The 288358-nt window shown below is 44.2% G+C and overlaps 5 protein-coding genes, 1 non-coding gene and 2 pseudogenes across 10 annotated transcripts; 3 read left to right on the forward strand and 5 right to left on the reverse strand.

The window, feature by feature from the left end:
• Nucleotides 1–31842: 31842 nt before the first annotated feature.
• FUT10 (fucosyltransferase 10) lies at nucleotides 31843–152857 on the reverse strand. 4 transcript variants are annotated; one of them, XM_033230685.1, is made up of 7 exons: nucleotides 152411–152857; nucleotides 139752–140104; nucleotides 139096–139155; nucleotides 131005–131299; nucleotides 60712–61547; nucleotides 38523–38683; nucleotides 36425–38090 (listed from the first exon to the last, which is right to left on the reverse strand). In XM_033230685.1, the coding sequence occupies exons 4-7, from the start codon at nucleotides 131294–131296 to the stop codon at nucleotides 38018–38020; spliced, it is 1362 nt and encodes a 453-aa protein (XP_033086576.1). In that variant the 5' UTR covers nucleotides 131297–131299; nucleotides 139096–139155; nucleotides 139752–140104; nucleotides 152411–152857; the 3' UTR covers nucleotides 36425–38017. The 4 variants fall into 4 exon arrangements, with proteins under 4 accessions (XP_033086568.1, XP_033086576.1, XP_033086553.1 ...); XM_033230677.1 differs by lacking the exons at nucleotides 36425–38090; nucleotides 139096–139155 and adding an exon at nucleotides 31843–32891; XM_033230662.1 differs by lacking the exon at nucleotides 139096–139155.
• Nucleotides 112592–114214, reverse strand: LOC117094649 (annotated as a pseudogene).
• An 8435-nt stretch (nucleotides 152858–161292) lies between the features above and the next one.
• Nucleotides 161293–176163, forward strand: MAK16 (MAK16 homolog). Its single transcript, XM_033230722.1, has 10 exons — nucleotides 161293–161668; nucleotides 165145–165194; nucleotides 165287–165396; nucleotides 165500–165564; nucleotides 165763–165914; nucleotides 166957–167011; nucleotides 172867–172941; nucleotides 173907–174023; nucleotides 174513–174578; nucleotides 175662–176163. The coding sequence occupies exons 1-10, from the start codon at nucleotides 161654–161656 to the stop codon at nucleotides 175857–175859; spliced, it is 903 nt and encodes a 300-aa protein (XP_033086613.1). The 5' UTR covers nucleotides 161293–161653; the 3' UTR covers nucleotides 175860–176163.
• Nucleotides 176164–176174: 11 nt separating this feature from the next.
• TTI2 (TELO2 interacting protein 2) lies at nucleotides 176175–190739 on the reverse strand. The gene is made up of 7 exons (XM_033230708.1): nucleotides 189675–190739; nucleotides 186817–187003; nucleotides 184282–184374; nucleotides 181557–181744; nucleotides 181238–181381; nucleotides 178153–178315; nucleotides 176175–176503 (listed from the first exon to the last, which is right to left on the reverse strand). The coding sequence occupies exons 1-7, from the start codon at nucleotides 190319–190321 to the stop codon at nucleotides 176399–176401; spliced, it is 1527 nt and encodes a 508-aa protein (XP_033086599.1). The 5' UTR covers nucleotides 190322–190739; the 3' UTR covers nucleotides 176175–176398.
• Nucleotides 190740–191073: 334 nt separating this feature from the next.
• Nucleotides 191074–191181, forward strand: LOC117096081. The gene has a single exon (XR_004442340.1). It is a non-coding gene; the product is annotated as a small nucleolar RNA U13 (small nucleolar RNA).
• A 25834-nt stretch (nucleotides 191182–217015) lies between these two features.
• LOC117096060 lies at nucleotides 217016–217133 on the forward strand (annotated as a pseudogene).
• A 7311-nt stretch (nucleotides 217134–224444) lies between these two features.
• Nucleotides 224445–244521, reverse strand: RNF122 (ring finger protein 122). Its single transcript, XM_033230731.1, has 6 exons — nucleotides 244066–244521; nucleotides 235723–235879; nucleotides 228445–228490; nucleotides 228143–228184; nucleotides 226145–226227; nucleotides 224445–225599 (listed from the first exon to the last, which is right to left on the reverse strand). Exons 1-6 carry the CDS (start codon nucleotides 244088–244090, stop codon nucleotides 225485–225487), a joined length of 468 nt encoding a protein of 155 aa, XP_033086622.1. The 5' UTR covers nucleotides 244091–244521; the 3' UTR covers nucleotides 224445–225484.
• A 21770-nt stretch (nucleotides 244522–266291) lies between these two features.
• Nucleotides 266292–274759, reverse strand: DUSP26 (dual specificity phosphatase 26). 2 transcript variants are annotated; one of them, XM_033230752.1, is made up of 4 exons: nucleotides 274314–274759; nucleotides 271945–272238; nucleotides 268513–268727; nucleotides 266292–267175 (listed from the first exon to the last, which is right to left on the reverse strand). In XM_033230752.1, exons 2-4 carry the CDS (start codon nucleotides 272163–272165, stop codon nucleotides 266976–266978), a joined length of 636 nt encoding a protein of 211 aa, XP_033086643.1. In that variant the 5' UTR covers nucleotides 272166–272238; nucleotides 274314–274759; the 3' UTR covers nucleotides 266292–266975. The 2 variants fall into 2 exon arrangements, with proteins under 2 accessions (XP_033086643.1, XP_033086634.1); XM_033230743.1 differs by having other exon boundaries at nucleotides 271945–272241; nucleotides 274314–274690.
• Nucleotides 274760–288358: the final 13599 nt, after the last annotated feature.

The following is a 288358-nucleotide window of genomic DNA, read 5'->3' on the forward strand; positions in this document are numbered from 1 at the left end:
ATATATATATATGTGTGTGTGTGTGTGTGTGAATGATTAAATTATCAAACTGTACATATAAAATTATATCAAATATAAATGGTCTAAATACACTCCCAAAAAAACCCAGTATGTAGGTTTCAAAATATGACCCAACTACATGCTGCCCATAAGAAACTCTCTTAAATTATGATATAGGTCAATAGGATATAAAAGGATATTAAATAAAAAAGATATATCATGCAAACATTCATCAAAGAAAAGCAAGATTGGTAATATTGATATGAGATAAAGTAGACTTCAGAGCCAAAAATATTACCAGAGACAGACAGGGACATTATAGAAAGACAAAAAAAAGCAGTCCACCAAAAAGACATAGTAATCCTAAGTAAGTGTGCACCAAACAACAGAGCTACAAAACATGTGAAGCAAAAACACATAGAACTGAAAGGAGAAATAGACAAATATACAATTGTGTTAGTCTTCACTCTTCTCAACAGCTGACAGAACAACTAGACAGAAAATATAAAGACTACAGAATAACACAAAATGCCATCAACCAACAGAATCTATTCAATATTTTTAGGGCACTTTTCTCAATAGCAGAAGAATACATATTCTTTTTAAGCCTCAGAAAACATATACCAAGATAGGCCATATATCTAGCATCACAAAACAAACCTAAAAATTTTAAAGTATTGGAATCATACAAAATGGGTTCAGTGTCCACAGTGGAATCAGACTGAAAATCAATAACAGAGCACTAAGAGAAAAATACTTGGCCAGGTATGGTGGCTCACACCTGTAATCCCAGCACTTTGGGAGGCCATGGTGGGCAGATCACTTGAGGTCAGGAGTTCAAGACCAGTCTAGCCAACATGGAAACCCTGTCTCTACTAAAACTACAAAAATTAGCCAAGCATGGTGCCATGCACCTGTAATCCCAGCTACTTGGGAGGCTGAGCCAGGAGAATCACTTGAACCCAGGAAGCCGAGGTTGCAGTGAGCTGAAGTTGTGCCACTGTAGTCCAGCCTAGAAACAGAGTGAGACTCCATCTCAAAAAAAAAGAAAAGAAAAGAAAATATCTGAATACTTGGGAACTGAACAGCACACTTACAAATAATCTTTCAGTAAAGAGGAAGGCTCTAAAGAAATTGAAAATATATTGAACTGACAAAAAAAACACAACTAAAGCAACACTGAGAGAGGAATTTATAGCACTAAATGTATACATTAAAGGTGGGGGGAAGCCTCAGATAAATAATCCAAACTCTCACCTCAAGAAGCTAGGGGAAAAAAAGAGCAAGATAAATCTAAAGCAAACAGAAGCAAGGAAATAATAAAAATAAGAGTCAAAATTAATGACACTGAAAACAGAAAAACAATAAAGAAAATTAGGCCAGGCTTGGTGGCTAATGCCTATAATCCCAACACTTTGGGGAGCCAAGGCCAGAAGATTGCTTGAACCCAGGAGTTCAAGACCAGCCTGGGTAACAGAGCAAGACTCCATCTCTACAAAAAAATCAAAAAAGGCTGGGCGTGATGACTCATGCCTGTAATCTCAGCACTTTGGGAGGCCAAGGCCTGCGGTCAGGAGTTCAAGACCAGCCTGGCCAACATGGTGAAACCAAAATTAGCCAGGCATGGTGGCATGTGCCTGTAACCCCAGCTATTCAGGAGGCTGAGGCAAGAGAACGGCTTGAACCCAGGAGGTGGAGGCTGCAGTGAGCTGAGATCACCCCACTGCACTCCAGCCTGGGCGACAGAGAGAGATTACCTCAAAAAAAAATTAAAATAATTAAAAAATTAGCCAGGTGTGATGGCTCACACCTGTGGTCTCAGCTACACAGGAGGCTGAGGCAGGAGGATTGCTCGAGCCCAGGAGGTCGAGGCTGCAGTGAGCTGTGTATTTACCACTGCACTCCAGCCTACCTGACAGAGCAAGACCCTGTCTCCACCAAAAAAAAAAAAAAAAAGAAAACTGACAAATCTGTAGCAAGACTGACCAAAGGGAAAAAATATTGTAACAAAGGACTAGTATTAGAATATATAAAGAACTCTCAAAACTTAGCAGTAAAAAAAAAAAAAAATCCAATTAGAATATGAGCTAAAGACATGACAAGATATTTCACAGAAGATATACAGACAGCATAAAAACCCATGAAAAGATGTTCAATCTTCTTAGCCATTAGGAAAATGTGAATTAAAACCACCATTAGATAATCACTACACATGTATCAGGGTGGCCAAAACTAAAACTAGTGACAACACTAAATGCTGAAGAAGCAGAAAAACTGGATCACTCAAATGTTGTTAGTAGGAATGTTACAGCCATGCTAAAAAGCATTTGCCAATGTCTTTAAAAACTAAATGTGCAGTTACCATATGACTCAGCAATTCCACCTCTAGTCATTTATCCTAAAGCAAACTGGCCAGGCACAGTGGCTCACGGCTGTAATGCCAGCACTTTGGGATGCTGAAGCAGGCAGATCACCTAAGATCAGGAGTTTGAGACCTGCCTGGCCAACATGGTGAAACTCCATCTCTATTAAAAATACAGAACATTAGCTGGGTGTGGTGTCGTGTGCCTGTAATCCCAGCTACTTGGGAGGCTGAGGCAGGAGAATTCCTTGAACCTGGGAGGTGTTCTTGGCAGTGAGCCAAGATCGCGCCACTGCACTCCAGCCTGGGTGACAGAGCAAGACTCCGTCTAAGAAAAAAGAAAAAGGAAAAGAAAACTTATTTTCACACAAAAACCTACATCAAGTTTAATTTTAAAATATTTAGTTTACTTCTCAAGGGTTCCACAGGTGTGTACAGACAGACACAGGACCAGATCTCTGTCCTGACCTCTATCCTTCACTACATATCTGTCCATGATGTCTGGAATGGTGTTAAATTTTGTCTTCATCTGATGGATAATGGTTGCTCAAAGTTCTGTGCTGAAAAGTTTTCTAAGGCCTTAGGATTCTAAAATTAGCAGAAAAAGCTTTCACAATTGATTAGAGGTGTCTGCCATGAGTGTAACCAACAAGAAATGCAATAGACAAGCTTAATATTTGCCAATCCTAAATTGAAATATGCTGCCTCTCCAATTATAGAATATTCAAACCAAAAGAGATATTGGCAATGACCAGGTACAAAACCCCTTTATTATACTGATGAGGAAAAGCGAAGTAAAATAAGAGAGATCCAGACCCCAAGTTTACTATCTCACTTGTCCATCCCTGTGTTTAGAGCTAATCGACTAGATATTTCAAGTCAGTGAGTTTTTTTCTGAAAGAATTTTACTTGTTCAGTTATTTTTCACAAACAAATTCTTGATGCTAGAGGTTTCCTAGAAAAATGAGAGATGATCATTCTAGAAGAGAAAATGTCCAACTTCAAAATTTGGAGCAGAAACTCACATGCATCATCCTGAAAGTCAAGCTAACATTTTCTAAGGGTATCTTGTCTTATTTTAAGAAGTACATGTGTTCTCTTCTCATACGGCAGAAAGTGGTAGAGAGATATAATATGGGGTGTTAGGACCCCCAACCCACACTTCCTTGTGGGGACCCCCAAACCCTCACTTCCTTTTGCCTATGCAAATCATTACCCCATTGTTTCAGGAATTCCCAGAAGTCTTTTCAGCCTTCCAAAACTAACAGGTTCCATTTTTCCGTTAGTTCGTTTGTCTTGTTAATATCAAAGAGATCCCTAAGAATGAATAAATGGAGTAAAATTAAAATTTCCAGGGGTAATCACACTCCTGAGAGTTTCCCCTATGCATGTTAAAAATAAGTTTTGTGTGCCTTTTTCTCCTATTAAAAAAAAATGTCAAGTCTGGATACACTTATATTTTTAAAAGAGGGAAAGAAGCCAGCTTCTTAAATCCTTCACTCCTAAGAACAAGCTGTGCTCAGAGATGTGAATTCATTACTGGCTACTTTGGTTCTGTGCGCCTTGAGACCTTACCGTCTGAAACCTTGCTGCCACCTCCCTGAATAACCACATATCGATGGTTAATGAATATATAAAGATTTGAGGATCTGACTGGTGTGAGCAGGCCTGACACTTGATCTTTTGAGTGAAACTTGTGATAACAGCTCGCAGAGGCCCCTCTGAAAGCTCTCCATGGCCTTTTCTGCTGCCAGCCTCCTGCCTTATCAGCAGGCACCAAAAGCCTCAAATTACAGCAGCTAATTGGATGAAAACGGAAATGCATCCTTCTAATGGAGTGAGATTAATGCCCTGATCTTCTTCCTTCACTTGCTGAGGGAAAACAAAAACACAGATGAAGGTTGTGATACAAAAAAGTAAATTAGCTTGCTTCAGAGCCACAGAGTAGATGTCCCAGCTAAAATCTAAGGTGACTAGAGCCACCTATCACAAGCACAGCAAACAACCCAAGATGGCAATTTCCAAATTGTTTAAGAGGCAACTTACGGAATCTCTTGCTCAGGAAACGTTAACAGTAGGATTTACCTTTGTATATGGATAAGTCACTTGTCCCTAAAGGTAATTTCATTTATGGCCTGATTTTATGACATTTTTATAACTGTGACACCCTATATGGGTCCCAGGAATAAATAGAGCTGAATAATAAGATAAATCAAAATAAAGATTGAATGTGAAATTGTCTAATGCAACTGAGACGGTGACATAGTCAACAGGGCATATTTTTATGAGCATTCTGTTGCTCCAGTAGGTTTCTTATGGACTAAAATAGTTCGCATTAAAAACACATTTGCAGTTGATTCAGGAGAGAGGACTTGGATGACATCAACCTATTTTATCTCAAGAATTGCAATTAAAAATGTATGCAGAGTAATTTCATCTTTTTATTAAATTACCCTGAAAAAAAAAGAGCAATGCTACTATAGGGTGATTCAGACACTAAAATTCAAAGGAGCTTGAGAGTGACAGACATTGAGTTTACACCATTTAAAACACAGGTCTGACGTCAAGGCCCTGAGTGATGTCCTTGTGACAATTAATCACCACATGTGGTATATTTTAATTTTTTTTTTTTTTTTTTTGAGTCAGTCTCACTCTGTCACCCAGGCTGGAGTGTAATGGCATGATCTCAACTCATTGCAACCTCCACCTCTCGGGTTCAAGTGATTTTCGTGCCTCAGCCTCCCGAGTAGTAGGGATTATAGGTCCCCGCCACCACGCCCAGCTAATATTTGTATTTTTAGTAGAGACAGGGTTTCACCATGTTGACCAGGCTGGTTTCAAACTCCTGACGTCAAGTGATGCCCCCACCTAGGCCTCCCAAACTGCTGGGATTACAGGCTATTTTAATATGTTTTTATACTCCATTTGCAAGGGATGAAATGTGTGAGTGCCTTAAGGAGGTACCAGCATGATGGCAGGAGGAACAATGGGGCATGGAAAGAGGAAAAAAGACAGTAAAGCAGCTACAGAAGGTGGTATTTATTACTTTTTATTTTTTTTGAGATGGAGTTTCATTCTTGTTGCCCAGGCTGGAGTGCAATGGGGCGATCTCGACTCACCACAACCTCTGCCTCCCGGGTTCAAGCGATTCTTCTGCCTCAGCCTCCCAAGTAGCTGGGATTACAGGTGCCTGCCACCACGTCGAGCTAATTTTGTATTTTCAGTAGAGATGGGGTTTTTCCATGTTGGTCAGGCTGGTCTTGAACTCCCAACCTCAGATGATCCACCCTCCTCAGCCTCCCAAAGTGCTGGGATTACAGGCATGAGCCACCGCACTTGGCCCTACATTTTTAAATTACAGTCACTCAGTGCAGTGGAAAGAAAAAAAAACAAAAACAAAAACTCGGTGAGAGGCACTCAAACTGCCTAATTGTGAGCTAAATTTCCTTAGAACTTAAACCTAACTGCTTTGCATAAACTTCTAGATCAACAGATGTCCATCCTCTTCTATTATCTGAGGGTCTGGTTTACACTGTCAGCCAACAAACCCTTCTCTATTAAGCACCAATTACAAGTCGAGCTTTAGATTACACACTTCATGAATGACCAGTGTGGAATAAATATAATTATCAGATAATATTAAAAATATACCACGCCCATAACTAACCACTGCTGCCTCTCCATTTTATTTTGTCAGCGAAAGGACCACTAACTGTTTCCTTTGGAATAATTCTGTTCCTTTTCAGAGCGTACTGCAGAATGATCATAAACTTTGCTCTCAATCTGGACACTTCCCCTTGTTTGCTGCATACATTTGGATGTTACTCAATATTCCACATCTGTTTTTCAAGCTGCAGAAATCAGAGTTATAATGTTTCCATCTTACAAAGTTGTTTTGAGGCTCAAGTCACATCAGGGCCATATGTAAAAATGTTTGGAACATATATTGAGCTATAGAGAATGCAAAGAAAGACATAAGCCCCCAGGATAAAATAATCTAGTAGGTGACATACAATTTGGGATTATTCTAAGGCATCATATGAACAAACATAATATAAATATAGAGAACAGAGACAGCCCATGTGAATGTCACAGTTATTCAAAGCAAGCAAAGAGTCATCATGAGGTAGATTAGTCAGAGAAAACTTCTACGAGGTTTTAGTCCCTGAAGGAAGTATAATTTCTCCATAAAATCAAAAATTATAATACACTATTGGCATCTGTTAGGAATATAGATCTCCAAAGTGCCTTTTGAATGCTTTACCCAACTCTCTGACACTTAGCAATACAGCCTAGTCTTCAAAATATATCCAGGTGTTCCTTCTCCTGCGCTTGTCACCATCTGCACAAAAACAAGAGAACCGCTCCAGGTTCTTCCAATCCCTAAAAAAAACAAGCATCTCCACCTTGATCCCTGCAATCAACACTCTGAACTGACACTCAGCTTCCTTTTCTGGAAGTGCTAATGAAAAAAGTCTGCACTGTTTGGTTGTATTTTCTCTGATCATTTATTTTATTCCCTTTTAAAGTACCATAGGTTCTGCAAATACTGTTTGTACCTATATATTACGTCTACATGTCCACCACCAGCAGTAAGACTTGACAAATTATCTAAATTAATTATCCAGACTTGGCTTTAGTTTCTATTTTAAAATACGATGCATTGAATTTGAGGCATTGGTACATGAAAATATTACTCATGCTTGTTGCTAATTTTAAATGAGAAAAGGTTTTAAATTCAGACATATATTCAAGTACATTTTATTTACTCATGGGCAAGTTTTTAATTAAGGCAAAACAGGCTACTTAACATAAACCATTAACTGGCAATAGAAGTATAGGCAGAATTCGAAGTCATAAATTCATTCATTGATGGATTCTGCCAGGCACTGTGCTAGGCATTAGGGATGTATACAGAAAAAGATACCATCTGACCTTCAAGGAACTCAGTCTGCAGGAGACAAATATGTAAACAGATTCTAAAACTTACAATGTAATAAATTCCTTTACAGACAATGCAGGATTGATTTTTCTCTCGCCTCCTGATGCCATGTGCATACCAGACTAGCATAAGAGAAGACAATAGGAGACAGATGATATTTTAAAAAGACAATTTAGTGGCCGGGTGTGGTGGCTCACACCCGTAATCCCAGCACCTTGGGAGGTGGGATTACAGGTGTGAGGTGGGCGGATCACTTGAGGTCAGGAGTTCGAGACCAGCCTGGCCAACATGGTGAAACCTGGTCTCTACTAAAAATGCAAAAATTAGCCAGACGTGGTGGTGGGCACCTGTAATCTCAGTCACTCAGGAGACTGAGGCAGGAGAATTGCTTGAACTCGGGAGGCAGAGGTTGCAGTGAGCCAAGATCTGCACTCCAACCTGCGTGACAAAGCAAGACTCTGCCTCCAAAAAAAAACAAAACAAAAAAAAACGGCCATCTACAGAAAATGCCTGTGGTATTGCAGATGAATGCTACATAGTCCAGAACATTGAAGACAAGGAACATACTGTCTCAGAACCAGTGAAAGAAACTGGAGAAAGAAAAACTAATAAAATGTGGCAGAAGAGTCACTCCCAATTGATCATGAGTCAAAATAATGAGTTCACCTCCTCATTAAAACTCTCAAAGAGCCAGAATGTAGAATTTCAACCAAAAAAAAGAGTCAGAGTGTTGGGTGTGTCCTTTCTTGTTCCTTGTAGGTGTGTGGATGTGCGCACATGTAAGTGTATATGTGTAAGTTAACCAGGTAACTGTTAAGACCATGTAGGGAATGGGTTGTACCACTTCCTCCTTTTCCACATTGGTGTATTACCTGGTAATTACACAGGAGAAATACAAATATGTAATGAAAGAAGAGTAATAGCCTTTGGGGATATTAGGGCAGGCTTCACTGAGAAAACAATTTGAAGCGAGTCCTGAAGAAAAAACAGGAATCATTTATATCATGATATTCCTGGCAGAGGAAATAAAACAGGGTCTACAAAGATTTAGAGGTATGAAGAGAGCATGGAGTGTTTAGGGAACAGGCAAGTAGTTTGATGCAGGCAGAGCACAGGGGCACATGAATGGGAGAGAAGGAGGTGAGCCTAGGAAGTCAGACAAGGGCTATATCAGAAAGTCTTTATTCTAAAAGTGATGAGTGGTTCTTAAAGAATATTGAGCTAAAGAGTGTTTCATTTATATGAGAAAAAAGCCCTAAAATAAGCAGCACATAAAGGTTACACCACATAAATACATTGGAAAAAGACTATGTGAAGTTCATCTGAGCTGAGAGCCAAAGTATGTGGACTTGACCTTGGAGGAGATCCGTGGAGCCTAATGTATGGGGCATGCATCTAGAGAAGCCTCATGGAAAGGAGTAGTTCAGTGTCAAGAGTCTTACCTGCTGTACTGGCTACCAGTGCCAGATAGCTGTAGGAGTCAAGACAGTGGCCACAGACATTTGTCCCCATTCATGAATGTCGCCCTTTTCCTGGGCAAGTAGCCAAGCCAGCTGCTCTTCTCCTTGCTTTTTTCACAAGGGGCTTTAAAAAAAACTTTTTTGATAGTTTTGGGAGAACAAGTGGTTTTTTGTTACATAGGCAAGTTCTTTAGTAGTCATTTCTGAGATTTTGGTGCACCCATCACCTGACCAGTGTACACTGTACCCAATGTGTAGTCTTTTATCCTTCACATCCCTCCTACCCTTCCCCCTGAGACTCCAAAGTCCATTGTATCATTCTTATGCCTTTGCATCCTCATAGCTTAGCTCTCACTTATAAGTGAGAACATATGATGTTTGCTTTTCCATTCCTGAGTTATTTCACTTAATGGTCTCCAACTCCACCCAAGCAGCTGCAAATGCCATTATTTGGTTCCTTTTTATGGCTGAGTAGTAGTCCATGGTGTATATATACCATATTTTCTTTATCCACTCATTGGTAGATGGGCATTTAGGCTAGTTCCATATTTTTGCAATTGTGAATTGTGCTGCCATAAACATGCATGTGCAAGTATCTTTTCCATATAATGACTTCTTTTCCTTTGGGCAGATACCTAATAGTGGGATTGCTGGATCAAATGGTAAATCTACTTTCAGTTCTTTAAGGAATCTCCACACTGTTTTCCATAGTAGTTGTACTAGTTTCCATTCCCACCAGCAGGGTGAAAGTGTTCCGTTTTCACCATATCCACACCAACATCTAATTTTTTAAAATTTTTAAATTATGGACATTCTTACAGGAGTAAGGTGGTATCTCATTGTAGTTTTAATTTGCATTTCCCTGATATTTAGTTATGTTGAGCATTTTTTCATGTTTGTTGGCCATTTGTACATCTTTGTTTGAGAATTGTCTATTCGTGTTTTTTGCCCACTTTTTGATGAGTTCCTTGTAGATTCTGGATATTAGTCCTTTGTCAGACACATAGTTTGCAAGTATTTTCTACTATTCTCTGGGTCTTCTGTTTCCTCTGCTGATTATTTCCTTTGCTGTGGAGAAGCTTTTTATTAACAGCTTCTTGCATGTTGCCTGTGGATCGTCTGTAATTGAGATTCATCTTGGCTGAGGGTATGTTGAACCCCATCTGAAATGACCCACATCCTTTTCCCAGGCCCCGTCTTCTCCCTGAAACAGAGGATGGTGTCCTTGACACCCTAAGGGACAAGGATGAGTGGATGTGAAAATCCACAGCCAGCTCCTGAACTTGATAAGACTAGATTGTGGTTAGTTAGACCCTGCCCAAAAATAGTAGCAGAAGGAAGGGACAGATCTGAATATATTAAGGAAGTGGAATATTGAGTGGGATTGACTGACATGGGAAGAGGAGGCAAGGAAGAAATACAGGATGATTCGCAGACGTACAATTTTGATGACAGAAAAAGATCCTGATTTCCATTGTTTTAAGGTCAAGGGGCTTGCATGCCTCTAAGTCAAGTTTCCCAGTGGGAAATTGATCATATATATATTTGGATAAAGATTAGAAGCATGGCTTTGAAGACAAAAAAAAGTTTGGTGTCAGAAAGGAGATCAGTGATTGTCTAGGGCCAGGAAATGGGGAGTATTGACTGCAAAGAGAAACTAAGGGACTTATTGGGGTGGATGGACGTTTTAAATGTTAATTGTGGTGGTATAAATACATCTGTACACATTTGAAAAAATTCAGTAAATATGAAGTGGGTGCACTGTGTTTTATATAATTATAATGCAATAAAGTTCTGTATTTTTATTTTTTGGGACAGAGTCTCGCTCTGTTGCTCAGGCTGGAGTACAGTGGCACGATCTTGGCCACTGCAACCTGCCTCAGCCTCCCAAGCACCTGGGATTACATGTGTGCACTGCCACACCTGGCTAATTTTTGTATTCTTAGTAGAGATGGGGTTTCACCATGTTGGCCAGGCTGGTCATTAACTCCTGACCTCAGGTGATCCACCCACTTCCTCCTCCCAAAAGTGCTGGGATTACAGGCATGAGCCACTGCACCAGGCCTAAAGCTCATTTTTAAATATGTTTTAAATGAATAAGTATATGCTATAGTTTGACTGTTTGATCCCTCCAAACCTCATGATGAAATTTGGTCCCCAGTGTTGGAGGTAGGGCCTAATGAAAGGGGTTTGGTCATAGCAGCAGATCTCTCATGATAGATTAATGCCCTTCCTGGTGATGGGGAGTTGGCGGGGGGTGGGAGGTGTGGGTGAGTTCTTGCTCTATTATTCTCAAGACAGCTGGTTGTTAAAAAAGAGCCCCGCACCTCCCACCCTAACCTCTTCCTCCCTTGCCATGTGATCTCTGCATGCACCAGCTCCACTTCCTCTTTCACCAAGAGTGGAAGCGGCCTAAAGCCTTCATCGGATGCAGATGCTGGCACCATGCTTCTTGCACAGCCTGAAGAACTGTGAGCCAAAGAAACCTCTTACCCAGCCTCTGATATTTCTTTATAGCAACACAAAAGGACTAAAACAGTAAATTAAAACAGATGAGAGTGGAAAATATAAAACAGGCAAGACAGATGAGAAACATTAGAGAGTGAGATTAAAAAAAAAAAAAGGATAGAGGCTATAACTGTATATAACAGGTAGAAGATGAAAACTAGCAAAATCATTAGCCAGTGGTTAGCCATGACAGAATTATATCATTTTAAAGCTGTTTGGGAATTTATATGTCATCTAATTTCACTTCATTCTACAGATGAAGGAGCTGGGGTTCACATTGAGACAAGATGTTTTGCTCAAGGTCATAAAGGGTTTAATAACAAAGATAAACTAGATATAAGCCAGAACTCCCAGGCCTGGGATGGCTGTGTGTTGAATGGCTCTGTCAATGGGACCCAGCTATAAATGACACTTTACACAAAAAGAAACCGAAACCCCACTTGTGTCCTGCTGAGGGTGAAGCCACAGTCACTGCTTTCTGTGTCTAGTGTTCATCAAATAGCCATGCAATTCCACACGCTTGTAAAAAGCCTTAGAAAGCAAAACCACCTTATGAGGAAGGAGAGGTGTTCCTGGCTGTCAGTACCTGAGATTTTGGAGTTAGAGAGAAACAAAATGTGTACCACTTGGCTGGAGAATGAAAGGGCCACTTTTCTGTTACACAAATACCTTAAACAGGGCTTTATTTCCCCGTGCGATGATGCATTTCTTCACATTGCACACGCACTTTCTGACAAATCAGATAAATAAATACGTCCACAGGCTAGTGAAAATGAAGAAAGTGTGGAGAAGTTATTTAACAATGTATCAAGCCAAGTATCCTATTTTTATTTTTAATTCTTTTTTTAAAAATGAACCCACATACGTGTATTTTCACTTATAATGAGAAAGACAAAAAGTTGACTTCATCAGTGAATATCTAACAGATGGAACCGGAGACATCTAGGGGAGAGGAAATAGAGACAAATATGGTTGTCATGGTTTCTTCGAGAGGCAGTAAACAAAGGGACACAAATGGACAATGAAATCCCCCATTGGGAAAAGCCACATGTCGCTCTTTTCTTTGTTAGATAATTGCCAAGCTCACTTTGAATGTCGGGACTTGGCAGGACATGAGAGAATAGAGATACTGTCATTCACCCCTGGCTATCCTCAAATCAGATTACCCTGGGACCACCCTATCCTCCTCTACAACAGACATCAAACAATTAATGACCACCTCAGATTAATCAATTATCCCAGTGGGCAGTGCCCTGAGGACATATGGAACACATGTAAACATGAGAGAAGCTGTGCACAGCCTGAGACCAAGTTTTCTGTTTAATTGGGAAGCAGCATGCCTATATGAGGAGAGCAACATTTCAAAAGCTTTGTAAATCCGGTTGAACACATTCAGGTTTGTAGTCCCCAGTGTCACTTTCCAGCCATCTCCAAATTCATCTAAACTCAACTCCACCATATCTGGTTAATACATGAATAGTGCAATAGCTTGATAAATCTCCATTGTTGAATGTTTCCCTAGAATTTGCTTGCAGGGGTGTTAGACAAAGAGGGAACGGAGGTAGACAGGGATCCCTTCCCAACATCTTTTATGAGAGTAAAATTAAAGCCCAGTGCAATGAAGACTGTGCCTATATGATGTCAAACAGGCAAATGTTGGAAACAGTTAGTTTGGCTGAACGCACCAATGTTTTGTCTGGAGATTCTGATCAAGTTGACACAGACTAAAAGTCTTTTCCAAGGTCATCCTAGAGCCTGCCAGCACTGAGATCACTGCAGAAACCCCGGAGTTCTACAGCCATCCCCCTCCTTGCTATTGCCAAAACAGATTCTTTCTTGTCTGCACAAGATTAGAAGTTGTTTTCTCCTTGTTTTTCGTGCCCTTCATGAATGACCCCTTAAGTTTGCTAAAGGATTGTGCAACTTCAACGGAGCCCCTGTGAGGACATGGGGAATGTGGTTGTGTTGAGCAATCACTAGTTTTGGGGTGCTTGGCGGTGAGATCTGGCACCTGAGCCAGCTGCAGTCAGAGGGAGAAAGGGTGGCTTCACCTTGGCTTTGTGACATGCCCTCAGAAGCCAAGAAATCACTGAGCAATTTTTAGGTTGTTAGAATTTATCTCTCTCCTGAGTCTGTCCCAAAAGCCCAAAGCTTGCAACATCTTATTTCCTGTTTGGGGATTTCCTGAAATCAAAACTAAGACTTTGGCCCCAGTAAAGAAACCAATAGAAAGCCTCTTTTTCTGGAATTATGCTGTGTGCATCAGCTCCACTGCACAATTCTGCTTCACCAACTTAACACTATTTTTGTATCTCCTCAGAAAGTGCATTTTTTACTCTTTCTTCATTATCCATACAGCTCTGTTACTCGTTATTGTCATTCCCTCCCGCAACTTTTTGAAAATTTGAAAGCCTCTTATTATAGTAAAATTTGTTTGGTGTGTTGTTGGTGTTTCAAAAGATAGGCAGAATATGAATTTTGGAGAACGATGTCATATTTGTCAGGGTTCTTCAGTGAAACAGAACGAATAGGAGATTACACATAGATAAGAATATTTATTATGGGAATTGGCTCATTCAGTTATGAAGGTCAAGTCCCACCATCTGTTCCACAATCTGGAGAAGAGGAGGGTTGGTGGTGTAATTCCCTGTAAGTCCGAAGGCCTAAGAACCAGAGGAGCTGCTGATGTAAGCCCCAGTTTGAGTCTGAGGGCAGTAAAAGGGTAATTCCCAGTCTGGATCTGAAGGCCCAAGAACCTGGAGTAACAATGTATGAAGGCAGAAGATGGATGTTCCAGCTCAAGAATAGAGAGATAATTCGCTCTTCTTGGCCTTTTTGTTCTGTCTAAGCCCTCAGTGGATTAAATAATGCCTGTTTTCACTGGCGATCTTTTTTACTCAGTCTACTGAGTCAAATGCTGATCTATTCTGGAAACGTTTTCACAGACACACCCAGAAATATTTTACCAGCAACCTGAGCATCCCTTAGCCCAGTCAAGTTGGCATATAAAATTAACTATCACACGTTATCTTCTATAATTGCAAAAATAAAGAAAATTTTGGATAAGAATCAAATTAGAGAGAATAACAGACTTGACTAATGGCGTCTTTGTTTCTTACATCTGAGACTCATATGGGGAGGAGCGTAACAAGTAGGGCATGGGGGATGACATCATATGCTATTGTTCTTTGAACTTTATAGTCATTTCCCATAACTATGATCATGGTTTACCATAGTGTTGCTTCTGAAATCCCAACAGTGCTTTTTTCTGAACTTTTGTTGTTTACACAAATATGTGATCTTTACTTCACAGTGCTTTGTGAGCCTTATTCTGCCAGTACCCACAATGGAGAAAGGGAAATACTTTTGGATGCAGAATTACAAGGGCATCCTACAAACAAATCAGGTGACAGAACACCACACCTAGGCTTTCCTATCAATGGAAGTATCTTTTAAGTCTTACACAGCTGCTGCAGGATTTTCCAAGTGTTTAATAAGTGCAAACCAGATTATTTATATTCCAATATCAATATTACATCTTCCTTTCTAAAGAAGGGAAAAACAGGCTCACTTATAAGTGCTGACAGAGGCTCCCTTCCACTTGTAAAGAACTCATATTTATATTAAAGGTTGTAAGAGTACAACTGGATTTTTCCATATCAATGTGGAAAATGAGCAGCTTTTTCAGGAGTATTGCAAAAAAAAAAAAATTGCAGCAGCTTCCATTGACTGATTTAAATGCTGATCTCTTCTGAAAACTCCCTCACAGACACACCTAAAAATAATGTTTTACCACCTACCTGGGCATCCCTTAGTCCAGTCAAGATGATATAAAATTAACCATCATGCCTTATCATAAACCAACTTGGGTTGAAATTTGCATCTGCCATTTGTTATATAACCTGGGATGTTATATTTATATTGATATGTCCTGCTTCATCATCTCAGACAACAACATCACATTTATTTTAATATGAGCTTCTATCTTTCCTATCTCAAAAAGGTTTTGATCTTCTTTTCTAACTAGTCTAATAAGTCTAAGAATTTTTGGGGGCCTATTAGCCGAAGGAGTTGTTCTTGGTTACAGAGAGAAAACTAAAAAAATTAATCAGTACATTAGAAGACTCCATTCTCTATCACCATTACACTCTTGCAAATATATATATATATATTTCTCTCTGTATATACCTCTTAAGTTTTCTTTTGTTTTCCCCTATTCCTTTTCCTCCTATTTTTCTCCTTCTCTTAATTCTCTCTATCCCAAAAATTTGTTGTAGATGCACATACACGTGCACACACACACACAGAGCTACATAAAAAAAAAACTGTCCTGTAGACCTAGGTGTTAAAGCCTGAGTCACCACCCCAGATTCTGTTTTCCCAAATAATCTCCACTGATAGGCAACTGGTCTCCTCTCTAACAGGTTGCCTCAATCAGGGTTCTTTAGTCCATTAGAGATGTTCTAATAATGTTGAAGCTCAAAAAGAAGGGGGTCCATGAATCTAATCATGAGAAGGCAATCAGATAAATCTACATTATGGGATATTCTACAAGACAAGGCTGGGCGCAGTGGCTCACACCTGTAATCCCAACACACTGGGAGGCCGAGGCGGGCAGATCACTTGAGTCCACAAGTTCAAGACCAGCCTGGGTAACATGGCAAAATCCCATCTCTCTATACAAAAAATACAAAAAAATTAGCCAGGTGTTGTGTTTCTGTAGTCCCAGCTACCTGTGAGGCTGAGGTGAGAGAATCACCTGAGCCCAGGAGGTATAGGCTGCAGTGAGCCAGGATGGTGCCACCGCATTCCAGCCTGGGCAACAGAGCAAAACCCTGTCTCAAAAATAAATAAGTAATAAATAAATTTTTAAAAGGGATATTCTGTAAGACAAATGTTTTTGACTCTTCAGAAATGTCAGTGTCATAAAAGACCAAAACCAAAGTGAAACAAAGTAAAACAGGAGAACTGGTCTAGATTAACAGAGGGATGTGTAAAAAATACATGCAATTCTCGGTTGGATCTTGAATTGGAAAGAAAAAAGAAATATAGCAAATCATCATTGGGGCAATTAGAAAACTATAAATATGTACTGTGCATTAAATAATAGTATTGTATCAGTGCTCAATTTATTAGGTGCAATAATGCCCTTGTGATTACTAAGAAGAATGTTACTAGTCAGAATGTTCGTTCCCCTTTGAAGTTCATGTTGAAATCCTAACCTGCAAGATGATGGAATGAGAAGGTGTGGCCTCTAGGAGGTGATTAGATCATGAGGATGGAGCACTCATGAATGGGATTAGTGATTACTGTTTTTATAAAAGAGACCCAGAGTGCTGGGCTCAGTCTGTAATCCCAGCACTTTGGAAGGCTGAAGCAGGTAAATTGCCTGAGCTCAGAAGTTTGAAACCAGCCTGGGCAACATGGCAAGACCCCATCTCTTAAAAAAAAAAGACAGGGAGACCCGACAGAAATTCTCACTCATTTTGCAATGTGAGGTTATAGCAAAAAGAGAGTTGTTTATGAACCAGGAAGCAGTCCCGCACCAGACACCAAATCAGCTGGCACCTTGATTTTGGACTTCCCAGTCTCTAGAACTGTGGAAAATAAGTTTCTTTTCTTTATAAGCCACCAAGTATATAACATTTTGTTATAGTAGCCTGAATAAACTAAGACAAATCACAGAAGATGGAGGGGTGAATTGTTACAATGGCTGCAACTTACTTTCAAACAGCAAAAAAAAAAGAGAAAGTAAAAGAGATAACGCAGAAGTGGCAAGATATTATCAATTGATTAATCTAACTGAAGAACATTCAAGTGTGATTTATAGTATTCTTACATCTTTTTTGTACTTCCAAAACTTCTTCAAAATAAGATATGGGAAAATGGGTTTTGTAAGGTGAGGAAGAAGAATCTCTAAGTCTCAATGATCTGCTTTCCAAGAGTTTATGGCACCTATTCTCAAACTGCCACTTCTTCCTATAATTGACTTTTGGCTTTTCCATAACTAAGATGTTTGGTGAAGGCACTATCCTTTCCAAACACAGAAAATTATTCCCACCCTATAGAACAATGGGAGCCTCAGTGCCTTACACCACCATATGTAAAGGGCTTGCACAAGAGGTTCCAGCTAGAATTCAGATCATCTCCACCAGGAGGCTTTGGATCTACTCTACTGCCACAAAAAGAAACTATTGGCACATCTTAACTATTGACTTCTCACAATGAAAAGAAGTTTAAGATTTCACCCCACCACGGCTATATTATTTTCATTTTATTTTGTTTAGTATTATAAAAGCAAGGAAATCAAAAACTATCTACCTCAGCCAGGCGCAGTGGCTTATGCCTGTAATCCCAGCACTTTGGGAGGCTGAGGCAGGCAGATTACCTGAGGTCAGGAGTTCGAGACCAGCCTGGCCAACATGGTGAAACCCCATCTCTACTAAAAATACAAAAATTAGCCAGGCTTGGTGGCACACATCTGTAATCCTAGCTCCTCAGGAGGCTGAGACAGGAGAATCACTTGAAACCGGGAGGCAGAGGCTGCAGTGAGCCAAGATCATGCCACTGCACTCTAGCCTGGGTGACAGAGCAAGACTCTGCCTCAAAAAAAATAAAAATAAAAATAAAATAAAACAAAATAAAAATAAAAACAAAAACAAAACAATCTACCTCAAATGGTTATTGTGTCAGATAAGGGCCATTATATATGACAGAATCCAGCAAAGTGCCCGGCATACAGCAGACCCTTAATAAATACCAGTAACCTTTTTTCTCATCCAAGGATCCCATCACCAGAGACTATTTCTGAACATAGTGGTACAGAAACACCTTTCCCTCCCCTACACCCCCTATAGCTCAAGTGACCACACATCCCAGTTTATGCCTATTGTCCTGGCTTAACCAATAGCGCCTCTTTCAATCTCAGAGTGCCCCAACTTGGATGATAAATTACAAGGTCATTCTACCTAATGTTGTATTCTTTCCAGAAAACGTATCCTGCTAAAAGGCACGGAGAGCTGCATGGTCTTTCTGAATAAAGGCTACCAAAATGTGTTTTCAATGGTAGCCCTGAAGTCACTGCAAAAATAAACACACAAGCAAACAAATGGGGAGGGGGTGCCCCAGCAGACACATTTTAATTTTATTGTGGAAGTGATGGAAGTGGTTTATCACTTACAGGTTAACCAAACATTTGAGGTGGATTTTAGACCACAGAAACAGGAAGTAGTAAACATCTGTGATGAAACTTGGATACTTCAAGATGCTTGTCTTAGGGACCAACATTTTCTCAGACTAGCAGATTATTTCCATGGTGAGTCTTCTTATTAATGGTGTGTGAACTATATACATGATGACTGAAAGCAGCTCATAAGATAAAATTCATCACCTTTTCTGAGGCACTGAAGCTAAGTAAATATTGACTCACCCCAGCCTCTCTACTTAAGGTGAACAGATGTGGATTGGCTGGAGCAGAACTGCTTGCCCCTGTGGGTTCACCATAGTTATTTTCATCCCCCAAGCCCAAATTGCCCAGTGTTGACAGAAAAAAATGCCTCCTCTCCCAGGGAATAGGAATAAACACTGGCTTAAAAATAAAAAGGACTTATTCTGGACTTGCCAGCTCACTTCAAATGTGAACTTTTAGTACTTTTAACACATCTCATTAATAACATAGCCCATTTAATATACTCTATAAATAGAATCCATTTGTATCACATTTCATGTTTCAAATAGAGTGACAGATATCCAGGAGGTAAATTATATCTCATGAGGCATCCACAAAACAGAAATAAAAGTTTCCTTGACGTGGTTTACATTTTGCTAAAGCATTTCTGTTCTAATTCCCTGCTAGAATTAGAATGTAAGCTCTGTGGTGGCAGCGGTTTTGTGACTTCCATTCACTGCTGAATCCCATTTGCCCAAAATAATTCCTGGCACACAGTAAATGCTCAATAAAAATATATAGAATATGTTAACAAATTTCAGGCAGTTTAATATTCTGAGTAATGCAAAATAATAATAATTTCCTTGATATGGTTTTAAGGCATTTTTCACGTTCCTTAATACATTTTTTTCTGTGTTTCCCAATTGAAAAACCAAGGCTTCTTTTCATTCATTGATTGATAGCTCTGGTTATCTCTTATCTTATTCCAATTTTCAAATTTAAAAAAAAATGATTTTTAAAATCTTCACTTAAGAGCAATCCCAAGACATGTAATGGTCAGACTCACCAAGCTTGAAATGAAGGAAAAAGTGTTAAGGGCAGCCAGAGAGAAAAGTCAAGTTACTCACAAAGGGAAGCCCATCAGACTAAGAGCGGATCTCTTGGCAGAAACCCTACAAGCCAGAAGAGAGTGGGGGCCAATATTCAGCATTCTTAAAGAAAAGAATTTTCAACCCAGAATTTCACATCCAGTCCAACTAAGCTTCATAAGTGAAGGAGAAATAAAATCCTTTACAGACAAGCAAATGCTGAGAGATTCTGTCACCACCAGGCCTGCCTTACAAGAGCACCTGAAGGAAGTACTAAACATGGAAAGAAACAACTTGTACCAGTCACTGCAAAAACAGGACAAATTATAAAGACCATCGATGCTATGAAGAAACTGCATCAATTAACGGGCAAAATAACCAGCGAACATCATAATGATAGGATCAAATTCACACATAACAATATTAACCTTATATGTAAATGGACTAAATGACCCAATTAAAAGACACAGACTGGCAAATTGGATAGAGTTAAGACCCATCAGTGTGCTGTATTCAGGAGACCCATCTCACATGCAAAGACACACATAGGCTTAAAATAACGGGATGGAGGAAGATCTACCGAGCAAATGGAAAGCAAAAAAAAAAAAAAAAAAAAAACAGGGGTTGCAATCCTTGTCTCTGATAACCATCAAAGATCAAAAGAGATAAAGACTTTAAACCATCAAAGATCAAAAGAGATAAAGAAGGCCATTACATAATGGTAAAGGGATCAATTCAACAAGAAGAGCTAACTATCCTAAATATATATGCACCCAATACATGAGCACCCAGATTCATAAAGCAAGTCCTTAGAGACTTACAAAGAGACTTAGACTCCCACACAATAATAATGGGAGACTTTAACACCCACTCTCAAATGAGACAGATCAACGAGACAGAAGGTTAACAAGAACATCCAGGACTTGAACTCAGCTCTGCACCAAGCAGACCTAATAGACATCCACAGAACTCTCCACCCCAAATCAACAGAATATACATTCTTCTCAGGACCATATCACACTTATTCTAAAATTGACCACATAATTGGAAGTAAAGCACTCCTCAGCAAATGTAAAAGAACAGAAATCACAACAAACTGTCTCTCAGACCACAGTGCAATCAAATTAAAACTCAGGATTAAGAAACTAACTCAAAACCGCACAACTACATGGAAACTGAACAACCTGCTCCTGAGTGACTACTGGGTAAATAACAAAATGAAGGGAGAAATAAAGATGTTCTTTGAAACCAATGAGAACAAAGACACAACGTACCAGAACCTCTAGAACACATTTAAAGCAGTGTGTAGATGGAAATGTTGTGCCCGAAGTCGCGAGACCCCAGTAAGTGACCACCAGAGTCCAGAGTCAAAGCCAAATAGCCGGGGTCGCTTGATTACGAGTTCGAGCCCGGACCTCTCCACTTTATACAATGGCAGGTAAAGAGAGAGGCCCCGGCTGCTGTTTTAGGGTTTCTTTTATAACAAGGTACAAACAAGTCACAGAGAATAGTTACACGCTTATTATTGGTTAACATTTAAAGTTGAACATTCGGCAGTTTCTGGCTGGTTCCCGCCTTTTTCGCAACCTCAAACGGCTGGGGGTTTTCCAGATAAGTTGTTTGTGTAAGCCCGGGGGTGGTCACATGCATGTATGTTGCAACCTCAAACGGCTAGGGGTTTTCTAGATAAGTTGTTTGTGTAAGCCCGGGGGTGGTCACATGCATGTATGTTTAGAATTTTTCCCTTAGGGGCTTTCTATCTCATTCCCCCCTTTTAGTTGTGTCTTCAAGAGCCAATCTTGGGTCTTATATGTTTGTTTCAATTGTTTTATTGATGATGGGTTGATATTGCATTCTAAGGACCATTAACTGGACAGTGTTGATTCTATCTTTGACAGAGTTTATTATTCTGTTTAGTATGCATGGCCCTATGGTGAGGAGGAGGAGTAGGCTTAGCAATGGTCCTGCTAGGGGCATTAAGAGGGAGTACATGGAGGAGCTCCACCAACTATCAGCTGTGGAATTGAATTTTTGTTTTTGTAGTTCTAGGCTGAGTTTGTGTAGCTGTTGGACCCTCGTCTACACTAACCCAGATTCATTTATGTAAAAACAGCAGTCTTCTTTGAGAAAAAGGCAAGTTCCCCCTTTTTCAGCAGTAAGCAGGTCTAGGGCGCGCCGATTTTGCAAAGTAACTTGGGCGAGGGAGGTCAGTTGCCTTTGTAATGAGGCTAGGGATTCGGCTGAAGCTTCCATTGCTATGGAGAATTGTTGGGAGAGCTTAGCGGTAGTAACGAGAGCGTGGCCTAGGGCTCCTCCTGCTAACCCTGCCGCTATTACGGATGTGGTGAGTGAGACACCAGCTACTAAGGGAAGAAATATAGCCCTTTTTGTCCTGAAGGAAGGCACATAGTCTCCTTCTAGATATTCAGCAGGGGTTCGCAGGGTTAGTTGGGGAACTATTGTAACAGGGAGACATAGGAGGCTCTTAGTGGCCTGAACAGTGAGATTTTTATATAGAGTTCCATTACACCAGAAGAATGAGCCATGAGGGGCATACAGAGTGGAGTTGGGAGGAGAGGTTATGTTGCAAAGGGAGGTGCTAGCATGGAGGGTGGTTTGGATCTGAACAAGTGAGCGCCATAGATGGAGGCGGCTGCTAGGCCACTTTGTCCCAGATGTCATGTACATGGCCCCCTTCTGTTGGGAGGTCCAACGGGAGTCCCAGGGATCCCAGATAACCCATGTGTAGCCTGTGGCAGTTTTAAAAAAATTATGGGAATTCCACACTTGGCTCGAGAGGGTTTCTGAGGCCGTGAGAGTCTTGACAGTGTGGATTTCACATGAGCTATAGGGGCAACCGACGCTTTGTTCAACCCATGTGTTTTTACAATAGGGGATTTGTTGGTCAAAGAGAAAGCAAATAGCTGGGGTGACTTTTCCCGGTTGTGCCTGGAAATCAGTAAAATTAACATAGATAGGAGAGCTACAACCTTGAGGGGGGCAATCAGCTGTGGCCAGAAGATGGCCTTGTACCTGTGTCTGAGTGTAGTTGGTCCAATTCTCTGTCAGGAAAAAATGCCAGGCAAACGGGGATGAAGCCTGCTGTGCTTGGATTTTCCAGCTGAAGGCCCGCAAAAGCAAGAGTGTCACAAAGGAGATGGACACCATAATTACAGTTGTTGACTGCGCAGAGTGAGTTTTAAAGGGTTGTCTTTAGTCCGGTCAATTGTCCAGGCTGCGGTTTTCTCTGTGGAGGGCCTGACGAAGTCTGAGAGGGGGTCCACTGGCTTGGCGTGGGTGTAGTGGATCCAGGCAGCGATTCCTTCTACCTTGAGTGCTGTTGGCGTGGTTAGGATCACCTGGAACGGCCCTTTCCACCTTGGTTCTAAGGTTTCTTGTCGGTGTCGCTTGATGAGAACCCAGTCTCCTGGCCGGATCTGGTGTGGAACGGGTGGAGGTCCTGTTTTGTATAGTTCTCTTAGTTTAAGCCAGATTTCTTCATGAATTTTCTGTAAGGCTTGTAGGGAAAATAAGAGTTCAACACCATCATCGACATCAGATTTGATGAGATTGTCTTTTAGGTTAGGGACAATTAGGGGGAGGTCTGCCATACATTATTTCATAAGGGGTGAGACCTAATCTGTAAGGGGAGTTTCTTGCCCTGAACAGGGAGTAGGGGAGAAGGACTACCCAGTTAGCGCCAGTCTCCATGGTCAATTTAGTTAGGGTCTCCTTTAATGTTCTGTTCATTCTTTCTACCTGTCCTGAGCTTTGGGGGCGATATGCACAATGTAATTTCCAATTTGCCCCGAGAATGGAAGCGGACCCTGACTTACCTTGGCGATGAAGGCCGGCCCGTTGTCCGACCCTATCATAGCTGGGAAGCCATGCCTGGGCAAGATTTCTTCTAGGATTTTCTTGGCTACGACTTGGGCAGTTTTCTTTTTGGTTGGGAAGGCTTCTGTCCATCCTGAAAAAGTATCTACAAAAACTAGTAGGTATTTGTATCCATATTTTCCTGGTTTTATTTCAGTGAAGTCAATTTCCCAATAAGCCCCAGGTCTATTTCCTCTTTGTCTTTTTCCAGTGGTTTGGGGTTGGTTTCCTGCATTATTGAGTTGGCATACTACACAATTTTTAGTCACTTGTTCAACTTTTTTAGAAGCATCTCTGATTTTTAGTTTTGAGTGTCTTATTAAGTCCAATATTCGCCTTGAGCCTAAATGGGTACTATGATGGATTTGTTCTAGTACCCGTTGTCCTAATTTGTCTGGGAGAATAATGTTGTTTTTACAGTCTTTCCACCACTTGTCGTGGATCTGAGCCATAGGGAGCTCGTTTATCCACTGGAGGTCGCTCTCTGAGTACTCCGGGTTAGAGGGTAGCTCTGGGGGCCCCGGGTCAGGCAGCTGAAGAGCTAGGAGCTGTGAAGGGGTTTGAACCACATTTTTAGCAGTCTGATCAGCCAGGTTATTTCCCCAGGAGACCATGTCAGTTATTCTTTGGTGTCCTGGACAGTGGACAATCGCCAATTTTCTGGGTTCCCAGAGGGCAGCTAATAAGGCCAGGACTTCTTTTTTGTTTTTAATGTCTTTTCCTTCTGCCGTGAGGAGCCCTCTTTCCCTATATATTGCTCCATGTATGTGAGCGGTGGCAAAGGCATATCGGCTGTTAGTTTTTGGTCTTTCCCCAATTTTAAGGCCTGAGTCAACGCCACCAGTTCAGCCTTTTGGGCCGACGTTCCCGGGGACAAGGGTTCTGCCCAAATGACTTTGGTTTCTGAGGTTACCGCCGCTCCCGCGTACCTTTGTCCTTGGTGGACGAAACTGCTTCCATCGGTGAACCAGACGAGGTCAGCGTCTGGCAGTGGCCGGTCCTGTAGGTCTTCTCCGACTCCATGTACCTGGGCCAATATCTCGGAGCAGTCGTGGAGTGGGCTCTCCAAGTCCGGATTTGGCAGTAGGGACGCGGGGTTTAGGGCCGTTGGAGGCATGAAAGTTATTCTGAAGGGGTTTAGTAGCAGTCCCTGGTAGTGGGTGAGCTGGGCATTGCTAAGCCACCGATCAGGTGGCTGTCTGAGTACGCCTTCAATGGCATGTGGGGTAGTGACCTGCAATTCTTGGCCCATGGTCAGTTTATCAGCGTCTTTGACCATTAAGGCAGTGGCCGCGATTACCCGGAGGCAAGGAGGCCACCCAGCAGCCACTGAGTCCAGTTTCTTCGACATATATGCAACCGGTCTCCACCAAGGACCTAAATACTGAGTCAATATTGCTTTGGCTACACCCCGGCTTTCGTCCACGTATAGGTGGAATGGCTTGGAGACATCAGGGAGTCCCAACGCAGGGGCTGATAGCAGAGCAGTTTTGATTTGTTGGAAAGCCAGCTCAGCCTCTTCTGTCCAATTAAAGGGCTACTGCTCTTTTGTTGCCTGGTATAGTGGCTTAGCCGATTCAGCAAAGCCCGGTATCCAGAGTCTACAGAACCCTGCCGACCCCAAGAACTCTCTTACTTGTCGTGTTGATTGGGGTCTAGGGATACGTAGAACAGTCTTTTTTTGGGCATCCGTCAACCAGCATTGCCCCCCTTTTAACAGGTATCCTAGGTAGGTTACCTCTGATTTGCAGATCTGAGCCTTCTTTGCCGAGGCTCAGTAGCCTAGATCTCCCAAAGCCTTTAGGAGGCTTTCGGTTCCTTGTAGGCAGGCCTCTGGGGATTCAGCAGCTATTAAAAGATCATCAACATACTGTAAAAGAGTGATCTCAGGGTGCTGTCGCCGGTACTTACCCAGATCTTCGTGGAGGGCCTCGTCGAACAGAGTTGGGGAGTTTTTGAATCCCTGTGGTAGCCTGGTCCACGTTAGCTGGCCATTTATGCCCCTCTCGGGATCTGTCCATTCGAATGCAAAAAGTTCCTGACTCTTAGGGGCTAAAGGCAGGCTGAAAAAGGCATCTTTTAAATCCAGGACGGTGTACCACTGTTTTTCAGGGCTTAAGGTGCTTAATAGAGTGTATTGGTTTGGCACAGTGGGGTGAATGTCCATGACTCTTTTGTTGACTTCTCTTAGGTCTTGTACTGGCCTATAATCTTTACTGTTAGGTTTGCATACCGGCAGCAACGGGGTGTTCCACGCTGAGTGGCAGGTGCGTAGAACTCCCTGATCTAGGAGCCGCCAGATGTGTGGTGTAATACCTTCTCTGGCTTCTAGGGGCATCGGGTACTACCGTACCCGAACAGGATCCGTCCCAGGTTTAACTTCAACAAATATGGCAGGACAGTGTTTTGCCAGTCCCAAACCTCCTGTTTCTGCCCAGGCCTCTGGGAAGCGCTGTAGCCAGGGGCCGATATTCTGGTCAGGAGGTGCCGGTTCCTGATGGAGTCTATACTCATTTTCTAGGGCAGTTGTGAGGACAGATATTGGCTTGTCTTGAGAATCGGTTACTTTGGGGCCCCCTGGTTGGAAATGGATTTGGGCTCCCATTTTTGTCAGCAGATCTCTCCCTAATAGAGGACAAGGGCTCTCGGGAATAACCAGGAAGGAGTGGGTTACCTCCTCCGTTCCCAGATTTACAGTTCTTTGAGTTGCCCAAGGGTATCTTTTAACTCCTGTGGCCCCTTGTACCCAGGATAAGTTATTAGATAATTTCCCGTAAGGCTTGACCAAGACTGAATGCTATGCCCCGGTATCGACCAGAAACTGAACCGGGGACCCCTCCACTTGTAGAGTTACCCTAGGTTCGGGAAGGGGGTCCGAACCCCATCTTCCCTAGTCATCTTGGGTTACTAATATTGATGAGGCCTTGGGCTGCCATTGTTCTTGCCCCAGTTGGCGCTGTTTTTTCTTGGGGCAATCTTTTACCCAGTGACCCGTTTCCTTGCAGTATGCACATTGATCTTTCTTTAAGTTGTGTCTAGGACTACGCTTGGGTTGGGCACCCTCTGACTGTAACTGTTCTTTCTGAACTACTGCGGATAAGACTTTGGTCATTTTTTCAGTGGCCCTAATCTGTCTCTCTTCTGGGAGATCTCTATTATTGTATACTTTTTGGGCGCTTCGGAGGAGGTCCTGGACTTGTTTTCCCTCTACATCTTCTAATTTTTGGAGTTTCTTTTTAATGTCCGGAGCTGCCTGATTTACAAAAGACATGACAACAGCTGCCTGGTTTTCGGATGCCTCCGGGTCCATGGGGGTAAACTGTCTAAAGGCTTCCATCAATCTTTCTAGATAGGTAGCTGGGCTTTCTGTTTTTCCCTGTAACACGGAATATACCTTGGCCAAATTGGTGGGCTTGCGAGCGGCAGCCCGGAGACCCGCCATTAGAGTCTGGCAATAAACGAGTAGCCTTCCCCTACCTTCTGCCGTGTTGTAGTCCCATGCAGGTCTGGTCAAGGGAAAGGCAGCATTAATGAGGTCAGAGTTGGCAGTAGGTTGGCCATCATCTCCCGGAACCAGTTTTCTGGCCTCTACCTGTATTCTTTCTCGTTCCTCTGTTGTGAACAAAATTCTGAGGAGTTGTTGACAATCATCCCAGGTTGGTTGATGGGTAAACATAACACTGTCTAAAAGAGCTGTTAAATCTTTAGGGTTCTCAGAAAACCGAGCATTCTGGGTTTTCCAGTTGTACAGGTCACTAGTGGAGAATGGCCAGTACTGGAGTCTAGGGTTGCCCGTGTCATCGGGGGGTCCTATTTCCCTTGGGGAGAGCCACAGTGGAATCAGGGGGGCGTGAGCTTATTTCCTGTTGAGCGCGTCCGTGCGTCTGCCCCGCCGGCCCCCCAGAGTTACTTTCACTTTCGACGGCCCCGGCTGCAGCAGCAACTGCTGCTTCCCACTCTTCGAGGTCCCCTGGGGGGGCTGGGGGCTGAGGGCCAGGAGGGGGATGATAAGGCGGGGGTTCTAAAAGCAGGGGATCCTGACTGTCTTCTAACACAGGGGGTGGGGGAGCGGACGGTGTTTTTGGCCTACGGGAGTGTTCTGTCGACTGTACGACCAGAGCCCTACATGGCTCTGGCGTCAGCACAAAAGGAGTTAGCCAAGGGGGTGGGTTTTCCACAAGGTCTTGCCACACCAGGATGTAAGGGATCTGATCAGGATGTCCTGACAGCCCCGGCAGGACAATTTTTGATTTTACCTTAATGATAATGGGGAGACAGAAGGTCCCCTCAGCTGGCCACCCTACACCGAAGGTGGGCCATTCCGAGTGGCAGAAAGTTACCAATTTCCCTTTTCTGAGTTCTATGCTAAGGTCATGGCCCCTTGCCTTAACATCTTTAAAGTTATTTATAAGAATGGAGAGTGGAGTACTCTGGCTATTACCCATGGTAGTAGAATCCTAGAGATAGAGAAAAGAGAGATATAGAAAAGAGAGATAGAGAAAAGAGTAAAACCAGAAGTATTGTACTCTTTTTTTTTTTTTCCTTGCCAAGTAGGTCCTGAAAATGAAAGTAAGTTAAGTAATTAACATAACAATAGTCGCCAGCGTGACTCGGATTTAGCTCCCGATCAGAACCAGATGGGCTAATAAATACAGAGCCCAAGATGGGTGCCGGGGGACGTCTCCCACCAGCCCCTGGTGGCTGTCTTATAGCGCGTCCGCCAAGACTATGCCGACCACCGATACAGACCCCGCGGGATTTTTCCAGATGACACAGAGACTACAGACAACACAGAGACTCAAGCCAGCCGACTTACCGAATCTGCTCACAGCGACGACCCGTTGACCTGGGGTCTGGTGGGCTTAGGGGAATCCCGGACGAGCCCCCAAATGTTGTGCCCGAAGTCACGAGACCCCAGTAAGTGACCACCAGAGTCCAGAGTCAAAGCCAAATAGCTGGGGTTGCTTGATTATGAGTTCGAACCTGGACCTCTCCGCTTTATACAATGGCAGGTAAAGAGAGAGGCCCCGGCTGCTGTTTTAGGGTTTCTTTTATAGCGAGGTACAAACAAGTCACAGAGAAACAGTAGTTACAAGCTTATTATTGGTTAACATTTAAAGTTGAACATTCGGCAGTTTCTGGCTGGTCCTCGCCTTTTTCACAACCTCAAACGGCTGGGGGTTTTCCAGATAAGTTGTTTGTGTAAGCCCGGGGGGTGGTCACATGCATGTATGTTGCAACCTCAAACGGCTAGGGGTTTTCTAGATAAGGTGTTTGTGTAAGCCTGGGGGGTGGTCACATGCATGTATGTTTAGAATTTTTCCCTTAGGGGCTTTCTATCTAAGAAATTTATAGCACTAAATGGCTGCAAGAGAAAGCAGGAAAGATCTAAAATCGACACCCTAACATCACAATTAAACAAACTAGAGAAGCAGGAGCAAACAAATTCAAAAGCTAGCAGAAGACAAGAAATAACTATGATCAGAGCAGAACTGAAGGAGATAGAGACACAAAAAAACCTTCAAAAAATCCATGAATCCAGGGGCTGGTTTTTTGAAAAGATCAACAAAATTGATAGACTGCTAGCAAGAATAATAAAGAAGAAAAGAGAGAAGAATCAAATAGACGCAATAAAAAATGATAAAGGGATATCAGCACTGATACCACAGAAATACAAACTACCATTAGACAATACTATAAACACCTCTACACAAATAAACTAGAAAATCTAGAAGAAATGGATAAATTCCTGGACATATACACCCTCCCAAGACTAAATCAGGAAGAAGTTGTATCTCTGAATAGACCAATAACAGGCTCTGAAATTAAGGCAATAATTAATAGCCTACCAACCAAAAAAAGTCCAGGACCAGATGGATTCACAGCCAAATTCTACCAGAGGTATGAAGAGGAGCTGATACCATTCCTTCTGAAACTATTCCAATCAACGGAAAAAGAGGGAATACTCCCTAACTCATTTTATGAGGCCAACACCATCCTGATACCAAAGCCTGGTAGAGACACAACAAAAAAAGAGAATTTTAGACCAATATCCCTGATGAACATCAATGCAAAAATTCTCAATAAAATACTGGCAAACCAAATCCAGCAGCACATCAAAAAGCTTATCCACCACGATCAAGTTGGCTTCATCCCTGGGATGCAAAGCTGGTTCAGCATACACAAATCAATAAATATAATCCATCACATAAACAGAACCAATGACAAAAACCACATGATTATTGCAATAGATGCAGAAAAGGCCTTTGACAAAATTCAACAGCCCTTCATGCTAAAAAATCTCAATAAACTATTGATGGTATGGATGGAACATATCTCAAAATAACAAGAGCTACTTATGGCAAATCCACAGCCAATATCATACTGAATGGGCAAAAACTTGAAGCATTCCCTTTGAAAACTGGCACAAGACAAGGATGCCCTCTCTCACCACTCCTATTCAACATAGTGTTGGAAGTTCTGGTCAGGGCAATCAGGCAAGAGAAAGAAATAGAGGGTATTCAATTAGGAGATGAGGAAGCCAAATTGTCCCTGTTTGCAGATGACATAATTGAGTATTTAGAAAACCCCATAGTCTCAGCCCCAAATCTCCTTAAGCAACTTCAGCAAAGTCTCAGGATACAAAATCAATGTGCAAAAATCACAAGCATTCCTACACACCATTAACAGACAAACAGAGAGCCAAATCATGAGTGAACTGCCATTCAAAATTGCTACAAAGAGAATAAAATACCTAGGAATCCAACTTAAAAGGGATGTGAAGGACCTCTTCAAGGAGAACTACAAACCACTGCTCAACAAAATAAAAGAGGACACAAACAAATGGAAGAATATTCCATGCTCATGGATAGGAAGAATCAACATCATGAAAATGGCCATACCACCCAAAATAATTTATAGATTCAATGCCATCCCCATCAAGCTACCAATGACTTTCTTCACAGAATTGGAAAAAACTATTTTAAAGTTCATACGGAACCAAAAAAGAGCCCACATTGCCAAGACAATTCTAAGCAAAAAGAACAAAGCTGGAGGCATCACGCTACCTGACTTCAAACTATACTACAAGGCTACAGTAACCAAAACAGCATGGTACTGGTACCAAAACAGATATATAGACCAATGGAATAGAACAGAGGCCTCAGAAATAACACCAGACATCTACAATCATCTGATCTTTGATAAACCTGACAAAAATAAGAAATGGGGAAAGGATTCCCTATTTAATAAATGGTGCTGGGAAAACTGGCTAGTTATATGTAGAAAGTTGAAATTGGATCCCTTCCTCACACCTTATACAAAAGTTAATTCAAGATGGATTAAAGACTTAAATGTTAGACCTAAAACCATAAAAACCCTAGAAGAAAACCTAGGCAATACCATTCAGGACATACACATGAGCAAGGACTTCATGACTAAAACACTAAAAGCAATGGCAACAAAAGCCAAAATAGACAAATGGGATCTAATAGCTTCTGTACGGCAAAAGAAACTACCATTAGAGTGAACAGGCAACCTACAGAATGGGAGAAACTTTTTGCAATCTACCCTTCGGACAAAGGGCTAATATCCAGAATCTATAAATAACTCATACAAATTTATAAGAAAAAAACAACCCTATCAAAAAGTGGGAAAAGGATATGAACAAACACTTCTCAAAAGAAGACATCTATGCAGCCAACAGACACATGGAAAAAATGCTCATCATCACTGGTCATCAGAGAAATGCAAGTCAAAACCACAATGAGATAACATCTCACGCCAGTTAGAATGGTGATCATTAAAAAGTCAGGAAACAACAGATACTGGAGAGGATGTGGAGAAATAGTTAACGCTTTTACACTGTTGGTGGGAGTGTAAATTAGTTCAACCATTATGGAAGACAGTGTGGTGATTCCTCAAGGATCTAGAACTAGAATTGCCATTTGACCCAGCAATCCCATTACTGGGTATATACCCAAAGGATTATAAATCATGCTACTATAAAGACACATGCACACGTATGTTTATTGCGGTACTATTCATAATAGCAAAGACTTGGAACCAACCCAAATGTCCATCAGTTATAGACTGGATTAAGAAACTGTGGCATGTATACACCATGGAATATTATGCAGCCATAAAAAGGACGAGCTCATGTCCTTTGCAGGGACATGGACAAAGCTGGAAACCATCATCCTCAGTAAACTATCCCAAGGACAGAAAACCAAACACCACATGTTCTCACCCATAGGTGGGAACTGAACAATGAGATCACTTGGACACAGGGCAGGCAACATCACACACCAGGGCCTGTGGGAGGGATAGCATTAGGAGAAATACTTAGTGTAAATGATGAGTTGATGGGTGCAGCAAACGAACATGTCACATGTATACGTAAGTATCAAACCTGAATGTTGTGCACATGTACCCTAGAACTTAAAGTATAAAAAAAAGACAACTTCATTTATAGAACTTCTCAACTAAAAAAAAAAAAAGTATTTAACTTGTAAAAATTGCTCTCTCCAGTACTTAACACTTCCTTCTTTAGAATTATAAAAACAAATGATAAACAAACTAAAAACATTATTCCATGTCATTATTACTGCATTTATTCAGTGTCAAAAGTAACATTTGTTAATATTACCACCAATCTCCTCAGGAAAATCTTTTAAAGTATTGCAAAGTTGTCAAGCTCAATATGGTGGATATTCATTTTCCCAAATTTCACTTTTCACTTGAAAGCTGAGATTTTTATCATTGGCAACAAATTCTGTCTCTTAAAGTGACAGGCTCACTTTGTTTTCACAAAAATTATTGACAAAAACACAAGACTGAGTAAGCATAATTTGTCAGATTTTTTTAAGTAAAAATCGTATTCCATGGAAAAAGCAGTTAGTTCAGCTCACAATTCAATCACACAAGCACTGTGAGACTCCTATTATACTGTGATATGGAGCACAAGTGCTTTACTCTTATTTTTGTCACATAGAATATTAAAAAGACATGTACTGGCCGGGCGTTGTGGCTCACCTGAGGTCAGGAGGTTGAGACCAGCCTGGCCAACAAGGAGAAACCCTGTCTCTACTGAAAATAGAAAATAAAAAATAAAATAAAATAAGATAAAAAAGACATGCTCTTAAAGGTCAAGATTTAATAAAATTCATCATTTTTATTGCTTCAGTAAGGGCATTCTTATGTAAAACTGACTTTTTTTCCCCATGAGGGGACTCATCAGATTAGTTTACTCCGTTTATATAAGAAGCAACTTATGTCACATTCATTCCAAAAGCTCTTGGGATAATATCCTAACCCAAAATCCTTAATATTACCCCTACCTACAGTAATGGTCTTTAAATGTAATTACCTTCATAATCAGTTTTAAAAAAATAGAAGTTGAAAATTTCAAATATTCATAACGGCCTATTTGGGCTAGTTGAATCATCTTCTCTGGTAAGCTGGGGTGGATGATGTGGTTATGGCTTGCCTGGGAAATAAAATAAACAATAAATTTTTGACCTAATGCTCAAAATGCCCTTAGAGGCATTAATCAATTCCAGTTCTGACTCATTTCAGAGGCTTAGAGACAATAATTTAACTGCTCGTGTCACTGTTCCAGGAGGATACAAAGGGGCAAGGGTAATATAGCAGGGAAGAGGCCTCAGGAAGATAAAAGAAGGTCTCTGCTGGCCAGGCGCGGTGGCTCACGCCTGTAATCCCAACACTTTGGGAGGCCAAAGCGGGCAGATCACTAGGTTAGGAGATCGAGACCATCCTGGCTAACACGGTGAAACCCCATCTCTACTGAAAATACAAAAAATTAGCCTGGCGTGGTGGCAGGTGCCTGAGCTACTCTGGAGGCTGAGGCAGGAGAATAGCATGAATCCGGGAAGCGGAGCTTGCAGTGAGCTGAGATCACACCACTGCACTCAAGCCTGGGTGACAGAGCGAGACTCTGTCTCAAAAAAGGAAAAAAAAGGTTTCTGCTGGTCATGACTGGTCATACCCTCATTGGGATACAGCCACACCTCTGCCTGACCAGAGGTTTGGCTGTTAAGCCCAATGAGTTGAGAGGACAATAATCCTAAAGAGTCCCTCTCCTTGATGCCTCTGCCCCTTGCCGATCTCCTTAATTGGGCCTACTACCAGCACCAATCGGGTTGCTAACTTAATGGGTTGAATCCTGGGATATTAGTGGGCCTACATTTTACTAGTGAGAAAGGTTAATATGACTTAAAAGTAAGCTCCCACGCATTGTACTCCATATTCTCGCATCCATATCACATGGAGAGCAAGAGAGGGCTTGTCTCTTAGGAGAAAGGCTGATCAGGCTCCTCTTCTTCTCCTTCTTCAGTTGATCTTCAGTATGAGCAAGCAGGGTCAAGACCTACAGATCTAGTGATTTTTCTCTCCTCTTTCTTATTGTAAGCACATTGAATAGACTAGTCCCAAGATTCAGAATTGGGAAATGGAAAGACAGTAAAAGATTCTCTCCTAGTTAGCCTTCAAATCTAAATAACATGCTCAGATCTAGCTTATACAAGAAATCAGTGTACTGCATTTCTGTGGTTTGCAAAGCTACTATAAAGAGGCTGTTTGAGTCTCATTATCCTATTGAGAGTTTTGTGCAAAACTCCACCAGAAATCCCATGGAGGGCGGGAAGAGTCAGAGAACAATTTAAGCATTCCTCAGTCCTTGGTTTTAACACCATCATAATATCAAAAAGCCCTACCCAAAACCCTTTACACCTGTCTCTCCTATGTCTTATTCCTGTCAGCAGTGGCACCTAGTATAATGCCTATTTTGTAACATAATAAATGTGTACCACCCCAGGTACTATCATCAATGACTCCCTTTTTCTGGACAAATCTCAATCAAGCTCTTCAAACACAAAAGGGTACTGACTACAGAGAGCTGTAACCACTACAACCAGCATCTACTGAGCTTAGTGAACACCAGCTTATTTAATCATCACAATAACCTCACGATGGGGGTTGCATATTGTAACATCCATTTTACAGACGAGCAAACTGAATCTTAGAAAGGCCAAATAACTTGACCAAGATAATAAAGCCAGTATGCTGCACAGTGACAACTAGATATTTCCTTTTTTTTGAAACGGAGTCTCACTCTGTCACCCAGGCTGGAGTGCAGCGGCACGATCTGGGCTCACTGCTGGCTCCGCCTCCTGGGTTCACGCCATTCTCCTGCCTCAGCCTCCAGAGTAGCTGGGACTACAGGCACCCGCCACCATGCCTGGCTAATTTTTTGTATTTTTAGTAGAGACAGGGTTTCACTGTGTTAGCCAGGATGGTCTCAATCTCCTGACCTCACGATCTGCCTGCCTTGGCCTCCCAAAGTGCCGGGATTATAGGCGTGAGCCACCGCACCTATATCTAAGAAACTAGATATTTCTTAGAGTCATCATTCTATATCCCCTCTGAGTCTTTCGGGCATTTTTATGTCTGTAATCAAAAACAACAAGATATATGCTGATATTAGAATTACACAATAAAGATATTACCATTCACAATAAAGATTAAAAGAAATTTTCTAAGGAAAATTATTTGTAAAATATTCAGGATGGCAAAATTACCTGAAACCAACTAACCACCACTATTCTTGGTCTATTAATTTCTAAATAGTATACTTTGAAGATTCCAAGGAAGACATATGTCACTTATCCAAAGTTGTACTCATCTTGCTTTTAGGGTAATCAACATAATTCAGTGAAAATTAACTCTATACTGATGCTGTAGACTGAATTCTGTGTTTCCCCAACATTCATGTTAAAATTCTAACCCGCAGTGTGATGGCATTAGGAGGAGGAGACTTTAGAGAGTGAGGTCATAATGATGGAGACTACTGAGAGTTCTGTCACCCCTTCTGCCATGTAAGGACACAGCAAGAAGACAGCCATCTATGAACCAGGAAGTGGGCTCTCCCAGACAACAAATCTGCTGGCACCTTGATCTTGTACTTCCCAGCCTCCAGAACTGTGAGCAATAAACTTCTGTTGCTTATAAGCCACCCAGTCTATCGTATTCTGTTATAGCAGCCTGAGCTCCTAATGAATTGTCATCTTTAGCAGGACTAATGTCCTATTAATGACTTTTTTTAATGCACATTTTCCTGGGCATTTTACTGGGCAGGTCAGCACTGTGCTTGGATTCATACAGTCTTCTACAGATAATGAGCAGGTTCATCTATGTGTAAAAATCAATGTGTGGCTGAAGGAATGATGTTCATTTTTGCTTACGTCTTTTAGGCATAGAACACTATATGTTTCCAATCTGTTACTAACAACGATAATGACCCCAACTGATATTCTAGTTACTAGAATCTAGTTCTTAACAGCAACAAAGAAGCCAGTCAGCATTCAGGTTCCAAAATACATTTGCTAAATGATCAAGGGTCAAAGTTGCATTCATTTTTAGGCAAAGACTATTAACTAGCATTAGTGATCAGTTTATCCAACATTTCTGAGAAGGCTTCTGACTACTTTGTCATATGGCTTTAAAAAATTAGTCTTTGAATGGCTAGGCACAATGGCTCACGCCTGTAATCCCAGCACTTTGGGAGGCCAAGGTGGGTGGGTCACTTAAGGGCAGGAGTTCAAGACCAGCCTGGCCAATATGCTGAAACCCCATCTCTACTAAAAAAAAAAAAAATACAAAAAAATTGTCCGGACCTGGTGGCAGGAGCCTGTAATCCCAGCTACTTGGGAGGCTGAGGCAGGAGAATCGTTTGAACCTGGGAGGTGGAGGTTGCAGTGAGCTGAGATCACACCACTACACTCCAGCCTAGGTGATAGAGCAAGACTTTGTCTCAAAAAAAATAAAGTTCTTGAAAACAATCCAAGTAAAGTGTTCTGAAGGACTAAGCAAAATGTTGCATTGTACAAACTCTTTCACAGCCATGAGGCACTCCTCACAACAGTCCTGTGAGGGAGGCTGCTTTCTTATAATATTTCACAAACAGAGACAGTGAGGTAAAGTGAAAGGTATGGCAAAATGGGATCAACATAGATTAATGATTTTATTTCACTAAATTTGTTCAGGGATACATACTTCAGAAACGCTTAGAGAGGATTTTATCTATGGACTTGATGAAGAACTAAGATGGAACGAGACTGCCTGAAAAGTTGAGGTTTAAGACATACACACAGCCGCATAAGCACTGGGTATTTGCTTAAGGCATTTATGGAGGAGAACTGAAGTTATCATGATAATATCTTGCCAGAGGCATAAATCACCTCTCAGGCTTTCTTTTGAGGGTTCAAAAACAAAAAAAACTCACTTCATTTTATATGCAATTTAAAATCTGATCTTTAACAAGCAATCCTCTTTCCAGTCTTCATTTCTTTAATATTATCAAATAAAATGGCAGAGAGAAATTCCCTTTCATCCTCAATACTACCCATTAAGTATGCTCCGTCCTCCAAACAGCATGCTTCCCTTGAATAATATACAGCGGTTCCGAAATAGTTTGTTACTCTCTTTAGTAAAAACATCTACAAAATTAAATTTCTTAAATGTTGATGAACAATTAAGAGTGTTACACAGGGGAAAAAAAAACAAAAACAAAAAACCTTCCAAGGCCAGCCCAATCACTTCTTTTTAGATGTAAAAACTAAGGCCCATGGAGGTTAAGAGATATGTCCAAGATCATATTTAGTTAATGAAAGAGCTGGGATTAGGAAGAACCCAGTTATAGACACCTTCTCTCACCCAGTGTGATCCTTCTGGCTTCTGTAAGGAGGTACTGGTTTTGGTTCTCCTTTCTCAATGCTGGCTGACAAAGCCCAGCCAGAGCTACCTAATGAAGATACTGCTCACTGCCAAGCACACCAAGGGCACAGCCTTCAATAGGAGCCAAAGCTAAGGAGGCACTTGTCAATTCCCCCTCATGCCATGACACAAACATGAGCATCACAGACTCTTCCTGTCCTCTGGCTGCCTTCTGAGGCTTGCGGCTTTCCATGATGAAGAATGGAAACCGTGACACAACAGTGGCAACAGGCTTTTAGTATCATCTAGAAGCCTCCCCTCCCTCACATGGAGAGAAAACGTGAACCAGTGTTTTCCTCGTCTTCTGAGGTGCTCCAGTAGATGCCCCAGACAGGACAGCTCAACCTTCTCTGTGGCAGGATCAGAAATGACAGGAAATGCTTACAAACTGAATGCCGGTGGCTGCCACCATGACAGGCTGCGCATCATCCTACGAACAGACAAATCAGCTTCAGCACAGTTGGAGTTCCTGGGGGTATTCACTTCTACTCTTGCGCTGCTCAAAATGTCCAGGCTGTCCAGACTGAATCATAATCATAGCAATTCTTGATATTATTCTGCTCAGCAGGAGGGATAAGTGGTAACATCTCACTAATCAAAACACACAGGAGTTACTGTGTCTTTACAAGACATTCTACTTTGAAGGGACAATGGGAGGCGATAGGGCAAGGCATAACTAAAGAAGGTTAGAGAGGTGGCTCAGGGTATGAAGAAGAAGGTAGACACAGATATGTTCTTTTCACTTGAAGAGTGGATAGCGGATAAACTTGAAACAGCTTTTATTACTCACTTACATCCCTGGAAACCAACAGATGGGATCTCTCATTTCCAAGTTCTAATGTATTTCATGTTCATGCTCAGCTGCAGGACACCGGGTTTGCCAAATACCAATAAGCTGTAGAGAGTGAGGTGAGTATCAAGAATCTACAGCTAGATTGTCTCCCTCCACTGCACAAGGAAAGTGCTCACTTTAGGTGAATTTCCACAAAAGGCAGTAAGTATGTGGGTCCACAGACATGGACATGGAAGATAACCAGTGTTCATAAGAAATATTTCCTTTTTTAGTATAAAAAATACAGAGGCAACCCCTAAGGGTAATTTACATCTACTCTTTGAAAGGGCTCATTATGAGTACTGCAGTAACTAATTATTATCCTGCTGGATAGTCAACAGAATAGCTATTACGTTCAAATATTAAGGCAACCTAGAAAATAAACCTCAAGAAGGCTCTAGTCTGTTTCATTCTGATCGTTTTTGAAATCAGTCCTTGAATACTAGGCCCCAAAACTCTTGAGATGAAAAGTTTTGATTCCTATCAACCAGCCACCTTAGTGCCTGGGCTTCTTTCTTGGATTGTTCAAAGCTGGATATCCACATCTCTCGCAAAGATCTCAAAGGTGGAGCCCGGAGTGGTGAGAAAGCAAACACCGTGGGCTTTGGGCAACTCAGGTGGGTATCTTCTGCCTTCCATCTTTTGGGTGGTAAGCCCTGCATGAAGAGAAGAGACAAATGAATTTAAAACATGTGATAAGGAAGCACAATTCCCGTGTTCCTATCTCACAATAATGGAACGCAGCCCAGACTTTCCTTAAAGCAACAGCTTTACCCCATGGAGTTAAAGGGGAAAGAAAGCATCTCACATATTGCCTCACTTAATTCTTATGGCAAGCATATTAAATAGGTGCTACTACCCCATTTTACAGGAGTGGAAACTAAAGCACAAAAAAGTTACATAAATTGCCCCAAACAGTATATACTTAAGATCAAATGTCGTTCTCTTTAGATTTTAAAGCCTTCCCCTCTCCCTGGTTATTTATCTGTTGATTTGTTTATTCCTTTTCCCCCTATTATCCCACCCCTACCCTCCTCCCCATAGGCAAATATTTTAAGATATTTAACACAATTCTTTATATTTGCATGTAAGTGTATTTGAATACTCATTGCGAAATGTGTTCTCAATCTCTGGGCATTTATTTTTAATATACTTATATGTTATTGTATATTCCATTTGTTTGCTACTTTTTCACCAGGTACTGTTTTTATGTTTATCTATGTTGTCACATGTTACAACTAATCCCTTGTTTTTAATATATTTCCACTGCACTGAACTGTCCCCAGTACTAAGATGTTTCCACCCAACAATAATGATACCTGACATTTGCATAATACCTCCCAGCTTCAAAATGCCGCCACAAGCTTGGTCTGTGCTCAGTCTCAGCTTATTTCCATGGTCTCCTAACTAACTCCTTAATTCTTCGTTTGATCCTCTGCAGGCTGCACTCAGCAGCCCTTCTCATTCCAAGTTAAAGTCCAAGTCCTTAAAATGGTCTACATGTTCAGGATTTGACCTCCCAATAATTTAGAAGTGAGAAAGGGAGAAAATTTTAAAAAAGTAAAAGAGAAAAAGGGGAGACAGAAAAACTCCAGAATAACGGAGTGAACACACATATCCAATTTCATTTCCTCCAGAAACGCCATTAAAATGAGAGTAAAAGGACTGTTCTTGAAAGGCATTAACCTGTAAGAATTGGGAGAATGGAAGAGGGCAGAAGAGTAACAAAACATAGAAGTAGGAAAATGAACAACTTCACAGTGGGAAAACCTAGCACATGCCACCTGAACCAAGCAATCGAAGCTAATGTTACCAGTTACACATTATGTTGGTATAATGCATCCCCTGATACAGGGGTCCTCAGCTCCCAAGTCATGAACCAGTACTGTTCCGTAGCCTGTTAGGAATGGGGCTGCAGAGCAGGAGGTGAGCAGCACGCACGTGAGCATTGCCGCCTGAGCTCTGCCTCCTGTCAGCTCATCAGCGGCATTAGATTCTCCTAAGAGGGTGAACCTTATTGTGAACTGCACACACGAGGAATCCAGCTTGCTCACTCCTTATAAGCGTCTAATCTCCCACCCACCCACCGGTTTGTGGAAAAACTGTCTTCCACAAAATCAGTCTCTGGTGCCAAAAAGGTTGGGAACAGCTGCCCTAATAGGATGCAATGAGAACACATTTACCTCTGTGGTATTATTCCCCAAAATCCATAACCCAAGTGTTAACATGAGAAGACATTAGACAAACCATATGAAGGGACATTCTACAAAATACTGACCAGTACTCTTCAAAAGTTATTAAAAATAAGAAAAAGCTTGAGCAACCGTCACAGATTGGAGGAGACTAATGAAACGTGCTTGCTTAATTACAGCCTGGTATCCTGGATTTGATCCTAGAGCAGACAGAGGATGTTACAGAAATATGGCCAAATACGACTAAAGAGAAATATGACTAGACTCTGCAGTTTAGCTAGCAGTAACGTGCCAATATGAATTTCTTACTGGTGACAAATGTACCACAGTTACATAAAATGACAGCATGAGGGGAAGCCAGGGAAAGGGCATACAGAACTCTGAACTGTCTTTAAAATGTTCTGTAAACAAAATTAAGTTTTTTTAGTAAAAGACAATGGCAAAATGCCTTCAAAATTCTGAGGAAAATGGATGTACATTTTAGTGGTTTACAGTCAGCTAACCTATTGCTTAAATTTAGGGTAGAATGAAGACATTTTCTTTCCTTTCTTTCTTTTTTTTTTTTTTTTTTTGAGAGGGAGTCTCGCTGTGTCCCCTAGGCTGGAGTGCAGTGGCGCGATCTCGGCTCACTGTAACCTCTGCCTCCTGCATTCTAGTGAGTCTCCAGCCTCAGCCTCCCAAGTAGCTGAGACTACAGGTGCTGGCCACTATGTCCGTGTAAGTTATGTATTTATTTATTTATTTATTTATTTATTTTTTGTATTTTTAGTAGAGACGAGGTTTCACCATGTTGGTCAGGTTGGTCTCAAAATCCTGACCTCAGGTGATCCACCTGCTTCAGCCTCCCAAAGTGCTGGGAATACAGGTGTGAGCCACCACGCTCGGCTGAAATGAAGACATTTTCATACATTCTCCCATGTACCTCTTCTCAGGAAGCGACTGAAGAGTATGATCATCCAAAACAAGAGAATAAACTAAGAAAACAGGAGACATAGCATGCAGGAAACAGATGTCAACAGAAGAGAAAAAAAGAAAAGAAACTTCCCAAAATGCTGGGGAAGTGACATCTCAGGCTGCTGCTCCACACTAAGGTAGAGGACAAAGAGCACACATGGGAGTGGGTCGGAGGCTCTGGGAGAGATCCCTTCCACAAGGTCAAGAGAGCTGGACGCCTGCTGTATCTCAGCATCTTCAGAGGAGAGTTAAACAATCAACAAAGACTGAAAGACTGACAGGTACATGGAAAAATAATCAAATAAGAAGGCAATTATTACCTGGGAAAAAACAAAAAACTGTATATCTAAGGGGGAAAATGATAGTGTACTATGTGGTTTATTTTTTAATAATAGTCACACGGTTATAATCAAACACTGAATATTAAAAAAAAAAAAAAGTACGTAAATGTGTTACTTAGAAACACAGTAAATAGGCCAGGTGTGGTGGCCCACTCCTGTAATCCCAGCATTTTGGGAGGCCAAGGCAGGTGGATAACTTGAGGTGAAGAGTTCAAGCCCAACATGGTGAAACCCTGGCCAACATGGTGAAACTCTGTCTCTACCAAAAATAAAAAAATTAGCCGGGCGTGCTGGCATGTGCCTATAATCTCAGCTACTCAGGAGGCTGAGGCAGGAGAATCACTTGAGCCCGGGAAACAGAGGTTACAGCGAGCCAAGATCATGCCACTGCACGCCAGCCTGGATGACAGAGTAAGACTCTATCTCAAGAAAAAAAAAAAAAAAAACAGAAAAAGAAACATTAAGTAAATACCAAAATAATTAAATAATTGGCTAAATATTGTGGTTGCTTCTTGTGGAAGGACACAAAAGGGAAAAGAAGTGGAAGACTGCTGTTTTTATTAATTAACTTTGTAGAAATAATTGATTCTTCAACCTACATGCATGTATATATTTTTCTTTAAAAAAAAAACTGTCTTAATGGGAAGACAGTCAGGTTTATAATAATTAGAATCTTCATCCATCCCAAATTTAGAAAGCATAGCAGAAAAACCAGCTTGGAAATATAAAAATGTGGGTGCTACCTATGATTGGCTCAACATATTTTCTTCTCCTTAAAACTCCCATAGGAAATATATGAGGAGATACTAGGAGTATTTAGTGTGAAGAGGTGATGACTCGGAGCGAACAGAGTTTGTCTTCAAGCAAAGAAGTCCCTTCAAGTGAAGGGACTATGTAAGTGGAAGTGTGAATTAACTTGTTTGGTAAAATGTGAAGGATAGAGATTGCCAAGTCCTCCTTTCTCTTGGGAACCACTGATGGAATAACATGAAGTCTCATTTCCAAGGGCCTAGACCTTGAGCAGGAATTCTTTACCAAGCACAGAGAACCAGAGTGCAAATTGAAATTGCAAACCATTAGGAATGCTAAGACTTAAAATCTGGGAAATCTATGAATACCAAGTTCAAAGGACCAAAGGTAGGTTCAAAATTGTGATTACGTTAGCCAGCGTTCATGGCTGGATAGAGACTGGATTTGAAGCAAGAGCAGAACAAAATCAAGTAAGGAGATGCAAAACAACTTTCAACTTTTGAGAGGCCACTGTTCACCCCTATTGGCTGGTAGATACAGATGCCAGACTGTATCCTGCCAAACTGAGGAATCAGAGCAGGTAGCTAAGAATTGATTATAAAGGCCAGGCACAGTGGCTCACACCTGTAACCTCAGCAATTTGGGAGGCCGAGGCAGGTGGATCACGAGGTCAGGAGTTTGAGACCAGCCTGGCCAACATAGTGAAACCCCATCTCTACTAAAAATATAAAAAATTAGCTGGGTGTGGTGGCATATGCCTGTAATCCCAGTTATTCAGGAGGCTGAGGCAGGAGAATCACTTGAACCTGGAAGGCAAAGGTTGCAGTGAGCTGAGATCATGCCATTGCACTCCAGCCTGGGCAACAGTGCAAGACTCCGTCTCAAAAAAAAAAAAACGAATTCACTATAAAAGGGGAAGTTTCAGTTCAATAGAAAGAACCATATAACTGTCAAGACAAACAAAAGATAAAATAAGCTACCTTTAAAAAGAATGAAATCACCAACACTGAAAATGCCCCAGCACAAATTAATGGACGCCTTGTTCATGACACTCAAGTCACCAGTCAGCTGGTAATTGTACGGATCACATAACCTTTCATGGTCTTCCCAACCCTGACCTTGCATAACTGTTTATATGAGAAAGTCAGTAATAATACCCTATTTCCTTGCCTTCCCACTCAGGAGAGGAGCCCATTAAGTGTAGGATAAAGTTCCAACTCAAGGTGACATCACAGAGAAAAGAATCTTATGAAATGAACTCTTTTCACTCTAATATTCTGCCAGAAATATTTCACAGTATGACCCGAAGGAAGTGTGTCTGATGAAGTAGTTATGACAGTTTTAGAAGTAACTTTAGTTTCAGCATCCCTTTCCAGCTGAGGTCTCGGGCAGAAAAACCAGCTGTTTCTAAAGTATGATTTTTAAAAGATTTTGTTTCCAAAGAGAACATGGTTCCTAGCAATGAGAAAAATACAGATAATCTTCAAATGCATAACTTCTTGAGCCCATCAGGGAACTGAATTCCAGAGGGTGACAAGGCCCTTTTGAGGAAAGATGATAATCTGTTTCACCTTTGGCAGAACACAGGAGAAGAGGTGATCACCATAAAAACAGGTCATAAGAAATCAGTTAAAATTTTAATAAATTCTTAGCAGTGGAATAACCATATCAGCTGGAATAGCTGGGATGCCCAGACACAAAAATGAGAGTTCAAACTCATCAAAAGTTCTTTTCTATGGGTCTCCATCAAATGCTCAGAAGGAAGACTGGCGGCAGCACAGGATTGGAAAGGATCCCCCTCCTTGGCACGGCACGGTGGATGATCTTTCTCTGCTAGGGGACATTCAGGAAGCCCCTCCACCCTCCCCAGACCTTTTCCTCATAAATGTAAAAGCCTTAAGCCACTGCGGGAGCGGTAGCACACCCTTCTGCTCCCAGAGCCAAGGGAAAAATCTATTACTTCTGGGGGAGAGGGAGAAGTAAAACTCCTCTTTCTCATGGTTGGGGGCAGGATGGAAACCATTTTGGGCCTAGGATCCTATCATGATACCAGAAGTTACACCACTGGACAGGGGCATAAACTCTCCCTCCAAACTAACCGCAGATACAAGGCAGAGCTTGGCTGCCAAGGGAAGAAGAGGCAAGGACACCGGAAAAGCTTCACCCCTGAGACCCAGGAATCCAGAACCTGCCTAAGCCTGAGGCTGTGAAGATAGCAAAGAAACTGCCCTACTCCCAACATAAGCCTACTGCTAAGGAATGAGTAACAGGAGTTTGCTGGTGGGGAGAAGCAAGAATATTGAAATAGACCTCATCTGTGGCATAGCAATGCAGGAATTGCTAAAAGCTGAGGGTGGAGGAGAAATACTGAGAAAAACTCTTTAACACCCCAGGCCCCACTTTAAACATAGGCAATAGCAGTGCTTAGCTACTGGATAATTATTATTACTGGAAACACTTGAAACCTGGGGAGCACAAAAGGTAACAATAGCAACACAAAATCCAAATCTAGCTCAACTCTTTACTAAACTGACTCTACCTCCCTAATATGGTTTGGTTTTGTGTCCCCACCCAAATGTCATCTTGAATTGTAATCCCCATGTGTCAAGGGAGGGAACTAGTGGGAGGCGATCGGATCATGGGGGTGATCTCCCCCATGCTGTTGTCATGATAGTGAGTTCTCACGAGATCTGATGGTTTAAATGTGTGGCATTTCCTCTCTCTCTCCCTCTCTCCCCACCGCCCCTCCTGCTTTGCCATGGTAAGATGTATTTGCTTCCTCACTTTGCTTTCCGCCATGATTCTAAGTTTCCGAAGGCCTCCCTCGCCATGCAGAACTGTGAGTCAATTAAACCTCTTTCCTTATAAATTACCCAGTCTTGGTTGGTTCTTTATAAGCAGTGGGAAAATGGAGTGATATACATCCCTCCTCCCCTACCCACACACATTAACAGCCTTGACAGAAAAGAGGCATGTCCATTGCCACACATAAACATTGATCTCAGTCTCTATGCTTTTGTACACAATGTCCAGGAATCAAAAAAAAAAAAAAAAATCATGAAACACATAAAAAGAGGGGGAAAAAAAAACACTGTCAAGAGATAAAGCCATCAACAGAACCAGACTCATAAATGACTCAGATGTTGGAACTATCAGGGAGGAACTTTAAACTACCATTAATATGTTAAAGAATATAGTAGAAGGCTGGGCACAGTGGCTCACATCTGTAATCCCAGCACTTTGGGAAGCCAAGGCAGGTGGATCACGAGGTCAGGAGTTCTATACCAGCACGGCCAACATGGCGAAACCCCGTCTCTACTAAAAATACAAAAATTAGCCAGGTGTGGTGGCATGCACCTATAGTCCCGGCTAGTCAGGATGCTGAGACAGGATAATTGCTTGAATCCAGGAGGCAGAGGTTGCAGTGAGCCGAGATCATACCACTGCATTCCAGCCTGGGCAACAGAGTGAGACTCTGTCTAAAAAAAAAATTGAGGGGGATGCCAAGACGGCTGAATAGGAACAGCTCCGCCTCCAGCTCCCAGCATGAGCGACACAGAAGAGGGGTGATTTCTGCATTTCCAACTGAGGTACTGGGTTCATCTCACTGGGGTGTGTTGGACAGTCGGTGCAGGACAGTGTGTGCAGCCCAACAAGCAAGAGCTGAAGCAGGGCGAGGCATCACCTCACCCGGGAAGCGCAAGGGGGAAGGGAATTTCTTTTCCTAGCCAAGAGAAACCGTGACACACAACACCTGGAAAATCAGGTCACTCCCACCTAATACTGTGCTAAGGGTCTTAGCAAACAGCACACCAGGAGATTATATCCTGTGCCTGGCTCCAAGGGTCCCACACCCACGGAGCCTCCCTCATTGCTAGCACAGCAGTCTGAGATGTAACTGCAAGGCAGCAGGAAGGCTGGGGTAGGGGCACCCACCATTGCTGAGGCTTAAGTAGGTAAACAAAACGACCGGGAAGCCACTCAGCTCAAGGAGGCCTCCTCAGCTCAAGGAGGACTGCGTGCCTCTGTAGACTCCACCCCTGGGGACAGGGCATAGCTAAACAAAAGCAGCAGAAACCTCTGCAGATATAAATGTCCCTGTCTGACAGCTTTGAAGAGAGTAGTGATTCTCCCAGCACAGAGGTTGAGATCTGAGAACAGACAGACTGACTGCTCAAGTGGGTCCCTGACCCTCGAGTAGCCCAACTGGGAGAGCCTAACTGGGAGTAGCCTAACTGGAGTGGACCTCAAGCAAACTCCAACAGACCTGCAGCTGAGGGTCCTGACTGTTAGAAGGAAAACTAACAAACAGAAAGGACATCCACACCAAAACCCTATCTGTACGTCACCATCATCAAAGACCAAAGGTAGATAAAACCACAAAGATGAGGAAAAAGCAATGCAGAAAAGCTAAAAATTCAAAAAATCAGAGCGCCTCTCCCCCTCCAAAGGAACACAGCTCCTCGCCAGCAACGGAACAAACCTGGATGGAGAATGACTTTAAAGAGTTCAGAGAAGAAGACTTCAGTCGATGAAACTTCTCAGAGCTAAAGGAGGAACCACAAACCTAGCGCAAAGAAACTAAAAACCTTGAAAAAAGATTTGACGAATGGATAACTAGAATAACCAATGCAGAGAAGTCTATAAACAAAATGATAGACATGAAAACCATGACATGAGAACTACAAGACAAATGCACAAGCTTCAGTAGCTGACTCGATCAACTGGAAGAAAGAGTATCAGTGATTGAAGATCAAATGAATGAAATGAAGCAAGAAGAGAAGAGAAAAAAGAGTGAAAAGAAATGAACAAAGCCTCCAAGAAATGTGGGATTATGTGAAAAGACCATATCTATGTCTGATTGGTGTACCTGAAAGTGACAGGGAGAATGGAATCAAGTTGCAAAAACACTCTGCAGGATATTATCCAGGAGAACTTCCCCAATCTAGTAAGGCAGGCCAACATTCAAATGCAGGAAATACAGAGAACGCCACAAAGACACTCCTCGAGAAGAGCAACTCCAAGATACATAATTGTCAGATTCACCAAAGTTGAAATGAAGGAAAAAATGTTAAGGGCAGCCAGAGAGAAAGGTCGGGTTACCCACAAAGGGAAGCCCATCAGACTAACAGCAGATCTCTTGGCAGAAACCCAACAAGCCAGAAGAGACTGGGATTCTTAAAGAAAAGAATTTTCAACCCAGAATTTCATATCCAGCCAAACTATGTTTGTAAGTGAAGGAGAAATAAAATTCTTTACAGATAAGCAAATGCTGAGAGATTTTGTCACCACCAGGCCCAGGTCTGCCCTACAAGAGCTCCTGAGGGAAGCACTAAAATGGAAAGGAACAACCAGTACCAGCCATTGCAAAAAGATGCCAAAATATAAAGACCATTGATGCTAGGAAGAAACTGCATCAACTAACAAGCAAAATAATCAGCTAACATCATAATGAAAGGATCGAATTCACACATAATAATATTAACCTTAAATGTAAATGGGCTAAAGGGTCCAATTAAAAGACACAGACTGGCAAATTGGATAAAGAGTCAAGACCCATCAGTTTGCTGTATTCAGGAGACCCATCTCACATGCAGAGACACACATAGGCTCAAAATAAAGGGATGGAGGAAGATCTACCAAGCAAATAGAAAACAAAAAAAGGCAGGGGTTGCAATCCTAGTCTCTGATAAAACAGACTTTAAACCAACAGAGATCAAAAGAGACAAAGAAGGCCATTACATAACAGTAAAGGGATCAATTCAATAAGAAGAGCTAACTATCCTAAATATATATGCACCCAATCGAGGAGCACCCAGATTCATAAAGCAAGTCCTTAGAGACTTACAAAGAGACTTAGACTCCCACACAATAATAATGGTAGAGTTTAACACCTCACTCTCAAATGAGACAGATCAATGAAACAGAAGGTTAACAAGAATATCCAGAACTTGAACTCAGCTCTGCACCAAGCAGACCTAATAGACATCTACAGAACTCTCTACCCCAAATCAACAGAATATACATTCTTCTCAGCACCACATTGCATTCATTCCAAAATTGACCACATAGTTGGAAGTAAAGCACTCCTCAGCAAATGTGAAAGAACAGAAATTATAACAAACTGTCTCTCAGACCACAGTGCAATCAAACTAGAACTCAGGACTAAGAAACTCAATCAAAACTGTTCAACTACATGGAAACTGAACAACCTGCTCCTGAATGACTACTGGGTACATAACGAAATGAAAGCAGAAATAAAGATGTTCTTTGAAATCAATGAGAACAAAGACACAACATAACAGAATCTCTGGGACACATTTAAAGCAGTGTGTAGAGGGAAATTTATAGCACTAAATGCCCACAAGAGAGCAGGAAAGATCTAAAATCGACACCCTAACATCACAATTAAAAGAACTAGAGAAGCAAGAGCAAACACATTCAAAAGCTAGCAGAAGGCAAGAAATAACTAAGATCAGAGCAGAACTGAAGGAGATAGAGACATAAAAAACCGGCCGGGCGCGGTGGCTCAAGCCTGTAATCCCAGCACTTTGGGAGGCCGAGACGGGCGGATCACGAGGTCAGGAGATCGAGACCATCCTGGCTAACACAGTGAAACCCCGTCTCTACTAAAAAGTACAAAAAACTAGCCGGGCGAGGTGGCGGGCGCCTGTAGTCCCAGCTACTCGGGAGGCTGAGGCACGAGAATGGCGTGAACCCGGGAGGCGGAGCTTGCAGTGAGCTGAGATCTGGCCACTGCACTCCAGCTTGGGCGACAGAGCGAGACTCCGTCTCAAAAAAAAAAAAAAAAAAAAAAAAAAAAACCCTCAAAAAAAAAATCAACGAATCCAGGAGCTGGCTTTTTGAAAAGATCAACAAAATTGATAGACCACTAGCAAGACTAATAAAGAAGAAAAGAGAAAAGAATCAAATAGATGCAATAAAAAATGATAAAGGGGATATCACCACTGATCCCACAGAAATACAAACAACCATCAGAGAATACTATAAACACCTCTACACAAATAAACTAGAAAACCTAGAAGAAACGGATAAATTCCTGGACACATACACTCTCCCAAGACTAAATCAGGAAGAAGTTGAATCCCTGAATAGACCAATAGCAGGCTCTGAAATTGAGGCAATAATTAATAGCCTACCAACCAAAAAAAGTCCAGGACCAGACGGATTCACAGCTGAATTCTACCAGAGGTAGAAGTAGGAGCTGGTACTATTCCTTCTGAAACTATTTCAATCAATAGAAAAAGAAGGAATCCTCCCTAACTCATTTTATGAGGCCAACATCATCCTGATGCCAAAGCCTGGCAGAGACACAACAACAAAAAAAAAGAATTTAGACCAATATCCCTGATGAACATCGATGCAAAAATCCTCAATAAAATACTGGCAAACCAAATCCAGCAGCACATCAAAAAGCTTATCCACCATGATCAAGTGGGCTTCATCCCTGGGATGCAAGGCTGGTTCAACATACACAAACCAATTAACGTGATCCAGCATATAAACAGAACCAAAGACAAGAACCACATGATTATCTCAATAGATGCAGAAAAGGCCTTTGACAAAATTCAACAGCCCTTCATGCTAAAAACTCTCAATAAATTCGGTATTGATGGAACATATCTCAAAATAATAAGAGCTATTTATGACAAAACCATAGCCAATATCATACTGAATGGGCAAAAACTGGAAGCATTCCCCTTAAAAACTGGCATAAGACAGGGATGCCCTCTCTCACCACTCCTATTCAACATAGTGTTGGAAGTTCTGGCCAGGGCAATCAGGCAAGAGAAAGAAATAAAGGGTATTCAATTAGGAAAAGAAGAAGTCAAATTGTCCCTGTTTGCAGATGACATGATTGTCTATTTAGAAAACCCCATTGTCTCAGCCCAAAATATCCTCAAGCTGATAAGCAACTTCAGCAAAGTCTCAGGATACAAAATCAATACACAAAAATCACAAGCATTCTTATACACCAATAACAGACAAACAGAGCCAAATCATCAATCAATTCCCATTCACAATTGCTTCAAAGAGGATAAAATATCTAGGAATCCAACTTACAAGGGATGTGAAGGACCTCTTCAAGAACTACAAACCACTGCTCAATGAAATAAAAGAGGACACAAACAAATGGAAGAACATTCCATGCCCATGGATAGGAAGAATCAGTATCGTGAAAATGGCCATACTGCCCAAGGTAATGTATAGATTCAATGCCATCCCCATTAAGCTACCAATGACTTTCTTCACAGAATTGGAAAAAACTACTTTCAAGTTTATGTGGAACCAAAAAAGAGCCCACATTACCAAGACAATCCTAAGTCAAAAGAACATAGCTGGAGGCATCACACGACCCGATTTCAGACTATACTACAAGGCTACAGTAACCAAAACAGCATGATACTGGTACCAAAACACAGATATAGACCAATGGAACAGAACAGAGCCCTCAGAAATAACACCACACATCTACAACTATCTGATCTTTGACAAACCTGACAAAAACAAGAAATGGGGAAAGGATTCCCTATTTAATAAATGGTGCTGGGAAAACTGGCTAGCCATAAGTAGAAAGTTGAAACTGGATCCCTTCCTTACTCCTTATACAAAAATCAATTCAAGATGGATTAGAGACTTAAATGCTAGAACTAAAACCATAAAAACCCTAGAAGAAAACCTAGGCAATACCATTCAGGACATAGGCATAGGCAAGGACTTCATGTCTAAAACACCAACAGCAATGGCAACAAAAGCCAACATTGACAAATGGGATCTAATTAAACTAAAGAGCTTCTGCACAGCAAAAGAAACTACCATCAGAGTGAACAGGCAACCTACAGAATGGGAGAAAATTTTTGCAATCTACTCATCTGACAAAGGGCTAATATCCAGAACCTACAAAGAACTCAAACAAATTTACTAGAAAAAAACAACCCCAACAACAAGTGGGCAAAGGATATGAACAGACACTTCTCAAAAGAAAACATTTATGCAGCCAATATACAAATGAAAAAATGCTCATCATCACTAGCCATCAGAGAAATGCAAATCAAAACCACAATGAGATACCATCTCACACCAGTTAGAATGGCAATCATTAAAAAGTCAGGAAACAACAGGTGCTGGAGAGGATGTGGAGAAATAGGAACACTTTTATGCTGTTGGTGGGAGTGTAAATTAGTTCAACCATTGTGGAAAACAGTGTGGCGATTCCTCAAGGATCTAGAACTAGAAATACCATTTGACCCAGCCATCCCATTACTGGGTATATACCCCAAGGATCATAAATCATGCTGCTATAAAGACACATGCACACGTATGTTTACTGTAGCACTATTCACAATAGCAAAGACTTGGAACCAACCCAAATGTCCATCAATGACAGACTGGATGAAGAAAATGTGGCACATATACACCATGGAATACTATGCAGCCATAAAAAGGATGAGTTCGTGACCTTTGTAGGCACATGGATGCAGCTGGAAACAATCATTCTCAGCAAACTATAGCAAGAACAGAAAATCAAACACCGCATGTTCTCACTCATAGGTGAGAACTGAACAATGAGATCACTTGGACACGGGAAAGGGAACATCACACACCAGGGCCTGTTGTGGGGTGGGGGTAAGGGGGAGGGATAGCATTAGGAGATATATCTAATGTAAATGATGAGTTAATGGGTACTGCACACCAACATGGCACATGTATACATATATAACAAACCTGCACGTTGTGCACATCTACCCTAGAACATAAAGTATAATTAAAAATATATATTATATATATCTATATAGTAGAAAAGGGAGACAATATGCATGATATGCATGAACCTAAGGGGAATTTCAGCAGGGAGATGTAATATAAAACAGGAGTCAAATGGAAATGCTAGGTTTCTGCAGCTAAAGAGATGGTGAATTAGGTGATCCCTAAGCTAGTTTCAATTCTGACATTGCATGATTCTAAGACCACCACTTCAAGAAGGTAAGAGAAGATAAATAAGAAAATGGATAGTTTATATGTAGAAAACATGAGATAAGTAATAATCTCCCATTTGGAATTGTTCCTTCTCATCTTCAACTTAAAATACAAAAAATGATCATGTACAGTGGCTCATGCCTATAATCCCAGCACTTTGGGAGGCCAAGGTGGGAGGATTGCTTGAGGTCAGAAGTTCAAAACCAGCCTGGGCAACATAGCAAGACCCTGTCTCTACAAAAATGAAAGTTACAAAATTAGGCATGGTGGCGCATGCTGTAGTCCCGGCTACTCAGGAGGCTGAGGCAGGAGGACTGCTTGAGTCCAGCAGTTCAAGACTGCGGTGAGCTATGATTGCACCACTGCACTCCAGCCTGAGTGATAGAATGAGACCCTGTCTCAAAAAAAAAAGAGGCCAGGCACTGTGGCTCACACCTGTAATCCCAGCACTTTGGAGGGCCAAAGCAGGAGGATGGCTTGACTCCAGGAGTTTGAGACCAGCATGGACAACATAGTGAGACTCCAACTTTACAGAAAAACTTTAAAAAATTAACCAGGCAAGATGACATGCACCTGTAATCCCAACTACTCAGGAGGATGAGATGTAAGGATCACTTGAGCCCAGGAAGTCGAAGCTATAGTGAACCACGACCACACAACTGCACTTCAGCCTGGGCAACAGAGCAAGACCCTGTCTCAATCAATCAAATTTTTATATGTATATATAAAATATATAAAGCAATGGAAAATTACTACAGGCAACTCCAGTTAAAAAGTAAATTCTATTAACTTTAAGACAGATTGTCTGTTTTGTTCAGTTTAAATACAGACAGGAAATCACCAAATTATCTTGTCTTTTAGTCCTTTCATACTAAATCTTTTTTTCCTAGAAGCCTTCCCCCATTTTTATAGTTTATCATTCTAACTTAAAAAGAAATCCAAACTATTTAAAACATCACGTTTAATCTGTAGGAAGAAAAATTTTGACCAAAGGTACATCTATCTTTGAACAACTGACATCGTGATACAGAAAGTATAAGATCTTACCCTTCGTAGATAGTAGATAAAAGTTTGTTCAAAGAAAGGTGATACAGGAAGTGTAAGGTCTTATCCTTCATAGATAGTAGATAAAAGTTTGTTCAAAGAGAGGACATGTAAAGTAGTTCATGCTCTCCTGGTAAGTGCCCATTTGATGACGTAGGGTTATTACTTCTGGTGGTGATTTAGTACCAAAGGATGTCTTATGCTAGAAAGCTTTAAAATGAAGAGAGTGCACTTAAATGCAGCGTTTGTTACGCGTTCATCATCTTAGCATGGTAGTTAATGGAATCACTGTAACAGCTGTATTCTGATACTGTGGCGGTAGTACTAACAGCTGGCTGCCAGTGATTAAGATGGCCTTTTGGAAGACTCTTGTAGAATATTTACCAAAAGTATCCAGATCGCCCACGTTAGAGAATTTTTCCTTCACAGTGCACAAAGCTTGTTCCTTTCTTTAGTAATGTCTATCTAAATTGTAAGCCCTACGACAAGGGACCATGTCTTTTCTTGCTTACCATTATCTAGCACAATAATGCCCGAATCAGAGTGCACCTTCAATACAATTTTTTTCAACTACTTTGTTTAATAAATAAAATAGTCTGTGCACAGTGGCTAACACATGCAATCCCAGCACTTTGGGAGGCTGATTGGGCGCATTGCTTGAGCTAAGGACTTTGAGACCAGCCTAGGCAACATGGCAAAACTCCATCTCTACAAAAAACACAAAAATTTGCTAGGCATGGTGGCATGCGCCTAAAGTCCCAGCTACTTGGGAGGCTGAGGTGGGAGGACCACTCAAGCCTGGGAGTTGGAGGTTACAGTGAGCTGAGATCACACTACTGAACTCCAGCCTGGGTGATAGAGACCCTGTCTCAATCAATCAATCAATTGGAGACTTCCAAATAAAAATGATTGACTAGACACACACTTTTAATTTAATTCCCTCCTGAAATCCCATAAAATGACAGTAAAATGTTTTTTTATTATGGCATAGATTCCTGAAGAAAAACGAAATGATAAAGAAAACAAAAAATTTTGGAAGTTGCAAAGTTAACAGATGGGTGGCAAATGACTTAGTTGATGTGAGAAAGCTGAGTTCTAAGAAGCAGCGGGAAAGCAGAAAAGCAACTCAACGTTCACTGCAGCATGCACAAGATGCTGCAGAATTTGGTGGCACACAGAACCTCTGGAAATGGAGGTAAAGAAGGGGCTGAAAGGGAAGTGGCTGCCCGTTTTGTAGGAGGCAACTGAAGACCCAAATCATCACTGTGCACAAGCAAGAAACTGATGTTCTCCTACCCCAGCAGCAGTTGAGTATCATCCAAAGAAACTTAACAGTAGATCATTAGACTAGGGGAGAGCAGGCATGAACGAAGGTAAGAGTACCACCGTCTAGCGCATTCCTGAACTTCTCAACTTCATCTATCCCTTGCTTCACCTGCGCAGGACTCTGGCCAACAGCACACCTCACCTCCTTCCATGTGACTTCCTGCCCTAGAATTTAACTGTTGGAGTCACTGTGGAACTCTTCTCAGCACCCATATCACACACGTGCAACCCAAAAGGTGGAGCGAGTTAGGACCAGTGGGGCAAATTTTGGACCACGGAGAAAGCGGGGCCCATGGATCAATTTTTTCCCCTTCCTTACCTGGAAGGAATGATCCCAAGTGCAGTATGTGCATCTCAGGGGCAGGGTCCTGAGGATGAAACAATCACTCCCACTTAACACTCAGCTGAGTAACATCCTCGCATTGCTCTCCCTCCTTCCATGGCTCACTCCCCTGCTCCTCCCTCCAACCCTCTAGGACTGCACTCCCTAACAGAATCACGGCACAGATGCCTCTGCTTCCCTTTTTGTTTTCTGTGGAAGCCAGGTTAAGATCGTTGGTACCAAGAGTGGGGCTAAAGAGCATTATTCACCTGATGGCAATAAAAGCCCCATCGCTGGTGGTCAAGCCCCATTAAAATTAATATCACCTGCTTTATCACCAGCACTCATCACCTAAGTGAGAAAGAGGCCCTACTCTGAGAAGAAATAGCTTATATACTAAGAGAAACAGCAAAGGCTAAGGTGTACTGTCAAGAACTGGGTAAGTGGCCAGGCGCAGTAGCTCCTACCTGTAATCTCAGCACTTTGGGAAGCTGAGGTGGGAGGATCACTTGAAGTCAGGAGTTCAAGACCAGCCTGGCCAACATGTTGAAACCCCCGTCTCAACTAAAAAACACAAAAATTAGCTGGGTGTGGTGGCCCGTGCCTGTAATCCCAGCTACTCGGGAAGCTGAGGCAGAGGAACAGCTTGAACCCGGGAGGTGGAGGCTGCAGTGAGCTGAGATCATGGGCAACAGAGCAAGACTCTGTCTCCAAAAAAAAAAAAAAAAAAAAACCAGGCCATGTGCAGTTGTGTCCCAGCACTTTGTTGGGGGGGGGCAAGGCAAGTGGATCACCTGAAGTCAGGAGTTCGAGACCAGCCTGGCCAACATGGTGAAACCCTGTCTCTACTAAAAAAAATGACAAAAATTAGCCAGCAGTGGTGGCGCGCATCTGTAATCCCAGCTACTCTGGAGGCTGAGGCAGGAGAACTGCTTGAACTCAGGAGGCAGAGCTTGCAGTGAGCCAAGATCGTGCCATTGCACTACAGCCTGGGCAACAAGAGCAAAACTCCATCTCAAAAAAAAAAGAAAAAGAAAAAGAAAAAAAACCTGAACAAATGCAACTGGAATGTTCCTAACACAAAGAAGTGATAAATGTTTGAGGTGATGGATACCCCAGTTACTCTGATTTGGTCCTTACACATTGTATGCCTGTATCAAATCATCACATGTACCCCCATAAATACATATAACTAGTATTCACCTATAATAATTACAAATAAAGAGTTAAACAAAAATTGAGGAAAATGGTCAGAAAGCTCAGGGAGTTAGAATGTTCAGAAAACTCCAATTTTTAAAGACTGTTGGATATAGGGTCTGAGTTGGTAATGTCACTGGAGGCTTGAAGCTCTAAAATCACAGTTCCCTGATAACAGTGGGAGCACATAATGGCCAGTGGATAAATGGAGTTTCTGCCTATGCTCAATTGCTTCAGTGGGTGTGCGAATCCACCTGGTGTTTATTTCTTTGGTTCCCAAGTAAGTATCTGGGACGGTTATACTTAGCAGCTAGGAGAAACTTTACATAAGTTTCCTGACCTGTGGGGTAAAAGACATTATGGTTTAAAAAAAAAAAAAAAGTCAAATCTTTAAAACTGCCCCCTCAGCGAGACCAGCCTGGCCAATATGGTGAAACCTCGTCTCTACTAAATATACAAAAATTAGCTGGGTGTGGTTGTGCATGCCTGTAATCCTAGCTACTCAGGAGGCTGAGGCAGGCGATTGGCTTGAATCCGAGAGGCAGAGGTTGCAGTGAGCCTAGATCATACCACTGCACTCCAGCCTGGGCGACAGAGTGACACTCCGTCTCAGAAAACAACTGCCCCCTCAGACAGGATAGTAAGTCTGAAGCAACACCATCATCTTGGAAAAACTGCAGAGATCAATGCCCCATAAGACCAAGGAGTTTTCCCCCATCATAATCCCCATTACCACCATTTAATTCACCATTCTGACCCCTGAAAAAAAAAAAAAAAACAGATAAATCATGGCAGATGTCAGGGGACTACCAGGAACTTAACCTGACAGTAGTTCCGACTGCAGCTGCCTTGCTGAAATTGGTGTCTATACATGATCAGCATGGCTCCAATCAATACCTGATATTGATGCACACCAATAAGCACCCACTGAGAGAAAGCTCACGACAAGCAGGTAGGTATTATGAGTTATCATTGGATTTCAGCTGGCCTGTCCCTTTGTTACCCCAATACTGGTTCCATTAACCCATGAACAGGACATTATGGGAATGATGGAGGCTATGCATGAACAGAAGAGCTTTGGCTCTCACTCAAAGGCAGAATTCATCACTGCCACTGTTGAAGACCTGATCTACCAGCAACAATGATCAATGCTGAAGCTTCTGATAAGGCACCATTCCTTGAGGAGACCGTGTAGCCTCTAGTCTCTCAGTGACAGGCTAAAATCCTTTTACTCAAGAAGGAATAGCAATCAGTCCTTACTGAAATTGACACCTACCTTAGATACACTCATAGGGAACTTCCTTGTCCCCCATACGTCTGCCTACTCTATCACTCAGGGGTTACAGAATACCTTCTTCAGGCCAGGTATGGTGGCTCACACCTGTAATCCCAGCACTTTGGGATTGTGCCATATAGAACATGTTGTGTTCATATAGAATATGTTGTGCCATATAGAACAAATCCCATAAAATACGTGCAAATGAAAACTGGTGGCTGGGCGCTGTGACTCATGCCTGTAATCCCAGAGCTTTGGGAGGCCGAGGTGGGTGGATCACCTGAGGTCATGAGTTCGAGACCAGCCTGGTCAACATAGTAGAAATTCTGTCTCTACTAAAAATACAAAAATTAGCCGGGTGTGACGGCAAGTGCCTGTAATCCCAGCTGCTTGGGAGGCTGAGGCACAAGAATCACTTGAGCCTAGGAGGCAAAGGTTGCAGTGAGCTGAGATCATGCCACTGTACTCCAGCCTGGGTGACAGAGCAAGGCTCTGTCTGAAAACAAAACAAACAAAAAAAAAGTGGTCTAATACCTTTTCATTTACTTTCATAGAATGTTTTATTCTGCTTTTCAATAATGAGCACATTAGCATTTTGGAATTGGAACTACTTCATTAAAATGCAAGCAGAGCCTCCTAATCATCTTCACTGACCACCTCTCTGGGAGGAATCAGAGCACACTGGAGAAAAGCCTAACTCTCATTTTCCTCAATGAGTCCAAAGAGAAGGACATTCAATCATACCACCTTTGGGCATTCTGAAATGCCACATTCAGTTAGCTGTTTCTGTTAGAACCGCAGGAATGATCTCCTACATCTTTTTTAAAGCTATTTACCGGCCGGGCATGGTGGCTCACCCCTGTAATCCCAGCACTCTGGGAGGCCAAGGCGGGCGGATCATGACGTCAGGAAATCAAGACCATCCTGGCTAACACAGTGAAACTCCGTCTCTACTAAAAATACAAAAAATTATCCGGGCATGGTGGCAGGTGCCTGTAGTCCCAGCTACTCGGGAGGCTGAGGTAGAAGAATGGCGTGAACCCAGGAGGCGGAGCTTGCAGTGAGCTGAGATTGTGCCACTGCACTCCAGCCTGGGGGACAGAGTGAGACTCTGTCTCGAAAAAAAAAAAAAGGGGCTATTTACCAATACCAGCATACCCTCTCTTCCAGTTCCCAATAATTATCTCAATAGGGTTTTTGTGAGGTACAGAAGCAGTTAGGGTTTGCATATTTCAGTTTTCTGTGAATATAATCTTGAAGCCTTGAAATGATCTTGAAACCTAGCCCAAGCAAATCATCACCCTCAGAAATTCTGTTTTCTACCTTGATATATTTTGAGAATAAATAATTGGTATAGCATGGACAATTAATGTGGTTTCTACTCTCTTATGTTTTCACAGGGGTGGGTGTGTGAATGGGTAGGGGTGTGTGTGTGTGTGTGTGTGTGTGTGTATTTAATTTTTGCTTATGGCCCTATAAATTAGATCATACAGGAAGCCATCAGAAATCAGGATGCATTCTCTGAGAAGAATGATGTAATATTTAGTGTTCGTGTTGCAGACCAAGACAGTCAGCATAAAATACATGATTTTATGAGTTGAACAGTTATACAAAACAAGAAAGAATTTAAATTTTCATAATTCTTAAAATCTTAAAAATATATATTTCAAATATTTTAAATTTGTCTACCAAATACATAATTAGTATTTGAAAGCCCTGTATGGTATATATACAATACCTAAAGATAATTTCACATACTGTTTAGGTTTATGTTTGACCTAAAATTTATATAATAACCAAAGTAAACATGTAAATATTTAAGAAAAGTTGTTGGCCTTTGGAAAATTTAGATAAGGCCAGGCATGGTGGCTCACACCTGGAATTCCAGCACTTTAGGAGGCTGAGATGGGCAGATCACCTGAGGTCAGGAGTTCGAGACCAGCCTGGCCAACATGGTGAAACCTCGTCTCTACTAAAAATACAACAATTAGTCAGGTGTGGTGACTCATGCCTGTAGTCCCAGCTCCTCGGGAGGCTGAAGCACGAGAATTGCTTGAACCTGGGAGGTAGAGGTTGCAGTGAGCTGAGATCGTGCCACTGCACTCCAGCCTGGGCAACAGAGTGAGACTTGGTCTCAAAAAAAAAAAAAAAAAAAAAAAAAATTTAGATAAAACCTTACATATCTATGAGAGTCTGGCACAGCAATGATGGGTGACAGGCAAGTGCTATGTGTGGGCCACCTCACTCTAAAAATTTCAGGAGAAGTTGAAAGTAATCTTTCTTTTTCTTTCAACAAATTTCCTTTGAACAAATTCAGTTACACATAAAGTAGCTTCATTCCCATTATAAATAAATAAAGTAAGCAAACAAACACCAAGCACAATCTAGAAATCTGAAGACATTACTAAGAAGTTCATAACAATTTAAGAAAGTTTTTATAAGGATTATCCCCATCATTATTTGAGTAGTTTCTCTCTATATTAATAAGCATGCATGTGCCAGAAAGAGAAAGAGTAAATATTAGAGCAGCAAGCAAAATGAAAATGAGTTTGAAAGTAGAGGCTGTGGAGTGTCAGTGTGAGAGGTCTGGCAGAAATTGTCATACTCCTCCACTACGGCACTGATGGAGAGGCTAAAGGATTGACCGTGTGGATAAGCAGCACTTTTTTTTTTTGGAGACAGAGTCTCGTGCTGTCACCCAGGCTGTAGTACAGTGGTATGATCTTGGCTCACTGCAACCTCTGTGTGCTGGATTCCAGCAATTCTCCCACTTCAGCCTCTCGAGTAGCTGGAATTACAAGTGCAGCCACCACGCCTGGCTAATTTTTGTATTTTTAGTAGAGATGGGGTTTTGCCACGTTGCCCAGGCTGGTCTCAAACTCCTGGGCTCAAGTGATCCACCCACCTCAACCTCCCAAAGTGCTCCAATTATAGGTGTGAGCCACCATGCCTGGCAAGAACTCTTAATTTTTTATGTTTGGGACTTCTTCCCCATCTCTGCAGCTTTCTGTGTCACTGCCCAGCACCTGCAGCATGGGGTCCTCCAGAAAAAACAATAAAGGAAAATGAAGGCTTTCAGGAATGAAGGCCTGTCCAGGGCTTGTAAACTTCACGACAGTCCCAAAAGGTAGTAATGGAATATTCAACTTTCCTGCAGAGCCTGGCCTCTCTGATAGGAATGAAGAACACTGATGAGGTAGCAAAAACAGAAGGAAATGCAGGAGAGCGGAGAACATCAAGACGGCCAGCCTGCTGACTCTATGCCCACCTTTGATTTGCTTACCTTTTCCTGAAGCCTGATATTATCCCACACCTTGGTGCACACCATACACTCAAATGCATCGATGTAATTGTCCTGGTTGACATCTTGCACTCCCCATTTCCGTTCCCTGAGAGCCGTCAGAAGTCGCTGGTTGGAGATCTCACCCTTCAGCTTCCATTCTATATAGGCCTCATACAATCTGTCATCAGAATCCAGTCGTCTGATGTAACTTGCCAGTTCCCTGGGGTGAGAAAATTCTGATACAAGAATAGCACTTTTGTTACTTGGAAGCCAGTCTGTGATGCTGGGGGATCCGTAATATACAGGAACTACCCCCAGTTTCAGTGGCCTCCAGAACTTCTCAGTGATGTAGTCATCACAAACTGCATTCTCAAAAGCTAGGATAAACTTATACTGTGCAATAATCCTATAAAAGCCATCAGCATCCATAGAGGCTGGATTTTTCAGCTGCTGAGGGAGGTCTTTGTTGCGTATACATTCACCATAGGAATCAACCTCGATGTAAGCCATGAGCTCGCGAACATAGCTGTCCCTGTCTGATGGTGGGTCACAGTCTGACTGTACATAGACCAGCGGAGCAAGTCTTTTTCTAAGCTTGTTTTTGGACTGCAAAGGAACTAGGTATCGGAGTGACTTCAGGACTTCAATGCTCTCCAAGTATTGGGTAGTTAGTGGCAAGTGGGAATGCCTGCTGAACGTGGCAGTGTAGTTGAACAAGGTGATCACCGGTTTATGAAAGAGCTTATAATTGTTTTTTGGGGACTCTTCGTGAAAAAGAGCCCAGTCATGATGGGCTTTCCGAGGCAGAGGTAAGCTGTCTATGTTAAAGTCAGTACCTAGGAGAAGAAAATGAGATATTAATTAGTATTTCCAAAAGAATGTTGCTAAGTTTGGGTCTACCTGGTAAGATTAGAATACAGAGGAGTCTGAGGCTATGAATAAGAAGCATGTGGCCAGGTGCGGTGTGGCTCATGTCTGTAATCCCAGCACTTTGGGAGGCCAAGGCAGGTGGATCCCTTGAGATCAGGAATTTGAGATCAGCCTGGCTAACATGGTAAGAATACTAAAAATACAAAAATTAGCTGGGTGTGGTGACACATTGCCTGTAATCTCAGCTACCTGGGAGGCTGAGGCATGAGAATCACTTCAACCTGGGAGGCAAAGATTGAGCCTGGGTGACAGAGCAAGACTCCGTCTCAAAATGCGTGTGTGTGTGTATACACACACACAAAGCATGTTACAGTATCACTGCAAAGTGCCTGGCAGTCAGTCACAAGGCTTTCACCCCAGAAACTACTCAGGTAGAGGATCACCAAAGAGGGGGACTATCATTTCTCATTTTATGAAAAAGGAAACGGGAGTCGTGTCTGGCCAGGTTCTAAAGGATAATTTATTCTACTGCCTCCTGCAATGGGCTTTTTCTTCCTGAAAGTGTTGCCTACAAGAAAACAAGAGAAATAAAGAGATAAAGATAGTTCTTTAAAAAGAAAAGAGCAAGAGAAAGGAAGCCATAAAAGGAAAGCAACTAGGTCGGCAGGTTGATTAATCACACACACAAAAAAAGTGAAACCGTGCAAAAGTAGCCAGAAGAAATATAGAGGATATTTTTTTTAATCCAAAATGATCGATTTCAGCAAAGTGCAGTTAATCAATCTTAGTCAAAATGGTAGACAAGAGGCTTTTAAAGACGAAAGAGCTGGTAATAGTACTATGTTACAGACTACTGCAGGATGGACAGGAATTAACAAGCGCATCAAGAAATAAAGAAGGCCTAACAGGATTACAATTATGAGTGACCCTAGCATCCACAGGATTAATTGAAAAACCTCTGAAACATGATGATGTGCAGACAGAAGTGATGGATGTGGTAAGCGATTGTTTCCTGACTGCATGGGTAGAGATCCAATCAGGGATAACTTATTTCAATAACTGAGAAAGAAGAACTAAGACAATAACACAACAGGTAATATACAATTTCTGAAGTATTCTTGATGTAGATAATTTTGTAGACCCTTGAGTTTTTAAAAAATAAATATAAGGAAACGGGGAAAAAATCCATCTTCCAATACCAACCGGAAAAGAAAATACCGAATATATATTTACGCCAAAACAAAACTTTATCAACATTTTCTGGCAGAGCTCATAAAAATTAATTATTTAATGCTAGTGTACACTCCCACAAATAGATAAACTCTTCGGTGCCAACACTACATCAATGAGAAATCAATTAATCAAGAAAGGCTTTTAAACAAAGATCAGATAAGATTACGTCACAGGATATATACTAAGCACAGAGAAATTGCTGAAGAAAGTGCCTCTGTTTTGATAACAGGCTTTTATTCTCAATCATCGGCAATGAAGTACTAACATGTAAAAATGGGCTTGTCTTTGTTTATTGGCATTTGCTATATTTGACCTTAGGCTTCAAAAAGAATACTCACCATATACCTGAAATCTAATGGCATACAGAGTTGGATGGCTGGCAAAGGTTAATAATCATTAAGATAGAGAAACATGAGGATATGAAAGAGAATGTGAGAAGAAAGGCAACTGACTGCATTGAAGTACAACAGTTGCTGCTCAAAAAGGGTCTAAGCTGGTCGAGTGGCCAATGATAGGAACCAGAACCTATAAAATTGAGTTAGAACACAAAGTTGCCGCCTAAGGCCTTGCAGAGAATCAAGGCCATTACCTGGGAGAGAAAGTACTAGAGTCCGATCCACAGGAATCAGAAGCAGGGATTCAAGGTATGAGATGAGAGATTAAAGAGGATATGATTAAAGCAAAAGTGGGTCCACAGTTAACTGGGGGGATCAGGCACAGGGGTTTTGAGTGAGTGACCCAAACACCAGTCACTGCTGCTACCTGCTAGGTGGCACATGGAAGATTCTTAACCTGGCTCAGCACGGGTGCACCTCAGTAAAGATCCCAGATGCAGAGCTGGGAAGCAGAAAGACACAAAGCCTGCCTCAGGTGCTTCAGAGAATGGACAGGGCTCAAGTCCCATCTCTGCTGGTCTACATCAAGAAAGAGGAGGAAGAGCTGAAGGCAGTTGTGTCTAGACTCTTGTGGCCACTATGTAGGTCCACTCAGGCTGTGCTGGTAATAGGAACAGGACTCCAAACCTGTCACTCATGACAACTAGGAGATGCAGGCTTACAGGCTCACTCATAGCTCTGCTGATATGAGAATCTCCATGTGGGAAGGAAGAGGAGAAAATCCCTCTTGCATACAATCTATAGTGGCCAAAAATGCCTGCAGAATCTATTCACACACATGCATGAAGAAGTAACAGGTCATTTTAAAAATGAAAATTGAGAAGGTCTCCTGTATTCATCTGAATTATGTTTAGTCTGCAGAGGTGCAGCTGCCTTTAATAGTGGGAGACGCTTCTTAATAGACAGGAAAGTTAAAGGGACCTAGCGTTCCAGAAATATTTCCCATGTTTGCTATCTATAAAAGCATTTCCTGGTAACTTCCCTGAGATATATCCACACAAAACACAACCACACATGCGTGTGCATCTGTGCAATCATGCTAATACAGGTTTTCTGTAAGACTGTCAGATTCTTTCAAACTAAACTTCTCCAGAGAAGATTAAAAATAGGTCATTTTGGCAAGGCACAATGGCTCACACCTGTGATTCCAGCACTTTGGGAGGCGGAGGCAGGCGGATTACTTGAGGTCAGGAGTTCAAGACCAGCCTGGCCAACAGGGTGAAATCCCATCTCTACTAAAAATACAAAACTTAGCGAGGCATGGTGGCACATGGTGGTAGTAATCCCATCTACTCAGGAGGCTGAGGCAGAAGAATTGCATGAACCAGGGAGGCAGAGGTTACAGTGAGCTGAGATCATGCCACTGTACTTCAGCCTGGGCAACATAGCAAGACTCTGTCTCAAAAAAAGTCATTTTGCCCTGCAAGCTTCTCTCCTAAGCCTAGAGCTTCAGAAGGTAAGTGCTGAAGAATACTGAAATTAGAACCATGACCAACCTGGCCAGGCATGGTAGCTCACACCTGTAATCCCAGCACTTTGGGGGGCTGAGGAGGATGCATCACCTGAGGTCAGGAGTTCAAGACCGGCCTGGCCAACATGGTGAAACCCTGTTTCTACTAAAAATTCAAAAATTAGCTGGGTATGGTGGCACATGCCTGTAATCCCAGCTGCTCAGGAGGCTGAGGAAGGAGAATTGCTTGAACTTGGGAGGCAGAGGTTGCAGTGACCCGAGATTGCACCACTGCATGCCAGCCTGGGCGACAGAGCGAGACTCTGTCTTGAAAACAAAACGAAACAAAAAAAGAACCATGACCAACCTGAACTACTTCACTGGGGATATCATGGCCTGGAATATAAGTGTCAATATTGAACAATTTCTAAAAAGTATTGGATGTGGCTCAGAAAAAAACTGAGTTATTTAGCTCTCCCCAACTCCAGCGCAATGCCTACTATAATAAGAGTTGGAACTGGAGTCTATAGAAAAATGAAAATCAATTAACCTATGGTATATCCATAAAAATGTGACCAATGTATGTGCAACTGGCTCACCAGTTTTCTAATCATGCTTACTGCTCTTAAATTTAACAACTTCAGACTCAAACTTTCACTCCTCTGGGTTATTTTGTGTTTACTGAATTCTGACAAATGTATTCGTTCCTTTAAACAACAGCTAAATAGATCTTTAGCACTAATGTGCACTGTAAAGGGAACTGCAACTTGGAATACAAATGGAATAAAATGAATGCTGGCAAAGGGTGTCAGATTGCTGACTATGGAGACTGGATCTGAAATAGCAGAAGAGCCTGAGAGCGACATACTTTACGGGACGTGTTTATGTGCCCCTCTCCTTCTGCAGGGGCATGGCCTCTTCTTTCATTACTCCCACATAAATTGGTGAAAACAGAAGGCAACATACATTATTAACCTCACTTTACTAACGAAGCGTGAATCACTCATCTATACTGAAAACCCCGGGTGGGGACAAGAACATCAGACCAGCAAATAGGAAAGGACTGGAGGGATGAGGGATGACGGGTCCTGCTGCAATGTTGATTCCATGGAATGAGTAACTCATTCTTAGTACTTGCAATTACACCCACAGAAATGTTAGCCAGCTTTAGCATACTAAAATGATGTGTAAAGCCCAGCCTGCCTTAATTTGGAAAAGACAAGTGCTCCTGCAGAATGCCATCCAAAGGTAATCTGTTTTAAAAAATAATCTCTACCATAACACTGTTGTGACCTTTTGGGAGACTGAGGCAGAAGGACTGCTTGAGCCCAGGAGTTCAAGGCCAACCTGGGCAACACGGTGAGTCCCTGTCCACAAGAAATGTTTTTAAAAAATTAGCTGGATGTGATGGTGCACACCTATAGTCCCAGATATTCAGGAGGCTGGGTAGGAGGATCACTTGAGCCCAAGAGGTTGAGGCTGCAGTGCACCATGATCATGCCACTGTACTCCAGCCTGGGTGACAGAACAAGATCTTGTCTCGAAAAAATACAAATAAAATAAAATATAAATTACCATCATTTTCTGCCAAAGGTTGTGATTCTTCTTGGAACCTGGAATGAGGTAAAAAAGGGGAAAGAGAGGACTCTCCCTTACTTGCTAACTGACCCTCACCTAATCCCTCAAGCCTTCCCGTCCATCCACTCAGGACCCCCACAAGTGAACCACTCATTTCCTCTTCTTTGGAGTGAGAGTGGAAGTTCACTCATATCCTGTTTCAAGTCTTGCCCCTCTTTACCCACAATGTCCAGACTGACTCCAGATCACATAAGGACCTGCCACTTAGCAACACTGCCCCAGATCTGAGTAACCCCTTAATCTTTCACATGCTGAACTAACACTGTAAGCCAGCAGATAAAGTTGTTTTTCACATTCATATTTTTCCTGGAATGATTTCAAATATACCAATGCCAAATTCCTATAAGAAACAAAACATGATATACACGAAAGGTTTTGTTCTTAAAAATAAAAAAAAAAAAATCTCCAGCATAATGGGTCAATGTGCCAATGCTTCAAATAAACTCATCTCTAAAGCACAGAATTTAAAGCAGAGACCTCCTTTCCAGTGGAGAAAAATTTCTTCTAGATACACCAATGTCCCCTGACACACCTGCCTTTGGTATTTAAAACACTAGCCCTATTGTACAACAGTCTTTTGCCCAAGATTACAGTACTCTCAGCCAAACCCAGGTTCATAAAGAGCACAGAGTCAGCTTAGTACTTTTTGCTAAGAGGAAGCTGCATGAGTCATTGGCTTCTCAGTTGCTCAGCTCCATGTCCAACCTTCTATGCTATGCTCCTTATTGTATGGGGCTGAAACCCTGCAAACTTTACTCCTCAGGTTCCCTGGACAACTGATTTGCAATTAGGTGTTATGAGTAGGAGCACTGTAGGAAGACTGAAGGTGGGAATGATACAAACAGGAGGCAGGGAAATACCGGATAGAAGAGGACAGGGTCCCTGGCGAGGGTTCTACCCTCAAGCCTGAACCCTTGGCCCTAAATGAGAAATTTACATCTCCGCTTTCCCGCCCGAGTGTTGCCTTTTGACCTGCCCCACCCCCTATCCTGTGCCCAGAAAAACCCCAAGCTCCCCTGGCAGAGGAGCAGAGCGGTGTGGCAGAAAAGGAGAGATGAGAAGGAGCATCTGAACATCAAGGAGATGAGACAACTGGACATCAGAGATTATAGTCAGAGAGGAGTTTGTCCAGGGACGGTCAGAGAGGAGTTTGGCCGGGAACAGTCAGAGAGGAGTCTGGCCAGGGATGGCCAAACTCCAGGGGAAGATTATCTTCCCACTCCATCCCCTTTCCAGCTCCCCATCCCACTGAGAGCCACTTCCACCACTCAATAAAACCTCCACATTTACCATCCTTCAAGTCTGTGTGACCTCATTCTTCTTGGGCACTGGACAAGGAACTAGGCGTAGGTGCAAGAGGCTGTCACACTGACTCTCCACTGAGCTGTTTAACACTTAGCCATCCATGGATGGCAAGTGCTAAAAAAGCACTGATTATAACACATGCTCTCTGGGGCTCCAGAGGTCGCAGGCAATCCCTAGACACTGCTGTCAGCTGGTACGTGGTTTGTTCCTGCTGGTGCCCAAAACCACTTGCCCCAGCTCCTGCACCTGCTCACCTGCGTGCTCCCCTTCCTGCAAGGGGTTTGAGCATGGTGGCCAAGTAAACAAGCCACCCCTGTTGCAAGGCCCGCAAGGGGGTCATGGGAACTATCCTGTCTCAGAAGGAAAAGAGAAGGAACCTCTTCCAATGCTCATGTAGCAGAGCAAGCATTAGCACTCCTGACTGTGATAAGATCAGCTGTAGCATCAAGGAGTAGTGGCAGTGGTGACATGAGCTAAGCAGAGAGTGGTGATAGTGACAGTAGCAGTGACAATAACCTGGGAGTGCTGGCTAGACAATTCTTGCCCGGTTAACTCACCCCCAACAGTAGAGTCTCAGAGACTCACTGGCCCACACTCTGGGCAATGCTACTTCTCCTGTGCCTCTCCAGTCCAAGCGTAGCAGGGATTTCCTGCAGTTATTCATTCTGTATAACCTTCTCTTCCTGTCTTTTGCTCCACCAGCCCTTCAGCCCCTTTGTAACCAATTCTTGTAATACATCTCCACTGTTTAAAATACCTAGAATAATTTGTTTTCCTATCAGAATATGACTAATACAGAGGTCCATTTCAAAAGCTTGGAACTTCCATCCGATCACAACTGATTATTCCAAGTTCTGCTGCAAGTTTTCTCTTGCTGTCTTGCTCCTAGATTTTTCTAAAAATGCCATGTTTCTTGGTGCTATCCCCTTGTTACCACCATCCTAGGCTTCTATTTTCCCTTCTCTTCATCCATCTGGTGATAATGTAAAAGAAAAATGCAAGCCTTGTATTTAAGAAGGAAAAATATAAAATCAGCAGATGAGACTCCTTTTAAGAAAGAAACCATCAAAATACTTGAAACCAAAAACACATTCCCCATTCAGGTACTGTGCTATAAATTCCTTCTCTGAGCTAAGAATCAAAATATACAGAATACTGAGACCCAGGTAACTACAAAGAATAATCAGGTTGGGGTGAAGGTCTCCAGTAACACTGTTTGACTACATTCTAATTGTATCACAAATGACAAATCCTCTCCACTGTGTTCTTGACACTTAATTAAACAGAGATAAAGACTTTCTTTTTGCTAAAAGATTTTAGTACACAGCCTTTTACCCATCTGAAGGAAAAACTATGGCCAAAAGACGTTAAAGCTCATGAAACAATTGGCAAATATGACTATTGTATGAATAACAATAGTTCATAAATTACAACCATTGTTAATCACCTCAGCTGTAACTAAACTTGCAGTGACCTGAGTTTTTTCTCATTTCCTGCTTTGGGTTAAATCATTTGTTTCACAAAACTCAGACAACTTCCAGTGTTTCAGATAACTATGAGTAGTACTACTTCCCTATTAGAAGTCCCTACAATAAGCTTAAAGTAAAGTAAAGCATTCTGACAACGTCAATATTCAAGCACAAAACAAAATTCAGTTTCTTTCAATAATAAGAAAAAGTGAGAATTAGGTGTTGGGAACAGAAGAGGTTTTGGGAAGAGAATTGTCCAGGGTGTGGGTCCGTGGGTCTCTGAGGCTCCACTGTTGGGAGTGAGCTAACCAGGCAAGAACTCCCTAGCCAGCACTCCCAGGTTATTGTCACTGCCACTATCGCTGTCACCACTGTCTGCCCAGCTCATGTCACCATTGCCGCTACTCCTTGATGCTACAGCTGATCTTATCACTGAAAAGAGAAGAGGGGTAACAGTTTAAGGCACCGCCCTTCAATCAGGGAAATGGGCTGAGATGGACTTAAGGGCCTGGCAAAGCCAGTTCGGAGTCCCAGAATGTTCTGCAGAACTCTGACATGAAACTCTCATGATGAGGCTACATAACTTTGTAGAGGGTTTGTTGCTACCTCTTAATTCTTAGTTATTAAAGGCCACATACAGATGTATCACACTCTGGTTTGCTGGTTAGTTACTAAAACTGGATTGACTGATTGATTGATTGATTGATTGGGACAGCATCCTCATTATGTTCCCCAGGCTGCTGTCAACCTCCTGAGCTCAAGTGATGCCTCCCACCTCGACCTCCTAAAGTGCTTTCTATTGCAGTCAACATATCCGGAGACAGAAGACATTACTAACTCAGAGAAGCATAGACATTTCTAAAAAGTAAGGTTTCACTGAGTCCTATTATTTGAAAAGTATTGAGCTGAGAATTCTGGGACTTCAAAGATGAACAAAATAAGCCCCAAGGGATATTATGATTATGAATGTAAATGTTAAACCATTAGCCGATATTCAATCTAGAGTAACAAAAATGCAAATGGCCATGGTGGGAGAAAGGAGTAATTATTTCTGACTGGTCAAAGAGTTTGGGGTTGAATTACTGATAAGTACATAGAAAACCCAGCAATTAAGAAAATGAAGACCCAATTACCCAATTATTAACTCAGGGCAAACAAGAAAAGTAATCCGTGTGCTCTCTGGTTCACCTATGAATATTATTTGCATAGTCATAATAATGTAAAGAGGGAATATTGATCCATCAAACATGATAATACAACTATAAGTGGACGGGGGATATAGGAAGGATGAGTGTGTATGTGTTGAACAGGAGAGGATAAAAGAGTGATCCCTCATCTTCCAAGACAGGAAGTCAATGATAATGCTTAATAGCAAAAAATCATGAAATACTAATATCACCATGTTATTAAGAGATCTGATGATAACAACCAAGAGTCAGAAAAAACTATTGAAAGTAGTAATTCTTTTTTTTTTTTTTTGAGAGGGGGAGTCTCACTCTATCACCCAGGCTGGAATGTAGCAGTGCAATCTCGGCTCACTGCAACCTCCCCTACTGGGTTCAAGAACTCCTTTTACCTCAGCCTCCCCAGTAGCTGGGACTACAGGCACGCACCACCATGCCTGGTTAATTTTTGTATTTTTTGTAGAGACGGGGTTTCACCTTGTTCGTCAGGCTGGTCTTGAACTCCTGACATCAGGTGATCTGCCCATCTCAGCCTCCCAAAGTGCTGGGATTACAGGCCTGAGTCACTGCACCCAGCCTAAAAGTAGTAATCTGAGAAGATACCTATTCGCTATTGAAATGTGGAGCATATATAGCTGTGATAAAAATGAAAGTGAAGTGAACAAAAGATTATATGGGAAAAGTAAGTCTTCTTCCCCACATCCCAGCCACCTAGGTCCCTTCCCTTTGTTAAAGTTCCCTTTGTTAAGTTCATTAAAAAAAAAAAAAAAAAAAGGTGGTGGTGGGGGTGGGGGGACCAGGTGTGGTGGATCATGCCTGTAATCCCAGCACGTTGGGAGGCCGACGCAGGCAGATCACCTGAGGCCAGGAGTTCAAGACCAGCCTGGCCAAGATGGTGAAACCCTGTCTCTACCAAAAATAGAAAAACTTTACTGGGAGTGGTGGTGCACGCCTATAATCCCAGCTACTCGGGAAGCTGAGGCACGAGAATCACTTGAACGCGGCAGGCGGAGGTTGCAGTGAGGCAAGATCGCTCCACTGCACTCCAGCCTGGGTGACAAAGTGAAACACTGTCTTCAAAAAAAAAATTAATTAATTAAAATAAAATAAAATATAAAATAAAGGCAGGGGTAGATAGATGGATGAAGGAAGGAATGCGGGATAAAGGAAGAAAGGAAGGGAGGGAGGGAAAGTATATCCAATTAAACTATGATATAATGCTTTCTTATACCTAGAATTTGTATTTATAGTTAGTGAAAGAGCTCTTTTAAACTTACTTAAATATATATTTTTATTATTTATCACTCTTGTGAATACTTAGAAAAAATATAAGTCAAATTGGTTTAAGTATCAAAACTTCTTCAGAGTCTAACTCTTTTGAATCACTTTTTGATCTCTGATGTCTATGTATTTCTATACAATATTTTGCTCGGTAACATTAAGGCCGTAAGCAATACAGCGTTGCTTAAAAGAACGCTCTACTATCACCTCTGAGATTTGCTTCCAAGCTACTGATACCCATCTCCAAGTTTTAATGTTGATACTTTCTTATATTACTAAAAGTTGTCAAAGAAAGTTTTCAGATACCAACTAGACTCATACTCTTTTTGTTCTGTGTTTTTTTTTTTTTTTTTTTTTGAGATGGAGTCTCGCTTTGTTGTCCAAGCTGGAGTACAGTGTCGCGATCTCGGCTCACCGCAACCTCTGCCTCCTGGGTTCAAGTGATTCTCCTGCCTCAGCCACCCAAGTATCTGGGATTACATGTGCCCACCACCACGCCTGGCTAATTTTTCTATTTTTAGTAGAGACAGGATTTCACTTTGTTGGCCAGGCTGGTCTCAAACTCCTGACCTCAGGTGATCTGCCCACCTCAGCCTCCCAAAGTGCTGGGATTACAGGCATGAGCCACTGTGCCTGGCCTAGACTCATATTCTTTTGTCAAATGGTCATTAAATGGTGTGTTCATGGAAGCATCAAAGGGCTGTAGTTGCCCCATCATTCCAGGTGGAAGAGCAACCCAGTTCATGTCCATGCAGGCATTCATACTACATCACTGCTGCTGCCCAGTTCATGTCCATGCAGGCATTCATGCTACATCACTGCTGCTGCCCAGTTCATGTCCATGCAGGCATTCATACTACATCACTGCTGCTGCCCAGCCGACAAAGACAGGCAGGGGGCTATCAGCTGCAAAATACATGTTGATTTCAGAGATATTCAAATGTAAAAAGAAAATAAATATTTTTATAATTAAGGAAAATCTTTTCACATACATGAAAACATATATACTATTAGAAACCTGGTATTATCCGTGTAACTACCATGGAAATACTTCATTATTGGTATACATAAAGCTACCCTATTTTCAAGAATGATCACATGGTATTATTCCATTGTGTATATGCAGTCAGTTCAATATTCTCCCAATTATTCCACTTTGTGGTACAAAATGCAAATTATGAAAAGTGGGTTGAGGCCAGGCACGGTGGCTCACCTGTAATCCCCGCACTTTGGGAGGCTGAGGCGGGTGAATCACTTGAGGTCAGGAGTTCAAGACCAGCCTGGCCAACATGGCAAAACCCTGTCTCTACTAAAAATACAAAAATAAGCTGGATGTGGTGACACACCTCTGTAGTCCCAGCTACTCAGAGGCTGAGACACAAGAATCGCTTGAACCCAAGCAGCAGAGGTTCAGTGAGCTGAGATCACACCACCGCACTCCAGCCTGGGCGACAAAGCAAGATCCTGTCTCCAAAAAAAACTGGGTTAAGAAGCAGCTATTTTTCTAAGTTAGGTGCATTATATCCTAAGACACTCAATAATTGCTGATATCTTCAAAAGCAACTAGAATTTCAGTGCACATTGTCCAGGTGTCTGCCCCAGATCCTTAGCTGGAGGGACATTTTACAGAAGTCAACTCTGAATACAGCAATCAATCTCCAAATTAATTAAATCAGAGGTTTATCCTCTGAAACTAACGATCAAGATTACCAACCAAGTGTTTTTTTTGAAAGCAAGTCTATCTACCAGGTAGATATGGAAACTGCCAAATCATTTTACACCACTTAGCCTTTGGGATACATTTGACCTCAGTTAGAAGCTATGACCTGGAAAAATAAACTCTTTATTCTCAAAACCTGCAGTGTTCCATTCCATTTAATCATCTTAGAGTCTCTCTCTACCCAAGAGGGAAACAGCACAGAATAAAGCACTGTCCTCCAAAGTTAACCATGTCTAGGATACTCCTACCTTGATTTTCTGATATATTCAGTGATGTTTCATCACTGAAACAGCAAAAAACTTGGTCCGGGATTTTTGGTCCACATTAAGAATCCCTAGTAATACAATGTATACATTGTATTTTATATGCCTAATATAAATAATAGGTCTAATACTGTAAACAAGTAAGATGCAATTCTCCTATGGTAGTCAAAAAAGAATGAGACAGTAAAAGCATAAAGCAAAGGACATAAATATTTTCCAATAATTTTTTTTTATTTAAATTGTTGGCCAGACGCAGTGACTCATGCCTATAATCCTAGCACTTTGGGAGGTTAAGGCAAGAAGGTCACTTAAGCCCAGGACTTTGAGACCAGCCTGGGTAACAAAGGGAGACCTGTCTCTATAAACATTTTTTTTAAAAATCAGCCAGGTACAGTGGCGTGTACCTATAGTCCCAGCTACTCAGGAGGCTGTGGTAGAAGAATCACTTAAGCCCAGGAGGCAGAGGTTACAGTGAGCCGATATTACACCACTGTGCACTCCAGGCCGGATGACAGAGTGAAACCCCGTCTCAAAAAAAAAAAAAAAAAAAAAATTGTTTTCATCAAATTTCCACTAATAATATATACTCAATAACGAGAAATTCTATTGAGCTTAAATACATAAAAGAAGGAAAGAGGGTAGAAAGAAAGAGGAAAAAAGAGGAGAAGAATCATCACCCATATTCCCAAAGAAAAGAAAGGCTCAACATCAGGGTTTTTTTCCATATGTATGCATGTTTGTGTGTGTGTGTGTGTGTGTGTGTGTGTATGACAGACAGTGTGTGGACTGTGTGTGTATAGGACTGAGTAAGAAAACAGTGATTTCAGCTGGGTGCAGTGGCTCACGCCTGTATTTCCAGCACTTTGGGAGGCCGAGGCAGGCAGATCACGAGGTCAGGAGATCGAGACCATCCTGGCTAACACATCCTGAAACCCCGTGTCTACCAAAAATACAAAAAATTAGCCAGGCGTGGTGGCAGGCGCCTGTAGTCCCAGCTACTTGGGAGGCTGAGGCAGGAGAATGGCATGAACCTGGGAGGCAGAGCTTGCAGTGAACCGAGATCGTGCCACTGCACTCCAGCCTGGGCAACAGAGTGAGACTCCGTCTCAAAAGAAAAAAAAAAATGGAAAGAAAATACTGATTTCAGCTCACTACTGATCAGTAGTGAAGTCACTCATTACCGATTAGTAATGAAGTCACTACTGATATGTCTTGAGAAAAAGAAGTTATTGGCTGGTTGCAATGGCTCCCACCTGTAATCCCAGTACTTTGGGAGGCCGAGGCAGGAGAATCATTTGAGGCCAGAAGTTCAAGACCAGCCTGGGCAACAGAGTGAGACCCTGTCTCTACAAAAAAAATTTTGAAGTTAGCCAGGTGTGGCGGTGCATGCCTGTAGTCCCAGCTACTAGGGAGAGAATGTGAGGTGGGATGATGGCCTGAGCCCAAGAGTTCAAGGCTGCAGTGAGCTATGACTGTACCACCGTACTCCAGCCTGCGTGGGAGAGTGAAAGCCTGTCTTTTTAAACAAAACTTTTTTTAAATAAAAAATAAGTTTATAGTGGACAAATTTTGTATTATTTATATCTAAAGTAAGATGAAATCCATCCAAAACACCCTATCCTGTAAAGACTATTGTTCAAAGAACGAACGGAATGGACCCAAAATAAGAGGTGAAAATCCCCACATACATTCTAGTCATGCCAAGGGCAGCCTGACAGGCAAGGCTTCTTGCTGCATGTCTCAACTTATCCTGTCCTGCAAAGCTGCAGCAGGACACATCTGCAGCTCAGCATAGCAGACAGGCACAGGAGCACAGGAACAGAAACACAACATGGGTAAGAAAATGAAGCTTCTCAGGCCAGGCGCGGTGGCTCATGCCTGTAATCCCAGCACTTTGGGAGGCCGAGGCAGGCAGATCACCCGAGGTCAGGAGTTCGAGACCAGCCTGACCAACATGGCGAAACCCCGTCTTGACTAAAAATACAAAAATTACCCGGGTGTGGTGATGCACGCCTGTAATCCCAGTTACTTGGGAGGCTGAGGCACAAGAATTACTTAAACCTGGGAGGCAGAGGCTGCAGTGAGCCAAGATCACACCACTGCACTCCAGCTTGGGTGACAGAGTAAGACTCTGTGTCAAAAAAAAAAAAAAAGAAGAAAGAAAGAAAAGAAAAAAAGAAAATTAGGGTTCTCAGAGAGGGGTCTCATTATACAAAGTTTGGGAGTGTGGGATGTGCTTGGATAGGTGAGTTCACAAAGCTTTCAGCTGCTACAGCCTTCATACCACAGCTTCCCCACCATGTGGAGAAATGGCAGAGTAAAAGGATGTTTTCGGTAACAAGTTGAACTGCTGAGCAAAACAGGTCTGCCTGCCCCAGACTTCTGACTAATTTAATAAATAAATGCCTTTATTGCTAAGCCGCTTTGGGTCAAGTTCTTGATGGATGCAGCCTAATGCATTTAAATGACAATGGCAGGTCTCATCATGTTTGGGAAGTCTACATACTGGTGTTAAGAAAAAAGAAAAGAAAAGAAAACTATTCCATTACATAGCATCAAATATGAGAAATTACCTAATGGGTACAATGTATGTTATTAAGGCTATGGAAAACGTAAAGCCCTGACTTGTATGTAACAAAATTACAATTGCACCCCATAAATTTATACAAATAAAATTTAAAGTATCATCACAACAACAAAAAAGAAGGAGCAGAGTTGTAGATGAGACCGTTCCTGTTCTTTTTTCTATACATGATAATTTGCTACTGCCAATAGGACTCTGAAAAGTGAATACTTTGGCAGGAAGAATTTTCCAAATTGCTCAAGTCTTCATGTTGCTCCCTATCCAGTGATCTCATGGCTTTTTGTATGAATTGGAACTATAGTGTTTATCACACTCAACTGCAATTATGTGTGCACCTGTCTAGCTTCCCACCAGACCAGGAACCCTACTAGCATCCATGTCTTGTTCATCTTGGCCCATAAAACTTAACACAGTACCTGCAATTTAGTAGGTACTCAAAAATATTCAGAGAATAAATAAATGTATTTTTAGGTCTCACTTTGTAAAAGTCAGGCCTTAGCTCATTCGGGCATTATAAGGTAGAGAATAAATCAGAAGTAAAGGTAGAAATTGTATGCTGACAGCAAGCATTGGTCAGGAGGACAGAGCACAAATGTGGAACCATAAGGAATTTTCTTAAATCTTAAAATTAAGTCAGAGCATTAAAATATGGGAGAGCCTCCATATGAGTGCCATCTGAAAGTTATATCAGTCCCATCACAAGCAAATAGGAATTTCAGTTCACATTACCAGCTGTTAGATTTCATGACTTGCATCTCCACCTAATGAGGACAACAGATTTCTAAGAACATAAAAGGTTATATTAAGCAGAAATGGATGAGGCCAGTCACAGTGGCTCATACCTGTAATTCCAACACTTTGGGAGGCCAAGGTAGTCCGATCACCTGAGGTCAGGAGTTCAAGACCATCCTGGCCAACATAACAAAACCCTGTCTCTACTAAAAATACAAAAATTAGCCAAGCATGGTGGCACATGCCTGTAATCCCAGCTACTCGGGAGGGTGAGGCAGGAGAATTGCGTGAACCTGGGAGGCGGAGGTTGCAATAAGCCAAGATTACACCATTGCACTCCAACCTGGGCAAGAGAGCAAGACTCCATCTCAAAAAAAAAAAAAGAGAGAAAGGGGCGAAGCAAATTGATGAGAAAACGACTACATCGTCTTACGAACTTTTTCCTGCCTCATTTACTCTGACAAGTATGGCAGTTTTAATTACTTATGATGGTAGTCCAGTAAGCGGCACTACCACCTCATTAAAAAATAATGAAGTCTTAGCAACACTTAGGCATTCAGTTATTCTTTACAAAAAAAAAAATTAGTCAATGATTTGGGAAAGAATTAGTGAGTTGTAAGAATGGAAATGAAATATTAAGGAAATACTAAAGAACTCAACTTTTAACCTGACTTTTGGTATGAAAGATCGTTTAGGTGGAGGTAATTTCTTGATTATTCCAAGCTGACCACATTTTCATTAGTGTTTATCTTATCAGTCAGTTATGGGGAAACACTAAGATTCATTCTAACTCAGAGCTCATGTGAAGTCTATGAAATTAAAACTGGCAAATAAATCAATAAGCCAAGTGTCCTAAGCTTTTCTGAGAAGTTTTTTACTAATCAAATGTATAAGTAAACAATAAATAAAATTTTGTTTAAAGCAGAGCAAACTCCCAGTTTGTGGTTTGGGCCTACAAAATGTAAATTACCTGTGTTTACTTTGTTTCCACTTTTTCCCATCAAAAAAATTCAAACTTGGAGGAAAAACTGGTATAGCCTTTTCAGAGACCAATTTAGTAGTATGTAACAAAATTTTAATTTAATTTATCCATTGACAAAGCAAGTCAAATTTCTAGATATTGGAGAAATAATAGCACATATAAGCAGAGACAGATAAATATGTTCATAGTAACATAACAAAAAACTAAAGTAGCCTTAAAAAACCATTGACAGGGGAATGGTTAAGTAATTTTAGTTATAGCCATACTTCAGAATCAACATAGCTTTAAAAATAATGAAGTCAATGGATATATTCTAACATGAAAAAAGTCTTTAAAATCTACTTAAATGGATAAAGCAATATGTATCTATGGTATGATTCAATTGAAAAAAACAGACAAAATTACAGGCTGAATTCAGTTGTACATAAAAATTCTGGAAGGATAGCTCTTAATCTGACTGGGATAGGGCTTGACATGGTAATCACTGATTTTCATTTTTACCTGGTATATTTCATTTTTACTTTTTGAAACAGGGTCTCACTTCAGCCTCAGCTGGAGTGATCACGGCTCACTGAAGCCTTGATCTCCCAGGCTCAAGCAATCCTCCTGCCTCAGCCTCCAGAGTAGTTGGGACCACAAGTGCACTATCATGCCTGACTAATTTTTAAATTTTTTTTAGAGAGGGGGGTCTCACCATGTTGCCCAGGCTGGTTTTGAACTCCTGGGCTCAAACGATCCTCCTGCCTCAGCCTCCCAAGTACATGGGACTGCAGGTATGCACCACCACCTGGGCCCTGGTAGACTTCTTTATTGTTTAAATTTTGACATAGTGATACATTCATTCATTCTTTGTGTAATTTTTAAAAATCAAAAAATTAACGAGAAGAACAAAGGCATTTCTTTGAAGTCAAGTATAAAAAGTCCTCACAAACCTTGTATAATATGTAAAAGTTCACAGACAAACTTCAAAACCATCACATCATCCCCCATGATACTTAGGAAATAATGCCCTTGGAATCCTACCTGCTTATAAGAGGATGATATTTCAAAATTTATATGGAAAATTATGTGGCACAGTAAAATGCCAGAGATTTCATCTATCCCAAAAGGAAAGCTGGTAAGTTATATTTATTTGAACATCAACAAGAGAACATGTTCAGCTAACATCCAGCTAATGAATTATTTCAGCTATAAATGAGAGATTAGCACACATCTTCTGAGAGGCCCTGATAGAACAATGCCTTCTAATTCAGCTGGAAAACTGGCTGGATTTGGAAAATTAAATTGACTTCAAAATAATCAAGCTGGAGTCCATCAAATCAAGCAGCTCAAAATCATAATAATTATTAATTTGTTAATCTTAGTGCTTTCAAATACTTCATAATCTTGATTACATTTAAAAGCATTAAATGCTGGCAATGTTAAAGCTCTTAAAATAGTATTTTGGAAGGTAGAAAGGTAATAAAACACAATATGTCCTTAATAAAATAGAAAACCAAATTATAAAGAAGATTTAAAAAAAAAATTTTAACTCAGTTGAAATCAGGTAAGTAATGCCAGCCCTCAGCAAACCCTCCAGCTGGATTTAGTTTCCACAGGGACTCTACCAAAGTTGGGTCCTTTGTAGCTGAGAGCCTTAAGTTAAAGAAACATAAGGTAGGCACATTGACTCACGCCTGTAATCCCAGCACTTTGGGAGGCCAAGGCAGGTGGATCACCTGAGGTCAGAAGTTTGAGACCAGCCTGGGCAACATGGTGAAACCCTGTCTCTACTAAAATTACAAAAATTAGCCAAGCATGGTGGCACACACCTGTAGTCACAGCTACTCCGGATCGGCCTGAACCTAGGAGGTGGAGGTTGCAGGGACCTGAGATGGCATCACTGCACTCCATCCTGGGCAACAGAGCAAGACTCCATCTCAAAAAAAGAAAAGAAAAGAAACATAAAGGCCGGGCGTGGTGGCTCAAGCCTGTAATCTCAGCACTTTGGGAGGCCGAGACGGGCGGATCACGAGGTCAGGAGATCGAGACCATCCTGGCTAACACGGTGAAACCCCGTCTCTACTAAAAAATACAAAAAACTAGCCAGGCGTGGTGGCGGGCACCTGTAGTCCCAGCTACTCGGGAGGCTGAGGCAGGAGAATGGCGTAAACCCGGGAGGCGGAGCTTGCAGTGAGCTGAGATCCGGCCACTGCACTCCAGCCTGGGCGACAGAGCGAGACTCCGTCTCAAAAAAAAAAAAAAGAAAAAGAAAAAAAGGAAACATAAAATCCAGCAGGGAACAATGGCTCACACCTCTAATTCCGGTACTTTGGGAAGCCGAGGTGGGAGGATCCCTTGAGGCCAGGAGTTTGAGACCACCCCGGGCAATATAGCGAGACTCTGTCCCTACAAAAAAAAATGTAAAAATTATTTGGGCGTGGTGGTGCATGCCTGTAGTCCCAGCTACTTGAAGGCTGAAGCAGGGGGATCACTTGAGCACAGGAATTCAAGGTTGCAGTGAGCTATGATCATACCACTGCACTCCAGCAAGACTTTGTCTCTTAAAAAAAAAAAAAATCCTACCCTGGTGTCTAATGTTCTTTATGGTACTTCCTAGAGGAGGACAGGTAACCCATCTGTCTCAATTTGCCTGGGACCTGTCCAGTTTTACTACTGAAAAATCTTGTATTGGGGAACTCCCTGAATGCTAGGCAACTCAGGACAGTTACTCACTTCCTGGACACATTCCTATCAAAGAAGAAAAATGTTCAGGATCTTCAATTACCTCAGCATGGGCACAAGAAGCATGCAATGATGCTGATGCTCAGCCCGGTCTTATTCCATGTCATATAAGTGTACAACAAAGGCTGGAATTCTCTTGATTTTAGTCTCCTGATTGGAAAACAGAGGAACCTCAGAAACATGCTGTGCAAAAGATGCCAGACAAAAATGAGTACATAGTGTGCAATTCAATTTATATGACATCTCTAAACTGGCAAAACTAACCTACAGTGATAGAAATCAGGTCAGTGTTTTTTGTGGGAGGAGAGTTGGGGATAAACTTACAAAGGGGAAACAGGGAACTTTCTGGAGTGAGGGAAATGTTCTATATCTTAATTGGGATGGTGATTACATGATTCACTTGTCAGAACTCACCAACTGCACACTTAAAATGTGTGCATTTTAAGTAAACTTAACCTTTAAAGTGTTGGTTTTAAAAAGAGATGTGAGATCCTCCATCACAAAAAAAGATTTAGGACAGATTAAGCAATATCTTTTAGGGATGTCATTGGTGGGATTTCTGAGTTAGATATAGGCTGGAGGCATACCAAAGATCTATGGTCATTTTCTTCTTTTCTTTTTTCCTCTTTGCTTTTTTTTTTTTTTTTTTTTTTTTTTGAGACAGAGTTTTGCTTTTGTTGCCCAGGCTGGTGTGTAGTGGCACAATCTCGGCTCACTACCACCTCCAACTCCTGGGTTCAAGCAATTCTCCTGCCTCAGCCTCCCAAGTAGCTAGGATTACAGGCATGCACCACCATGCCTGTCTAGTTTTTGTATTTTTAGTAGAGACAGGGTTTCGCCATGTTGGCCAGGCAGGTCTCGAACCCCTGACCCCAGGTGATCCACCCGCCTTGGCCTCCCAAAGTGCTAGGATTACAGGTGTGAGCCACTGCACCCGACCTGATCTGTGGTCATTTTCAACTCTCATGTATAGGATTCTAAAAGGGCACCACATTACTCCACTCCTTTATCTAAAATAAATTTAAAATTTGTCAGAATTTGAGCAGTCATCCATCACTGGACAATGTACAGATTCCTTCTCTGGAAATATCTAAAGAAAAGTACAGCTTATGTTCCCCCATTTTGTGTTGTTTTGTTGCTGCTTTACAAACTCATCTGGCCGGGTGCGGTGGCTCACGCCTGTAATCCCAGCACTTTGGGAGGCCAAGGCGGGCGGATCACAAGGTCAGGAGATCGAGACCATCCTGGCTAACACAGTGAAACCCCATCTCTACTAAAAAATACAAAAAATTAGCCAGGTGTGGTGGCGGGCACCTGTAATCCCAGCTACTCAGGAGGCTGAGGCAGGAGAATGGCATGAATCCGTGAGGCGGAGCTTGCAATGAGCAGAGATCATACCACCGCACTCCAGCCTGGGCGACAGAGCGAGACTCTATCTCGAAAAACTATGAACTCATCAAAGACTAGAAGACAAGATGCACAATAGAAAAGGAGGTGGCACAGATGTAAGTGCCTTTTAATAATGCAATAGAGCAGCCCAACATCAATAGCTTCTAGCACAGAGATAATCCCAGCTGTGGGAACTTAATCTAATAAAGACGTGTGAAGTGGCTTTGGGTCAGGAGGTGGACTCCATTCTGATCTGGAGACCTTATTTACTTATTTCAAGGAAGTGTCTGAGAGTTGACTAGATCCTAGGGAATAGGCTTCCAGGATGGAAAGATGCAAGTACCAGGGAGGGGACCAGAGGGCCCAAAGAGATGCCCTTCGATGCATCCAGTGACCCTTCCAAAGGATGCAGTCCTTGCATCTTTCATTGTTAGAATGTTAACTTGCCCTGATCCAAGGAAACGATCACTTTTCAGTTCCCCACCTCTTCTGTGATTTTAATGCTGCCCAGCGGATTGGTATGCACTGCAAATAGCTGGCATCTGGGCCAGTGTCGCCGGACAGCCCCGAGATAGGAGTGTAGCACCCACAGGCAAGGAGGAGCTGCCTACTGGGGGTGACTGTGAGAGAGAAAAGCACCTCAATCCTTAAACAGCCCATAGAGACGTTTGCACTGAACATTTCTCAATGAAAAGCCAGAAGTCTCCCACTCGATACACATTTGGCAAGGGATGAGATTCATGGGCCTTTGGGTGTGTGCGTGTGTGTATGTCACCACGTGCCAAATGTCTGCTGGTTCCTATTAGCCAGTAACACAGTCCTTTGCATTGCACCGATAGAGCCAAACATCTTCCCAGAATTATTTCCCGGTTGGGAAATGGAAAGTTATTGGGTTGACTCTTCCATCTGATGGTATGTAATGAAGTCAAGTACAGAGCTGAGTTCCTGGCCCAGTAAAACAGCAGAGCCAATTCTCTTCTCTGCAACCTGAAAGCAGAGCTGGCACGCGGGGGCCCCGACGCAGTGCCGTCTGCCCAGGCCAGACCCTCTAGGCAGGTTGCCTGTTCCTGATCACCACCCCTAACAGTCACTCACTCGGGTTTCCTACCATACCATCAAGTCCCCTCTGTCTAATAATGAGCTGGAGAAAGCCACTGGGTGTTATGGTCTGGGCCATTCAGATGCCAAACCCTGAAAATAAATCCTCCCCCAGTAACTTGGAGCTAGTGCTCAAGAAAAATAATGGCACCACAGAGATACTGTTGAGCTTGCATGAAAGGAATTAGAGGATTAGAATTGGTGAATGACGTTATGAGAAAAATAGCAAATTCACTGATCCAAGGTACATACGAAAATTAAGATCGAATAACACAAAATCAGGATGGAGGGGTGAGACAGGGCAATGCTGAAGCTGTTTTAATCTACAGCACAGCTGGAACGAGCCCAAAATGAACCAGGGAGTCTTAGTTTTATTTTCCATTAATCTGCTCCCTGGCAGACCTGCTGAAAAGGATGTGCTGGTTTCAACTTTATTGAATGCCTCTATATCAAAAGGAAAAATACATGGCGCCATTAGTTCCTAAGAAAATAGATTCTGAATTTTTTTAAAAATCGTCATTTGGATTTAAAATGACAATGTGGGCTGGGCGCCATGGCTCATGCCTGTAATCCCAGCACTTTGGGAGGCCAAGGCGGGCAATCACCTGAGGTCAGGAGTTCGAGACCAGCCTGGTCAACATGGTGAAACCCCATCTCTACTAAAAATACAAAAATTATCCAGGTGGGGGTGACACACGCCTGTAATCCCAGCTACTTGGAGGCTGAGGCACAAGAATCACTTGAACCAGGAGGTGGAGGTTGCAGTGAGCCGAGATGGTGCCATTGCACTCTGGCCTAGGCAAAAAGAGTGAAACTCCATCTCAAAAAAAATTTAAAAATAAAAATGATAATATGCCAAACCTAGAGGGAGTCATCTACCACACGGTCTTAGGACCAGCTCCAAATCAAGTACCTGGGAATTTCACCAGGCAGCGCCAGAGAGCTCTGACACTCAAAAGTTCTTCACTGTACTTGTCCAGGGCTTCACCATTCACAGCTCAGAACAGGCGTTTGACAGTTCCTGAGTTTTCATTCACAGGTTGCACACTGAAAGTCACATCTCCTCATGCATATCACATAGGCAATGCAAACCACTTGACAGAGTTAACATATGAGCACTGATTAAATAACAAGGCTCTGTATTTACCGAACACACATTTTCATCTTCTTTAGTCTAAAGAACTGGGATGGAAAATCCTCAATGTAAGTAAAACTCAGGCTTTGAAATCAACATGATCAAGTTAGTTGTTTTAATAAGGCATCACATATCTTCAAAGATATTAAATACAGGGTGAAGGAAACCAAAAGTGAAGCATTGGGAATTAATAGTAAGTCAAAGCAAAAGCAGAAAAAGGCCTCCAAGACTAAGACTCAGCAATGACAATACAGCTAGAATTGGAATTTGATCCATTCAATTCATTCTTCAACTACTGCGCCACCAAGGAGGCAAGATCTAAAATGACTGGGCTCCTTCACCAGTCATCAGCCTAGCTGCAGGTACAGGACAGGGAAATGCTTAGGCCTGGGCTGTGATTTTTGTCCTGCATCTGAGTAGATCCACTGGTATGAAGCCTGTCCAGCTAACTACTAGAAAGTACTCTTTATTCAAGCGAAAAGCTCTCCTATCACTCATTGCATCTCTGCTTTGCCATCTTTCATTGTTGTTGTTATTGTTGTTTGAGACAGAGTCTCACTCTGTTGCCCAGGCTGGAGTGCAGTGGCACAATCTTGGCTCACTGCAACCTCTGCCTCCTGGGTTCAAATGATTCTCCTGCCTCACCCTCCTAAGCAGCTGAGATTACAGGCGTGCACCACCATGCCTGGCTAATTTTTGTATTTTTAGTAGAAATGGGGTTTTGCCATGTTGGCCAGGTTAGTCTCGAACTCCTAGTCTCAAGTGATCTGCCCACATTGGCCTCACAAAGTGCTGGGATTACAGGCATGAGCCACTGCACCTGGACTGCTTTGCCATCTTAAGAGACCCTGGGCACCAAGGCATTGCAGTAATGGGTTCATGCACAGGAAAATCAAAAAGCACACACACACACACACACACACACACACCACACACACACACAATCTCACTTTCTAGGTATACAAGACCATGAGAGTTGTGTTCATTTCATTTTTTTATTTATTCACTTCTTTTTCTTCCTACCTGTTCCTTTCACATATATTTATTTTCAAAAACAAAAACAAGTGCTAGCACTTTGCTACAGACTAAATGTTTGTGTCCCCTGAAAATTCACAAGCTATAGCCCTAATGTCTCTGCACTGAGAGGGAGAGTCTTTGGGAGGTAATTAGGTTTCGATGAGGTCATGCCACTGGAGCCCTTATGATAGGATTAGTGCTCTTCTAACAAGAGGAAGAGACTAGAGCTCTCGCAGGCACTCACTTGCTTGTTCACTCTCTCTCTTTCTCTCTAACTCTCCCTCTCTCTTGCTCACTCTGCCATGTAAGGACACAGCAAGAAGGTGGCTGTCTGCAAACCAAGAAGCCAGCCCTACCAGACATCAGATTTGCAGACACCTTGATTGGACTATCCCTGCCTCCAAAACTGAGAAATGAATGTGTCTTTAAGCCACCCATCTGGAGTAACTTGTTTTTTTTGTTTGTTTGTTTGTTTGTTTGTTTTTTGAGACGGAGTCTTGCTCTGTCGCCCGGTCTGGAGTGCAGTGCCCGGATCTCAGCTCACTGCAAGCTCCGCCTCCCGGGTTTACACCATTCTCCTGCCTCAGCCTCCCGAGTAGCTGGGACTACAGGCGCCCGCCACCTCGCCCGGCTAGTTTTTTGTATTTTTAGTAGAGACGGGGTTTCACCGTGTTAGCCAGGATGGTCTCGATCTCCTGACCTCGTGATCCGCCCGTCTCGGCCTCCCAAAGTGCTGGGATTACAGGCTTGAGCCACCGCGCCCGGCCATGGAGTAACTTGTTATAGCAGCCCAAACTGACGAAGACACACTCATATCTTGGAAACATTATTCAGCAACTCTCTTCTCCTCTGCCATCTCTGTCCTTCTCTACTCACTCTAGCAAATGTCCTTATTGTACCAACTAAGTGGGAATTTAAGTGAGCAGTGTGCCAAGGATGCTGGATGAAGCCATCACAGTGCCTTCTGCCATAATAGCCCATCAAAATAATATATATAATGAATAACTGCAATACATATAATGAAGATATATATACCATAAGTGCATTTCACCCTCCAAAATGAGCTAAGTGGAATAATTAGATATAAAGATGAACCCAATTTCGACTTATTATCTAGTAAGTATCTCTCCTTTGTTGGGGCTCAGAAAATGATACCCAAAGGTTTGGCACTCTGGTATGCTGAACACTTGGAACTAAGATAGGAAGGCCTTAGAAGCTACCTCAGAACCAAAGACTCTAATCTTCTCTGCCCCCCCTTCACCTCCACCCCAGTGCAGGGAGGGGCTTCTTATCTGACTAAGGAAACTTATTTCCAAAAGAAATACAATTGTCTTAAGATTCCCCTCCATGAGAATCTCCTTGAATAACCAGGAAAGATTAACCACCACCAAGAAGAGATTAAAAGTCCATTACCAAGCCCAGATAGGTTTTGTAATCTAGTTTTCTGAGGGCAACTCCAAGAGATTGCCTGGAAGACTTTATCCGCATAATAAAACAAACTTTGTTCACAGTGAACTTCTGTCCCTCACCTTTCCACCACCTCCCCCAGAGCTCAGAAGAACTCTATCCCAGGCCATTGTTCTTTCAGCTCATTCATTCCTCCTAAAAATCATTTACTACCCGTCTAAAAACTTACCTACAGCCCCCTCACCCCTCTCTGCCCTATGAAGAGAGTATTTAAGCTTCAACCATCTGGCCTTTCTTTGAGTATCATATCTGTGGGACTCCCCTGTCTATATACATGTTAATAAATTTACCATGGCTTTTGCCCCCTATTAATCTGTTGTCCATCATTCAACAAACCCTCAGTGAACAGAAAGAATGTTTTTCCGTCTCCCCTACACCTTCAAATAGCATAAAGTTCTGTGGTTATTAGCTCAAATTTAACAATCTAATCTCCCTTAATTTTGGATAATCTTCCTTCTTTTATTTCCAAACAACACACAGCCTTCTTTCTTTCTCTGTTTACTGAAAAACTCCCAAGATTGACTCGGACATCTAAACTCACAGGCAGGATAAGGAGAACAATGAGCTCAGTGCCTGGCTCATTGTGTTAATCATTCTTCAATCTCCGAGCTAAATGCAAGTTCATCTCTTCCCCCATCACCAAACCCCACTAAATGAACCATAAAGAAAAAAAAAAAAAAAAGACCAGGCGCGCTGGCTCACATCTGTAATCCCAGCACTTTGGGAGGCCGAGGCGAGCAGATCACTTGAGCCCAGGAGTTCAAGACCAGCCTGGCCAACATGCTGAAACCCTGCCTCTATAAAAAATACAAAAATTAGCCGGGAGTGGTGGCATGTTCCTGTAGGCCCAGTTACTCAGGAGGCTGAGGCACAAGAATCACTTGAACCCAGGAGATGGAGATTGCAGTGAGCCGAGATCATGTTACTGCACTCTAGCCTGGGCAACACGAGACTCTGCCTCAAAAAAAAAAAAAAAAAAGATATAAACCTACAAAGACACATAATCAGAGAAAAGTCTAAATCAGATGAGGGACTTAAATTCATTTTTGAAAGAAATGGAGTTGGTGGGACCAGTGGAGGAGTTGCTTTGGAGGAGAAGGGAGCCAAGAGAACCCAGGGGACACTTGAAAAGTGCAGGACCAGACAGTCACAGGGACTATGAAGGAGGGGTAGCGGTGAAAATACCGGGATTTAATAAAAAAATCTAATTACAGAGCAGTCAAGTACCAGGTCCCCACCCTCATACATATAGGCTGTGATCAATACACTCCCAGACAGGTGACAGATTTATTCTCCCCATAGCTTTGAGATAAAAATCTTCAGAGTTGGTTTCATCCAGCATAATAAAGGGTAGCGAGAGATCCTGAACTACAAATAGGAGGATAGAGGGAAAATAGGATTAAAGTCCCAGGACCTATCCCCATCAGCTCCCAGACTATTAACAGCCAGGCTTATGTTACTCAAACACTTCCCTTCAGAAACTGAGCAGCCCACAGAAATGACCTGCATTAACTGTACTAATATTAAATGGTAACCCAAGGGAAAAGCGGGTTTAATCAGCCTCCCCCTTGAAGCCACATGTCTATAAGCTTCTCTCCCTCAGAACTCTCAAACAGTTTTTTAGTGCCTTACTCTAAAATAAAAACAATCAAAAATCATTAGTCAATGTAAGGTATACCTCCAACACAAATTACAAAGAATAAACAAAAGTGGAACTATTAAAAACCAGGATTTAAGTATTAACACTTATTTCATCACAGAAATGTTGCATTATTGCATCCACAAAACAAAAACAATCAAAGAAACAAAATTAAGAGCAATATAACAAAATGTTTAAGTTTAACATAAGAGACAGAAAATAAAAAGGAAACCTGGAAAGCAGAATAAAATGGCAAAGTATGGAAAGTATTTGCAATAGTTAATGCAGATAAGCCAATAATTAATGCAGATAATTAATCCAGGAAAGCGGATATCCACTTAGTAGCCGTTTTAAGAACAAAATCACAGAGGTGGACATGATTCAGAAAATAGTATGGGCCAGGCGCAGTGGCTCACACCTGTAATCCCAGCACTTCGGGAGGCGGAGGCAGGCGGATCAGTTGAGGCCAGGAGTTCGAGATCAGCCTAGCCAAAATACAAAAATTAGCCAGGTATGGTGGTGCACGCCTGTAATTCCAGCGCTTTGGGAAGCCAAGGCGGGAGAATCACTTGAAGCCAGGAGTTCAAGACCAGCCTGGCCAACATGGATAAACCCCATCTCTACTAAAAACACAAAAATTATCCAGGTGTGGTGGCACACGACTGTGATCCCAGCACTTTGTGGCCAAAGTGGGAGGATCACTTGAGGTCAGGAGTTCAAGACCAACCTGGCCAACATGGTAAAATTCAGTCTCTACTAAAAATACAAAAATTACCTGGTGTGGTGGTGCACGCCTGTAATCCCAGCTACTTCTGAGGCTGAGGCAGGAGAATCACTTGAACCCAGGAGGCAGAGGTTGTAGTGAGCTAAGATCATGCCACTGTACTCCAGCCTGAGTGATAAAGTGAGACTCTATCTCAAAAATAAATAAATAAATAAATATATAAATAAATAAAATAAATAAATAAAGCTGCAGCAAGCACCCTTGCCCCTTCTGCCATGTGAGAACACTGCAAAAAGGCACGATCATTGAAGCAGACAATAGCCCTTATCAGACACCAAATCTCCTAGCACCTTCATCTTGGATTTCCAGACTCTACAACTGTGAGTAGTAAATTTCTGTTAATAAATTATCCAGTGTAAGATACTTGTTATAACAGCAAGAACTGACATGGTATTTTTCCTGTGTAGTTACTCATGTATATACATGAAGCTATATACTTATCAATCAAAATCGACAATCTAATGCCCCTTCAATGAATTGGCTGTGTGACTTACTAGTCACAAAGTCCACTTACAAAAGAAAGGGGATCAGAATACATCAGGCTTTTAGAAGACATTAGAGCAAAACCCTCAAAGTTCTGAGTGAAGGCCAGGTGCAGTGGCTCACGCATATAATGCCAGCACTTTTGGTGGCTGAGGCAGGCAGATCACCTAAGGTCAGGAGTTCGAGACCAGACTGGCCAACATGATGAAACCCTGTCTCTACTAAAAATACAAAAATTAGCCAGCTGTGGTGGCACATGCCTGTAATCCCAGCTACTTTGGAGGCTGAGGCAGGAAAATCACTTGAACCCAGGAGGCAGAGGTTGCAGTGAGCTGAGATCATACCACCGCACTCCAGCCTGGGTGACAGAACAAGACTCTGTCTCAAAAAAAAAAAAAAAAAAGAAAAGAAAAGAAAAAAGTAGCTCTGAGAGAAGAGGATGTTTGGCCTCAAACTCTTCCTTTATTACTCTACTTGGGAAACAATTAGAACAGAAGTCCCCAACCCCAAGGCCATGGGCCGGTATCCATCCGTAGCCTGTTAGGAACCCAGCCAGACAGTAGGAGGTGAGTGGCGGGAGTGAGAGAAACTTCATCTGTATTTACAGCCACTCCCCAATGCTGGCATTACCCGCTGAGCTCCGCCTCCTGTCAGATCAGCAGCAGCCTTAGATTCTCACAGGAGCATGAACCCTACTGTGAACTGCATATGCGAGGGATCCAGGTTGCATGCTCCTTATGAGAATCTAATGCCTGATGATCTGTCACTGTCTCCCATCACCCCCAGATGGGACTGTCTAGTTGCAGGAAAACAAACTCAGGGTTCCACTGAGTCTACATTATGGTGAGTTGTATCATTATTTCATTATATATTACAATGTAATAATAACAGATATAAAGTACACAATACATGTAATGCCCTTGAATCATCCCGAAACCATCCTCCCCTCCCCACCCCACAGTCTGTGGAAAAATCGTCGCTGGTGAAACCAGTCCCTAGTGCCAAAAAGGTTGAGGACTGCTGAATTAGAAGAAGAGCGACAGCCACTCAACGGAGCAAATCGAGAGAGAGGAAAATGTGGGCACTGAGAAACAGGGACTCCATCATAAAGCAGTAAAAAGTAAAATAAAATAAATCCTTAGGATATTGGAAGCTCCACGATGAGAATATTCAGCAGGGTTAGAGAACAAGTCCAGTTTAAAGAAGGAGGAGGGGTGGGGGCTTCGAGAAGGCTGAATAAGAAGCATCTGGTACTCGCCTCCTCCACCAAGCACCAAAATAGCAAGTAGATAATCACACTTCGAATAGATCATCTAGGAGAGAACAGAGAAGTGACAGGAAATGTCTAAGGCAAGGAGGGAAAAGGAAGGCAGGCAGCCTGCTCAGCCAGGATCAGCTGGAAGCCCAGAGAGGCTCCCCAGTGCAGGGAAGGAATTGCGGAGAGATCCCCAGGGGTCCACATTCCCACTCTGAACTCCTGCAATCCTAGCCACGGGAGAACACCGCACCCTCGGATGCCCTGATACTAACACTGGGAGCTACCTGGAGACTGTATGATCACACTGCTTCAGAGAGGGAGCTCATACCGGGATCGAAACCACACCCAAACCTAAGTGGCTACAATAACACACCATTTTGAGCACCCAGCCCCCAGCAGACTGCCTCCTGCACTGGGACCCAACAGCCCCTGCAGTTCCATATTCGTGGTTCCCCAGTAATATCTCCCTTGCTAGCTGTTGCCCTGGGGCCAAAGCACAACCCACAGACAATGATCCCACTGGTCCCACCACCACCATCACTGCCCCACAGCAGGGCCTCCAAGCACTTTCATCCAACTGGAGGACAAAACGAAAATCAAAACCACGATGCGTGTCATCTTATGCCAGTTACAACAGCTAAGATTAAAAAGACAAAAAAATAAAATGCTGGTGATGATGTGGGGAAAAAGGAGAACTCTTTTTTTTTTTTTTTTGAGACAGAGTTTTGCTCTTGTTGCACAGGCTGGAGTACAATGGCACGATCTTGGCTCACTGCAATCTCCACCTCCTGGGTTCAAGTGATTCTCCTGCCTCAGCCTCCCAAGCAGCTGGGATTACAGGCACACACCACCACGCCCAGCTAATTTTTATATTTTTAGTAGAGACAGAGTTTCACCATGTTGGCGGGGCTGGTCTTGAACTCCTGGCCTCAGGAGATCTGCCCACCTCAGCCTCCCACAGTGCTGGGATTACAGGTGTGAGTCCCCACGCCCAGCTGAAAAGGGAATTCTTATACACTGTTGGTGTAAATGTGAGTATAGCCACTATCAAAAACAATACGGAGATTTCTTCAAAAACTAAAAACAGAGCTACCATATGATCCAGCAATCCCACGACTGGGTATCTTTCCAGAAGAAGGGGACTCAGTATGTCAAAGCAACAACTGCACCCCCGTCTTTATTGCAGCACTATTCATAATAGCCAAGATATGGAATCAACCTAAGTGTCCAATGGATGATGAGATAAAGCAAATGTGGTATATATACACAATAGTATACTATTTAAAAGGATGAAATCCTGTCATTGCAGCAACATGGATGGAACTGGAGGTCATTACGTTAAGTGAAATAAGCCAGGCACAGAAAGACAAACATTATGTGTTCTCACTTATATGTGGGAACTAAAAAAGTTGATCTCATGGAGGTAGAGAGTAGAATGGTAGCAACCAGAAGCTGGGAAGGTTGGGGCGGGGTGGATAAAGAGAGGCTGTTTAATGGATACAAACACACGGTGAGGTAAAAAGAATAAATTCTAGTGTTTGATAGCAGAGTAGAGTGACTACAGTTAGCAACAAATTACTGTATATTTTGAAATAGCTGGGCTAGAAGACTTGAAATGTTCCTAACACATAGAATAGTAGAGGTGAGAGATACCTTCAATCAGCAGTCTCCAACCTTTTTGGCACCAGGGACTGGTTTCACGGAAGACAATGTTTCCACGGTCTGGGGTGGTGGGGGATTGGTTTTCAGATGAAACTGTTCCACCTTAGATCATCGGGCATTAGTCAGATACTCACAAGGAGCAAGTGATCTAAATCCTTTACATGTGCGGCTGACAATAGGGTTCACGCTCCTATGAGAATCCAGTGCTGCTGCTGAGCTGACTGGAGGCAGAGCTCAGGAGGTAATGCTGGCTCACCCGCCACTCGCCTCCTGCTGTGCAACAGGCCATGGACAGGCCCTGATGTTGGGGGTCCCTCCCTTAAATGCCATGACTCCCTAACTTGATCATTATACAGTCTATGCATGTAACAAAATATCACATGTTCCTCATAAATGGGTACAAATATTATGTATCAATAAAAAGAAAAGAAAGAGGATGGGGACTGCAGAACAATGCTTTCTGGGGGAAAAATAAAGTTGATACAGTATGTAATATGTTAGGTCATTTATTTAAACTTCATTTATCTATTTAAAATTTATGGCCAGGCATGGTGGTTCAGCCTGTAATCCCAGCACTTTGGGAGGCCAAGACAGACAGATCCCTTGAGACTAGGAGTTCAAAGCCAGCCTGGGCAACGTGGTGAAACCCTGTCTCTACAAAAGATACAAAAATCAGCCAGGTGTGGCGGCACACTCCTGCAATCCCAGCCTCTCTCAAGGCTGAGGTGGGAGGACCACCTGAACCCAGGGAGGTCAAGGCTGCAGTGAGCCATGATCACGCCACTATACTCTAGCCTGGGCAACAAACTGAGACCTTGTCTCAAAAAATAAATAAATAAATAAAATGTATGTACTTATTTATGATATATATGTGTTTCATATATCTAATGGAACACTGTTAAAATAAAATTAATGATAAGTAATTAATAAAAACTAACAAAAATGTAAGAGACAATTATTAGCTTTAGACAAATAAAATACACAAAAAATGTAATTGCTGGTTCTATGTTGAGCATTATTTTCAAAGTCATAGTAATATAAACAATGCTGGTGAAATGACAAGGTTTAAAATTTGTTTAAAATAATTGAGAGGAGGAAGAGATAATGTGGGAATAATTAAACACAAATGAGAAAACTGATGGTTGTTGAAGCTAGACGAACAGCAAATGGGCATTCTTTATATCAATCTGTCTGTTTTGTTTGCATAAGAAAATTGCCAAAATGAAAAGGTTCAATTATAACATCTCATTGTAAATAATGATTTCTGATGTAATAAAATTGGACTATATTAGATAGATTTGGGGGGAGCAGAAAAATGTATCTGGGGAAATTCATTAAAAACAAACCAAATAATCACTTGCCTCAAGAAATATAAGCATGAAATTTACAGCTAGATAGAAAGTTCTCATGTTCTAAACCACTCTAGGATGATTATAGTTAACAATAATATATTACATAGTTTCAAATAGCCAGAAGGATATTGAACGTTTCCAACACAAAAAAAAGATAGATGTTTGAGGTGACAGATTTGCTAATTACCCTGATCTGATCACATTATATGTATCAAAACATCACTATGTATCCCATGAATGTGTACAATTGTCAATTTAAACAGAAAATTAAATTTTAAAAAAGAAAAAATATATGTATGTTCATATTAAATAGAAATATAAACATAAATCCAGAAGAAACTATAGAGGCAAGAACTTCCTTTTTATGAAAGAAATGTTAATACTATTTAATTTTTAAAATTATTATCAAATTATTACTTTGATAAATATTAACAAAATTCTTCATCCTCAAGATATTTTTTATGATGGTATGTAATTTCAATATATTTTCCCTTTATGTAATGAAATGAAAAGACTTCAGAGGTGACATCTGAATTTTAAAAAGCATAATTGGAAATGGGAATTCAGTCTTGTTCCATTGCAAGGTTTTGTTGTATGCACTGCCCTCTAGTGTCACTTCATGGGACAAGCATCTTGAATTTCATAAACTAGAAATTTAACTAAACCTTCAAATGCCATATTCTCTCTTCTTCTTGGATCTTCCATCCCCTCCATGTGGTCATATCCTATTAGGATATGACCTAGGACCCAGAATTCAGGGCAAGGCTACTAGTTTTATAGGATGGTTCATTATGGATTCAAAATGTTTTAATGAGAGGGCCTTGGAACCTGGTCTTGATTAATGGGGAAATGTGTCTGAGTTCTAAACAAATGTTTATTCACTTGAGGGAAATAACCCATTTATTTGTCTTCGACTCCTTGAGAGTACTGTACATGCCTCGAATCAAATGCAGTGCTGGACAGAAGTCTGATACGTGGTGGATGCTCAAAGGAACATTAAGTGAGTCTGGCAATGACTGTTCAGAACTCGTTTCATTATTTGGAGGCAATCTGAAGTATTCTTTTAAGCATGAAGTGCCATAAAGGAGAGTGAGCATTGTCATCATTAATAACTGTCCAAGCCAAATCTCTAATGAATATGGGCAAGTCAACACAGATGATAGAATCTAAATCATTTCTGGAGGGGAAAATGGAGAGATTAATGGGTGAAAGGCCCACCTTGATGCCTTCCATCACCTCCTAAAGGGAAAAAAAGAACAAACTTTTTAGGCCAACTTCCCTAGATCAAATGGTTTTAGTCTAAGAAAAAACAACCATACAAAAAAAAAAAAAAAAAAACCCTGCTTTTCCCCTCCCCGTCCTTTCTTTGCAATGAGAAGAATGTATTTTCTTCCTCAGCATTATTTACTTTTTGATAAAATCACATATTTCTCCCTGCCAAAATTCTGACACATGTTCAGTTCCAAGATGTTCTTCCTTTGCTACTAGATAACAGAGGAAGTGTGCCTTGTTTCCCCTTGACTTCAACAGTTTTCGGTTTCCAGGTCTGGCGCGGTGGCTCGCGCCTGTAATCCCAGCACTTTGGGAGGCCGAGGCGGGTGGATCACCTGAGATCAGGAGTTCAAGACCAGCCTGGCCAACATGGTGAAACTCCATCTCTACTAAAAATACAAAATTAGCCGGGTATAATGGTGGGGGGGCCCCTGTAATCCCAGTTACTCGGGCAGCTGAGGCAAAAGAATTACTTGAACCCAGGAGGCAGAGGTTGCAGTGAGCTGAGATCATGCCATTGCACTCCCCCAGGTGACAAGAGCAAAACTCTGTCTCCAAAAAAAAAAAGAAAACACAAAAAACACCACAGTTTTCAGTTTCCACAAAGTTGTTGCCCCTCCACCCCAAAGCCCCAGGCTCTGATACCTCGATCTTATACACAATTTGCTAATCAGGAAGATTAACTTTTGCTAAAGACTGGCTTGGACTGGAGTGTTCAAGTCATGCTACAGTCTATACCTACAATAGGGTGGATTTGTTTTCTATTGAGAAATCCTCTCTTAGAGGATTTCACAAGAATGTTTCTTCTCTGATAGTTATATTCCAGGTCAGAAATCTTTTTTTTTTAGACAAGGTCTTGCTCTGTTGCCAAGCTGGAGTGGCACAATCTTGGCTCACTTCAACCTCCGCCTCCCAGGCAGCCTCAAGCAATGTTCCCACTTCAGCCCCCCGAGTAGGTGGAACTACAGGTATGCACCATCACACCTCGATAATTCTATGTATTTTTGTAAAGACAGGGTCTTGCCATGTTGCCCAGGCTGGTCTTGAACTCCTGGACTCACGCAGTCCACCTACCTTGGCCTCCCAAAGTGCTGGGATTACAAGTGTGATCCACGATTCAGAAATTCTTTAACTCGCTTTATGGTGCTTCTAATTTTGGCTTATGATCCAGGAGCAGAGATCCTATTCCCTACATTGGTATTCATGTGATTTAACACTTTGACCAAAAACCCTCCCCATAAGTTTGTATCCTTTGATATAAAATCAAGACGACAATTCTCACAATTTTTTTTTCTTTGATACAGGGTCTCATTCTGTCACCCAGGCCATGGTACAGTGGCACAATCATAGCTCACTGCAGCCTTGACCTCCTGGGCTCAAGTGAGCCTCCTTCCTCAGCCTCCTGAGTAGCTAGGACTACAGGTTCGTGCCACTATGCCCAGCTAATATTTCAAATTTGTTATAGAAATAGGGTCTCACTATGTTGCCCAGGCTAGTCTTGAACTCCTGGGCTTAAGTGATCCTCCTGCCTCCATCTCCCAAAGTGTTGGGATTTCAGGTGTCAGTTACCATTCCTGGCCCAATTCTTGCAGTTTTTGACTCTCACAGGCATGCCATATAGAACTTGGACATTTCAAATTCTGAGTCATTGTTGACAATCAGAGATTATATGCTGTTAGCCTAAAATGCAACATTTTATATTTATGTTAATAAATTTCCCACAAGCCAAATCTAAAAATAAGGATAACAGTTTCTAGTATAGATTTTGAATCTACCAATATGGCACATAACTGAGAAGGGTCTATTTCTCTTTAGGCACAGCAGGTAAAAAAAAAAAAGAGCCATTTTTGGCCAGGGGCGGCGGTTCACACCTATAATCCTAGCACTATGGGAGGCCGAAGCAGGTGGATCATTTGAGGTTAGGAGTTCAAGACCAGCCTGGCCAACATGGTGAAACCCTATCTCTACTAAAAATATATAAATTAGCTAGGTGTGGTGGTACATGCCTGTAATCCCAGCTACTCAGGAGACTGAGGCAGGAGAATGGCTTGAACCCAGGAGGTGGAGGTTGCAGTGAGCTGAGATCGTACCACTGCACTACAGCCTGAGCAACAGAGAAAGACTCCATTTCAAAAAAAAAAAAAAAGTCATTACTAAAAATCCTTAAAAAGTCACCAAAGTATATGAGAAAGAACATGGGTTTTTAAATCACAGGAATTAGGGGTAAAAACTGAGTTTAGCCAGAATATGATTTGGGCAAATAACTATAACTCTCTGAGCCATGACCCTTATCTTTCAAATAAGCAAAATACTGGCCATATTGGACTCCTTTGTGCCTGCAACACAGAAGCTACTTAGGAAATGTTAGTTTCCATCCCTCCCTACTTCTTCCGTGTCCCAGAGCCCAATCTCACTGGTCCTATGTCCTGTGCAAGGGATAGGAGCACCACCCACCTGCCATGCAGAAGCTTCCAAAATGAAGCTGCTACCAGCAAGAAGTAATTGTTCTCTGCTCTTCCTATCGCACGTCTGTCTGCATCGTTAGGGCTTTCAGGTGTACTGGGACAGGATGCTTTCCAACCCTCAAAAGACCTAGAGAGAAGCAGGATGCCCAGCCACAGACTGCGTAACACTCACAGCTGAGATCCCTTTCCAGCTAACTCCAGCTCGGAGTTCCTCCCTTTCACTCCATTTTTCTTTTGGATAATCCCCGTTCTTTTGCTTCTTGGATCCCCCTTCGACATTCTGCCCTCTCCTCCACTCCTGATTAAACAGCCTAACTGGATTTGCTAACCCAAAAATCAAAGCAGAGGCCTCTACTCTGGCAGCTCTCTGCTGCCCCCTCTTGTCGCCAAATGGAATAGGTCACTGCTCTTGCCACAAAAATCTCATTTCACGTTTCAGGAACTTGCAGCACTTATTATGGTCGCGGCCAGGCATTGTGCTAGGTATTAGTGATTCAACAGTGAGCAAAATGAGCAAAATCAGAAAATGCCTTGTTCTCATGGAGCTTACACTGCAGTGAAAAAGGCAGGCGTTAAACAAATAATCATATTAGTAAGTATAATATCAGAACTCAAAAATGTGATTAAATGCTGAGAGGCTGGGTGGTGGCTCACACCTGTAATCCCAGCATTTTGGGAGGCCCAGAAGGGAGGTAGGATGGAGGTCATGAGTTCAAGACCAGCCTGGGCAACACAGTGAGACTCAATGCCTACAAAAACATTTTTTTAATTAGGGCATGGTGGTGCACGTCTCCAGTCCTAGCTAATTGGAAGCTGAGACAGGAGGATTGCTTGAAACCAGGAGTTCGAGGCTGCAGTGAGCTACAATCACACCACTGCACTCCAGCCTGGGCAACAGAACAAAATCCTGTCTCTTAAAAAAATAGTTTGTTTTAAATAAATGCAATGAGAGCCTATAATATGGAATCTGACCTTGTCAGGTCAAAGAAGTCTTCTTGGAGGTGGTGGTTAAGGCTGAAATTGAAGGATGAGTGGAATAAACAGAAAAAATGAGGAGAAGGAAAAAGTCCAGAGGGGGAAGCAGTTTGAGTATAAGGTCTAGGGTAGGAGGAGCATGTTAGGATGTTAGGAGGGAAACAAAGAAAATCGGTGTAGCCAGAGGAAGGGAGAGGGTGTAGGAAGGAGCAGCAGAGGGGGCTCAGTGGGCCAGGCATGGTGCCTCACGCCTATAATCCCAGCACTTTGGGAGGCTGAGGCGGGTGGATCACTTGAGGTCAGGAGTTCAAAAGCAGCCTGGCCAACATGGTGAAACCTCCATGTCTACCCAAAAAAATACAAAAATTAGCCATACCTGGTGGTGCATGCCTGCAGTCTCAGCTACTCAAGAGGCTGAGGCAGGAGAATCACTTGAACGCTGGAGGCGGAGGTTGCAGTAAGCCAAGACTGCGCCACTGCACTCCAGCCTGGGTGATAGAGTGCAGCCTGGGTGATAGAGTGCAGCCTGGGTGATAGAGTGCAGCCTGGGTGATAGAGTGCAGCCTGGGTGATAGAGACTCCGTCGCAAAAAAAGAAAAAAAGGGGTCTCGGTGGATGCAGGTGGGTGAATAGTGAATGAGAGGCTACTATAGTGACCCAGGTAAGTAGTTTAGATTCAAGATGTTAAGGCAGAGCTTGAAAGAAGTGAAAAGATTTAGAAAAAGGGAATTCGAAAATATTTCAATTACTTAACAAATATGTTCCAAAGAATTTTATGAAAAATTGGAAACCCACCAAAGGTAAAGGGAAGGAAGGCTCCAAGGATGAATACTAGTTTCTTGGTTTGCATAGCAGATGGGGACTGCAACCACTATCTGGGTTTGGTGTTAACTGTGTGATCCATAAATTGGACAGCAAGCAGATAACAGGTTATCCCCATATGGGACTCACAAGAGAGGTCTGGAGTGAAGATGTGAGTGCCTGTGCAAGCTGTAAAAGGGCTGCCAGCTGGGGTGGTGGGGGAGATTGCTAAGCCAATAGTTCTCAACACTGAGTGGAACCTTGAGGGGGCTTTTTGGAATTTTACAGGGTGGGGGAGATGAGGACGGGTGTCTCACAGCGATTTGGGATTGCTACTGCCATTCAGTGGGAGAAGACTAGGGATGCCAGACATCTTGCAAAGCACAGGACAGTTCACAGAGAAGAAACGTCCCATGTCCCATAGCTTCCTACATGCCCAAGCATATAAATATTGAAATACTTATTTAATATAAATTATTTCCCTTTATATTACAGATAGGGCGTTATATATACAAACTGCTACAAGAGGCGGGCATTTAGGCTAAGACAATTGTGAATTGGTTGGGTGCAGTGGATCCCAGGATCACACCTGCAATCCCAGGACTTTGGAAGGCTAAGGTGGGTGAATTGCTTGAGCTCAGAAATTCAAGACAAGCCTGAGCAACATGGTAAAACCCCGTCTCTACAAAAAATACAAAACTTAGCAGGGCATGGTGGCACACTCCTGCAGTCCCAGCTACTTGGAAAACTGAAGTAGGATCGCTGGATCCTGGGAAGTCGAGGCTGCAGTGGGCCATGATCATGCCACTGCACACAAGTCTAGTGACAGATGGAGACCCCGTCTCAAAAAAAAAAAAAAAAAGGCTGGGTGCACACCTGTAATACCAGCACTTTGGGAGGCCAAGGCAGGTGGTTCACCTGAGGTCAGGAGTTCGAGACCCACCTGGCCAACATGGTGAAACCCCATCCATACAAAAACTAAGTAAATTAGCTGGGTATGGCGGCACCCATCTTTAGTCCTGGCTACTCTGGAGGCTGAGGCGGGAGGATCGCTTGAGTCTGGGAGGCGGATGTTGCAGTGAGCTGAGATCACACCACTGCACTCCAGCCTAGGCGACAGGGTGAGCCTCCATCTCAAAAAAAAAAAAAAAGGATTGTGAACCACCAGTCCAGGAGGAGTCTAAAGTGAGAACCATAAAATGCCTTAGATTGAGTCTTGAATTGCCACATCCAAAGGTCAGCAAGACAGAGTGGCCTTGCCAGGGCAGATGAAGAAGAAAACCAGAAATGCTGGGTTACAGAAGCAAAGATACTTCAAGAAGAAAGGCATAGTTAATGATATCAAGTATTGCTAAGAAGTCAAATAGGATGAGAACTAAAAAATACCTGCATTTTATTTAGCAATATGGAGGATTTGGCAACAGGGAAGAGGTTGATAATTCATCCAGAGCTCTTTCAGTGGAGGAATGGACCACAGCCACAGTCGAGAGTTGAGAAGTAAGAAATAGCGGGAGAGTCAGGCACAGTGGCTCACGCCTGTCATCCCAGCATTTTGGGATGCCGAAGCAGAAGAATCAGTTGACAACAGGAGTCCAAGACCAGCCTGGGCAACATATCGAGACCCCATCGCTACAAAAAATTAAAAAATAAAAAATTAGCCAGGCATGGTGGCATGTGCCTGCAGTGCCAGCCATTTGGGATGCTGAGGCAGGAGGATCACTTGAGCCCTGGACCTGGGAGGCTTGGGCTTGGGAGGCTTCAGTGAGCCATGATTGCACCACAGCACTCCAGCCTGGCAACAGACTGAGACCCTGTCTCACCAAAAAAAAAAAAAAAAAAAAAAAAAAACAGAAAAGAAGTGGAGTGAGAAGACAGAGATGCTATGATATAGTTCTCAGGGAACTGAGGTTCTACAGTAGGAATGATGGAGGAGGTGAGAAGATAAATAGGAGGTTGTTCTTCTGTTTAAGGGAGAGATTTGTCTCCATAGGTTTGCTTACATGACCTTCCCTCCAACGGAAACTGATGACCTGGCTCCCTCCATTCAGGGGAGCTTAGGCTGGCTGAAGTTGGCAAAAGAAGAAGGGAAGAAAGTGGGATCATGGGCAGCCCCTGATGCTGGGGCCCAGATTCAGACCGCCCCTGCCCCCCATTCACAGAATGTGACATTTTAGAGAGCCCATAAAATTCACCTTATTGGATTACATGAAGTTAAGTTCAAGTTTGTGAGTTCTGACTTGATCCCTCACATTCTAGGTTTCTATGAGCAAGTAAACAGGCAAGGGAGTAACAGAGACTGTCCTAACTCATCCTGATGTCAAAGGCAAAAAGGTTGTTTAAAAAATATATACTATCTCAGCTGGCGGTGACTCACATCTATAATCCTAGCACTTTGGGATGCCACAGCGAGAGGATCACTTGAGGCCAGGAGTTCAAGACCATCCCGGGCAACAAAATGAGACCCTATCTGCTAAAAAAATAAAAATAAAAATAAAAATAAATAAAAATATATAGCCACCGGGCATGATGGTGCACTTCTATAGTTGTTTTTTTTAGACGGAGTTTCACTCTTGTTGCCCAGGCTGGAGTGCAATGGCACAATCTTGGCTCACTGCAACCTCTGCCTCCCAGGTTCAAGCAATTCTCCTGCCTCTACCTCCTGAGTAGCTGGGATTATGCCACCACGCTCAGCTAATTTAGTATTTTTAGTAGAGATGGGGTTTCTCCATGTTGGTCAGGCTGGTCTTGAACTCCCGACCTCAGATGATCCACCTCCCTCAGCCTCCCAAAGTGCTGGGATTACAGGTATGAGCCACCGAGTCCGGCCTACACCTATAGTCTTAAACTACTCAGGAGACTGAGGTGAGAGGATCACCAGAGCTCAGGAACTTGAAGCTGCAGTGAGCCATGATTGCACCACTGCACTCCAGCCTTGGCAACAGAGTGAGACTCTGTCTCAAAAATAAATCAATTAATTAATTTAATTTAATTTAATTAAAAACACTATCCAGATATTCATCAGGGCCACATGTTTAAGATCAGTGAAATTTATACATGTTATACCTCAATTTAAAGCTTGTTTTAAACACCACTCTCTGTAAGCATGCCCCAACTCTAGATACAGTGTGTCCCTGAAGAGCACTTCTTTTTTTTTTGAGACAGAGTTTCCCTCTTGTTGCCCAGGCTGGGCAACTGCAGCCACTGCTTCCCGTGTTCAAGCAATTCTCCTGCCTCAGCCTCCTTAGTAACTGGGATTACAGGCACCAGGCACCACACCTGGCTAATTTTTTGTCTTTTTAGTAGAGATGGGTTTCACCATGTTGGCCAGGCTTGTCTCGAACTCCTGGCCTGATGTGATCCACTCGCCTCAGCCTCTGAAAGTGCTGGGATTACAGGCGTGAGACACCATGCCTGGTCTGAAGATCACTTCTTAAGGGGATTATAGATATAAAGTAGACTCTGCCCAATACTGACCACCTATCTCGTGGTCAGTATTGAATGAGTAGGAAAATGTGAAGTAGTGAAAAATGAGGACTGTCTCTACTTCATTTTGATGTTAAATATTTTTAGAAAAGTGTTGACCATAAGCTATGAGGCTCACAGTGATCTTGTCTAAATAGCTGGAGAGACTTTAGGAATGACAGCACAGTGAAGACACAAAGAAGCTGTAGGAAAAAGTAATTGTTCATTGACAAGGCTGCAAAATTTGCTCACCTAGCACTCAGTGTTGCAGAGGAAGTGAAGTATATCTTCTCTGTAACTAATCCAGTTATTCTCATGAGTCCCCATCCACTGGGCATACAAAAGTAAAACAATAGATTCAATCCGATCTAAGGCAAAACCTTAAAACTGTGCTCTCAAGTAACATTCACTCTAAGTAAAAATGGCTGCCTTTCGGATTTCCCAGGTCCTACCTCCCTCCCCAGCTTTCTTCCATGACTACATTTGCCAGGGGAAAGAAGAGCCTGGAAGCCATGTAATTTCTGTCCTCTGATTTCTCTGACCTCAGAATGCTGAAGTCGGCACCTGGTGTCCTTGTGATCTGGCCCCTAGGGACCCTCTCAGGGCCTGGGGGATGTTCCACTGAGGACTTAGCCCCACTCAGGGCTCACAAGGGTACCTTCTCTGGAATAACCACATAATTTATGGCATAACTGAGACAAGTTGGTACAACTGTATGGTATGGTACAACTGTACAAGTGTGCCAGTTGTACCATAAATTATATGGTTATTACAGAGAGTATCAGTGACAGAGGGTACCAACTGCAGAGAAGCCTAGGACAGCAGGTGAAAACCGGGCTGTCCTGAGCAAACAAGCATGCAGCCCCCTGCAGAGGAATTGCTGCCACGCAGTCTGCCCAGGCTTTGGCCCAGGTGCTCACTTTATAACTTCACTTTAAGCAGAACATCTAACATGGGAACAGAGGGGCTTGGTGAGCAGCCAGGCATGGTGGCACACACCTGCCATCTCAGCTACTTGAAAGGTTGAGATGGGAGGATCAAGAACAGCCTGGGTAACATAGATAACCTTGTCTCTTAAAAACAAAAACAAAAAAGGCCCAGGTGTGGTGGCTCACGCCTGTAATCCCAGCATTTTGGGAGGCCGAGGTGGGCGGATCACCTGAGGTAGGGAGTTCGAGACCAGCCTACCAACATGGAGAAACCATGTCTCTACTAAAAATACAAAATTAGCTGGGCATGGTGGCACATGCCTGTAATCCCAGCTACTTGGGAGGCTAAGGCCGGAGAATCACTTGAACCCAAGAGGCAGAGGTTGCAGTGAGCCAAGATCGCGCCATTGCATTCCAGCCTGGGCAACAAGAACGAAACTCTGTCTCAAAAAAAGAAAAAAATTATCTTACCATAACCAGTAATTACAAAGAAAAAAATTTTTAAAAACCAAAAGATTGGAAAGCAGACCACAAGCCCACTGCCTGCCCAGCCAATGTATCAAAATAACTAGTTTATCTCAAAACCTGTTGTCTTTATGGTTTCCTCAACTTAACACAACATTTCTAAAATCTCGTCTTCAAAAGTTATCCCCAAAGCAAGATTTGGGGTTGGCAAGAGCAAATACAAACACTGATCTCGGCCTGGCGTGATCGCTCACGCCTATAATCCCAGCGCTTTGGGAAGCCAAGGTGGGCAGATCGCAAGGTCAAGAGATCAAGACCATCCTGACCAACATGGTGAAACCCCATCTCTACTAAAAAATATAAGAATTAGTCATGTGTGGTAGTGCATGCCTGTAGTCCCAGCTACTTGGGAGGCTGAGGCAGGAGAATCGCTTGAACCCGGGAGGCAGAGGTTGCAGTGAGCCGGGATCTCGCCACTATACTCCAGCCTGGTGACAGAGCGAGACTCCGTCTCAAAAGGAAAAAAGAAAAAAAAAAAAACTGACCTCTAACTTCCTCATCTCCTCTCACCTGGTTCTCTTCCCAACACCTAAGACTAAAAGACGTAAGGCTGTCTCCCCTTCCTTCAACCATGGAGTGTCAAGGCTCCTGACCAAGCTGTCACCACTGGAAGCAACATGCTCTCAACAGGAGAAATCTAAGCACTGAGTATTACAGTCTTCATTCTTATTATGTTAAAGGAGGAGCTAAAGAAATTTTTTAAATCCCTTCAAGAGAACAGTCTGACTTTAGACTCCTATTATTTTATAGGAAAGACCCTATTATGAATGTCAAAACTGAATATGAATGTCAAACTTTTCTCCTGCAATAGTCCTATTCTCCCCTAAACAGATGGATGCTTTAGACTAACAAGGGAGATGGTAACCTATTCAAGAGAAGAAGAAAAGCTTTTTCCCCCACAAAACCATCTTGATTAGTACAGCTTTTAAATACATTTGCTGTGGTTTGAATGTGTCTCCCAAAAAGCATGTGTTGGAAACTTCACCCCCAACACAACAGTATTGGGGGGTGTGGCCTAATGGGAGGTGGTTAGATCATGAAGGCTCCACCACTGAATGGATTAATGCCGATGATAAAAGAGCTTGAGGCTATGAGTCCAACCTCTTGCTCTCTCACTCTTTTTAGCTCTTCCACCATGGGATGACACAGCAAGAAGGACCTCGCCAAGTGATGACCTCTTCCATCTTAGACTTCCCAGCCCCCAGAACCATGAGCCAATAAATTTCTGTTGCATATTAATTATCCAGTCTCCAGTATTCTGTTACAGTAGCACAAAACAGGCTAAGACAATATTATAATCCTATTGCCACTGCTCTTTAACTTTGTACAGCAGCTCATCTGAACAAACATATGATGCTAAGTCACAGGATACAACATACTGGGCATCCACCCTGCCCCAGACAATATGTTGTGTACTTTACATGAATTATACTCAAACCTTACAAAAACCCTAAAGAAAATGGTTTTATATTTTCATTTTACAAATAAGAAGCTTAAAGATATTAAGTAATGATGCCAATGTCAGAGATCTAACATGTGGTGACGAATTCGGCCCAATATTTACTGCAGTACTCTCGGACCCAAGGTCTTTCCATTACTCCAGTTTTTCAAGCAATTCAGGGTAGAGAGTTTAGTTATGACATGCCTCACATCACCCCTCTCCCTGCCAAAAAAGTCACTATTATCTCTGCAAAGTATGGAAATGTATAAAATTAGATCTGCCATTGTTCATAAAGACGGAAGTTGTTTCTGTCAAACCGAGTATGTAATCTTTGTTTGACTAATGTAAATCAACTTTGGCTTCTTTCTTCCAAGGAATAATACAGTATAAAATAGAGCATGTGGGGCATTACAAAGAAGATATGTACTTTCTATAATTCATGGCAGAAATGCATGAAGCAATTGAGGGGGAGGGCAGATGGAGGAAGGGGAGGAAGAGACAGTGACAAAAAGCCGAGCAAGAAAAGGTACAGGAGGTATGAGTGTATGCAACCAATGACGAGGAGAAACACTTGATCTTAACTAAAATGAAAAAAATAATAATAATAACAGGCCGGGCAGGGTGATTCATGCCTGTAATCCCAGCACTTTGGGAAGCCAAGACAGGCGGATCACTTGAAGCCAGGAGCTCGAGGCCAGCCTGGCCAACGTGGTGAAACCCTATCCCTACTAAAAATACAAAAATTCACTGAGCATGTTGGTGGGCACCTGTAATCCCAGCTACTCGGAAGAGTAAAGCAAAAGAATCACTTGAACCCAGGAGGCAGAGGTTGCAGTGAGTCGGGATTGCACCGCTGCACCCTAGCCTGGATGACAGAGTGAGACTCTGTCTCAAAAAAAAAAGAAAAAAAAGGCTCCAGTTTATACATAAGCCTACCAAACTTTCCCATGTGCCAAAACTCATCACCCTCTACTCCACCAACGCCATTACCAACCCCCATTTCACACCCAGGCTGTGACTGAGAAAATCTATGACTTGTATGAGCCTAATTGATGTCCTGGTGCCAAATGTCATTATTACCCTTGGAAGACAGAGCACTGGCCGGGGAGATCAATGTTACAGGATGAGCAAAAGCCAAAGTAACTTGGTTGCCCCCGAAAATCAAAAATGGTCCTTTCATCTTTATGCCTTCAACTCCTCTCAATCTTTTGGTAACTTAACCAGGGGTGCTTGGAAAACCAAATTTAGAGGCTGAAAGTAGGAAAGCTGGGAATTTAGAGTGTGATCGTTTCCCTTTGCTTCAAACTATGGGACAATTTGACTAGGAAGGTTGCAAATTGCTGAACATCATGTATGAAAATAAAAACTAGTGTTTAGTTACCTTGAGAAAAAAGGGAATATGGACCACCCAAGCCAATCATGTGTCAAAGACTTGAGAGAAACCAGGAGTTTTACAGTTATTGCTCACAGAAGAAATTTAAAGACGTCATTTCATTTATTTTTTTTTCTTTTGAGACGGAGTTTTGTTCTTATTGCCCAGGCTGGAGTGCAATGGCAGGATCTCGGCTCACCACAACCTCCGCCTCCTGGGTTCAAGTAATTCTCCTGCCTTAGCCTTCTGAGTAGCTGGGATTACAGGCATGCGCCACCATACTTGGCTAATTTTGTATTTTTAGTAGAGATGGGGTTTCTCCATGTTAGTCAGGCTGGTCTCAAACTCCTGACCTCAGGTGATCCGCCCACCTCAGCCTCCCAAAGTGCTGGGATTACAGGCGTGAGCTACGGCACCCGGCCAACGACATCGTTTTAAATGAAAACTAGGAACACTTGTATACTGTGACAGACAACTAACTCAGATGACCCCAGAGCCCCACCAGCCTCAAGAGTTTTACAGTTTTACGGCAACACGCACACTTACCCTTGGAAAGTGTGCATTCTGGGTCTGTGTGGGCCTGGGTGGAGATAATAGAGAAGGATTTCAAAGTCATCCCTCCCGGATCCATGCTTTTGCTCAGCATCAGCTAAGTATCTCCTTCAAAGCAGAGACCACTCGCTTGACACTTTCAGATATCACCAGATGCCATATTAGTCCAATAATTAAGTGCTCCTCAAAGACTAATCATACCCTAGGTGGCCAGGCACGGTGGCTCACACCTGTAATCCCAGCACTCTGAGGGGCCAAGACAGGCAGATCACTTGAGGCCAGGAGTTCAAGACCAGCCTGGCCAATATGGTGAGACCCAGTGTCTACCAAAAACTACAAAAATTAGCCAAGCACAGTGGCACAAGTGCCTGTAGTCCCAGTCACGTAAGAGGTTGAGGCACAAGAATCGCTTGAACCTGGGAGGTGGAGGTTGCAGTGAGCTGAGACTGAGCCCCTGCACTCCAGCCTGGGCAACAGAGCAAGACTCTGTTTCAAAAAAAAGAAAAAAGAAAAAAAAGAATACCCTAATTGCATAATTCCTTTGAAAGAATCATCAAAATTCACATTCTTGATTACAAACAATTTTCCAATTTCAACACAAAACATTCCTGGAAACTTTTGTTACAGGGCTGATGTATTAAAGAGGATTATATATTCCCAAAGGCATAATGCTATAATTGGATTTTTTTTTTTACCAATCAAAGCTAACACCAAATAAATAATAGGCATATAGGAGCAATAACAAAAGATAAAACCAAAGACATATCTACAAATTCCCATGATGAAGCTTAGAGATTTTATATTTAGTCATAAATATTAGCAGTGGAAACCACCTAAGAGATCTTCTAGGAGCTGTCCCCAACACATTCCCTCTGAGGGACCACACCATTATCTCCTGGGAAGCTTCATAAAGAGCACAGATTTTGGGACCTGGCACAGTGGCTCACACCTATAATCCTAGCACTTTGGAGGCTGCAGTGGACAGATTTCTTGAGCCCAGGAGTTTGACACCAGCCTGAGCAACATAGTAAGATGTTGTCTCTACTTAAAAAGTAAAATACAGCCAGGCACGGTGGCTCATGCCTGTAATCCCAGCACTTTGGGAGGCCGAGGTGGACGGATCACATGAGGTCTGGAGTTCGAGACCAGCCTGGTTAACATGGTGAAACCCCATCTCTACTAAAAATTAGCCAGGTGTGGTGGGCACCTGTAATCCCAGCTACTCGGGAGGCTGAGGCAGAACACTTGCTTGAACCTGGGAGGTGGAGGTTCCAGTGAGCCAAGAACGTGCCACTACATTCCAACCTGGGCAACAACAGTGAGACTCCGCCTCAAAAAAAAAAAAAGTAAAAGAAAAAGTAAAAATAAAAAACAACACAAGTTCCCAGGCCTCATTCCTATTGGTACGGGTAGGAAACAAAATGCTGTCTCTTAATTTTTCCAGGTGATTCACATGTACATTTAGATTTGGGAATGCTAGATTGCTTATGTGAATTTTTCACAGTTACATGACTAGTATCAGAGCTGGATCTCAAACCTAGATATTCTGACTTCCAAATCAATGCTCTTTCCACATCAGAGTGCCTGCTATACAGAAATCCCAAATATGCTGCTTTATATAAAAGGCCTGAATATACTAAACATTATAGTGCTAGAATACATTAAAATGTGCAACCAAATAGAAATATTTAGCTATCAAAAAGCTATTAAAATATTTTAACTAATTTCACATGCATTTTTTATTATAAAAGAATTTTCAGGATAAACAAAATAATCAAGGTCTAAGTAGGCTCTTCAAAGGACATTTGCACTGCTCCTTTAAATTTTGATAAATTTCCTTGTAGCATAAAGAAGTACTTAAAATCATTCATTGAGGCCAGGCACAGTGACTCACACCTGTAATACCACACTTTGGGAGGCCGAGGCAAGTAGAACACCTGAGGTCAGGAGTTCAAGACCAGCCTGACCAACATGGCAAAACCCCATCTCTACCAAAAATACAAACAGTAACTAGGTGTGGTGGCACACACCTGTAATCCCAGCTACTCAGGAGGCTGAGGCAGGAGAACCACTTGAACCCAGGAGGCAGAGGTTGCAGTGAGCCGAGATCACAACACTGCACTTCAGGCTGGGCAACGGAGTGAGGCTCAGTCTCAAAAAAAAAAAAAAAAAAAAAAAAAATTATTCATTAATCATTCTTTTCAAAAATAGCCCTGCAGAGTCTGGGCAACACTGGAAGACTTTATCTCTACGAAAACTAAATTTGAGGCTGGGTGCAGTGGCTCACACCTGTAATCCCAGCACTTTGGCAGGATGAGGCAGGTGGATCACCTGAGGTCAGGAGTTTAAGACCAGCCTGGCCAACATGGTGAAACCCCATCTCTACTAAAAATACAAAAACTAGCCGGGCATGGTGGCGGCTGCCTATAATCCCAGCTACTCAGGAGGCTGAGGCCGGAGAATCACTTGAACCCAGGAGGCGAAGATTGCAGTGAACCAAGATAGCACCACTGTACTCCAGCTTGGGTGACAGAGCAAGATTCAGTCTCTAAAAAAAAAAAAACTAAATTTGAAAAATTAACTAGGCATGGTAGTACGTACCTGTGGTACCAGATACTCAGGAGAATGAAGTGGGAGGATCACTTGAGCCTAGGAGGTCTAGGATGCAGTGAGCTGAGATTGTGTCACTGCACTCTAGCCTGGGCAACAGAGCAAGACACTGTCTCAATCAATCAATCAATCAATAAAATAAAAAGCCAGGCGCGGTGGCTCATGCCTGTAATCCTAGCACTTTGGGAGGCCGAGGCAGGCAGATCATGAGGTCAGAAGATTGAGACCAGCCTGGCCAACATGGTGAAACACCATCTCTACTAAAAATAACAAAAATTAGCTGAGTGTGGTGGCGCATGCCTGTAATCCCAGCTACTCCAGAGGCGGAGGCAGGAGAATGGCTTGAATATGGGAGGCAGAGGTTGCAGTAAGCCAAGATCACACCACTGCACTCCAGCCGGGGCAAGAGAGCAAGATTCCGTCTCAGAAACAAAAAAAAACACAAAAGTTTCCCTGCAGCAGGTCCACATTAAGCATTTTACTTATAGGACCCTCTTGAATCTGATTCTCTAATTCATTTTGTCTTTGCTCTTCCTAGCTTTGTTTTCTCTCCATCCCTCACCAAGACACCCCTCCCACTGCCATATTCCCAACATGTGGAGGAGAAAGGAAGTGCCAGAGGGCATGACGGAAAGGCCAGCTAATGGGAAGGCCGCTGATTCCTCTTTCATGACCCTGCTACTTAGGACCTAGATTTTAACGCAGCTCCGTGGGTTCTTTAAAAACAAACCAAGTAAGCATAAAAGCTATTTGATTCCTTTTTCCCCTTCCCATGATCACTTGTGGCCTCCTGTAGAACTGGAGAGAGCTCCTGTGCAGGGCACCAGACCTTGGCTTTCAGTGCAGTGCTGCTGATGATTCCAGGAGGACCACCTGGAATCAGTTATGGCCCCAGAAAGGAGGTTCCAACCCTCCCCAGGGCAAGGCTCACTGATGTACACCTCCACCCCTGCTAAAGCCACTGCAGGGCAGTTCCTCGCTACCTGGGGGCTCCCACATCACCTGACAGGGCCTTGCCGCCTCCTGGGGTCTTCCCTGCCACTGCCACCAGATAACAAGAGGCTGGCTGGGCACACATACAGGTGCACTGGCTCGCTGGCTAGTGCTGCGGATGCTGTCACTGGCTCTAGTTTTCCCAGCGGCTGTCCAAGGAACAAACTAACAGAGTGCTGGGGAAAACTTTGATCAATCAAAAACAGGAAAGAGACAGGGAGGAACTAAAAATATTTTCTTATTCATTCCTCCCTATCCAAGACACGTTTCCTTTCCAGAGACTTCTCACGACTATGCTTCCTGGTGAAACTGCCATCTACATGCTCTTTTCTTTTAATATTTTGCTCATAATTTATTCATATCTTGCTTAATTTTATTTAGTTTTTAATTTTTTTTTTTTTTTTTTTGAGACGGAGTCTCGCTCTGTCACCCAGGCTGGAGGGCAGTGGCGCGATCTCGGCTCACTGCAACCTCCACCTCCCGGGTTCAAGTGATTCTTCTGCCTCAGCCTCCTGAGTAATGGGGACTACAGGCATGCACCACCACACCTGATTAATTTTTGTATCTTTAGTAGAGACAGGGTTTCACCATATTGGCCAGACTGGTCTCGAACTCCTGACCTCATGATCTGCCCACCTCGGCCTCCCAAAGGGCTGGGATTACAGGCGTGAACCATGGCGCCCAGCCAATTTTCTTTTTTTTTTCTTTTGAGATGGAGTCTTACTCTGTCACCCAGGCTAGAGTGCAGTGTTGTGATCTCCGCTCACTGCAACCTCCACCTCCCGGTTCATGTGATTCTCCTGCCTCAGCCTCCAGAGTAGCTGGCATTACAGGCGTGCACCACCACTCCAGGACAATTTTGGTATTTTTAGTAGAGATGGGGTTGCAACATGTTGGCCAGGCTGTTCTCGTACTCCTGACCTCCGGTGATCTACCTGCCTCAGCCTCCCAAAGAGCTGGGATTACAGACCTAAGTCACCATACCTGGCCTAATTCTGTTTTTATATAATTTTTTTCAAATTTTTTTTTAAGTTGAAAAACCGGCCGGGCGCGGTGGCTCAAGCCTGTAATCCCAGCACTTTGGGAGGCCGAGACGGGCGGATCACGAGGTCAGGAGATCGAGACCATCCTGACTAACACGGTGAAACCCCGTCTCTACTAAAAAATACAAAAAACTAGCCGGGCGAGGTGGCGGGCGCCTGTAGTCCCAGCTACTCGGGAGGCTGAGGCAGGAGAATGGCGTAAATCCGGGAGGCGGAGCTTGCAGTGAGCTGAGATCCGGCCACTGCACTCCAGCCTGGGCGACAGAGCGAGACTCCGTCTCAAAAAAAAAAAAAAAAAAAAAAAAACCATTTATTTTACCGTGAAGAAAAAAAGTGATCCAACTCTATAGATCTAGCCTTTGGACCAAAAAGAGTCTCAGGGGCAGTGAGACTCTCGCCACGGTCATTCCCAAATCCAACAGCCACAGGAGGCAGGGAGGAGACAGCACGGCCCCCACCACAGTTTCTGCACACGCAGAGGCCTGCTGGGAGAACAGAACATGAATGGGAAGCTACAGAAGTATTGACGGACAGAAGAACAGGAAAATGGGCAGAAGAGGAAAGGAAAGGAAGAGCAGGTCTCAACTTAGCAAGGTAAATTAAGGTCCACGGTTCCTGAGGGACTGAACGCACCGAGCCGAGAACGTCTCGGAGACTGGGTACCACCAAGGGTGTGTATTCTCATGCATGACCACAGCTCGGAATTTCAGCCCACACACATCCCACCGTGAAACTCTGTGTTATCAAGACCCCTGATGGCCGCCACTGAATCCTCTGCCCACATGCAACTTGGTTGAGGTTTTGCTCTTATTCTTGCTGGCTTCCATGTTGATGTTTACCCCATGAAGCTTGTAATGGTGCATTACAAGCATCTTCCTCTGTAGTTTTGGCGTCTTCCTCTGCAGTTTTATCTTTTATGTGCACAAAGCCTAATTCTTAATGATGCCACATTCCAGCACCTTCCCATACTGCTCAGAGAGTGAGCGAATCTCCTGCTCTGTCGCCTCCCGGGGCAGGTTTCTGACAAACAGCTTCACCATCCTGAAAGCAGCCAGCAGAGAAATCAGCAGGGCCTCCTCCTTGAGGCGCGGATGCTTCTGACAAAACGCTGAAATGGCGGCCAATTTTCTTCAACTTTTATTTTAGAATCAGGAGGTCCATGTGCATGATGCTGAAGATCATTCTGAATGATCTTGTTACCCAGGTACTGAACGTGCTAGTACCCAACAGCTTTTCAACCTTTGCCCCCCTCCCTCCTTCTCCCCTCGAAGAGTCCCCAGTGTCTATTGCTGCCATCTTTATGTCCCTGCCTACCCAATGTTGAGTTCCTACTTCTAAGAGAGAACACGTGGTATCTGCTCCTGCATTAATTCTGATTCACTTAGGATAATGGCCTCCAGCTGCCGCTACATTCATGTTGCTGCAGAGGACATGATTTTGTTATTTTTTCTGACCGTGTAGTATTCCATGGTGTATATGAAAATTTTCTTTATCCAATCCGCCACGGATCCAGGTGATGGGCACCTGGATTGATTCCATGTCTTTGCTCTTGTGAACAGTGCTATGACGAACATGCGAGGGATGCATTACATCCTTTCTCTTCCTTTCCAGCATCACTTCCCTTTCCCCCTCACTCTTGCTTCCCTAGCACTGTACCCATAATGGAGCTCGAACTCCCCTGGCTAAGACAGAGGAAACTGAAGCATCAGTCACATAGCAGAGGCTCAGTTAAAATTTAAAAAAATTTAAAAAAATAAAAACACAAAAGCATACTGCCAGCTTTCAAGACACTTTTACTGGAGGGGGAAAAAAAACCTTATAAATGCCTCTAGATGTTTTTCTTCTAGATTTACTAATTAAAAATGGCTTCATCAGTTAAAAAAGGAGTCTGAAGGCAGGACATGGTGGCTCACACCTGTAATCCCAGCACTGTAGGAGGCTGAGGCAGGCAGATCACGTGGAGTCAGGAGTTCGAGACCAGCCTGGCCAACAGTGTGAAACCCTGTCTCTATTAAAAACACAAAAATTAGCTGGACATTGTGGTGCATGCCTGTAGTCCCAGCTACCTGGGAGGCTGAGGCAAGAGAATCGCTTGAACCAGGGAGGCGGAGGTTGCAGTAAGCCAAGATTGTGCCACTGCACTCCAGACTGGGTGACAGAGCGAGACTCCATCTCAAAAAAAAAAAAAAGAGTGTAAGAAATTTGTATTTACATTTTTAGATATAAAGTTTTGGGCTGTGAATTATATGACTGCCTACCAGTTGCACACTTAAATTTTTTCACGGGTCCTCACATGCAACCGAAATATATAGTTATCAATGATTTGATGTCAAATTTAGACGCTTGTACTCAGGAAGGTAAAATATGTAGATGTCAATTACCTTAAAGATTAAATATTTATATGCCTATGGAAGCAAAATATTTTGTGATCAATAATTTACTGACGTTTTTATACCCGTCAGGAAGGAAATTAATAACTGCATTTATGTTTTTTATGCATCACAGTTGTGTTAAATTGGTAACGTGAGGTTGAACAAAGCGTCTGAAAAGTCAAGGGGTTAAATAAATAAGCACAGTTAATTCTCTCTCTATATATATACACATATAGGTGTGTGTGTGTGTGTATATATATATCTGTATTTATGAAAACAGATACCATTAAGCCATCAGCAAGACATAGTCTGGCCAGATGCAGTGGCTAATGCCTGTAATCCCAGTACTGTGGGAGGCCAAGGTAGGAGGATCGTTTGAGCCCAGAAATTTAAGATCAACCTGGGCAACACAGGGAGATCCTGTCTCTACAAAAACATTTACAAATTAGCCAGGTGTGGTAGCACATGCCTGTAGGCATGCACCACTCAGGAGGCTGAGGCAGGAGGACTGCTTGAGCACAGGAGGTTGAAACTGCAGTGAGCATTGTTTGCACCACTGAACTCCAAACTGGACAACACAGCAAGACCCTGTTCCTCTCCCACACTGTACTAGTCCGTTTTCACACTGCTGATAAAGACAAACTCGAGACTGGGTAGTTTATAAAGAAAAAGAGGTTTGGCCGGGCGCGGTGGCTCAAGCCTGTAATCCCAGCACTTTGGGAGGCCGAGACGGGCGGATCACGAGGTCAGGAGATCGAGACCATCCTGGCTAACACGGTGAAACCCCGTCTCTACTAAAAATACAAAAAAACTAGCCGGGCGAGGTGGCGGGCGCCTGTAGTCCCAGCTACTCCGGAGGCTGAGGCAGGAGAATGGCGTAAACCCGGGAGGCGGAGCTTACAGTGAGCTGAGATCCGGCCACTGCACTCTAGCCCGGGCAACAGAGCAAGACTCCGTCTCAAAAAAAAAAAAAAGAAAGAAAAAGAGATTTAATAGACGTACAGTTCCACATGATTGGGGAGGCCTCACAATCATGGTGGAAGGCAAAAGGCATATCTTACATGGTGGCAGGCAAGAGAATGAGAGCCAAGTGAAAGGGGTGAATGAGAGCCATGCAAAAGGGGAAGCAGACAAGAGAGAATGAGAGCCCTTATAAAATCATCAGATCTCGTGAGATTTATTCACTACCATGAGAACAGTCAGGGGAAAACCGCTCCCATGATTCAATTATCTCCCACTGGGTCTTTTCCACAACATGTGGGAATTATGGGAGCTACAATTCAAGATGAGATTTGGGTGGAGACATAGCCAAACCATATCACCCACAAAAAAGACATAGTATCTATCTTCAAATCACATCTCAAAGCTACCACTTCCTTCTCCTCTGCATCTCACCCCTAATCCAGGACACCATCATTTCCACTTATTGAATAGAAACTGTGTTTTGCAGCTGGGCACAGTGGCCCACGCCTGTAATCCCAGCACTTTAGGAGGCCAAGGCGGGTGGATCACTTCAGGTCAGGAATTCAAGACCAGCATGGCCAACATGGTGAAGCCCCATCTCTACTAAAAATACAAAAAATTAGCTGGGCATGGTGATGTGTGCCTGTAATCCCAGCTACTCGAGAGACTGAGGCAGGAGAATCACTTGAGAATCACTCCCGGGAGGCGGAGGTTGCAGTGAGCCGAGATCACACCACTGCACTCCAGCCTGAACAACAGACTGAGACTTAGCCTCAAAAAAAAAAAAAAAAAGAAAGAAAGAAACTGTGCGTTGTTTCCATGTTCCTACTCTAATCAGTTCTCTGTGGAGAAGTCAGAGGGATCTTTTAAAAGCATAAATCAGAATCAAACAAAATAAAAATCAGATCATATCACCCCTGCTTAAAACCTCCTGATATTTTTCCCAAGGCACTTAGAATATATCCAAACTTCGGCCAGGCGCGGTGGCTTATGCCTGTAATCCCAGCACTTTGGGAGGCCGAGGTGGGTGGATCACAAGGTCAGGAATTCAAGACCAGCCCGGCCAAGATGGTGAAACCCCATCTCTACTAAAAATACAAAAAATTAGCCGGGCGTGGTGGCAGGCACCTGTAATCCCGGCTACTCGGGAGGCTGAGGCAGGAGAATTGCTTGAACTCGGTAGGCAGAGGTTGCAGTGAGCCAAGATCTCGCCACTGTATTCCAGCCTGGGCTACAGAGTGAGATTTCGTCTCACAAAAAAAAAAAAAAAAAAGTATTTCCAAACTTCCCACTATCTGATGAAACCCTGATGGCCTGACTCCTGACTCCCATTCAAATCTCATCTTATGCTGCCTTCTTTCTCTTCCTTCCACCTTCAAACTGCTTTCTCTTCAAGTCTCTGCCTCAAATGTTAGGTCCTCAGAGAGGCCTCCCTGATCACTCTGTGTAAAGTCAAAATGCGACAGAACCTGATGGCTCATACCTGTAATCCCAGCACTTTGGGAGGCTGAGGCAGGAGGATCACTTGAGCTCAGGAGTTCAAAACCAGCTTGGGTAACATATTGAGATCATGTCTCTGTGAAAAATTAAAAATTAGCCAAGCCTGGTGGCATGTGCCTGTAGTCCTAGCTATTCAGGAGGCTGGGGCAGGAGTATTTATTGAGCCTGGGAGTTCCAGGCAGCAGTGAGCTATGATCATGCCACAGCACTCCAGTCTGGGCAACTGAGCAAGACCCTCTCTCAAAAAACTAATTAATTAATTGATTAAAGTCAAACTGCTCATCTCTATCTGGTGGCATGCTGTATACATATCTCAGAAGCTCCATGAGGGCAGAGCCTGTTTTGTTTGCCACTATAACTCCCTGCACCTAACCCATAATACGTTTCTAGATACCAGTTGTATAAATGAATAAACAACAGACTCTGACAGTAGCAAGGGATACATCCTGAGACACCCTCAAATTATCCTAAATTCAAATATTATAGCATATGATTTCTTCAAAAAAAATGGAGTCACGTGAACCATTTCACACAGATGCAAACCATCAAGTTAGTCCAATGTTCTACAATTTAATCTATTTAAATTGCTATCTGCTGCCTAATAAACTGCTGTTTTAAAACACTTGACTTTTGTCTTCATTTCCATTATCAGTACATGTAGTTGCCTTCCTTTCTTCTGAGGGGTCATTTTCTCCACCAGGAAGCAAAATTTTTAATATTTCAAGGAAGTTCCAACATATGCAAAAAGTATATAACACAAAGCTGGTTGAGAGACAGACACTGGTTCTCAACAGTGGGCAAGTGACTCTCTGGCACCCACATTCCTTAAAGGCCAGGGGACTCGAATCTGTGCCCTAGAACAACCTAGATAAGACAGATCAAACTACAACTGTAAAATCTGTAAAATAAAATATAAATAAATAAATGGTTCTGGCCGGGCACAGTGGCTCACACCTATAATTCCAGTACTTTGGTAGGCCAAGGTGGGCAGATCACATGAGGTCAGGAGTTCATAACCAGCATGGCAAACACGGTGAAACCCCATCACTACTAAAAATGCAAAAATTAACCAGGCGTGGTGGTGCACGCCTATAATCTCAGCTACTCTGGAGGCTAAGGCAGGAGAATCACTTGAACCAGGGAAGTAGAGGTTGCAGTGAGCCAAGATCACCCTGCTGCACTCCAGCTTGGACAACACAGCAAGACTCCATCTCAAAAAAAAAAAAAAAAAAAAAAAAAAAGCAAGTTTAAATTGTTTTAACATTTTCTCCTGCTTTTTTTTTTTTTTTTTTTGAGACAAGGTCTGGCTCTATTGACCAGGCTGGAGTGCAGTGGTACAATCTTGGCTCACTGCAACCTCTGCCTCTGAGGCTCAAGCAATCCTCCCACCTCAGCCTCTGGAATAGCCAGGACTATAGGCATGTACCACCACATCCAGCTAATTTTTGTATTTTTTGTAGTGATGGGGTTTCCATATGTTGCCCAGGCTGGCCTCAAACTCATGAGCTCAACCAATCTGCCCTCCCCAGCCTCCCAAAGTGCTGGGATTACAGGCACGAGCCACTGCACCCAGCCTTGTTTTAATTTTTGAAAGCAAAGAAAAACAAAACAATTAAAGCTACATGGTTTTATTCTGCATGCCTATGAGAGATAGAGTTGTCTGCTCTGCAGAATGGAGCTGCCAGCACATCTCAGAGGATTTCTGTGGGTCAGAGAATATGGCTAGACCTGGATGGGGGCCATCAATTCTATCGGCCTCAATTGCTGTAGCTGCAGTAGTGAAATCTGTGCCCTGCCTCCCAATGCCAGCCAGAAGGGAAGCCAGACAGGTTTGGGCACCTGTCACTTCTTTTTTTCTTCTTTTTTGAGACGGAGTATTGCTCTGTCACCCAGGCTGGAGTGCAGTGGCATGATCTTGGCTCACTACAACCTCTGCCTCCCAGATTCAAGTGATTTGCCTGACTCAGCCACCTGAGTAGCTGGGATTACAGGCGTGCGCCACCATGCCCAGCTAATTTTTGTTTTGTTTTGTTTTTTTGTTTTTTGTTTTTATTAGTAGAAATGGGTTTCACCATTTTGACCAGGCTTATCTCGAACTCCTGACCTTGTGATCTGCCTGCCTCAGCCTCCCAAAGTGCTGGAATTACAGGCGTTAGCCACCACGCCCAGCCTCATGTGTCACTTTTTTTTTTTTTTTTTGAGATGGAGTCTCGCTCTGTTGCTCAGGCTGGAAGGCAATGGCTCAATCTCAGCCCACTGCAAGCTCCACCTCCCGGGTTCACACCATTCTCCTGCCTCAGCCTCCTGAATAGCTAGGACTACAGGCACCCGCCACCACGCCCGGCTAATTATTTTTTTTTTTGTATTTTTAGTTAGAGACGAGGTTTCACCATGTTAGCCAGGATGGTCTCGATCTCCTGACCTTGTGATCCACCCTCCTCAGTCTCCCAAAGTGCTGGGATTACAGGTGTGAGAGACTGCACCCGGCCTCATCTGTCACTTCTTAACCAAAAAAAAAGGGGGGGCTACCGGATTTTTAGCCACTTTTTTTTTTTTTTTTTTTTGAGATGAGGTTCTATGTTGCTCAGGCTGGTCTTGAATTCTTGGGCTCAGCAATCTGCTCACCTTGGCCTCTTAAAGTGCTGGGATTACAGGCATGAGTCACCATTCCTGGCAAGACATTAATATTTCCTATAGCTACAATATTCATTTCCTTTCATGAAAAGATGACATATTAACAACATGTGATTTTGAATCTTTCCAGCTAAAAATGTAAGTTAATAAGGTTTTGCTAGATTTAGTTTGGTGTAAGGACACGGGCTTTGGTGAGCCCCATGATGTTCAGCAACATGGCAAGACTCCATTTCTACTAAAATACAAACATTAGCCAGGTGTGGTGGTGTCTGCCTGTAGTCCCAGCTACACAGGAGGCTGAGGTGGGGCGATCAGCTGAGCCTGAGAGGCAGAAGGTGCAATGAGCCAAGATCGCACCACTGCACTGCAGCTTAGGTGACTGAGCCAGACCCTACAAGTGAAAAAGGAAAGAAAGAAAGAATTAACGTCTTTTACATAATTAAAATTTCCCAAAAGTTATTTTGTGGAACAAAGAAGCCTAGGAATTGCATAATTTATTAATAATTTTTTACCACCTTTCTGTGTAACTATCTCCTGAGACAAAACGTCTGTTAGTTAAATTCTAACTTATATCAAATGAATACCTGCGCAGAGTTTTAAAGTGAAATCATTTTTTCAGACCTATAACATAAGACAGCAGTGTCCCGCCTCATCCCCACCCCCGATTCTCACATGCCAGAGCTCATCGCTCCGACACTTTCAGGTGTTTCATCTATATTCATACTTCAAAAATATCTAAATAACATGCTTAATATGCTATGTTTTGATTTCTCAGCTTTGTTTTATTTATTTTTTTTGAGACAGAGTCTGGCTCTGTCACCCAGGCTGGAGTGCAGTGGCATGATCTTGGCTCGCTGCAACCTCTGCCTCCCGGGTTCAAGCAATTCTTGCGCCTCAGCTTCCTGAGCAGCTGGGACTACAGATGCCCGCCACCACGCCTGGCTAAATGTTTTGTATTTTTAGTAGAGATGGAGTTTTGCCATCTTGGCCAGGCTGGTCTCGAACTCCTGACCTCAAGTGATCCACCCTCCTCAGCCTCCCAAAATGCTGGGATTACAGGCATGAGCCACTACATCAGGCCTAGGATCAGGCTGGTTTCATGCATGAAATCATTTATTCAACAATGTCTACTGGCCAGGCATGGGGACTCATGCCTGTAATCCCAATGCTTTGGGAGGTTGAGGCAGGAGGAGTACTTCAGGCCAGGAGTTTGAGACCAGCCTTGGCAACACATTGAGACCTCGTTTTTACAAGCTTTTTTTTTTTTTTTTTTTAAAGAAAAACAACGTCTACTGAGGCCAGCCATATGCCAGGCACTGTTCTAAGCAGTCGGGCTACAGCAATGAACAAAGCAAAGTCCCTGTTCTTCCTACGGCTGATAAACCAGTCACCAAATGAGTAAGAGAACTTCAGGGAGCGATAAGGGTTATGAAGAAAGAAAACACAGCAAGGGTTTATGTCCTCAGAGTGGTTAGGGAGGGGAGCACTATGTCAGAGAGAAGGAGAGGAATGAGACCTCCCTGAGAAAATGTCGTCTGGGCACAGATCTGACCAGTGTAAAGGAGTAAGCCAGAAATGCATCCCAGGTGGAGCAACGGCAAGTGAAAGGCTCTGGGGCTGGAAAATGCTTCCACGTCTGAGGGCTGTGAGCAGAGCAGCATGGGGAGGAGGAACAAGGAGGATGGTAAGGGAGAAGTTTGGGTAGAACGGGCGGGCTTGCAGGCTACCATAAGGACTAGGGACTTGAATGAGGTGGGGGTCACTCGAGAAGCCTGAGAGAGCTCCCGGGCTGGATTACTTTATGTCAAATACTATAAAAATAATTATTTGGGCAGGGCACAGTGGCTCACACCTGTAATCCCAGCACTTTGGGAGGCCAAAGGCGGGTGGATCACCTGAGGTCAGGAGTTTGAGACCAGCCTGCTCAACATGGGGAAACCATGTCTCTACTAAAAATACAAAAACTAGCCAGGAGTGGTGGCATGTGCCTGTAATCCCAGCTACTCAGGAGGTTGAGGCAGGAGAATCGCTTGAACCCAGGAGGCAGAGGTTGTAGTGAGCTGAGATCGCGCCACTGTACTCCAGCCTGGATGACAGAGTGAGACTCCATCCCCAAAAAAATTATTATTATATTTATTTAAATAAAAATGGAATGTCTATTTTAAACAAAGTATCTAATTGGAGCAGATACACATAAAATCTGTTGTTCAATTATGACCTTCATCTTTTTTTTTTTTTTTTTTTGAGATAGGTTCTCACTCTGTTGCCCAGGCTAGGGTGCAGTAGTGCAATTCCAACTCACTGCAACTTCCACCTCCCAGGCTTAAGCAATCCTCCCACTGCAGCCTCCAGAGTAGCTGGAACTATAGGCATGAGCCACCATGCCCGGCTAATTTTTGTATTTTCTGTATAGCCTGGGTTTTGCCATATTGTCCAGGCTGGTCTCAAACTCCTGAGCTCAAGCAATATGCCTGCCTTGGCCTCCCAAAGTGCTGGGACTATAGGTGTGAGCCATTGTGCCTAGCCATGCATGACCTTCATTTGTGTGTCCAACTTTGTTACTGCCAAACACTCTAATTAAGCCCATTTCTTTGCCACTTCCCAAAAAAGTCTTAAATCTGGCACACTATAAATGACAATTACCTACTATCTGCATTCAATGCACAGTTTCCAAAATAAAGCTAACTTCTGGAGAAAAAAAACGAGTAAGAATCAACATGAAATGGATGAGATGAGCTGAAATCTCCACGCCAGAGAATGGGTCATAGATATGTCACTCATGAAGTCTGAGGAGATACCCAGTACAAGATGACCAGGGGTGGCGGTATAAGGAAATCTATCAAAGTTACTATCCCATCCACGGTGACATAATCATGTTGGACTGTACTTGTTCCTTTTTTGTGCTTCTCCAACACAGAAGGGGCCTGGCAAATGGTGACCCTCCAAAGAGACATTCTAGAACTGAACGTTGAGATGGAACTAAAAGGACAGATATCAAGATTCCAAAGTAACCATGAGGAGATCGAGACCAGAGAGCTCTGCAGAAAGAGGCTGGCTGTGGTCTGCAAAATGCCAGCTGCTGGGAAGCTGTCCCATATGACTACCCAGAGCAGCGATGCAGCTTCCTAGGAAAAGAAACTATAAAAGCAACAAGTCCAGCAAGGAAATTTCAAACGCCAGGAAACCACCCCAGACAAAAAAAGTTCACTTGCATCACCTGCCAGACCCACCCAAAGACACCAGCTCCAACCACCTGCTAGGTTCAGAGGACATAAAGCCACCCAGCCAATTAAGAAATGTCCTGTCTCCTTCATTCTCCTCCCTGTCCTCACTGCAACTCTGACAGGCTCCAGAAAGCAGATGGAGAGGGAGGGAGAAGAGGAACCAGGAAAGGGTATAGAGCAGAGCAAAGGGTACACAGCAGCCTTCCAGCAGGGAAGGGGTCTGAGCTGGGGAATGCAAAAAGATACAACTGGTGGCCAGGTGCGGTAGCTCACACCTGTAATCCCAGCACTTTGGGAGGCCAAGGTGGGTGGATGACTTGAAGTCAGGAATTAGAGACCAGCCAGGCCGGCATGGTGAAACCTGTCTCTATTAAAAATACAAAAATTAGCCAGGTGTGGTGGTGCACGCCTGTAGTCCCAGCTACTGGGGAGGCTGAGGCACGAGAATCACTCAAACTCAGGAGGTAGCAGTTGCAATGAGCCGGTATCACGCCGCTGCACTTCAGCCTGGGTGACAAGGCAAGATCCTGTCTCAAAAAAAAAAAAAAAAAAAGAAAGAAAGAATACTTGGAGAGTGTCCCTTTGGTGCCTGGCACAGAGTAGGTACCAATTAATGACAGTGATCATTATTACTGCTCCTTTGTAAGGGACAAAGGAAGCTAATGAGGCTTTCTCATTCCTTGGATGGTCCATTGCTCAAGTGTTTACTATAGTTCTAAGCTCAGTAAGCAACCTCATGATTCTAATGCCATTCTCTGTCTAACCTGATCATCAGGACTAGGTACCCTGAACAATAAACATCAGTACTCCTTTTCCCATGAAAAGACACCAACAAATTGGTTTTTTATTATAAGCATGAATCTCCTATGTAGGTCAATGCCATTCAGTTCATTAAACTTTTACTGATTCTTGGTGAACTGAAAAAACTGACTAGACATTGAAGAATGAGGACTGCAGCAGAGGTCTGACTCTCGAGAGGCTCTGTCTGAACAGTCAGGCTCCCTCCCGGGCATGCCTCTCTTTTTAATTATATATGATCACATGAAGGCACTGAGAAATCCCGAAGCATGCTCTGAAACAAAGGAAGCATCGACCAGGTCTGCTCTCAGTTGTTCTAAATGCATTTCATTACAAGTCTCTGGGAATTCATCATCCATAGATGGTGTATGTAGAGATACTTCACCACTCGGGAGACCTTTTCAACCAGAACACCCACTCTCTACCACATCGAGTCACAGAGGACTACAATAGTGATTCCAGCTCCAAAGTGCATGACAGCCTGTGACACAGCCTCTCCATACTTTTCCTCTTGTATCCACAATGTCTTTCTAAAAACTTTCCTCAGCCAGGCACAGTGGCTCATGCCTGTAATCCCAACATTTTGGGAGGCCAAGGTGGGTAGATCACCTGAGGTCAGGAGTTCAAGACCAGCCTGGCCAACATGGAGAAGCCCCAACTCTACTAAAAATACAAAATAATCAGTTGGGTGTGGTAGCGGGCACCAGTAATCCCAGCTACTTGGGAAGCTGAGGCAGGAGAATCACTTGAACCTGGGAGGCAGAGGTTGCAGTGAGCCCAGATCATGCCACTGCACTCCAGCCTGGGTGACAGAGCGAGATTCCATCTCAAACGAAAAAAAAAAAAAAAGCTTTTTATTCTTTTCCTCCTCACTTCTATAAACTAGTCTAAAAAAAAATCCTTCACGGGTGGCTAGAGATTTGTTAATGTAGCTAAATCCTTGCATTTCTCAAAGACTCAAACCAGACAACAGTATTCGCATATTTCACTGCTTCAAGTCTTTAACTAATACCTCCAGAAACATGTTTATATTCAGAAAATGATTCATCTCTAGGAAGAAGGAAAAACAAGGAGGTTACAAAGGTAACAAACAAAATTTAAAATGTAAAATGTTTGCAAAAGCTTCCAGGCCACATAATCCTGTGAGTTTCCTTTACCCTTAATTAGGTCAGCTTTTGATACTTCCACCATTTTTTCAGCATTTTCTTTTTCAATCCTGCTGCCCCAGAATCCCATTCTCAGTTTTAATTGACCTACTTAATTAGGATTTGGAACACTCAGACAGAAAAGTATGTTGTCTTCATTCTGTTTTGCTCAACAGACCTTATAAATAAATTGAATTTCTAATTCTGTTTGTTAAAAACCAGGCACCTTAGGCAATTCCAAGACCCAAATATTCAGGTTTAATTATAGTCATGAGTGTCCATTCAAATATGGTCTAGGCCAGGCGTAGCGGCTCACACCTGTAATCCCAATACTTTGGGAGGGCGAGGCAGAGAGACTGCTTGAGCCCAGGAGGTCAAGACCAGCCTGGACAACATTGTAAGACCCCCATCTCAGCAAAAAAAAAAAAAAAATTAAAATTAGCCAGGTATGACAGCAAGCATCTGTAGTCCCAGCTACTTGGGAAGCTGAGGCAGGACAAAAGGGAATAGCCTTTTGTCCTTCAAAAGGTTATTCTAACTCCAGTGATTCCTCAACACCATCCTATGATGTAATGGAAAGTCTTAAGCCAATATTTGAGCCCAAGAGTTGGAGGATGGAGTGAGCTATGATCATGCCACTGCACTCCAGCCTGGGCAAGAGTGAGATTCTGTCTCCAAAACAAACAAAAAACAATATGGTCTAGGTGAAGGAGCACACAGTCAGGAGTCAGTACGCCTTGGTTCTCCACTGGGGTACTGCAGTGGTACTAACCACTGCAATCTTGGCACATCCCTAATAGTCCTGAGCCTCAGTCTCTCACCTTTACAAAAAAGAAGGTAGACTCTCGGGTTTAGAATGGGTCTCTCTATTTATAAAGACTCTAACTCTTGGCAGGGCATGGTGGCTCACACATGTAATCCCGGCACTTTGGGAGGCCGAGGCAGGTGGATCACTTGAGGTCAGGAGTTCACGACCAGTCTGGCCAACATGGTGAAACCCTGTCTCTTCTAAAAACACAAAAATTAGCCAGGCATGGTATCACACTCCTATAATCCCAGCTACTCAGGAGGCTTAGGCAGGAGAATCGCCTGAATCTGGGAGGCGGAGGTTTCAGTGAGCTGAGATCATGTCACTGTACTCCAGCCTGGGTGACAGAGTGAGACTCCATCTTAAAAAAAAGTAAGTCTCTAAGAATATTTTCTGAGCACCTACTGTGTACAAAGCTGTACGCTACATACAGTGGGTGGGAGGAGGAACAAAGATGAATTGATGTTGCTCTATTGTGAACTCTACACTGCACTAGGGAAGAGACGGTCACATAGTACAAGACCAAACACCATAGCTACCTTATTTATCTTCTGTATTCCTCATGATTGGCACTGTGCCTGATATATAGTAGATACTCAATTAAATGACATAAAGGAGATATAAAATGCTCTGTGGGCATTGAGAGAAGAAAGGATTCATCTGACGGAGAGGAATCAGGAATGGTTTGTAGGTGTTATATCCGAGTTGATTTTTTTTTTTTTTTTTGAGACAGAGTCTTCCTCTGTCACCCAGGCTGGAGTGCAGTGACGTGATCTCGGCTCACTGAAACTTTCTCCTCCCAGGTTTAAGCGATTCCTGTGCCTCAGCCTATCGAGTAGCTGGGATTACAGGCACATACCACCACACCTGGCTAATTTTTGTATTTTTAGTAGAAGTGGGGTTTCACCATGTTAACCAGGCTGGTCTTGAACTCCTGACCTCAGGTGATTCGCCCGCCCCAGCCTCCCAAAGTGCTGGGATTACAGGTGTGAGCCACTGCAAATGGCCTGAGTTGACTTTTTTTTTTTTTTTGAGGCGGAGTCTCGCTCTGTCGCCCGGACTGGAGTGCAGTGGCCAGATCTCAGCTCACTGCAAGCTCCGCCTCCCGGGTTTACGCCATTCTCCTGCCTCAGCCTCCCGAGTAGCTGGGACTACAGGCGCCCGCCACCTCGCCCGGCTAGTTCTTTTTTTTTGTATTTTTAGTAGAGACGGGGTTTCACCATGTTAGCCAGGATGATCTCGATCTCCTGACCTTGTGATCCGCCCGTCTCGGCCTCCCAAAGTGCTGGGATTACAGGCTTGAGCCACCGCGCCCGGCCCTGAGTTGACTTTTAAAAGGTGGTTTTAACTCCAGTGACTGACTCCTCAACACCATCCTATGATGTGATGGAAAAATCTTAAGCCAACCTTGAAGGTTCTCCAAGCTCTGGTCCCAATATGTCCTTCAATCTTTATTTTTCTCTTACCCAGAACTAAGCTACAGCCAACCACTCTGCTTGCTGTACCTCAGATATTATTCATAATTGTTTTCCTCCATGCCTCCATTCATGCTGTTCTTCATATTGAAATATCCTCCAATCTCAATGTTATCCAATCCCAATATCCTTCAAGGCCCACTTCAAATTTCTTACTTTATAAAGAAGGGCTTACGAAGCCTTTTTTTTTTTTTTTTTTTGAGACAAGGTCTCACTCTGCCGCACAGGCTGGAGTGCAGTGGCACAATCTTGGCTCACTGCAACCTCTGCCTACCAGGTTCAAGTGATTCTCCTGCCTCAGCCTCCCAAGTAGCTGGGATTACAGGCACGTACCACCACACCCAGCTAATTTTTGTATTTTCAGTAGAGACGGGGTTTCACCATGTCGGACAGGCTGGTCTTAAACTCCTGACTTCAGGTGATCCACCTGCCTCCGCCTCACAAAGTGCTGGGATTACAGGCGTGCGCCACAGTGCCCGGCCTATGAAGCCTTTCTTGATCCCTCCAATAGTAGGTGCTCTCTCCTGTCTTTGAAACCCCACAAAGACTTGTTGGCTTTTCTCTCATGGTACTTATACCATTTGTCCCTGTATTACAGTTGGGTCATATCTTTTTCTCAAGATAATGATCTTTGACATCAGAAACTATATTATTCATCTATATTGCCAAAGAAATAGAAGGTATTCAGTAGATTATTCTGACAGGACAAATACAAATACAATCTAGGACATAGAACTGAATGAACGATGGTGCTGTTAGGAATATTTGTGGCTTATGCCTAAAATGGGGAATATTCCAGTTTGACTTTTGAACACAAGGTGTTTAGTTGGTAGAATCAGAGGGGTTAAGCTTGGAAGGTAGGTTGGAGTCAGATTACACAGAGCCTTGAGTGCCAAGGTAATAAACAGCATAGATTCAGTTCTCCATGAGAGTCACTGATAGTTTTAGGCACTGGAGAGTAACACAGGATCTGAGGTATGGAAGGTCCAACCAGAAGTCTCCTTAGAACTTGGTTGGAGATAAGTCCATCCTAGACAGAAAAACCAACTCTTAAGTGTGCTGACAAAATTAAGTGCATGACTCTGCAGATCTGTGAGTCCCGGAAGAGTCACCAAGTTAAATACTGTTTTGCAGGCTTCCTGGAAACCAGGCATTTACATTCCCACTTCAGTAAAAGGATACAGACTCACACCAAAGCAGTTATTACTAAATTTCCAAACTGGTGAAAAAGAGAAGATTCTATATGCTTCCAGAAAAGGGAGAGAGAAGCAAAGAAGTACATTATACACAAAAAATGTGTGTGTGTGTGTGTGTGTACACATATATGTACATACATACAGATTGAGTATCCCTTAACAGAAATGCTTGGGACCAGGAGTTTTCCAGATTTTGGATTTTTTAAAATTTGGAACACTTGAATTATACCATTGAGAATCCCAAATATGAAATTCTGAAATCCAAAATATTCCAGTAAGCACTTTCTTTGAACATCATGTTGGTGCTCAAAAAGTTTTGGATTTGGGGGCATTTCAGATTTCAAAATTTTCAGATTTAGGATGTTCAATCTGTATATATATATACATAAATTACAGTGTGTGTATGTATCTAAGTGTATGTATTTATATACATGTGTACATGTATGTGTGTGTATATATGTATATATGTGCATGTGTATATGTGTGTATATGCATATATGCATTATGTAGACGTATATGTGTGTACATATGTATATGCCCGTGTGTGTATGCATAAATGTGTACATGTGTATATATGTGTGTGTACATGTGTATGCATGTGCACATATGTATATGTATATGTGTATATGTGTGTATATGTGTATATGTGTGTATATGAACATATATGTATGTATACTGTATTAGTCCATTCTCTTACTGCTATAAAGAAATACCCGAGACTGGATAATTTATAAAGGAAAGAGGTTTAATTTACTCACAGTTCTGCATTGCTTGGGAGACCTCAGGAAATTTACAATCATGGTAGAAGGCAAAGGAGAAACAGGCACTTTCTTCACAGGGTGGCAGGATGGAGTGAGTGCCAGCAGGGGAAATGCCAGATGCTTATAAAACCATCAGATCTCATAAGGCTCACTCACTGTCATGAAAACAGCATGGGGGAACTGCCCCATGATCCAGTTACCCCCACCTGGTCCTGCCCTTGACACGTGGGGATTATGGGGATTACAATTCAAGATGAGATTTTGGGTAGGGACACAGCCAAACCATATCAGTATATATGTGTGTATATATGCACGTATATATGTATATGTGTGTGTACATATGTGTGTGTATGTATGTGTATATATATGTATATGTGTATGCATGTGTTTATGTATGTATATGTGTGTACAACTTGTTGTTTTCCCTGGAGTAGCATCAGATATTCTTAAATGAATTTCTACTACAGATGGCCGGGTGCAGTGGCTCATGCCTATAATCCCAGCACTTTGGGAGGCAGAGGCAGGTGGATCACAAGGTCAGGAGTTTGAGTCTAGCCTAGCCAATATGGTGAAACTCTGTCTCTACTAAAAACATAGAAATTAGCCAGGTGTGGTGGTGGGCACCTGTAGGCCCAGCTACTTAGGAGGCTGAGGCAGGAGAATCGCTTAAACCCGGGAGGTGGAGGTTGCAGTGAGCCAAGACCGTGCCAGTGTACTCCAGCTTGGGCGACAGAGTGAGACTCCATCTCAAAAAAAAAAAAAAATTCTACTACAGATTTCTAACAATAACATAAAGCAGAGTAGTGTTATATGTAACTTCCTATCTGTAACTTAGTTTTGAGGTTTATCAAATTTTCATGCTCACAGCTCTAGTTCATTTTCATCATTGCATAGTATTGCACTGAATTTATATATTATACTTCATGTAATCGTTTTTCTGTTATTGGACATTTCAATTACTTTAAAAGCTTTACTTATGATGAACAATGCTATAATGAACAATCCATGTATATATGTGAGATTTCATGCGGTTATAAATTTAATAGTGGAATTATTAAGTATGAATTCACATGTACTAGACATTGCCAAACCAGTATCTAAAGTGGTTGTACCACAGTCAACATTTAAAACACTTCAACATTTAAAAAACTTTCTTAAAAGTTTTCAACATTTAAAAAACTGTTTTAAAAGTTTTCAACATTTAAAAAACTGTTTTAAAAGTTTTCAACATTTAAAAAACTGTTTTAAAAGTTTTCAACATTTAAAAACTTTTTTAAAAGTTTTCAACATTTAAAAAACTTTAACACACATGTATATATAATTCCTATTTGTCTAAATAACATATATTGTTACACAAACACACACACATATATCATGATTCCCTCGAGTATCAGGGAGGGAAATGGGATCGGTCAGGGAGGGGCCATATAGATTTTCAATTATACATGTAATATTTTATGCCTTAAGCTATGTGATAGGTACATAAATGCTCATTATATTATCTATTTTTGTGTGTGTATGTAATGGAAATCTTTCTAGACGCTTCTGTTAAAATTTGGGAAATTAAACTCAACTTTTAACTTTGCTTCATCTTAACGCACAACTAGAAGATCATAATCCCTTATGCAACCCTTCAGAGATAAACGTGTTAGAGAATTTAGAAGCCACCACGCCCGGCCAGGCTTGTTTCTTTTTTGTATCTGCTAAATGCTCAGGTCTTCCACAGAGCAAATGCAAAGGAAATCAGGGGTGTCAAAGTGTTTTCAAGGGGAGCTCCACCATCACTTTTCAGTGGTAAGCTGTAACTCAGCTTTGGAGTAAGACCACAGCAAACAAAGGGAGAAAGGCGAAAGCCCTGCTTACCATAGAAGAGGAATGCTTTGGTCATGTGATGACGCAGGTAGGTCCGGTTGATGGTGAAGAAACAAGCATCTGCTCCACATTGGCCTAACCTCCCAGTTTCCCCCGTCAGCGGGGACCACCAGAGCATAACGGGGTAGTTGTCCAATTCCCATTTTCTTTTCCTGTGGAAAGTTAATCCTTCTTTCTTAAGAAATGAATTAAGGTGTGTAGGTGCTTCCTCCATTTTTGTATGTCCATCTTGCAAACTAGAACTTTTAAACTCCTTCCTCTCAAACTTCCCCAGCTCAACCATGACCTAAAAGAGAAGACAATTATTACCAGAGTCAAACTGTTTGGTTCCCTTTTGCACATCTCTCATTTATCTTGATGATTTAGCCCCTGACTCATTTTCAATTGCTACTGTAACAAATTACCACGAACAGTAATTTAAAACAACACAAATTAAAGCTAGGTGCTCTGGCTTACACTTGTAATCTCAGCACATCGGAGGAGGGCAAGGTGGGAGGATCACTTGAGGCCAGGAGATTGAGACCAGCCTGGCCAACATGGTGAAACCCCGACTCGACTAAAAACTACAAAAAAAAAAAACTAGCTGGGTGAGGTGGGGGGTGCCTGTAGTCCCAGCTACTCGGGAGGCTGAGGCAAGAGAATGGCGTAAACCTGGGAGGTGGAGCTTGCAGTGAGCTGAGATCCGACGACTGCACTCCAGCCTGGGCGACACAGCGAGACTCGGTCTCAAAAAAAAAAAAGTACAAAAATCAGTCAGGCGTGGTGGCAGTGCACGCCTGTAATCCCAGCTACCCAGGAGGCTGAGTCAGGAGAATCAAATCACTTGAACTCGAGAGGCAGAGGTTGCAGTGAGCCAAAATCACACCACTGCACTCAAGCCTCAGCAACAGAGCAAAGCTCCATGTCAAAAAAAAGAAAAAAAAAAAAAAATCGGCCGGGCATGGTGATGCATGCCTGTAGTCCCAGATACTCAGGAGGCTGAGGCAGGAGGACTGCTTGAGCCCAGAGGTTAGAGGTTGTAGTGAACTATGATTGCACCATTGCACTCCAGCCTGGGCAACAGAGCAAGACCTTGTCTCAAAAACCAATCAATCAATCAATCACAAATTTGTTACTGCACAGTTCTGAAGTCAGAAGTCTGCAATGGGTCTCACTGGGCTGAGACCCAGGGATCAGCAGGGCTGCATTCCTCCCTGAAGACTCTAGGAGAGAAGTCTCTTTCTTGCTTTTCTTTTAGAGCCAGCACCATTCTTGACTCATGGCCTCCTTCCTCCTCTTCAAAGCCAGCAACACTGCATCTCTCTGACTCTTCTAATGTCACCTCTTCTCTCTGACCATGTCAGGAAAGGCTCTCCATCTTTAAGAACTCATGTGATTACATGGGGCCCACATGAATAATTTGGAATAATCCCCCCACCTCAAAGTGGGTCACATTGATCCCATCTGCAAAGTCCCTTTTGCCACCTAAAGTAACATATTCACAGGTTTCAGGGATCAGGGAGTGGACACAGCCTCCAAATATCAACCAACAAGAATGGCCAACGATTCTACTAAACACTTAACAACAAATACATTTCCCCTTCATTTCAAAAGTCTATAGGATATCCAGAAATAGTTTTGCCTCTTTTTTTTTTTTTTTTTTTTTTTTTTTGAGACGGAATCTCAAAAAAAAACCTGGGCTGGAGTGCAGCGGCACGATCTCAGCTCGTTGCAACCTCTGCCTCCCAGGTTCAAGCTGTTCTCCTGCCTCAGCCTCCCAAGTAGCTGGGATTACAGGTGCCAGCCACCACACCCGGGTAACTTTTTGTATTTTTAGTAGAGACGGGTTTTCATTATGTTGGCCAGGCTGGCCTCAACCTCCTGACCTCGTGATCTGCCTGCCTCAGCCTCCCAAAGTGCTAGGATTACAGGCTTGAGCCACCGTTCCCGGACAGTTTTGCCTCTTAATGAAACCTATGACAGGATAATTACCTGACTACTACTAAAGAATGTACTCTAGGGAAAATGAGTTATAAATTACCAACCGGTTTCTTTTTTATTACAATTAAAGTATTCATAACATGGGTTTTATGTTTCTAGTAATACTCACTAGAGCATTGAGATGGTGAAATAATACCTAATGTCAAAATTCCCTAGAGTCTATTCCACTCACTCCCACTTACAACCACATTTTAAAATTTATTCCAGGATAGTCTAAGTCTGGGTCACTGGACAGCCTGGACATCAGTAACAGTCATCTGGAGGGCAAGGTGAGTGTAGCAGAAACTCCAGAAGTGCTGCCTTTTCATCAGATTTTAAGATTTGGTATTGTGCTGAGCACAGTGGCTTGCACCTATAGCCCCTGTTACTCAGAAGGCTGAGACCAGAGGATCACTTGAGTCCAGGAGTTCAAGGCTGCAGTGCGGTATGATTGCACCACTGTACTGCAGCCTGAGCAACAAAGGGAGGCTCCATCCTGAAAAAAAAACAAGATTTGATATTAATATGATAATTGATATGGCACTAATTATAGAAATATACTGGAGAAAGCGTTGATCTGCTCCATATGTAACTGAAAGTTTAGCAGTCAGACCATGAAACAAATAAAGCAGTTAAAGTAAGGCACATTTACATTTCTCTGTGTTAACTGCTCCACCAGTCAGCCACGGAGGCCACTCCCTGTGCAGTCCTCGGGTCCTGCTTTTAGCAGCCAAGAGTGGTACCTCTTTTATGTGCTCGCTGCTCCTGGCGTTAGATAAAGGCCACTGATCATTGATGCATTGCATGGAGTCTGAAACTCCCTGGGGAGGGCCCGTGACTTTCATTAGATTCTCAAAGGTATCCAAGGCCAAAAAAAAAAAAACACTGAGTGAAAGCCAAGTAGCACTCCAGAAGGAGTAAGAAATTATATTAGCTTTAAAAAGTCATGGATCACCTGAGATGCCAAAGTCAACACTAGAACAGCAGAGCCATCACCGAAAACTAAAGTCTGCCTGTTGCCAATAGCTCTCTCAGCATTTTTATGATGGAACAATGTGGCTCTCCCCAGTAGTTTGATCCACGAGAGATGATTTGTAGCCACAAACTATCTTTTCATCTGACCTTCTTCCCCTGAAAATGTACAACCAGTCACTTAAAAGAAAGGCTTTTAGAAAGCCATAGGCTTTCTTTTTTTTTTTCTTTTTTTTTGAGACGGAGTCTCGCTCTGTCGCTCGGGCTGGAGTGCAGTGGCCGGATCTCAGCTCACTGCAAGCTCCGCCTCCCGGGTTTACGCCATTCTCCTGCCTCAGCCTCCCGAGTAGCTGGGACTACAGGGGCCCGCCACCTCGCCCGGCTAGTTTTTTGTATTTTTCAGTAGAGACGGGGTTTCACCGTGTTAGCCAGGATGGTCTCGATCTCCTGACCTTGTGATCCGCCCGTCTCGGCCTCCCAAAGTGCTGGGATTACAGGCTTGAGCCACCGCGCCCGGCCGAAAGCCATAGGCTTTCTAAAGGTAAAATTTACTCCACATTTCAAATCAATATCTACTATGTGAGTTATAAGTTCATTTCCAAATAATAAGATGCTTTTAAGGAAAGATTCTTCTTCTGCCAAACAACTTTTTTTTTTTTTTTTTTTGGTTTGAGACAGAGTCCCCCTCTCTCTGTCGCCCAGGCTAGAGTACAATGGCGTGATCTCAGCCTACTGCAGCCTCCTCTTCCTGGGTTCAAGTGATTCTCCTGCCTCAGCCTCCCGAGTAACTGGGATTACAAATGCAAGCCACCACGCCTTGCTAACTTTTTTGTATTTTTAGTAGAGACAGGGTTTCATCATGTTGTCCCAAACAGCTTTTTAAAAGGCATTACCTTTGGATATCACTACCAGGTTGTAGGAAATATGGCAGAATAAAGGAATACATTAAATAAAACCATAATCAGCCAATCCCACACTCCAGAAAAGTCAAAAGGACAAATGACCCAGTTTTAACAAGTCCATGACATGGAATAAAAGGTGGGGCAGAAAAGCCTTTTTTTTTCTGAGACAGAGTCTTGCTCTGTCACCAGGTTGGAGTGCAGTGGCATGATCTCGGCTCACTGCAACCTCCACCTCCCAGGTTCAAGCGATTCTCCTGCCTCAGCCTCCCGAGTAGCTGGGACTACAGGCATGCACCACCACGCCCAGCTAATTTTTTTGTATTTTTAGTAGAGACGGGGTTTTACCATGTTGGCCAGGATGGTCTCGATCTCTTGACCTCATGATCCACCCACCTCGGCCTCCCAAAGTGCTGAGATTACAAGTGTGAGCCACCATAACTGGCCAAACTTTTTAATAGTGAAAAAAACAAAAACATAAAACTTGAGACTCACCAACCAAATGCAATGTATAGGTTTGTTTATTCCAAATTCAAACCAACTCGGGCCAGACGTGGTGGCTCACACCTGTACTCCCAGTATTTTGGGAGGCCCAGGTGGATGGATCACCTGAGGTCAGGAGTTCGAGACCAGCCTGGCCAATATAGTGAAACCTCATCTCTTCTAAAAATACAAAAATGAGCTGAGTGTGGTGGTGCACACCTGTAATTTCAGCTACTTGGGAGGATGAGGCAGGAGGATCATTTGAACCTAGGAGGTGGAGGTTGCAGTGAGCCAAGAACGTGCCCCTGTACTCCAGCCTGGGCAACAGAGCAAGACTCTGTCTCAAAAAGAAACCCAACTCATTATGAAAATTCTTTTTTTTTTTTTTTTTGAGACAACTGGGAAAATTTAACATGGCCTATCATACAGAGAATATTCAGTAACTGTTAATTTTGTTGGGTGTGATAGTAGCAATATGGTTACATTAAATTTTTCAATGTTCCTAGCTGCAAAGTGAGAGACTTACATTAACATATATCCAGGTGAAATGCTATTATGTCCTGGATTTGCTTTAAAGTACTCCAATATATATTCCTAAACTATTTATGCAACTAAAAAGTAAAATTAAAAAATATACATATATACCCAAAGAATTTACAGACAGTTTATACAAAATATAGTTAAATGTGAATGGAAAACAATGTCTAAGTTTTCCTCCAGAGAACTATGTTTTAGCTTAAGTGTAGCTAACTATAATATTTTGATGTTTAGATTAATATTAATTAAATAATTTATGTTATAGAATCTTCTATGGGCTAAATTGTATACCCCCAAAAAATTCATATGTTGAAGTCCTTACTCCCAGTACCTTATAACATGACAATATTTGGAGACAAGGTCTTCAAAGAGGTAACTGAGTTAAAACAGGTGGGCCCTAATCCAGTATGACTGGTGTCCTTACAAAAAGGGGAAATTTCGACACACACAATTACAGAGAGAAGGCAGTGTAAAGATACAGGGAGAAAACAGCCATCTATAAGCCAAGGAGAGAGGCCTCAGAAGACAAAATCCGCTGACACCTTGATCTTGGACTTCCCAGTCTCTGAAACTGTAAAAAAAACACTAATCTTGATTGTGGAAGCAAGTCACTCCATCTGCAGTATTTTGTTACAGCAGCGATAGCAAACTAACATACGATCCATAATATGATTTTTTTCTATTTATCCTATCTTTACCCTACTCATGCAGCAAAGTATTTCATTTGCCTAAAAACAGGAATGGAGGCCACGCGTGGTATGGCTCACGCCTGTAATCCCAACACTTTGGGAGGCCAAGGCAGGTGAATCACTTGAGGTCAGGACTTCGAGACCAGCCTGGCCAACATGGTAAAACCCTGTCTCTACTAAAAATACAAAAAATTAGCCAGAAGTGATGGCAGGCACCCATAATCCCAGTTACTCAGGAGGCTGAGGCAGAAGAATCGCTTGAACCCAGGAGGCGGAGGTTGCAGTAAGCCCAGATCGCACCACTGCACTCCAGTCTGGCAACAGAGCAAGAAACTGTCTCAAAAAAAAAAAAAAAAAACCTTCCCACAGAAAGCAGCAGAAAACTGAAAATGCCAGGCCTTCTGTGTAGCAGGTCCTAGATACCTACAGCACAAACAAGGAAGGAGGCACATATTGCCTCTCACTAGAATCCCAGTCTGGCAGAAGGCGGCAGTACCAGTCCACAACCGTAACTATTCACATCCACAAATAACCTTTAAAGGCTGTGTGGAGAACCAGGCATGGTGACTCATGCCAGTGAACCCAGCACTTTGGGAGGACAACACAGGTGGATCACCAGAGCTCAGGAGTCCGAGACCAGCCTGGCCAACATGGCAAAACCCCGTCTCTACTAAAAATACAAAAATTAGCCGGACATGGTGGCGGGCACCTGTAATCCCAGCTACTCAGGAGGCTGAGACAGAAGAATTGCTTGAACCCAGGAGGTGGAGGTTGCAGTGAGCTGAGATAATGCCACTGCACTCCCACATGGGCAAAAAAAGCAAAACTCTATCTCAAAAAAATAGTCCTGTGGAAGCCAGGCACAGTGGCTCACACTTGCAATCTCAGTGCTTTGAGAAGCCAGGTAGGTGGATCGCTTGAGCTCAGGAGTTCAAGACCAGCCTGAGCAACATGGTGAAACCCCATCTCCACAAAAAAATAGAAAACTTAGCCATGAGTAGTAGTACACACCTATAGTCTCAGCTACTCAGGAGGCTGCGTTGGGAGGATTGCTTGAGCCTGGGAGGTGGAGGCTGCAGTGAGCCGAGATCGTACCACCGCACTCCAGCCTGGGTGACAGAGTGAAACCCTGTCTCAAAAAAAAAAAAAAGATTTTGAAATGGACGGCTGGCACCTGAATGGGTGCAAAATCTATCTGAGCTAATATCTATACTTTTACTGTCACTGCCCAATTTTTATTTCAATTTGAAATCAGTGAAGGGGCTGGGAACAGTGGCTCACACCTGTAATTCCAGCATTTTGTGAGGCCAAGGTGTGCAGATTGCTTGAGCCCAGGAGTTCAAGACCAGCCTGGTCAATGTGGTGAAACCCCGTCTCTACAAAAAAATACCAAAATTAGGCCGGGTGTGGTGGCTCACGCCTATAATCCCAGCACTTTGGGAGGCCAGGGCAGGCGGATCACATGAAGTCAGGAGTTCAAGACCAGCCTGGCCAACATGGTGAAACCTCATTTCTACTAAAAATGCAAAGTTAGCTAGGTGGTGGGAGCCTGTAATCCCAGCTACTTGGGAGGCTGAGACAGGAAACTGCTTGACCTGGCAGGCAGAGGTAGTAGTTAGCCAAGATCGCGCCACTGCACTCCAGCCTGGGCGACAGAGTGAGACTCCATCTCAAAAAATAAATTTATAAAAAAAAATAAAAATTAGCCAGGCACCGTGGCACAAGCCTGTGGTCCCAGCTACTGAAGATGCTGAGGTGGGAGGATTGCCTGAGCCCAGGGAGGTTGATGCTGCAGTGAGCCGAGACTGTGCCACTGCTCTCCAGCCTAGGTGACAAAATGAGATCCTGTCCCAAAAAATAATAAATAAATAAATAAAGGAATAAACAGAAATCAGTGAATGAAGTTCAGAATAACTGACTAAGGGATACAGGTAGGAGAACTAAGCACATATTTCAGTTCATTCATCCATATACAGTCCTTGGTCTACAAGCACATGTCAAGATTTACTTATAATACAGATGTCTGTGTTCTACACTTACTACAAGATACAGACTATCTTGTTCTCAGAATAGTCCTTGCTTCTCCAAGAACGCAGTCTTTTGGGCCGGGCACGGTGGCTCGAGTCTGTAATCCCAGCACTTTGGGAGGCCGAGACGGGCGGATCACGAGGTCAGGAGATCGAGTCTATCCCGGCTAACATGGTGAAACCCTGTCTCTACTAAAAAATACAAAAAAACTAGCCGGGCAAGGTGGTGGGCGCCTGTAGTCCCAGCTACTCAGGAGGCTGAGGCAGGAGAATGGCATGAACCCAGGAGGCGGACCTTGCAGTGAGCTGAGATCCGGCCACTGCACTCCAGCCTGGGCGACACAGAGAGACTCCGTCTCAAAAAAAAAAATAAAAAATAAAAAAAGAATGCAGTCTTTCAAAAGTGATAACAATAGGAGACTCTGAGGAAGCCATCCAATTTTGACCCAGGAAGACAGACTGAGCTTTACTTTCTGTTTCTCTACAACCAGGAGCCTATGATAATCTCAAACTCACCTCCTATCTCAATGACTTTTCTTCTGACTGACACGTCCATTCACTAAACCTCAGTTTCACCTGTTTAAAAAAGGGGGGCAGGGAGTGAACTTGAAGGGTCTCCCTGCCAGAGGTTTTTTACTGGGAGGAAAACTGGGAGGTGTTTTCCTCCCAGTAGAAAACCTCTGATCATGGCCGAGCACAGTGGCTCACGCCTGTAATCCTAGCACTTTGGGAGGCCAAGGCAGGCAGATCACTTGAGATCCGGAGTTCGAGACCAGCACGGCCAACATGTTGAAACCACATCTCTATTAACAATACAAAAAATTTAGCTGGGCATGGCAGTGGGTGCCTGTAATGCCAACTACTCAGGAGGTTGAGGCACGAGAATTGCTTGAACCCGGGAGGCAGAGGGTACAGTGAGCAGAGACCGTGCCACTGCACTCCAGCCTGGGCAACAGAGTGGAACTGTGTCGAAAGAGGAAGGAAGGAAGAAAGGAAGGAAGGGAGGGAGAGAGGGAGGGAGGGAAAGAGGGAAAGAGAGAGAGAGAGAGAGAGAGATCCTCAACACCCCTGATTAACAAAAAGTGAAATACTTGAAGTTTTGAGAAAATAGGGGGTAGGGGGACATGGCAAAGGCCCAGCTATCAACACTACACAACCCACATTCTTGGTACCTGGAGTGTGACAAGCAGAAAGATGGTGGCTGTGATGCACAGGCAAGATGCCAAAAGCTTCCTCCTCTGAATCCGCACCATGCTGCCCTGCCCTAGGTGACTGACAGAGGGCTAACCTGGTTACCAGGTGTTCTCTCGTCAGCCCAGAGCCCGAGACAACTTCACATGGAAGAACCATCTGGGCGCCAATTTCCTGCACTGCCATTCCTGCTGGGACCTGGTCTCCATGAAGGACTGAGATCCGAGGTTGCAAGAGGGCCTGGCTTGGCATCAAGAGGAAGCAGCATGCAGTCTTCTTAGGCTATCACCAGAGCAGCTGGAGATTTATCCAAATAAGAAGGCATCAAAAAATTCTGCAACAAAAGATCATCTTTTAGCCATAGTGCTGATTTAATAAATGTAGTCTTGCAGGCGAGTGATCATGAAAAAACATAGAACGTTTTAAACTAAAAGCATTGAAATCATGTAGTCCTAGTACCTCACCCATAAGTAAGGAAATCAAGGCTGGGCATGAAGGCTCACTCCTGTAATCCCAGCACTTTGGGAGGCCAGAGCAGGTGGATCATTTGAGGTCAGGAGTTTGAGACCAGTCTGGCCAACATGGCAAAACCCATCTCTACTAAGAATACCAAAATTAGCCAGGTGTGGTGGCACACACCTGTAGTCACAGCTACTCAGGAGGCTGCGGCAGGAGAATCACTTGAACCTGGGAGGTGGGGGTTGCAGTGAGTAGCCTGGGCAACAGAGAAAGGAAAGGAAAGGAAAAGAAGGGAAAGGAATGGAAAGGAAGGGGAGGTAAAGGGAGGGGAGGGGAGGGGAGGGGAGGGGAACCAGAGAGGTGAATTGACTTACTCATGGCCACCCAGTCCATCAGAGGAGAGTGACAAAGCTACAACCAGATCCCAAATCTAAAATTCTGCTTCCACTTAATGCTCTCTGCCATCAGAAGACTGAATTCCAAGACTTTTATATGAAGTCACTCCCTTCTATCTAAGTTTCAAAGGAGTTTAGAAACGGAATAAAAATTACCAGGACTATCCACCCACTCCCATAAAATTTAGGAAGAAAATAAGATTCAGGCTTTAAGCAAAAATGGATAATGATCATGTGGCCCCAATGCCCATGAAGGAAACCAACTTTTGCCACAGCATAAGGAATTCTGAATATGATTTGTCTTTTACAGCAAGTGAATAAAGCAGTGGGCTGTTGGAGCAATATTATTCTTTGGAAGTTTCCAAATAAAATTTTCATCTATCTGAAATAAATGATCTTTTCAAAAAAGTTGTACAAACTCATACCTTTAATCACAGCACTTTGGGAGGCCAAGGCAGGAGGATGGCTTGTGCCCAGGAGCTTGAGACCCGCCTGGGCAACATAGTGAGACCCTGTCTGCATAGAAAATTTTACAAATTAGCTGGGCATGGGGGTGTGCACCTATAGTCCCAGCTCCTCAGGAGGCTGAAGCAGGAGGACTGCTTGAGCCCAGGAGGTCAAGGCTGCAGTAGGCCGTGATTGCACCACTGCACTCTAGTGTAGGCAACAGAGCAAGACTCTATCTCAAAAAAAAAAAGTAAAAAAAAAGATTGAAAAAAATGCCCCCATAGAATGCCCTTTATCCCTATGATATTCTATGAACTTCAATGTCCTAGACAAATGGCACTGTGTAGTTCAGAGTGGAGGAAGGGTCAACTTTCCAGAGGAAGGGCAATGCTGCTGCACAGTACTTCACAGATGTGAATCTAAGTCAGACCTACATCATGCCCCTGGCATACAGAGTTAAAGATATAATTAGATATAATTAGACCTATAAAAATAATATAGAACCCTGGTTAAAAATTTTAGTCTTAAAGGTATGCTCCCAGCCAGGCGCAGTGGCTCACACCTGTAATCCCAGCACTTGGGGAAGCCAAAGCGGGTGGATCACTTAAGGTGAGGAGTTCGAGACCAGCCTGGTCAAGATGGTGAAACCCCGTCTCTACAAAAAATACAAAAATTAGCTAGGCACAGTGGCAGGTGCCTGTAATCTCAACTACTTGGGAGGCTGAGGCTAGAAAATGACTTGAACCCAGGAGGCAGAGATTGCAGTGAGCCAAGATCGTGCCACTGCATTCCAGCCTGGGCGACAGAGCCAGACTCCATCTCAAAAAAAAAAAAAAAAAAAAAGGGTGGGTTTCCCTCTCATGAGTCTACCTTGATTTACTTTTTTCTGAGACAGGGTCTCACTCTGTCACCCAGGCTGAAATGCAGTACTGTGATCATGGCTCACTGTAGCCTCCAACTCCCAGGCTCAAGCAATCCTCCCACCTCAGCCTCCCGAGTAGCTGGGACTAATGGCATGTGCCACAATATCCAGCTGATTTTTGTTTGTTTGTTTGTAGAGATGAGGTCTCACCATGTTGCCCAAGCTGGTCTTGGACTCCTGGGCTCAAGTGATCCTCCTGCCTTGGCCTCCCAAAGTGCTGGGTTTACAGGTGTGAGCCACCTTGACCGGCCTTACTTTTAAATCCAGGATATTTTTTTTTTCCTTCAACCACAAAATAACACTGGGACTCAGAAATCACCAAAAGTGCATTTTTCTTCTTTCATCCATGAAATTCCCAAAACCCAGTGACTAAGAGAAGGTCTCAAGTCAGCCTTCCAGGATTCAAATCCCAATTCCTCAGCTGGCTTAACCTAACCTCTCCATAACTCACTTTCCAAAAGTAGATCCTCATGAGGCCTAATCAGAGTTGTGAGAATTTTATGAGCTATGATTGGTAAAACACTTATTTCAGACTCTGACACATACTGAATACCCAATAAACGTTTGTTATCCTTACATTTCAATATTATTTTAATTTATTATCCCTTTAGGTGGAAAATGAAGCATATAAAATAGATTGCTACCCCATCAACTGGAACTTTAAAAGGAAAAATGCTCACTTTGCCAAAGAAAAGGAGATCGCTAATATTTGTTGAGTAACCTATCAGGGGCAAGGCCTTTCCTAAGTACTTAGCACACAGGCAGGCGCTCATTCAATTCTCCCAACAACTCCATTCTCATTTTCAAATATAAGAAAACTGGCCGGGCGCGGTGGCTCAAGCCTGTAATCTCAGCACTTTGGGAGGCCGAGACGGGTGGATCACGACGTCAGGAGATGGAGACCATCCTGGCTAACACGGTGAAACCCCGTCTCTACTAAAAAAAATACAAAAAACTAGCCGGGCGTGGTGGCGGGCGCCTGTAGTCCCAGCTACTCGGGAGGCTGAGGCGGGAGAATGGCGTAAACCCGGGAGGCGGAGCTTGCAGTGAGCTGAGATCCGGCCACTGCATTTCAGCCTGGGCGACAAAGCGAGGCTCTGTCTCAAAAAAAACAAACAAATATAAGAAAACTGAATCTGAATGAAGTAAAGTAACTTGCCCAAGACTCTAACTTTGACAAGTATTACGATTGGAAGTGCACATATTCTTTTATATTTTTTAGCATTAATACCATAAAATTCCTTGGCTGTGCACAGTGGCTCATGCAGGTAATCCCAAAACCTTGGGAGGCCAAGGCGGGAGAACCAGCCTAGGCAACACAGTGAGACCCCATCTCTACAAAAAATAAATTAACCAGGCATGGTGGTGGGTGTCTGTAGTCCTAGCTACTTGGGAGGCTGAAGCAGGAGGATTGCTTCAGCCTAGGAGATTGAGGCTGCAGTGAGCCGTGATTGTGCCACTGCACTTAGCTTGGGTGACAGAGGCAGGCCTGGTCTCAAAAAATAAAAAATAATTTAAAAAAAAGAAATACTATAAAATTACCACCAGACAATACCAATCCTCACAGGTTACCTGTCACAGAAAACATATGTAGTACAGTTGTCAGCTGCTATATCAGAGAAAAAAGGAATAAAAATCTCTAAGAACCTGTAAAGTACCTTTGCTCCTACTTAGTAGATGCTTGTAGCTATTAACTACATACAATATGGAGCTAGCACTTTGGGTCCCAATCCTGGTTCTATTACTTAATATAAATTTAGACAAGTTACTGAATCTTTCTAAGTCTCAGCTTCTTCACAGTAAATAATAAATGTTAACTATCACTATTTCTTTCCCTTGCATAACAGAAAGATTACCAAATTTCCATTTAATGTGCAGAAGCAATTTATTATAGTTATCATTAATGTAACCCAGATTATGTAGTAAAATGATATCACCTACTTATATGGGAATAAAGCTATAATGTTTTCAAAAAATGATTAGCTATATCACTCTACTCAATCTTATTTATAACCACTTGGAAAAGTAGGCAAGGTAGGTATTATTGTTCCCAGTTCCCAAGGAAGCTAAGCTTCCTCAAGTTTAAGTGATTTGTCCAAGGTCATATATATACACACACACATATATATACACACACATACACATATATATACAGAGAGAGAGTTGTTGTTGTTGTTGTTTTTGTTGTTGTTCTGATACAGGGTCTCGCTCTGTTGCCCAGGCTGGAGTGAAGTGGTGCAATCTCAGCTCACTGCAACCTCCGCCTCCTGGGTTCAAGCGATTCTCCTGCCTCATCCTCCTGAGTAGCTGGGACTACAGGTACGTACCACCACACCCAGCTAATTTTTCTATTTGTAGTAGAGACAGGGTTTCACGATGTTGGCCAGGCCAGTCTCAAACTCCTGAATTATCTTGAACACCTCAAATGATCTACCCGCCTCAGCCTCCCAAAGTGCTGGGATTACAGGTATAAGCCACTGTACCCAGCCACAAGATCATATTTTTTAAAGACAGAAGTGAGTCTAGGTATCAGCTAACCCAACCCAAAGATGTGTGGAAAGCAAACAAATGAAGGAACATAGTGACAGCTTGTGAAAAGTACAAAAAGAATCAGGAATAAAGGAAAACAAAAGATACAATTTGAGGACAGAGTTTGGGATATTTTTATAGCTACTGTACAGCTCAGGTCTATCCTAGGACCTTTTCGGGACCTTCGCATAGCTTTATGAACTATGACAGAAGAATTTAAGATTATGAATTTCCTTATATTTAAAGAATATCAACCTAGGCTATCTTCCCAAAGCCAGAAGTGTAGGAGGTCTCAGGGGCCAATCTATGGTTAAATAACGACCACTAAAGAACAGAGTCCACCAGGTGTGGTGACTCTGGGAGGCTGAGGCAGGAAGATCCCTTGAGCTCAGGGGTTCAAGACCAGCCTAGGCAACAAAGCAAGACTCCGCCTCTACAAAAAAAATTTTTTTTAATTTAAAATTAGCTGGGCATGGTGGTGCATGTCTGTGGTCCCAGCTACCTGGGAGGCTAAAGCAGGAGAATCATTTGAGCCCGAGTTCAAGGCTGCACTGAGCCATGATTATGCCACTGCACTCCAGCCTGGGTAGCAGAGTGAGACACTGTCTCAAAAAAAAAAAAAAAAAAAAAAAGAAGGAAGGAAAGGGAAAGGGGAAGGGAAGGGATACGGAAAGGGTAGAGAAAAGAAGGGCAGGGAAGGGAAAAGAAGGCAGGGCAGGGCAGGGCCAAGCCAGGGTAGACAGTAGTATTTTGACTTAGAGCATGCAACAATTATCCAGGCCTGGGGGTACATTTACAACAGTAACAGTCAATCTAATACTGTATATGGTATTAGTTACCCAGGAGCCTGACATCAAGTCAGCGGTCCTCCAACTGGTAGGACAAACAGACTCACAGAGAGCACTATGAAGGACAGCAGGCTCCAATTCAATAGAGTAGACCAAAAGAGAACAGTAAGGGAGAAAGGGACACTGGTAGCCATGTCAATCAGGACTGGTGATTAGGTCGGGTGTGGTAGCTCACACCTGTAATCCCAGCACTTTGGGAGGCCGCGGTGGGTGGATCACCAGAGGTCAGGAGTTCGAGACCAGCCTGACCAATATGGTAAAACCCTGTCTCTACTAAAAATACAAAAATTAGCCAGGCGTGGTGGCAGGCTCCTGTAATCCCAGATACTCGGGAGACTGAGGCAAGAAGGACCACTTGAACCCAGGAGGCGGAGGTTGCAGTGAGCTAAGATCACACCACTGCACTCCAGCCTGGGCTACAGAGCGAGTCTCTGTCTCAAAACACACACACACACACACACACACAAATTTGCCAGGCATGGTGGCATGCACCTGTAGTCCCAGCTACTCAGGAGGCTGAGGCAGGAGAATTACTTGAACCTAGGAGGTGGAGGTTGCAGTGAGCCAAGATCACGCCACTGCACTCCAGCCTGGGCAACAGAGCAAAACTCCATTTCAAAAAAAAAAAAAAAAGACTAGTGATTAATCAAGAAGGTGTGGCCAGAGCACATTTCTATTACAGAACTGAAGGCGATGTCATTCTTAAATTCCAGACACATACTGAAGCACTTAAATTATGAGACTCCAAGACAAAAGCTCTCATTCGTCATTGCCTGCAGGACGAATCTCAGAGTCCTACAAGAGGGTGCCCTAGAATACTCCTTCCTGGGACAGAACAATATGTATATTCAGACAACCATGGCAGGCACCATCTGAAATGGACTCTCACTCACCAATCCTCTTGCCCCTAGAAGCTGAGCTTCTAAAGTGCACTGCAGAGCTGGTGTGCACCACCAGGGTTGGCCATCTGCTGCACAGAGCAGGGTTTGGAGCTGAGTATGACTACCTCATACTCTTGCACGTGCTATGCCATCAAAACCAGCAACACTTTCATCCTAAAATAATTCCAAATTTTCAACTGTATTTTGAATTAAGATGGACAGAAGAGAGACTGAATATCTTATAGGTAATTAGCAGCTTGAGGGTGCCAGCTTCAAATTTTGGCCATTCAGGGCCAGTTGAAGGTATAAGAGTCTCAGAAATGGAACCAAGGGATGATTTCTTTCCTGCATGCCTGACTGTAAAATGAAAAACCAACCTGAGGTGACACTCTGAGCTTTCCAAATCTGGTAGTTTGTGAGGCTGGGTGCAGTGACTCATGCCTGTAATCCCAGCATTGTGGGAAGCCAAGGTTGACGGATCACCTAAGGTCGGGAGTTTGAGATCAGCTTGGACAACACAGTGAAACCTCATCTCTACTAAAAATACAAAAATCAGCCAGGCCTGGTGCCAGGCACCTGTAATCCCAGCTACTAGGGAGACTGAGGCAGGAGAATCCCTTGAACCTGGGAGGCAGAGGATGCAGTGAGCTGAGAGTGCACCACTGCACTCCAGCCTGGACGACAGAGTGAGACCGTGTCTCAAAAAAAACAACAAAAGGCCGGGCGCGGTGGCTCAAGCCTGTAATCCCAGCACTTTGGGAGGCCGAAATGGGTGGATCACGAGGGCAGGAGATCGAGACCATCCTGGCTAACACAGTGAAATCCTGTCTCTACTAAAAAAATACAAGAAAACTAGCCGGGCGAGGTGGTAGGCACCTGTAGTCCCGGCTACTCGGGAGGCTGAGGCAAGAGAATGGCGTAAACCCGGGAGACAGAGCTTGCAGTGAGCTGAGATCCGGCCACTGCACTCCAGCCTGGGCGACAGAGCGAGACTCTGTCTCAAAAAAAAAAAGTAGAAGAACCTGGTAGTTTGTGTGCCCCTCCTCCTCCTACCTCTCCCTACTTGCAGGCGAGGCGAGGCAGAAGGCAGGGAGCTCTGGGAAGACTCCTTTGCCCATTTCTGTTTTGGTAATTGGGGGGTCAATGGGGTTAATAAGCTAGAGGTTATACCATGGAGAGTTTTTAGAAGAAATGTATCTAATTATCAAATTTAAACTATTCACACTGAAGTGCCACTTATTAATGTGAGGCTGGATGCAGTGGCGCATGCCTGTAATCCCAGCACTTTGGGAGGCCAAGGAGGGTGGATTTCTTGAGGCCAGGAGTTGGAGACAAGCCTGGCCAATATGGCAAAACCCCATCTCTACTAAAAATACAAAAATTAGCTGGGTGTGGTGGTATGTGCCTATAGTCCCAGCTACTGTGGAGGCTGAGGCAGGAAAATCACTTGAACCCAGGATGCAGAGGTTGCAGTGAGCCAAGATCACGCCACTGGACTCCAACCTGGGTAACAGAGCAAGAATCCATTCAAACAAAACAAAACAAAACAAAAAAACAGAAAACACAATGTGGGCCATGCCCTACCTCTCTGGCTTCCTTTCCTGGTTTGCAGCATAAGGACTCTGTTCCTGGTATCCTGGAACGCGGCTTCCCACTCTGTGCTCTTGTGCCTATCTGGAAGCCCTTCCACCTCTTCCACTGTGCTAGCCATTCTGCAAGACTTTCAGGACTACCTCCTTTGGGAGGCATTACCCCTCCCAATAGCAAGTCAGTTTTTGTTTCTTTGTTTTGTTTTTGAGACAGGGTCTCCTCCGTCACCTAGGCTGGGTGCAGTGGTACAATCTTGGCTCACTGTAGCCTCAATTTCCCAGGCTCAAGTGATTCGCCCACTCAACTTCCAGAGTACCTGGGACCACAGAGGTGTGCCACCACACCCAGCTAATTTTTTTTTTTTTTTTTTTTGTAGAGGCAGGATTTCACCATGTTGGCCAGGCTGGTCTCAAACTCCTGAGCTCACGCGATCTGCCCGCCTCAACCTCCCAAAGTGCTGGGATTACAGGTGTGAGCCACTGCACCCAGCTAACAAGTCAGTTTATAGATTCATATCATCATATGCTTGTTTCCATCAAGACAATGGAGAGAACACAGGAAGCTGGGGGATTTTAGTAAACTTTCTAAAGCTGCTTTATCAGATGCATAAAAAGCAACTGATGAACATTTAAAAGTTGGCCTATTTTGTTAATTTGCAGACTTCCGTAGTGCCTGTGATTGTCCCTTGGGCATCTGATGAAGATAGTGTAATACCTCCACAGTTTCCATTTTTACTCAGTTTTCTTTATCAAGACTTGTGTTAATGGCCAGACCCGTGGCTCATGCCTGTAATCCCAGCACTTTGGGAGGCCGAGGCAGGTGGATCACTTAAGGTCAGGAGTTCAAGACCAGCCTGGTCAACATGGTGAAACCCTATTTCTACTAGGACTACAAAAATTAGCCGGGTGTGGTGGTGCATGCCTGTAATCCCAGCTAGTCAGGAGGCTGAGGCAGGAGCATTGCTTGAACCCAGGAGGCGGAGGTTACAGTGAGCCAAGATGACACCATTACACTCCAGCCTGGGCAACAAGAGCAAAACTCTGTCTCAAAAACAAAACAAAACAAAAACTTGTGTTAATGTGTTCCTCTTTTTCAGTGAACTTTGTATTTTGCTGAGCATTTATTTTTATATAAAGCAAGCTTTGGATTGCAGATTTCTATGTGGGAAAGTCATCCTCTTCATCCTAGCAGAAACTTCAGGTGAGACCAGTAGAGAACAGTAAGGGAGAAAGGCACACTGGCAGTCATGTGAATCAAGACTGGAGATTAATGGGGAAAGAGAAGGTGTAGCCAGACACCTCTGCACTTCTATTGCAGAAATGAAGGAAATGTCATTCCTCAATCCTTAAATTCCAGACATATACTAAACTGCTTAAATTATGCAGTGTTGATCATACAACCTCATAAGAGTGAGTATTCAGTGGATCCATTTGATGTAGAAACTAAAAACAAATCCAAAAGAGACAGAGAGCCAGATAAACAGACTGATGCAATGCCTCAATTAGAAGCACAAATTTTTTACTTTTTTTTTTTTTTTTTTTTTGAGACAGTCTTGCTCTGTCCCCAGGATGGAATACAGTGGCGCGATCTCGGCTCACCACAATCTCCTCCTCCCAGGTTCAAGCGATTCTCCTGCCTCAGCCTCCCAAGTAGCTGGGATTACAGGTGTGCGCCTCCTCACCCAGCTAATTTTTTGTATTTTTAGTAGAGACAGGGTTTCACCATGTTGGCCAGAATGGTCTCAACCTCCTGACCTCATGATCCACCTGCCTTGGCCTCCCAAAGTGCTAGGATTACAGGCATGAGCCACCGTGCCCAGTAAGAAGCACAGATTTTTAAAAGGGAAAGCTTGGTGTCATGGCTCATGCCTGTAATCCCAGCGCTTTGAGACGCTGAGGTGAGTGGATCACTTGAGCCCAGGAATTCAAGACCAGCCTGGGCAACACGGCAAGAACCCATCTCTACAAAAAAAAAAAAGAAAGAAAAAACAAAACGTGAGCTGGGCATGCTGGTATGCACCTGTAGTCCTAGTCCCAGCAACTGGGAGGCTGAACAGGAGGATCCCTTGAGCCCTAGAGGTCAAGGCTGCAGTGAGCTGTGATGGTGCCACTGCACTCCAGCCTGGGTAGCAGAGCTAGACTCCATCTCAAAAATAAAAAAATTAAAAGTGGCAGCACAAGACTGTGAAGTTTATGTATCACAGTAAGAATCAAGGCAATTCTTCAAGAGCAGGGATTCTTTTTCACCTTTATTTTTCCTATGAGGTCTTATTAGAAACTATTCTTCCTCCAAGAAGGGCTTATAGGTTACTTTGTCGCAATTTTCCTACCAGGCAGGATACCCGAATTAAAATCCCTCATCTCCAGAAAAAAATATAAATTAATAAATATTGAATAACTGCAGACTAGAAAAAACAAAATCCCTGATCTGCTTTTATCATTTATATAATCATGAATGAGGAGCTGGTTCAGTAACACTGATAAAATGTAGCTAATATTTCACATGACTAAAGACAAATCTTTCATCTAGACAAATTTAGACAAATCTAAATGACTAAAGAAAGTCGGTGCTTTCCCAGCGCATTTTCTCCATTAAATACACCATGCTGTCTACAACTAGAAAGTCACAGTTGCTACGACTTCAACACAACATTCCTGGACCAAATGATCTTCTTCTGAGGTTCCATCCCAAAATTAAGCTCTCTCATCCCATAAATTATATCCAGGAGTAAAAACTCTTCATAAAAGATTAATCAAGAGACTGTAATCCAGACAACTTGAGTCATCATAAAGATTTCTGGAAATATTTTTTAAAATGTATATAACATGTTTAGGATTACTTTATCTTCATTTTCCTTGTTGGTAATTTAATATAATCTTTTGAAAACTCCAATTTCATTCTCAAAGAAAAAAATCTGAAAGACATTGTAAGTAAAGACAAACTTAACTTTAAAAAAATTTTCAAAAACCCATGTTCAGAAACACTAAAACAAATGTTAATTGTAGAATGCTGGCAATTGAATTAGATATTGAATATCTTACTGAAATCAACTCTTTACATTCCGAAGTTTAAAGCATTTAAATATGGGTTGGAAATGTCTGCCTACTGAAGAATATTTCTACATCTATAAATAACATTATTGTTTTTCCAAGCTATATTCTTTTAACTTCCTGAATTGAACCCTAGTTTTGAATTTTTCAAAAATATTATTTGTACGACAAAACTTGAAAACCTAATTTTCTTATTGAAGAATAAAAGACAAGCAATAACACAGTAAGAATGGAGATTGTGTTTTTAATTCACTGTTACACACTGTCATCTAGCAGGAAGCGAGCAAGAGTTAATTACAACAGTTTCAAAACTGGAACAGACCTGAATGATCACCTGAGGCTACCCACTGTCTCTGGCTTCTCCTTACTCAGAAGAAAGTTTTTTTAAAAGAGACTACGGTGCTGCTAGATTGGAGACTGTGAAACTTCAGTGTTCAAAGAGCTGAGTTGCTTATTCAATGCCTGAAAGGCCTCCATTTGAGACTACGGCAGACGAGGGAGAAATCCTGCCCTAGTTGTAGTGTGACGTTACTAACAACCCCAAGATTGGTCGTTGAGTTTCCTGAGTGTCTCATTGGAAAGAAGGATGTACAAAGGGAATAAAGTCCTTAAAGCCAACTTGCCTTATTCAAAACTGTGGCCAGCCAGAGCTGCATGCATTCCACAAATGAAATTAACAATTCAAGTCATTTCATGCATAAAACACATAAAACTATTATTGCAGGGAGCTGCAGCAGGGAGCAGGGGACAGACTGTTGGGGCCGTGGTGTTAAGAAAAAGTCATTTTGTGTGACGTCTGCTTTATTTTAAAGAATCATTTAAAAATCCCCAGAAAAATGTCATAAAATCACAGCATAGTTATTTCTATAGTTTACACAAAATGAGCTCTGTTCTGAGGGTACTAATCGGGAGCAAAACACTTAACACATGGCTTGCAAATGGGATAACCCAGGCCTGCGGTTGCCGGTGCTTTCCCGGGGCATTTTCTTCATTAAATACACCGTGCTCTCTGCAACTAAAAAGTCACAGTTGCTACGACTTCAACACAACATTCCTGCAACAAGTGATTCTCTGGGAAGACATGGGGGAGAACAAGGCAATTTGCGCCCCGCAAAGGCAGATTAGGTTCTGGAATGGACGGTCGCGGGCCTGGGGAGGAGGCCGATCGGGGCAGGCGGGGAGGCGTTGGGACTCCACGCTCCTCCTCCGGGCTCCAGCAGAGGCTCCGGCCCGGCACCCGCCTCCCGCCTGGTGGATCAGGCTTCAATCTCAGGCAGTGGCTCTGCCTAGGCGCCACTAAGTCCCCAAAACAGACTTGGATTATTTTGCATACACCACTCCGTCTCTTACACACACCCCCTTCTCGGCACAGAGAGGGAGTTTCCTTAGGCTGTGACTCCCGAAGGTAGTGTCCCAGCTTCCCTGGGACCGGAAAAGCGTCTTTCCGTGTCTCAGCATCAAGACCCTGCTCCCACCAAGCGACCACCGCGGCTGGAGGAGATGCGGCGCTCGCACTCACCTCGCGCGGAGCAGGGTTCGCCCAGCGGACCGCAGCGCCGCTTCTTTCTCCCTATGAGCCCCAGCCTGGGCCCCGGGAAGACCCGGAGAGCCGATCAGGAGCGGCGGAGGCAGCCGCACGGGCGAGCTCGGCGCGCGTTCCGGCGGAGTCACCTGGATCCGGGTTTTCACCCGTGCCCTGTTCACAAGCTCGTGGGACCCGGGTTCTAAGAACACTGGGCCGCCCCCTGCTGGTTATCGTGGTTCGCAGTCCGCCTGAGGCCACGGCCCTATGGAAAGTTCTCGGGAAGGCTGCGGGGGCCCTCTTCTTCAAGACACTGGAAACTTTCCGTTTCTCCAACTGGACTAGGACTGGAGCGCATTCAAAATCACCTATTCAGGCCAGGCTCACACATGTAATCCCAGCACTTTGGGAGGCCGAGGCGGGTGGATAGCTTGAGCCCAGGAGTTCGAGAACTAGCCTGAGCAACATAGCGGGACCCTGTCTACAAAAAACACAAAAGTTAGCCAAATGTGGTGGCCCGTGCCTGTAGTCCCAGCTACTGGGAGCCTGAGGTGGGAGGATCTCTTGAACCCAGGAAGTAAATGCTGCAGTTAACCGAGATCAAGCTACTGCACTCCGGCCTGGGCAACAGAGCAAGACTGTCTACAAAAATAAATAAAATAATAATTTTTAAAAAGGTGAAAGTTATTTCTTAAGAAAATCAAGAGCTTTACATGTTTTCTAAGGCTGGGCACCATTTCTGGCAGTATTTGGTAAACGGAACAGAACGATCATTTAGTTTGACTGTACAGGTTGCTATGGTGTAAATGTTTATGCTCCGCGCCAAATTCATATGTGAATTTCGTGCCTTTGTAGCCTTTATAGATTTACAAATGTAGTGTGTCTTTATCAAAGAGACCAGAGAGAGCTTCTGCCATGTGAGGACACATAGAGGGTCCCTTGTATGAGGCACAGACGCTAATGGATGAAGAATCTGCCAGGGCGTTGATCTTGGACTGCCCAGCCTCCAGACTGGGAGCAATGGCGTTCTGTTGTTTATGCGTTACCCAAACTAAGGTATGTTGTGATAGTGGCCCAAACGGACTAGACACTGGTAAAGAAAAGCTAATTGACTTCTATTTTGCCCTAGTCTAGTAACTAATAAACATAAGGAGGTAATTCAACACTTTGGGAGGGCTGGGTCTAGGGCGAGGCAAGTGAGGCACTTAGGGCTCAAAGTCTGAGGAGGCACTGACTCTGGGTGTCCTGCGGTGCTGGGTGCACTGCAGAAGCCTGAGAGTGATTTGCTGTTTCAGGCCTGCCTCCCCCTGGTCCAGACCCTGCAGAGCTCCAGTGCCAAGCAACTCAACTTTTCTATGAAAACAGGTTGATAATAATGGTGTCCACGTCTAAAAAACATCAAACACACAGAAAAGATTGATAAATTAGATATGATTAAAAGTAAGAGACTCTGTTCATCAAAAGACACCGTTAAGAAAGTAAGAAATGGGTGCAGTGGCTTACACTCACTCAGCACTTTGGTAGGCTGAGGTGGGAGGATCACTTGAGCCCAGGAGTTGGAGACTAGCCTGGACAACATAGGGAGACCACATCTCTACAAAAAAATTTTTTAAAATTAGCCAGGTGTGGTGGTGCACTCCTGTGGTTTCAGCTACTCAGGAGGCTGAGGTGGGAGGATTGTTTGAGCCTGGGAGGTCAAGGCTGCAGTGAGTCAGGATTGTGCTACTGCGATCCAGCCTGGGCAAAAGGGTTAGATCCTGTCTCAAGAAAGAAAAAGAATGAAAAATGATCTACAGAATGAGAGAAGGTATTTTTGATATATTTTATCTAACAATGAATTTAGAATATAACAAGAACTCCTAAAAGCAATAAGAAAGAAAAACAATCACTAAGTACAGCACTTCACCAAAGAGGAATCCAAATAGCCAGGCAGTACGTGAAAAGATGCTTACTGTTTTTAGTCATTAAGGAAATGCAAATGAACACGATGATGATATATACTACACATCCACTAAAATGGCTACAGGTTTTAAAACTGACAAGACAACACAAGGACAAAGCCGTGAAGCACATAGAACTGTTATGCACTATTGTTGGGAGTGCAGTTGTGACGGCCACTTTGGAAAATCGTCTGTTCATATTTAGTAGAGCTGAATATACACATTATGACCCAGAAATTCCTAGGCATAGGCCTAATACACATACCTATATATGAACATCAAAAAGCATGTATACTGGGCCATAAAACACACCTCGGCCGGGCGCAGTGGCTTATGCCTGTAATCTCAGCACTTTGGGAGGCCAAGGAGGGCGGATCACCTGAGGTTGGAAGTGCAAGACCAGCCTGACCAACATGGAGAAACCCCGTCTCTACTAAAAATGCAAAAAAGTTAGCCAGGCGTACTGGTGGGCACCTATAATCCCAGCTACTTGGGAGGCTGAGGCAGGAGAATCACTTGAACCCGGGAGGAGGAGGTTGCAGTGAGCCGAGATCGTGCCATTGCACTCCAGCCTGGGTGACAAGAGCGAAACTCAATCTGAAAAAAAAAAAAAAGGCACACACCTCAACAAATTTCAAAGAATGGTCATCATACAAAGCATGCTATCAGACCACAAAGGAATTAAAACAGAAACCAGTAACTAAATGATAACTGGAAAATCTCCCCATACATGGACATAAAAACAACACACTTCTTAGCACATGGATCAAAGAAGAAAACTCGGCCGGGTGTGGTGGTTCATGCTTGTAAGATATGCCACCAGATAACCGCAGCTATGTGAGCAAGCCCAAGTCAGCAGACTACCCACCTGACTCATAGAAACACAAACACTAATAAATGCTTACTGTTTAAGCCACTGAGTTTCAGAAGCGTGTGTTATACAGCAGTAGCTAACTGATACAGAAATTGGCATCTATGGCCTTATGCAGTGTCTCATGCCTTTGGGAGGCTGAGGTGAGCGGATCACGAGGTAAGGAGATGGAGACCATCCTGGCCAACATGGTGAAACCCTATCTCTACTAAAAATACAAAAATTATCTGTGTGTGGTGGTGTGCACCTGTAATCCCAGCTATTCGGGAGGCTGAGGCAAGAGAATCACTTGAACCCAGGAGGCGGAGATTGCAATGAGCAGAGATCATGCCACTGCACTCCAGCCTGGCGACAGAGCAAGACTCCATCTCAAACAAAAAACAAACAAAAAAAGAAATTGCCATCTAGAAATGGGATGCTGTTTAACAAAAGCCTAAAATATGTGGCATTGGTTTAGGGAGTAAGTGCTGGGCAACAGTGAAAAAGCAAGAAGCATGCTTGTGTTTGACAGATCTGATGCACTTACTGTCTGCTGCCACGCAGCAGAAAACAGTCTGTTTCCATTACAGATGCAAAAAGAAAAAAAAAGTGCCATGCTCTCTGTCGGATTGTGGCACCCAAGATTGAGTGGGGGAAATACAGGAGAAAATCATGGTAATAAAGGGAAAAACATGGACAGAGAATTTTTGCAACTCAGAAGTAATCTTGTAAATAGCAAAGAGCCTGTTTTACTCCAAAATGAATTTAAAATTTGAGGGTTTTCTTAAGGTGCTAAGAAAACTGCTATAGCAGACTGGAAAAACGATGACATGTTAGGTAGCAGCAAAATACTTGGTAAAACTATTACCTATAACAACTCACAAGATATAAAACATACTTAATGTGTAGGCCTTGATAAAATGATTTCCAGGCAGAATGCTAAATGTGTTAGTTGGTGGTGTCTGTTAGCTGCATATTGTAAGGACTGCCAGAAAGAAATAAGACAAGTAAGGGGAAAGGGCTGCTGTACAGAATTTAGAGGAACTATCAAGAGATTAAAATTGAGCAGACTGGAAAATAAACCCTGTTCTTATCTCCAACCTCCCCAGCCAGTAAAAGATCCTCAAGATGAGGCTGGAAGATCTTTTGTTAAGACCTCTAAAAGAGTTAAGTTGGTACTGATGGATCTTTTCAGTTAAACAAAAGAGCCAATAAGAGTCATAAAAATGTCAGCCAGGCGCAGTGGCTCACGCCTGTAATCCCAGCACTTTGGAAAGCCAAGGCAGGTGGATCACAAGGTCAGGAGATCGAGACTATCCTGACTAACAGGGTGAAACCCCATCTCTCCTAAAAATACAAAAAAGCCGGGCGTGGTGGCGGGCGCCTGTAGTCCCAGCTACTCGGGAGGCTGAGGCAGAAGAATGGCGTAAACCCGGGAGGCGGAGCTTGCAGTGAGCCAAGATCGTGCCACTGCACTCCAGCCTGGGCGACACAGCAAGACTCCGTCTCAAAAAATAAAATGAAAAATAAAAGAATCATAAAAATGTCTTCTCTTAGCTGCCGGTTACACTCAAAGTAATCGCAATTAAGTCTGGAAAGAAGTTTGTCTAAAAAAAATATGATGTATATAGCTTTTGACCAGTGGAGTAGACTGAAACCAGACTCAACATAGAAAGTTCACAAAGTTTCAAAAGTTTTACATAGCGAACATGTTTTGACCAGGCACAGTGGCTCACACCTGTAATCCCAGCACTTTAGGAGGCCGAAGTGGGCGGGTTGTTTGAGGTCAGGAGTTCGAGACAAGCCTGGCCAACATGGTGAAACCCCGTTTCTACCAAAAATACAAAAATTAGCCGGGTGTGGTGGCACACACTCGTAATCCCAGCTACGTGGGAGGCTGAGGCATGACAACTGCTTGAACCTGGGAGGCGGAGGTTGCAATGAGCTAAGACTGCACCACTGTAGTCTAGCCTGGGTGACAGAGTGAGAACCTCTCTCAAAAAAAAAAAAATGGTTTCTGAGCCCCCAAGGTTCTGTGAGCAAGGTACAGACTGAGAAGGGCACTCAGCTGCCAACAGGAGCTGAGTCAATCCAAGAGCTTTGGTGAACCAGGTGTCAGGGAGCTATTCCTAGAAAGCAAAACTGGGCCCTAATCACAGAATGTTCCCTGTCCCTGGAGAAGAGGGACATGACAACATTTGCCGGGTGGAATTTCAGTATTGCATGGAGCAGTGACTGCTGTGTGCTTACTGCTGAGTACTAACAACTCTAACTGAATGTCTAGTGAGCAAATGAAAATCAGTGCGTTCAGGCTGGACATGGTGGCTCACACCTATAATCCTAGCACTTTCAGAGGTTGAGGCCAGAGGACTGTTTGAGCCCAGGAGTTTGAGACCAGCCTGGGCCACGTAGCAAGACCCTGTCTCTACACAAAATTTTAAAAATTTGCTGGGCATGGTGCTACCCACCTGTAGTCCCAGCTACTCAGAAGGCTGAGGCAGGAGGATCGCTTGAGCCCAGGTGTTTGAGGCTGCAATGAGCTATGATTGTTTCCTCCAGCCTGGGAAACAGAACAAGATCCTGTCTTTAAAAAAGTAAAGTAACATGTCCAAAATTCAACTCTCACCACCTGTAAAATCTGCTCCTTCAGTTGGGCATGGTGGCTCCCAGCACTCTGGGAGGCCAAAGCGGGTGGATTATTTGAGGTTAGGAGTTCAAGATCAGCCTGGCCAACCTGGCAAAAACCCATCTCTACTAAAAAATTAAAAAATTAGCCAGGTGTGGTGGTGCATGCCTATAGTCCCAGCTACTGAGGAGGCTGAGGCAGGAGAATCACTTGAACCCAGGAGGGAGGTGGAGGTTGCAGTGAGCTGAGATAGCACCACTGCACTCCACTCTGGGTAATAGAGTAAGACTCTGTCTCAAAAAAAAAAAAAAAAAAGAAAGAAGAAGAAAGAAAGAAAGAAAGAAAAGAAAAGAAAAGAGAAAACAAGTAAAGAGGGAGCCTGCTGACTTTCTATGGGCAGCTTCAGTTCTTGCATTCCCCCTGTTTCTAAGAGGGTACAAACTGTTTCAGAGCACTGCTTCTCAAATACAAGTTCTTGCACTTCTAATGTGTCTGGCACTATCTAATATGTGAATCATCTGGGAGCTCTACTCCTTGAGTTTCAGATGCAGCATTTCTGATGTTATCAATGAAATCTGTATTGTTAATCAGTTCACAATTTGTTTCTGATGTTTGAACGTAACCAAGTTTGAAAGTCATTCCTCTAGATTGTTTTCTCATCACCTCTTTCCTATTTCCCTTTTTTTTTTTTTAGATGGGAGTCTTGCTCTGTCACCCAACCTGGAGTTAGTGGCGCAATCTCGGCTCACTGCAACCGCCGCCTCCCGGGTTCAAGCAATTCTCCTGTCTCAGCCTCCTGAGTAGCTGGGATTACAGGTGCCTGCCACCACACCCAACCAATTTTTGTATTTTTAGTAGAGACGGGGTTTCACCATGTTGGCCAGGCTGGCCTCGAACTCTTGACCTCAAGTGATCTGCCCACCTCAGCCTCCCAAAGTGCTGTGATTAGAGGCATGAGCCACTGCGCCCACCCAAATATTTCCCTTCTAACATGGAATAAAAAGAGAGATGAAGTAGATAAAGGAGGGAAGATGTGGTATATAAAATGCTAGTTTACTTTTTTCCACATCCTAGTCTATGTTCTGTGATAAACATACAGTCATCTAATGAACAAATAATCACAAATATGCTCTACCCCAGGGTCTGAGAGTCCTCATCTTCCATCCCCTTCCATCTCAGTATTTCTTCATCTGTGAACAAGATGTGAAGCAAATGTAAAACAAATAGCAGCAGATATTCCCTGTTGCATCTTTTTTATGAGCAAAAGCAAATATTGAATCACTTAAGGAATATTCATGGAGAGGCAGGTAAAACATGCTTCATTCACCGCTGCAAAACTCTGAATGATCGAGCTCATTGGCAAGAGAGGAAGCTGCAGAAATTACTCTCCCCATAGGACTTCTAAAAAAAAGTTACTGTTTACATTTTATGTATTTGTGTTTTTAAATTGATATATCATAGTTACATATATTTTGGGGGTACATGTAATATTTTGATACATGTATACAATGTGTAATGATGAAATTAGAGTGATAGAGGTATCCATCACTTCAAACATTTATCTTTTCTTTGTGTTGGAAACATTCTAATTCTTCTCTTATAGCTATTTTGAAATATGCAATAAATTATTGTTAACTATAATTTCCCTACTGTGTTATCAAATACCAGACTTTATCCTTCTAAGTGTATTGTTGTACTCATTAACTAACTTCTCTTCCTCCTACTCCTCTCCATAGGACTTACGATCATTGTATTGAAATCAAGATCATTCAGCTCCAACAATTTTCTTTCCTTTCCTCCTTTGCAGTTCTAGCTGTTCGATTATTTTGGCAACCTAAAAAGCACATTAATAAAGCAATGCTAGACCAAAAGAACCCTGAAAGTTAATAGAGAAAAATAAGAAAGAAAAAACAAAATAAAGATGCTAGACCTCTGATAATGCTCCCATTTCTTCCAGCTAGTCATTACATTTACAGGTTTTTGTTGTTGTTGTTGTTTTATGAGATAGAGTCTCGCTCTGTCACCCAGGCTAGAGGGCAGTGGCGCGATCTGGGCTCACAGCAAGCTCTGCCTCCTGAGTTCAGGCAATTCTCCTGCCTCAGCCTCCCAAGTAGCTGGGATTACAGGCGCCCATCACCAGGCCCAGGTTTTTTTTTTTTTTTTTTTTTTACTAGAGACGGGGTCAACCACCATGCTGGTTAATTTTTGTATTTTTAATAGAGATGGGGTTTCACCATGTTGGCCAGGCTGGTCTTGAACTCCTGACCTCGGGTGATCCACCTGCCTCAGCTTCCCAAAATGCTGATTACAGGCGAGAGCCACCGAGCCCAGCCTATTTATTGATTATATGCTAAACACGGAGTGGATTACTTATGCCTCCCTTTTTTAGACCATATGGAGTAACTTCCTGATGTTGCCACAGCATTTGTGGCGCTCGTGAGAGTGTAGCAGTGAGGACGACCAGAGGTCAAACTCGTTGCCATCTTGGTTTTGGTGGGTCTTGACTGGCTTCTTTACTGCAACCTGTTTTATCAGCAACATCCTTATGACCTATATTATGTGCTGACCTCATCCTGTGATTTAGACGGCCTGACCCTTGGGAATGCAGCCTAGTAGATCTCAGCCTTATTTTACCCAGTCCCTATTCAAGATGGAGTTGCTCTGGTTCAAATGCCTCTGACAGTCTTTCTTTCCTTTCCTTTCCTTTTTCTTTTTCTTTTTCTTTTTCTTGAGACGAAGTTTTGCTTGTCACCCAGGCTGGAGTGCCATGGCACGATCTCGGCTTACTGCAACCTCTGCCTCCTGGGTTCAAGTGATTCTCCTACCTCAGCCTCCCAAGTAGCTGGGATTACAGGCACCTGCCATCACGCCTGGCTAATTTTTGTATTTTTAGTAGAGACGGGATTTCACTATGTTGGCCACGCTGGTCTCGAACTCCTGACCTAGGTAATTCGCTCGCGGAGGCCTCCCAAAATGCTGCGGTACAGGCGTGAGCCACGGCGCCCGACCCAGCCGACAATCTTTCTTATGTAAAACGATGCGAAGTAGTAGATTTTCTCTTTCCCCTGGCGGAAAAGAGCTGTTAGGCTTCCAGATTTGTTTTTGCGGTTATTAGACCTCTACTTTTCTTATTTTCCCTCCCTTATCAACTTTGCTTGTTGTCTCAAATAGGCAATGAGAAGACACAGGTGTTTATTATTGGACCGCTCTTTCCATCTGGTCAGTGGTTTCTCAAACCAGGTAGAATTCAAGTTCTAAGTTTCTGAAGTCAGCACCCGGTGCCGCACCCAACATGGGCGTGTGTAGTGGCCAAGGCAAGATATGTGGGGCAGAACCGGGGACTGGCTGCGAGCTGTGGCCCGGGAACTCGGAAGAGTGGGGACCCAGCCCCGCCGCGCCGCCCGCACCTTTCCCCAGCCTTCTCCCAGCAGAGGGGAGGCCTGGCAGGGAGAGGTCCCGTCCTCATGAACGGTCGCAAACAGGGCGCTGGGGAAGTACGCGCGACCCCCGCGGTCCCCGCGCTCCAGGATTCGGCCGCCAGCACGCGTCCTGCCTCCCGCGGAGAGCACTGCGGCCCAACTGGGTTCCCAGCTCCAGGCAGCGACAGGGAACAAGCCCCAGCGTTGCGGGCGCGCGCAGACGCCAGCGTGGTGGAGACGCGGAGGCGCGCGCGGCGGCGAGGCTGCCAGGGGACATTTCGCAACACCGAGAGTCTCAGGGTTTCTCGAGATAGGTGAGGCTGGGCGTTCCGGAAGTGGTTTCCCGGAAGGAGCATGTCTGCGCCCGCGATCCGGCCGGAAGTTGCACGCTGATCCACGGACACCATGCAGTCGGATGATGTGAGTCTCCTGCCGTTGTTCTGTCACTCGGGGTTTGCTCAGGGAATTTTGCCCATTTTCGGACACTTAGAAAACGCCCACGCAACGGGCCTGTTGCCTCGTGCCTCTCTGGATGCGAGGCTTCCGGAACCCCGATTTTCCAACATGGGTTCTCACGCGTGTCTCGCAGGGGTCTCCTGCCCGCTGCCCCGGCCGGGTTGTGAGCATAGGACTCCGTCACCTCATCCCATGGGGTCGATGTGTCCCGTCTTTCGTGCCTACCAATGCAGGACGTCGCGCCATGCTGTCAGCTGTCAGCTCCGGACTTGGGGTCGGGGCAGCAGGGGATTTGGCGAAGTTGACTCCAAGTTTAAGCGTCCTTCTCATCCATGCGCGCGTTACTCTTCCACCTGCGTTTCCTGTGTTAGGCTTTTCTTTGCATTTGCTCTACTTCTGCCTAAGTCATAATTTCGGAAGTATCCTAGATTCATTCATTGAGTGTTTTGTTGGAGAAATGCTTAAGTGCTTACAGTGTGCCAGGCATTGTGGTAATTATTGAGGATTTGGTTAACCAGAAAAAATGCCCCACCTCTCCTGGAACACTGGTGGGGGAGACACAGTAAACAAGTGAATAAATAAATTAACAATTATATTGTATAATCGTACTATGAAAGAAAGACCAGGGATGATGAAGGATACTTCAGATAGGGGTACTCAGGGAAGGTTTCTCTGAACAGAAGATGTTTGAGTTGAGATCTAAAAGATAAGAATAAGCCAGTCACTGAGGAGCTGAGGAAAACGCAGGCAGTAGGAACACTAAAGTACAAACAGTTGAAGATATGAGAGAATGAATATAAGGGTCATCAAAGTGACATGTAAGAGAGGTAACGAAATTAGATATGCTGGCCAGGGAGAGGTCATGTAGAGTGTTGTAGGAAGTGTTTTTAGGCCTTTTAATGATCTATGTTTGTGAAAAGTTGTCTGGTTGCTGTGTGAAGGACTTTTGGAGAGAAAAAATGAAAGCAGGGAGACTAGGGTATGAGGAAGGTTGCTTCAAGCTAAATGCAGTGGCTCATGTCTGTAATTCCAACACTTTGGGAGGCTGGGGCTGGAGGATCGCTTGAGGCCTGGAGTTCGATTCCAGCCTAGGCAACAACGTGAGACTCCATCTCTACAAAAAATAAAAAATTCTCCGGGCGTGGTGGTGCTCGCCTGAGGTCCCAGTTATTTCGAAGGCTGAGACAGAAGGACTACTTGAGCCCAAGAGTCCGAGGCTGCAGTGAGCTATGATGGCGCCACTGCACTCCAGCCTGGGTGACAGAGAGACCCTGTCTCTAAAGTAAAATCTTTTAAAAAACTATAGTAGTTTCGCCTAAGGTAGTAATTTAATGGTGGAGATGAAAAGAAATTGATGAATTTGAGACCTGTTACGTCAGTATAACTGACAAGGTAATTCGCTCTTGGAGCGAATTTGGTGATGGATTAAGTGAAGAAGAAAAGGAAGAAATCAAAGGATTTGAGCTATAAATACACAGTTCAATGGTGATTTTATTTATTGAAGTGGGGGAACTCTAGGGAAGACTGTTCTTATGAGGGATGTGGAATTGAGAACTTCATGTGGATATGTTAATATTTATGTTGCCTTTTAGATATTGAAGTGGAGATGTCATATACAAATCTGGTGCTCAGGAAACAAGTCTGACCAGGAAATAACAATTTGGGAGTTATCCATTTATTTAAGTATCAGAGATGACACTTAAAGTCACAAGCCTAAAAGAGCTCCCTTATTCTTCTTTCCTATTTCCTATCATCGCCCACCAGACACACCTATAAGATTCTCAAAGTGTGTTTTATTCTTTTGCCCTCTTCATATTTTTCCTTTAACAGTGGTAAAGCTTTTTTTCCCCCAGTTCCTCAAGGCAGTGCACTCAAAGGCTGTCATACTCTTATGCATGCTATGTGGTCTTTAGACCTGCTATTTTGTGATACTTTGTTTACATATCTTTCCCCCTAACTAGATAGACAAAACTTTTCTTTCATTCAGTAAATACTTAAGTGGCTACTGTGTGTCAGGACTTGGAGAGATCAGTGCCTTACATAAATTAAATATATAATGCTGAATGAATAAAAAGCACATTAGTTATAGGAGGATAGCAGTAGATAGTTTTCTTTGCCCTCAGTGAGATAAAATTATGGTATGTATATCTAAAAACCTAATACCTTGAAGCCTTTTTTTTTTTTTTTTTTTTAAGATGGATTCTCACTCTGTTGCCCAGGCTGGAGTGCAGTGGCGTGATCCCAGCTCACTGCAACCTCTGCCTCCTGGGTTCAAGTGATTCTCCTGCCTCAGCCTCCCAAGTAGCTGGGATTACAGGCACCTGCCACCACACCTGACCAATTTTTGTATTAATAGAGATGGGGTTTCACCGTGTTGGCCAGGCTGGCCTCAAACTCCCGACCTTAAGTGATCTGCCTGCCGTGGCACCCAAAGTGCTGGGATTACAGGTGTGAGCCACCGCGCCTGGCCCATGAAGGCTTTAATAATGGATAATGAACATAAGTAAAAAAGGAAAGTTATGAAGTATATATAATGTGATCTCACAGAGCATGTCCAAAAAAAACTGGAAAAATATTTACAAAATATTAATGAAATTTTATCTCTGGGTAATGGAGTTATGATTATTGCTGATCTGTATTTAGCTTTTCTCTTAGAATCTGCGGGGTTTTTTTTTTTTTTTTTTTTTTTTTTTGTGAAATGGAGTCTTGCTATCGCCCAGGCTGGAGTGCAGTGGTACAATCTCTGCTCACTGCAAGCTCTGCCTCCTAGGTTCACGCCATTCTCCTTCCTGTCTCAGCCTCCGGAGAAGCTGGGACCACAGGCGCCTGTCACTATGCCCGGCTAATTTTTTGTATTTTTAGTAGAGATGGGGTTTCACCATGTTAACCAGGATGGTGTCGATCTCCTGACCTCGTGATCTGCCTGCCTTGGCCTCCCAAAATGCAGGGATTACAGGCGTGAGCCACCGTGCCCAGTCGGGTTTTTTTGTTTGTTTGTTTTTTGTTTTCAGATGGAGTTTCACTCTTGTTGCCCAGGCTGGAGTGCAATGGCACAATCTTGGCTTACTGCAACCTCCGCCTCCTGGGTTCAAGCGATTCTCCTGCCACAGCCTCCCAAGTAGCTGGGATTATAGGCATACGCCACCATGCCCAGCTAATTTTGTATTTTTAGTAGAGACAGGGTTTCTCCATGTTAATCAGGCTGGTCTCAAACTCCTGACCTCAGGTGATCCGCCCACCTCAGCCTCCCAAAGTGCTGGGATTACAGGCGTGAGCTACTGTGCCCGGCCTTGCTGTTTGTATGTTAAAAAGTAAACAAGTCAGGCTATTTTACAAAACATTTCTTCCTCTCATTCCTGTCCTTGGGCATTGCCTTCTTGAATTAATATAGTATCTCTTGGGGCAGAGGATTTGAAATGGGCTTTTACTTTGTCTTGCAGGTTATCTGGGATACACTAGGAAACAAGCAATTTTGTTCCTTCAAAATAAGGTGAGTCTGGATTTACAACTTGATCAAAGATTCCTTCAGTTGCCTTTTTGGTAACCCATTTTATAATCTTTGTTTCTTTTTTCCCATTCTAGAACCAAGACTCAGAGCTTCTGCCGAAATGAATATAGCCTGACTGGACTGTGTAATCGGTCATCCTGTCCCCTGGCAAATAGTCAGTATGCCACTATTAAAGAAGAGAAAGGTAACTTCCCAGTTTTAACTTCTAGAAGAACTGCCCACAGCTCTTATAGGGATGTTCTTTAGTTTCTGTAAATAACACTAAAGCTATTTTACTTTATCTTCAGGACAGTGCTACTTGTATATGAAGGTTATAGAACGAGCAGCTTTTCCTCGGCGTCTCTGGGAACGGGTAAGCCTTACAACAAAGCTACAGTGACCACTGATCAAGAGCCTCAATGCCACATGCTTGACCATGATGCCCAATTACATGACCATATCTAGATTAAACTTTCGGGGCAATCCTCATTAGGCCGTAGGTGTCACTGACAGTGAAAACCTAATGAATCATTTACACTTGCCCTTCAAACTTCCTTTTTCTGTTTGGTAGGTCCGGCTTAGTAAAAACTATGAGAAAGCACTGGAGCAAATAGATGAAAATCTGATTTACTGGCCCCGTTTCATTCGACACAAATGTAAGCAGAGATTCACCAAGATCACCCAATACCTAATTCGAATTAGAAAACTTACACTAAAGCGACAGTAAGTATTTGGGTCCTTCATTATTTTTAAATCTATCTTTTCGTGGAGCTTGTTTTGAAGTTGAGAAATTGTGAAACTTCAGGGCTTTCTGTTCAACTTTGTGGAGTCTGTTATGATGTACTAAGAAGAAACTTTAGACTAAAGGTGTGCCCTTTGATATGGCAGGACTTTTAAAACAGTAGAATACAACTTGATTATCACCCTCCTTGTCTGAAAATCTTCCAGAAAATTTTCTTTTCTTTTCTTTTTTTTTTTTTGAGATGGAGTCTCACTCTGTTGCCCAGGCTGGAATTTGCAGTGCCGTGATCTCAGCTCACTGCAACCTCCACCTTCCCTGTTGAAGCAATCCTCCCACCTCAGCCTCCTGAGTAGCTGGGATTACAGGCATGGACCACCATGCCTGGCTAATTTGTTTTGTATTTTTAGTAGAGATGGGGTTTCACCACGTTGGCCAGGCTGGTCTAGAATTCCTGACCTCGAGTGATCCGCCTGCCTCAGCCCCCCAAAGTGCTGGGATTACAGGCATGAGCCACCATGCCCAGCCTTCAGAAAATTTCCTCTATGACCCCTGAGGGAATCTTAACTTTAGACATTCGAAAATGATCTAAGACATGTGAATATACAGGACTGTAAGAACTTTACTCTGGATTCACTGAAAACTAATTTTTAAAAGTGATATGAAATCCCCAGAATTAACAGAATACCTTCTCTAGGACCGTTAGGCCCTAATGCTTTTTGATTGTGATCTACAGAGAATGCTAAAGATGATGTCAGACTTCGACAGAAAATTCTTTTTTCTTAGTTCACTAAAGTCTTAATTTTAGCCCTGAGAATCCCAAAATGCCTAAACAAAAATGGCCAGATTAAAATATATGTAAAAATATGTGACTTTCTATAGCATTAAATTTCTAGAAGCATGTAGTGTATCTTGCTGTATTGAGCTGAGAGCTACAGCACCAATTCCAATCCTTTTTTCTTCTCTTCTTTAAAAAGGAACACAGCACATGACAGTGGATTTTCTGATATATTTTCTTTCCCTTAGGAGGAAACTTGTTCCTTTGAGTAAGAAGGTGGAGCGTAGGGAGAAAAGAAGAGAGGTAACTTACTGTTGTGCTGTTCATACCTTCTGCATTTTCTTTCTGAGGGGCTCTTACAGATTCAGTCACCATCATGTGTGTAAACTGTTCAGGCCCTGGATAATGGTTCACTAATAGATAACTATTAGTTGCCTAAGACGTTTGATTTTTCATATTTTAAGATTATGATTTTCAGCACAGGTTAAAGTATGTGTGCTTTGGGGATATATGTAATGGAGAACAGAAAGAATCCACAACTCCTTTGTCTGAAATTCTTGTGGTCAAATATTTCAGAATTCAGAATTTTGATGTTGCCTATTTTACATACTACATAACATCTTTAGTAGATTTTGAGCATTCTAATCAAATGGAATTTCTGCAGTGAAATACAGTACAGCCATGCAGTGAGTAATAACATCATGGAAAATTGGGCATCCATCCCCTCAAGCATTTATGCGTTGTGTTACAAACAATTCAGTTATACTTAGAGTTGTTTTAAAATGTACAATTAAATTATTATTGACTATAGTCACCCTGTTGTGCTGCTACCAAATACTAGGTCTTATTCATTCTTCCTATTTTTTTAGCGGGGGATACCCATTAATCATCCCTACCCCCATTACCCTTCCCAGCCTCTGGTAACCATCCTTCTACTGTGTATATCCATGATTTCAATTGTTTTGATTTTTTGATCCCACAAACAAGTGAGAATGTGCAATGATTGTCTTTCTGTGCCTGGCTTCTTTCACTTAACATTATGACCTCTGGTTCCATCCATGTTGTTACAAATGACAGAATCTCATTCTTTTTGATGGCTGGATAGTACTCTATTGTGTATAAGTACCACATTTTCTTTATCCATTAATCTGTTGATGGACACTTAGGTTGCTTCCAAATTTTGGCTATCGTGAACAGACCTGTAACACACATGGAGTGTGGGTATCTCTTTGATATACTAATTTCCTTTTGGGTCTGTACCAAGAAGTGGGACTGCTAGATAGTATGATAGCTCTAGTTTTAGTTTTTTGAGGAAGCTCCAAACTGTTGGAGCTCCATAGTGGTTGTACTAATTTACATTCCCACCAACAGTGTACAAGAGTTCCCTTTCTCCACATCCTCTCTAGCATTTGTTATTGCCTGTCTTTTAAAGGATAAAAGCCATTTTAACTGGGGTGAGATATCTCGTTTTGATTTGCATTTCTCTGATGATCAATGATGTTGAACACCTTTTCATATGCCTGTTTGCCATTTGTATGTCTTCTTTTGAAAAACATCTATTCAGATCTTTTGCTTCCCCAATCCCTGCCCCCTGCCTTTTTTTTTTTTTTTGAGACTGGGTCTTACTGTGTTGTCCAGGTTGGAGTGCAGTGGTGCAATGTTGGCTCACTGCAAACTCTGCCTCCTGGGCTCAAGTGATTCTTATGCCTCAGCCTCCCACATATCTGGGACTACAGGTGCATGCCACCATGCCTGGCTAATTTTTGTAGCTTTTGTAGAGATGGGGCTTCCGTATGTTGCCCATGCTGGCCTTGAACTCCTGGGCTCAAGCAGTCCACCCACTTCAGCCTCCCAAAGTGCTGGGATTACAGCTGTGAGCCACCGTGTCTGACCCTTTCGTCCACTTTTTAATCCAATAATTAGAATTTTTTCCTATAGAGTTGTTTTAGCTCCTTATATATTCTGGGGTTTTTTGTTTTGTTTTGTTTTGTTTTTGAGATGGAGTCTCGCTCTGTCACCCAGGCTGGAGTGCTGTGGGGCAATCTCAGCTCACTGCAACCTCTGCCTCTGGGGTTCAAGCAATTCTTGTGCTTCAGCCTCCCAAGTAGCTGGGATGCCAGGCGCCCAGCACCATGCCTGGTTGTTTGTTTTGTATTTTTAGTAGAGATGGGGTTTCGCCATGTTGGCCAGGCTGGTCTCAAACTCCTGATCTCAGGTGATCCACCCGCCTTAGCCTCCCAAAGTGCTGGGATTACACTTCTGGCCTATATTCTGGTTATTAATCCCTTGTCAGGTGGATAGTTTGCCCAGTCAGTGGGTTGTCTCTTCACTTTGTTGTTTCCTTTGCTGTGCAGAAGCTTTTTAACTTGGTGTGATCCCATTTGTCCATTTTTGCTTTGGTTACCTGTGCTTGTGGGATATTAAGAAATTTTGCCCAGACCAATGACCTGGAGTTTTCTCGGTGTTTTCTTGTAGTTTTATAGTTGGAGGTCTTAGATTTTTTTAATCCATTTTGGTTTGATTTTCGTATATAGCACAAGATAGGGGTCTAGTTTCATTTATCTGCATGTGGATATTAGGTTTTTCCAGCACCATTTATTGAAGAGACTGTCTATTCCCCTGTGTATGTTCTTGGTACCTTTGTTGAAAATGAGTTCACTGTACGTGTGTGGATTTGTTTCTGGGTTCTCGATTCTCTTCCATTGGTCTCTGTGTCTGTTCTTACGCCGTTACTATAGTGATTGGTTGCTATAGTCCATAGTATAATTTGAAGTTTGGTAATGTGCTTCCTCTTGGTTTTCTTTTTGGTTTTTTTGTTTGTTTGTTTGTTTTGTTTTGTTTTTGAGATGGAGTCTCGCTCTGTCACCCAGGCTGGAGTGCTGTGGGGCAATCTCAGCTCACTGCAACCTCTGCCTCTGGGGTTCAAGCAATTCTTGTGCTTCAGCCTCCCAAGTAGCTGGGATGCCAGGCGCCCAGCACCATGCCTGGTTGTTTGTTTTGTATTTTTAGTAGAGATGGGGTTTCGCCATGTTGGCCAGGCTGGTCTCAAACTCCTGATCTCAGGTGATCCACCCGCCTTAGCCTCCCAAAGTGCTGGGATTACACTTCTGGCCTATATTCTGGTTATTAATCCCTTGTCAGGTGGATAGTTTGCCCAGTCAGTGGGTTGTCTCTTCACTTTGTTGTTTCCTTTGCTGTGCAGAAGCTTTTTAACTTGGTGTGATCCCATTTGTCCATTTTTGCTTTGGTTACCTGTGCTTGTGGGATATTAAGAAATTTTGCCCAGACCAATGACCTGGAGTTTTCTCGGTGTTTTCTTGTAGTTTTATAGTTGGAGGTCTTAGATTTTTTTAATCCATTTTGGTTTGATTTTCGTATATAGCACAAGATAGGGGTCTAGTTTCATTTATCTGCATGTGGATATTAGGTTTTTCCAGCACCATTTATTGAAGAGACTGTCTATTCCCCTGTGTATGTTCTTGGTACCTTTGTTGAAAATGAGTTCACTGTACGTGTGTGGATTTGTTTCTGGGTTCTCGATTCTCTTCCATTGGTCTCTGTGTCTGTTCTTACGCCGTTACTATAGTGATTTGGTTGCTATAGTCCATAGTATAATTTGAAGTTTGGTAATGTGCTTCCTCTTGGTTTTCTTTTTGGTTTTTTTGTTTGTTTGTTTGTTTGTGTTGTTTTGTTTGGGATAGCTTTAGCTATCCTAGATCTTTTGTGGTTTCATAAAAATTTTAGGATTGTTTTTTCTATTTCTGTGAAGAATGTCTTTGGTATTTTTCTTTTTTTTAATATTTATATTTGTCATTGGTATTTTGGTAGGGATAGCTTTTCTTTTGATTCTTCTGTCCCCATTAATCACAGTTATGTGTCTAAAATCTGTATCATTGGTCTGCAAACTTGTGCTCACCTCAATAAAATTTTTGAACATGTACTCCCCAATGTTATTTATAAATATTTTGAGACAGAGGTCCAGCCTGAGGGCTGGAATACTGTGATGCAATTTCAGCTCACTGCAACCTCCGCCTCCCAGATTCAAGCGATTCTTGTGCCTCAGCCTCCCAAGTAGCTGGGATTCCAGACATGCACCACCAGGCCCGGCTAATTTTTGTATTTTTTGTAGAGACGGGGTTCACTGTGTTGGCCAGGCTGGTCTCAAACTCCCAACCTCAGGTGATGCACCCACCTCAGCCTCCCAAAGTGCTGGGATTATAGACTAAATGTTATTATACATATACACTTCCACTAATAACATGACGTGTATTGTAACTCATTGTGACGTAGTGAAAAAAAAGTCTAGTTCTTAGCTGAGGATGTTGTCTTGAAGGGCTGTCATAACTGAGGGATTGTAGAGAAGTGCATTGTCAATAGGTGGTCTAAAGTACTATAATTCTTCATTATGCTCCATCAGTTATGGAGCGGCTTTTTTTCAAGTCCAGTTAGTGAGTTTTCATCTCCAGTTGTCAAACAGGTGTTCTTAAAACCTTTCGGAAGAAATTAATTTTTTCTATTTTCACCAATTGAGTTTGTAACCCTCTGAAAAATGTAGATTTGGAAGAGTTTTAAATGGATTACAATATTCTGTTTCCACATTTCTAAAGTGTGTGATTGCAGTTTTTATAGGAGACATGTTTTCAGCAGTGCCATATATAGATACAATCACTTTTCACAATGTTCACAGAACAAGCTTTTTTTCAAAAAACAATTGTCTTCCTCAAACTATTAAAATGTTGCCTTTGTCTGGAAGAAACAGATTAAGTGTATTTACTTTTTAAAACTTCTACTGGGTTACATAAAAAGATTGGCAAATTTGGAATATTTTTCTTTTCGTGAAAAATGCATGGATCCTTTTTAGGTTCTACAACTCTCACTCTGTCACCCAGGCTGGAGTGCAGTGGCGCTATCTTGGCTCACCGCAACCTAAACCTCCTGGGTTCAAGCAATTCTTGTGCCTCAGCCTCCTGAGTAACTGGGATTACAGGCATATGCCACTCTGCCCGGCCAATTTTTTGTGTTTTTAGTAGAGACTGGGTTTCACCACATTGGCCAGGCTGGTCTTGATCTCCTGACCTCAGGTGATCTGTCCACCTTGGCCTCTCAAAGTGCTGGGATTACAGGAGTGGGTCACCTTGCCAGCCTGGTTCTACAACTTTTAAAAGCACTAACCCTTTAGATAACCAGCATACTTTTATAACTACTCTCTATCTTTGGCAGAATATTCAGTGTAATCTATGAATCCACTTAACTAAGCAAACATAAACAGTTAAATAGTCGTCTAAATAAAAGACTGAGAACACTACTTGCAAGCCCTATGTGCAGTATTCCTCCCTTGAGATATCTGGCTCACTGTATCTGACACACAACTATTTACTTTATAGACAGAGTCAAGGCACAGATGTCATTGTACAAGAAAAGTAGTAATGATGTTTAATTTTTTTAAGGAAAAAGATAACGTGGAAGTTTTGAATATTTTCTTCCTACACTTCATTGGACACCCTTGAAGTGTAAGCACCCCACTCTAGAGAACAACACAGAACATCGCTGTAGCCTTTTAACTGATCCATGTGCCCCTACACAGTTTTAGGTAATCATCCTAACATAACTTATAGGTATAACACTTTAAAACCCTCTATGACTTTTACTGTCAAATTAATGCACCATCCTAGGCTACTGTGCGGTAGTACAGGTTGATGTCATGTATCATCTCCAATGAGAGAAAACTGGAGGAAGACATTTTTACCTATTCTGTCACATGGAATCTAACATGATTTTAGAAAATGTAAACGAATGAAGATTTCTGTTCTCTTTTCTCAGCTTTTACAAAGTCTGGCTCCAGAGTTGCTAGATTATTCCTGAGACACTTAAATGTATATAGACCTACATGTTTTGTATCCGTCAAAGGCTTTGTTAGAATTTAATTTAGAATGCTGTTTACAAAACCATAGGAATTTCAAAATGGAAAAGTCCTGAAGAAAGTTTACAAGAGAAAGAAGAAGAAATCTATCTGGTTGGAGAGGCAAAAGCCAGTAATAGCAAGGAGGGGAAATGATTACATTGTCTTTCTTATGAACAACTTCGTAGTTTCTTCCATTTTTATAAGATGAATAATGAGCACTGATGAATTAAATGGATTTGCTCTTTCCCCCTTATAGGAAAAGGCATTAATAGCTGCTCAGCTGGACAATGCTATTGAGAAGGAATTACTGGAGAGACTGAAACAGGATACGGTGAGAAAGCCATTAGCTTTGGGGTACTGAAATTTTAAGTGGTAGTATGTTGCTAAGACACATTGGGTTTTTTGGTTTTTTATTTTGAGATGGAGTCTTGCTTTTTCACCCAGGTTAGAGTGCAGTGGCACAATCTCGGCTCACTTCAAACCTCTGCCTCCCGAGTTTAGTTCTCCTGCCTCAGCCTCCCGAGTAGCTGGGATTACAGGCACTGCCACCACGCCCAGCTAATTTTTGTATTTTTAGTAGAGATGGGGTTTCACCATCTTGGCCAGGACGGTCTTGAACTCCTGAGCCACCGCACCTGGCTGGGAAATGTTTTTTAACCTGATATGAAGATCTCCACTTGAATTTTATCCCTGGAATAAAATAAATCCATAACGGCGTGGCTTCCTTGTTTTAATTAATGCAAGCACATAAAATGCTTTGGTTACCCTTGATGCTCCATTCACTATAAGAGACCTTTCCCTTTTTGCCATTATTCTCAACTCCATTCACCAAGACAACGATTCCAGATTTCTGTATAAAAGCCATGGAGTTTTGCTTCTCTTACATATTACCCTAGTCTTTTAAGGCTCTTTGAAATAAGTTTTTATTCTCTTTTTAAAAATGAGTGTTGTTTATACAGACAACATGACTAAAGTATGCTTTGTCCTTATTATTTCCCCTTGTCAGCGAAATTACATTTGTCCCAATGCATGGGTTTGATAGACGATTACATTTTAAATGATTTTAAAATGTAACTCCATAGAAGTTACCTATTTGATACTAACTACAGATGATTTAAATGTTCAAAAGAACATGCTTTTTTAAGACACTGCTGGCTTTACACTTAAAAATATTACTCATTGAATTAAGTATTCTGATCTAATCATTGAAGAAAAAATAATATTCTCCACAGAGAGTGGAACTTCAAGTGTAATATCCAAAAGTAGTTAAAGCCAATCTGTGTTTATGTTCTTCAGTATGGCGACATCTACAACTTCCCCATTCATGCCTTCGACAAGGCCCTGGAACAACAGGAGGCAGAGAGTGACTCTTCAGATGCTGAGGAAAAAGATGATGAAGATGATGATGAGGAAGTAAGTCTTGTTGTTGTTTTGCCAAACCTACTAGATACTATTTGTATATAACTGACAAACAGAATATCATCTTTAGTCCGCCAACCAAAAATGATTGTCGTCTTTTTTCTTTCACGTGATTAATTTTGGTTTAGCACTGGTTGCTCTGTTCTTCAGGCTAACCAACAAACCATTAACAGTTTTAGTCTTAATTTATTGATCTTGTAAAATTGTTCCTGCAAGGTGACAAATTATAAAGCCTTTCCTGTCTCTATCTAGTTTTTAACCATAATGAGGATGTTTTATTGCTAATAATTTAAATCAAGAATAAGAATGATCTGGTAGCCCTAAAATTTTTAAAATTCAGAAGCATTAAACTTAGGAAGAACTAAATTTTGGTTGCCTAGTGAATAGACTGTGGTTCTGATTATGTTATTTTGTACTTACTTAGATGTCTTATCTGAATCTTCATTATATATTCTGAACCTAACAGTTACGTTTTATTTATAGGATGTGGGGAAAAGAGAATTTGTCGAAGATGATGAGGTAGATGAGAGTGACATAAGTGATTTTGAGGTGAGCTTTATGGGTAAAAAGATTGTCCTTTGGCCTGCAGCAAAAAAAACAGGGAGGTGGCCAGGCAGAGTGGTTCACTCCTATAATCCCAGTACTTTGGGAGGCCACAATGGGAGGGCTGCTTGAGCTCAGGAGTTAAAGACCAGCCTGAGTAACATAGTGAGACCTCATCTCTAAGGATGCCATGGAGCGATCTGGACTCACTGCAACCTCAGCCTCCCGGGTTCAAGCAATTCTCCTCCCTCAATCTCCCAAGTAGCTGGAATTACAGGCATGTGCCATTCCACCTGGCTAATTTTTTGTATTTTTAGTAGAGATGGGGTTTCACCATGCTGGCCAGGCTGGTCTAGAACTCCAGACCTCAGGTAAGCTGCCTGCCTCAGTCTCCCAAAGTGCTAAGATTATAGGCATGAGCCACTGTGCCTGGCCTAAACATTTTTAAAAATCATTGGCCAGGTGCGGTGGCTCATGCCTGTAATCCTAGCACTTTGGGAGGCCGAGGTGGGCTGATCACCTCAAGGCAGGTGGATCATGTGAGGTCAGGAGTTCAAGACCAGCCTGGCCAACATGGCAAAACCCAGTGTCTACTAAAAATACAAAAATTAGCTTGGCATGGTGGCGCATGCCTGTAATCCCAGCTAATTGGGAGGCTGAGGCAGAAGAATTGCTTGAACTTAGGAGGTGAAGGTTGCAGTGAGCTGAGATCGCATCACTACTCCAGCCTGGGCAACAGAGCGAGACTTTGTCTCAAAAAAAAAAAAAAGAAAAAAATTAAAATTCAGCTGGATGTGGTGGAGGTTGCCTGTAGTACCAGCTACTCAGGAAGCTGAGGTGGGAGGATTGCCTGACTACAGCAGTTTGAGGCTGCAGTGAGCCATGACTATGCCACTGCACTCCTGCTTGGGCAACAGAGCAAGACCCTATCTTTAAAAAAAAAAAAAAAGAAAAGAAACGGGACAATTACTGAACATAGACATAAACAAATCAATTCCCTAGTCTATTCTAAATAGAGGGGACAATGAAGGGAGTTTGGAGAAATCTAGTATTTTCCTTCCTCCTTTATCTTTTCTCTCCCCGTATTAGGATATGGATAAACTGGATGCCAGCAGTGATGAAGATCAGGATGGTAAATCCTCCAGTGAGGAGGAGGAAGAAAAGGCCCTTAGTGCACAACACAAAGGCAAAACGCCCTTGAGAGGACCACTGCGGAGAAAACGAGCCTATGTGGAAATAGAATATGAGCAGGAGACAGAGTCCATGGCCAAGGCCAAACCCACGTGATTTCCCTTTCAACATTTATACCCAGGACTGAACATGCAGAACTGTTTCTTTTTTTTTTTTTTAAACACATACACACCTCCAGTTTTTGCTCTTTTGTGTTGTGTTGAACACCGTATTTGTGTTTTTATTATTTATGCCACGTCAGTGGGGCAAGAAATCTGGAGTGAGTGAAGAAAGCTAAGTTGTGAACAAGAGTGTTTTTATAGCATATGTGTTGAAGTAACAGCTTGTGCCCAAGAAACTTAACAGATGAGTTCTTGGATCTGGGATGAGATGACGGATGTAAATATTTCTAAATTTTAAATGCTACATTCCTTGGTGTCCTTTTTTCTCCCAAACTTTATTTAGAAATGGAAGGAGTTCAATTTTTTCTTGTTCTACTTTCCCTACTCCTATGGAGGTAAAAGGAAAGAAAGAAGGAAAAAGCAGCTCTCACTTCCAAAGTTTCGTGTAAAAGTATCTTTTTTTCTTAAATAACTCCATTCATACAAATTGGGATGGGAAGAAAATCCTTTCCTCTTGGGAAAGTAATGCAAGTCTTAAGTTCCATCGTAGGGAGCGCCTTCAGAAACCTGCTGCACTTTTCTGATACAGTTCACCACCTTTCTGTCTTCACAGCTTTGGGGAATTTTGGCCAGGAGACCCTGAAACATGAAACCAAACAGGCTTTGATTTTTTTTTTCAAATCACTTTTTTCCCCTTTTGCTTGATTCTTCCTTGGTATCATATTCAAAGGAGGAAAGAATGGATGACCCTTGGGGACAGGTCACTAAACAGCATAGATATGAGTTGGTTTTTTTTTTTTGAGATGGAGTCTGGCTCTGTCGCCCAGGCTAGAGTGCAGTGGCCAGATCTCAGCTCACTGCAAGCTCCGCCTCCCGGATTTACGCCATTCTCCTGCCTCAGCCTCCGGAGTAGCTGAGACTACAGGCGCCCGCCACCTCGCCCGGCTAGTTTTTTTTTTTTTGTATTTTTTAGTAGAGACGGGGTTTCACCATATTAGCCAGGATGGTCTCGATCTCCTGACCTCGTGATCCGCCCGTCTCGGCCCCCCAAAGTGCTGGGATTACAGGCTTGAGCCACCGCGCCCGGCCCGGTATTAGTTGGTTTTTTATTATTATTTTTAAATTTATGTAGCTTTTATGTATTGAAAGTGTTACTTTAAAAACTGTATTAATGTGCTTGGAAATCTGCTGGCTCATGAAACAGCAGAATTCCAGCCAAGGCAAATTAATTTGGATCTAGGGCTTGAAAACACCCAAGATTAAAGAGCGAAGATGAAATAGTTTGAATAAACTGGTAAAATAACAATTCATACCATCTCTACATATTTTTAGGATATGAATTTCTTTTCTTTTTTCCTGCTGGGTAGATTGTCCAGTGAGTTATGGCATGAATTTCTTTTCATGCTACCTTTAGTCTTTCAACTAAAGATTTCTAAAAGGGGTAAGAAATGAGGCAGTAGTTTATTAGATACATAGAAGTACACAGCTATTATATGCTGTGGCTTTGAGAAGTTAACTTTTGTGGAACATGAAACCAAAGGAAGAATTTCCATGTAGATAAATTAAGATCAGGGGCTGGGCGCGGTGGCTTATGCCTGTAACCCCAGCACTTTGGGAGGCCGAGGCGGGCGGATTGCAAGGACAGGAGATGGAGACACCTGTCTCTACTAAAAATACAAAAAATTAGCCGGGCGCGGTGGCAGGTGCCTGTAGTCCCAGCTACTCAGGAGGCTGAGGCAGGAGAATGATGTGAACCTGGGAGGCGGAGCTTGCAGTGAGCCGAGATTGCGCCACTGCACTCCAGCCTGGGGGACAGAGCAAGACTCCGTCTCAAAAAAAAAAAAAAAAAAAAAAAGGGAAAAAACATCTACCTAAAAGATGGTTGTCCCTAAAAAACTGGAAACATCTGAAATGCTCTATTTACGATATTATTCCTGGGAGCTTATAGCCCATTATTTTGACTTTTTTTTTTTTTTAATTCAGAAGACTAGAACTGAAGTTAAATTTTACAAACTTTTGATCACAATGCTTTTGCCCATTCTGTCTTGTCCTTAGCCCCGGTGACATGTGCTGATCCTCCTGCCTTTAGTTCTAAATGGTTCTGAATAGCTTTAAAAGATGAATAAGAAAAAAGATCAAGCTCTTTTGAGGCTAGAGGGCTCATACGGATACCTAAAACCCTTCATTTCCAGACTTGGTCAGGCACACACATAGTAAATTATACTCAGTCATAGGAATTACATAAAGATAATGAGGCCCAACTGAAACCAAGTTTCAGTCTGCCTTACCTTTACCCGTCCTTGAGAGCAGCGGTCCAGGAGAATCAGGCAGTCTGTGGCCTCCTGTAGCAGGGCACTCTTAACAGACTCAGGTGTAAGGTTTGGATCCCTTGCTACATCACAAATCAGTTTCAAGAGAGCCTTCAGTAAGACCACAAGTCTGCAGGAAACTCTGGAATCAAAAAGAAAAGCTATGTTCTTACTGTAAATCTGATATTAAAATTGGAAGAGACTTCAAAGACTGTCAAGTGGAAAGCCCTCATTTCATAAATTAAGGAACTTGGGTCAAAGTTAAATGAAAAAAAACCTAAAAACAGAACCAAAGACAGCCTCTAGATTTCTTACCCTCAAGTCTCCTGTTAGCACACTGCACACACACACACACCCCCTCTGCCACACTGCTCTCTCCCTTCCAGAAGCTTGGTTCTACTGTAAGCAACAGCTCCTTCATGGGCTGAGAAGGGGAAACCAGGATCTCCCCTAATGAAGGGCCTATACTTTTATTTTTCAACTCTATTAACTGAACTATGCTTGGAGAGAGCTCTCAATCCTTTAACTTTAATGGCATCTTAGGCCTGCAAGTTGAAGACAGAGTAGGGGAAATGAGCTTGGCTTCTGGGACTTAGTGTCAAGTTGAATTTTCTGTCATTTAATTTCAGATCCTAGCTCATCAGTGAAATCTCAGCCTACTTGTAACTATTAACCTTTCTAAACTATAAACCTTTCTACTATCGCCTTGGTAAAGTTCTGGAAATGGACGATGCTAGTGACTGCACAATATTGTGACTGTACTTAATGCCACTGAACTGTACACTTTAAAATGTAAAATGTGTATGTATTTTTACTACAATAAAAAAAAAACCTTAATGAAAGGTGGAAAATAATTTAACTTACAATGTGAAAACACAATGTGAAATGTACAATAAATCGTATTTATGGACAGATGCATGACTGGGAGAAAAAAGTGTTCATCTCTTTATCTAGATACTCCTCATTTTCCTACGGTTTGGTTGCCTCTCAGCCCTCCATCTGTTATTCAACTTATAATCGGCTCTATTTTCCATTTCCCATGCTCTACCCCCTCATACCCATATTCCTTTTCTACCTCCCTGCATTTAATTCACTCTCCCTTCTTGGAATCTTAGTCTCTGCTCTTTAAAGACCTGACAATCTGATTCAACTTTATTCATCCATTGATTCATTATCTTCCAGTTCATTCATTCTTCAAATATTTGTATACCTAATACCAGGTACTGAGCATACTTTGAGAGAATATAATAGATGTGGTTGTCCGTTATCCTGGAGTTTATAATTCAGTAGGGACAAAGATAGTAAACAAGTGCAACCTAGTTACCAATATGACTAAGGGAAAGGCTGTCATGGGGGACTGTTACTCTGGATTCCTTGCACATTTATAAGGAAGTGAGAGAATATGGTCCAGAATAGATACTATATGTTGGGCCACTGGATTCTCGGCTCAATTCAACTTTCAGCTATTCAAGAGATGCTTCCGCTGACTCAACAGTTTGGATTCCAGTTCTTGACACCTACCTCAAGCCAGAGTTGGAATGATTTCCAAGCAAGTATATCCTACATTAGTATTCTTTCACTATTATATATATATATATATATATATATATATATATATAATTTTTTTTTGAGACAGAGCATCGCTCCGTCACCCAGTCTGGAGTGCAGTGGCTCCATCGCAGCTCACTACAACCTCCACCTCCTGGGTCCAAGTGATTCTACTGCTTCAGCCTCCTGAGTAGCTGGGACTACAGTTGCGTGCCACCATGCCCGGCTAATTTTTGTATTTTTAGTAGAGAAGGCATTTCACCATGTTGGCCAGGCTGGTCTTGAACTCATGACCTCAGGTGATCCACCAGCCTTGCCCTCCCAAAGTGCTGGGATTACAGGTGTTAGCCACCACACCCGGCCTCTAGATTGGTATTCTGATCACTGCTCTGCAGATGTTAAATGATGTGCTATGAAGTACTCTGCTCTCAATTAGATTTAAAGAACATTAGGATTAACAAAGTTAAGGAAATGTCTTTATTGCAACACTTCTAAATGACCTTTAATCTTCTAATATGCCTTTTAAATCTAGAGAGATGTGCACCCTCTATAGTTTTCCAATCTATTTGACCACAGAATTTTTTTTTTTCCTGTGGGGCATCAAAGAGTACCTAGATGGGGATTCTGCAAAACACCAATCTAAACCATTCTTAAGATATATAGCCGGGCACAGTGGCCCACACCTGTAATCCCAGCACTTTTAGGAGGCCGAGGTGGGTGGATCACAAAGTCAGGAGTTCAAGACCAGCCTGGCCAACATGGTGAAACATCATCTCTACTAAAAATACAAAAAAAATTAGCCAGGCATGGTGATGGGCGCCTGTAATCCCAGCTACTCGGGAGGCTGAGGCAGGAGAATCACTTGAATCCAGGAGGCAGAGGTTGCAGTGAGCTGAGATTGCGTGACTGCACTCCAGCCTGGGTGACAAAGCAAGACTCCACCTCAAAAAAAAAAAAGGCTGGGCACGGTGGCTCACTCATGTAATCCTAGCACTTTGGGAGGCCAAGGCGGGTGGATTACGAGGTCAGGAGTTCAAGACCAGCCCGGCCAACGTAGTGATACCCCATCTCTACTAAAAATACAAAAAATTAGCCGGGCCTGGCGGTGGGTGCCTGTAGTCTCAGCTACTCGGGAGGCTGAGGCAGAAGAATCGCTTGAACCCGGGAGGCAGAGGTTGCAGTGCATGGAGATCGAGCCACTGGACTCCAACCTGGGCAACATTGCTGTCTCAAAAAAAAAAGATATACTAGAGTTTTAAAGAGAAATGATTTAATAGTGTCAGAATCTGGAACTGATACCTGGTAAAAGAGTCAAATATGAGCACCTCAAGTAACTATAGTATATTTTATCTTTCCAATGCCATTTTCTCAGTTTAAAATCCTATAGGTGTGTGAAAATGGGAGGTATTCAAATACATAGTATACATTTAATACTTGGTACTGAATGTATTAAATACATCCAAGCAAGTTCTCAAGAGAAAATCAGCTGAGTTTTGCACCTTAAGGCTGCTATTACCTGGGCCAAGTATGTTGCATGAGAAGTTTTAGGGTTTCCAATATCTTCAATCTAGCTTCCTCCTCAGGTCCATCATAAACCTCCAGATAACCAATGATGACTCTCTCCAGCCGCTTCAAGTGCCGAACAGTTAGGATCCCCAACCTAAAGATGAAAGAGAAAATATGATGCCAGTGCAGTGGCTCATGCCTGTAATCCCAGCACTTTGGGAGACAGAGGTGGGAGGACTGCTTGAGGCCAGGAGCTCGAGACCAGCTCAAGCAACATAACAAGATCCTGTCTCTATAAAATAATAATAAATAAAAACCCAAGGACTCACCTCTTCACAAAAGCCGGCAGGTTTCTTGCATAGGTCCTGCGTAAGAGAAGGCGGTGCTCTGGCTCCATGTGGGTCAGGATCAGCTGCAGGACCTCATCGCAATGGGTGGTAGGTCGAGCTCCATCTCCTTTCCAGTGCAGGGTTTTCTCCAGGACGGGGAATAAATCCAGCAGACACAGGAGCACAGGCTAGGAGGAAGGAATGGAAGGACGCTGCATAGTTCATCCATTTGCATTTATAATACTCATGGACCTCTCTAGAACTCCATTAATCTACCGTCCTTAGGGTCCATACCAGAGAATTCTAAGATACTAGTAATCATATATGAAGTGCATATTACTTTACATTTTCAAACTTTTTTCCATTCTTAATCTCCATCTGACAGTCTCAAATCAATACATTCTCCTCAGAACCATTCTTTTCATAAATTTATAAAATTTATAACTTATAAAATGGGAAAAATGGCAGAGCTGGGACTTTAACCCAGATTTTAGGAATCTAAGTCTATTGTTACTATGTCACTAAGTCTAAGTGACTTAGTGATACATGATATTTACACATTTTTTGTGTGTGTGTGAGACAGAGTCTCAGTCTGTCACCCAGGCTGGAGGACAGGGTGCAATCTCGGCTCACTGCAACCTCTGCTTCTCAGGCTCAAGCGATTCTTGTGCCTCAGCCACCTAACTAGTTGGGACTCAGGTGTGCACCACCACGCCTGGCTAACTTTTCTATTTTTTAGTAGAGACAGGGGTTCGCCATGTTGTCCAGGCCGGTCTCAAACTCCTGGCCTCAAGTGATCCACCTGCCTTGGTCTCCGAAAGTGCTTGGATTACAGGTGAGAGCCATTGCACTCGGCCAGTATTTACACGTACTTTTAATAAAACTGCTCTTAAGCAGAATCTAAGATGTTCCAAATTTGGGTCAAATTTGACCACCCTACCTGCTGAAGTTGCAGGGTCTAGGCCAGGGGTATCCAGTCTTTTGGCTTCCCCGGGCCACACTGGAAGAAGAATTGTCTTAGGCCACACATAAAATACACTAACACTAATGATAGCTGATGAGCTTTAAAAAAAAAATGCAATAAAAACTTACAACATTTTAAGAAAGTTTACAAATTTGTGTTGGGCTGCATGCAAAGCCATCTTGGGACGCATGCAGGCCATGGGTTGGACAAGCTTGGTTTAGATACTTCCTTTTAACTTTCCTGGGACCTTTGGTTTTTCTCTTGGTATTTTGGTTTTTTAAAATTTCTTTTCTCTACCACCTTAAGAACCCCAGCAGTTCTGGCTGTTAACAATCTGGATTTTCAATACCCAGTATTTAAAATACTGTTTAAAAATCAAAAGAGGCTGGGCGCAGTGGCCCATGCCTGTAATCCTAGCATCTTGGGAGGCCAAGGTGGGCGGATCACTTGAGGTCAGGAGGTTTGAGACTAGCCTGGGCAACATGGAGAAACCCTGTCTCAGGTAATACAAAAATTAGCTGGGCATGGTGGCACGTGCCTGTAATCCCAGCTGCTAGGGAGGCTGAGGCAAAAGGATCACTTGAACCTGGGAGGCAGAGGTTGCAATGCACCAAGATCGCGCCACTGCACTCTGGCCTGGGTGACACAGTGAGACTCCACCTCAAAAAAAATAAATAAAATAAAATAAAAATAAAGGCAGCAGGGAGGGGAGGCGGAAAAGAGGGAAGTAAGGCATAACAAAGAAACAAGGTTGCTTCCACCTCTAATTTTGTATAACTTGTTTCTTCTGTCTTTGGAGTTTCTTTCTCCCTCCTAAGAAACTTACTTATTCATCCTTCATAAAGGTAAATATCACCTCCTTCCCAAAGCCTCCTAAAGTCACCCCAAAAACAAACCTGGTTAGTTACCTATTGCTTGATACCCACTGCACCTTTTTTTATTTTTGAGATGTAGTTTTGCTCTTGTTACCCAGGCTGGAGTGCAATGGCATGGTCTTGGCTCACTGCAACCTCCGCCTCCTGGGCTCAAGTGATTCTCCTGCCTCAGCCTCCCGAGTAGCTGGGCTACAGGCACGTGCCACCACGCCCAGCTAATTTTTTGTATTTTTAGTAGAGGCAAGGTTTCACTGTATTAGCCAGCATGGTCTTGAACTCCTGACCTTGTGATCCGCCCGCCTCAGCCTCCCAAAGTCCTGGGATTACAGGCGTGAGCCACCGTGCCAGGCTTTTTTTTTTTTAATTTGAGATGGAATCTCGCTCCGTCACCCAGGCTGGAGTACAGTGACGTGACCTCAGCTCACTGCAACCTCTGCCACCCAGGTTCAAACAATTCTTGTGCCTCAGCCTCCCAAGTAGTAGGGACTACAAGTGCACGACATCATGCCCAAGTGATTTTTTTGTATTTTTAGTAGAGATGGGATTTTGGCATGTTGGCCAGGCTGGTCTTGAACTCCTGACCTCAGGTGATCTGCCTCCCTCAGTCTCCCAAAGTGCTGGGATTACAGGCATGAGCCACCACCCCCGGCCCAAACTAATATACAATTGACTCAGATAAAGAAAAACCACTGGCTTATCTGTGGAGACTCAGGAATGTGGAGGCCTGCTTGGTGCTGAGATATTTTTAACTTGGTAACAGCTTTTAGTTATCATCCTCACTTTCCAAGGCAGGAAAATGTCTCTCAATTATTACTACTCACACAATGCAACCTTCTACTCAAATTCAGAGAATCCAGACACAGTTATGAAGAAATCATAGTATTACCTGAATGAGGTGGTGCTCTGGCGTGTACAGGTGGTTGAAAACGGCATGGTACAGGACCTGGGCTCTGTTATACTGGAGTAAATCAGCAGCTGGCTGAAACCAGACAAATTATCAAATTAAAAGAATAGTTTCCCAAGATTGGCAAATGTTGACCATCTTCGAAATTGGATTATGGGTATGAAGCATGAAGAACATGCCATCCCAAAATATGCCACATTGGTATCATGATGGTTTTGAGTTGAAAATATTGGAGAAATTGTAGATTCAGAAAGGGTGAGCTGACTTGTCTCTTTCTGCAAGTTGCAACTGATAGAGGATTCCTCTGGGTGGGGTATGCTTTCCATACCAAGGTAAGAAAATAGCCCTTACAGAGACTTGGAATTGAAGACTGCAATGGACCTACATAAACTGAACAAAGTAACCTTTATCTTCCACCTATCCATCCGCCACCACCCCCAACCCTGTATCTCCTAGTGACTACCCTAGAGCCAAGCATGGTGACTCACACCTGTAATCCCAGCACTTTGGAAGGCCAAGGTGAGAGGCTCACTTAAGGCCAAGTTTGAGACCAGCCTGGGCAACGGAGCAAGACTCTATCTACCAAAAAAAAATTTAAAAATTAGTTGGCCTGGTGGTGCATGCCTGTAGTCCCAGCTACTTGAGAGGCTGAGGTGGGAGGACTGCTTGAGTCCAGGGGGTTGAGGCTGCAATGAGCCATGATTGTGCCACTGCACTGTAGCCTAGGTAACAGCAAGACTCTGTCTAAGAAAAGAAAGGAAAGAAAGGAAAGGAAGGAAAGGAAGGAAAAGGAGGAAAGGACGGAAAGGAAGGAAAGGAAGGAAAGGAAGGAAAATTTACTGCTCCTAGCCAGATTTTCTTTGTCCTGTCATATTTTTCTGACAGGACAAAGAAAATCTGGCTAGGGGTAGTTTAAAAAAAAAGATGAAAATTTTATCATTCTTTGTCTAAAAAGTATAAAAGCATATTGCTTTGGCCACTTCTTCAGACTCCTCTCTCTTGTGAAGATCCCCATGTACACGTAAACTAATAAAATGTGTATGGTTTCCTCTTGTTAATCTGCCTGTTGTCAAATTCGGTTTTCGATCCAGGAAAAGAGCCCACTAAGAGATTAAAAGGGGGCTGAGGCTGGGCATGGTGGCTCACGCCTGTAATCAATCCCAGCACTTTAGGAGGCTGAGGTTGGTGGATCGCTTGAGGCCAGGAGTTCAAGACCAGCCTGGCCAACATGGCGAGACCCTACCTCTACAAAAAAAAAAAAAAAAATTTTAGCTGGGCATGGTGGCGTGTGCCTATAATCCCAGCTACTCCAGAGGCTGACGTGCAAGAATTGTTTGAACCCGGGAGGCGGAGGTTGCAGTGAGCTGAGATCACACCACTGCACTCCAGCCTGGGCAACAGAGCAAGACTCTGCCTCAAACTTAAAAAAAAAAAGCAGGGCGGCAGAGTTGGAGGTGATCTCTGGCTCTCTCCTACAGGTACATGGAGATTAATTACACCACTCTCTCCACTTCCATGTATATTTTAAAAGCTCCATACTACAAAGTTTTTTTAAAAAAATTTTTCCTTGAGTAATAGCTTCCACATTTGGGTATAGTTCCTTTCAGGTTCTGATTTTGTTTTGTTTTCCTACTTGAAAGTCAACTGTAGGCTGGGCGTGATGGCTCATCTCTGTAATCCCAGCACTTTGGGAGGCCAAGACAGGCAGATCACCTGAGGTCACGAGTTCGGGACCCACCTGGCAAATATGGTGAAACCCTGTCTCCACTAAAAATACAAAAATTAGCTGGGTTTGGTGGCCACTACTAGGGAACCCCAGCTACTAGGGAGGAGTCCCAGCTACTAGGGAGGCTGAGGCAAGAGAATCACTTGAACCCGGGAGGCGGATGCTGCAGTGAGCCAAGATCGCACTCCAGCCTAGGTGACAGAGCGATAATGTCTCAAAAAAAAAGAAAACAGAGGAAGTAGTCCAGTGCAGTGGCTCACGCCTGTAATCCAGCACTTTGGGAGGCTGAGGTGGGTGGATCACGAGGTCAGGAGTTGAAGACCAGCCTGGCCAAGATGGTGAAACCCTGTCTCCACTAAAAATACAAAAATTAGCTGGGCATGGTGGCACGCGCCTGTAATCCCAGTTACTCAGGAGGCTGAGGCGGAGAATTGCTTAAACCTAAAAGATGGAGGTTGCAGTGAGCCGAGATCGCACCACTGCACTCAAGCCTGGGTGATAGAGTGAGATTCCGTCTCAAACAAAAAAAAAAAAGTCAACTGTTCACCAGTTCTCAAGATCTGGTTATTCGGTCTGATGATGACCCATGCCTTCCTGTTTCTTCTATAATTATCATTTTAGTTATTACATTACCTATAGGATACAACTTCTACCAGGTTGATAGAGGAAAAATATAAGGAAAAAATACAAATAGGTAAAGCTGAATGACTTAGCATGACTAGAAATGAAGAACAGCCAGGAATGACTCAGTCTGTCCCATCAACATGGATGACAAGGTAGAGGTTGCTTACCACATTAAGCACAATGTGATGGAGACAGTGTACACCCAGGATTTTGTTCTCAGTCTGATAATCATCTGAAATGAGCAGTGATGCAGGAAGTACCCTTTCCAGATGCTGGCTCAGCCAGGGCCGAGTGACCTGTTGCAGAGTCCATGAGAAAACATGTTTGATGGCAGGGTTATTCTTCCAGGATTCTCTAAATGGATACATAAAATTACATTAAGTGATACGGTGACAAGTAGCAAAAAAAAAACTACTTCAAGCTAAACAGAGTATTTTCATGTCTTTGCAAAAAAAAAAAAAATACATCGCACATAAGATAACTCTTGATTCTACATCATACATTTTAAGATTTGGATTAAAATAACTTCCACAACTTACACCAAATACTTAATCACCCAGGTTTTTGGGTCTAAAACCTATCCAATGAGAAGGAGCCAATTATAACCAGAGCTACATAAAGGACTTATGGTGATGGATGGTGAAGGTATGTTGAGAAGGGAGGGAGGAGTAAAGGAAATGTATTAGTATTATTACACTAAGGAAACAAATGAATCAATACTTGAACACCTGTTAATAGCTAATAGAGTGTACACACGACTTAACTAATCCTCAAAATAATTACAGTGTAATAGGTATATTATATTTATTTATTCTGAAATAGAGTCTCATTCTATTGCCCACACTGGAGTGCAGTGGCACCATCTAGGTTCACTGCAACCTCCACCTCCCAGCCTCAAGTGATTCTCCTGCCTCAGCCTCCCGAGTAGGTGGGATTACACACTTGCACCATTATACCCGGATAACTTTTATATTTGTAGTAGAGATGGGGTTTCCCCATGTTGCCCAGCCTGGTCCCAAATTTCTGGTCTCAAGTGATCTGCCAGCCTTGGCCTCCCAAAGTATTGGGATTACAGGTGTCAGCCACCACACCCGGCCAAGTATATTATCTTTATATTAGAAACAAATGGATTCAGAAAACTGTCTAATCTGGTCCTACTCAGAGCAACAAATAGAAGCACAAAACTCAAAATCAAGCCTTTTAAGTCAATGTTCCTGGTAAAATGACAGTTACAGATACTTTTTCTCTCACCACTCCAGTGCTAACAAAGTAGCAAGTGGAAACTCATTGAAAGAACTTTAGCTAATAGCAATCTAAAGGTGCTCTTCACTTTTTTTTTTTTTTTTTTGACTCTGCTGCCCAGGCTGGAGTGCAGTAGCGCGATCTCAGCCCACTGCAATCTCCGCCTCCCGGGATCACGCCATTGTCCTGCCCCAGCCTCCCCAGTAGCCGGAATTACAGGCGCCTGCCACCACGCCCCGCTAATTTTTTGTATTTTTTTAGTAGAGACGGGGTTTTACCGTGTTAGCCAGGATAGTCTCGATCTCCTGACCTCACGATCCGCCCGCCTCGGCCTCCTAAAGTGCTGGGATTACAGGCATGAGTCACGGCACCCGGCCGCTTTTCACTCTTTATCCTAAACATGGCTTCCTTAGCTGACAGTCATCCTTATCTAACAACTGGTAATGACATTCAAGATCCCCAAGTCTAAATTCAAACCGTAAGTTTAAATTTTCTCCAAATCCCCCAACCAAATTCCAGTAATTTGCAATTTTTTTTTTTTTTTTTTTTTTTGAGACGTAGTCTTGCTCTGTTGCCCAGATTGGAGGGCAGTGGCCCGATCTCAGCTCACTGCAATCTCTGCCTCCCGGGTTCAAACGATTCTCCTGCCTCAGCCTCCCGAGTAGTTTGGATTACAGGCGTCCACCACCATGCCCAGCTGATTTTTGTATTTTTAGTAGAGATGGGGTTTCACCATGTTGGCCAGATTGGTCTCGAACTCCTGACCTGAAGTGATCCACCCGCCTCAGCTCTCCAAAGTGCTGGGATTACAGGAGTGAGCCACCTCGTCCGGCCACATTTTGTAATTATTATTATTATTTTTTTTTTTTTTTTTTTTTTGAGACGGAGTCTTGCTCTGCCACCCAGGCTGGAGTGCAGTGGCCAGATCTCAGCTCACTGCAAGCTCCGCCTCCCGGGTTTACGCCATTCTCCTGCCTCAGCCTCCCGAGTAGCTGGGACTACAGGCGCCCGCCTCGTCGCCCGGCTAGTTTTTTGTATTTTTAAGTAGAGACAGGGTTTCACCGTATTAGCCAGGATGGTCTCGATCTCCTGACCTCGTGATCCGCCCGTCTCGGCCTCCCAAAGTGCTGGGATTACAGGCTTGAGCCACCGCGCCCGGCCCACATTTTGTAATTATTAACTCCAAGTAAGTGGCACAGAATTTCCAATTTTCCTAGGCAGTCGTCCTAAGGGCTGGAAAGAGCACTGGACAACTGAGCCTGAACACCTCAGTTATGACCTCCAATTTGCCACTATCCGGTTATGTCATTTATGTCAAATCACGTTTCTGGGCCTTAAGAGATCTGTGGTTACAGCACCCTTATTTTACTGATGAAGAAACTGAGCTTCCTTTGAGGTCTAACACTCTAAAAAAATTAGGTAGGGCAGGTGCAGTGGCTCACACCTGTAATCCCAGCATTTTGGGAGCCCGAGGCGCGTGGATCACTTGAGGTCAAGAGTTCGAGACCAGCCCGCCCAACATGGTGAAACCCCGTCTCTACTAAAAATACAAAAAATTAGCCGGGCGTGGTGGCAGGCACCTATAATCCCAGCTACTCCAGAGGCTGAGACACAAGAATCGCTTGAACCCAGGAGGCGGAGGTTGCAGTGAGCCGAGATTGCAACATTGCACTCCACCCTGGGCAACAAGAGTGAAACTCTGTCTCAAAAATAAATAAATAATAAAAAATAAAAATAAAAAACTGTGAGGCTCAAGTCGGTGGCAAAGGGCAGGAGTACTCACTTATTCAAGTCGGGTTTGAGAAGCCCTAATATCACCGAAAGACTCCCTTTCTCATCTTCATTTTCTCCACGTAAGAATCCTGCCACAGAACTGCATTCAGTAGCTTGAAGCAGTAGGGTGAGCACCTCCCTAGCAACTTCCCGAGATCTCGGAGTCTTCCATGGTTGCTCCAAGCTGTGTGTGATGGCAAAAATATAAACCGGTCCTGCCAAGTGATGCAAGCCCGACTGCCATGCAGGGCCGACCGCGGAATTCTTAGCAGTCTCAACTTTCCCCAACAGCTTAAGAAACAGTAACCCAACTTTGGCTGCTTTCTCGGCCACTTCAGAGTGCCCATCACCTCCACCTTCCTCCTCTTTGCGGGGGGCTGCATACTTCTCCAGGGCTTTTGCCACCTGCCCCAGTGTTTCCGGCATTCCGCGGAGCTGTGCACCACTCCCCTCAAATAACCTATGACATTCGGTGGCTTCTATTAGATCACCGAGGTCTTTAAGAGCTACATCTTTTACGTTGCCTCGTCGTGCCTCCGGGAGGGTAAGACAGTGTAAAATCTTGGAGAAGGCCTGTCCAAGGGCAGAGGGAGACAACTCCCCGGACAAAGAAGACTCTTCCCGCGACGGGGCTTCCAGGACGTTGTCAAGCTCCATTCCTGACTGCAACACCAGAAGCCTGGTCTCTCCCACAGGACGAGGATGGAGGCGGGGAGGGATCCGCTGAAGAGGGAAGGAGCGATCACTCAACGAGAACTAAAGTCAAATAAAATAAAACGGAGACGTCTTGGAGGAGGGGGCGAGTCTGAAAGGGATAAGAATAAAGAGAAAGGAAGAGACACAAGAAAGGAAAGGGGACTCTCGGGGAGTAAAAGAGTCTTATACTTGTAACGGTGACGTCAAAAAAACTACCGTTGCTTTCTGAAGACTAAAAAGAAAAAAAAAACCTTAAAAGTTTAAAGAAATAAACTTCTGAGCCATATCACCAACGCAACCACCGCCAGGTACTTGCAACCGCTCGCGCCCGTCGGTGTATAGCAGGATCCGGACCTAGCTCATATTGCTGCCGCAAAGCACAAGGCTAGCTTCCGCCAGTACTGCAGTACTGCCGCAACACCTTATTTCACGACGTATGGTCGTAAAGCAATAAAGATCCATGCGCGAGAACAAGACTGAGCCGTGGAACGATGGAGAATAAATTTGCATATATAATAATCCGCTCACTAATTTTGTTTCTGCTTTCCTTTGCTAAGGTAGAAACAAAAGAATAATCACAGAATCTCCGTGTGGCTTTGAAAACATCCAGGATTTTATACATGAAGACTGGATATGTGGCATTACGGTAGTCACCCTATCTCTAAAATTAGTGGCACATACTTGGAGCTCCTTAATGGCCCCTACACTAAACGATCCTTTTGTAGTTCATGAGCATGATGATTGGGTGTGTCACACATTTGTGTGAGGTGTGCCACCATATTCAATCCTTGTTACGACATCGGCACATTCCCCGTCTGACCTGAACTCCAAGGATCAATTTAACGCTGTTGTTTATGATTTTGGTAGTTGTAATAGTAGGTGGTTTATGTTTAATGGTCTTGTTGCTGCTGGATACTCTCAATTCTGTGGTTATAAGATAGCTATACGAGTGTTCTTTTGTTGTCCAACTGTGAGGTGTGTATTTGTTTCGTTGTGAGTCGAAATCTCGCTCTGTCGCCAGGCTGGAGTGCAGTGGCGCGAGTTCGGCTCACTGTAACTTCCGCCTCCCGGGTTCAAGAGATTCTCCTACCTCAGCCTCCCGAGTAACTGGGACTATAGGCGCGCGCCACCATGCCCAGCTAGTTTTTGTATTTTTAGTAGGGACGGGGGTTTCCCCCATGTTGGCTAGGATGGTCTCGATCTCTCGACCCGTCATCCGCCGGCCTTGGCCTCTCAAAGTGCTGGGATTACAGGCGTGAGCCACCGCGCCTGGCCTGTGCAGTGTGTTTTAATGGCTTACAATTTTTTAGGTTTGGGGGATACCTGCGCAGGTTTGTTACCTGGATATATTGTGTGATGCTGGGATTTGGAGTGCAGCTTGGCCCGTTTTCAATGCCCCCTCTAGACCTCAGTGTTGTTGCCACTTTTATGTCCACGTGTTCCCAATGTTTAGCTCCCACTTTAGGAGTGAGAACATGCGGTATTTGGTTTTCTGTTCAATGCAATACTTTAGCTGGTTTCTGGAGCTAGCCTTCTAAAGCCTATATGCACAAGCGTTTGAAAATTCAAATTCTAGCGTCAAGGTAGAAGGCCCCAGCTGGCATTTGGGGCAGCCCCGAGGGAGGCGGGTCGTCGGGTTGGAGAATCCGGCTTGGGCCCGCCCCGCGGATGTCGGCGCCGGGTGCGCAGGGACAGCAGAGTGCAGTCTTGGACATGCGCCGCAGGCGGCGCCCGGAACTGGCCAGGGGAGCCGGAGGCTGCGGGCTCTGGCCCCGGCGGGTGTAGGAACCAGCCGTGTGTGGTTGGGTTTTGAGAAGGCGCGAGAAGGGTCGCGCCTGTGCGACCGCCCTGTGTTAAGTCCCCCACGCCGCGTCGGCATATCTTGTTCCCTCTTCCTGCACCTTTCTGGAGGGTGGAATTGCGCCCGATTGGCCTTCAGTTCCCGAGGGGCTGGTCACATTTAGGAACTTGTGACTCTCATAGCTTCCACGGTTTCGCAGGAGCCGGAGGAGGCAAACTTCATTTGTGGCACTGCACAGGTGGGAGCTTCGGCCCGTGGGAGGGGTGGCGCGAGAGAGATGTGTCGGCCCCTGCTCGGAGAGGGACTCCTTTAAGGCGTCAGCCGCGCATCCAGGGGCCCAGGAGTCAAGAGAAAGCTTTTCGGGGTCTTCTGACCTGGGGTAGGCTGAGGGGCGTGTGTGCGTGCGCAGGGGCGTGGGAGGGGTGATGTGTCGGGTGTCCTTTGTTCTCGCCAGGAGGTGGTCATGGGGCAGAGGGACATACAGTACTTTCCTCCCACCTTGAGGAGGGCACCAGCTTCTTGGTGCACTACTTGCAATTGTCCCATCTGCGGTGTCTTGCTGTCTGCTCGCCTGCCCTTCTTTCCATTTTGCTGTGTGGCCTAGGGCAAAAGTTTGGTAAACTCTCTGTGCCTTAATTTCTTTTTATTTTTTATTTAATTAAAAAAATTTTTTTAGAGACAGGATCTTGCTCTGTCGCCCAGGCAGGAGTGCAGTGGCGTCATAATATTTCACTGCAGCCTCAAACTCCTGGGTTCAAGCTATCCTCCCGCCTCAGCCTCCCAGTAACTGGGACCACAGGCGCGTCCCACCACGCCCTGCCAATATTTTCTGTTTTTTTTTTTTTTTTTTTTTTGTAAAAAGGGGATCTCACTGTATTACCCAGGCTGATCTCGAGCTCCCGACCTCAGGCAATCCCTCCTTGGCCTCCTAAAGCGCTGAGATTACAGATGTGAGCCACCCATCTCGCTGGTGCCTTAACTTTTTTATTTTTCTTTTATTTTCTCTCTCTCTCTCTGGCTCTGTCTCTCTCTCTCTCTTCCAGAGGAAGTCTCGCTTGGTCCCCCAGGCTGGAGTGCAGTACTGCGATCTTGGCTTATAGCCTCCCAGGTTCAAGCGATTCTCATGCCTAAGCCTTGCGAGTAACTGGGATTACAGGCACCCACCACCACGCCCAGCTAATTTTGTATTTTTACTAGACACGGAGTTTCACCATGTTGGCCAGGCTGGTCTCGAACCCCTGACCTCAAGTTAGCCACCTGCGTTAGCTTCCCAAAGTGCTGCAATTACAGGCATGAGCCACCTCGCCCAGCCACCTTAATTTCTTTGTCGGAAAAATGCAGGTAGTAATCATTCGTACCACTTAGGAGTGTTGTAAGAAAGGAGTTATATGTAAACTGCTTAGAACAATATCTGGTCAGCAGAAAGTTCTACACAGGTGTTGGCTCATGTTAAACCACAGCTCCTGTGTTGTTACATTTCCTCTTTCCAGGGTAATTTTGTGGTTAGGACTCTCCCTCGGCCTCTTTCATTCAGCTTTCCCTTCTCTGACCAATTGGTGGCACTCATGATTTTCTAAGCAATTTCAACCACTGGTAACCATTTCCTCCCGAGGCGACTCTCCTGTTTGTAGGCCCAAGTGGAAGCAAGATGCCAATCAATAGACAGTTATTGTATCCCTCCTGTGTGCAAGCGTCTCTTCCCTGATCCATGTGCCACTTGTGCTAAGTGGACCCAAGCTATTACTTCTTATAAAGAAAGCACTTGTATTGTGGAGATCTCCCCATCTGCACGTCCGAGTTTCCTGAAGCCAGAGACAACGTCTTTATTCCCAGTGCCTGGCACAATTTGGTCATGGAATAAATGTTGAACTCACACGTCCATCCACAGAGAGCTGGCTGAATAAGCTACGTATATCTATACAATGCAGTTTTATGACGCTGTACAGAGGAAAGAGAACCATCTCTGTGGACTGCTTTGGAAATCTAGGATGTATTGTTAAGTGAAAAAAGCAGGACAGAGGCCAGGCATATGTTGCCTTTATTTTTATTTTTCCCCCTTTTCACACGTGTTGAAATGTTGCCTTTTTTGTAAGAAAGATGGGGAAATAGAAATAATGATGTGTGCATTTGCTTACATGTTAAAGAAGCAATAAAGTGTAAATTATAAACTAAGAAAAATGGTTACATGTAAGAAAAGAACAGGGTGAAGGAAATAGGAATGGAAGCTAGATTTCTCTCTATACACTGTGTTTAATAGCTTCAACTTTTCAACTTTGGATTCATGTAAATGTTTTACTTTTTTTTTTTTTTTTTTTGAGAGAGAACCTCACTCTGTCGCCTAGGCTGGAGTGCAGTGGTGCGATCTTAGCTCACTGCAGCCTCTGCCACCCGGGGTTTCAAGTGATTCTCATGCCTCAGCCTCCCAAGTAGCTGGGATTACAGGCGCCCACCACCACACCCAGCTAATTTTTGTATTTTTAGCAGAGATGGGGTTTTACCATGTTGGCCAGGCTGATCTGCAATTCATGACCTCACGTGATCCGCCCACCTCGGCCTCCCAGAGTGCTGGAATTACAGGTGTTGAGCCACCGTGCCCAGCCACATTTTTTTTTTTTTTTTTTTGAAGCAACAAAAGCAGAGATTTATTGAAAATGAAAGTACGCTCCACAGGGCAGGAGTGGGCCAAAGTAAGCGGCTCAAGAGCCTACATAACTATGTTTTAAAAGAAAATAACAAAGCATTTCCTAAAAGAAAACAAACAAAGTGTACATGGAGTCACTGGCATAACCACATAGAATTTAAAGAATTTAAAGACTGTAAAACTTGTTAATTTGACTCTATATCCTTAGTGTGACAAAGCCTAAAAACAGAAAAAAATTAACTGCATTTAATAATGGTATTGTAATAATACTAATATTACTGTTTAGGTGTGTTTCTTTTGGTTTGTTTGTTTTTTGAGACGGAGTCTCCCTCTTTTGCCCAAGCTGGAGTGCAGTGGCATGATCTCAGCTCCCTGCAACCTCTGCCTCCTGGGCTCAAGCGATTCTCCTGCCTCAGCCTCCCAAGTAGCTGGGATTACAGGTGTGTGCCACCATGCCCGGCTAATTTTGTATTTTTTAGTAGAGATGAGGTTTCACCATGTTAACCAGGCTAGTCTCGAACTCCTGACCTCAAGCGATCCACCGGCCTTGGCCTCTCAAAGTGCTGGGATTACAGGCATGACCCACTATGCCTGGCCTGTTTAGGTGTTATTACATGTATTTTGTATAACTTGTATATGTGTATAAAATAACAAGTAACTCAATATTGTTAAAAACCCAGATTTTCAGTTAAAGATACTAGTAGCAAATCAATGAAGTTAGCTATAAATTCTGTAATCCGATTGAGTGACATATTTGAGTAAAAAAATCTGTAATCTGACATTAGAATTGGCAATGTTGGTATGAATTTATAAGTAATTTTCCTCATTCTACAAAATATATACATATATACATATGTACACGTGTGTGTGTGTGTGTGTGTGTGTGTGTATCTCCTGGTTGTGTTCACTGAAAGGCCAAGAAGAATGACAGTCTAATGGCTGTGAGCACCCTGGATGTCCAAATTCAGAGTTTAAATGCCATTTCCCACTGAAAGGAACCAGTGAGGCTTTAGGAAATGATTGATTTTGATTTCAGAACTAGGGCAGGAATTGCACAAGGTGGGCCTGTGGCGTTTTGTTATGCCTGAAAGCAAGGTAGCTATCAAATGCTGCTGAGGTGGCCGGGCACGGTGGCTCACGCCTGTAATCCCAGCACTTTGGAAGGTCGAGGCGGGCAGATCACGAGGTCAGGAGATCAAGACCATCCTGGCTAACATGGTGAAACCCCGTCTCTACTGAAAAATACAAAAAATTAGCTGGGCGTGGTGGCGGGTGCCTGTAGTCCCAGCTACTTGGGAGGCTGAGGCAGGAGAATGGCATGAACCTGGGAAGCGGTGCTTGCAGTGAGCCGAGATTGTGCCACTGCACTCCAGCCTGGGCAAGAGCGAGACTCCATCTCAAAAAAAAAAAATTGCTGCTGAGGTGATGTGAAAAAAAAAAACAACACACCCAAGGCCCTATAGCTCAGGGATTACAGCACTGGTCTTGTAAAGGAGTCATGACTGTAATGAATTAAAACAAATATATACAAATCCATGAGTTCATAATGATACTAAAAAAAGTCACTAATCATTCACCTTTGGATCACTTAAGAAAACAAATGTTTATTTTGAAAATGATTATATAAGAGGAAAAAAATCAAGCATTTATTCTTCTGTTTCAGGATACCCAAATCATTTGTAAGGATAATACATGCAACAAAATGGTAGAATTATAAAGTCACTATTCACACCTCCTAATGAAACACTGAGTCAAGGCAGCTGTCATCCAGTGCGATTACAATTACGAGGTGAAGGTTGATGGGGAACTTTATGACTGAACTACTGATTTATTGAACATCACTAAAAGCAAGGCAGCCAGATACCAGGCACCTCTTAATGCAATAAGGTAGGAAGTACACACCACCTACGAAATATTCTTGCCTAAAAATGGACCCTAAATCTAATCAAATTTTTAGGTCTACTACCAAATGACAAGAAACATGGAGGGTAAAGAAGCAAAAGACACCAAGAAATTTAATTGATTTATTCAAGGAAAGATAAATAAATAAATAATTTTTTTAAAGACACCAAGATAATATAATCAGTCAAGCCAAGGATGAGAACTGATATAGATTGAAAGTTTTAAGATATTCTCGGCCGGGCGCGGTGGCTCAAGCCTGTAATCCCAGCACTTTGGGAGGCCGAGACGGGCGGATCACAAGGTCAGGAGATCGAGACCATCCTGGCTAACACGGTGAAACCCCGTCTCTACTAAAAAATACAAAAAACTAGCCGGGCGAGGCTGGTGGGCGCCTATAGTCCCAGCTACTTGGGAGGCTGAGGCAGGAGAATGGCGTGAACCCGGGCAGCGGAGCTTGCAGTGAGCTGAGATCCGGCCACTGCACTCCAGCCTGGGCGACAGAGCGAGACTCCGTCTCAAAAAAAAAAAAAAAAAAAAGATATTCTCAACCAACAATGTTGCATATTTTTCCTTCCTTCCTTCCTTCCTTCCTTCCTTCCTTCCTTCCTTCTTCCTTCCTTCCTCTCTCTCCCCTTCCCTGCCCTTCCCTTCCCTTCCTCTTCTCTTCCTTTTCTCTTCCTCTTCTCTTGTTTTCTTTTTTTAGAGGCAAGGGCTAGCTTTCTTGCCAGCTGGACCTTCCAAAATGCTGAGATTACAGGCGTGAGCCACTGTGCCCCACCAGATCTTATTCTCTTTCTTTTTTTTTTTTGAAATAGACTTTCATTTTTGTTACCCAGGCTGGAGTGCAACGGCGTGATCTCAGCTCACCGCAACCTCCACCTCCCGGGTTCAAGCAATTCTCTTGCCTCAGCCTCCCAAGTAGCTGGGATTACAGGCATGCGCCACCACACCTGGCTAATTTTGCATTTTTAGTAGATATGGAGTTTTTCCATGTTGGTCAGGCTGGTCTCCAAATCCTGACCTCAGGTGATCTGCCCACCTTGGCCTCCCAAAGTGCTGGCATTACAGGTATGAGGGTGTGAGCCACCGCGCCTGGCCTCTTTCTTTTTTTTTTTGGAAACGGAGTCTTGCTCTGTTGCCCAGGCTGGAATGCAGTGGCATGATCTCAGCTCACTGCAACCTCCACCTCCTGGGTTCAAGCAGTTCTCCTGCCTCAGCCTCCCGAGTAGCTGGGATTACAGGTGTGTGCCACTGTGCCTGGCTAATTTTTGTAGTTTTAGTAGAGATGGGTTTTTGCCATGTTGGCCAGGCTGGTCTCGAACTCCTGACCTCAGGTGATCCACATGCCTCAGCCTTCCAAAGTGCTAGGATTATAGGAGCAAGCCACCACATCCGGCCCAGATCTTATTTTCAATAAATAAATTGTAGGCCAGGTGCAGTGTCTCATGCTTGAGCCCAGGAGTTCTAGACCAGCCTGGGCAACAAGTAAGACCCTGTCTCCACAAAGAAATAAAAAATAAACCCACCCAAATTGTAAAAAGACATATTTAAGACAATCAGAGAAACGTGAATATAGATTAGTTATTATGGTATTCATATAATTTGTCATCTAAGCAGAATATGTTGAGAGTTCAAGAAGGCGCTATTAACAATTCTGCTGGTACAAAGGTGTAAACTGGATTTGTCCCAGGCAAACATGATTATCCTGGTATTACACAATTTTGTGGAGTATTTTAGATTGATAATGTTAACACATTTATGTTTTTGTGAAAGCTATTAGTCAGAAAAGCAGTTCTGAAAGCTTTTAGTCTCAGGATCCTTTACACTCTTAAAAATTATTGAGTCATACTCATTAGGATGGCTAAAATGAAAAACACTGAAAATAAATTTTGGCAAGGATGTAGAGAAATTGGAATGCTCATACATTGCTGATTAAAATGTAAAATGGTGCAGCTGCTATGGAAAACAGTATGACAGTTTCTTAGAAAGTTAAACGTAGAGTTAGCCATAGGACCCAGCAATTCTATTCCTAGATATATTGCCAAGAGAACGAAAAGCATGTATTCATACAAAAACTGGGCTACAAATGTTCATAGCTGCATTATTTGTAATATCCTGTGGAAACAACCCAAAAGTCAACTGATGACTGGGTAAACAAAATGTATATACATACAATGGAATATTATTTAGCTATAAAAAGGAATGAAGTTCTGATACATATTACAACAGGGATGAACCTTAAAGACATTATGCTAAGTGAAAGAAGCCAGAAACAAAAGGCTACATATTGTATGATTCCATTTATCTGAAATGCCCAGAATAGGCAAATCTGTAGAGTCAGAAAGTACATTAGTGGTTGCCAGGAGATAATGGGAGGGGACATTTAGAAGTGACTAATAGGCCCGGCGTGGTGGCTCATGCCTGTAATCCCAGCACTTTGGGCAGCCAAGGTGGGCAGATCACAAGTTCAGGAGTTTGAGACCAGGCTGGCCAATATGGTAAAACCCCGTCTCTACTAAAAATACAAAAATTAGCTGGGCGTGGTGGTGGGCGCCTGTAGTGCCACCTACTCGGGAGGCTGAGGCAGGAGAATCACTTGAACCCGGGAGGCAGAGGTTGCAGTGAGCCAAGATAATGCCACAGCATTCCAGCCTGGGCGACAGAGCGAGACTGTGTCTAAAAAAAAAAGTGACTAAAATGGGTATAGGGTTTTCTTTTGGGGTGATAAAAAGGTTTTGGAATTAGCTAGTGGCAGTGGCTGCCCAACCTTGCAAATATACCAAAACCTATTGAAGTGTACACTTTACTTTTTTGTTTTTTAGAGACAGAGCCTCACTCTGTCACCCAGGCTGGAGTGCAGTGGTGCGATCTTGGCTCACTGCAACCTCTGCCTCCCCAGTTCAAGCAGTTCTCCTACTTCAGCCTCCAGAGCAGCTGGGATTAAAGGCATGTGCCACCACACCTGGCTAATTTTTGTATTTTTTAGTAGAGACAAGGTTTTGCCATATTGGCCAGGCTGGTTTCAAACTCATGGCCTCAAGTGATCTGCCCACCTTGGCCTCCCAGTGCTGGGATTATAGGTGTGAGTCAGCGTGCCTGACCATGAGATGTACATTTTATTTATTTATTTTATTTTTCTTGTTTTTTGTTCCTGAGGTATACATTTTAAAATAGTAAAGTTGCTGGTCATGGTAGTACGTACCTATAATCCCAGCAACTCAGGAGGCTGAGGCAGGAGGATTGCTTGAACCCAGAAGTTTGAGGCTGCGGTGAGCCACGATTGCACCATTGCACTCCAGCCTGGGAGACAAAGTGAGACCCCAACTCTAAAATAATTAAAAATAAATAAAATTATGAATCTAGTGGTTTATGAATTATATCTCAAAAATATTTTAGAAGTATTAAGGACCCCAAAGAGCTTTTCTTTATGTGTGATGGATAAATATTCAGATAAATGGATTATTTTCTACCCTAGAAATTAAAACTGAAAAAATTTTTAAATACTCATTTGATTTTTAAAAACGGCCTGGGTGCGTTGGCTCATGCCTGTAATCCCAGCACTTGGAGAGGCCGAGGCGGGTGGATCACCTGGGGTCAGGAGTTTAAGACCAGCGTGGCCAACATAGCGAAACCTCATCTCTACTAAAAATTAGCTGGGTGTGGTGGCAAGCACCTGTAGTCCCAGCTACTTGGGAGGCTGAGACAAAAGAGTTGCTTGAACCTAGGATGTGAAGGTTGCAGTGAGCCGAGATTGTGCTATTGCACTCTAGCCTGGGCGACACAGCGAGATTCCACCTCAAGAAAAATAAATAAATAAATTTTTTTTTTTTTTTTTTTTTTTTTGAGGCGGAGTCTCGCTCTGTCGCCCGGACTGGAGTGCAGTGGCCGGATCTCAGCTCACTGCAAGCTCCGCCTCCGGGTCTACGCCATTCTCCTGTCTCAGCCTCCCGAGTAGCTGGGACTACAGGCGCCCGCCACCTCGCCCGGCTAGTTTTTGTATTTTTAGTAGAGACGGGGTTTCACCATGTTAGCCAGGATGGTCTCGATCTCCTGACCTCGTGATCCGCCCGTCTCGGCCTCCCAAAGTGCTGGGATTACAGGCTTGAGCCACCGCGCCCGGCCATAAATTTTAAAAACATAGTAATAATAAAGATATTACATGTTAAGGACTTTTATGAAAATATGTTTTTTAAACAGCATCATGACAAGTGACATTGTTTTACACTTTTGTCAACAGATTTGTAAAAATTTGCAACTCTTTCATATCTGGTTTAATAGGAGACAGCTGGATTTTCAGATTTGTGGCTACATTCAATCTATGTTGGAAAATTCTACTGTACATGAGATGAGAACAAAAAGATAAGCAATATATTAATATTGTTATAAAAATAGTTTTGACCTAGCAGGCTGCCTGACAGGGTCTTGGTAAGTCCCAGGAATCCAGGCCACACTTTGTGAAGGATTATTAGAAACACACACAAGTATTAATTGTTGAAATGATGAAAACAAACAAACAAACAAACAAAAAAGGATAAAAAAAGAACAAAAGAATTGTTGAAATGATGCAATGTCTGGGATTTGCTTTAAAATTCCCAACACTGGGCAGTAGACACTGAGCAGACCAGATTCCAGTCGCTCGTGGGCACGGCTCAGCTTCCTCTGTGACCATATCTGACAAGTCCAATATGGATGAGATCGAGTAATTTAATAAGCCGAAACTGAAGAAGACAGAAATGCAAGAGAAAAATCCACTGCCTTCCAAGGAACGGATCGAACACGAGAAGTAAGCAGGCTTCGTAATGAGGCATGCAGCACCAATATGCACTGTTCATTCCACAAAACATTGCTTTCTATTTTGCTTCTTTTAGCTGTTTAACTGTGAAGGATGCAAAGAGGTTAAATCAAGTTTAAATGATTGTGCTGCCCCTTTCACATCAAATAACTGCTGCTGCTGATGGCTGTGCCTGCCTCTTTTACCTGCCTGTCTAGCTGGCGGGAAAGAAAAGAACTTGCATGTTGGTGAAGGAAGAAGTGTGGTAGGATGACAGTGAAATCTAGAATAAAACCAAGCTGGCCCAAGGCGTCCTGCAGGTTGTAAAATGCAGTTTCATCAGAGTGCTTTTTTTTTTCTTTTTTTTTGGTTATTCAAATAATTTTAATTATGGGAATGCATTTTGTTTGTTTGTTTGTTTTGAGATGGAATTTCGCTCTTGTTGCCCAGGCTGGAGTGCAATGGTGCGATCTCAGCTCACTGCAACCCCACCTCCCAGGTTCAAGTGATTCTCCTGCCTCGGCCTCCTGAGTAGCTGGGATTACAGGTGCCTGCCACCATGCCTAGCTAATTTTTTTTGTATTTTTTTGTAGAGATGGGGTTTCACCATGTTGGCCAGGCTAGTCTTGAACCCCTGACCTCAGGTGATCCTCAGGGCCTCTCAAGGTGCTGGGATTATAGGCGTGAGCCACCACGCCTGGCTCAGTTTTTAAAATAGGCAAATAAAAAGTTTAAAAACTTGAAAAATAAAATTCTCCATGACAGGGGATGGTGGTGAAGGAGTGGTCAAAAGCTAGATGAAAAAGATTATCAACATCTTGACAATTGTAGAAGCTGGGTGATGGATCACAGATGTCCTCTATGTTAATATCGCTTCTTTAGTGTAACTCTGAAATTGCCCATAATAAAAATAGTTGTTATTAGCTAGGCATAGTGGCTCATGCCTGTAAGCCCAGCACTTTAGGAAGCTGAGGTGGGAGGATCACTTGAGCTCAGGAGTTTGAGACCAGCCTGGGCAACATAGTGAGACCTCGTCCCTACTAAGACTAAAAAAATTAGCTGGGCATTAGTGGCACGTGCCTGTGGTCCCAGCTACTTGGGAGGCTGTGGCGGGAGGATCATATGAGCCCAGGAGGTCAAGGCTGCAATGAACTGTAATCACACCACTGTACTCCAGCCTGGGTGACAGAGCAGGTTGCTGTCGCAAAACAGCAAAAAACAAAAAATTATTGCTCTTGTTTCAATCAATGCTTATTTAACAGAGCAAAAGACGTGGAGGTAGTTGGTAGGAGGAAAAACCATGTGAAGGACTGGATATGTAAAGATGCAAAGATGAATTAGATACAGTTCCTGCATTCAACAGGTTTTCATCTGATGAGGGGAAACCATGATGCATAGCTGGAAAGAACTGTAAGGAAGGCATCTGATAAAGAACCCATCACATTTAACAAGCACCAGGCGCTCTGCTGAGGGCCTCACATGCACTTCCTCCTCAAGGCAACCCTCTCAGATGGGTATCATTATCTCCATCTTGCAGAGGAGGAAACTGAAGTTCTGAGAAGTTGAGTAACTCACCCAAGATCTCACAGCAGAAAGTGGTAGAGCTGCAACTTACACTTCGGTCTGTTGACCTGTGCTTTTCACGGCTTTGGAGTCAGTCACCTTTCAGTTACACAATCCTGGAACATCACTCTCACTGTGTACCACATAAATGGCGCTCATCAGAGGCCCAGCTGGTGGCCTAGAGGAGCGCACAGTCTTTAGGAGAACAAAAAATATTATCAGCCAGGTTGGTCTTTACACTGTACCTATGTCCTCATTCAATCCTCGCAATTTAAACTCACGGAGTAGGGGCTGGGCGGGGTGGCTCACAACCTATAATCCCAGCACTTTGGGAGACCGAGACAGGCGGATTGCTTGAGTTCAGGAGTTTGAGACCACCTTGGCCAACATGGTGAAACCCTGTCTCTACTAAAAATACAAAAATTAGCCAGGCATGATGGCGGGTGCCTGTAGTCCCAGCTACTTGGGAGGCTGAGGCAGGAGAATTGCTTGAACCTGGGAGGCGAAGGTTGCTGTGAGCCGAGATCACACCACTATACTCCAGCCTGGGCGATAGAGTGAGGCTCTGTCTCAAAAAAAAAAAAAAAAAAAATTCATGGAGTAGGCATTTCTGTTCACGTTTGCCTTCCTTGTCTTGACTTTCTTTCTCAAGGTTTTGGGAAGCAACATCTCTTAAAAAGAATAAATTCAATGGCAACTCTCCTGTAACTAGCAAATGCAAATAACCATATGTAAGGATATGGATTCAAGACCATAAAGATAAAGAAGTAGTTTTATCACATCCCTATTTATAATGCAGAAACGTCAAAACAGTGAAAGCTTGCTCATCAATGGCACATCCACACTGGGGAATTCTCCAGTCGTTTTTCTTTGTTGTTGTTGTTTGTTTGTTTGTTTAAGAATGACATGGAGCTAAGCCAGATGTCAAGGAGAGGTTTCCATAAGGTATTGTTAAATGGTGAATGTAAGATTTGTGAGCCAGGTGTGGTGGCTCACACCTGTAATTCCAGCATTTTGGGAGGCCGAGGTGGGTGGATCACTTGAGGTCAGGAGTTCGAGACCAGCCTGGCCAACAGAAATGGAAGGCTGAAATAAATTCCTGGGAATTGATGACTAAATGGTAAGCAATACCTCTTAGCTTTCCAAAGACCATACGATCAACAATTTTAGATGAAGATTTCTTCATAAGGATAAACAAAAGTGAGAGAAAGTAAAAAAGGAAGTATTTACTCCCCTTCATTCTAAGAGTAACAAACTAATGGAATTGAAGCGTGACAAATATACCAACCACAGCTTTCAAGGTTCATGTGGTCTAAACATGGTTAATAATAGGAGTTTGAAACACACTATAAGGGCTGGCCGCAGTGCCTCACACCTGTAATCCCAGCACTTTGAGAGGCCAAGGGGGACCGATCACGACGTCAGGAGTTCGAGACCAGCCTGACCAACATGGTGAAACCCTGTCTCTATTAAAAAATATAAAAATTAGCCAGGTGTGGTGACACACACCTGTAATCCCAGCTACTTGGGAGGATGAGGCAAGAGAATCACTTGAACCCGGGAGGCAGAGGTTGCAGTGAGCCGAGATTGTGCCATTGAACTCCAGCCACGGCAACAGAGCGAGACTCAGTCTCAAAAAATAAAAAAATAAAGAAATACACTGTAAGATAATTACTGCTTGTAGCAGAGCTACTTTTCTGATTATAGGCCAAATTGAAAAATAATACTACAATATTTATCATGCTTGAATGCCTGCCAAGAATGAGGCAACCACTATATTCTTTCAGTTTAATATTTTTACAAGTATTTAGCTGGGTGCGGTGGCTCACGCTTGTAATCCCAGCACTTTGGGAGGCTGAGGCGGGCAGATCATGAGGTCAGGAGTTCGAGGCCAACATTGGTGAAACCCCATCTCTACTAAAAATACAAAAATTAGCCAAGCATGGTGGTGCGTGCCTGTAATCCCAGCTACTCAGGAGGCTGAAGCAGGAGAATCGCTTGAACCTGGGAGGCGAAGTTTACAGTGAGCTGAGATCGTGCCATTGCACTCCAGCCTGAGCAATAGAATGAGACTCCGTCTCAAAAAAAAAAAAAGAAAAAAAGAATATTTTTACAAGTATTTAGGGTAGGTAGTACATTATCTAAGAACATCTTACCCAAATGATAAGACCACTGTTTTTTACTTTAGTGCTCCAAAATGTTCAATTTCATTGTTGAAATGTTCTATGTGCCATATTTCTCTCCAGCAATTGCTATTTCTCTGCTCAGCAAAATGTCTTAAAACAAAAACAGGCTGGGCTCAGTGGCTCATGCCTATAATCGCAGTGCTCTAGGAGGCCAAAGGAGAAGGACTGTTTCAGCCCAGGAGTTCAAGACCAATCTGGTAATTAGGGAGACCCCCATCTCTACAAAGTAAAAAATATTCGCTGTGCATGATGCTGCATACCTGTAGTCCCAGCTAATTGGTAGGCTAGGGTGGGAGGATCACTTGACACCAAGAATTAAAGGCTGCAGTGAGCCATGATCATGCCACTGCACTGCAGCCTGGGTGACAGAGTAAGACCCTCTAAAAAACAAAAAAAGACAACAAATCCACACCTGTTGTCCCCAATTATCCACTCAACTTTCAAAAATTTTTATTACTTGAGCATGTTTCTTAAGTTTTAGTTTTCTTTCTTTTTTTATTTTTATTTTTTGGAAATTAGAGTTATCCTGGAATATTTCTTTTTAAAATTGTTTTAAAAACAGAGATGGGGTCTCACTACATTACCCAGGCTGGTCTTGAACTCCCAGGCTCAAAGGATCCTCCTGCCTCGGCCTCCCAAAGTGCTGGGATTACAGACATGAGCTACTGCACCTGGCCCTGGAATGTTTCTTAAGTTTTAAAAGCTTTATAAAGTCCCCCTCTGTTTTAAGAAATGACATTTATTTGTTAAAGAAATAAAGCCATGTGTCCTGTAAAATGTCTGAAACTCTAGATTGGCAGATTGCTTCCTCTTGATGTTATTATTTATTTATTTATAAACTTTTTTTGAGACAGAGTTTCGCTCTTGTTGCCCAGGCTGTAGTGCAATGGCACAATCTTGGCTCACTGCAACCTCCATCTCCTGAGTTCAAGCGATTCTCCTGCCTCAGCCTCCCAAGTAGCTGGGATGACAGGCAAACACCACCATGCCCGGCTATTTTTTGTATTTTTAGTAGAGATGGGGTTTCACCATATTGACCAGGCTAGTCTTGAACTCCTGACCTCAGGTGATTCTCCTGCCTTGGCCTCCTGAAGTGCTGGGATTACAGGCGTGAGCCACCGCACTCGGCCATTTATTTATTTTTTGAGGTGGAGTTTCGCTCTGTCGCCAAGGCTGGACTATAGTAGCACGATACCAGCTTACTGCAATCTTCACCTCCCGGGTTCAAACAATTCTCACACTTCAGCCTCCCGAGTAGCTGAGACTACAGGCACGCGCCACCACTCCTGACTACTTTTTTGTATTTTCAGTAGAGACAGAGTTTCACTATGTTGGCTAGCCTGGCCACAAGTGATCCGCCTGCCTTGGCCTCCCAAAGAGCTGGGATTACAGGCGCTCTTGATGTTATTGTTAATTTATTCCTCTATCTAACCCATTTCCTGGACAGGGGTGGTTGGATCCAGAGATAAAATGAAATTTAGGATCAGCCTTTGGGGTGGGGCTGTATACTTCTTACTGTATCACAGGAGGCATGTGATGTCTGATTGTCCCACTTTTACTAATGATAAGACAGATTGATCTGTTACAAAAGTCTCCATCAATCTTTCCCCTGGTGGCTAGAGGAGCCATGAATAATCACTGCTTAACTTTATTACTTCATTAGAGTTACAAAATGGCAATTTCCTCATTCTGTTATTTCCTTTTGCATCTTTACCTGGAACTCTGCTTTAAAGAGAACTTTCCCCCAGCAACCAGTTATCTGATCACCCTGAATACAACTTGCACAGGAAAAGCAGGATAAATGCTTGATATTTTCCTTTCATTAATCAGTTTTTAGAATAATGAATTTAGTGCCTTAGCGACCGTCAATGAATACCTGATATTTGGTTGTTGTTCTTGTTAGTTTTTATTTTATTTTATTTATTTTTATTTTTCTGGAGACAGGGTCTTAATATGTTGCCCAGACTGGTCAACTAACTCCTGCACTCAAGCAATCCTCCCACTTCAGCCTCCCAAAGTGCTGAGATTTGGGAGGCATGAGCCATTACACCCAGCCTGTTCTTACTAGTTTTATATGATCTTAAGGAATTTTATACATGTAATGAGTTGTATTCCATTGTAATTATTCTTGTTATACTCAAATCGTCCCATCTTTTGCCAATGGGGATCTTTTCATTTTGGCTTCTGTGCCCTATTAACATGACCCAGTAGTTATGGATTGCTTCCTTCCTTTCTAGAATGGCAAGAGTGAAGCAACCATGTCTCCAAGGAGCCCCAGTTCCTTGTAAGAAGAAAGGTTATTTAAGGGCCACAATTTGAAGAGTGAGATGCCATTGCTCTTCAATTCGTATTGATTTTAGTTTTCTAGGTCTCAGTGGATGACGCATCTAGGAAATATATACTCTTTAAAAGCAGAAAAAAACATAAATCTGTATTAATATATCCAATTCAGATTTAAGATTTCAGGCTTATACTTCTTTAAAATGAGACTTGTATCTCTCTTCTCTTTTACTGCCCAGGCTGGAGGGCAATGGCACGATCTCGGCTCACTGAAACCTCTGCCTCCCAGATTCAAGCTATTCTCCTGCCTCAGCCTCCCAAGTAGCTGGGATTACAGGCGCCTGCCACCACGCCCAGCTAATTTATTTTTTGTATTTTTAGTAGAGACGGGGTTTCACCACGTTGGCCAGGATGATCCTGATCTCTTTTTTTTTTTTTTTTTTTTTTTGAGACGGAGTCTCGCTTTGTCGCCCAAGCTGGAGTGCAGTGGCCGGATCTCAGCTCACTGCAATCTCCGCCTCCCGGGTTCACGCCATTCTCCTGCCTCAGCCTCCCGAGTAGCTGGGACTGCAGGTGCCCGCCACCTCGCCCTGCTAGTTTTTTGTACTTTTTAGTAGAGACGGGGTTTCACCGTGTTAGTCAGGATGGTCTCGATCTCCTGACCTTGTGATCCACCCGCCTCGGCTTCCCAAAGTGCTGGGATTACAGGCTTGAGCCACCGCGCCTGGCCGATCCTGATCTCTTTTTATTTTTATTTTTTTGAGACGGAGTCTCGCTGTGTTGCCCAGGCTGGAGTGCAGTGGCGCTCCATTCTCCTGCCTCAGCCTCCCGAGTAGCTGGGACTACAGGTGCCTGCCACCAAGCCCGGCTAATTTTTTTGTATTTTTAGTAGAGACGGGGTTTCACCGTGTTCGCCAGGATGGTCTCGATCTCCTGACCTCGTGATCCGCCCGCCTCAGCCTCTCATAGTGCTGGGATTACAGGCGTGAGCCACCGCCTCCGGTGAATCTCGATCTCTTGACCTTGTGATCCGCCCACCTTGGCCTCCCAAAGTGCTGGGATTACAGGCATGAGCCACCTCGCCCGGCCAAAAATCTTGATTCATAATAACATTAATGTAATTACTTACTTGCTTTATTCTAAAATATACACATAAAAATATTAAAATAGCAGTGTTGTTATTACTAAACATAAGATTACCTGGGCCTGGTGGCTCACGTCTGTAATCCCAGCATTTTGGGAGGCTGAGGTGGGCAGATTACCTGAGGTCAGGAGTCAGAGACCAGCCTGGCAAACATTGGTGAAACCCTACCTTACTAAAAATACAAAAATTAGCCAGATATGATGGCATGTGCCTGTAGTCCCAGCTACTTGGGAGGCTGAGGCAGGAGAATCAGTTGAACCCAAGAGGCAGATGTTGCAGTGAGCTGAGATCGCACTACTACACTCCAGCCTGGGTGACAGAAAGAGACTCCATCTCAAAAAAAGAAAGGAAAAAACCCCGTAAGATTATTGAATATAATTTAAGACTTCTTTGCTATTTGTTTTTGTCTTTAGGGTATACCGAGTAAATAATTACAATCACCTGGGCGTGGTGGCTCACTCCTGTAATCTCGGCACTTTGGAAGGTGAAGGCAGGAAGATTGCTTGAGGCCAGGTGTTTGAGACCAGCCTGAGCAACATAGCTAGACCACCCCCACCATCTCTACAAAAAGTAAAATTAGCCAGGTGAGATGGCACATACCTATAGTCCCAACTACTTGGGAGGTTGAGGCAGGAGGATCACTTGAGCCCAGGCGGTTGAGGCTGCTTGAGCCATGACTGGGCCACTGCACTCCAGTCTGAGTGACAGAGCGAGACCCTGTCTTAAATAATAATAATAATTTCAAACAAATGCTATGTTTCAAGTCACTTGAAATAGGCTTCTTTTATATATGGCTGTGATATTCATTTTAGGTTTCGACTCAACTGGGTCAAGGAATACCCAGATAGCTGGTAAAGCATTTTCTGGAAGAGATTGGCATTTGACTCAGTGATTGAGTAAGGAAGAGCTGCCTGATGTGAGCAGGCATCATCTAATTTGTTGAGGGCCTGGATAGACTAACAAGACAGAGGAAAGTCTAATTCACTCTGTCTTCTGGAGCTGGGACACCCATTTTCTTCTGCCTTTGGATATATGAACTCTAGGTTCTCAGGCCTTCAGACTCTGGGACTTACACCAGGGGGCCCACAGGTTCTCAGGCCTTCGGACTCAGACTGAATTAGGCCACTGGCTTCCCTGATTCTCCAGCTTGCAAATAGTATATCATGGGGCTTCTCAGCATCCATAGTCATGTGAACCAGTTCCCGTAATAAATCCCCTCTTATCTACCTATCTGGAAAATTCTGACTTATACAATGGCTATGTGAGGAACTTGATATACGTTTATATGCATTTTTGTTTCTTTTCAATCTTCTAGGAATGGCTTGTCTCTTCTTATTTATTATTATTTTTCTTTGTAGAGATGGGGTCTTGCTGTGTTGCCCAGGCTGATCTTGAATTCCTGGTCTCAAGTGATCCTCCTTCCTCAGTCTCCTAAAGTGCTGGGATTACAGGCATGAGCCGGTGTATCCAGCTCATTCATTTTTCAACACACTCAATTTTTCCTTCACCCCACGAATCCAGCAAAACTGCTTTTTCTCAGGCCCCCAGTAGCCTCCTCATTGCCAAATTCAGTGGAGTGAAGTGGTACACTCTCAACTCACTGCAACCTCCGCCTCCTGGGTGTAAGCACTTCTCGTGCCTCAGCCTCCCAAGTAGCTGGGATTACAGGTGGGCACCACACACCTGGCTAATTTTTTTATTTTTAGTAGACATGGGTTTCACCATGTTGGCCAGGCTGGTTTCGAACTCCCGACCTGAGGTGATCGGCCTACCGGGACCTTCCAAAGTGCTGGGATTACAAGCATGAGATACCGTGCCTGCCGCCCTGCTTGGTTCGTTCATTTTTTTTTTTTTTTTCTGAAACAAAGTCTCACTTTGTTACAGTAGTTAGCTGGTCAGGCATGAGCAGGGCAGGAGAGGGCTCCGCCCAACACACACAAATATCAGGAATGTCAGGCAACCATCAGGTGATGGTCAGGCAGTTAAGTGTCTTTCTAAAATAATAATTGGTCACAGCCGGTGCCAGGGAAAGGCCGGGTCCTAACAAATAGAAAACACCTGAAATGTGATCATTGGCTTCTTGAGAAGACCTCAGGGGTTGGGCAAGTGGGCTCAGGAATGTGCCTGGAGACAGCCCACCCCAAGGGAAGAATCAGGAAAGAAGTAACAAGACCCCGGAAGCATGCCAACGTATAAAACCCCAAGTCAAAAGGTCAAACCTCACACTTGTTTTTCAAGTCACACACTTGCTCCTCGTCCAAGTATATGTTCTTTGCTTCCTTTTATTGCTGCTCTAAAGCTTTTCAATAAACATTCACTCCTGCTCTAAAACTTGCCTTGGTTTCTCCTTCTGCCTTAGGTCCCTCGGTTGAATTCCTTCTTCTGAGGAAGCAAGATTTGAGGTTGCTGCAGACCCCTACAAATTAGCCTTGTCTAACATATTTTGGTGCCATGTGACTCAAATACCTTCCACTGATAACAACTCTGTTGTCCAAGCTAGAGTGCAGTGGCACAATCATGGCTCACTGCAGCCTTGACCTCCCAGGCTCACGTGATCCTCCTACCTTAGCCTCCTGGGTAGCTAGGACTATAGGCACACAGCCCAATGCCTGGCTAATTTTTTGTATTATTTTATATACATATATATATATATATATTTTAATAGAGATGGGGTTTCGCCATGTTGCCCAGGCTGGTCTTGAACTTCTGACCTCAAGCAATCCTTCTGTCTTGGCCTTCCAAAGTGCTAGGATCACAGGCATGAGCTACCGTGCCCGGCCTCTTTTCCATTCTTGTACATAATTCCATTTCCAATAAAAACTTAACCCAGATAATGCCACTTTTCTGCTTCAGTCCCATTATAAGTTAGAATTCCCTAACATGGCTACTAGGCCCTCCCTGATGTGCTCCTGTGTCTCTTTGACCTCACTTTGTACCTCCCTTCCCCATCTCTCACTAAGCTTAATTACATGGGATGTGTTCGCCAACAGCCCAAGCTCTATTTTGTCGCAATTTCTTTTCTTTTCTTTTTTGGTGAGAGGAAGTTTCACTCTTGTTACCCAGAATGGTGTGCAGTGGTGCCATCTCAGCTGACTGCAACCTCCGCCTCCCGGGTTCAAGCGATTCTCCTGCCTCAGCCTCCCGAGTTGCTGGGACTACAGGCGCCCACCACCACGCCCGGCTAATTTTTTTGTATTTTTAGCAGAGACGGGGTTTTGCCATGTTGGCCAGGCTGGTCTTGAACTCCTGACCTCAGGTGATCCGACCACCGGGCCTCCCAAAGTGCTGGGACTACAGGCACGAGCCACCAGCCCCGGCCCTCAATTTCTTACATACACTCTTCTGTCTGGCCTTTCCCTACCTCTTGTCATTCTTGTGATCTGAGCTTAAACATCTCTTGCTCGGAAGACCTTCCTTGTCCATCCCTCTCCTCTGGTTTTACGAAGGTAGTCACTGGATACCTCACAATGGTTGGTTTCCTGTAATATGAGTATGCTTGTTTAGGCTTCATCTCCCCCATTAGACTGTAAACATCTTGGGAGTAGGAGCCATTTTGGTCTTGCTCATTGGCATAATGATTGGCATGTAGTAGGCACTCAATATGTGTTGGCCTTTTAATAAATTTGAGAAGTTTGACTCTAAGTACAATCAGCAACATCAGACTTCTCTGCAAATTGTATATTCAGTGGGCATCAGCTCTGCCCAGTGAGAGAAAGCAAACCCGGAATGCAGTGCTTGTGCATTAGTACAGGCTCAATAAGGGACAGCTGTATTGGGATAATGGCAGGTGAGGAATACATACAAACTTTCTTATTTCTTACAGACTTTTCACTTAGTCCCCTTGTTTAGTTGCATGGCTTCCTATGACTTTATTTTATTTATTTTTATTTTATTTTATTGATTCTTTTTTTTGAGATGGAGTCTCGCTTTGTCACCCAGGCTGGAGTGCAGTGGTGCAATCTTGGCTCACTGCAACCTCTGCCGCCCGGATTCAGGTCATTCTCCTGCCTCAGCCTCCTGAGTAGCTGGGACTACAGGCGCCCACCACCACGCTTGGCTAGTTTTTGTATTTTCAGTAGAGACGGGGTTTCACCGTGTTGGCCAGGATGGTCTTGATCTCCTGACCTCGTGATCTACCTGCCTCAGCCTCCCAAGGTGTTGGGATTACAGGTGTGAACCACTGCGCCCTGCCCCGTGACTTCAGAAACAAAAAATAGCTTATAATTGGCATGACTTCGAGTCTTTCATATATACTTTTTTATGTACTCTTCTTAATCACACTCTGAGGCAGTTACTATATCTCCATTTTATAGAGGAGAAAAATGAGGCTTAGAGAGATAAAGGAACAGGCTGAGGTCTCCCAGCTAATTAGAGGCAGAGCTGGGTTTAAAACCCATTCTTTGAATTTCAGGGCTAGCTTTGTTTATTCCACACTACAAATTAATCTCATAATGAGGCATGGAAGGGAAATATCCCATGTTCCCCAAAACACAGCCACATTTCATCACTGACTCTTGCCAGTGAACCTTTTGTTTCTCAAATACTAGGAACAAAAACCATTCACTTGGAAGTGCTCTTTCTTCCTCTGTACGTGCTTCATGCATTTCTCTTTGTAAACAAGACTTTAAATAAATTACTTCTAGGCCAGGAGCAAAGACTTATGCCTGTAATCCCAGCAATCTGGGAGTCCTAGGCAGGAGCATCACTTGAGGTTAGGAGTTTGACACCAGCCTGGGCAAAAATTGAGGCCCCCCATCTCTACTAAAAAATAATAAGAAGAAAACCAAAGAAATTACTTCTAATTGTTTTATTCTGTAGGCACGTCTCACTTAAAGAAAAACATTTTATGTACATATCTTAGTGTTTTAAAGTCCGTAAATTAGGTAAAAAAAACTCCTTAAGTATCATTTTAGAGAGTGTTTTAGTCATAAAAAGGCTCGACATGGACTTCTTTAGATAATGAAAACCCCTGGCATGTTTCAGGCCATTATTCAATTCAATGTGCACAGCTTCCAGAACACAGAATGCAGAGATGCCTGGAATTAATGGTCTGGCAGCAAGTCTGTTTCTCATGTTTTCCAATCTGAATGTATAAATTTTTAAATCTTACAAACCTGTAATGAATGTGTTGGATTACTGTCTTTGCTCTATTGTCAGCATATAGAGACTCAGCTTCTTGGCAGAATGATGAAGTTAAGGATATTGCATTCTAACCACAAGGAAACAGATCTCTTTGTCAGCATTCTTCCTTTCAAAAAGGTTGCTTAAAGTGGTGCTTCAAAGATAATTCTATCCTAAAACACAGTGACTTAGAAAAAAAAAAAAACGAGAAATAAATAAAGATAATTCCAGCTCACTAAATTTAAGGTGTGGAAAAAGTCCAAAATGAGAATATTCACTGGGTAATTGTGCAAGAAATGTTAATATGTGTGATAAGGGGAGGGTGTTCTACCCTCCTGATGCTTGCCTCTGCCCACCTCTCTCTGTCTTTTGTTTTGCCTTGACATACAACATAGAATTTATCAAGTTTAAAAGTTAAATGAGGGTCAGGCGTGGTGGCTCATGCCAGTAATCCCAGCACTTTGGGAGGCCGAGGCAAGTGAATTGCTTGAGCCCAGCCTGGGCAACAAGGCAAGACCTTGTCTCTATTTAAAAAAAAAAAAAAAATTAGCTAGGTGTGGTGGTACAAACCTGTAGTCCCAGCTACTTGGGAGGCTGAGGTGCGAGGATCACCTGAGCTCAGAAGGTTGAGGCTGCAGTCAGCCATGACTGTGCCACTGCACTACAGAGTCTGGGTGACAGACTGAGACCCCGTGTTACTCTGTTCTCATGCTGCTATGAAGAAATATCTGAGACTGAGTTACTTATAAAGGGAAGAGGTTTAATTGACACAGTTCTGCATTGCTGGGGGGGCCCCAGGAAACTTACAATCATGGCAGGAGGCAAAGGAGAAGCAGGCACCTTCTTCACAGGACAGCAGGACGGACAGAGTGAGTGCAAGCATGGGAAATGCCAGACGCTTAAGCAACCATCAGATCTCGTGAGACTCACTATCATGAGAACAGCATGGGGGAACCACCCCCATGATCCAATTACCTCCACTTGGTCGTGCCCTTTACACACGGGGATTATGGGGATTATAGGGATTACAAATTAAGATGAGATTTTGGGTGGGGGAGCAGCCAAACCATATCAGACCGTGTCTCAAAAGAAAAAATAAAATAAAAAAAGAAAAACTAAGTGAGGCAGTCAACTCTTTGCCACTGCAACAACATTTTAAATATGAAATGGGCTGTGTGCAGTGGCTCATGGCTATAATCCCAGCACTTTGAGAGGCCAAGATGGGTGGATCACCTGAGGTCAGCAGTTCGAGACTAGCCTGGCCAACATCATGAAATCCTGTCTCTACTAAAAATACAAAAATTAGCTGGGCGTGGTGGCAGGTGCCTGTAATCCCAGCTACTCTGGAGGCCCTGGGAGGAGAATCGCTTGAACCTAGGAGGCAGAGGTTGCAGTGAGCTGAGATTGCACCATTGTACTCCAGCCTGGGTGACAAGAGCGAAACTCCATCCCCCCATGCCAAATAATAAATAAATAAATATGAAATTATTTCATACCTGAGTTACTCCTTTTTTTTTTTTTTTTTTTTTTTGAGAAAGGGTCTCACTCTTTTGCCCAGGCTGGAGTGCAGTGGTGCGATCATAGCTCGCTGTAGGCTCGACCTCTTAAGCTCAATCAGTTCTCCCACCTCAGCCTCCTGAATAGCTGGGTCCATGGGCCCATGCCACCACATCCAGCTCACCTTTGTTTAAATTTTTTGCAGGCATGGGGGTCTCACTATGTTGCCCAAGCTGGTCTCTAACTCCTGGGCTCAAGTGATCCTCCCACCTTGGTCTCCCAAAATGCTGGGATTACAGTTGGGAGCCACTACACCCAGCCATATACCTGAGTTATTCCTGAAACCATCCTGAAGTCACAGCTACTCTTCAAAAATCTATCAGCAAGTTATCTGCTCATCTTCATATTCAAGGCGGATTTCTAGTCATCCTCAGTTAACTCACAAAAAGAGAAGTTAGCAGCACAAGTTAATAGAGGAAGCTTACTGGTATCTGAAGCTTGTTTTGAAATGTTTTTTTTTTTTTTTTTGGTGACAGGGTCTTGCGCTGTCACCCAGTGTCTGGGCCTTTGACACCTCAGTAAGCTTCCTACATTCCACATTAGGCACAAAGGGTGACAGATGGGGCAGGGGCCAGAAAAGGTGCCCAGGAGACCAGCAGCTTAGTGGTTAAATGGTGTGTACAGGATGGCTGGGGAGTGTTGATCTGTGTGACTCTGAGGTACATGAATATTTCTGGAAAGAAAGAAGCATTGCAGACAGGGTATGGATTTCCCATGATCTCAGAAGGTTGGTAGCTCAGCAATTTAATGGGAGGAAAACTGTAATTTCTAGAATGTTTGAGTTTGCAATGGAGATTCATGCTTATAACATAATACTGATGACCACCAACTTGCTTGTTTCTTGGTCTTTGACCCTCCAGATTTAAAAATATTCTTTCAATTTCTTCCTCATGGCAGTTATTTTATATATATATATATAGAGAGAGTATATAAATGTATTTATATATTATATATAGTTATTTTATATATATATAAATATATATTGTTTATATATAATAAAATAAGGCATGGGGGTCTCACTATGGTGCCCAGACTGGTCTCAAACTCCTGGGCTCAAGCGATCCTCCTGTCTCAGCCTCCCAAAGTGCTGGGATTACAGGTGTAAGCCACTGTCTCTGGCCCCTCATGGCACTTTTTACAGCCTCTCTGTTTTTCTGCAGATGTAAAATGAAAAGAATCCAATAGAAATGTGGACAATATTGAAGGCAGAGAGGACTTCTTCCTGGCATGTTATAATTGTGCTATTGCATTTTTGATTCGTTTTGATTTTTTTCTGCCTTATGAACAGCTTGAACAATCCACTATGCTACCAAATCAATTTCTCCTACACTTAAGCAAATCTAGTTTTTTCTTCATTTGGGTTGCTATTTGATGGCCGCCCTCACATTGCACCAAAGTCGCCATGGATTCTATTCCTCTCTTTGAGGATATCAGCATCTTCTTGAGAAATAATAGACATATATAAGTAAACATTCAGAAACTCAGCTGGTTGCTGTGGGGGCTTAAACCACCATTTGGGTGTACTCTTAGTAATCTGTGTATCCTTTGAACTATTCATGACCATCGTGGCCCATCAGGAGGGTTTTGCAATGACTTGGCATTCTCAGCCATGATAGAGACTAGACTGGAATGAAAGGGGAAAAAAAGAGGAAAGAAAGGAAGAGAGAGAAAAAATGAATGGGAGAGTAGATGCAATTGATAAGAAAGTCCTAATCCCAGTGTGCAATGGCTGCAAACAGCAGCTTTCTTGGTGGTGTACATGGCCTGTTTCTTATATGGGTTGCTCTATGGGTCCTTGGAGACAGGCCTTTCAAATGTATGTTCATGTCTCTGAGCTTGCACTACCCCCAATGTAGGCTCCAAACAGGCATTCAAGGTGCCTTTGGAAAGCCCCAGGGCACTGTGGCCAGGGTTCACATTGGCCAAGTTATCATGTCCATCTGCACCAAGCCGCAGAACAAGGAGCATATGATTGAAGCACTATGCAGGGCCAAGTTCAAGTTCCCTGGCCGCCAGAAGATCCACATCTCCAAGAAGTAGGGCTTTACCAAGTTCAATGTGGATGAATGTGAAGACATGGTGGCTGAGAAGCAGCTTATCCCAGATAGCTACAGGGTCAAGTACATCCCCAATCACGGCCCTCTGGATGAGTGGCAGGTCTTGCACTGGTGAGGGCTTCCACAGCGCTGCCCCCCTCTCCCAAACTTTTTTTTTTGAGATGGAGTCTCGCCCTGTTGCCCAGGCTGGAGTGCAGTGGCGTGATCTTGGCTCACGGCAACCTCTGCCTCCCAGGTTCAAACGATTCTCCTGCTTCAGCCTCCCAAGTAGCTGGGATTACAGGCACCCACCACCACGCACAGCTAATTTTTATATTTTTAGTACAGACGGGGTTTCGCCGTGTTGGCCAGGATGGTCTCGAACTCCTGTCCTTGTGATCCACCTGCCTCGGCCTCCCAAGGTGCTGGGATTACAGGCATGAGCCACCGTGCCTGGCCTGCCCTGGTTTCTTACTGAGACTTTCACATGGGAACAAAATAGGAAGCCGTGCCCATGCACAAAAGTGACACTGGTCATGTCCTCCTTGCTTCCCTGCTTGACTAGTTTATTAGAGAAAGAATTAAATGGGCATGATTTTAAAAATAAGATAAGTAGGAATCCAGTGCTGACTAGGGTGTCGTAAACAGCTTGATTTTTTTTTTCCATGAGTGACACTGGCTACACATGCCTGCATTACTGGTCAGTCTGTTCTTGTCTCTAATTTGATCACATCTGTCCCTCTGAACCTGTGCATATGGCTTCAACAGAAGATTCCCTCTGAGTGAGTGAAGGGCATGCAGGATATTACTGACACCCACAAGATACAAGAGGGTGGCAGAATGGAAGGCAGAGGTTGGGTCCTACCTCAGTGGGGAGAACATGCAAAACTGGGGAAACATAAGAACCCCAGGTGAGAATGGGGAAAAGCCCTGTTGAGGGATGGGTGACAGACATAAGAACTGATGGGAGAAGCCGGGCACGGTGGCTCACGCCTGTAATCCCAACACTTTGGGAGGCCGAAGCAGGTGGATCACTTGAGGTCAGGAGTTAGAGACCAGCTTGGCCAACATGGTGAAACCCCATCTATACTGAAAACACAAAAATTAGCTGGGCGTGGTAGTGAGTGCCTGTAATTTCAGCTACTTGGGAGGCTGAGGCAGGAGAACTGCTTGAACCTGAGAGGCAGAGGTTGCAGTGAGCCGAGATCGTGCCACTGCACTTGAGCATGGGTGACAGAGCCAGACCTTGTCTTTAAACAACAACAAAAACTGATGGGAGGGAATATGGAGGAATGCGAGGGCACAGTCCTTGAAGAGACGCATTGTCTCAGTCTATCACTCAGGATTTTTCATATTCTCATCCACGCTCCAACTACTCATTTCATAAATGCTGCTTCCACACAGATTCTTTATTAGCTGGGTGTGGCTGTGGGTGCCTGTAATCCCAGCTACTTGGGAGGCTTGGGCAGGAGAAACACTTGAATCCGGGACACAGAGGTTGCAGTGAGCCAAGACCGCGCCACTGCAATCCAGCTGAGCAACAAGAATGAGACTCCATTTCAAAAAAAAAAAAAGAAACAATCAAACATAAATAGATTTCTTTAAAAGAAGTAATCCACTATGGAGTTAAAACAACAACAACAACAACAAACATCTCATGGAAGTAGAGTAGAATGATAGATACCAGAGGCTGGGAAGGGTATGTGTGGGGAGTGTAAAGAGAGGTTGATTAATGGAGACAAACATGTAGTTAGACAGAAGGAGTAAGTCCTAATATTCCACAGGAGAGTAGATTGATTCACATTAGCAACAATGTATTGTATATTTCAAAATAGCTAGAAGAAAGGACTTGAAATGTTTCCATACATCGAAGTGGTAAATACTTGAGGTGATGGATGCCCTAAATACCCTGGCTTGATCATTACACATTCTGTACATGTAACAGATATCATATGTACCCCCAAAGCACATACAAATAGTATAAAAAGAAACACTCACACCCCATGGCCCTAGTTAATGACAAGCACACAAATCACTTGACAATTTTCTGGGGTTTTTGTTTTCCCAGATTGCATCAGTCCGGGCATTAATAGCACCTGCCGCTTTCTTATCTTTGCAGAGAGCTATCTGCTTCTGAAGCTATATGAGGCAGCAAAGCCAATATTGAACTTAGATCTATACAATCTGGGTTTGTGCCTTGACTCTGATGCTTATTATCTGTGTAGTTACAGGTAAGTGTTGCTTTTCTCAACATTCTTTCCTAATCCGAAACTCACAGGGATATATATGGCAGTGGCAGGGGGAGGCGGGAAATGCATTTTGTGAAACAACTTGGTGTGTAAATGCTTATTATCTTTGACTGATTGGTGTTTGTTTGCCACAGATAAGATCACTGAAGTTGGAATTCTGGTACCTATGATTATCACCCAGCTTCCTTCAGACTTTTTTTTTTTTTTTTTTTGAGAGTGCATGCATTGGTGCAATCTTGGCTCACTGGAACCACTGCTTCCCAGGCTCAAGCAATTCTCCTGCCTCAGCCTCCCCAGTAGCTGGGATTACATGCACCCGCCACCATGTCTGGCTAATGTTTTATTTTTAGTAGAGATAGGGTTTCACCATGTTGGCTGGCTGGTCTCAAACTTCTGACCTCAAGTGATCTACCTGCCTCGGCCTCCTAAAGTGCTGGGATTACAGGCGTGAGCCACCATGCTTGACCCAGTTTTTTACCCATTAAAACACATTCAGGGTACAAATTATCCTTCAGTAATGTGAATAGAGCTAAATACCCTGTAGCTGCCCATGGTCATCTCATGAATAGAGAGGAAAATAATGGCCTTAGCTCCCAAATGGTGCCCAATTTTTTTTTTGCTAGAGTGCAATGGTGCAAATTTGAATCACTGCAACCTCCGCCTCCCAGATTCAAGCGATTCTCCTGCCTCAGCCTCCTGAGTAGCTGGGATTATAGGTGCCTGCCACCACACCCAGCTAATTTTTTGTATTTTTAGTAGAGACAGGATTTTGCCATGTTGGCCAGGCCCTGACCTCATGATCCACTCACCCTGGCCTCCTAAAGTGCTGGGATTACAGGCGTGAGCCACTGCACCTGGCCAGTGGTGCCCAAATTTTTAAAAAGCCCAACCTAAAGAAACTTCAGGATTCTCACTCTATCAAGTCCCAGGTGTCTGGCCCCAACAGAGACTTCTCTTCTCCAGCCTTTGCCCACCTCAACTTTATTCTCTACAGTTTGCACTCTGTTGTATAGATCTACCCAACAGGCTATTAATCCTGTGTGAGTTTGCCCACACTGCTCTCGAGACTTAGGTGTCATATCCCGGCAGGTACCCTCACAGTTTTCACAGACGTGGTGCTAAGGGTCTCTGCCATACAAGCCTGCTCACCTAAAATACACTGCTTACACTGCTTTATGAGGCAGGAGCTATCCTATCTCAGCACCTGGCCCAGGTAGTAGGTTCTTCAGAAACACTGAACTGAGTCACAAGACCACACTAATGACTATGAGTTGATTTATGATTATTTAACTTGTTTTCAGCTGCTGCCAAGTCATATCTGATCAGCTAAACAATATCCAGTTTTCCCTTCTCAGTGCTCCGTCACGACATTCTACCTAACTGTATGGAAGCACTAGAAATAATGCAAGGACATTTTTCGCGTCCTCTTGACTTCAGGACATTGACTTTTCAAACTTGTGAACACAGACAATTTAGTGCCAATATTTTAATCAGAATTGGCTGGGCATGGTGGCTTATGACTGTAATCCCAGCACTTTGGGAGGCTGAGGCGGGCAGATCACCTGAGGTTCAGGAGTTAGAGACCTGCCTGGCCAACATGGTGAAACCCCGTGTCTACTAAAAATACAAAAATTAGCTGGGCACGGTGGCGCATGCCTGTAATCCTAGCTACTCAGGAGGTTCACTTGAGGCAGGAGAATCACTTGAACCTGGGAGATGGGGGTTGCTGTGAGCCAAGATCGCACCACTACACTCCAGCCTGCGTGACATAGTAGGACGGTCTCAAAAAAAAAAGAAAAAAGAAAATTCAATCAGAATTATGCTAATCTGATGAATTCAACACCGATACATTTTCCTTAACAGGAAGGGGAGATGGTTGAGGCAGGAAAGTTGAAGCCAGCCTACTGATCATGCTTTCTCCATCTGATCCCAGCAGTGCATCTACCACGAGGCTGCAGCAGGAGCTGGAGGGAAGGCTCTGTTTTGCTTAGGAAATGCATTTTATTTCCCACATTAAAGCAAGCTGAGGCGTGCTAGGAGATGATGTGGTATCCCCAACAAAGAAAGGATCAGGCTCCACAGGGTTGGCAGCAGCAAGCTGGGGAAGAGCAGGTGCCCCAGCTGCACCTTGGGGCTGCCCAGCATGAGCACACACTGTGCTGACAGCCTCCATGGCACAACCACAGGGGTGAGAGGGCTTCGCACCTACCGTGGGGCCTGCCACATCTGGGTGCATGGGCATCTCCTGCTTACCTATGACTCACCAGAACAGTATACTCACTCAGCAAATGCTCTTTCTGTGTTCAACACTCGGGGCAACATAGGCCCAGCTGTTCCATGCTTATTATGGTCACGAAAATCATTCCCAACATTTTTACTTTTTGAGTCTCACTGTGGCCGAGGCTGGAGTGCAGTGGTGCAATCTTGGCTCAGTGCAACCTCTGCCTCTCAGGTTCAAGCGATTCTCGTGCCTCAGCCTCCCAAGTAGCTGGGGTTACAGGCGCACGCCACCACACCCAGCTAATTTTCATATTTTTAGTAGAGACATGGTTTTGCCATGTTGGCTAGGTTGATCTCAAACTGATCTCAAGTGATCTGCCTGCCTCGGGCTCCCAAAGTGCTGGTATTACAGGCCATTCCCAACACTCTTAATGCACTTTGAATGCCCCCTCCTAACTCAGTGCTTCCTTGGGACATGGGCAGAACAAAGCTGGAGGGCATGGATGCGAGGTCTGAGTGCACACAGGACCATAAAGCATCACCATGTAACACTGCTAGAGGTGGCAGCAATTGTCAGCAAGTAGCTAAGAAAAAATAAGAGGCCTGGGCACAGTGGCTCACCCCTGTAATCCTAACACTTTGGGAGGCTGAGGTGGGCGGATCACTTGAGCCCAGGAGTTTGAGGCCAGCCTGGGCAACACAGTGAGACCCCATCTTTACAAAAAATACAAAACCCAACTGGGCATGGTATGTGTGCCTGTGGCCCCAGCTGCTTGGAGGCTGAGGTGGGAGGACTGCTTGAGCCCAGGAGTTTAAGGTCACAGTGAACCATGATTGTGCCACTGCACTCCAGCCTGGGTGACAGAGTGAAACCTTATCTCAAAAAAAAAAAAATTAAGGGCTGGACATGGTGGCTCATGCCTGTAATCCCAGCACTTTGAGAGGCCAAGGCAGGTGGATCACTTGATGCCAGAAGTTCAAGACCAGCCTGGCCAACATGGTTAAACCCTGTCTCTACTAAATACACAAAAAATTAGCTGGGTGTGGTGGCACATGCCTGTAGTCCCAGCTACTCACGAGGCTAAGGCAGGAGAATCACTTGAAGCCAGGAGGTGGAGGCTGCAGTGAGCCGGGATTGCACCACTGCACTCCAGAGACTGTCACCACAAAACCAACAAAAAAGAGAGATCAAAGCCTGTATGGTAGCCATCTAGACCTTTTTAGTTGTGACTAGTTATGTTCAGGACACTGACAATTGCTTGAATTACAAGCAGAATTCTTAGTTTCAAGTCTTCGTTGATGGAATGCTGTGATTGAAAATATTGACTTCCTTTAAAAATATGCTACAAATGAGACAGAGCCTGGTTTAGCAAGGTCTTAATGTACCTTAGTGTTAATCCTAACATATATTGTTCAGCTAATAATCTAAGATCGATTTTTGTTCTTAAGGATTAGGAACTTTTAGGCTGAGTGCAGTGGCTCACACCTGTAATCCTAGCACTGTGGGTGGCTGAGGTGGGAGGATTGCTTGAGGCAAGGAGTTAAAGACCAGCCTGGGCAACACAGGGAGACCTAGTCTCTACAAAAAATTTTAGAGAATTAGCCAGGCATGTGGCACACGCCTGTGGTCCCATCTATTTGGGAAGTTAGGTGGGAGAATCACTTGAGCCGGGGAGGGTGCAGTGATCTGTGATCATGCCACTATGCTCCAACCTCGATGACAGAGTGAGACCCTGCCTCAAAAAGATAAAGAAGGCCGGGCGCGGTGGCTCAAGCCTGTAATCCCAGCACTTTGGGAGGCCGAGACGGGCGGATCACGAGGTCAGGAGATCGAGACCATCCTGGCTAACACAGTGAAACCCCGTCTCTACTAAAAATACAAAAACTAGGCCGGGCGCGGTGGCTCAAGCCTGTAATCCCAGCACTTTGGGAGGCCGAGACGGGCGGATCACGAGGTCAGGAGATCGAGACCATCCTGGCTAACACAGTGAAACCCCGTCTCTACTAAAAATACAAAAACTAGGCCGGGCGCGGTGGCTCAAGCCTGTAATCCCAGCACTTTGGGAGGCCGAGACGGGCGGATCACGAGGTCAGGAGATCGAGACCATCCTGGCTAACACGGTGAAACCCCGTCTCTACTAAAAATACAAAAAACTAGCCGGGCGAGGTGGCGGGCGCCTGTAGTCCCAGCTACTCGGGAGGCTGAGGCAGGAGAATGGCGTGAACCCGGGAGGCGGAGCTTGCAGTGAGCCGAGATTGCGCCACTGCACTCCAGTCTGGGCGACAGAGCGAGACTCTGCCTCAAAAAAAAAAAAAAAAAAAAAAAAGAAAAAAGAAAAATACAAAAAACTAGCCGGGCGAGGTGGCGGGCGCCTGTAGTCCCAGCTACTCGGGAGGCTGAGGCAGGAGAATGGCGTAAACCGGGAGGCGGAGCTTGCAGTGAGCTGAGATCCGGCCACTGCACTCCAGTCCGGGCGACAGAGCGAGACTCCGCTTCAAAAAAAAAAAAAAAAAAAAAAAAAGATAAAGAAATTTAAAAAGGATCAGGAACGTGTGTGTGTGTGTGTTTGATTTGGGTATGGGGAAGTGAGAAGAGGCAATTCGAGAACTTTTTTCCCTCTATTGGCAGAAAAGGGCCAGGCAGCCACAACCACAAGCAAAAGTAGGTTAGAGAAACTTGTTATTAAATTTATTTTTCTTTAAATATGTAACTTTCTTCCACCCTCACCCACTCCAGGGAGGAACAGAAAATCCCCACCCCCTTCCATTCTGGGGATTTCATATCTAAAGCCTGAGCGGTGAGGATGAAGTATAAAAATACTATTTACAAAGGGAAGGAGGTCTCTGTTGCTTAACCGTAGACACCCCCATCCCCACACCCCTTTTGATCCAAAAAAAAAAAAAAAAGGCCCCTGGGAATCAATTTAAGCATAGAACTAGCCCTCCTCTAGAGGGGCCCACAAACCTCAACATAGAATAGGAAGCTCCGAGATTAACTGAGGAAGAGATTGAATGGATAGCACCGTGGGTCCTGGCAGGGGACGGGCCCTCTCTTACCCTGGAGTCAGCCGGCGCCGGCCAGCCTTTGTTTCCATAGGTCCCATGTAAACATTGACATTTTCCTTTATGTCCCTGCTCTTCTGTTTTCTACAGAGCCTCCCTTGCCTCCCGTGGAGGCGCTTGGTTCCCTGATCTTTCCTTCCTTCCCTTCTAATCTTCCTCTGGAAGGAGTGGGAAGGGGAGGGAAGGCTGTAGAGAGGGCAGAGCCCATCTCATCCCTTCTGGATCAGGGCAGCTCATCCTCCTAAGGGGAGCCTTGAAAGAGGATGTTCTCCATGTTCTTGATCGGGGTGAATGCCTCCCCCCATTACAGGGACAAGGCAGGTAGATAGTCCAGTACCGGGAGACAGTGGTCTTGATGGGAGAGGCCACCAGCATGGAGTAGCAGGGAAGAAGGCTTCAGGAGGCAGGAAGTGGGGGCACATCTGGCACTGGTCTCAAACTGAGGGTGGAAACCCAGCCCTAGACCACCCTTCCCATCACTGGGAAAGTGATCATCATCACCCTACAGTCCTGTTGGTTGGAGCTGTGCAGACGGACCAGGCATCCATGAGGCAAGAGGTCTTCTCCAGGTCTCGGTGTAGTGGCAGCACTCACACCAGTTCATCCAATAGAATCCCAATGTTCTGCGTGGCCTCTGAGGGACCAGCAATGGGCTTGTTACACATGGGGCAGACACAGCGAACTTCCAGCCATTTCACCAGACACCTGGGAACAAATGAAGAACGGTAATCTCTAACAAGATAGACCACACTGCTCCAGTTGTCTCGAAACAAGAATATCCCATGGTGGCTCACACCTGTAATCCTAGCACTTTGGGAGGCTGAGGCAGGTGTATCACCTGAGGACAGGAGTTCGAGACCAGCCTGGCCAACATGGTGAAACCCCATCTATACTAAAAATACAAAAATTAGCCAGGTATGGTGGCAGGCACCTGTAATCCCAGCTACTTGGGAGGCTGAGGCAGGAGAATTGCTTGATCCTGGGAGGCAGAGGTTGCAGTGAGCTGAGATCGCACCATTGCACTCCAGCCTAGGCAACAAGAGCAAAACTCCATCTCAAAAAAAAAAAAACAGAAGAATATCCCTATCCCTGTCCCAACCTAATACCCCTGGGCTTTGCTCTGTGTTCACGCAGGACCAGGGACATCACTGGCAAGGGGTAAATAGAAAGTGGCAGAGACTGGAAGGTTCCAGAAGATGATCCCTGATTATTTCTCCTTTGACAGGCACCCTAGACACATTCCCACTTACTTCCGGTGAAAGGCGTGTTGGCACGGGAGCACGCCTAACTCATCCTTCCCCTTGAAGTCTTCCAGACAGACTGCGCAGGTCTGCTGCAGAGAGAAAGGAGCAGGTGTGTGAGGAAACTGGGGAAGCATCTCATTCATTCATCCCCAGACAAGAAAACTAAGCTCTAGCCCAGTCTGTTCTACAAGGCAGGGAAACTTTTTAGCCATCCTTTACAAAACTATTGATGGCATGGTAGTCATTAACCACATGTGGCTGTTTAAATTTATTGATGGCATAGTAGTCATTAACCACATGTGGCTGTTTAAATTTAAATTAACCAAAATTAGATGAAATTATAAATTCAATCCCTCAGTTACACTCACCACATTTCAAGTGCTCAACAGCCACATGGTGCTAATGGTTTCCACACTGAATGGTGTGAATAAAGAACATTCTTATTATCACAGAAGTTTCCACTGCACTGGAAAGTACTGTCCTAGAAGAATGGTTTTTGGCTGGGCGCGGTGGCTCGCGCCTGTAATCCCAGCACTTTGGGAGGCCGAGGCGGGTGGATCATGAGGTCAGGAGATCGAGACCATACTGGCTAACATGGTGAAACCCTGTCTCTACTAAAAATACAAAAAATTAGCCGGGCATGGTGGCAGGAGCCTGTAGTCCCAGCTACTCGGGAGGCTGAGGCAGGAGAATGGCATGAACCTGGGAGATGGAGCTTGCAGTGAGTCGAGATCGCACCACTGCACTCCAGCCTGGGTGATAGAGCGAGACTCCGTCTCAAAAAAAAAAAAAAAAAAAAATGGTTTTCGATCCTTTCTTGCCCAACACATTTGGTAAGGTGGCACTTAATACCAACCAGAGGTAAGGATGGGGGCATGGTATATGTGATCAGTTATGTTCTTTTCTTTTTTTTTTTGAGATGGAGTTTCACTCTTCTTGCCCAGGCTGGAGTGCAACAGTGCAATCTCGGCTCACCACAAACTCCACCTCCCAGATTCAAGCAATTCTCCTGCCTCAGCCTCCCAAGCAGCTGGGGTTACAGGCATGCGCCACCACACCCAGCCAATTCTGTATTTTTAGTATAGATGGGGTTTCACCATGTTGGTCAGGCTGGTCTCGAACTCCTGATCTCAGGTGAGTCACCCGCCTCGGCCTCCCAAAGTACTGGGATTACAGGCATGAGCCACCGCGCCCAGCCCAGTTATAGTCTTTAAATCCAGACTTCCCACATCCCTACATATTAACTCCCTTGATCTCAGTTGAATTATTCTCCTAGAGAAGGGCTTGGGAAACACCTGCACTTGCTGAGGCGTAACAGACAAAATGAGGCCATGTCTAGGCGGTCTCATGTTTAGTGGAACTGTGATCCTCCCCACTCCCAGACAACCACAAACATGCTCAGAGCAGGAGTGTCTGTGGTCATGATCAGGAGCCTTGGGAAATGGGTTAGGTGACCTTAGAGGCATAGGTAGGAAAGGAATAGGATATAACTAATTCCTCAAGTCAGAGTTGAGGGGACTCAAAGAATTGGTGTATGGGTGGGAGTCTGGTGGGAGAGAAATGGGAGAGCCACGGGAATCAACACACTAGTCAGTTCTAGTCTGTTAAGATGGGGTATACACAAAGGTAAAAGGACCTCATTTTCTATGGTAACAACCAGGACATAGGGGCTGAACATAGGGAAAGTTAGCTGAATTCTGTCTATGGCATAAAAGGGTGTGACCATCCTCCTGGTAAAAATTATGCATTGTGGGATTCCTGGGGCCGTGGGGCACTACTCATCTAAACCCTTCTGTGACCCTTCATGTCTTCTGCCTGAGGCTGTTGCAGATGTAATCAATTCCACGTTAATTACTTGCTGAGATGTGTCTATTATTTGGCCAAAGGAGATATGAAAGCATAGACTAAGCAGTTTTCTGAAAAGCGTCCAGGCTGAGAGCTGGAGGGAGGTGCTGTCTGCCTCACCTGTGGGGGCCCTCCTGCACACTCTCCTGGCACACTTACCCCATACAATTGTAACTTCTTGGCATCACCTCTAAGCACCACCTGAAAAGAAAGAGGAGGCATGATGTCCGAAGAATAAACCAACCACTGGGGCCAGCCAGGTAGTATCAACCAATGAAGGGAGTCCCCAGGACTGCCTGGGGCAAGCCAGACTTCAGACACTGAAGGGGGTTAGCCTCAGGGAGGCCCAGAGGCGAGGCCAGGGGGATTCCTGCCCAGGAGAGCCTGAGCCTGCCCTCTTTGCCTCTTCCTATCAGGTCAGGTAGAGAAGGAAGCTTCTGGGGGAATACACAGCACTTTACCTCCTTATATCCGTATCGCTCACTCTGTGCCTGGTTCCGGAGTTTGCTGGGGGAAAGAGAAAAAAAAATTGGAGAAAGCATGTTCAACAGAACGATTCAAAGCAGGAGAGGCTGGTTGGCTGCTTGGGCATTCTTCTGAGGGCAGGCAGGGGTGCTTGTCTCATACACACCACAGGGCATACTTTGGACCTAAGCGGACCAACAAGGGTTGATGAAGGACTAAGACTCTTACTCGGGTTTGACAGCCTCAAAATTCACTACCAGGTCTCATACACAGATTGGGGGACCCTCCAGCACAGAACCCCCAAATAGCTCATTCACTCACCCTGCCTTTTTCTGGTCGGCAAATTCCTTCAGTCACCCAAACTGTATAGAAATCAACACTGTGTTTACTGAGTGTGCAGAAGTTAGCCAGATAAGTATAAAAGGGTTATTTCTGTTAAGCCAGGATAAATAAGTCTCTGTTGACCCTGGGGAATTTTCCACACGGAGAACCTAAGTATTCTGGAACCAAAGCACACTCTTCCCTTCACTGTGCCAGACAACAGACGATGCCTCCTTTGTTTTCTGCTTTTCATTTTAAGCTGGTGGCCTGCATACGGGCTGACTCTCAATGGCCAAAACATGGCATGCCATTTCTAATGGCAATAGCATAATATAATGGTTATGAAGCACCTGCTATGTGTCACTGGGACACTTAACATATTCATATATGTTCTTAATGATTTCAAACTCTAAGAGTGAGATACCTTCGCTTTTACAGGTAAGAAAAATAAAGCCTGGCTGGGTACGGTGGCTCATGCCTGTAATCACAGCACTTTGGGAGGCCAAGGCAGGTGGATCACTTGAGGTCAGGAGTTCAAGACCAGTCTGGCCAACATGGTGAAACCCCGTCTCTACTAAAAATACAAAATGAACCGGGCGTGGTGGCATGCCTATAATCCCAGCTACTCGGGAGACTAAGGCAGGAGAATAGCTTGAACCTGGGAGACAGAAGTTGCAGTGAGCCGAGACTGCGCCATTGCATTCCAGCCTGGGCAACAAGAGTGAAACTCTGTCTCAAAAAAAATAAAAAAAGAAAAAGAAAAATGAAGCTCAAAGAAGTGAATTTATTTGCCCAAACATCACAGAGCTAATTGGTAGCAGAGTCTGGATGTGAATCAAAGTTGGTGTGATGACAGAGTTCAAGCTCTTTACCATATAATGTGGTCTGTCCCCCAATCAGGTGGAATACATCATAGTCCTGAGAATCTGATCTGGTCCTGGGACACACCCTACCTTTTATTAAGTTTACAACTCTGAATGGCTTGCTGTGTAAATGGCCGAGACCATAATTATACACTGGCTTTGGTGCCATATTATTTTCAAGGAAGGGGTGGAGGATCTTCCATGCTGAACTCTGTGGGTAGCTTTAGAATGCCTCCTGTATGTGGGTTGGGTGGGATGGCTCATGCCTGTAATCCCAGCATTTTGGGAGGCTGAAGTGGGTGGATTGCTTGAGCTCAGGAGTTTGAGACCAGCCTGGGCAACATGGCAAAACTCCAACTCTACAAAATATACAAAAATTCATAGGGCAATTCACACGGCATGGTGGCATGCACCTGTAATCCCAGCTAGTTGGGGGCTGAGGCATGAGAATCTCTTGAACTCAGGAGGCGAAGGTTGCAGTTAGCAGAGATCGCACCACTGCACTCCAGCCTGGGTGACGAGCAAGACCCTGTCTCAAAAAAAAAGAAAAAAAAAAACACAGCCTCCTGTATGTGTGCTATGGGGGAACCTTATGGGGCTTTTCCTGGTGATCACTTCTTAACATAGTCCTGGGTTATGTGGAAGGAAACATAGAAACCCAGCAAGCCAGGAGAAGCAGGAAACTTCAGTCTGAGGACCAAATCTAGCTCACTACTTGTTTTTGCAGGGTCCACAGCCTAAGAGTGGTTTTTATTCTTAAATGGCTGAAAACAGAAATAAAGAATGATGCCAAGTCAGGCAGACTGCTTGAGGTCAGGAGCTTTGAGGCCAGGAGCTTGAGACCAGCCTGGGTGATACAGAGAGAACTTGTCTCTTCAAAAATAAATAAACAAAAGAAAATTAGCCGGGTATGGTGGTGCATGTCTGTAGTCCTGGCTACTTGCGGGGGGCTGAGGCAGAAGGGTCACTTGAGCCCAAGAGTTCAGAGGTTACAATGAGCTAGGATTGCCCCCACTGCTCTCCAGGCTGGAAAACTGAGTGAGACGCTGTCAAAAAAGTTTTTTTTAAAATAAATAAACAAAAGAGTGGATAGATGGATGGCTGACCCAAGTCAAAAAAAGGGAGGCTCCAGTCACAAAGAGCCCCAGTGGAAGGTGGTGTGGTGAGAAGCTGAAGCTGCTGCCTGGGTGATGGAAGAGGCAGAAGATGGGGGCAGAGCCAGGCCCGCAACACATTGCAGGACAGATAAGATCAGGCTGCCAGCCTCCTCCGTTGTTCCTGATGGGAAGTCAGGTGACCTGGCAAGGTTCATGTTCCTGGAGCCTCTTGAGAGTTCCAGTCCAAGTGGACTCATGCCACAGGCCTGGGCGCTAGGGCAGCACATCCACCATCCCCTCCCCTCCCCCTTCTCCCAACAATATCCTTTCTGCTCAATGCAGGGCTGGGCTAAAGGCCTAAGCAAGGCTCCCACTGTCCCATCTTTCACTTTGCAGACAGCTCCTTGGTCCAGAAAAGGTCTTTGTACATACACATGTGTCTCTGTCCCAATTTCCAAATGAGCAGGGCAGGACATACCCAACGCTTAGGTGGCTACTGTTGTTTGACTGACACTGGGTTCAGCTGAGGTGGAAAGGAAGTGTTCCCATAGACAGGGAGCTCACAGCCGCCTTGAGGGAGAAAGATACTGTTGCTCTGTTATGAGGTACGTGCAGAGTAAATAAGGAAGTGGTGAAAAGCCTGTGTTTTTAACTGTCTGGGGAATGAGGGACTGCTATGCATCTTTGAGGCACTAATGTCTCACCTGCAACGTGGCTATACTTATGTAGTAGACGCTGTCTTTTTCTGTTTTCTGTACCCCAGGCACCTAGAATACCACTTCTTCACCCCTCATGCCTCTTGTCTGGCTGGATCCTTTAGTGGTTTTGCCCAGGGATCCTCCAAAACTCAGAACAGGGAAGCTTCAGAGCTGCCCCCTCATCCTGCATGTAGATTTCAGCTCAGAAAGGATGAGATCATGATGAAATGTAGCCGAAAAGCTTGCAAGGAAAATAGAGTAAAAAGCAAAAACCCTGGGCAATCCCAGCTGGGGGCCTAGTACCAACCAGTCTGGACAGGTGGCCTTCTCAGCTGTTGGGTGAGCACAGCAACTAAAAATACCCCGATTTCAATGAGACCATTTCTAGCCGCTGCCAGTGGCTCTCCCTTTCCTCTTTTCCCTTTTAGAACAAACAATGCATCCAGGTCCTGAAAATAATGTTTCCCTTCCTGCCTATTTGTACTTCCCCGGCCCCTCCATTCCTGTGTAGGGCAGAGGTCAGCTCTGAGAGAGGGGAAAGAATGAGCGAGGGGCTGGCCTTGGCTGCTAAGCTCACCAGGTCAGGAGCAGTGGGGCCTATTTTGGCTGAGGAGGAAACCGAGAAGCAGGGAGAGGAAGTGGTGGTTTCTGCGCCTGTGTGTCTTTCTATATATAGACATTCACAGGCTACCACGTACCAGTGAGCCTCTGGGACTGTGAAACTTCAGGGTCAGCAGGCTTCAGGCAGGCTACAGAACAGGGCAGGGTGACGAAGGAGCAGATTACTGAAGGAACAGGTGGTGCTGAGTAGCACCACAGTGGGGGCAGCTTTTAGCATCATGTGGTTACTGTTGTTTTTTGTGTGTGTGTGTGTGTTTTTTTTAGATGGAGTTTCACTCTTGTTGCCCAGGTTGGAGTGCAATGGCATGATCTTAGCTCACTGCAACCTCTACTTCCTGGGTTCAAGCGATTCTCCTGCCTCAGCCTCCCAAGTAGCTAGGATTGTAGGCGCCTGCCACCGCAGCCAGCTAATTTTTGTATTTTCAGTACAGACGGGGTTTCACCATGTTGGTCAGGCCAGTCTCAAACTCCTGATCTCAGGTGATCCACCTACCTCAGCCTCCCAAAATGCTGAGATTACACGCGTGAGCCACCATGCCCGGCCCAGTTCTGTTCTTTGACTATAGCCAAAGAAAAAGAAATCAGCAATCCACAGCTCTCCAGCCTGTCCTTCTGCGAGAACTGACCCTGACCTGCAAGCGGGTGGCTGTGGAGCCTACAGCAACTCCTCTACTTCAAGGAATACGACTCAAAAGGCAAACACTTGGAAGGACTCGGCAAGACCCTAGCTCACTGCTACCAGACTTGTCCACCTCTGTATCTTCCTCTATGTATCACCTTGGGCAGATCCTAAACTGTCTGAGCATGAAGTTCCTCATTTATAAAGTGGGCTAATACCTAAACTGAGGATTAAGTGAGCTAAATGGTTTATAAAATGGTGACCACAATGCCTGGTCTATGGAAAGTCCTTGGTAAAGAGTGGCTAAAGGCCAGGCACTGTGGCTCACACCTGTAATCCCAGCACTTTGGGAGGCTGAGGCAGGCAGATGGCTTGAACTCAGGAGTTTGAGATCACCTTGGGTGATGTGGTGAAACCTCATCGCTACAAAAAAAATCAAAAAATTATCTACAAAAAACAACACATTAGTTGGGCATGGTGGCACATGCCTGTACTTGGGAGACTGAGTTGGGAGGACGGCTTGGGCCCGGGAGGTGGAGGTTGCAGTGGGCCGAGATCTCACAACTGCACTCCAGCCTGAGTGACAGAGCAAGACCTTGTCTCAAAAAATAAAGAAATAAAAAAGAAAACCTAAGTTCACACCTATTATTGGTTGATTTAGGAAATGAACCCTGGTCACCCACTTCCTAGCCCAGAGTAATTTTCTCTAGGTCATTTTTGTAGAGATGGAGTTTTGTTCCCCAGGCTGGTTTCAAACTCCTGGACTCAAGCGACTCTCCTGCCTTGACCTCCCAAAGTGCTACAATTACAGGTAAGGGCATGGTGCCTGGCCTAGATGGTCTCTTGAAGCCCTTTGCTGCTTGGCATATGTATGCCTCTGTGTGTGTGTGTGTGTGTGTGTGTGTGTGTGTGTGTGTGTGGTAGGCAAGGGGAGCAGGGAGGAAAGGGAACAAAGAGAGTTGGTTTTACAAACCCACCTCAGCCTCATCATAAAGAAATCTTTGGTATTTGGTATATCTTCATCTTCTGTCTCCAGGATTTAAGTGTGAATTGCTTAACACGGGGGTGCGGGAGTTGGGAGGCTGGTGGTCGGGAAGAATTTGAGGAAAAAAACAGCCTTCAGGAAAGGGGAGGAGACAGGAAGAGAGAAGAGATACCAGAAATCTACCCTTACCTCCACTTAATGGTTAGATGCAATCTTCAGACCCAATTGTACAAGAGGGAAGATAAACCAGTATCTCTTCTGCATAGATTTTTACATGGAAAATTCCAGTTTCAGGGACCTATGTGAAAAGTTCTGAGAAAGAACAGGTCCAAGGTAGCACCTGGGAGTGGTGGGGAGATGTGCCTGACGGCACTTCCCCTTCTTAGAGGGAGTTCTTCCAGCCTTGGGGAAGATGGACTAGTACCTGCCTCTCTTGTAGCTGCCTTCCAGCAAAGCACTCAAACCCAGAAGGGCATTTTAGGAATAAAGCCAGCAAAGCCTTTTCCTTAATCTTAATTTAATCTTCTTAAATTATTTGACCTGTCACCAGCCCAGACTCCAGCTGATGTCTACCCAAGCATCTGGTAATGTGTGGGTGGCGGGGGAGACAGCTGATGGCCACAATGGCCCTAAAGACTACTAGCATGCCCTACTGGCCAGGGATGTTCAATATTCTCCAAAGCACAGAAGAGTTCCACACAATGAGGAATTGTCAATGCCAACAGTAAACGCCAGTCAGAAACACTACGACTTTGATTCCCATTCTAAATACCAGTCATGCTCAAAATTTTTTATAGAAAACAGCCACCAGAGGCTAAGCACGAGGGTTCAGGCCTGTAATCTCAGCACTCTGGGAGGCCGAGGCGGGTGGATGACTTGGACTTGAGGTCAGGAGTTCGAGACAAGCCTGGCCAACATGGCAAAACCCCATCTCTACTAAAAATAAAAATTAGCTAGGCATGCACCCGTAATTCCAGCTCTTAGGGAGGCTGAGGCAGGAGAATCGCCTTAACCCAGGAGGTAGGGGTTGCAGTGAGCCAAGACTGTGCCACTGCACTCCAGCCTGGGTGATGAAGTGAGACACCATCTCAAAAAAACAAAACAAAACAAAAAAAATAGCCACCAGTTCCCAAGTCCTTCAGGAGGAGACAGAAAGCATTCCTGGAGTGTGAAGAGCCCTGCCAAACTCCAGGTCTTCCTCTGGATCCCTAAGCAACTAAGAATAAATGACAGTTCTTTAGGTTTGTTTTGGTTTTATTTTTTTCCACTCTCAAAAATAAGAGCTTATAAGGCAGAATAAACAAGTAGCTCTGGCTGGGTGTGGTGGCTCATGCCTGTAATCTCAGCACTTTGGGAGGCTGAGGTGGGTGGATCACTTGAGGTCAGGAGTTCGAGACCAGCCTGGTCAACATGGTGAAACCCCATCTCTACTAAAAATACAAAAATTAGCCAGGCATGATGGCGTGCGCCTGTAATCCCAGCTACTTGGGAGGCTGAGGCAGGAGAATTGCTTGAACCTGGGAGGTGGAGGTTGCGGCAAGCTGAGATCGCACTACTGCACTCCAGCCTGAGCATCTCAAAAAAACAAAACAAAACCCCAAGTAGCTCTCTAGACACTGGCTTGCTTCCTAATATTAGTATCTGGAGGGCTAACAACAGGTCCCAGGAGGGCAAAGGAACATGATGCTGGCATAACTGATGCCCACCTATTCCCGACCACCCAAAGGGCATGAGTAGGAATAGAGACAGACAGACAAGGAAAGGACTGCTAACTTTATGACTCAGTCACACAGAAATTCTAGGCAACCTTAGAATAACTGGCGAGGTGGTGGGATGCAGCCCAACCCGTGGTGACCTTATTTGCTCAGGAACAACTTGATAGGCTGATGTAAATAGAAACACCAGACCCTCAGGGGCCTAGAGAAAAGCAGGCTCAGCCATGTCCTCAAAGTAGTGCCTCCAGTATAAGACTGGTGACTCTGCTGTGGGATCCTCGCTCACTTTACCCCACAGCCCTGGTCTCCTCCCTCCTGCTGGACTCCCACCCCGCTCAGCCAGGGATCCACGTACCTGATAAAATAGCAGCAGAAGATAAGGCTGAGCATGAAGACAAAAATGCCCGTGCCGAAGATGACCATATAGATGTTGAGTGGAAGGTCTTGGAAACTGATGGGTGGCATGGAGCAGGACTTGTTGGTGCTAACCAGTCCCAGGCCACAGAAACACCCTGCAAAGGGAGAGGGAAAAAAAAATCATTAGGGTTGGAAATTTACTGCTGGGCTGATGGCACTGTGTCAGCAGGATAGAAATAACTGGCAGGCTCCGGGCACCTAAGCCTCAGATTCAGTGGCTCCAGTTTTATATCCTAGTTCTAACACTTACTAGCTTTGTAATCTTGAGTAAATCTGATCTACAAAATTGAATACTATCCAAAATACTTAAAACAATATCCCCATCTAAGAGATAATAAATTCAGGCAAGCTGGGTGCGATGGCTCACGCCTGTAATCCCAGCACTTTGGAGAGGCTGAGGCAGGTGATCTTTCGAGGCCAAGACTTCAAGACCAGCCTGGGCAACACACAAGACCCCATCTCTACAAAAAATAATAGAAAAATTAGGTGGGCATGGTAGCGCATGTACTACCACGTAGTCCCAGCTACTCAGGAAGCTGAGGTGGGAGGACCACTTGAGCCCAGGAGTACAAGGCTGCAATGATTGGTGATTACACCACTGCACACCAGCCTGGGTGACAGCATTGAGACCCAATCTCTATTAAAAAAAAAAAAAAAAAAAAAAGAATTTAGGCAATGAGCAGAAACTGGAGAACTTAATTCTATCAGGTCAGAACCCATATAGCCTTAGCTGAGAAATTATTATTTGGGTTCCAACTCCCCCTCCCTAGCTAGCCATATGACCTTTAAGAAGTTACCTCTAAGCTTCACTTTGTTATATAAAAACAAGCAAAATAGAGAGAGGACTGAAAATGAATGTGTAAGAAAATATGCTTTGTAAATTGCAAAGGACAATTGCAAAGGTCATTTGTCATTATTAAGCCACCTGCTCCAGAAGACAAGCTGTGCCAGGACTAGAATAGAAATTGTTCACTCCAAGTCCTGGGCCAGCATTCCAGAAAGTGGCGATGGGGGTGGGGAGGAGGTTGCAACTTCCCTTACTGTGGTCACCTTCCCTCTTTCTACTCAAAGCCTCAATGTGCGGTCCCAATGGCAACAGCATCCTCTGGCTGCTTTTTAGAAACATACACTCGCGGGTCCATCCTGGCCTAAATGAATCAGGACCTATGCTTTTTTTTTTTTTTTGAAACAGAGTCTCGCTCTGTTGCCCAGGCTGGAGGGCAGTGGCGCGATCTCGGCTCACTGCAACCCCTGCCTCCCAGGTTCAAGAATCCCAGATTCTCCTGCCTCAGCCTCCCGAGTAGCTGGGATTATAGGCGCACGCCACCATGCCTGGCTAATTTTTGAATTTATAGTAGAGATGGGGTTTCACCATGTTGCCCAGGCTGGTCTTGAACTCTTGACCTCAGGCGATCCACCCACCTTGGACTCCCAAGGTGCTGGGATTACAGGTATGTGCCACGGCACTCAGCCAGGACCTACGTTTTAACAAGCTCCTCAGGTGATTCTCCTGCACATTCAGTTTGAAAAGCACTGGCCAACCACTAGATGCGTCCCTTCTCACAGGACTCAGGGATAAATACTGACTGGCCTACCCATCATGACAGTCACTTCTCCCTTTCCCCCTTGCCAGTATTTGATGTTCAGGTGGGTATGTGACCAGGTTCTGAGCAAAGAAACAAAGAGATCTGCTGGAAAAGAAACTTCATTTGTTTCTGGAGACAAGGTCTCACTCTGTCCCTGCAGGCTAGAGTGCAGTGGTGTAAACATGCCTCACTGTAGCCTCCAAGTCCTGGCCTCAACGAGATTCTCCTGCCTCAGCCCCACAAAGTGCTGGGACTATAGGCATGAAGCTATAGTCACAGCGGGGGGGATCATGTCTCTCAGAGACACCTAGAATTGTGATAGCCAAGCTGTAGCTGGAAAGAGAGCAGCCCAGTAGAAAGTCAAATGACTTGACCAGGCATGGTGGCTGGTGGCTCACGCCTATAATCCCAGTACTTTGGGAGCCCGAGGCGGGTGGATGGCTTGAGGTCAGGAGTTTGAGATTAGCCTGGCCAACATGGTGAAACCCTATCTCTGTTAAAAAATTAGCTGGGCATGGTTGCACACATCTGTAATCCCAGCTACTCCAGAGGTTGAGGCAGGAGAATCACTTGAACCTGGGAGGCAGAGGGTGCAAGTGAGCCGACATCGTGCCACTGTACTCCAGCCTGGGAGACAGGGAAAGACTCCATCTAAAAAAAAAAAAAAAAGAAAAGTAAAATGGCTGAGGATGGCAGAAGGGAAAGGGAAAGAGAGGAGTCCTTGATGAACGAGAGAGCTGGAATTTGCTGTCCACCTGCTACATCCTAAGCATATTCTCATGCTATCAATTTAATCTTTGTACTGCCACAGTAAAGGTTACTTCCCCCACCAAGGGGAAAAAGACTCAGTCATTTAGTGACCCGCCCACAGTCAAATAGCTAGGAAAGCCCAGCTCCAAAGGGTTCTCTGTACCCAGGCCTTGGGTTCCAGGCACTTTCCTGACATCTTGGTTAGGAGCCAGGATGCATTCACATGCCACAGAATTCTATACGCTAACGACCAGTGCTACCACAACTTAGCAGAACGCTGGCTTGAAAGACTGGAAGTCAACTTGGACATCAGGCCTCTTCATCCCTTACTGATGAGTATACAACAAGCCTCCATTCAAACCTCTTTCAGACTGTGTCCAATTCTACTGCCACAGCCCTATTGCAAACACTCATCACCTCCTACTGTTTCCTAGTTGATGTCATCCCTGTTTCTAGTTCCTTCTCTCATTTACCCCACACGCCTGACACATCCTCCTAGTTGCTTTTTTTTTCTTCTTATTTTTAGACAGAGTCTTGCACTGTATCACCCAGGCTAGAGTGCAGTGGCACTATCTTGGCTCACTGTAACCTCCGCCTCCTGGGTTCAAGCAATCCTTCTACCTCAGCCTCCTGAGTAGCATACAACTACAAGTGTACACCACCACACCTGGCTAGTTTTTGTATTTTTAGTAGAGACTGGGTTTCACCATGTTGGACAGGCTGGTCTTGAATACCTGACCTCAAGTGATCCACCCGTCTTGGCCTCCCAAGAAAGTGCAGGGATTACAGTGCATGAGCCGCTGTACCCCGCCCCCTCCTAGTCGTTTTGATCTTGTATTTTCCAAACTCATGACTGGCTTCAAGTCCTCCTAAAACATTCACCCTGTCCCTTCACAACTTCCTACTTAAAAGTTCTCAAATACTACCCCACGTGGGCCAGTCTTTTTCACTATTTCTTGCACCACCTTGTCTTTACCTGCTTCCCTTTGTTCACACAGCTTTCCCTGCCTGAAATGCTCTTCTGAGGCCCATCAAGCCTGTGATAGTCCAATAACCTCTCTTCCTTGAATTCTACAGCACTCATGACCTCCATCATTTGTTCTGGCCCCTGCTTACTCAGTAACTGTCTTACATCATTCAGTTACTGTAATTCAAATGTGCACTAATCATTGGTTATATGATAAGTACTATTATAAGAAAGCACAGACTGGGTGTGGTGGCTCACACTTGTTAACTCCAGCACTTTGGGAGGCTGAGGCAGGAGGACCGCGTGAGGCCAGAAGTTCAAGACTAACCTAGGCAACATAGTAAAACCCCACCTCTACAAATAATAATAATGATAAATTAGCTGAGTGTGGTGGTAAGTGCCTGTAATCCCAGCTACTCAGGAGGCTGAGATGGGAGAATCACTCGAGTCTGAGAGGTCGAGGCTGCAGTGAGCCACGATTGCACCACTGCACTTAGCATGGGCCATAGAGTAAGACCTTGTCTCAAAAAAAAAAAAAAAAAGAAAAGGACAGAAGAATGATTAGATGATCTTACCACATAGGAAAAAAAGACACAAAGATTTTCACCATAGAAAGTGAGGCTCAGGCCAGGCGTGATGGCTCACGCCTGTAATCCCAGCACTTCGGGAGGCCGAGGTGGGCAGGTCGCCTGAGGTCGGGAGTTCGAGACCAACCTGGCTAACACTGTGAAACCCCATCTCTACTAAAATACAAAAATTAGCTGGGTGTGGTATCTGGCACCCATAATCGCAACTACTCGGGAGGCTGAGGCAGGACAACTGCTTCAACCTGGGAAGCGAAGGTTGCAGTAAGCCGAGATCGCGCCACTGCACTCTAGTCTGGGCAACAGAGACTCCCATCTCAAAAAAAAAAAAAAAAAAAAAAAAAAAACTGGGCATGGTGGTGCACGCCTGTAGTCCCAGCTACTCGAGAGGCTGAGGCAGGAGAATCAGTTGAACCTGGGAGGCAGAGGCTGCAGTGAGCTGAGATTTTACCACTGCACCCCAGCTTGGGCGACAGAGCGAGACTCCATCTCAAGAAAAATTTTAAAAAAGCCTGAACCTCCTAGGTTTGCTGACTCCAACTTGGACTTTTGTATATTCTTCAGTGTCCGGCCTAGCCTAGAGTTTGGCTTGTTCTCAATAACTAGTTAACAGATAAATAATTCCCCATTTTCTTAAAATAACCTGGTCCCCTTGGCAAAACCTCCCACTTCAAAGCAGCAGGACTGATGTTTGGGAAAACTGCCCAGAAACTGCCCTCCACTAATGGATCACCAGTCAACCAGCGAGTATGATTGAGGGCTTGCTTTATGCACTGACCTACACATTGTGGGAAAACAGAAAGTAAAAGTTCTTGTTCTGAAAGACTTTTTGATTAAGTTGAAATGAAAGAAATAATTAGCTACTAAACTTTGCTGTGCCCAACAGGAAGTCCCTTGTGTCTAGGCTCCAGCAGGGGTTAGAGAGAAAGTGGTTTTCACCACCACTCCCACCCAAATATTTACTTTCTTTGGGTCAAAGAAGAACAATTTTCCATGAAGACATCATGGCAGACTGGCTAGAGTGACAAACTTCAGTCTATGCTGGAAAAGGGCCTTAGGACTTCCCTTCCAACGAGACCTGGTGCTCCCAGCTGTCTTCTCACCTCCTTCCTCAGCAGTATTTGATGTTACAAGAGGGTCTAACCCCCTATCTGCCTTAGTTCTTCCAGGCACCGTTTATGAGCTGAAACCTCCTTTGGTTTCCAGTTTCTTTGAACTTGCAGAACCTGGTCAGAGCTATTACAGAGGATATCTGTGCACTCCACAAGCACGATGGCCCCCCGTAAGTTTTCTGATCAGTTTATCCTCACCATCTTATCCCGTCTGATAAAGGCTTCCCCTTTATCTCCCCACTGATTGAATCAGTGAGCTTGGTATTTTACATGTTAAAGAGGTTGGTGGGAAGAGCATAGTCAAGAGATGGTTCATTTGCTTGTGTTACTATTAAAGAAATGGCAAAATAGTCTCTTGGTCAAAAGCTGACATTGCAGTAAGGTTTTTCTTTAAAACGATATAAGGACAGAGAATACCGGCCCCAGGAAAGAGGGACTCCAGGTAGTTTCTGAAGGGGTGGGGGAGGGGTTGCTTCTTCACTGGAGTCAACGGACAGGATCTCTCAGTCACTTTTCTTTTCTTTTTTTTTTTTTTTTGAGGCGGAGTCTCGCTCTGTCACCCAGGCTGGAGTGCAGTGGCCAGATCTCAGCTCACTGCAAGCTCCGCCTCCCGGGTTCCCGCCATTCTCCTGCCTCAGTCTCCAGAGTAGCTGGGACTACAGGCGCCCGCCACCTCGCCTGGCTAGTTTTTTTGTATTTTTTTAGTAGAGACGGGGTTTCACCATGTTAGCCAGGATGGCCTCGATCTCCTGACCTCGTGATCCGCCCGTCTCGGTCTCCCAAAGTGCTGGGATTACAGGCTTGAGCCACCGCGCCCGGCCTCTCAGTCACTTTTCTAAGAAGTGCAAAGAGGGCCAGACGAGGTGGCTCCTGCATGTAATTCCGGCATTTTGAGAGTCTGTGGTGGGAGGATTGCTTGAGCCCAGGAGTTAAAGACCAGCATAGGCAATGTAGTGAAACCCTATCAGTAAAAGTAAATTAATTAATTAAAAATTAGCCAGTAGCCAGGTGTGGTGGCACACACCTATGGTCACAGCTATGCTGGAAGGCTAAGGCAGGAGGATCCCTTGAGCCTGGGAGGTGGAGGCTGCAATGTGCCATGATCATGCCACTGCACTCCAGCACGGCTGTCGGAGTCAGAGCCTCTCTCAAAAAAACATTAAAATGGGCTGGGTCCGGTGGCTCACACCTGTAACCCCAGCACTTTGGGAGGCTGAGGCGGGTAGATCACCTGAGGTCAAAAGTTCAAGACCAGCCTGACCAACATGGAGAAACCCCGTCTCTACTAAAAATACAAAATTAGCCGGCTGTGGTGGCACATGCCTGTAATCCCAGCTACTCAGGAAGCTGAGGTAGGAGAATCGCTTGAACCTGGGAGGCGGAGGTTGTGGTGAACGGAGATCGCACCATTGCACTCCAGCCTGGACAACAAGAGCGAAACTCCATCTCAAGAAAATTAAAAAAAAAAAAAAAAAAAAAAAAAGCAGCAAGTCTAAAACCTGATATGAAAGGGGGCTGCCCAGAAAGAGCAGTGTTACTAACAGCTGCCTCATTTCTCCTTAAGTCTCTGTTCCATTGTCTCCGCCAACCTATGAAAGCGTTGACATCAGAATGTCTCATCTCATCTGGCAGGCTGGGAGCAGGAATGACGTCAGACAAGGGCTGGCCAAGAAAGACCAGGGGATCTGGGAACTGCTTCTCGTTCCCAGCCAAGGGGAATCTTTCCCAGATGCTAGGATGCACGGGCCTTCCTCAACCCCCATCCTCTGCCCCCTCTCCCACAAAACCGCCTATCACATACGGCTTGGTTCATTTTCAGGAAATGAGATCTGACCAGCAAAAGAAGGAAGGCGGGGTGGGGGGACGTGGGGTATACATGCTACTTAAACTGTGCCTTAAAACAAAGCCTCTTGACATAATTAATCCAAGATCTGGCAGAAGTACTCTCAAGAATGATTTTTTTTCCCCTTGTAACTAGCTTGCTTGCCATACTGACAGATAAGGCCAGCTGCTTCCCATCTCTCTCTCCCAGAAACTCTCCAAGCATCGGAACAACGCGGTCAAGAGTGGGACCCCAGGGGGGCTGGAGGGGGGCGATTAGTATCCAAGGTTTTGAAGTGTCCCGCTCGGAAACACCTACATTTGGGTAGCTGGCTGAGGAATCAGATTCCAGCCTAACCCAGTATCACCTGAACCTCCAAAAAGCCTCAGGTGAAATGAACTAACTTAGAAGCATCACCCAGGCCTGGGGAGAAATGGGGCGAGGGGTTGTCGGGTCTGGAGGTGCAGCCTTCACTTGGGCTCAGGAGCAGACACCCCAATCCGGCTTTGGGGCCAGAAAGGATGGCTCCCGCCAGGCCAGCCTGGCATCCCAGGGACAGCCGGGAGCGGAGCTCTCTGCAAGGGTTTATCAACTCAGGAAAACGGCTTTTTTGTTTGTTTGTTTGGTTTTTTTTTTTTATGTAGTTTCATTCTTGTTGCCCAGACTGGAGTGTAATGGCATGATCCTGGCTCACTGCAATCTCCACCTCCCGGTTCAAGCGATTCTCCTGCCTCAGCCTCCCAAGTAGCTGGGATTACAGGCATGCGCCACCACGCCCGGCTAATTTTGTATTTTTAGTAGCGACGGAGTTTCTACATGTTGTTAGGCTGGTCTCGAACTCCCGACCTCAGGTGATCCGCCCGCCTCGGCCTCCCAAAGTGCTGGGATTACGGGAGTGAGCCACCGCGCCCGGCCGAAAGCGACTCTTTAATCCAGTCTTCCACAGGCACTAAGCCATGCCAGCAGCCCGTGGGAAACCAACAAAGCCAGAGGAAGCCACCCCCGCGCCCCGTCCCGCACGCTGCACGGTATACATATTTACAATAGCCTGCAAAGTTTCAGGCCGGGAACTTGAGCTCCCTCTAGGAGATCCCAGCCCGAGCGCGGATTTAATTCTCCTCCAACAACCACAACAAAGAACAGAGTTTGAGCGCACAAAGGCAGGGGAAGGGGGTAGAAGAGCGGGGACGCCACACAAAGGCCAGGAACCCCTCGGCTCCCACGCCCCTGGCCCGCCGCCCGTCCGAAGGCCCCTTCCAGGCCCTGGCGTGAAACCTGGATAGTTTCAAATTCCGCGCTGTGCAGAGCAGAGTGGGGCGCCAGGACGCCTTCTCGACCGTCCCATTTCAGGAGAAACTTGGTTCCCGAGGGAGGACCAGCGCGCTGCTGTCCGACCTTGCGCCTCGCGCCGCGGCTCCCACCAGCCCCACGTAGGCTCGGCCCTCGCCCCGGGGACTCACCGTTACACCACTGGAATGGGTGCATCAATGAAGTCGCGGTTGGCTTCCTAGGGCGAACGGACGCAGGCGGGGTGCCAGGAAGGCGGGGTGGGAGCACTAGCGGCGTGAGGGGCCGCAGGCGGGGTCGGGGCAGCGCGCTGCAGCCGCCCTGCTGGAGAAGTCGAACTCCCTCCGGAGTGGGGGGCTTTGGCGAGGCCGGTGTTCAGCCCAACAAAGAGGGACCAGGAGGAAACAAACAAAGTCCCGCGGAGCAGAGCCGCACGGAGCGCACGCGCCAACGGCCCCTGGCTGGGGAAATGTGGGGCACCGCGGGGCGGGGGTGCCCGGGCGGCAGAAGCCCTCAGCCGGGGGAGGAGGGAAAACCTTTGCCGGAGGGTTCAGCGGCGCGGAGGTGAGCTGGCTGGGGTTCCGAAACTGACACCCGGCGGTGCACACCCCTTCCCTTTTACTGCCCCCACCAGCCCCCCAGGAAAACTCCGCCCCTTGTTCGTCACCCGCCCTCCGACCAATCGGAGCCTTTCTCCTGCCCCCGGCTATTATTTGCAGGTCCGCCCTCCCTTCCCTGGAAGCCAGGAGGATCTTCGCACGGTGGGTCCCTCCCACTTCGTCTTCCCAGGCCTGGGGAAACTTCCGTCTGCAGAGAAGGGAGCTGCGTCGTGCGATGCCCCGGGGTGGGGGCCCGCCTTCTGCCCAGGGACACCAAAGCAAAGGAACAATTACTGACACGTTGTTTTCCGCCTATAGATCTGTTATTTATTTACTTAGGTATTTGGAGGCAGAGTCTCCCTCTATCACCCAGGCTGGAGTGTAGCTGCACGATCTTAGCTCACTGCAACCTCCGCCTCTTGGGTTCAGGTGATTCTCCTGCCTCAGCCTCCGGAGTAGCTGGAATTACAGGCGCTCACCACCATGCCCAGATAATTTTTGTCTTTTTAGTAGCGACGGGGTTTCGCCATGTTGGACAGGCTGTTCTCGAACTCCTGGCCTCAAATGATCCTCCTGCTTCAGCCTCCCAAAGTGCTGGGATTAGAGGCCTGAACCACCGCGCCCGGCCCTCTTTTTTGAGTTAGAGTCTTGCTCTGTCACTCAGCTGGAGGGCAGTGGCGCAATCATAGCTCACAGGACTTCTGGGCCCAAGCAGTCCTGCCACCTTAGCCTCCCAAAAGAACCTGGGATCACAGGTGCCTGCCACCAAGGCCAGCCACTTTTTAATTGTTTTGTATAGATGAGTGGTCTCACTGTGTTGCTCAGGCTGGTCTCAAGTGATTCTCCCGCCTGAGCCTCCCAGATTGCTGGGATTATAGGCATGAGCCGTGGCGCCCAGGACATTTCATTTCTTAATTGGATAATTACAAAAGCTTCCTAACTGGCCATTCTGATTCTAGTCTATAGCTCAGACTTTAGAGCCTACAAGAATCACTCCTACCTTTGAGATGTAACGTGCGGATTCTCAGGCCTTGAGCCCAGAGATTCTGATTCAATAAAGGGTGGACTCAGAAATTTTCATTTTAATGTGCCTTGTCTTCCCCACCCCTCAGATTCTCATGCGTCTATTGAAAGAAACAGTGCTCTGATTTCACTCTCAAGTTCATCCCTTCCGGTCACAGTTATCTTTCTAAAATGTAAATCTGAACATTTCTTTGCTTAATAACATTTGTTGGTCTCCAGTGTTTACAGAATAAAGTTCTGTAAAGTAGAGTGTGACATTCAAAGTGTTTCAGTCTAGACTCACTCCTACAATCTCAAAACTTTAGGAGGCTGAGGTAGACAGATTGCTTGAGCTCAAGAGTTTGAGACTATTCTGGGCAACATGGTGAAGCCACATGTATAAAAAACACAAAAGTTAGCTGGGCCTGGTGGTGCACACCTGCGGTCCCAGCTACTCTGGTGGCTGAGGTGGGAGAATCACTGGAGTTCAAGAAGTTGAGGATGCAGCTGCAGTGAGCTGTGACAGTGCCACTGCACTCCAGCCTGGGCGACAGAACGAGACTACTCTGTTTCAAAAAAAAAATTTTTTTTTAAATAAAGTGTTTCAGTCTAGCCTTATTTGTTTCAGTCTTCCTCATACTCAAATACTCCCCTTCAGCACACACTATTCATCAGCCTTGTTGTTACTCTTCCTTGAACATAGTCTGTGTATATTCTTTCTGGTTTGTTGTTTTTATTTATTTAGAGACAAGGTCTGGTTCTGTTGCCCAGGTTGGAATGCAGTTGTGTGATCTTGGCTCACTACAGCCTCCACCTCCTGGGTTCAAGCCATCCTCCCACCTCAGCCTCCAGAGTAGCTGGCACTACAGGCACTCACCACTATGCCCGGCTAACTTTTTTTTTTTTAATTTTTTATTTTTTGTAGAGACTGGGTTTCACCACATTGCCCAGGCTGGTGGCAAACTCATGAGCTCAGGCTATCTGCCTGCTTTGGTCTCCCAAGTGCTGGGATTAATGGGGCAGGCTATACATGTGTGGGTAGGGCTGGGGTTGTGTCAGAACTCTACCTTCTTCTCAATGTTGCCGTGAACCTAAAACTATGCTGAAAAATAAAGTGTTTTTAAAAAGGTGTGCATAATGGTAACTTACCCAATAGTTCTTTCTATTCATTGGCTCAGGGGAGAGGTGTGATGGGTGATCCTAATTTTATTAAGGCTCTCCTGCTAAGTGCCTCCAGCACCAGACTGTGAAAGAAGGAGAGCCTTTGAAGGGGAAATTGACAGGAAGTGAGGAACACCTCCCATCCCATTCCCCTTTGGACCAGAGGTTCTTGGTAGGAAAACACCCTTAAAGGTAGGAACGATGGAAATTCTTTTTTTGAAACGGAGTCTTGCTCTGGGTCGCCCAGGCTGGAGTGCAGTGGCTTGATCTCAGCTCACTGCAACCTCTGCCTCCCGGATTCAAGTGATTCTCCTGCCTCAGCCTCCTGAGTAGCTAGGATTACAGGTGCAACAATTTATATTTTAAGCATGATATTTTAAGAATTCAATAAGATCTCCCGAGGCACTTAAGGACTCCAATTTGGAAAAACTGGTGTATCCCTTCACACTCTCCTCCCCTTGTCCCTCCTGGCCAGTGTGGCCACAGGATCTCCACTGATGGTTGACATTGGGAGTTATATGTTGGTAGAAGGGCTTTGGTTCTGGACATCTTTGAAATGATTGGTTCAGTCCCAGCATTTTCCTGGACTGAAGGGTTCTATGGAAGATAAGCTGATTTCTCACATCATGTCAACTAAATTTAGATCTCTCACTCCTCCACCCTCACCACCAGGTGACTCAGCTCCACCTGAGTCAGGAAGACTAGTCTGGTTTACTGGGGAAGAAACTGAAACAGTAAAGAAGATGATGGGCCATATATTCAAAGCTACTTGATAAATACAAAGTAGAAATATGTTTCTAGGATGGGTGTGGTAGCTCACACCTGTAATCTCAGCACTTTGAGAGGTTGAGGTGAAGGAGCTTGAGCCAGGAGTTGGAGACCAGCCTGGACAACATAGCAAGACCCCATCTCTACAAAAAATAAAAATCAGCTGGGCATGGTGGCACATGCCTGTAGTCCCAGCTACTCCAGAGGCTGAGGTGTTCAAGGCTGCAGTGAGCTATGATTGTGCCACTAGACACCAGCCTGAGCAACAGAGCAAGACGAAAAGAAAAGAAAAGAAAGAAATATGTTTTAAAATCTTCTGTGGAAAGAGAAAAAATAATACTAAACCTCTGGAAAAACTTTTTTTAAAATTAATTAATTTTTTATACCGGGTCTTGCTCTGTCACCCAGTGGTGCAGTGGTGACATCTCGACTCACTGCAACTTCCACCTCCCAGGCTCAAGTGATCCTCCCACCTCAGCCTCCCAACTAGCTGGGACTACAGGCACATACTACCATGCCTGGCTAATTTTCTGGGGTTTTGCCATGTTGCCCAGGCTGGTCTCAAACTCCTGAACTCTGGCAATCCCTTGGCCTTGGCCTCCCAAAGTGCTGGGATTACAGGTGGGAGCCACCATGCCCGGCCTAGAAAGGCTTCTCAGGAGTCAAGGGATTCTTTTTATTCCCACTGCCTGACTCCAGCTTCCTCTTAGACACTCCGTGAGCCCCCCTCGTTTTGAGGCCTTGTGAGCAGTAGAGAAACACTCTGGAGAGAGGCAGTCAATTCTGTGGAGGTGCATGGGGGAAGAGGCCTGAATCACTTCCTTTCATCTTTAGTAAAATACCCTCTTCCATGGGCCTCCAAGTGCGGCCCGATAATGTAGCACAGAGAATGCTAACCATGGTTGGTTATAAAAAATGATAAATGACTGGAGGCCATGGCTCACGCCTGTAATCCCAGCACTTTGTGAGGCCAAGGTGGGCAGATCGCTTGAGCTCAGGAGTTCAAGACCAGCCTGGGTAACATGACAAAACCCCATCTCTACAAAAAGTACAAAAGTTAGCTGGACATGGTGGAGTGCACTTGTAGTCCCGCTATTCAGGAAGCTGCGGCAGGAGGATGGCTTGAGCCTGAGAGGCAGAGGTTGCAGTGAGCTGAGATTGTGCCACTGCACTCCAGCCTGGGTGACAGGGTGAGACCCATTCCCCCCCATCCCCCACCAAAAAAAAGATATATAACCCCAAGTAAACATGTCATACCTCAGAATTAGACAAATTGTCACAATATTTTCCAAAACTTTTAAATTTTGTATAAGAAGCGTTTTCATGGGAGGAGCATGTAATTCTTTGAAGGTGTTGAGAGTCATGCATTGCATATTGGGCAAATGAAGCCCTTTGCTGCTGCTGCTGCTGCTGCTGCTTCTCCTCCTCCTCCTCCTCCTCCTCCTCCTCCTCTTCCTCCTCCTCCTCCTCCTCCTTCTTCTTCTTCTTTTTTTCTTTTTTTTTTCTTTTGAGACAGGATCTTGCTGTCTCCCTGGCTGCAATTTTTATTCTTAGAAGATCTAGGCTTCCTCTGTCCAGGTACCCTAGAAGTCTCAGTAACAGGATTTTTGTTGTTGTTGTTGTTGAGACAGAGTTTTGCTCTTGTTGCCCAGGCTAGAGTGCAGTGGCATGATCTCAGCTCACCACAACCTCTGCCTACTGGGTTCAAGCGATTCTTCTGCTTCAGCCTCCTGAGTAGCTGGGATTACAGGCGTGTGCCACCACACCCGGCTAATTTTGTATTTTTAGTATGTTGGTTAGGCTGGTCTCAAACTCCCGACCTCAGGTGATCCGCCTGCCTCAGCCTCCCAAAGTGCTGGGATTATAGGCGTGAGCCACCGCGCCTGGCCAGTACATGGATTTTTTTTAGGGGATTGATGCAACTCTTGGCCGAAGGTGTTCATAATCTACCCAGCAATGTCCCCAGGTCCTAGTCTATGGTTCTCCAGGAAAACAAAGCAGCAATTTCCCACCCTTCCTGTCAGCTCGAAAACCACGTGGAAAATGCAATCAGAGAAAAAGGCATTGGTGTGACTAAGGAGGAAAACACTTTCTCTCTCCAGAAGCTGGGACAGTTCTGGGATGGTGCCAGGAGGCTTTCCTTAATTAAAGCATTTCTTTAGGGAATGCTCTGATGCTTTTCCTAAGTGTCAGCAGAGGCTGGGAGGAAACAAAGGCTATGGAGTTCAGGCATACCTGGTTTCCCAGGAATTCCGCATAGTCCTGCTATGTTTTGCTTTCTGGAACGAAGCCAACAGTCTGGCCACAGCTGAACCATCTCATGTATGAATGAAAGTGGAGATTTGAGAAAAAAGTGAAGGAGGGGAGAAGACCACCTTTTACTGACCACCCCTATCTGTGCCAAGCCCTGTGCTCAGGTCTTTGGATAGTTCCATTTATTCCTCAGCATTACTGTTAAGGGATTCTCCTTTTTTCTATTTTTCTATAAGGTAAAATCAAAGCCCAAGAAGATTAGGTCTCACCAAAAATCACATAATTCTTGCCTAACAAAGATGAGCAAATAAAAGAAAGAAAAATAACAGAATTCTTTTTTTTTTTTTTTTGGAGACAGAGTCTCGCTCTGTTACCCAGGCTGGAGTGCAGTGGCACAATCTCGGCTCACTGAAACGTCCACCTCCTGGATTCAAGCAATAATCCTGCCTCAGCCTCCCAAGTAGCTGGGACTACAGGTGCCCTCCACCATGACTGGCTAATTTTTGTATTTTTAGTAGACATGGGGTTTCACTATGTTGGCCAGGCTGGTCTTGAACTCATGACCTCAGGTGATCCACCCACCTCGGCCTTCCAAAGTGCTGGGATTACAAGTGTTAGCCACCATGCCCCGCCCAAAATCAGATAATTCTTAAGTGTTGGTGACAGAATTCCAACCAATCTCAGCCTCTCTCCATAAAGCACACATTTTCTCCAGCACTAGTGCAGTGATTAAGAGTAAGGCTTGCAGGAGGAATAGTATTAGGAGAAATACCTAATATAGATGATGGGTTGATGGGTGTAGCAAACCACCATGGCACATGTTTACCTATGTAACAAACCTGCACATTCTGCACATGTACCCCAGAACTTAAAGTATAATAATAATTTTTTAAAAATCTAAAAATAAAGAGTAAGTCTTGGGACCAGGCGCAGTGGCTCATACCTGTAATTCCAACCCTTTGAGAGGCCAAGGTGGGTGGATCACCCGCCAGGAATTTGAGACCAGCCTGGCCAACGTGGTGAAAAAACCCTGTCTCTACTAAAAACACAAAAATTAGCTGGGCATGGTGGCAGGCACCTGTAATCCCAGCTACTTGGGAGGCTGAGGCACAACAATTGCTTGAGCTTGGGAGGTAGAGGTTGTAGCTAGGTGAGATTGCGCCACTGCACTCCAGCCTGGGCAACAGAGTGCAAAAAAAAAAAAAAAAAAAAAGGGTAAGGCTTGGGAGCCTGGCCTGGTATGAACTCTGCTAAACCTGTTTCCTCACCTATAAAATTAAGGCATGTTGGCAGGGCATGGTGGCTCACACCTGTAATCCCAGCACTTTGGGAAGTCGAGGTGGGTGGGTCACCTGAGGTCAGGAGTTTGAGAGCAGCCTGATCAACATGGTGCAACCCTGTCTCTACCTAAAACACAAAAAATAGCCAGGCGTGGTGGTGCATGCCTGTAATCCTAGCTACTCAGGAGGCTGAGGCAGGAGAATTGCTTGAGTGCAGGAGGCAGAAGCAGTGAGCTGAGATTGCGCCATTGCACTCCAGCCCAGGCAACAACAGCGAAACTCCGTCTAAAAAAAAAAAAAAAAAAAAAATTAAGGCTTGTCGTAGAATTTACCACAGAGGTTCTCATGAAGGACAAAATGTTTGAAAAACGCTTGGCATGTGCCTTGCACATAAAAAGCCCCCAGTGATGTTAGTTATTATTGTCCTTGAACTACATCATGAGGAGTTATGGCTCAGAATATGCACGGGGATAGGAGTTGGTAGATTTAACATATTAATTAGGATGCAGGATAAAAAAATTCTGTAAAAGTTACGGATGGGCACCATGGCTCATCCTTATAATCCCAGTGCTGTGGGAGGCTGAGGTGGTTGGATTGCTTGAGCTCATGAGTTTGTTTGTTTTTGTTTTTGTTTTTTTTTTGAGATGGAGTCTTGCTCTTGTTGTCCAGGCTGGAGTGCAGTGGCATGGTCTCAGCTCACTGCAACCTCTGCCTCCCAGGTTCAAGTGATTCTCTTGCCTCAGCCTCCTGAGTAGCTGAGATTATAGGCACCTGCCATCACGCCTGGCTAATTTTTGTATTTTTTTTTTTTAAAGTAGAGACAGGGTTTCACCACTTTGGCCAGGCTGGTCTCGAACTCCTGACCTCAGGTGATCCACCCATCTCGGCCTTCCAAAGTGGTAAAATTACAGGTGTGAGCCACTGCACCCAGCTGAACTCACGAGTTTGAAACCAGACTGGGTAACATAGCAAAACTCCATCTCCACAAAAGAAGACACATACACACACACACACACACAAATTAGCTGGCATGGTGGTATGCGCCTGTAGCCCCAGCTACCCTGGAGGCTGAGATGAGAGGATTGCTTGAGCCTGGGAGGCGGAGGTTGCAGTGAGTCGAGATGGCACCACTGTGCTCCAGCCTGGGGGATAGAGCCAAAACTTGTCTCAAAAAAAGAAAAAACACAAAAAGTTGATGAGTTAAAAATAATGATAATAGTTAGGACACAGGCTGAGCCACTATGGTAGTTTGAAAATATGTCCACACATTCTTTGATAGTCCTCCCTTTAGAAGGTGGAGCCTAGTTCTCACCCCCTTGAGCTTGGGCAGGATTTGGTGATTCTTTTTAAAAAAAGAAATTTATTTTAATTTTTTAATTTTTTTTTTTTTTTTTTTTTTTTAGATGCAGTTTCGCTCTTGTTGCCCAGGCTGGAGTGCAATGGCGTGATCTCGGCTCACTGCAACCTCCACCTCCTGGGTTCAAGCGATTCTCCTGCCTCAGCCTCCCAAGTAGCTGGCCACCAGGCCCAGCTAATTTTGTGTTTTTGGTAGACATGGGGTTTCTCTACTTTGGTCAGGTTGATCTTGGACTCCCAACCTCAGGTGATCTGCCTGCCTCAGCCTCCCAAAGTGCTGAGATTACAGGCATGAGCCACGGCGCCCGGCTGTATTCTTTGTTTTTAATTTTTTTTTTTTCTTGAAACAGCATCTTGCTCTGTCACCCGGGCTGGAGTGCAGTGGCTCAATTCTAGCTCACTGCTTCCTCCAACTTCTGGGTTCAAGCAATCCTCCCACCTCAGGCTCCCGAGTAGCTAGGACTACAGTGCACCACCATGCCTGGCTGTTTATTTTGTTTTGTTTTTTTTGGGGGGTAGAGATAGGGTCTTGCTATGCTGCCCAGCTGGTCTTGAACTCCTGGCCTCCCACCTTGGCCTCCCAAGGTGCTGGGATTACAGAGAACTTGGTGACTCTTCTAGCAAATAGAATGAATGGGAGGTGACAGTGCTTGACTTGGGACTGGAGACTGAGCTATAAAAATACACTGCAGTTTCCTTCTAGGACACTCCTTATTTCTGGTCATTTGCTCTGGGGGAAGCCAAGAACTGCCTCACAAAGACACTCACCTGTGGAGAAGCCATGTGATGAGGAGCTGAAGTCTCTGACAACAGCCAGAGTGGATGAACGTGGGAGTGAATTTCTAGTCCTGAGCTAGCAGTTCTAGCAGTTCTGGATGGCTGTGGTCCCCGCCAATACTCTGGCTGCGGCCTCAGAAGGGATCCTGAGGCAGCTGAGCTGCTCCTGAGTTCCTAACCCACAGAAACTATGAGACAAGAAAATTTTTTAAATGTTTTTAATTTTAATTTTAATTAATTATATAATTTATATTTTTGAGACAGAGTCTCACTCTGTTGCCCAGGCTGGAGTGCAGGGGCTCAATCTCAGCTCACTGAAACTTCTGCCTCCTGGGTTCAAATGATTCTCATGTCTCAGCCTCCCAGCTAGCTAGGACTAAAGGCATGCACCACCACGCCAGGCTAATTTTTGTATTTTTAGTAAAGACTGGGTTTCACCATGTTGGCCAGGCTGGTCTTGAACTCCTGGCCTCAAATGATCAACCAATCTCGGCCTCCCAAAGTGCTGGAATTACAGATGTGAGGCACCACACCAGGCCTAATTTTTATTTATTTATTTATTTTTGATATGGAGTCTCGCTCTGTTGCCCAGGCTGGAATGCAGTGGCACGATCTGGGCTCACTACAACCTCCACCTCCCAGGCTCAAGCAATTCTCCTACCTCAGCCTCCCGAGTAACTGGCATTACAGGCATCTGCCACCTCACTTGGCTAAGTTTTGTATTTTTATTAGGGACAGGATTTCACCATGCTGACCAGGCTGGTCTCGAACTGCTGACCTCAGGTGATTTGCCTGCCTCGGCCTCCCAAAGTGCTGGGATTACAAGTGTGAGCCACTGTGCTTGGCCAATTTTTATTTTTAAGACAAGGTCTCACTTTGTTACCCAGACTGGAGTGTACTGGTGTGATCATAGCTCACTGCAACCTTAAATTTCTGGGCTTGCCGAACATTCTGCCTCAGCCTCCTGAGTAGCTAGGACTGCAGGTGCAAGCCACTATGCCCAGCTAATTGTTAACTTTTTTTTTTTTTTTTTTGAAGAGATGGTTCTTGTTTTGTTGCCCAGGCTGGCATTGAACTTCTGGCCTCAAGTAATCCTCCTGCCTGGGACTCCCATGTTTGTTGTTTCAAGCTACTGAGTTGTGGGGTAATTTGTTACTAAGCAATTGATAAATGACATAGCTACTGTAATAAAGAGACATGAAAATACCGGAGTGTTCCAACAATCCAGTTTATTTCTGTCTCGTAAATATTCCAAAGAAAGTAGAAAGTGCAGGGCAAGGAGGTGGTTCTGATTTACAAAGCCTTCGGGAGATCCGGGTTCTTTTTCCTCCCTCCCTCCTTTCTTTCTTTCTTTCTTTCTTTCTTTCTTTCTTTCTTTCTTTCTTTCTTTCTTTCTTTCCTTCTTTCTTCTTTCTTTCCTTCTTTCTTTCTTTCTTTCTTCTTTCTTTCTTTTTCTTTCTTTCTTTCTTTCTTTCTTTCTTTCTTTCCTTCTTTCTTTCTTCTTTCTTTCCTTCTTTCTTTCTTCCTTCTTTCCTTCTTTTTCTTTCTTTCTTTCTTTCTCTCTTTCGATGGAGTTTTGCTGTTGTCGTCCAGGCTGGAGTGCAATGCCACCATCTTGGCTCACTGCAACCTCTGCCTCCCAGGTTCAAGTGATTCTCCTGCCTCAGTCTCCCTAGTAGCTGGGATTAGAGGCGCCCACCACCATGCCCAACTAATTTTTGTATTTGTAGCAGAGACGATGTTGGCTAGGCTGGTCTTGAACTCCTGACCTCAGGCAATCCACGGGCCTCGACCTCCCAAAGTGCTGGAATTACAGGAGTGAGCCACCGTGCCTGGCCAGCTTAACCTTTTTTTTTTTTTGAGATGGAGTCTCACTCGGTTGCCCAGGCTGGAATGCAGTGGTGAGATCTTGGCTCACTGCAGCCTCCACCTCCCTGGTTCAAGCGATTCTCTTGCCTCAGCCTCCCAAGTAGCTGGGATTATAATTATAGGTGCCCACCACCATGCCCAGCTAATTATTATTATTATTATTATTTTAAGTAGGGACGGTGTTTCACCATGTTGACTAGGTTGGTCTTGAGCTTCTGACCTCAAGTGATCTGCCCGCCTCGGCCTCCCAAAGAGCTGGGATTACAGGTGTGAGCCACTACACATGGCCCTTAGCTTAGTCTTTTAATGCAGTCATTTTTTAAAAAAGAGATGGGGTCTCACCATGTTGTCCAGGCGGGAATGCAGTGGCTATTCACAGGCACGATCCCACTACTGATCAGCACAGGAGTTTTGACGTGCTCCGTTTCTGACCTGGGTGGGTTCATCCCTCTTTAGGCAACCTGATAGCCCTCAACTCCTGGGAGGTCACCATATTGATGCCAAATTCAGTGTAGACATTTAATTGGTGTAGGGCACTGCAGCCTAGAACTCTTGGGCTCAAGCAATCCTCCCGCCTCAGCCACCTGAGTAGCTGGGACACAGGCATGGGCCACTGCACCCGGCTCATGTGCAGTAACATAGTTAATTTAATTAATTAGTTAATTAAAATATTTAATTGAGGTGAAATGTACAAACTGTAATATAAAAAATAAAAATAGCCGGGTGTGGTGGCTCAAGCCTGTAATCTCAGCACTTTGGGAGGCTGAGGCGGGCGGATCACAAGGTCAGGAGATCAAGACCATCCTGGCTAACACGGTGAAACCCCGTCTCTACTAAAAAATACAAAAAACTAGCCAGGCGAGGTGGCCGGCGCCTGTAGTCCCAGCTACTCGGGAGGCTGAGGCAGAAGAATGGCGTAAACCCAGGAGGCGGAGCTTGCAGTGAGCTGAGATCTGGCCACTGTACTCCAGCTGGGGTGGCAGAGCGAGACTATGTCTCAAAAAAAATAAAAAAATTAAAAAATAAAAAATATCCGGCATGGTGGCTCATGCCTGTAATCCCAGCACTTTGGGAGGTTGAGGCAGAAGGATGGCTTGAGCCAGGAGTTTGAGACCAGATTGGGCAACTTGGTGAGATCCCATCTCTACAAAAATAAAAGCATTAGCTGGGTTTGATGGTGAGCACGTGTAGTCCCAGCTCCTTGGAGTCTGAGGCAGGAAGGTTGCTTGAGCCAGGGAGGTCAAGGTTACAGTCAGCTTTGATCATATCACTGCACTCCCATTCCAGCTGCAGTGACAAAGTGAGACTGTGTCTCTAAAATAATTTTTAAAATGTAAAAAAATAAAAATAGAGCTGCTTTGTTTGAATCACAGTGGGATTTCGCTCTTTGTCCCCCTTCCACATCAGTGGCCCCGTTGAAAGTTATTTAAAATACTAGGGCTCTGCCAAGCACAGTCCGAAAATCACCAAACTAGGAGTTCTCCTGGATTCCTTCCAGTTCTGGTATTTTTGAGGTTGTCATTCACCTTTGTGCCTGAACTGGGTTGGATCACAGCCTTGTCTTGCTTGGCTGCTGTGAGCTTTTTGTACCTGGCATGCATTGGCTGAGGAAAATGCCCTGGCCGTCCAGCCTCATGTCACTTCCTTTCACCCCTCATGAGGAAGGGGCATACCTCTCCTTTCTCCTAATGCAAGGGAGGGTCCCCTTCCTCCCGGGACCAGGGGTCAAAGTGTGGTGGGGCTGAGATGGAATGCTGTAGGTTGCCAGTATGCGTCCCCCCACTGACCTCTGTGCTGCACCCCTCTCCTGGTGTTGGACTTGCAGATTGTTGGAGCGGACTCTGCCTGTCTCCCCTGGTTAATGTTTTTACTCACCCTCTGGCCTCGTCCTCTTGTAGGCTGCCATTGGTTTGGACTGGAATCAAGAGCTCAGGCTCCGTCAAGGTTATAGACGGAGGATGTGAATTTACCCAGCCCCAACTCAGTTTGTGAGTAAACTCCAGGGGCCAGAGAGGAGGGGCCTGAGTTCATCTCGGTATCTCTCCAGAACACAAACTGCTCCAGAGAAAGTTAACCAGGAGGAGGGGACATTTGGCCTTTTCCTGGGCAGACCTTCAGAAAGAAGCCTGCCTGGGAACTGATAAACACATCTCCCTCTCTGGTTCCCAAGGACAGGGCTTGGCCTCTATCCACTTGTTTCCAGAGTTCCTTCCTGAGTGGCCTGCCTGTGTTAGCTACCTTCTCCCAGGCTGGCTCCAGTTGCTGGGTGGGAATCCGGCTGGGGGCTTCAGTGTCTGCTGTATCAGGGGAAACAACATCTTAGGCCATTCTAAAGGCCAGCAACCACTGCCCAGAAACTAAGAACATTCCCAGAATGGCTGGAAAGGAGTGGGGATTGGGAGAAAAAGATGAGAGAGGGTGAACTAGCCTGAGTTTCTTTGTTTTTTTTTTTTTTTTTTTGAGATGGAGTCTCACTCCATTGTCCAGGTTGGAGTGAAGTGGTGTGATTTTGGCTCACTGCAAGCTCTGCCTCCTGGGTTCAAGTGATTCTCATGTCTCAGCCTCCCAAGTAGCTGGGACTACAGGTGCCTGCCACCATGCCTGGCTAAGTTTTGTATTTTTAGTAGAAATGGGGTTTCACCATGTTGGCCAGGCTGGGCTTGAACTCCTGACCTCAGGTGATCTGCCCACCTTGGCCTCCCAAAGAGCTGGGATTACAGGGTGAGCCACTTCGCCTGGCCTAGCCTGAGTTCTTAAGATGAAGAACTCAGATGAACTCTTAAGATGAATACTTTTTTTTTTTGAGACAGGATCTTGCTTTGTCACCCAGCTTGGAGTGCAGAGGCTTGATCACAGCTCACTGCAACCTCCAACTCCTAGGCTCATGCCATGCTCCTGCTTCAGATTCCCAAGTAGCTGGGACTACAGGCATGCACCACCACACCTGCCAATTTTTCTGTTTTTTTGTAGAGATAAGAGTCTCTCTTTGTTTCCCAGGCTGGTCTTGAACTCGTTGCCTCAAGTGATCCTCTTGCCTTGGCCTCCCAAAGTGCTGGGAGTACAGGTATGAGCCGCAACACCTGGCCTCCCTTTCAACTTTTTAAGAGAAACCAGAACCCGAAATTTCATGTCAAGTTTTCTAGTATTAAAACAGTGTACAGAAAACAAAACACCCTCTTCTGTAGGCTTTGTTCTTGGGCTTTTCGTTTGCAACCCCTGGTTTAAAGCCTTTGCAAGATATATCCTTCTCCGTGTACTTTTGCTTCACCAATGACCAATTTCTCAAATGATGTTAGAGATGAGTTTTGTCATTTGTAATCAGTGGCTAGATTTCTGCGGAGAAAGGTCTTCATGGTTAGTCAAGGGGCTTGTTAGATCCCTATTGCTGCTGTTGTAAATAACCACAAACTTAATGGCTTAAAGGATACAAATTTATTCTCTTATTTGTTCTCTCTATTGCTGCTGTAGTAAATAACCAGAGACTTCATGGCTTAAAGGACACAAATTTATTCTCTTAGGTAGGTAGGTCAGAAGTCTGACACAGATCTCATTGGGCTAAAATCAAACCTGTCGGTAGGGCTGTGTTGGTGAAGAGTCAAATTCTGTAAAATACTTAAAGAGGTTTATTCTGAGCCAAATATGAAGGACCATGGTCAAAGGGACAGTCTCAAGAGGTCCTGAGAACATGTGCTCAAGGTCATTGGGTTACAGCTTGGATTTATACAGACATAAGACATCAATTAGTATGTGTGAGGTACACATTGGTTCAGTCTGGAAAGGCAGGACAACTCGAAGCAGGGCTTACAGGTCACAGATGGATTCAAGGATTTTATGATTGGCAATTGGTTGAAAGAGTTATTATCTAAAGACCTGGAATCAGTAGAAAGTGGTGTCTGAGTATAGGTAAGGGTGTGTAGAGATGAGAGTTCTTATTATGTAGATGAAGTCTCATAGGTGGCTGCCCTTAGAGACAATAAATGGCAAATGTTTCCTATTTAGACCTTTAAAAGATGCTACACTCCAGCTAATCTCTTCAGGATTGGGAGGGTCTGGAAGAGGAAAGATCTAGTTAATACAGATTATTATTATTATTAATTATTCTTTCGAGACCTCACCTCACTCTGTTGACCAGGCTGCAGTGTAGTGGCATAATTTTGGCTCACTGCGACCTCTGCCTCCCAGGTTCAAGCAATCTTCCCACCTCAGCCTCCCAACTAGGTGGGACTACAGGTATGCACCATTATGCCTGGCTAATTTTTTTGTTTTTTTTTTTGTCTTCCTATACTGCCCAGGCTGGTCTCAAACTCCTAGGCTCAAATGATCTGCCTGCCTTGGCCTCCCAAAGTGCTGGAATTACAGATATGAGCCTCTGCACCTGACTATTTCCTTCTTTGCCTTTCATATGATGTTGTGCCAGAGTCAGGTTGGAAAGTAAGCCACGTTATATAGGGTTAAATAAAACCCATCTGATGAGATTTTACGATTTGTAGAAGGTGCATCCTGGGGCCCCTTAGAAAGGAATTTGGGGCTAGGTGTGTGGCTCACGCCTGTAATCCCAGCACTTTGGAAAGTCGAGGCAGGTGGATCACTTGAGGTCAGGAGTTCGTGATCAGCCTGGCCAACATAGTGAAACCCCATCTCTACTAAAAATACAAAACATTAGCTGGGCGTGGTGGCACATGGTGGCCCATGCCTGTAGTCCCAGCTACTCAAGTGGCTGAGGTACAATAATCACTTGAATCTAGGAGCTGGAGGTTGCAGTGAGTCCAGATCATGCCACTGCACTACAGCCTGGGTGACAGAGCAAGACTCCATCTCAAAAAAAGAGAAAGGAATTTGGGCAAGAGAGGAAAAAGGCCAGAGTTTAGACCTCAGCTATGTTCCTTTCCAGAGGATTGAGGGAAAAATCCACTTTCTTGCCTTTCGCAGTTTGTAAAGGCCACCCACATTCCTTAGTTTATGCCTCTCTTCTTTTTCATTAAATAATTCATTTTTAATTGCTGAATAGTATTCCATCACACAACATTTTCTTTTTTTTCACAGAGACAGGGTCTCGCCATATTGCCCAGGCTGGTCTTGAACTTCTGGGCTCAAGCCATCCAACCACCTCAGGCTCCCAATGTGCTGGGATTATGTGTGCGAGCCACTGCCCCCTTCTTCATCAAAGCCAGCAAATGGGGCCTAGGTGAGCCTAGGTGGCTCACATCTGTAATCCCAGCATTTCGGGAAGCCAAGGCAGACAGATCGTTTGAGCCTAGGTGCTGGGATTACGTGTGTGAGCCACTGCCCATCTTCTTCATCAAAGCCAGCAAATGGGGGTCCAGTCCTTCTCATATCAAACCTCTCACCACAGAACAGGTTCACCATTTTTTAATTTTAATTTTAATTTTTTATAGAGGGAAGGTCTTGGTCTGTTGCCCAGGCTGGAGTGGCAGGATCATAGATCACAGCAGTCTCGAATTCCTGGGCTCAAGTGATCCTCCCACCTCAGCCTTGGGAGGCAAGACCCATCTCTACAAACAAACAAAAATTTTAAAAATTAGCCAGGCATGGTTTTAACCTAGCTAATTTTTAAAACCATGCCTGGCTAATTTTTAAAATTTTTATTTGTTTGTTTGTAGAGATGCCTGGGCTGGTCTCAGACTCCTGGCCTCAAGCTATCCTCGTGCCTTGGCCTCCCAAAGTGATAGGATTACAGGTGTGAACCACTGCACCCAGCTGGTTCTCTGTTTTTAAGGATGCCTGTGATTGGGCTCACTCAGATACTCCAGGGTAATATCCTCATCTCAAGGTCGTCATTTTAATCAAAGGCAAAGTCCCTTTGGTCAGGCAAGGGGACATATTCACAAGTTCTAGGAATTTGGGTGTGTATAGGGGTTTCTCATAAACTTTTGAATCTCTTGCCTCTTGATCCCACCCAAAAAATAGTAATAGGATTGCCGGGCGCGGTGGCTCAAGCCTGTAATCCCAGCACTTTGGGAGGCCGAGACGGGCGGATCACGAGGTCAGGAGATCATAGACCATCCTGGCTGACACGGTGAAACCCCGTCTCTACTAAAACAATACAAAAAACTAGCTGGGTGAGGTGGCGGGCGCCTGTAGTCCCAGCTACTCGGGAGGCTGAGGCAGGAGAATGGCGTGAACCCGGGAGGCGGAGCTTGCAGTGAGCTGAGATCCCGCCAGTGCACTCCAGCCTGGGTGACAGAGCGAGACTCCATCTCAAAAAAAAAAAAAAAAAAATAGTAATAGGAACAGAAACTTATGATAAACAGGCTTTATCTTTCTTATAACCTGGACCATTCTTATTCTATCAGTCCTCCTTTGCTTTAAGAGATCCGTTTCTAGCAGGGCCCTTTGGTGCAGCAATGCTGAATCCACTATAGCCAGCATAATTCTGAGCTGCCTACCTGTGTATTTCCAGCTCCATCTGCAACACTGGGGCTCAGAATCAGTAGTTTTCCCTTAGCCGCATCCCTGTGGAATTTCCCAGCTGGGATTAGTTACAGGGGTGAAGGACTGGGCAAACATCCCCCACCTCCCCAGAGAAAGCAAAGGCTCCATGGGTCTGCTCAAGGAGTTGAGTGAACATTTTGCAGAGTTGGTGGCTGGAGGTGATAAGGGAAAAAGGGATAGGATAACAAGATTGACTTTGATCTCAATTTCGGAGCATTAAGGCTCCATGGGCTGGAAGCACAGGCTGAATACAAGAGCACATTTATTCCTATTAATGTTCTGGTCCATTGTTTGGGGTCAAATGATTAACTGCCCAAGAGCAGGATCGGGGAGGCTGACTGGATTTTTAATTTTGGTTTTGGAGGTGGGAGTGAGACTCATTTGTGACAGGTGTCACTCTTGGCCCCCCCCGAAGGATAGGACTGATTCTACCTATGTGACACCCAGGCTGTGGCCTCCCAGTTCTCAGTTCTCTCCCTTGAACTACATAGATCCCTCTAGAAGAGTGGCAATCTCTAGAAAAGATAGGGAAATCTTCAGTCACTTGATATCTCCAGTTGTAAACTCTCGGAGCTAGTAAGAGTGGGACTTCCCAGTCTGAAGTCTCAGTAGCAAGTCCTCTTCTCCCTCCCCCAATACACACACACACACACACACCACACACACACACACACACCACATGCAACATGAGATGGCGGAGTTGAAGGCAAAGCACAGTAGGATGATGTTTTATATAGATAGATAGATTCTGGAGCCCAGAACCCAAGTGTAAATCCTAGCTTTTCTATTTACTGTTTGTGTGTCCTTGGGCAAATTAGGTAACCTCAATCTGCCCATTCCTAAGCAATTGCAATTATACCTATTTCACAGGGCTTTTATGAGGATTAAATGAGTTGGTATATATAAAGACAGAAGATAGTTTGCTCAGAATGATGGTTTCTAGCTTAATCCAGTCTGTCATTGATGGACATTTGGGTTGATTCCAAGTCTTTACTATTGTGAATAGTGCCGCAATAAACATATGTGTACCTGTGTCTTTATAGCAGCATGATTTATAATCCTTTGGGTATATGCCCAGTAATGGGATGGCTGGTCAAATGGTATTTCTAGTTCTAGATCCTTGAGGAATTGCCACACTGTCTTCCACAATAGTTGAACTAGTTTACAGTCCCACCAACAGTGTAAAAGTGTTCCTATTTCTCCACATCCTCTCCAGCAGCTGTTGTTCCCTGACTTTTTAATGACCAAACACCGCATGTTCTTACTCATAGGTGGGAACTGAACAATGAAAACACTTGGACACAGGATGGGGAACATCACACACCAGGGCTTGTCGTGGGGTGGGGGGAGGGGGGAGGGATAGCATTAGGAGATATACCTAATGTAAATGAGGAGTTAATGGGTGCAGCACACCAACATGCCACATGTATACATATGTAACAAACCAGCATGCTGTGCACATGTACCCTAGAACTTAAAGTATAATAATAATAATAATAATAATAAAGACAGAGGAGTGCCTGGGCATAGCCACAATATGTCTTTGTTAAATAATACAAATGTATAAACTCTTTTATAAGGATAATCTGTAAGCTGTTCTTTGGTCAAATATACTCCTTCTTCCCTTCCTTCCTTCATTCCTTTCTTCTTCCTTTCTCCTTCCTTCCTTTTCCTTCCTTCCTTCCTTCCTTCCTTCCTTCCTTCCTTCCTCCTTCCTTCCTTCCTTTCCCCTTCCTTCCTTCCTTCCTTCCTTCCTTCCTTCCTTCCTTCCTTCCTTCTTCTTCCTTTCTTTTCTCTCTCTTTTTTTTTTTGAGACAGAGTTTCACTCTGTCGTCCAGGCTGGAGTGCAGTGGTGCAATCTCAGCTGACTGCAACCTCTGCCTCTCTGATTCAAATGATTCTCCTGCCTCAGCCTCCTGAGTAGCTGGGGTTACAGGCATGTGCCACCACACTCGGCTAATTTTTGTATTTTTAGTAGAGACAGGGTTTCACTATGTTGGCCAGGCTGGTCTCGAACTCCTGACCTCCAGCGATCCACCCACCTCAGCCTCCCAAAGTGCTGGGATTACAGGCATGAGCCACCGTGCTCGGCCTAGAGTCAACATTTCTAATGAAGGCCTCACCCTCTCCCTTAGATAAATGTGTCCCTTAGCAGTGACCACATTTTGAGATCACAGTCAGTAAATAGATCTTGCTGTCCTCCCATCTTATAGGTCTAGCCTGGAGCATTGAGACCTATCCATTTTGTGAGATATGGAATTTCAGTTGCCATAGTTGGAAAAGAATGCCACTGTTGGCAACTTAAAATATGACAGATGCAGGCGATTGAAAACAATCGTTGTTGTTAGGCTAAAAGTAGGAGGACACAGGAGAACCCAGACAGCTGGCTTCAAACCATGGGAAGGGCTGTCACAGGGAGGGAAGAAGAGAAAGAACACTTATTAAATACTGATATGTTTGGGCTTTATGTCTCTTATCTAATTTTTTTTTTTTTTTTTTTGAGATAGATTCTCACTCTGTCACCCGGGCTAGAGTGCAGTGGTGCCATCTTGGCTCACTGCAACCTCCGTCTCCCGGGTTCAAGCAATTCTCCTGCCTCAGCCCCTTGAGTAGCTGGGATTACAGGTGTTTGCCACCATGCCCAGCTAATTTTTGTATTTTTTTGGTAGAGACAGGGTTTCACCATGCTGTCCAGACTGGTCTTAAACTCCTGACTTCTAGTGATCTGCCCACCTCAGCTTCTCAAAGCGCTGAGATTACAGGCATGAATCATCACGCACCCAGCCTCTTATCTAATTAAATGATCACAACAATCCCATGGAAGTCTGCTGTACAATTGCCAGTAAACAGAGGGGGAAGAAGTAAAGTGACTTGCCTACCTCCCCTAATTGGCGCGTGCTACAGTCAGCCTGGGAATCCTAGTTGGTCAGATCTTTCAGCCTCCTCTCAGCAGCACCATAACACGATTGCATTACGTGCATGCAAGACAGAGCTTTCTAAGATTTAGAGCTGGTGGGATGGTGTGGAAATTATGTAGTGGTTTCCTCTTCTCAAAGATGTTCAATCAAATGCTTGATGACTGTTGTCAAAAATACCGAATAAGTGGCCAGGTGTAGTGACTCACACCCAGCACTTTGGGAGGCCAAGGTGGGCAGATCAACTAAGGTCAGGAGTTCGAGACCAGCCTGGCCAACATGGTGGAACCCCTTCTCTACTAAATATACAAAAATTAGCCAGGCATGGTGGCACCTGTAATCCCAGGTACTCGGGAGGCCGAGGTAGGAGAATTGCTTGAACCTGGGAGGCGGAGGTTGCAGTGACCCAAGATCACCCCAACCCAGCTTGGGTGACAGAGCGAGACCATGAATGACTGAGGAGAGTGAAAATGGATAATCTATGAAGGCACCTACCAACTTTAAGGTTCTGAGTTCCATACTTTGGGACTGGACATACAGCTAAATTAAGTGATTTTTTTTTTTGTCCCCTGTATTTTCTTTTCTCTTTTCTTTCTTTCTTTCCTTTCTTCCTTTCTTCCCTCCTTCTCTCTCTCTCTCTCTCCCCCTCCCTCCCTCTCTCTCTCCCTCCCTTCCTTCCTTCCTTCCTTCCTTCCTTCCTTCCTTCCTTCCTTCCTTAGATGGAGTCTACCTTTGTCTCCCAGGATGGAGTGCTGTGGCATGATCTCCGCTCACTGCAATCTCCACCTCCTGGGTTCAAGTGATTTTCCTGTCTCAGCCTCCCAAGTACGTGGGATTACAGGTGTGCACCACCATGCCCAGCTGATTTTTATATTTTTAGTAGAGACAGTGTTTCACCATGTTGGCCATGCTGGTCTTGAGCTTCTGATCTCAAGTGATCCACCCACCTCGGCCTCCAAAAGTGCTGGGATTACACGCATGAGCCACCACACCCAGCCTCTTTTCTTTTTCTTTTCTTTCTTTTCATTTCTTTTCTTTTTGAGACATGGCCTTGGTCTGTTGCCCAGGCTGGGATGCCGTGATGCCATCACAGCTACTGTAGGCTCAACCTCCTGGGCTCAAGCCAGCCTCCCAAGTCAGCCTCGTAAGTAGCTGGGACTACACGCATGCTCTACCCCACCTGGCTAATTTTTAATTTTTATAGAGATAGGGTCTCACCATGTTTCCCAGGCTGACCTCAAACTCTTGGTCTGAAACAATTGGCCCGCCTCGGTTTCCCAAAGTGCTAGAATTATAGGCATGAACCACCATGCCTGGTGGTGGTATATTTCTTAACACCAAGGTATGTGAATAGAGATCTTTTTTTTTTTTTTGAGTTGGAGTCTCGCTCCCATCACGCAGGCTGGAGTGTAGTGGCGCGATCTCGACTCACTGCAACCTCCACCTCTGGGGTTCAAGCCATTCTCCTTCCTCAGCCTCCTGAGTAGCTGGGATTACAGGTGTGTGCCACCATGCCTGGCTAATTTTTGTAGTTTTAGTAGAGATGGGGTTTCGCCATGTTGGCCACGCTGGTCTTGAACTCCTGACCTCATGTGATCCACCCGCCTCGGCCTTCCGAAGTGTTAGGATTACAGGTGTGAGCCCCTGCGCCCCAGCCCAGCGACCTCTTCTAAACTCCAAAGGTACAGGGTGTGCCCTCTGAACAGCAACAGAGTTTGTTGCAAACCTGAAATTTCTGGTCCTCTGCTGCCCCTTTGTGGACTAGTTGGAAACAACAGCCCAAGATATCGCTGTAGGAGCATGAAATTGGACTTGGGAGAAAGGGCATGAGAAGAGCTGGCGGAGGTTTGAAGGCTGATGGAGGATACAAGGGAGTCAGGAACTGTCCTTTTCTCCAGCAAGGCTGGGGTTCCCAGGAGAGAGGCCTAGAACTCTTTCAAACTGTCAATGACTTCAAGAAACTCTCTTCTTTTTCATGATCTTTATTTTTCCTCGAGACACTTGGATCCAGTAAGCGAGTGACCATCTCAAGACTGCCAGCCATGCACCTCTGTACGTTTTTGGCCCCAAGCAGCAGCCATGGGCCTAGTAGCAACCCTCACATGCTAGCTACCTCCTCCTGCGCTTGGAGTGGAAACTCTGTGGGGTTCTCTCTCTGGTTCTGCAAGCTTTTCACACCATCTCTTTGCTGTCTGTCTCTATGCTAGGGGTTTCACACAACTCCACACCATTGCATTCATGCCTGCTGCATCCCTGACTTTCTGCACAAGTGCAGGGCAGAGATGGCCCTTTTGTTTTGGTGAGGGAGAGAGGGGAACACTTGGGCACAAAGAGGGGAAGGGACTGTGAATCCCGGGGAGCACCCTGGCCAGATCCCAGCGGTGTTTGAATCCCAGGACCATCTTTCATCTACAGCCTAGCTGCCTCCTTCCCTGGTCAACCCTTCCTGGGTGCCCATCCACCACACTGCCCAACCTCACTCCCCGTTCCCTCCCACAAAGAGTGACAGTGGCCTGGGGCTCGGCCTCTCCTGACCCCAGGGGAGGATGGGTGATCTGGGCCTCCTGCTACCTGCCACCTGGGCCTCCTATCTCCAGCTGGGAGCCAGGGACCCACCCACAGGCCTGGCCTGACCTCTCTCCCCCTCCCCTCATGCTTCTAGACCCTGCCGCAGCCTGCGGTCCAGGGCCAGGAGCTGCCTCAGGAAGCCCCGGTTGGGGATGATGCCTCGGTGGTCTTTGACTTTCTTGATGGCCTCCACAAGGGTGAGGTGGTGGTACAGCATGAGGTAGGCCAGTACCAGGGTGGCAGATCGGCTCACGCCCACGGCACAATGCACCAGGATCTTCCCTGAGAGGAGAGACACAGAGAGAGAGAGCTTCGAGACTGCTTGTGGCAGCTTGGAGGAGGCTGGGGAAAGGGTGACATAGGGCCAGGCACAGTGACTCACGCTGGTAATTCCAGCACTTTGAGAGGCCGAAGAGGGCAGATGGCCTGAGGTCAGGAGTTCGAGACCAGCCTGGCCAACATGGTGAAACTCCATCTTTAATAAAAATATAAAAGTCAGCTGGGTGTGGTGACACATGCCTGTAATTCCAGCTACTCAGGAGGCTGAGGCAGCAGAATCGCTTGAACCCAGGAGGCAGAGGCTGCAGTGAGCCAAGATGGTGTCATTGCACTCCAGCCCAGGCAACAAAAGCGAAACCCCGGCTCAAAAAAAAAAAAAGGCGACACGGACAGGGAAGAGGAAGACAGGTAAGTACAGGCGCATGAAGACAAGAATGGGTGCAGATGAGTGGATGTTACAAATGCAGATCCCTGGCAAAAGGGGAGAGGCCTGGACAGAATGAGAGAAAGGTGACATGCAGTGACTCAGTGTCCATAAACCTAAAAGGGGTCAAAGGTGGAGACTCACCACTGATGTAAGAGACAGCTTTGCATAGAGTAGCATGAATGAATCAATTGAAAACACTGTCGTGACTAGCCCCTTCCTCTATCTCCTCACCATTCTAGCTTGTTATTCTCAACCATTGAATATAGATATGTATTTAGTGACAAGGTCTTGCTCTGCCTCTCAGGCTGAGTGTAGTGGCACAATCATAGCTTACTACAACCTCTAATTCCTGGGCTCAAGAAATCCTCCTGCTGGCTGGGTGCAGTGGCTCACGCCTGTAATTCCAGCACTTTGGGAGGTCGAAGTGGGTGGATCACCTGAGGTCAGGAGTTTGAGACCAGCCTGGCACACATGGTGAAACCACGTCTCTATTAAAAATACAAAAATTAGCTGGATGTGGTGGCGCGCCCCTGTAATCTCAGCTACTCGGGAGGCTGAGGCAGGAGAATCACTTGAACCTGGGAGGCGGAGGTTGCAGTGAGTTGGGATCACGTCACTGCACTCCAGCCTGGGTGACAGAGCAAGACTCCATCTCGAAAAAACAAAAAAGAAAAAGTCGATCACATATAATCTTGCCACCCAGGTATAACTTGACACTCTTAACATTTTTGATAATTTCCTTCTTGTCTTTTTCTGTATTGCTCTAAAAAAATGGTTGAGATATTTTTTTCTTTCTTACCAAGATCCTGAGCATTTTGTCATGTTGCTAAAATCTCACTCCACTCTCAGACCCTTGGACTTCCCTAAATTCCAGGTACCCTGTTCTTTCCTGCTCCCAACATTCCCCTCCTACCTCCTGGCTGGCTCAGTGCCCGGTGGATGAAGTCGGCCGCCGTCTGGAAGTGGATGCTCATGTCAAAGGCTGGCGAGTCGTGGGCCTCAACACCCAGGTAGCGGATGCCCAGCCCCTCGTAGGCCTCGGGGGTGCCTCGCCACCGGCTGTGTGAGGCATTGAGGACGTGTGTAATGCCCAGGCGGCGAAGCTCCCGACGGTTGTTAGCCATATCCCTGCAATGAGTAGAGGTTAAAGGAAGAGTGGGAAAGCCAGAGTGTTGGGGAAGACTCCCTTGAGTACACCCTGTTAATTTCCTGAATCCTATTGTTGATTCTTTTTTGTTTGTTTGTTTGAGATGGAGTCTCGTTCTGTTTCCTAGGCTATAGTGCTCACTGCCACCTCCATCTCCTGGGTTCAAACGATTCTCCTGCCTCAGCCTCTCAGGTAGCTGGGATTACAGACACATGCCACTACATCCAGATACTTTTTGTATCTTTAGTAGAGATGGGGTTTTACCATGTTGGCCAGGCTGATCTTGAACTCCTGACCTCAAGTTATCCTCCCGCCTCAGCCTTCCAAAGTGCTGGGATGACAGGCATGAGCCACCATACCTGGCCTCCTGGATCCTACTATTGGCCTAAGCACACTACTTTACTTACTAGTGACCCAGAAGGGAGGAATCAAGATGGGCAATGACTTGGAGTCTTGTCTTGTGAGCCGTGGTTGAAAGTATAGGGGATATTTTGCTTGGAGAAGAGAAGACTAAGGGGATGGGGTAAAAATAGCCATAATAGAACTGAAAGTGTGTTTTCTGGAGCTGGGATTGTCTTGGATCTGTAGGGTTCTCAAGGCCAGAATGAAGATCAAGGAATTAAAGCCCCAGGGAAGCAGATTTCATTTTTTTGAGGGGGAGAGGGGGGACAGAGTCTTGCTATGTCTCCCAGACTGAAATGCAATGGTGCAATCTCGGCTCACTGCAACCTCTGCCTCCCAGGTTCAAGCAAATCTCCTGCCTCAGTCTACTGAGTAGCTGGGATTACAGGTGCCCACCACCATGCCCAGCTAATTTTTGTATTTTTAGTAGAGATGGGATTTCACCATGTTGGCCAGGCTGGTCTTGAACTCCTGACCTCATGATCCACCCACCCAGGCCTCCCAAAGTGCTGGGATTATAGGCATGAGCCACTGCGCCTGGCCAGCTGATTTCAATTTCATACAAGGAAGTACATTCTAATGGTGGAGTCTAGCTGAGGAAAGGGTTGGAGCACCTCGGGAGAGAGTGGTTTTCCTGTCCCTGGGGTGTTCAGGCAGAAAGAGGAGATGGCCGTGCAGCCATGGATGCTGCAGAGGGGAAATGAATGTCAGGCAGATTGTTCTGCTCATTTCATCGGTCCTGCTCACCCTGAGATAGTATGGTTCTGACATCCATTCCACACGTAACTCCCCTGTGTCTCTACTCTTGTTGACACCCAGAACCCTCTTGTGTTTTTGCCAGATATTCCGTGGCTCACATTTACCATGTTTTTTTGTTTTTTGTTTTTGAGATGGTGTCTTGCTCTGTCACCTAGGCTGGAGTGCTGGAGTGCAGTGGCGTGATCTTGGCTCACTGCCACCTCTGCCTCCCGGGTTCAAGCAATTCTCTGCCTCAGCCTCCCAAGTAGCTGGGATTACAGGTGCCCACCACCACGCCAGGCTAATATTTGTATTTTTAGTAGAGACGGAGTTTCGCTATTTTGGCCAGACTGGTCTTGAACTCCTGACCTCGTGATCCACCCACCTCAGTATCCCAAAGTGCTGGGATTACAGATGTGAGCCACCATGCCTGGCCACATTTACCCTGTTTTATGACGTCGCCTTCAGGTGTTCATCTGGCCCAGACCCCTCAGCTTGGTGGCAGATGCCCCTGGGCACTACAGTCATATCTCAGGGCAAATGTCCCGTCCAGGGCAAACTCCTTAAGCAGTAAGTGCACTGAACTTGAGCCTCCAAGTCCTGGCTCTGCTACTTACAATCTGTGTGACCTTGGGCCAGTCACAACTTTTCTGAGCTTTAGTTTCCTCATCTGTAACCCAGGTACAGTGATACCTACCTCACAGGACTGTTGTGAAGATTAAGAGAGATAATGTGTGTGAAAAATATCCTTGTAGGTCAGGCACGGTGGCTCATGCTTGTAATCCCAGCACTTTGGGAGGCTGAAGCCGGTGGATCGCTTGAGGCCACGAGTTCAAAATCAGCCTGGCCAACATGGCTAAACCCTGTCTCTACTAAAAATACAAAAATCAGTTGGGCATGGTTGTGGGCACCTGTAATTCCAGCTACTTGGGAGGCAGAGGCAGGAGAATTGCTTGAACCCGGGAGGTGGAGTTTGTTGTGAGCCGAGATTGGGCCACTGTAGTACAGCCTGGGTAACAGAGCGAGACCCTGTCTCAAAAACAACAACAGTGCTGGGCACGGTGGCTCACACCTGTAATCCTAGCACTTTGAGAGGCTGAGATAGGTGGATTGCCTGAGCTCAGGAGCTCAAGACCAGCCTGGGCCTGTCTCTACTAAAATACAAACAAATAATTAGCTGGGCAACATAGTGTGTACCTGTAGTCCCAGCTACTCTGGAGGCTGAGGCAGGAGAATCGCTTGAACCCGGGAGGCAGAGGTTGCAGTGAGCCAAGATCGCGCCACTGCACTCCAGCCTGGGCAACAGAGTGACACTCAAAAAAAAAAAAAAGAAACCAAAATCAAAACCAAAACAAACCAAAGAAGCAAAAAACAAACAAACAAACAAAAAACAAACAAAAAAACTCCTTGTATAACTTTGAGAGAGAGAAGTGGGGATGGCTCTTCCTTTGATGTTTTTCTCTCCATAGTCCTCAAATTGCAGAATCTCTGTAGGCACTGCCGCTTTGCTTGGTCTCAAGAGAAACCACTGCAGCTTCCTACCTACTTCTCCGGGCTTCCAGTGACTGCCTTTTCCCAGAGATATTGCACAATAGATGGAAGGTCAGAGAAGTCATCTATTGTGCCTGGTATGTAGCAGTGGCACGTAATAATAAATATGTGATACATGAATGATATTATTACTGGAACAGAGTCTTTCTGTCCAGAGTTGGGAATTTTTATTTTATTTATTTTATTTTAAAATAATAAGTAGAGATGGAGTCTGGCTTTGTTGCTCAGGCTGGTCTAGAACTCCTGTACTCTAGATACTCCTGCCTCATCCTCTCAAAGTGCTGGGATTACAGGCAATAGACACTGTGGCCAGAGTTGGGCATTTCAATAATCCTGACCAAAATCTCCCAAACCTGCAGACTCTACCCTTGGCCCACATGCCCTATCCCCTGAATCTTCAACCAGGAGCCAATGACACCACTGCATGCCTGTCTGCCACCCTTCTCCTTTCTTACACACACAAACACACACACGCTTTGCCGTGGGCCCAGTCTGCCTGATACATACTGGTCTCCGAGATAGAGGCCTGGCCAGACCTCATCGGCATGGTTACAGGCTGTCTTGCCTGTGTAGAGGAGCCGCTCCAACTCGAAGACATTGAGGAAAGGATGTTGAACGCTTGGCATCTCCTCCAGGGTCCCTCGAGTTCGAACGGGAGACCTTGAGCTACTCCGGGAGAAGCGGGCCATAAAAGTCATGGAAGCCCAAAGCCAGTTACCAGGGCACATCTTAGAGGTGGCAGAAACCGTGGCAGCTGCAGGAGTGGCTGCGGTGATGATGGGTTCTGTCGCCAGGTAGCTGCTGCTGGAAAGGGAGGGGGTGTGAGGCACACTTGAGTGAGTCCAGAGCAGCTGCTTCCCTTCCCTGGGCTGGTCCTTCTGGAGAAGATTCTAGAGGGAGAGAAGGTAAAGCCTGGCTCTGGCGGGAGCCTTCAGGGGTGGCTTTTCCTTCAAGCTGCAGCAGCTCCTTTTGCTCAGCTCTTTGGCTCTGCCACGCAACGAGGTGGGAGAGTCACATGTCCTTGTTTACGGGGAGAGGGAGCTGCCCAGCTGCTGGGTTTCTGCTCTGTCACCCCACCCCCACTGCCAGCACGCACGCACGCACACACACACACACACACACACACTTGGCACTTGGGTGGCTGTCCCCACTGCTGGGGATCTTGCCAGCTGGAATCTGGGTCTCATCTGCCTGGGGCTATAGGCAGAGAGCCTAGGGAGCTGGGATGGGGTTGGGGGTACATTTAGACCCATCCAGAGACAATTAGCAGGGAGACAACAGCAGCTGAGGCCACGACACATGTCAGGCCTGCCACCTCTGTGCCAGAGAGTTAGACTTTAACTCCTTCATGACCTGCCACTGCCTCAGAGATAAACCTGCTATGGGAAGGGTGTGGTGGGTGGGGGATGGGGTGAGTAGAGAATAGCAATAAAGAGGAAGAGTAAGTTTGGGAAAAAAAAATACTTGCTGAATGCACGAGCTTATGGAAGAAGGCACCAATCTATGTGCACAACAGGCAAACTACCCTCTTTGGATCAGCATTAAGAAATTACTGATCAGATCTCAGCTCTAATGTGAGAATTTCTGAATCGAAGCAGGGTTGGAGTGTTTTGTCTGTGTGTGTCTTGCAGGGAGGGTGACAGAGGTGGATGGTGGGGGAACTGATGCAGGGTTGGAGTGTTTTGTCTGTGTGTGTCTTGAGGGGAGGGGGACAGAGGTGGATGGTGGGGGGCTAGAAAGCAGGAAGGAAAGGGAAAAATGAAGGATCCTGCCAGGTCCAGGGGCTCAGAGGCTTAGAATTACCAAGTGTATGGCTGTTGGAGTCAAGTGACCCTACAAAACACACAAGGTCAATAAGGAGGGGCTTAGCAGGTGTGTCTCAGATGACCTGTTGAGCTGCAGAGCTGGGAAGGACCAGTGTTTGAGGCTTGCCCTGGGACCTTCAGGCAGCAAGGCAACAATGGCAAGACACCCTCCCTTCCCAACCTCTCACACCTGTGGTCCTGCCTGTTTGAAAGCAGGAGGTCCTGGAGCCTACAGAATCCCCTCCCACTCCCTTCCCGGCCTCCTGCCAGGGGAACTTCAACTCTATGACCAGCAGTGAGAGGCCATCTTTGTCCCTGCCCACGATCTGTCCCCATCTCACACCCCTAGCCAGGGCCCAGCTCTCCCTTGCCCCAGTGCCAAGAGAAACCAAGCACTTACAGGGCATTAGAAGAGGGGTTTTAGGACCAGGATTGGTGAGGGAAGATTGGATCTTAGGGTGTTTAGGGAGAGAGAGAGTTTTCAATGGCTGGGTCCAGAAGGAGCACAGAAATATAGCACTACAGCCATCACCATCACCATCATCCCCACCACCATCACTATCATCCCTACCACCATCACCACCATCTTCTTCTACCTTTGCACCCAGGCCTAAAGACTCCATTACTTTATTACAATACAACCTTTCCTTTTAGAGAGTCTGCTGTCTACGAGATGATGAATGGGATGGGGGAAGCGTGAAGGAGCCCAGGTCTAAGAAGGAGCTTCGTGGGGCTGCTTTTCCCGGGGAGGGGGTGCAGAAGCCCCTTTCTGTCCCAGGATACAGCCCTGGGCATTCTCCAATCCCATCCGTCGGCTCCAGGTGGCCCGCCGCGCCCTCCCTCCGCCTGCGGTCGCCTTTGTAACAGGTCTATGGCTGTCGCCCCAGTCCTCGCCAACCAGGCAGCCCGGCCCCGCGCGCGAAGGGAGGTCGCCCGGGAGAGCGCGGCTGGCTCGCTGGGCTCGGGTGCCGGCTTCCCGGTCCCCTCCCTCTCCCGTCTCCCCCAGCTGGGCACCTCTCTCCAGCCTGGGGAGCCAGCTGGGAAGGCGAAGGCCCGCCGCAGCCCCTCTACCTCTTTGCAAGCGCTGCGCTGGGCCTCAGTCCGAAAGGCGGATCGCCGGCGCAGACAGCGCCACGGCCATGACGCTCTCGCTGCTGTCGCCGCCGCCGCCGCTGTTTCTGCCCAAGACAGGTTGACAGATTAGCAGCTATTTTTAAGCCATGACACGCACGTCGAAGCAGGGTTCAAATCAGCGTGTGCACTGGTGACATACAGGGACTCGGTCTCACATTCAGTGGCCCGAGTCGCCGGCAGCGTGGTCTCCCCAGCAACCCACGAGGAGCCGGCGCTCCTTACAGACCAGACACGGCCCCGCCGAGCCCCAGCAGCACCCCCTGGAATGCATGCGTGTGTTTTCAGAGCTGCACCAATTACAAAGCGTTTTGCCTAAAGATTACATTATAAGTCATCCCAGGCAGTGTCTTAAACACACACACTCCTCTCAGACAGAATTAACTAATTACATAGACACGATTCTGTGCACTGGCTTATACATGCCTCGGTCTCGAGAAACCGTGTCATAAAGAACAACGGTCCGTAGCCCCCATTAGCCTTCATTATATGCCATGTACTTCATTTAGCTTAAGACATTTTATCCTCCCCACAAATCTATGAGGGAGGCATGATTACTATTGTCCTAATTTTAGGGAGGAGACGACCTAGGCACAGAGAGGCTAAGTACTCTGCCCAGGTCACACAGCTCGTTACTGGCAGAACTGAGCTTGTTCAAACAATGGCAACCTGGATTTGTAGTCTATGTCCTTAACCACTCTCTAAACCAGTGCCTCCCACAAAATGGAGAAGGCATCATGGATTTCCTTAATTCAGGAAGCCATTTCTACCAGCTCAGCTCATAGTGAACTTCACTTTCCCCAGACTCTCAAAACATTCATCTTCATATTAATTTCTTTCTTTTTTGAGATGCAGTCCCACTCTGTTGCCCAGGGTCGAGTGCAGTGGTGCAATTTTGGCTCACTGCAACCCCGCCTCCCAGGTTCAAGCCATTTTCCTGCCTCAGCTTCCCAAGTAGCTGGGATTACAGGTGCCCGCCTTCATGCCCGGCTAATTTTTTGTATATACGTTTTGTTTGCTTTTTAGTGGAGATGGGATTTCATCATGTTGACCAGGCTGGTCTTGAACTCCTGACCTCAAGTGATCCGCCCACCTTCTCCTCCCAAAGTGCTGAGATTACAGGCATGAGCCACTGTGCCCAGCCATCTTCATATTGATTTCTCATGTGCTGCCTTCTAGTGACATATTCACTTGATCTGCATGTTTATTGTAAGCACCAAGATTGTAAGCACTTTGAAGGCAGGGACTGTGCTACCTTCCCCAGTGCCTACCTCATTGTGTGAGAGGGAAGTGGGGGAGATGATACATGTTAGCAGATGATGCTGTTGAGAACTAGGCTGGCTTGAACTCTGGCTGTCTCCTAGAAGAAAGGCAGGAAGTAGATTGGCTCAGACTGAAGCTGATGGTGTCAGCTATATCTGAAACCAGGACTGACTCCATTCCCAGCAGTGGTGGCAGATCAGGTTTCAATCTCTGGATTAGAGAAAGTAGTGGCCAATGTGACAATCCCCGGGTTCCATGACAGGCTGCCATCCAAGTTTAACGTACCTCCTAGCCTTTTTTTTTTCTCTAGAGAAACAAACTTAATTCTTTTCACTTTTCCTTGTCCCTTGTGGTACAGCAGTTTAAATAAGAAATGAAATCCTTGTAATTTAAAACAGAGGCAGGGCATGGTGGCTCATGCCTGTAATCCCAGCACTTTGGGACACCAGGGTTGGCAGGTCACCTGAGGTCAGGAGTTCAAGACCCGCCTGGCCAACATGGTGAAACCCCGTCTCCACTAAAAAACAAAAATTAGCTGGGTGTGGTGGCAGGCACCTGTAGTCCCAGCTACTTGGGAAGCTGAGGTGGGAGAATCGCTTGAACCTGGGAGGTGAAGTTGTAATGAGCTGAGATCATGCCACTACACTCCAGCCTGAGCAACAGAGCAAGACTCCATCTCAGCAAACAAACAAACAAAAGCAAAAACAAACAAATAAACAAACAAAAACCCCCAAGGAATTGACCCGATAAATTTGAGATTTTAATTTGTGCATCCAGGAAAACCTAGTTAAAACATTTTCACAAAAGGAATTGTGAAAGAGCACTTATAAGAGCAATGTCATTCTTTTTGTTTGTTTGAGATGGAGTTTCGCTCTTTTTGCCCAGACTGGAGTGCAATGGCGTGATGTCAGCTCACTGCAACCTCCGCCTCCCAGGTTCTAGAGATTCTCCTGCCTCAGCCTCTCAAGTAGCTGGGATTACAGGCATGCGCCACCATGACTGGCTAATTTTGTATTTTTTAGTAGAGACAGGGTTTCTCCATTTTGGCCAGGCTGGTCTCGAACTCCTGACCTCAGGTGACGATCAATGTCATTTTAAGTGAAAAGTCTTCAAGATTGGTATGTTGAGAGGATGTTGTAGGTAAAGCTGATCTCAATCTTTGACAAGACTTCTGTTTCAACCCTGCATTGAACTTTTTTCAAAAAGCTGGGAAAATATGGTTTAAAGTACACCACAGACAATGTGCACAGCTGTTTATGGGTAACTATAGAAATTGTCCATGGGCCGGGCGTGGTGGCTCACGCCTGTAATTCCAGCACTTTGGGAGGCCGAGGCCTCGAGGTCAGGCCGAGGATCACGAGGTCAGGAGATCGAGACCATCCTGGCTAACATGGTAAAACTCCGTCTCTACTAAAAATACAAAAAAAATTAGCCGGGTGTGGTGGCAGGCACCTGTAGTCCCAGCTACTTGGGAGGCTGAGGCAGGAGAATGGCGTGAACCCGGGAGACAGAGCTTGCAGTGAGCTGAGATGCGCCACTGCACTCCAGCCTGGGCAACAGAGTGAGACTCCATCTCAAAAAAAAAAAAAGAAATTGCCCATGGACTGACATATCCGTGAGGATCATTTTCATGAGTTGATCTATAGCCCACTTGATTTCTTTTCTTTCATTTCTTTTTTTTTTTGGAGGCAGGGTCTCAGTCTGGAGTGCAGTGGTGCAATCATAGCTCACTGCAGCCTCAACCTCCTGGGCTTAAATAATCCTCTTTTAAATGATCCTCTTGCCTCAGCCTCCTAAGTAGCTAAGTACAGGCACATGCCACAATGCCTGGCAATTTTTTTTCTTTTTTTCTTTTTTTTTTAGACAGAGTCTTCCTCTGTCTCCTAGGCTGGAGTGCAGTGGTGCGATCTTGGCACACCGCAACCTCTGCCTCCCCAGTTCAAGCAATTCTTGTGTGTCAGTCTCCTGAGTAGCTGGGATGACAAGTGTATGCCACCACACCTGGCTAATTTTTGTATTTTTTTGTAGAGATGGGGTTTCACCATGTTGGCCAGGCTGGTCTCAAGCTCCTGACCTCAGGTGGTCTGCCTGCCTCAGCCTCCCAAAGTGCTGGGATTATAGGCCAGAGCCACCATGCCCTGCCAATCAGCTCATTTAATCTCACCCAAGTATTAAACTGGTGTCATCATTCTGGTTGAATACCTGAGAGAGACTGACATTTGGTCAGATTAGTTAACTCATCCACATCTAGTGTGTGGTAGGACATAGGTTCAAACCCGGGGCTATCTTATCTGAAACTTCATTGTTTCAAGACTAGGCTGGAGAATCATTTCCTCTGTAAAGCCTTTTTGGATTCACTCTTTTTTTTTTTGAGACTGAGTCTTGCTCTGTTGCCCAGGCTGGAGTGCAGTGGCACAGTCTCGGCTCACTGCAACCTCTACCTCCTGGGTTCAAGCAATTCTCCAGCCTCATGCTCCCGAACAGCTGGAATTATAGGCATGCACTACCACGCCCGGCTACTTTTTTGTATTTTTAGTAGAGACGGAGTTTCACTATGTTGACCAGGTTGGTCTCAAGCTCCTGACCTCGTGATCCACTTGCCTCAGCCTCCCAAAGTACTGGAATTATAGGTGTGAGCCGCTGCACCCAGCCTGCATCCACTCTTTTTTTTTTTTTTTTTTGAGACCAAGTCTCGCTCTGTCACTGCAACCTCTGCTTCCCCAGTTCAAGCAAGAGTGCAATGGCTCAATCTCAGCACACTGCAACCTGCACCTCTCAGGTTCAAGCAGTTCTCCTGCATCAGCCTCCCAAGTAGCTGGGATACAAGAGTGTGCCGCTGTGCCTGGCTAAATTTTGTATTTTTAATAGAGACAGGGTTTCGCCATCTTGGCCAAGCTGGTCTCGAACTCCTGATCTCAAGTGATCTGCCCGCCTTGGCCTCCCAAAGTGCTGGGATTACAGGCGTGAGCCACTGTGGCCAGCCTGGATCCACTCTTACTTGTCCATTTCCTTCTTTGTGCTCATATACACTTCCATCAAAGGATCTATGAGCTATATTTGTTTCACTTATTTATATACTTATTTAAATGCATATTGCCCATACTAGAAGCACGAATGGATACACTATGCTGGGATGAACAGATTACAGATGGAAAAATAAGGCTATGGAAAGATAAAGATAGGGCCAGGTACTGCAGCTCGTGTGCCTGTAATCCCAACACTTTGGCAGACCGAGGTGGGAGGATTTCATGAAGCCAGGAGTTTGAGACCAGCCTAGGGAACATAGTGAGATGGTGTCTCTACGAAAAATAAAGAATTAGCTGGCCATGGTGGCACACACCTGTAATCCTAGCTACTTGGGAGGGTAAGGTGGGAGGATCACTGGAGCCCAGGAGTTTGAGGCTGCCATGAGTCATGATTGTGCCACTGCACTCCAGCCTGGGTGACTCAAAAAAAAAGATAAAAATAGATTTCAAAATAGTCTTGAAAGAAGTGATTAAATAAATATACAGACAGGGAGGTGTTCAAAAATAGAATGAGGAAAAAAAAAACAACAACAAGAATGACCATCAAAATATGGCGTACATTAAAGGTCAATTCTAACTTCTACCATTTAATTATGGGTTGGGCTTTATATACATTAGCGAATTCAATCCCATAAATAGATTTAATTAATTCAATTTTATAGTTGAGGAAACAGGTTTAGAGCACTGGTGGTAAATCCACTCTGAGGTCAGAGAGCTAATGAGTGGAATTTGAGCTTGGATTTCAACCTAGAACTATTTTAAACCAAAGCCTGTGCATCAAACCACTGTAGTAGACTTGAAGAAAATAGAAGGGTAGTTGTTAAAATGTATTAAGCCCTGCTGTGTGCCAGGCATTTAACAGAAATGGCATGAATCATTCTCAAGTGACTCTCCTGGCTTTGTCCCTTTGGGGATGTGGCTCCCTGTGGCAGGATCTGCAAGGTGCGGTGCGCACAAAAGGTTGGGACCCGCCGGCGCAGTGGCTCACACCTGTAATCCCAGCACTTTGGGAGGCCGAGGCGGGTGGATCACGAGGTCGGGAGATCAAGACCATCCTGGCTAACACGGTGAAATCCTGTCTCTACTAAAAATACAAAAAATTAGCCGTGCGTGGTGGCGAGTGCCTGTAGTCCCAGCTACTCGGGAGGCTTAAGCAGGAGAATGGCATGAACCCAGAGGCGGAGCTTGCAGTGAGCCAAGATTGTGCCACTGCACTCCAGCCTGGGTGACAGAGCAAGACTCGTCTCAAAAAAAAAAAAAAAAAAAAAAAAAAAAAAAAAAGAAAAAAAAAGGTTGTGACCAGCAGCCTCTTCAATCTCTGGAGAAGCTCCCTGCTGCTCTGTAATCTTTCCTCCTAAGTAGAGGATAGCGCTTCCTCCCAACCACACCCCAGGTACCGCCATGCCCATCCCTACTGGGCTGGCTCACCCTGAAATCTGCTGGTGGGTGAAACAGCACTTTCACCCAATGCTTCAGATAGCAGAGGACCGACAGCTGTGACTTTATCTGGCGATGGGCTAAATAAAGTGAGGGGAGGAGGGGCACAGAATGTTCTTCGAGGGTGCCCATTTTCATAATGTTATTTTTCTAAATCAGCATCTTCCCAGTCCCGAACCTTCTTCAACTTTTTATTGTTACCTGTTTAACTCCTGCTTTCCTCCACGTCCTTGCGTGTGCTTTGTGTCAGTTCTTTCAGGCACCAAGCGGGTATTAGTGGGGCTCTTGCTGGCTCTGAATTGGGGAGACAGGCACGCTGGTCTTTTGTGTGGAGTGAGAATCTGGTTTTGCTTCAACTCCACTTCTGTCCTTCACCTTTCCACCAATGCATTCCGCTCCATTTTCCTGCCGATTTACCTGGAGGTGAAACCGTTTTAACACTGTTAATATTTAATATTAGTTTTCTTGTAAGGACCACACACTGTTGCAAGGAGCAGAAATTCTTTCCATTAGCATAACTTTGTAAGGGAGACTAGTACTCCTCTAGTGGTAACAAAGTTGAATTATTATTTGCGAAACAGGGTACAAAACGAATATACAGTAAATCTCAGTATTACAACAACAGCAACAACAACAAGGAGGTAGAAAAAAAATGCCTAAATACACATCTTGAGAAAGACTGAAAAGAAGTATGTCAAATATTAAAAGAGGTAAACTCTAGCCAGAATAAGATTTCAGATAATTTTGTTTGTTTTCGGATAGGGACTTGCTGTGTCACCCAGGCTGGAGTGCAGTGGTGCAATCATGGCTCACTGCAGCCTCAACCTCCTGGGCTCAAAGGGTCCTCTTGCCTCAGCCTCCCAAATAATTGGGATTATAGGGAGGTGCCACCACACCCAGTTATTTATTTATTTTTTTGTATAGATGGGGTCTCTCTCTATGTTGCCCAGACTGGTCTTGAACTCCTGGCTTAGGTGACCTTCCCACCTTGGCCTCCCAAATTGCTGGGATTATAGGTGGGAGACACCATGCTTGGCTAGATTTCAGATAATTTTTTTTTTTTTGAGACAATGTCTTACTTTGTCACCCAGGTTGGAATGCAGTGGCATAATCTTGGCTCACTGCAGCCTCAAACGCCCAGGCTCAAGTGATCTTCCTGCCTGAGCCCCCCAAGCAACTGGGATTATAGCCCCCCAAGCAGCTGGGATTAGTGATGGGGGTCTTGCCATGTTGCCCAGGCTGGCCTCGAACTTCTGAGCTCAAGGGATCTGCCCACCTTGGTGTTCCAAAGTGCTGTAATTACAGGCATGAGCCACCACACCCCACCTCAGACCATTTTTAATCTTGTCCTTTAATTGTCTACATTTCCCAAATTCTCTGCAAACAGTACTTTTTTTTTTTTTTTTTTTTTGAGATGGACTCTCGCTCTGTCACCCAGGCTGGAGTGCAGTGGTGCAATTTTGGCTCACTGCAAGCTCCGCCTCCTGGGTTCATGCCATTCTTCTGCCTCAGCCTCCCAAGTAACTGGGACTACAGGCACCCACCAGCATGCCTGTCTAATTTTTTGTGTTTTTAGTAGAGACAGGGTTTCACTGTGTTAGCCAGGATGGTCTTGATCTCCTGACCTTGTGATCCACCTGCCTCAGCCTCCCAAAGTGCTGGGATTACAGACATGAGCCACTGTGTCTGGCCATGAATTAATTTTAAAATGTCAGTTTCATGAAATTGGTTGAGACTTTTTTAGTGGCTTCTTATGTGGGCAATTTTAGTAAATGTTCCATACATGCTTGAAAAGAATATATAATTCCTGTTTTGGGATGCAAATTTCTATCTTTATCCCCTTCTACATAAGTCTTTATTTTTATTTTTTTTATGTTTTGAGATAGAGTCTCATGCTGTCGCCCAGGCTGGAGTGCAATGGTGTGATCCCGGCTTACTGCCACCTCCGCCTCCCAGTTTCAAGTGATTCTCCTGCCTCCTGAGTAGCTGGGTCTACAGGCAGGTGCCACCACATCTGGCTAATTTTTGCACTTTTAGTAGAGATGGGGTTTCATGTGTTGGCCAGGCTGGTCTCAAACTTCTGACCTCAGGTGATCTGCCTGCCTCAGCCTCCCAAAGTCAAAGTGCTGGGATTACAGGCATGAGCCACCTCACCCAGTCCCAGCTGGTTGAAATTTACATACCCTCTCCAAAGGGGAGAGGGAGGTGGGGGAAATGTGAGCAATTGTGAAGAGTAGTAAATAATTTTCAGGGGAAAAAATGGGCCCAAAGAGCAGACAATAGTTTAAAAATGATTAGGTTAATAAACTGAACGGGATTGGTAAGTTATGGAAAGGTGAGGGGTGGAAGTGCACTGTGATCAAAGGTTGTCTTATTATGCAGGTAAAATCTCTTAGGTAATCTCTCAAAGCTGCCCTCAGAAGAATAGATGAGAAGTCTCTCTGAGAGTGGTGATGACTTTTATTCTTGTTTCTTCTCTCGTTTCTTCTCTTTTGGTTAATCATTCCTGGTTATTTGATGAGATTCTCAGGGAGGGGGTCTTAAGACAATTGCATATTTTTGGAAGATATTATTCTTATTCTGATAAGAAAATTTCTGAGAGACTCTCCCTGTGCTGGAGGGTGGGTTGGGGGGGCAATAAGAGAGGGTTAGGAAGTCCTTTGTTCTGAGGCAGCTTCTGAGGCCTTCTAATTTCCTTTAATTCAAAAGTACTCAGCATGCCATAGCACCATGCTTTGGGGTATCATTCTCTGCACCCCAATATAAGCATCTCCTCTCTACCTTTTTCTCTCTTTCTCTTTCTTTCTTTCTTTCTTTCTTTCTTTCTTTCTTTCTCTCTCTCTCTCTTTTCCTTCCTTCCTTCCTCCCTCCCTCCATCCCCCCTCCTCTCTTCCTTCCCTTCCTTCCCTTTCCTTCTCCTTCCTTCCTTCCTTCCCTCCTTCCTTCCCTTTCCTTCTCCTTCCTTCTTTCCTTCCTTCCTTCCTTCCTTCCTTCCTTCCTTCCTTCCTTCCTTCCTTCTTTCCTCCATTCTCTCTCTCTCTTTCTCTTTTTAGAGACAGGGTCTCACGTTGTCACCCAGGCTGGAGTGCAGTGGCACAATCTTGGCTCACTGCAGCCTTAATCTCCCAGGTTCAAGCAATCCTCTTGCCTCAGTCCCCACAAGTAGCTGGTACTGGGCTGGCCTCAAACTCCTGGACTCAAGCTATCCTCCTGTCCTGGCCTCCCAAAGTATTTGGATTACAGGCATAAGCCACCATGTTCAGCCACCTATTTTTTCTTATATAACTGTATCATAATTTTGTTACATAAATATTCAGTGTTTAGAATATTAAAAACTATACAGTTGTGGTTGGGCATGGTGGCTCACTTCTGTAATCCCGAGGGAGGCCGAGGCAGGTGGATCACAAGGTCAGGAGATCAAGACCATCCTGGCTAACATGGTGAAACTCCGTCTCTACTAAAAATACAAAAAAATTAGCTGGGCATGGTAGCGGAGAATGGTGTGAACCTGGGAGGCAGAGCTTGCAGTGAGCCGAGATCGAACCACTGCACTCCAGCCTGGGTGACAAAGCGAGACTCCGTCTCAAAAACAAACAAACAAACAAACAAACAAAAAACAATTGTTATTCACAGTTGAATCATGTCATATGCCATGATTTCTTCTCTTGCATAATGTTCTGTCTTCCCATCAGTAAATAATTATTTTTTGTTTGTTTGCTTAATTTTCAATGAATGTCTCAGTAATTCAGTCCCCATATTCTTTCCCAATTGCTTAAATGTTTTCTTGGTAAATATAGTTGTTTTCTTAATATCATTTTTTTCCATTAAGTCCTTTCTGGAGCCTTGTGACTCACCCTCATCTGGACTGGTTGCAGTCTACACTAGTATAAAGCTTGGTCACCCTGAAGATTAGAATCTTTTACTCTCATGCTGGGAATTCTTTTTGCCTCTGAATGTCCTGTTTCCTGGGCCTTCTCTGGTTTTTAGTTTTAAGATTTTATTTATTTATCTTTTGGGGTATCCTGCTTTAGAATAACATTATGCTCAAATATGCCTAGTATCCCCCTAATCAAGAGATCCTTTGTTTTACTTTTTCAGAGAATAAACTACAATCTTATGCTGGGGTAGGGCAGGACCAGTTGCCTGACTGGGCAGTGATTAGATATCTGGGGGTTAATTTAAACAGATTTGCAGATAAGTCTGGGCTTTTAGTCTATCCTTATATGTGCTTCCAGAGGTAACAGTGTTGCCAATTCCTGAGCCTTTTGGATATTTCTGTGGTGTAAATCACATTGATTGTCAATATTCCCCAAGTGACTTTCTTTTTGCTTTTCAGCCTCCAAAATTTTGTTGCTATTAAAAGATTTTTCTGTTCTTTTCATTCTCGTGGAATATATATGTGCACATATATTTATATTTGGATACATATATATGGATAAATATATGTATATATAGATACTTATCTCTCTCTATATAAAATCTACTGTCATTTTTATGAGGTTTCAGGAAGAAACAGAATTAAATGCTTGCTTTTAATATGCTATCTTTAACTGGGAGAGCCAGCTGGTTTTTGAAAACACACAAAAAATGATGGCTATTCTAACTTTTTTCCCACTCAGTATTTATTTAGATTTACCCGCATTTTTAAACAATTCTTTGGCATTTTTATATATATCTTCATACTGTTCATTCCTTGTAGGTTTATTTTTTCTTATTTAATAGTTCTTTCTGTAAAGGACTATTGCTAGTAAATTCTTAAGTGCTTGAATATCTATACATTTTAATTTTTTTCTGACTTGTGAATGATATTTTGCTGGTGTTTGGAAATTTAGACTCCCAATTATGTTTTTCAGCACATCAAAGTTGTTACCTCTCCAGCATTTAGTTTTGCTGATGAGAAATCTTTTCTTCTGGGGTTCTTACAATTTCTTTGTTATAATCTGCCTTCCCTTTATGTTGGCTGTAGAATTTTCTCATTGTCCTTGTAGAATGCTGGCTTCCCAAATATCATCAGGATAACCTTTTAATATCACAAAGCTGAGTTTATTGTTCATCACAGTAAGTGAGAATGCTAACTTTGCAGAGAGCAACTCTGAGAAGGAATTGCAAGATCTGATTTATTGATATTTTGAAGTTTGGTTTGAGGTGGGTCTTTCAACGCATGGACTTCATTAGAATTGAGTAATTATTGTCATACAATAGTTTAGAATGTGTAGAAACAGCAAGGTAAGAATTTTGAGAAGAGGAGCTCAAAGAGTCTTAGAATGTAAACTGTATATTGATGCTTTTTGGAGTTGCTGGATCTTTTGATAAGTTTTTACAGTGAACGAGAAAGTTATTTCACCTTCTTGGACAAGTCTCTTGGGGTAGCAAAGTTATACAAATGAAGACAATGGGATGGTAAAGTCCTGTTAAAGCAGACAGCAAACTTTGTAGGGGTAGACAGTTTCGTCTTTTATTTTTCTCCTTTTTACTATTTTTCATTCTGAGCTGAAGGATAGTCAGTATTTGGGGTGTGATCAATCTAGTTCCTTGATGATTTAAGGCATCACAATTATGTATTAAGTTTCTGGGAATGACTGATTCAATCTCCAATATTCTAAAGGTACATGTTTCAACCTTCATTAATATGAAGTTTTCCTGCTGTTTTTTTGGATGATTATTTGTTGACTTATTAGTTGGGACAGCTATTGCACCTCAGCATTTAAGACTCTAGAGATCACCATCTGAACATTGCAACACAGACAAATGTACTAAACAAAGGATCATGTTCAGAGTTTGTCTTCTACTTCTCATCCAGGAGCGAAGTGTGCCCAAAGTAAATCAAGACCACAGATTACATCCCTAGTCTGAGGATCCCACAAAATCAAATTTGGTGTTATTAGCCAAATTACCTAAGTTTTCTGAAAATATTGACTATTACAGGAAAGATTCCAGAGGTCTGCAGGGCGGTAAGTATCGGGGGGACCCACCCCCAATATTTCAATGTAGGTTCTTTCTATTTTCCCTAAGTGTCGGCCAGTCTGAGAAATAAAGAGAAAGAGTACAAAGACAGGAATTTTACAGCTGGGCTGCTGGGGTGACATCACATATCAGTAGGTCCGTGATGCCCACCAGAGCCACAAAACTGGCAGGTTTTTATTAAGGACTTCAAAAGGGGAGGGGGTGTATGAACAGAGAGTAGGTCACAAAAGATCACATGCTTCACAGGGCAAAAAGGAGAACAAAGATCACAAGGCAAAGGGTAAAATAAAAAATTCCTGATAAGAGTCTATGTTCAGCTGTGCATGTATTGTCTTGATAAACATCTTAAACAACAGAAAACAGGGTTCGAGAGCAGAGAACTGGTCTGACTCAAATTCACCAGGGTGGGGTATTTTCCCCACCCTAATAAGCCTGAGGGTACTGCAGGAGACTAGGGAGTATTTTAGTCCTTTTCTCAACCGCATAAGACAGACACTCCCAGAGCGGCTGTTTATAGACCTTCCCCAGGAATGCAATTCTTTTCCTAGGGTCTTAATATTCCTTGCTAGGAAAATAATTTAGTGACATCTCTCCTATTTGCACATCCATTTATAGGCTCTCTGCAAGAAGAAAAATATGGCTCTTTTTGCCCAACCTTGAAGGCAGTCAGACATTATGGTTGTCTTCCCTTGTTCCCCAAAATCGCTGTTATTCTGTTCTTTTTTGAGGTGCACTGATTTCATATTGTTCAAATACACGTTTTACAATCCATTTGTATAGTTAGATACAATTATCACAGTGGTCCTGAGGTGACATACATCCTCAGCTTACAAAGATAACAGGATTAAGAGATTAAAGTAAGACAAGCGTAAGAAATTATAAGAGTATTACTAGGGAATTGATAAATGTCCATGAAATCTTCACAATTTATGTTCCTCTGCCATGGCTCCAGCCGGTACCTCCGTTTGGGGGTCCCTGACTTCCTTCAACAGGTAAGTACAACATTCTTCCCCTAAAAGAATAGCTATTTCTTATGAGAGGTCAATGTTAAATCTGAATCATCTTCATTTTGCACCCCTGCCTGTTCAATTTCTCTCTTTTTTTCTTCTTGAGGCAGAGTCTCACCGTGTCATCCAGGATCGGCTCACTGCAACCTCCACCTCCCAGGTTCAAGCAATTCTTCTGCCTCTGCCTTTTGAGTAGCTGGGATTACAGGCATGAGCCACCATGCCCAGTTAATTTTTGTATTTTTAGTAGAGTCGGGGTTTCACCATGTTTGCCAGGCTGGTCTTGAACTCCTGACCAGAGGTGATCTACCAACCTTGGCCTCCCAAAGTGCTGGGTTTACAGGTGTGAGCCACCATGCCTGACCTCCAATTTCATGAACTTCTCAGGTGAGTACTCCCATAGCCTTGATGGCATTGTCTAACTTCCCTGTCACACTCTAGGATTCACCTTTCTTTTCAGGACTATTGTGATGCATGAAGTGAAGAGGTTTGGAGAAGAAAGAAGACAATCCAGAATTCTCCTTAAGTAGGTAGGATTTAGGTTTAAAAATAAAGTCAATATGGACGGACTCAGTGGCTCATGCCTGCAATCCCAGCACTTTGGGAGGCTAAGGTGGGCAGATCACGAGGTCAGGAGTTCGAGGACAGACTGACCAACATGGTGAAACCCCGTCTCTACTAAAAATATAAAAATTAGCCAGGCATTGTGGCATGTGCCTGTAATCCTGGCTACTCAGGAGGCTGAGTCAGGAGAATCACTTGAACCCGGGAGGCAGAGGTTGGAGTGAGCTGAGATTGTGCCACTGCACTCCTTCCTGGGCAACAGAGCAAGATTCCATCTCAAAATAAATAAATTAATTTAAAAAGTTAAAGTCAATGCTTAGTCTCTCTTCTACTTGAATTAAATAATCTAATGATCTGTCTTTTTCTAGAGAAGAAATTGAGCCAAAATGCATCCTAGGTGACATTAGTGTCTCTCCTGAAAGCAGGCATTGGTTGATCAAGGGAATATGTTTCTGTCCAGCTTAAAGAACATGGTTACTAGGTCTTTGTGCCACAAATTCAATATAGTAATTGGAGGCCACTTAATAATCTATTTTTGGCCAAAATAACCCTACAAGATTGTCTAATGGTTGTAACATTCTGACACTGCTCATCAAGAATAGTTTGGCATCAGACAAAGAAATCTGTAGTACCAGGGTCATTAGATAGTTTTAAAGCAGAGTTTCTCAAACTTGGCATTATTGATATTTTAGGCCTGGTCATTTCTTGTTGTGGATGTTCCATA

The sequence above is a fragment of the Trachypithecus francoisi genome, unplaced genomic scaffold (genome assembly GCF_009764315.1).
Source record: "Trachypithecus francoisi isolate TF-2019V2 unplaced genomic scaffold, Tfra_2.0 Contig01440, whole genome shotgun sequence".
NCBI lineage: Eukaryota > Metazoa > Chordata > Mammalia > Primates > Cercopithecidae > Trachypithecus > Trachypithecus francoisi.

Excerpts from the sequence above, each read along its gene's own strand:
- MAK16 (XM_033230722.1), top strand. Across the intron at positions 165,195-165,286 it reads TTTTGTTCCTTCAAAATAAG|AACCAAGACTCAGAGCTTCT; the intron begins GTGAGTCTGGAT and ends TTCCCATTCTAG. Across the intron at positions 165,565-165,762 it reads CTCGGCGTCTCTGGGAACGG|GTCCGGCTTAGTAAAAACTA; the intron begins GTAAGCCTTACA and ends TCTGTTTGGTAG.
- FUT10 (XM_033230662.1), bottom strand. The coding sequence starts at position 139,832 with ATGGTGCGGATTCAGAGGAGGAAGCTTTTGGCATCTTGCCTGTGCATC. Across the intron at positions 61,548-131,004 it reads CAAAGCATTCCTCTTCTATG|GTACTGACTTTAACATAGAC; the intron begins GTAAGCAGGGCT and ends TTCTTCTCCTAG. Across the intron at positions 38,684-60,711 it reads ATATCAGGCTTCAGGAAAAG|GGCTTACCACCCAAAAGATG; the intron begins GTAAGCAAATCA and ends CTCTTCATGCAG.
- RNF122 (XM_033230731.1), bottom strand. The coding sequence starts at position 244,090 with ATGCACCCATTCCAGTGGTGTAACG. Across the intron at positions 228,491-235,722 it reads TTCTGCTGCTATTTTATCAG|CAAACTCCGGAACCAGGCAC; the intron begins GTACGTGGATCC and ends TCTTTCCCCCAG. Across the intron at positions 226,228-228,142 it reads AGAAGTTACAATTGTATGGG|CAGACCTGCGCAGTCTGTCT; the intron begins GTAAGTGTGCCA and ends TTCTCTCTGCAG.
- DUSP26 (XM_033230752.1), bottom strand. The coding sequence starts at position 272,165 with ATGTGCCCTGGTAACTGGCTTTGGGCTTCCATGACTTTTATGGCCCGC. Across the intron at positions 268,728-271,944 it reads GGCCTCTATCTCGGAGACCA|GGATATGGCTAACAACCGTC; the intron begins GTATGTATCAGG and ends TACTCATTGCAG. Across the intron at positions 267,176-268,512 it reads GGCACTGAGCCAGCCAGGAG|GGAAGATCCTGGTGCATTGT; the intron begins GTAGGAGGGGAA and ends CTCTCCTCTCAG.
- TTI2 (XM_033230708.1), bottom strand. The coding sequence starts at position 190,321 with ATGGAGCTTGACAACGTCCTGGAAGCCCCGTCGCGGGAAGAGTCTTCT. Across the intron at positions 184,375-186,816 it reads ATCACATTGTGCTTAATGTG|CCAGCTGCTGATTTACTCCA; the intron begins GTAAGCAACCTC and ends GTCTGGTTTCAG. Across the intron at positions 178,316-181,237 it reads ATGCAACATACTTGGCCCAG|AGTTTCCTGCAGACTTGTGG; the intron begins GTAATAGCAGCC and ends TTTTGATTCCAG.